Here is a 288,358-nt window from a genome sequence, read left to right as displayed (position 1 = left end):
AGTTTACTGAATAATTAAGTAAACCTAATTTATTAATTTATCTTTGTAAAGAAACCTCTGAACTGGCTACTCTCTGCTGTCTCAGACGACGACATCACTTCCTGTCGGCCACCGTAACTTCTGTTGGGTGCAATTCACAACCTCACCACTAGATGGTGCTAAACATCACACACTGCACCTTTAAACCTAAACGTTGTCTAAGATTTTCCCCCAGACCCAAATGAGACTAACAGTGGAGGCGGGGCTCATTTGCATATTCATAGAACGCTCATATTAAATGAAGCAAGGGTGTCGAGTTACATTCAAGCTATTTTAAGGCACGAAGACATTTTTTTCAAGGGATTTTTTTTTAAAATATGTCCTTTTGGTGATCGAAGATGAGTGTTAAGGGATAACATTATTTACTACTGGGGGACTGATGCATTCAGGAGATTTAATTGTTGGGGGGGGGGGGGATACAAAAATTATATTTCTTTCCTATGAGCTTTTCTGGGAATTGTAATTAACATGGTTTTTGTCTTATAAGAAAAAGGTTGGGAATGACATAAAACTGGCAGGATATTTTCAATAAAAAGTAACCAAATGTCCAAGTTGATGGATAGATTTCTACAAAAAAACAATGTATAGTTTGATGTATATTTCTTTACATACATCATAGTCTATAGTCAATGTATATTTCTTTAAATCATCAAAACAGATGCAGACTGATGTTTGGTTTGCGAACCAGCAGTTAAGAATCACAGATAAACTAGAAATCTGAAGATAAAAGCTGAAAAAAAGTGAAAGATGTTTGTAGTTTTTGCCCTTGTTTGCTAATGTTTTCTAACATCATTTATTTCAGCATTTGTGTGCACTGGCAACACAACATCTTAATAAACAAATATTACTAGGCTAATGTAACAAAAGATTTCTGTACTGTCCGTTATTGCAGTAAGTTGGGCGACCCAGCATCATTTAAAGTGCATTATTGGCACGGATAGGGCCGAAGTTTGTCTGTAAAACTGCACAAAAGGCAAATATAGGTCAGAGACCCTTCCCACAACACAAGTTTGCGAGTCAGAGGGGGAACATGCTCTGGAAAACACATGCCATCTGCTAAACAATGCGTGTCACAGGCCTATTAAAACTTCATCACAAGGGAAGCTGCCTTTAAAGACAGCTGTACATGAACCTCAGATGAGCCTCGACTCAAATACAGACGAGTCCAGTTTGTCACTCTGTTGATGAACGTGTCGTTTCCACTCAAGCTTCATAACTTTTGGCAAAGACATGAAAGCAGAGGATTAGGTGGCCTTTGAAAAGCAAATGCTAATTTATGTGTAAGTGTGACACTAGCGTGGAACTGAATAGCCAGAGAGACTTCAGAGGCGAGGTGTCTTATCTCTCACACGCCGACCGGCATCTTCTGCTAAACCGGCGAACGCTTGCAAACAGAGGCGGCTTTCATTCAGGGGACGCTATCAGATTTACAGAAGTCTATCAGCCACCAGTAAAACACACACACACACACACACACACACACACACGCATTCAGTCGACATGCTGCTGTGTCTTTGTATCACATTCTTCTCCATCTCATTATTGTTTAGCTGGAAATATGGAGCTTTTGAAGTGTGTCTTCAAAGAAGGAAGAGCTGCTGTACGTTTGTCTTTGCGTCGCTCTGGTTTTTAGAAAAACTAGGCTGTGGGTTCACCTTGTTATTCTGTGCAACGTCTGATCCAAATGATGGAAATTAAAGATCACCTGCCCAGTGTTCGCTTTAATTTAGGCATTCTTGAAAAGTCTTTACTTCGCATGTGTGGTAAAAATCACAAAGGATTATATTGGGTTAAATACGTATATGTTGTCAGATATCACTTACGGTGCAAAATATGGGAATATACTGCAAAATATTTCCATACATGGGAAACTAGTGCTTAAATTTACAGCAATATATGCATTGACTATAAATGGCTAGGCTATATATTTATATATATCAAATATTTATAAATGAAGACAAAAATGCCGTTACATGTAATATTCACAAAGTTTTAAAATATATTACACATGCAATACCATATTTGATCACATCTATATATTATGAAGTGTATTACTGAATATAAAATTACATGCATTATGATATATTAGTAAATATATTGTCAAATTTTTTTTATATAAATATGAAATGCGGCAATTCCTTATGTATTATTCAATATGTTCAATATATTAACCCAATATATTATTCTGTATATTTTCAAATATACTGTTATTGATCATTCATATATATATGGAAATATATTTTGTGTGAAAATTCAAAATCTTATGAATGAATGAGCTAGGTGACTAAAAGGTGTGCCTTTTAGCCCACAAATAGACATTATTAAAAAACATATTTTACAAGTTAATACATGTGCAAAACAACCACATTAGCAATGTTTGTTCATTTTGATTAATGAAATAATCCGTTTTTGTTCAATAATAACAATATATTTGTCATCAAAATATGTTCATTTAAAAAAAAATACAGAAACAAAATTTCTTAAAAAAGTAAAGATTCATTGAATGAGATCTGTTAATAATTTAACAAATAGCCTGAATATGATATTTTTTTATATATGATTATTACATTTTTTTTAAATGATAGTTTCATTATAAATATGGATTATTATACAAGGATTATTATTTAAGTATTGTGCCTTTCGACCTAAAAGCCTTTTACCCCAGAAAACACACTTTTAGATATTCTTAAGTTATTGAAAAACTGATGCTTTAATAACCTTGAACAAAGTTCAAAATCATTAACAAAGACCCTTGTTTTAAAAATTATTTTTATCGATTCTCATTTGCTACAAAAATCTAAAACATAACCCCCCCCCCCAAAAAAAAAAAACATTAAATATTAGATCAAATTAGCGCAGAATCAACTTTGCATTGCTGTCATATCAAGGATCAGCCAAATTTCCACGTGCATCATCAAAAGCGGTTGTTAAGAAAAGTGCTGAGCTGAAGATTGTGCCGTCTAGTGGTTTAAAAGAGAATAAAGTCAAATGTGCCTTTAGCCCCATTGAGTGTCGAATGCATGATGCAACTGCACCGCTAATGCTAATGCTACATTCGAGCCTCGTCTGGGCTGGGTTTGACTCCTGGTCTGGGGTGCGTTTCCCGAAAGCATCGTTGGCCAACTATGGTCGCAAGTTCCGTCGTTACCAATAGAGTTCAATGGACATTGCAATGAACTTGCGACCATAGTTGGCCAACGATGCTTTCGGGAAAAGCACCCCTGGTTTGTAAGCCCCTATAATAGCAGTAGTTGGCATCACTGTACTCTGAGTGACCTATCTAAAGAGATCACACTCATCAATCATCAAACACAAACGCTTTAGTAATTTGAGCTGTTGGTGGCAGAAAAGGGCTTGATACACTGTAAAATATTATCGTGATTTTAACGGTAAAAGACCGTAAAAATGCTACGGTGAAAAACTGTGATAGATCTAATCGTACATTTAATTAAATTTACAGTTTTTAGAAGTGGAAAAAGAACAAGTCATTGTATAATTTACAGTGAAAAAACTGTACTTCACATTTCTCCATAGTTTTTCTTATTCTTTTCTAATCAGTTGTGTACATTAGGGTTTTGTTACATGTAATGTTGTTAAATTAACGTTTACTCCATGATGGTGTTTAGTGTTTGTGTAAATGACACTGTGCAGCTTCTATATATTAATATGAACTTTCTCAGCTTGAGATGAGCTTTGATTGATCATGTGACTCTCATCTCCGCTGTGATTGGTGGTTGTCAGTGTATTGCAATGGTACAAAACAGATATTAGCACTTCAACATGTCGATAAATTAACATTAAATCAGATAATGAAATACGTTTTTTTACTCTAAATTCAAGTCCAAGTCTGTAAAACCTAAAATGCTGCTACCGTATTTTTTTACAGTAAATTTCTGGCAACCACAGCTGCCAGTTTTTTACCGTAAATTTAACTTTTTTTTTTATAGGGTAGAAGAGCCGCAAAAGCTGTCATTATTAAGGCTTGTTCTATAGCATGTGACAAATTTCACAACCTCTGACCACAGAGAGTTAGGGTTAGTATTTGTATCTGTGAGGTTAGTGTCAATGATCAGCACAATGAGTGTATTAGATACAACACAATAGGTGCCTTCAACACCTGCAGTGCTCGACCCCAGAAAAACACCCAGTGCACCTTTAATTAGCCACTGCACAAAAGCACTGATCCTCTTCTTCCTTGTCCATTCTGCTTTCCCAACCCTTTGACACGATCACTCCTTCCTGTCCCATCCGACATCTGAGAGAGGAGAACAAACAGCGAGGCTCAGTCCCTTTCAGCGGCATCCGGCCCGATGGACTTTAAAGAGCAGGAAGACGGCTCTGTTCACGGCCAGCGCCAGCTCACATCGATGAGGACACGGGAGCGACCCGAGAGGAGCGAGAGCACAGGCCGGGCTCAGCCCTGCAGGTTTTAACCTGATAAAATAGTTTGTCGAGACAAACTTTAAGTTGGCTTGAGAAAGCCGGACCAGAGAGTAGCGTTTAGCGTATAGCGCTTCCGATATCGATCATTCGATATTGAAAAATCAATACTTTTGACAACACTAAATTGCACTTAGTTTATTATTTCAGATGCCTTTTTAAAAGAATACAATTGAAAACTGTATATATATATCTCATTTAACAATTTTTATTGAATTTCTATTAAACCATGTAGCATTTTCTACAGCACATGTTGGACCAAATGTATACAAACATATTATGGCTGGCTGTGCTATACAGATATTAATCAGTATGAAAGATACCCCCCCCCCCAACCCACCCAACCACCATATATATATCAAATTCACCCCGCCAAAGTGACTGCGTTACACACCACCGCTGAAATACACACTCATTTGGCGGATGTTAATGTCATCAAGCCCAGCGTGGAACAAATCAAACTGTGATTGGTTGCTCTACATGTCAGTCAGACGTCCTCTCGGCCAATGAGAGCTGCCATGGAGTCCAGCTTCTGCCAATTAGGAGTTTATTAGGAGAAATGCAATTGCTCTTTTAACGTGTTATAAGTATATGTTCCTCAGCCATTGGTTGTGTCAGCCTAAAACACACAGGTATAGCATTAGAGCAAAGCAAGTCTGCCATGCTGTGACTTAAAAAAGCTCAGAAGACCAACTATTTTAAAAACACCTCTTAAATCGCACACACACACACACACACAGTTTGCTTTGTCCCCGGTTCCCCAGCTGGTCAGGGTCACACAGGCTCAGAGATCTTCATATCTTGCGATTAGCTTGTGTTGCCTGTGAAGGAAGCCTTTGAAGTGACACCAAAGTCAGCCTCGTGTATCTCTCATCTAGGATCTTTCTTTTAACACCAGAGTAGCGACATTTCAGGCTTCGTCTCTTTGTGTGCATTATGCTTTGAATTCTTTTTAAACACTAATTTCAACATCTTCAAGGCCGCGCCAAAGCCTCATAGTTAAGATTCTTCCCTTTGACATCTTCCTTTTCCAGCCGAACAACAAGCGTTCAAAGGTAGCTGAGCTCTTCAAACGCAGCGGAGAGAGATGTGTGGCGTTTTGATGTTCGAGGTCATTGTCCTTTGGCATCTCTGTTGCCATCTGGTGCTTCAGAATCAAGCTCATTATGTCCTATTAATACAGGCAGATAACTTTACTTAATAACCATAATCGGAAGGGTCTCACCCTCACAATCACACCATCGTAGTCTCAATTTTAGAGACTTCAGAAAACAACGAAATTTGGACATTTTCGGAAGAAAGCGTTTTTTTTCCACGCAAAACTCACTGTCACAAAATGCTGGGTTGTTTCAACCCATGTTTGGGTCAAATATGGACAAACCCAACCACTGGGTTAAAACATTAATTAAAAAATATAAACCAATGGTTGGGCTTGTCCATATTTGACCCAAACATTGGTTGAAATAACCCCGCATTTTTTAGAGTGTAGGACTTTGCTATATATCTATATCTATCTATATCTCTATATACTTTTTTATAACTGAAAAAATGACATAACTAACTACACTAACCTGTAAAGTGTGATCAGTTCAGATCTTTGTTGATTTTAATGGGATTGATTTATTGTCAACCAATCCAGACTGATTGGTGTTGTTCTGAAAACTGTCCTTATGAATATGTAATTTGTGACATATTTCTCTCTATCTAGAGTAATATTGCCAAATATGTTGTCTATAAGGTGACCTTTTATTATCACATGTACATGAATATATGAGGATATAAGATATAGGTATTAAATTAAAGTATTTAATTGTAGTTCCTTCCCAGCTGAGGTCTGAACACTTTTATTTATTTATTTGTTTGTTTCTCTGTTGGAATAGTTATTAATTTCCATCTAGGCCCCAGTAGTACTTAGTAAAAGACAAAGAAAATCCTAAACAGTCAAAGTCACCAAAGATGAGTATTTTGGGCCCTCAAAGCAGTTGCATCTCATTAATTTAACAAAGATATATTTAATCAGTTGATCCCGATTAGATATGATTATTAAAAGGTAAGATCATATGTTTCATTAAGCTATTATTATTATTTATGATTAGATACATATGTAAGGCAGAAGGCCATGTGAGAGAAAAGAGACTCTATGGGGGTTCAGGGATTTCATTTGAGATGATTTTTCTTAAAATAAGTAGGAATATCTACTAAACAATGTACATAATAATCTCATAATGAGCAGACAACAAAGTTTGTAGACAAATAACTTTAGTAATTTTAAAGATTAAATTGTCTTTCCTTGCCATCTACAAATAATGTTTCCAATTACTGTTTAGAATGAAATTTGACATGCTGATTAATAATTGCTAAATGTGGATGAAAAAACAACATCTTGTCACAAACCTGGTTTGGCGGGTCAGAGTCATATATTTATGACACATAAAAATATCTATATATTTGCTGCATTCTTGTTTTCTGCAGTGTTTTAGAGAAAGTATAAATCTATTTGGCTGGAACCGATCTGCACAGGCAGATCAATAATATTGTTGAATATTAAATTACAGATTCTAGAGACTTAGTCTAGTATAGTATAGCTCAGATGCATGAATATTAAGATCATAACATGGACTCAAAGAGGAAACTCAGTGAAAGTCAACAACATTCAAGGCTGGCGTAAAAAAAAAAAAAAGTCTTCCCACTAGCTTTTGTCACTCAGCTCTTTCTTGTGAGAGCTAATTTTCCTGTTTTTGCAAGGAAGATTTTGCAGTTCACGAGATCAAACGCTGGCATAAGCACTTGGTTTGTTTACACCAGCCCACTAGTAAGAGCTGAGGGCGAAAACGGCTAATTTGGGGAGGGGGGTCTTTCTCTCTCTAACCATTATCATCATCCCAGGGGAACTATCACTTCCACTGCAAAGTGGTCCACCCAGAGTGACTGTCCCTTTATCTGTAAAGCCTCATTCTTCTGGTGCACACGGGCCTTGTGTTCGCTTCAAATCACTATTTCTGATCATTGATCACCCCTGGAGGGGGAAACCATATTATATCCATAATATGTTTGCATATATTGAGGAAACATAAGTTCACATACTCGTTTCTCTGGAAAACACTTCTACAGCCGGTTATTTTACTGTGAAATGTGCGTTTCCAGGCTGGAATGTTTGTTATTGTTTTGGTCTGTGATATTGCACGTTTTTATCGTCCATTGCGCTCGTTCCTGTTGCGTGAGCTCAAACTGGCGACCCGTGTGAGCGTGGAGTCTGTGGAGGCGGGGCGGGAGAAACTACGATCTCTGATATTTTGATTTGGACTGCAGTACCAATTTCCACCACTAGTTGTGAATCTTACAGACTGCACCTTTAAATTAACTTTATTTTTTTACCCCATATAGCAGATCAATCTTCTTGTTTTAAGCAAAAACTAACTTCATTTTGTTTTTTCCCCCCCAGAAATCAAGACATAATATCTAATGGAAATTGATTTGATTAAGATTTTTTTTTTTATATTTGGAGAGCAAGAGCAAGAGCAAGAGTATCTTTCTTGCGGTGCACTCGCTGTGCGAGGAGCTCGTGATGCGAGGTGAGAAGGATCGTGTGATCTCTCTCCAAGCCGGCTGCTCTCAGTGGCAGGTCTGGATGCGGTGTTGATGGGAGTGGTTGATCAGTGCAGAGGAATCCTGCTGTTTCCCGCGTGTGATTCCCAGCCAGCAGAAGAGCTGGATGACTCCGGAGGAATGTTGGAGAAGGAGAAGTTTGGAACAATGTTGCACATTACCTCACACATTACAAACATAACCATCCAAAGACAAACTCCAGTAACCCATCGAGGAGTCTATGCTTTCCCAGACAGCAACACAGTGTCGGCCCAGATCCGGCCCACATCCGGTACATGAGGATTCAACGCGAACCAGATGTGGGCCGGATCTGGGCTGACACTGTGGTGCTGTCTGGGCTTTTTTACCCCTTCTAAGACATTTTTGTCAAATGACCCTGAAAATATTTTTGAATGTTTTTTTTTAAATTGTGTGTTCATTGGAGGGGTCTACATGTCGCACTTGAACCACGAATACACACACAAAAAAAAAATGTTTTAATGGATTCGAGGAGTTTTGAAGTAACAAATCCTTCCCTCGCCGGGTCAATTTGACCCCCATAGGAATGAATGGAAATCGAGGAATGCTTCAGTACACATATAAAACCATAAAAATGCTCAAAATTCAAACTAAAAAGGCTAAAAATTTACCAAACATTTTTTTTAATAATGTCTACATGTGCATCTGAATGCATACTGAAGAGAAACTGACTTTAGGACCCAGCGGAACGGCTCATTTGCTCCATATAGAGATATAAGGCCATCTAGTGGCGAGAGTCATGAAATATCATGTTATATTTTTTTTCCACAAGAGGTCAGCAAAGACAACCAATGTAAGATATTTTGAGCTGAATTAAAAGGTTTACGTATGAAATTGTGAGTTATTGTAAAATTTAAGTTGAAAGAACATAAATGTGAAAGGAATGTGCTTTACTAAATTACAATTTATTTATTATTTTTTGATCAAATCAAGTAATTTGAAGGTAAATTAAAAAAAAATAACGCATAAAAATTGCATTCAAAAACAGAACAACTATTATCAAAATGAAATAAAATATTCGGGCTTCGGGTCATTTTGACCCAATTTGGGTAACCCTTTGGATGCCAAAATGACTTCTCCTATCCCTGTTTAAAGTGCAGATAGAGTTATAGGAAGGCATTATATAAACACTGAGGCTTTGTAGCATTTGCAACCGCTTTTCTTTCGATCATGTCGAATTCTGGCGTCACCAATGGCACGGGTTTGGCGTGGGAGTGACTGTTTGACCAAGCAATGAAGCAAAGTTTGTCAAAGTGTTAAGATTTCAACCCTAGAAGCGCTGTCTGTGTAGCTCTCCTCAGATTTGTGCATGTTTAAATGGGTGTTTGAATATGATTTCACTTTTCTAACTTTAGTTAGTGTGTAATGTCGCTGTTTGAGCATTAACAACATCTGCAAAGCTACAACGCTCAAAGTTCAAAGCAAAGGGAGATATTTGCTGAAATCACTTTTTAAAGGGTAAGTTCGGTATTTTACACTTAAAGCCCTGTTTACAGATCGTTTCTGATGAAATAGAACGGATAAGATTAAAATTTGGACACATGCTGCTGTCCCGAGAATTTTAGGTTTATTTCGCTTTCCCCAAAACCTCTAGAATGGGTGTATAGGTGCACTGGAACAATCCTTCATAAAACGCATTAAACTTTCGTTTAAAAAGAGATGAAACTCACCGAGTGGTCAGGGGTGTTCACTGATATGCTCACACAAAAATCGCTGCAAAAGATGCTTTCCAACAGGTGTTTTACCATTCGTTGTAAAACTGTGGATCTATTTTTCCAAACGTCTCACACCCGTACATTCTTCCGTTGAGAGCTTGAATAATAGACACTCCAGCCCAGTTGGTGGCGATAATGCACCTTTGCCAATTGCAAGCAAACCGCTGGCATTTCATTGAATACACAGAAGAAGCAGAAGAAGAAGCGGCGGAGTAATACCGTACCTCACAGCACATTCAATACAAGTCAATGGAGTTGGACAAAAACTACGATAAAACCTGATGGAAAGCATATTTTGCAGCGGTTTTTGTGTGAGCATATCAGTGGACACCCCTGACCACTCGGTGAGTTTCATCTCTTTGTAAACGAAAGTTTAATGCGTTTTATGAAGGATTGTTCCAGTGCACCTATACACCCATTCTAGAGGTTTTGGGGAAAGCGAAATAAACCTCAAATTCTCGGGACAGCAGCATGTGTCCAAATTTTAATCTTAACCGTTCTATTTCATCAGAAACGATCTGTAAACAGGGCTTTAAGTGTAAAATACCGAACTTATCCTTTAAGGACTACAACAAACGGCTGGTATCCCTCCCGGGTTAGTGACATCACCAACCCTAAAATTTACATAAACCCCGCCCCCTGAACAAGATTTATAGATTATCAAGACAGGATATGCTAATCAATGACTAGAAGATAACTCCACATCAGCTTCATAAATTCATCAACTAACCATTCAGAAATGTTGTCTACATGTTGTCACTTCTTCTTGAGTCTCTCCATCATTGTCTGACTTCAGTTTGAACATATAAAAAGCTAAAAGTTTTAGAAATTTTCAGTGCATGTGTGTGTGAGGTAAAAGGACACGAGCTGTTGAAGCTCCGCCCCCTGTGCCGGGAGCAGCAGCTCATTTGCATTTAAAGGAACAGACACAAAAACGGTGCGTTTTTGCTCACCCTCAAAAAGTGACAATTTTAACATGCTATTTAAAAACATCTGTGGGGTATTTTGAGCTAAAATTTCACATACACACTCATCATCAGAGACTTATTTGATATCTTGTGAAAAGGGCATTATAACCACCCCTTTAAAGCTCCCAGGTGTCCAGTCCGCAGTGTCCGCTCCGGCCGGTGGATCCGCTCTGAAATATGACCACATGAGGGCCAACAGGGAAGCTTTACAAATCTCTCAATCACTGATGTTGTCCAACATACCAAGAGCATTGCATCTCCTTCCTCCACTATACCCTGCGCATTATTGTGTGTTTGTGCAGCCATCACATGATGGTGTGTTTTGTTGATCCTCGTATGAGGGCGTCGCAGAAGCCGTGGTGTTTAATCATCGAGGGGATGTTTGGATTTCCGTTGCACTTCACAGGGAAGAAACATGGCCGCTTCATCTTAACCCTTCAAACAAGAACCACATGTTTTCCTCTCCCACACCAACTACCAACCCCTGTCCCCCAAACTGCCCGAAACCCACCCGCCCCCCACCGCCTCTCCATGAGAAACACAGGCCCAGATATCTAGAAACACATGTGGTTAGCCATAAAAATGCACACATGTCCTCTTCCCCTCTCAGCCTGTGACCCCTCAACCACGGCGAACCCTCGCTAGAGCCGAGAAGAGAGAGATGCAGAAGACAACAACAACAACAACTCATGAAAAGAAAGACAAAAAACAATACGAGGAAATGACTACGGACAACAATCACACCGATCTTTCATCAGATGGAAGTGAACAGACTGACTTAATCACAGATGACGGTTTTCTTTCAACATGATGTTTTCTCTTCCCGTTGTTCACGATTATTCCAATGAATCTGTGAGAACGCTATTACGTGTTCAGTCTATAGATATGCACAGGTAAAGAAAACAAAACATTCTTGATATGTAACTGCGAGGAACTTTAAGAGTATGGGATCGTACATATTTATATATACTCTTTACTTTTGACTGAAGCACTTAACTACTAAACTAAACTGTATAAGCATAGCATGAAACATATGGGTCTGTACAACAGCCTGGCAGGAGAGTTAAGATCTCCTGAAAGACATACAAACATAAACAAACACACACACACACATATACATTCACTTAAAACATTTACAAGCTGTGATAAAAAATACATTTTATGACTTTTGTTGATCATTCCATCTATTTGGAGCAGAAAAAACACAGTTTTCTTTCTCGGGATAATCAAAAGAGTGTGAGTAGAGGATCTGGTTTAATGTGTACGAACATGTGCTTGCAGCAACTCTCGCAGATATTTGTGTAATAGACCTGACAGGACTTTAGAAATGAAAATGCACCAGTGTGTTTCCCGTCTAATATGCTCTTAAAAAATCAAGAGTTATAAAGGCTGCTCTACTTTTAATTATCATCTCATCTGAGCATTCAACAACGCAAACATTCTGTAACAAAATGGCCGCCTGGAATGAAGAAAGTGATGACGAACTGTTACCGTGATTCATGTTCAGAATGTAAAGCAATTGTTGTTTGTCCTTAAGTTTACAGACTTTATAGGATTACAAATTAAATGGTTGCTCCATGGACTTCGTCCTCAACCCCAGTTTTCAGGCTGATTTTCAAAAAGTGTCGGAGAAAGAGACGAAGAAAGACTTGCTCAAGGGAACACTTGACTCGCCGATGGCGGCCTGCACAGTCGCTTGCCTTTAAACACTCTTCAGGTGTACAGCGTGACCTTTCATGATGAAAGTGCAGAAAGTGGTATTTTAACAACACCGTGATGACCTTTCAGTATAAAAGACAGAGTAAGAATTGTTCTGAAGAGAGAGAGAGGGGGGGGGGGTGTTCAGAGGGGGAGAGATAGAGAGAGAGAGGGAAAGAGAGAGCGAGAGAGAGAGCGAGAGAGAGAGAGCGAGAGATAGAGAGTGAGAGAGAGAGAGTGAGAGACAGAGAGAGAGAGAGAGAGAGAGAATCTGTTAGAACTAGTAGTTTTAGTTTTTTAAACATACTTACAAAAGATGTTGCTCTAATTAATCTTTTTTTATAAATAAAATTACTAATAAAAAAAGTAGTTCAAATTTTGTTTTTTGGTAACACTTTATAATAACTGCACGCTATTAATAATTAATTAATCATAATTTATAAAGCATTATAGACATTAATAAGCAGCTATAAATGCTGTATTCTTGATTTATAAGCATATCTACAGTATAATGTGTTTAATAATTGTATTTTCATACTTTATTAATGATCAATGTATCATTTCTAAATGAAGTATTGCATTATTTACAGTTATTTAGGAGCTGTCAGTGGTTCATATCACTTAGAAAGTGTGAGTAAATGATTAATAAGCTCTTAAAAAGGAGATTTAAAGACTCAGTCATCTAAATTATATTAATCATTTACTCACACTTTCTAAGTGATCTTATGATAAATATGTAAATAAAGCAATACTTCATTTAGAAATGATAAATTGATCAATTTCAAAATCTTCTTAACTTAGTTAAGTAAAATGAATTAAGAAAATAAGTAGTTAAAGTTTGAATCATTTGTATTTTGCTAAAGTATACTATGCAATACTCAAGTTTCAAGTACATGTTACTCAAACAACATAACACTGAAACCAGTCATGCCTTTAACATGTTGTGCTTTACTTAGAACTAATAATACAGGAAATATTGTGTCGAAATTATCTTCATAATAGAAGTAAGATGTTATCAACCCGAACACAAACATCTCAATACTTGTTACACAATATAACGGTAACATTCTTCGGATAATTTTTGAGAATGATTGTGTCATTTTGAGTAGAAAATGAACAACAGATGTCACAAAACAGCCAAGTTATAAAACCTGACAACACAAATGATGATGAAACAGTGTAAACAGAGCTGGAAAACAGTGAACATGCAACATTATTAATTATTCATGCCCTATTGCATGATGGGTTGAAGTTGGGTAGGTTTTACTTAATTTTATAACATGAGTATTTACGCTTTAACTTCTGCAAGCTTAAAGCTGCAGTCCGTAGCTTTTTTGGGTTAAATTTTTTTCTTTTTTCCCTTAGTTGGACAAAAGTGGATGTTACTTACTTGTTCAGACGACATTTCCCGGTGAAATTTCTTATGTTGGTCATATTTCCAAAAAGTATAATCTGTGATTGCGAATGACAGTATCCACACCGGCGCGGCGACTGACAAACACATTCTCCTCAAAACATTGTGTTCATCCGCGCTGTGCCGAGCCGAGGCACAACGCACGTAAAGTTGATAATTCCGCAAATAACTGCAATTGCAGATTTCGAACAGAGATGGCGACAAAGAGGGAAAACTACGGACTGCAGCTTTAATTTGAGTACTAATATAGAATTAACTTTTTTTTTTAATTCTTGCCTGAACTAACTTATTCAGGTATAAATTACATTTGTTTTTTCTCTCTCTTCAGTGTGGTGTGTTCAGGAGATGTTGGATGAGTTTTAGAGGTGACATGACAGTGTCTCCTGAAGCCGGCAAACCCTCATGATGAACCGAGTGAAGACATGACGTGTTCTCCAGCCATCGAGCGTCTGAAGCCACAGCAGTGTGAAGTATTCAGGGACATTTCATCCGCTTCCAGGAGCCACACGCACGTAAACATGCACACTTTTCTTTATTTAGCGCTAGTTCGGTGTCTTTAAAAACTGCTGATTTCAAAATAGTCAAGCCATCGTCATTTATTTATACAGCGCTTTTACCAATATGGACTGTTTCAAAGCAGCTTTACAATGATAATAGAGTAACAAAGATTGTTTTGGCTTTACAGCAGCTCTAGAATAAAGTTATTGTCCAGATACAGGTAGTTTTGATATATTCACTTCCGTCGCAAAGATCATTAGTTATTAAGTTAGCGGCCGCTAACACGACAGTAGCCGCGTTTCCATTACCCTACAAATTGCGCAAATTGAAATTTCAAATTGAAAATACGCCCAATGGTAACACGTCAATTCGCAAAAACTCCCATTTATCGCAAAAAAGTTTTTACGCTCGCATGAGGAGTTTTTTCAGGCAATTCGAAAAAGAAATATTTCGCAAAACTGCAATGAAAACAGTTTTTGCGCATTTACAGGTCACCTGACGTAGATGACACGGTGTGTTTGGACAGAATACGAGACTCATAAATTCATATAAGACAAAATAATTACAGGAATAATGGATTCTAAACCTCAAATAAATGCCACAATCAAGACCTTGAAGCAGAAATGAGGGAGAAACACCCAGAAACACCTCATATGTGCCGCTCACAAGTATAAATATAGCTGCGAGCAGCGATTACGGGCCCAAGCCGGTGGCACCGCAACCCCGGTGCCTTTAGGGTGGCGGTGCCGCCGGCTTTGGCCCTTCATCGCTGCTCGCAGCTATATATATATATATATATATATATATATATATATACACATACATATATATATTTATTTATTTATTCATTTATACATTCATTCTTTTTTTATTATTATTATTATTTTTATTTTTTTATTCAGATTTTATGATACACTCAAAATATTCCACAACAAATCCTTTAAATTTAATGTAAAAGTAAAAATGAAAGTAAGCAGTGTTGGGCTCACGTAACCCTCTCATCAGAATCAAAATGTTTCAACATTTGCGATGTATTTGGATGCTAAACTATTCTTTATTATAGGCTTTGTTCTTCACTCGTGTTCCAATATTGATGGAAAAAATCATCCTCTTCACATGCGCAAAAATTTGCTTGGAAACATCACAGTGGAGCGAGCGGTGCTTACTGTGAATGTACGAATTGTACTACTGACTATTTAGAGCAGTGTAATTTTTATATGTTAGGTTGACTATTTTATTATTATATTTTATTAAGGCTATAATGAACAGGCTGCGATGTCAAGATTGTAATGCTGGAGTGTGTGTGTGTGTGTGTGTGTGTGTGTGTGTGTGTGTGTGTGTGTGTGTGTGTGTTCATGTTTTTCTATCCCGGTGGGGACTTTAACCTGAATGCACACAGACTCATGGGGACTCGTGTCACAGTGGGGACCTAAATAGAGGTCCCCATGGGTAAACAAGATTATAAATCATACAGAATGAGTTTTTTTGGAAATGTAAAAATGCAGAAAGTTTTATGGGATAGGTAGGTTTAGGGGTAGGGTTAGTGTGAGGAGATAGAATATACAGTTTGTACAGTATAAAAACCATTAAGTCCATGGAGAGTACCCACAAAGATAGTAAACCGTGTGTGTGTGTGTGTGTGTGTGTGTGTGTGTGTGTGTGTGTGTGTGTGTGTGTGTGTGTGTGTGTGTGGCGTGGGCGCGATTGAACAGTAGACACATAAAAACATACTCCGTCATTATACAGGACGACATTCAAACTGCAAAGTGTTAACTTATATTTGTGTACAGTTGCAATAAAACACAAAATTGTGCTTTTGTAAAATAATTTCAAGCAATCCACCCCCCGAAAGGCGCTAATTTTAAAATTAAACTAAAATGCCCATGGCTGCACGGGCATTCATAACGGTGCGCGTCCACGGCGAGGAACGAGCAGAACAGAGTGAACGTTTTTCAGTTAATTCCTACTTCCATAGGAATTCATTTGAAACGCTCGCTCAACCAATATAAATGTCAGTGCGGACGAACATATTTTACTTTCGTTTTTAAGTTAGCGATTAAAAAGCCCCCAGCGGTGTCACACGTCAGTTAACCGGTGGTAAAATATTCTCACCGTCACATACCTAGTATATTTTTATATAGATATAATAGGCCTACCTGATTTTGAACACAAGAGGGCAGTATAGCACTATGTTTGACTTTATTTATGTATTGTTTAGACTAAACAACCATTCTGGCAGTTTTTAAACTTAAAATTCATTCTTAAATTGAAAAAAAAAGAATAAAATGTTTAGTTGTGATGTTTGTATACTTTTATATAGAAATAAATGGTATATAATTACATTTTTAGAAAATTTGAGGCTTTTAGTTTTTCCTTTTTGGACATTACTTTAATCCTTCGCCATAGCAAAACCGTTTGAGATATTTATTATCCGTTCACAATTTAGCATATTTAATGTATTTTCATCATGTTGAAAAAGTTTGGTGGGAATAAAATAAATAGTTTAAGAGGAGTGGCTAAAAATTCATAGGCTGATTTTGCAAAAAAATCCACATTCAGACCAAAATATCTGACTTCCTTTTGCTCTGAGCTAATGAATGTAAATTAGAAAGTTGTCCGGCTTGATGAGAACAATATAATTTTTTTTTTTTTTTACTGTATTTAAAACTAACCCCCCCACTTTTGTCAAAAGTATGTTGAAAGTGACACACTTCCTGCTGCCAGTTGGTGGCGCTATAACTTTGACTCACAATAGTCACATCTATCTGATCGGCCTTTTACCCCGAACACACTGCTGAAGTTTCATCAAGATCAGTTGATGTATGCAGAAGTTATAACACTTCGTGTCTCTCTTTTCTCGCCATAAATTTGTTTCCTCACCACGGCCAAACCGTTCAAGATATCAAAAATCCGTCCGCAATTTAGCATCCTCAATGTCTTTACTTCATGCTGACTGAGTTTGGAGGTGATTGAATGAATTCTCTAGGAGGAGTACATCACATTCCACAGCAAGCGTTTTCCAAACAACCCATAATAGCTGACTTCCTGTTGGGCTGGCGTGAAACTTGACAGAGGGAAAGTTGTTCGGCCCGACAAGATCTATATGTGTACCGAGTTTCATATTAATTCATGCAAGCGTGTTTGATATATGGACCAAGTTTTCAGACCCTGTTCAAGAGGGCGCTGTTGAGCCCCCCTGCCACGCCCGTTTCTGAAACTTTTCACATGTCTACTGGCTAATAAGTGTTATGTGTCTGTCGAGTTTCATCCAATTTCAAGCATGTTAAGAGTCTCAAACGCATCCGAAAAGAATATTAAAACTTGATGCGTTGCCACGGCAACAGTATCTAAGATATCAATAATCCTTTCACAGGTCTAGATCTGCCCTGTGTTTACATTATACACATAAAGTTTGAAGCAAATCGGGTAAAATTAAGAGGGTGACTTCAAAGCATTTTGAAAGTGACACACTTCCTGCTGCCAGTTGGTGGCGCTATAACTTTGACTCACAATAGTCACATCCATGTGATCGGCCTCTTACAACGAACACACTGCTGAAGTTTCATCAAGATCAGTTAATGTATGCAGAAGTTATAACACACTTCCTGTGTCCCATTATTCGCCATAAATTCGTTTCCTCGCCACGGCCAAACCGTTCGAGATATCAAAAATCCGTTCGCAAGAATTCATCCTCAATGTCTTGACTTTATTCTCACCGAGTTTGGTGGCGATCGGATGAAATCCCTAGGAGGAGTATTTCACATTCCATTCATTGTATGCGTTTTCCAAACAACGTATAATAACCGACTTCCTGTTGGGCTTTTGTAAAACTTAGAGCACGAAAGTTGTTCGGCCCGATGAGATCTATATGTGTACTGAGTTTCATATTATTACATGCAAGCGTGTTTGATTTATGGACCAAGTTTTCGGACCCCATTCCAGGGGGCGCTGTCGAGCCCCCTTGCCACGCCCCAGTACCAGCTTCAGCCCGGCCCTGATGGCCGCAGGTTCTGACGTGTGTGCAAAATTTCAAGAGTTTTCGAGCATGTTAAGGGCCCCAAAAGTGGCAAAAAGGCAAAAAAAAAAAATAATGAAGAAAAAGAAAAAGAAAAAAAAAATAATAATCCTTACGGAAACAATAGGGCCTTCGCCCTTTCAGGGCTTGGGCCCTAATAAGGGTCGTTCCTTACCATTAATGCTTGGAAAACACACATACATCTCCTTCGATTAATAATAATGGCTTGTGCAGTGGCCGGGATATAGTACATAAACCTACCAACGTCATTACTATAGTTTTTGGAATGATTTTACTGATCGCGAGAGGAAAAAATGAAGTTTTAGTCACATAACACCAGTTAATGGAAACGGCGTCATTTCGCAATAGTTTTTTGTCGACATTTAGAATTTTTTTTTAAAGAATGCGCAAATCTGTAATGGAAACGCGCCAACTGTTCTAACAGAAAACTGAAAACTTTTAATGCGTTCTGGCCGTTCATTCGCACAACAACATTTGTTTGGGGCTCGAGAATGCACGCCTTGAAATAAGTTCAAAGGTTAAAAACTTTCGAAAAACGTTATCATCTCTCACGCAAACTTCAAATACGTGAACCTGTGAGAACGTTGACGGCGTGCGCATGCGTATTACGTGTTCAGTCTATAGATGTGAGCGTTTGAAAATATGTGTGCGCAGGCGTGTAGACTTTCTCTACAAATTGACTTCAACAAGTTACTTGTCAGGCCTTAAAAATTCATAATACCGATTTTTTTGTCGCTTCCACGTAAAATAAAGAGAATGGGCAAGAAAATTAAACATTTGTGAGTCAAGAAGACGGCTGATCAACTATAAAAACAAAGACAACACATGCAAACATGCACACTTTTCAATTTGAAGGTGTCTTTGTAATTATAAGTACTGAATAATATTAATTAACTACATGCACTTACTATAGGGTTAGGGTTTGGTTGAGGGTTAGTTGCATGTAATTATGCATAATTTACTGTTATTACTACGGTAAGTACATATGTAACAAGGACACTGTAAAATAAAGTGTTACCCACTTTTCTTTATTTAGCTCTAGTTCGGAGTCTTTAAAAATGGCTGATTTCAAAATAAAGAAAATGAAAAGGTTGTAGGGCTGATCAAATATAAAACAAAGCTACTGGGCTCCACACAAGGCTCAAAGCAGAGCGCCCTGAACAGGGGTGTGTGTAATCATGACCTGGTCTCCGCATCCCTCCATCGCCACACCCCGCTGTTGCTTTCAGAGACACGAGATGGGAACATGTGTGCCCTCGCAGGACTGCAGGCTGGCTCCATACTTCTGTCTGTGTCTCTCGCTCTTTCTTTTCGTCTTCCTGCTGCAATTCTTTGCCTTCAGAAACCATTAGTGCCCATTCAAAATAAACATCAAGGGAGCGCTTTGATGTGTCTCTTGGCAATAGCCCATGTCTCAGTCTCTGTCGCTCTCTTTTCCTTCTTTTTTTCTTCCTCATTTATCCTTTAACCCTCCTCCCACACACACACACACACTCTCTTCGGTTTCTCCCACGTTTCACAGCCGAATGTTTTTACCTGGCAAATAAATCTATCAACAGAGACCCATTTTTTTGGCAGAACCGGTTCTCTCTTAAGTGTAACAAAAGTGAAGCAGCACAATAGCCGTGGCCTGCCATGCGAGCTAATGTTGGCTGGGAAGTGAACTAAGGCAGCTTTAGCTGTCTCTTTCTCTCTCTTTCACACACACTGAAGCTGGTTAAAGCCGCCAGAGTAGCGCTTAATGCCAATTACCACCCCACACAATGAAGTGAATGAAACAGTTAGCGAGCCGCTGGCACACACACCGCCTGATACGGTTACTCTTCTGCCTCCCACGTGCTCCGCTTTGTGCCGTGAGAAGTAAAAGAGCACTGATATCATCAATCTAACGTCCAGACATCGTCTAAATGACTTTGGGGGTTAAGTCAGCCGATGTTAGCATTGACACCTGCAATTTCCACGACAGCATTGCAAGTAACCTTCATTTATATGGCGCTTTTACCAATATAGGCTGTTGATAGTGAGTAACAGGGGTGTAACGATACCCTCATGTCACGATTCAATACATATCACGATACGTTATTAAAAGGTTAACATAAACGTTACTGTTGATTCAAATTCTACATTTGGTGTTACATTGTGTGTGTAAATGAATAAGCTTGGACTTGGTGCTGGAAACCCAATGAACAGGACAATAGGCCTTTATCACGTCACAATAGCAAACCGGAAGTAGACGCGAAAAATTTATTATTGCGTTCACCGTGGCTGCCTGTTAATTATCACTGGACTACTTCGCTCTGGCATCTCCCAAAAGTTTCTTTTTTTGTTGTTGTTTTCTTAATTCCATTTTAATGGTTTAATTAAGTTGTTATAACCAATGATTTAGAATGTAATGATTTAAGCAAAACTTTCTTCGAAGGTTAAACCAAACTTTTATTTTGACAGGTTGCCGTGTAGACCTTTGAGTCTCTCTGTGTTTTATGATATGGCGATAGTTTTCCTCAAATGAAGCTAAAATGCTGCGTAAGTGACTGTGTTGATGAAGTGCATTAATGTCCTCATATAGAGCTGGTAAGTCCCGCCCATCCGTAAAACCCCAAGTGGACCTCTAGGTTGAAAAATCGTCAATGCAAGTGAATGGGAGAAAATAATTATTTTCTGGTCCCGTTTGAATTGTGCCATGAATGTGAACATATGTTGTCTGTGAATTTTTTATATAATTTTTCATGTTACGAGTTTTACAGTATATGGTATGATTCTTCGGCTAGCAGTTGTGGAAAAGACATAACGAGAAAGACTACATGTCGCCTATCTGACGTCACCCCATAAAGTTGACTTACCCGTGGTTTTTACCAACCTCAACGATTTTGTCCTCTCCCTGAAAGAAGGCGGTGAAGTGCACCAAAGACAGCCATGTTTAGCGGGATCCGTGAGCTAGTGTCCGTGTGCGAGTGGTGGTGACGTTTCAAACGCGTCGAAAGCATCGAAGAGTTGTAGTCCACAAAGTGCTCTCACACAAAGTCTAACCATATCAAACTTCCACCCGCTAAATTGTAAAAATTCACAGACAACATATGTTCACATTCATGGCACAATTCAAACGGGACCAGAAAATAATTATTTTCTCCCATTCACTTGCATTGACGATTTTTCAACCTAGAGGTCCAGTGGGGTTAGCGGAAGGGGCGGGACTTACCAGCTCTATAGGCTGAAAACATTGCGAGCGTCATGCGTGCCTCAGTGTGTGTGTGTGTGGTAAATGAAACAGCACATCTGTGCCATTCATTCACAGAGACACGCAGAACATGCATGATTCCTATTTAAATAGTCTTTATGCGGTTTAATATGGACAGACACTGCTCTATATCGCGATTTTATTTAAGTTTACTGACCTACTTTTCATCTAAAGGTAACTAAGTAACCACCGGAAGTGCGAGTTCACTGCTTGGCGATTTCGACCGTTCCGAAACAAGGAAATGAGATAAAGGCCTATAGTCAAGTCAGGTCACCTTCATTTATATAGCGCTTTTAAAGCCACACCGCGGAACTTTTGCGGGCGCTAGGGGCACTAGACCTGGAACTTTCACGTCTAGCGCCCCTAGAGGCCACAAGCGCCGCAGCACTGTCGCGAAAGTCTAGAAGACAGTATATCAGAGCCTATGATCACGTGACGGCCGTAAAGCGATACGTTCTCCAGGTCACATGACCTGTTCAACGACGGTCCGTCTCCTCCAAACTTACATAGGCGGTATTTCAAGAGGGCAGCCCCGCTCGGAGCATTAATAGTGTCAAACGCTGTATATTGGGCTGAGGAATCATTTAAAATAACTCGTATGCGTCAACTCTTTAGGTCACAAAATCCACAGTGTGGCTTTAACAATATAGATTGTTTCAAAGCTATGGAAGCTTGTTTCCGCCACAGAATAAAACATTTTAAAAGATAATTGCGACTTTTTATCTCACAATTGCGAGTTTATATCTCGCAATTCTGACTTTATTTCTCAGAATTGCAAGATATAAAGTCAGAATTGTGTGAAAAAAAATTCAATTGCGTGTTATAAAGTCAGAATTGCGTGAAATAAAGTCGCAATTGCGTGTTATAAAGTCAGAATTCTGACTTTTTTTCTTGCAATTGCGACTTTATATCACGCATATCTGACTTTATAACACATAATTGCGAGTTTATATCTCGCAATTCTGACATTTTTTCTCAGAATTGTGAGATATAAACTCACAATTGTGAGATATAAAGTCCAATTCTAAGAAAAAAAAAATTGGAATTTTTTTAAACCTCAGAATAGTTTATCTCTCACAATTCTGACTTTATATCACGTAATTGCGTATTATAAAGTCAGAATTGCGAGATCTAAACATGAAATTCTGAGAAAAAAAAGAATATTGCAAGAATATGTCACGATCCCACACACGAGAAACAGGGAGATCCAATAACGGTAAGTATTTATTAAAGGGAAATCCAAAATCAGTAGTCAAGTCCAGGCATGGGTCAAAATCCGAATAGGCAATCCAAAACGAGACACAAACAAGAACAGGCAGGAAACAGAATACCGAAGTGGCTGTGAAAAATACAAGGACTCCGTGACACATACTAAAACAGACAGGGTTATATACACAGGGAAACTAACAATGAAACAGGGAACAGCTGAAACAATGATGACGGAGAGCTGAGTGTAATTAACAGTGATTGGTACAGACAAGGATTGTGGGGAATGTAGTTCAATATGTGGATGACACCGTGGGGAAGAGGACCTCAAGTGGATACCAGAAAAACACAAACCAGACACTGTGACATAACCCCCACTCTACGGAGCGGCTACCAGACGCTCCAAGACAAAAAAGACAAAACAAGAGTCCAGGCGGGAGGTGGAATGGTGGAGGCTCAGGGGGAGGGATGGGGGGCCAGGTCCATGAAGGGGAACAGGAACAGTGAGTGACAGTTTAACCGACAACCAGAGTGAAACAGACAGTCCATCGGGCGGCCAGGGCGGAGCAGACAGTCCATCGGGAGGCCAGGGTGGAGACCTCCCCTCAGGTGGCCACGGCAGAGACGACCCCTCGGGCAGCCAGGGCGGAGACTTTCCCTCGGGCGGCCACGGCGGAGACGACCCTTCGGGCGGCCACGGCGGAGACGACCCTTCGGGCGGCCTCGGCGGAGACGACCCCTCGGGCGGCCACGGCGGTGAAAACCCCTCGGGCGGCCATGGCGGAGAAGACCCTTCGGGCGGCCACGGCGGAGACGACCCTTCGGCCTGCCACGGCGGAGACGACCCTTCGGGCGGCCACGGCGGAGACGACCCTTCGGGCGGCCACGGCGGAGACGACCCTTCGGGCGGCCACGGCGGAGAAGACCCCTCGGGCGGCCATGGCACAGGAACAGACACCGACTCAGGAACTGGAACAGACTTCACCGGCTCAGGAACAGAAACAGACACCACCGGCTCTGGAGCAGGCACCACCGGCTCAGGAACACACTCCACCGGCTCAGGAACAGAAACAGACACCACCGGCTCTGGAACTGGAGCAGGCACCACCGGTTCAGACACCACCGGCTCAGGAACACACTCCACCGGCTCAGGAACACACTCCACCGGCTCAGGAACAGACACCACCGGCTCAGGAACAGACACCACCGGCTCAGGAACAGACACCACCGGCTCAGGAACAGACACCACCGGCTCAGGAACAGACACCACCGGCGAACTGGCTCCACCGGATCAGGAACTGGCTCCACCGGATCAGGAACTGGCTCCACCGGATCAGGAACTGGCTCCACCGGCTCAGGAACAGACTCCACCGGCTCAGACACCACCGGCTCAGGAACACACTCCACCGGCTCAGGAACAGACACCACCGGCTCAGGAACTGGCTCCACCGGCTCAGGAACAGACACCACCGGCTCAGGAACAGACACCACCGGCTCAGGAACTGGCTCCACCGGCTCAGGAACAGACACCACCGGCTCAGGAACAGACACCACCGGCTCAGGAACAGACTCCACCGGCTCAGCGGTGGCCATCTTGTCCGAACACACAGGTTTGGCAGACGTGACGTGAACAGACTCGGCGATGACCATTTTATCCGCAGACTCTGGATCCGTCTCGGCGGTGGCCATCCTGTCCGAAGACAAAGGCTCGGCAGACGTGACGTGAACAGGCTCGGCGGCAGGAATCTTGTCCAAAGACACAGGTTCGGCAGACATGACGTGAACAGTCTCTGTGGCGGCCATCTTGTCTGAAGACACAGGCTCGGCAGACGTGACGTGAAGATTCCTGGGTGTTTCTAGGATGTTAAATAGCGTTGAAAAATAATCAAACAACGTTTTAGTGGCCATCTCTTCAGGGGACACAGGCTCTGCGGCGGCCATCTTGTCCGAAGACACAGGCTCGGCAGACGTGACATGACCGGTCTCTGGATCGGCAGACGTGACGCGAACAGTCTCTGGATCGGCAGACGTGTTCTTCCTCCCCCTTCTCCGTCCGTGACGGTGAGATGGTGGTTCCGGTCCGTCCCTCACGAGCCCAGGGTCGAATGGGGGCCATGGTGGAGAGTGATGTTGGGCCTCCACTCGACCACCTCCTCCTCTGCGACCTCCCCGGGTCCCACGAAAAATGACAAGGTGGGTTCCCTTAAAATACTCTCTCCTCTCCAGTTCAGTGGCTGGGGAAAAAAAGTTAGAACTCACACCGCTGGATCTCTGCATGACGGAGTCCTTCTGTCACGATCCCACACACGAGAAACAGGGAGATCCAATAACGGTAAGTATTTATTAAAGGGAAATCCAAAATCAGTAGTCAAGTCCAGGCATGGGTCAAAATCCGAATAGGCAATCCAAAACGAGACACAAACAAGAACAGGCAGGAAACAGAATACCGAAGTGGCTGTGAAAAATACAAGGACTCCGTGACACATACTAAAACAGACAGGGTTATATACACAGGGAAACTAACAATGAAACAGGGAACAGCTGAAACAATGATGACGGAGAGCTGAGTGTAATTAACAGTGATTGGTACAGACAAGGATTGTGGGGAATGTAGTTCAATATGTGGATGACACCGTGGGGAAGAGGACCTCAAGTGGATACCAGAAAAACACAAACCAGACACTGTGACAGAATATTTCTCGCAATTTCGAGTTTATATCTCATAATTATGACTTTATAACCTGCAATTGCGACTTTACATCACGTAATTCTGAGATAAAAAGTCAGAATTGTGAGATTAAAGAGTTGCAATTACCTTTTTTATTTTTCACTCTGTGGCGGAAACAAGCTTCCATACAAAGCAGCTTTACAGAGATAACAGGAGAATAATGCAACAAAGTTTGTTTCCAGAAGAAAATAGCGTCACAGTCCAGCTTAAGTAAGTTCAGTGATGGTTCATTTCTGTTGTAAAAAAGTTATTAATTTAGTTCATTTATATATATATAGCCGTTCTGGAGAAAACCAGCTCAGCTCAGTTCTCATATAATGGTGTCATACAGGCAGATCAATAATATTGTTGAATATTAAACTAAATGTCCCCAACAAATTGACCTCTTCAGGATTGCGGGGATGCTGTTACGGGAGCGTTTAGGTCATGTCCGTTCAGGGAAATACAGCTAAGAGTTTCCTTGATGATTTCACGATCAAAGCACAGGAAACTTTAAAATAGAGTTCGCTAGAAACGAAGGACGATTAGGAGACGGGAAGTGACGAGTCAAGGGGTCATGCGTGCTCTGATCTCTGCCAGGCTTTATTTGTCAAAGAAAAAAACAGTCTCCCGCAAGACACTCAGCACTCCAACCTATCTCTAAGCTGGTGCGCGCTCATACAAACAGGGCTCTAGTGGCCAAATTACCGCTGCATTTATTAATTTTCTACGAGGGAGCAAATTAAAGGCTGATAATGGGAACAAATATGGCTGGGATTTCTCACCGGGGTCTGAAGTGCTTCATTATGCCGGAGCATTGTCTCTGAGCAGTGGTGATTCCTGGGGCATTTTAATCCTCCAATTAGCCCCGGGAAAAACCAGTTGCCCCGACTCACAAAGCTCACATCTCCCAGGGCAGAGCGAGAGTGTGGAGAGGCTCTCAAGAAAACATGTCCCCCCTCCACTTTATGGTGAACTGGGTTTGAAACTAACACGCCAAATGGGGGTAACTGTGGCGGGTAACACTGTCAAATCACGAGCCAATTTGGCGTTTAACTTATTATGTTATTCACTTTCGTGCAAGTCAAATCTGCCAGATTTAGAGTCCTCATGATATATTAAATACAGATTATAGCACAGAATCTGCTCATATCTGGCTTACTTGAACACACACGTCACTACGCAACAAATAACGGCGCGCTTGTTCATTTGCATTGAAGCAATAGTTAAGATTACAAAGCATTTGGTGAACAGAAAAGACATTTTTATTTTCCAACATCCTATATTTGTTTGGTGTTCTTTGTACTTTATTGATCTGTCCTCCTAAAACACATTTATGGTGAAAAGGATGAAAGAGGAAGAGAAGGAGATGCTGGATGACAGGATTTAGTTTTAATAAGAAATTAATGTATGAAAACCAAATTTTATAACATATATAACCTTATGCGCCAGAGAAACGAGGGCGCCGCCATCTGTAGAATATTGTTTTTGAACTTCCGTTTTTGCGGTCGCTCTGTATATCTCTATGGCATTGCTGTCCAGGAGTAATTAGCTTTTGAAGTGGATTTACTTAATGTAAAGTTAACGAAAGTTATCATGAGGCCTGTAATGTTTAAAGCAGATGTCTTAACAAATGTCAGTCGACCGGGAAGATTTTAAAACGAGCCGTTCATTCATAAACATGCAAAATCGCTGTGAAAATACAGACCGGAAGTCAAGAGACAACAACGAGCGCAGCGCAGCGCTGAAAAGGGGCGGGGCTACATAAGGTCTATATCTGTATCTCAGATATAGTTAATCTGGTTAATTTCTCTTCTTTTCTTTTTTCTTTTGGCTAGTTGAAGTTCTGAATGGCCGGTAACTTAAAAAGTTAGTAGCAAAACTGGCCGGTGAGTGAAAAAGTTTCACCCTGATGGTGAATAATTGAAATACTAAACTAAGGCAGACAGATAAAACGATCTGGCAACAGTCCGCCAAAATGGCGACAAAACCCACCTGACGTGGTATATATATATATATTTATCATAATGGGCTGTTGTTGAGCTCGAGGGACACACTGGAGGAAGCAATAGGGGTTTTCTGGGAAAGGCCTTCACCTTGGACTTGGTTTCTCATGGAAGAAGGAGCTACGGGGGGTGAGATTTTAATTAAGCATGGAGGTGCTGGAGGGAATGATCCATGAACAAAGCCTTCAGTGGTGTACAAACAGCCACAGCGTTACCCCCGACTGGCAGGAACCCCGCGTGCACTTTAATGGATGGGATTAACAGCCAATCAGGGAGTCTCTTTATGAGATCCTCATGCTATCATTCATCTTGTCCTTACCTAACTTCCTGTTAGATACCCTAAAACTGGTCCCAGAGGAGTCTAAACCAGTGAGGAGGAGATCAACTGGTTAAAGTATAAGTAACTTTGAAGATCACGAGCAGGTTAAAGCCTGTTCTTTTGAACTTTCTATTAATCAAAGAATCCTGAAAAACAATTGTACACAACTGTTTTCAACATTGATAATAATCATAAATGTTTCTTGATCATCAAATCATCATATTAGACTGATTTCTGAAGGATCATATGACACTGAAGTCTGGAGTAATGATGCTGAAAATTCAGCTTTGATCACAGGAATAAATTACATTTTCAAATTAAAATATATTAAAATAGAAAATAAATTTAATTCCTGATCACAATCTTCTTGACTGGTAGTGTAGATTTAGTGTGGGTCTCATTCCCAGGGAATACACATACTGACACAAGACACAGTAGTTAAGCACACAAAACATGCCGAAGTTCATTTAAAAAATATAACTTTTAATAAAGGCTACATCTCTTCATAATTACAATAATTAAAGTACCAAGTCGTCTTTAAAATGAAGCTCTATATAATGCATAATTTACATTTTAAGTGGAACACAAACAAAATTTTGGGGGGAGGAAAACACTGAAAAGTAATGTCATGATTACAAGATATCCAAAGCATTAAAAAAACAAACTTATTTTTAAACATAAACCCCTCAGAAAAGCAAGGGAATATTCACACCCTGAAACAGGGCAGCACACAGCATGGTATCCATGTAGGCACAGGTACTGTATAATACACTAGCGATGGCATGTTTTTATCCGCTCATGCCAATTTATCCAGGCCTTTCCATTCAACGTTTACACAGGACATTAACCCTTTCCACGCACACTCTCGGATCTCTCTCTCTCAGACCATGCTGAATTTAAGCTTTTTTTTTTAAATAGTATGACTTCCTATTACTTGTTTTTTTCTAAGAGTTTTGGAACAGGTTCCAGGACAAGGCTATTGGTTCCTGTGCAATGTCTGGACCTTAAACCAAAGGCACTAAAGATGCAACAACTATTTAACTGGGCGTTAAAGGTAGAAATGTCCACCCAATCAGCAGAGAGGTTTGGAGAGGTTCGTTCTCGTTGGCAAAGAGGAGAAAATTCCTGGTACAGTCTTTTTGAGTTAAGGTGACGTGACTCCAGACATCCGTCCATGCATGTATAACATTGGAAAAGATCTCCCAATCAAATAAGCAGCTTGTCCATCATCTGAACACAGGTATGAGGGGAATGACAGTTTAATAAATAGCAATAAAGTCTTTAACTTGTGACAGAAGCATATTATAACTTTTGTGTACATATGAGCACCTCTGTTTTACACATGCACACATTCTCGCATTCAAACACATGTATACACATCTATAATTATCACAAATGCTGGTCAGCAGTTCGTGGTAAGGTAACACACCAATGGCATGTTGTAGTCCAAACAAGCAAGTGGTTTGACTGCATCTTCATTGGTCATAACATCTCTCTTAGTTTTCCCAAAGCAAAGGAACAATTTCTCACGATGCATTGCTGGTTCAGATCCCTCTGTACTTCATAGGCTAAGTATTCCTTCAATAGCTTGGTGCGCCAAACGTCTAAACTTCTTAAGCTTCATAAAAACGTCTATTTTCTGCTCTTCGAGTTAGTCTTGAGTGCTGGGTTAAGTCCACATGTTCGTCTAGTCCATTCTCTCCACTTTGCCGAGGATCTTGCCCTCATACATGGGCAGAACTGTGCAGTCGTCCCAGACCTCCTCAAACACAGCGCCGCATTCAAACTCATCACTGGCCTTCTTGAAGTAGTACCTGAAACAGAGAAAATGTACGATCAACAAACTGCTGGTGGCATTCACAAACATATAGATCCGTAAAGGGCATTCTTCCATTCCAGAAAACCACAAACGTCTGTGTTCAAAGCCTATGGACCAATTCATGTTGACTTTAAATATCCAGTAACACTTTATTTTGATGGTCCTAACAGGTCAACTAACTCATTTGTAGACTTAATATCTGCAAACTCTTCATTGTGATGCTCCTCCAACAGACTTTGCAAGTACATGTCAACTTAAGTACATTTCAAACCCTAACCGTACTAGTCTACTAATACTCTAAGTAACATTGCTCGTACATGTCTCCTAACTCGCCTTATAGTCAACAGAATGTGTTAAAGGGACCATCAAAATAAAGTGAAACCAAATATCCATATCAGACACTAATGCTATCCTGCATTGCAATCCACTATTTGGGGGACAAAGAGTTGCTTTAGCCTAAATTAGAGGGTCTGTTAAACACCACCACCCATCTACCATCAGACTTCTTGTGTCTAATTGGGAGCTCTGTTGAGCAAATGACGGGGATCTTTCACAAGGGTTGACATTTTTGGGTGCCGAGGAGTCTACACTAACTTTTTTTTCATTACCACACTGTGATGGGGACGAGTCTGAGCTTAATCTAGTGTTTGACCTTGATGGATAGCCTCTTTGCCTCATTTCTATTGTCCGATTTGTCTCTTTCCCTCCACCTCTGATGCACTAATGATCTCCACCTCCTCCAGAAGGAAGAGAAAACAGTGGGAGGGGAGGGAGTGGTGAGGTTTGCCTCAGTAATTGGCTTTGTAATGGAAAATGCCCCCTCTTACTAAATTGCGCTGCGGTGCATGCTAGGTTTTTACAAGCAAACACCACCAAGTCATAGAAACAGTTCACATAAAACACACACAGGAATAACCATGACTCAAAACAACAAGCAACGAGAACAAAGTTTATTTTCTTCTTTAAATATGTCGGAAACAATCCATTGTTTTTTCCCACTGCCCGAGCTTAACTTCATAAATGAGGGACAAACTAGAATACTTGCAACATGGCACATAATTACATCCTTATTTCTGGAGAATAAGCTATATCCTCCTCCGCAAAATCTTCAAAAGGGCAGCATGGCTCTTATTTGTTTGAAAAAAAAAAGAGAGAGAGAGGGAGAAGAAGAAAGAAAAAGAGAAAGAAGTCTTTCCATTGGAGCATGTTTTATATGGCAAGATTTTCTCTTCGCAACATCTGGCACCAATATCGTCTGGCAACTCTGGCAGTACTGTTCTTTGTTGAATTTCTGCCATGTTAAAATGACCCGACTCCACACATTTTCTGCGATTAAAACCTTCAGCTTTGAATTCCCTTTTCCTTGAAAATGTGCATGGTCAGAGAGGGGGTCCTTAACATTGGGAATTTTTCAATATTCATCTAGAATACAGGCATCAGACAAGCTATTGTTGATAAACTAGGGTTATCTAGATGGATAACCCCGCAACCGCATGTTCAACATTAAAGATTTTGGTCAAGCGGGATTTAAAAGCTATAACCAGCGTAGTTACCAGCAAAAGTTCCTCCGGTGTGCTTAAAATGGGCTTTTATGGAGACAACATGCACAAGGAAAACCATTGGCGGCCATCCGACAATACCCCATTCAAATAAAAAAGGGCAAAACAAAGAGAGCCTTTGATATAAATGAGAAGTAATCATTAAAAAAAAAAAGATAGTCTTATGTAAACACACACACAAATGTATGAGAGCAACGTAGCTTGATACAATTGTTGAAAAATGTGTGCGAGTCTTTGTGCATCAAATGAAAGGCCTGGGCTTCAAAGAGCTGCTTATTAAATGTGCCTTAAGATGAAATCAATACCAGATGTGACCAAACGGCTACAGTTAAAATTCCCTCATTCTTTCTTTCTCTGTGCAACCACCCCTCTCTCTCTCTCTTTCCTGCCGTCTTAACTCCATACTTGCTGCTAATGTGAGTGTTTACAGTAAACATCGTAGACTTGCAGAGACCAGTGTCAAAACACATCAAGAAATACCTTGCAAGAATATTTTTTGGGTCAGCCAATTTGCAAAACTAATATATACAAATTCAAAGTCTTCAGCGGCCTTAATATCAACAACCACCAAACATAATTTCTCTAGTTGGAAATGGAATTGAGAGTGTACCTGTAGTTGCCTTTTTTCCGTAGTTGTTCCTTGAAGTGTCCGAGTGTGAGGCTGTGTGTTTTCATCATTCTGCGGTACGGGATTTCCTCACCGCAAAAGAAGTACGTGACCACTGTCTCTGAGCCCAAACTACTGTGGCAACCGGACATCTTCTTGGGATCTTTCGGTCTGTAAAGACGAACAGAGATGAAAACAATTGTAAAGATAAAAATCACGGGAGAGTAAAATGTTAGCTAGTCCTTTAAGATCCGAACAAGGTGGCATTGGCTAAGGCAAGAATCACTGTTACTATTGCTCATGTAGGATTGATGACTTGAACTCTAAACCCTAATTATCAAACTTCAAGATTGTTTTAAATATTAGTTCATGACTAGGTTAATATTTGTCTAGGTTAAGCACACTAAAAAAAACAGAACAGTGTTTTAGTCAATTAGTTTTCTCAATAGTTGAATAAAGAGAATGATGACAGATCAATTATGCCCTACATTGGCCCCTTTCTCCACATCAGAAAGTGCATCTCAGCCTTAGACTGTGACAGAAGGTCAGCCAATTAAAAATGAAAAAGGGTTTTGCCATCAGGTGGCCAAAGCTCCACACTTTAAATACTAGCCAGGCCCAGAAACCAAGAGGAAGAACAACCAGATGTTTTTGAAGGAGGGGAAAGACAAATGGCTGCAAAGCATTTGAGGACTGTATGCATGTGTGTCATTCATCATTGAACAATGAATTATAGTGTACAGGAGATACGTACTCATCCGTTTGAAGCACTGAACTGCCATTTTGAACAGGCACTGGGTGACTCTTGTCTCTCTGAAGGCTTGATGTTGAATGCCTGTGAAGTGGAACCCATATAATCAATATTTACATCAATCAAGAGTTAAAAAAAAAAAAAAACGAAATTGCATACAAAGTGTTAAAAAAAGGTGCAGACTGGAACTCGTACCTCTGTTTAGAGGGTTTGGAAACTTCCTCCAGGCGTCTGCGGGCCTCTTCCAGCTGTGCGAGGGTGTTGGGAGGGGGTAGAGGTGGCATAGCAGGGTCCTGAACGAAGGGGTGTGCGGGCTGATGGGCACGGAGATGCCCACTGCTTCCACCACCTCCCCAGGTGATTGTGCGTGGGGAATCCAAACAGTGCAACTTCTTTGGATTTTGAGTGCTGCAACAATAGACAAATTCACCGTTTAAGCAAATGGCACAAAGACTCACAGGAATGAAAGTGAGCAGAGGCCAGATGTTAAGCCTCCATCTTCAAAATTGTTGCTCAATACAGTAACGAAAAGAGAATGCTTACTCCCAAGGGGTGTAAAAATGTATCATGTCACAATATATCGCAATAGAAAAGTGCAACAGTGTGTATCGTGGATAGTGACAATATGTATTGTGTATAGTTCACCCCCAAAAAAATGTCTATGAGGAAAAAATTCAAGTTTTCAGAGTTTTAATGTCAGCCCTACATTAAACTGCTGTATATAATGTTGAATATAATGTATAATAATGCAATGGGCGAATATTTGGGGGTCCTGATAATGCCACATGTCTTATGTTACCAGTAAAAAGTGGCCTACATTCTTTTAAACATATCTAGTCATTGACAGAGTGCAAGCATATTCGTCTAAAATAATTCTGTGTTTTCAGCTTCAGAATCATGAATATTTTGGTGTCACCATTGTCCTGTGCTTTGGGTTTCCAGCAACAAGTCCAAGACCAATACCAAATTTAGCATTTTAATCAACAGTACATTTTTTGTTAATCTTTTACCAAATGTCTTGGAGTATCGCAATAATATAGTATCATGAGTTCAGTATCGTGATATGTATCGAATCGTGACATGAGGGTATCGTTACACTCCTATTACTCTATACTCTATTACACTATTGCTCCTAACTAAACATTGGTAGTAGCAAAGGTGCATGCACAAGAATTTTCAAGACAGACCTGTGGGGCTTGTGCTTGGTCTGTCGGTCGCTCTCCAGGATCCACTGCCAAACGTTTTGAGAGCGGTCTGTACTGTCAGCTGGCAACTGAAGGAGACTGTTCTCCAACCCTTCCGTGTTCACCTCCTCTCCAGATTTACACAAACGCTTGGATAAAGAGCTGCAATGCCTAGCAGCAGGAAAATACAATTTTAGAAAAACTTCTATTGACACCAGGATGCCACAATTAAAAAGCAATGAAACATGTAAAGAATAAAAGCTGTAGTATACCCCAAGGCCACTTCTGCAGAGCTGCCACACTGGTCTCTTCCCAGACTCCGACTGCGAATGTAAGGGGCAGAACCGCAATCTGAAGACCCATGGCACAGGCACTGCACCCGCTGGGTCGCCTCCGCCTCGATCTGCTCCTTGCTTTTGGGCCCAGCGTGGTGATGGATGTAGTGGTGATGGATGTGCTTGGTTGACTGTCTGGAGATGAAGGTCTTGGCTGGCACGTGTCCATTCACAGAGCCAGACTGCGACCTGGTGCTGGGACCTCCCCGAGGGAGTGGGCGCTGCTCAGGAGAGCGGGAGCGTGGGGAATGCCGAAGCATTCCTGGAGACTGACAGCCAGGAGTCTTGAGGACTCGGGAAAGGTGCTCGTCCAGGATGGCCTGGGGGTCCTCCTCGTAAGAGCCAGGAGGGAGCAAAGGCAGAGAGTGGGATGCACTGCTTCCAGACACCTCAGATTCATCCCGCTCCTCCTCCTATAAGCGCACACAGAAACGCAATTTTAAAAAGAAATACTTGCAAACGGCCATTTAGGGGAACGGTTTAAGGCAGTGGTCTCAAACTCAATTCTTGGAGGGCCACTGCTCTGCCCAGTTTAGCTCCAACCAGCTCAAACTCACACCTGCAAGGAAGTTTCCAGTAATCCCGAAGACCTTGATTAGCTGGATCAGGTGTGTTTGATTAGGGTTGGAGCAAAACTGGAATTGAGTTTGAGACCACTGGTTTAAGGAAACAGAACTCAACTCGTTAACTGTTTAACGATTAGACATAGTGACAACATTTCCAGAGAATTGCAGCAAAACAAACCTCCTGAATCTGCTGAAGTCTCTCCTCCAGGGAGCTCATGGTTTCCCGTTGCCGCTTCAGATGCTCCAGTTTGGCTATCAACTGTGCTGCAAAGGCTGCTGGCTCCACGGGAGTCATCTCCTTAGGTGGCCGCCGCGTCCTCTGCACAACCAGAGAGAGAGATACAGATTAGCAAGGAGACCAGACAGGACAGGAGGGGTTGATTTCTACAGCTGCCCTCCCTGCATAAGTCTACTGCCCATCCAATGCACACACAAACACAGACACATGCCCCACACCACTGGCATGGGCCGCTGCCGGCATGAGCAGTTGGTCACGCTCTAAGGAGCCTCGGCTTGTTCCCTCTGTAGTGCAACCAAGCCATCAGCCCGGCCTGTGAAGTGAGGCAGCTTCAAAGAGCCCTCGTCAAATATCAAACGCTCACCAGGGGCGGCAGGGACACTGGCTTTACATCTAGCTATAAAAGTCACATATCGACAGGGGGAAAAAGGAGGAGGCAAAGAAAAAAGGAAAGAGAGGGGGATTAAAAGAAGAGAAAGTAAGATGGTGAGATGTGTGCCGCCACTAGAGGAGTCAAGCGGTGGGAGATCAGAAGCGCCGAGGTAATTTATTCCCCCCCAACGACAGCGGGCACCTTTGAGCTACAGTAGCCACATTATCCTCCTTCCCCATGTGTGTGCGTCTCACACAAGGATTTTCAATCACTTTCTTATTATTTTTATTATTATGTTGCGCCCTGCCTTTCTTGATTTGGCTTCCTCTTTCCATCTCTTTGTGGAGATGAAGGGAAAGACGAAAGAGAGAAGAAAGGCAGACGAGTTGCTGGTGAGACTTGCAGCAGCTCTAGGCCCCCGCTGCCTAAAAGTAACATCCCGGGAGAGGCAGCCAGTCGGCACCAAATCAGAAGGGAAATATTACAAGATAGAAAAAAGGGGAAGGGAAGGAAAGAGAGAGAGAGAGAGACAACACAGAAAATGGGAAGTTTTTCCAACACAGAGCTTGAAATTGCATGTATGGGAGTACAAGTGCACAAAGAGTGACCAAAGTGACGAGGAAGAGGAAAAAAGAAACAGAAAGGATGAGGAGGGTGGATACGGGTTTGTTTGACTTGATTAACAAGTTGTCTTTCCAAACCCTCTCTCCAAACACAAACTGACCCTCTCTTTTTTGTGCTTTCAGGGAGACAGGGAGGAAACGAGGGAGAGGGGGATGGAGGGTGCTGTTGGAGGACTAAAAAGGGTGCAGCTCAGTTGGAAGTTGTCACTTCCCTTGAAGTCAGCCCCATTCATCCGCTGATCAAAGCGCTCTCAGAGAGAGACAGTTGATTCTGGTGCCTCAGGATAAAACAGACTCATTTAGTGCGGTGTGGCAGTTTATTAAGAGTCATTATCCGAGAAAGAGCACAACAACACGAACGGTCCACAACCGTGAGAGGGTAATGCTTTTTAATTGGGGGTGATGTTGGAGTTGTGTGTGTAGTTCAGAAGAATGGCAAGGACACTTACAGGGAACGGAGGTAGAGACACTTGGCCGTTCATCCTCATGTTGCGCTGCATCTCTCGTTGTATTTGTTTTTTACTTCCCAGCTTGTAAGGAGGGATGGCATCTCTATCAGGACACATAGAGAACGATGAAGGTTATTCACTGCCCATACTCATACACAAACATTCACATGCTGCACAAACATCTTTAGCACCAACAGAGTGTTTCAAAGAAACTCGGATACAAACAGATCAACACTTACTATGTTGTGGAAATAATGGCCCAGAAAACAGTGCACTCTCACCCTATGCAAACTCTTGCCCAGCAGACGCCCGGGGTTACAATCAAACCCGAAGGGCAGCAAAACAAGTGTTGCTACTAATGCCAACGCACAATCAAGCACAGCTACCGACTATCATATGACGCTACCAATAACAATAAAAAGACGTCTCGTGTTTCCATAAACACTCCTAATCCATCTAATCCATGGCAGAATGTTCCTAAACCTCCACCTCTTCAAACTTGCCCTTTCTTGCCTCTAAATCCAGACATCTTTCTCATCCTTCGCTATGCTTTAAAAAAAAAAAATAATAATAATTTTTTAAAGCCAGGCCAGTTTCCTTTGCTCTGTTCTGACTCTGAAGTGTATGACCTAGCCCAAATGCAGTTTCCAGCACGTCTTTGAAAGCTCACAGTCATGCGCATAAAGCCGTCGCTCCAATCTTCATTTGGCAAGCGCTCGGCAGTCAGCCTCTGATCTTGCGCACATCAAAAGGCTGGTTTGTAAGATAAGGTAATGTTTGAAGTCGGCGCAGCGGCATTCCCTAGCGTCCAAGTAAATCCATAAATAAGATATAAGCAAAATTTCCCCCACTTCTCCTCCCCTCCCTCGCTCCCTCCCTCCCTTTATCTGGAATTCAGATTCTGATTTAACGCTGTGCCTTTTAACTCAAATAAAAACGCAGCTATTCCAATCAAATCAGCCTCCAAATAAAGAACACAGAGGCTGTTTTCCCCACCGCGTATGCTACTTCAAAGTGGCACAAATAAAAAACATAAAATAAAATAAGAAATGCAATGGCTAAATATGGGTAAAATCAATGGACAGGAGCATGTAGATAAAAATAATGTGATAAAAATTAGTGTTTTCAGAACAAGTAAATGTTTGATAAACTTTTTTTTTTTTCACCGATTCATTTGAATACATTTCTACTACACTTCAAATGGGAGATGATATGAGTTCAGTATGAGGACGAGTCACCCAAGAAAGCTGTTGCACATTTCATTTAAGTGCTGAATGGTTGCACCTATCAAAATATTAATCTTTGGTTCAATCAGCCCACTGTCCACAGACACTTTCTCTGTTCGGAGCTTTGGGGTGTCACAGGCTGGCTGTGCTTTATGGGAATCTCCTATTCACTTGTGCAAGTAATTTTCAAAGCAGCCAGCCACCCTCTTATCCCTCTAAGCTCCCGGGGCCTAACAATGGGCTGAAAGCGATTCAGTTAAGCCTTTCATCCAGCATGCACTTTATTTCTCACTCTCTGCACTTAGCTATGCACTCGCACAATTGCCTCTGCCGCAAACACAGAGGGAGGGGGGGGGGCTGCTTTCAGGCTGAGGTGGGGTTGAATGGGTGGTGTACGTGAGCGTCTGGGGCATGGGGGTCCCAAACACCCTAATCCCAGGTGACCTGCTCTTGTGCTCCAGAAATGGCTAACCTCTCAAAAGGCCTAGCTGACACTGAATCCCTCCGTTCCAGCCGCGGTGGGCTCATACCAAACCTCCCTGCGAGTTGAAATTCCTTTAATTTACTGTCCACATGGCGAGTTACCCCCCCACCACCACCACCCCTCCCTTTTTTCCTGGGACAATGGCAATACCAATAAATAATGACTATGTCTTTGGTGACTATGTTGTGCAAAGTCTGAAAAGAAAGCCCTTGAAGATCAAAGCTATTTAGGAAAAGAGCATGAGCAAAAAAAGGAGGACAAACTAGCGGGTATCATTTCCTGTTGAAGAATTTGCAAACATTAGCTTTAATTAACGGATAGAGGAAGCACATTATCTCTATCTACTCTTGGGTCCACTCCAAGCCACTCCAGACTCCGGCAATGCATTAAAAACATCTCATAAACACATTTAAATGTCAATGTATCACCTGAATGTGCACCAACCATCTCATTACCATGACTAAATACTTAAACTCAATGTCTACCAACAGCCCGAGAGAGATGTTAGTCTTTGACCACAGGCTAAAGATACGCTGTACTATTAATCTTTCAAGATCTTATTTATAGGCATCATTCAAAATGGTCTAAGATAATCAACAGTGCTATCTAGGTAGGCAGCTTATACCATGTTACGAAACAGCTTATGAAACAGGCAAATATAGAAAGACTGTTTTAGAAAGACACATTTTCTTATTACTTTGGTTAATATGATGAGACATGTACACACTTACACACTACTGTCTGTCATAGACATAGAGTCATCTGTCAGGGCATCACTGGAGACCTCACTGTCATTGGCACTGGTGGCAGGGGCAAAACTATAACCGGACGTAACACGATAGGGGTTTCCAGGGTCATTGCGTCTGTAGGACCTACAGGGACAAAAAAAAATCTTGGTTTTTAGTTGAAAGGATGGTGTAGTTGTTAAATCTCAACGCTGGTAACTGGAAGGATGCTTGGTTAATTCATGAATTCACAACTGAGCAAGACACTTATCCTCAGGTTACTCAGAAGGGGCTGAACCTATAAGGTTCAAAAGTGTATCGCTTTCCGAAATGTCTTTCTCAGCCTTGCCACAAAGGGAACTACAGCGGCTAATAGTGTAAAACGGACAGTTTTCTTTTTTCAGGAAAATTACTGTCATGGCAGAGCAACAGTTTGAAGGGGAACTTAGCTAGCTATAAACAGCTTGACTAACTTTTGCCACCTTAAAAAAGGTGACACATCCAGTTAAGGAGACAGACATCTGAAGGTAACCTGTTTGCCATCTCCACAACTGAGGCTTGTTACCACCATAGTAAAGCAAGAAAGTATGTTAAGTATTACTATGATTCTAGCTTACTTAAGCTGGACTGTGACGCTATTTTATTCTGGAAACAAACTTTGTTGCATTATTGTCCTGTTATCTCTGTAAAGCTACTTTGAAACAATCTACATTGTAAAAAGCACTATATAAATAAAGGTGACTTGACTTGACTTAGCTATGTGGATTAAAACATTAGTGGGAAATCCAGTTAATGGGACAGACATCTGAAGGTAACCTGTTTGCCATCTTGACAACTGAGGCTTGTTACCACCATAGTAAAGCAAGAAAGTATGTTACGATATCATCCAAATATTAGTTTTGCCATTTAGAGCAAAAAAAAAAAAAAAAAAACTTCCACCATGGCCTCCCTTATGTTTGTGAAAACGGTCCAGCTATTTTTACTAGCCCTTTTTTCTTGGTGTTGGGGGGGGGGACTCAAGCTCAGTTTGTCTTTTCTCTTCTCTTCCCTTTCATCTCTCTTGCCCCACCTCCCCCCTGGGGCAGCCCGGTGAGGGTTGATCAGGGGGAAAGTTAAGTGAGCAGCACATCTGTGTGAATTGCCAATGCCACTTCCCCTCAGTGGAGCATATCTGGGGCCTTTTGTCTGGGCCAGGCACCCCATTCCTCACTTTACCTCCCCCTTCCAAACTTTCCCGTTTCATGTCATTCCTTCTCTTGTGCTGTTTCCTCTGCAAGGGCACCTCCTCCACATACCCACCCCTCCCAATCTCTCTCTCTCTCTCGCTCTCCATACCCCTCTCTCCTGCTGTGACACATTCCTGCTCCACTGGAATAGGAGGAGGAGGAGGAGGTAGAGAACCTGAGTCGGACCAAAAGAGAGTGAGAGAGAGGGAAATAAAGAACATGAGAGAGCGGAAAGAAAGAAGAGAAGAAGGGGGAAGGAGGGCCTCCTCTTTATGAGAATGCCTACTGCCAGCAGCGCTGTGAGGGGAGACCCAGCAGGACTATAGCCTACGGCCCCAACTCAAACCTGACCTTTGGAAGCTCTCGCTCAGAGTCAGGTATTTAGCACAGCTGGGTTCACATTCTTCCCTCGCTCACCCCCTCATTCATGCTTTCTTTCATGAGGTGCCTCGCCCCCCCTCTGTCCTTCTTTTCCGCTCGCTCAAAAAGTGTGCTTATTCTCCATCCGTCGGGGTTTTTTTTTCCTAGATAAAAGTGCGAAGAGAGGCAGTTGAAAATCAGAGGAGAACGGCGGTAAATAAGAAACGGAGGAGATGAAGGCCACGGTCTCTGTGACTCACAGAGGAACCGCTGCTGCGTGTTGTTTTGTGAATAACTCGATTCAGAAACACAGAAAGAGAGAGGGAGAGAAATAAGTTCCACATGCTTCAGATGAACAAAAAAAAAGTGCCCCGAGAGAGAGGAAAAACAGACTGCTCAAGGAGCATTCTTCAAAAAGAAATCAGGGAATAACATCAAAAAAAAAAAAAAAGAGAGAGAGACTTTGCTTACTCTTGTCTGGTTCTTAATCATCTCCTACATAAACAACCAGACAAAGATAAACAGAGATGAAACGTTCTGTCACCTTCTTCAAGATCACCCTCCCAATGGGCTGTCTTTGAGACGGATAAACATTTGTCTGGCACCACACCTTGATGGGTCACCTCATTTACAACCTCAAGTGCTGTGACAGGTATTAATTCATCAAACCCGATTTCCCCGGGTGTTTTGTTACACCCAGACTATATACGTCTTTGAACAACCAAACCAACAGCTCGTCAAGACATCTTAAAGGTGTCAAACACACATTAAATAGTGCAATAACAGAATCAAAATAAGTGAGTTAGGTACTTTTTTTTGTTAATAACAAAGCAAATACAACAGTTTCATTTTTGAAGCGGTGACTTTTTTTTATGTGTGCGCCACTTGTTTTATCTATTTGACGGCTGAAACCAATTTTGCATTGTGAACTAGCCTTGATCCTTGAAGATGATCCTCTAACGGCGGAAGAATTTCAAAGCAGAGGAAACTGTGTGGAGCCAGCAGAGGGCCTGGTGCAAGACAATATTTACATGAAAGGAAGAGCTGCTCTATTGATGTTTTTTTCCCCTTCTCTCTCTCTCTCTGCGTAATGCAAGCCAGGTGAGAGCAAACCGCTCCAAACTTGCGAGAAAGGGCCTCTCATGTTTAAAGCAAGAATTCAGTGCAATAGCAACATGAAACGGTATAATGTGCTTAAAACTCATTAACAATTGATTAGTTTGTCATTGACCTGATAAACGTATCCAAAGCGACTTGCATTAGAGAGAATTCATCCTTCTGGAGTAACCTAAGAGTTCGTGTCTTGCTCAAGGACAGTGATAGCTCATGGATCAAGCAATCTTTGTGATGTTTCAACCCACAACAGTTACAACACTGGGTCTTTAATCACTAGGCTGCATGATTCACGAAGCAGTCCCAAGCAACTTTGCAGGATTATGAATTTATAGTGGTGGCATATGGTGAAAAAGAGATTTTTGGATGTCTTACCTGTAGCTTTTCTCTAATGCTTCCGCTGCACGAAGGGAAGGTGGTGACCGTAGCGCTTTGGCAGACAGACCCACTACAGTGGCCAAAGCTTTGGCTTTAAAGTCATTACAACTCCATTCCTCCTCTTCATTTAGAGTCGGCATCGGCAAGTATCCGCATACCAGTTTTAGGCCTCCTAGTCCATTGGGATTCACATGACTTGGGTTCTCGCATCCGGTTCTGACGTACTCAAGGTATATGTCTGAGGTCAGGAACGTCTGATAGGCATTCTCCTCCATAGCCGTCTGGATCTCCATTTGAGCCTGATCAAACATCGCGGAGTCAATCTGCTGACGCTTAATATTATCCCTAATAAAGGTCTTAGTGGCAGGTTTAAGCTGCTTGGCCACAACGCTGTTGTTCTCAATATACCGCTTGTAAATGGCTTTGGCAACTCTGTGCGTTTTGGTATCCTTGAGGTCCATTTGCCTGAAACCATTGCAGGCAAACCAAAAATCTAAAGTGTCCTCACATTTCTCACGTTCAAGATATGCCCGGAAAAGTTGAGCACCGTCCTGGTCCCCAAGAAGGAAGTGCAAAGATTTGGTCCACCGGGCAAGAGGGGAGTCCGGCGATGCACTGCCCTCCGGTTCCCCAAGTCCATCCTCATCCCTCCTGGTTGTCGAGCGGCGAGGATCAGCCATAACGGTTTTCACAGGATCCTTCGGTCTCATCATGGCCAGTTTGCTGGGATGGTGGCATGTCGTCTCACCCTCTTCCCCTGGGACCGGTGGACGTGGGTCATCTTCTCTGAAGCTAGTGACCATAGGATCTGTTAGTGTCCTATTCATGGCTCTTGCAGCTCCAGCAGCAAAGCCTTCAGTGTGAAGCTCAGCTGTAATCTCCTCTCTCTCTTAAATCAGCAGGGGAGCTTCTCTCTGAAACACAAAGTATTGATCTCATCAAAACCAGATCCGCCCCAAAACTTCAAAAGAGTCACTTCAGACACACATATCTACATTGTGCGCACTTGCGGTGTACAATCGGCTTCGTCGAATGCAATCAAAGCGACCTGGTTTAAATTCAATGCAGGCAAGATATGAGATATTTATAACTTTTTTAAATAAAAAAAGAGATCATTTTAAATATCTACCGGGTTACATTACTTTTTTTTCTCACTTAAGCCCAGTCTGAATCACCTCGTCGCAATGAAACGAGGAAAAACTTCAAAGAAAACTGAGCTTAGCCGACCAGTTTGGCCATTTTTAACAAAACTAAAACGATCAAACATCCCGTTCTCAGTTGTATGAAGAAAATAAAATCTACAACGGTCTAAACTCAATCAAGAAGCTCAGAACTCAAAGCTCAGATGGTTTTAAAACGGCGGCATAAGAAAACCGCATTTCACTTTACCGTTCAGTGTTTAATTGTGCAGAAAAAATATCGCGCAAATTTCGACTCCGAAATCGCAATGAAGCGCAAAATAACGCGAACCCATTTAATCGATGGCATGCTTACTTACAGTATATCTGTACAGTAGAGACTGGTGTTAGCCAATACCATCAATACGAGTTCAGAATGACCACTCTTAAAGAAGGTATAATTGCGCAATGTATAGTAAAACTACATACAATCATAATAAAAACAACAATAATAGCATAGTACAAAGCTACACTTTCAATGAAAGGCTCTAAAATGCATCATATAATATACAACTGCATCGACACACATACAGAAGAGTCTTTAAAAACACATTTAGACGCGTCTCCAAACTATTCGTTCAGTTTTAAAGGATCAAACAAACCGCGGAAATTTCCTTACGGATATAAAGAGTGGTCGAATATCCAATCCATGAGAAATAAAACAAAAACACGCTGCGTTCAACTTCAAGCCCATCAGGAAAAACAAAAGTGTGAGATCACAGGGGGTGAAGTCCCATAACACCACCATGAATACACTTTAAACACTCTAATCTAACGTCAAAACAACACAATAAAAACACAAACCCAAAACACGCGCTTTAACGCAGTGTCTATCAGAAATACTTTATTTCACAGCGACACATGACTTCAAAGTCGGTAAACAGCACATCAAAGCAATAGCATGGGGCCAGCGCTGGGAGAACACACACATACACACACACACTGCTCGAACTCACCATCCATCCATGAGTTCAGTCCCCAAAAGTCCCAGTTTTCCAACAACAGAACAAATATAATCCACAATATATATCCAATTGCGCGCAGTCCTCTTGTCCTCTGATGTTGTTTAGTGTCAAACGCAGATTTGAGGTTTTCCAGCGTACACTTCCTCCAGTAAAGAGCACACTAGATCCCTGTATAGTGTGTGTGTGTTTGAATGCGCTCTGGTCTCTTATTCCAGTGTGGACTGAGCTCAGGGTTTAAGAGCGGACATCAAAGCGCGCAGCCGACCGCACGGTCCCGACAGATACATACAACACTATTCCTCTCCTTCCCGCTTTAAAACCACACAGCTCGCTCCAAAAAAATGTCTAAACGCACTTATTTATTATTAGCTATGCTTCTAACCCGAATGCGCTCAGTGAGTTGCGGAAAGCGCCCGTTCGCTGAAGTCCGTGAGGGGAAAGTTTCAACCGAGGCGCGAGGACCTTATCAAAGCGCAGAGATCTTGAGCCGACTCCCCTCGAGCTGTGGAGCGTCAGGAGTAAGTGATCCTGCTGTTGCTACAGAAACTTTAAAGACACAGGCCGCTTTTTCCCTCTGAGGACTCGCAGTTAACTCCTCCGTTACCATACGCACAGTTAACCCCTTCGGTACCATACGCACAGTTTTAACCCATTCGTTTCTGCGTCCAGATTCTGAATCTGAATCAGAATGAGGTTTATTCGCCTGCTGAAAGCTGAATAAATAATCTTTCAATTGATGTATGGTTTGTTAGGATAGGACGATATTTGGCCGAGATACAAGTATTTGAAGATCTGGAATCTGAGGGTGCAAAAAAATCGAAACATTGAGAAAATCGCCATTAAAGTTGTTAATTTATGTTGGCGATTGTGCTGCATTCACTCACAAAAATACATGTTTTATATATTTATGGTAGAAAATTTAATGGAACATGATCTCTACTTAATATCCTAATGATTTTTGCCATAAAAGAACATTGTTGGCTATTGCTAATATACCCGTGTGACATATGACCTATGATTTTGTGATCCACTGGTTTTGTGATTGACTAATTTTATAAATCGATAACCGCAAAACTCTTGGGAGTGCAATTTGACGATGTGACCGAAGAGCGCAAAACCAACAATTCCTTTCAAAAGTGCTAGCTGTTTCTGACGAATTAAAGACTAGAATATAATAATTCACCCCCAGAATAAAAATATAATCATCGTTTACTCATGTTCATATCGCTCCAGTCTTGGTCAAATAGAAAACCCCCTAATGCAGACATATACATTGATGATTAAATGGATAGTTTAAAAAATGAACAAATAAAAATTCTTTCATCATATCATGTTGTTCCAAATCTCTATGACTTTCTATTTTTCGTTCTTCTATAACACAAACAAAGATATATTTAGAAAAAATGTCTTGGTGTTGTTTTTCTATACAGCACAATGCAATTCTATACAAGAAAGACATAAAAATATCTTCTTTTGTGTTCAGAAGAAGAAAGAAATGCGAACAACATAATGGCGGGAGAGTAAGTAAATGACATTTGTGTGTGAACGACCCCTTTAAGACCCGGCGAGGTGAGTTAAAGCAGCACAAAAGTTTGAAGTAGGTTACTTTACAGTAGCAGTGTAGTTAAAAGTCCTTCTCAAGTAAAAAAAGTGAAACTACCAGAAAAGCTTGTCCTGCATTTTGAACTAGTGAGGGAGGACGTTCCACTGATTCCACTTATGATACTTCAAAGGCTCGAGCGCTTCCTTTGATGTTCTACATTCACTTTAAGGAGCAGGATATTATAAAATACATGCATTAGTGCTAAATGAGAGGAATTTAAAGAGCAGATGTGAAGCTCTGTGCACATCGCCGTCATACTATGGTGAGCGGAACATAAAGCACATTTTAGAAATGGACACATTTTTAGACCAAAGGACTTTGCTCACATCCTTCACGGGCAATCTTTCACAATAATCGAATGTTTTCTCTGTGGTGGAAACGGTCCACAAACGAAACACACACTCTAATGCTCTATTCTAATTCTAATGACTTTAGGAAGTCATTGTCCAGGATGGACCATTTACAGGCTCATTGAGATTCATTGATATCGTTGGACAACTATTTTGCTTTGTGTGCAATTGCTTAGGTGGCGTAACAATATATCGTGTCACAATATATCGCAATACAGAAATGCAAAATGTATTCTGTATGTAAATCTGTGTTGTGCATAGTTCACCCAAAAATAACAAGGAAAAAATTCAAGTTTTCAGAGTTTTAGTGTCAGTACATTAAACTACTATATATAATGTTGAATATATAATGCAATATTTGTGGGTCCTGATAATGCCAAATGTTACCAGTAAGAAGTGGCCTACATTATTTTAAATATATCTAGTCAGTGAAAGAGTGAAAGCATATTCATCTAAAATAATTCTGTGTTTTCAGCTTCAGAATCATGAATATGTTTATTCTGGTGTCTCTATTGTCCTGTGCTTTGGGTTTCCAGCACCAAGTCCAAGCCCATTCATTTACACATTTTAATCAACAGTACATTTTTTGTTAACCTTTTACCAAATGTCTTGGAGTATCACAATAATATCGTATCGTGAGTTCAGTATCGTGAGATGAGGGTATCGTTACACCCCTATATTTATTACTGATCAGACCCAGCTAAACATGTTTTATAACTAGGAATAAAATGTTATTAAAATCCAGTGTTAGAATCTCTGCTCACTTTATAAGTACTTTTTTAAAGTTAGCCGCCAATGGCCAAAGCCCTTTTTTAAAAACATTTTTTTATTATTATTATTTTCCCCGTTTGGTAGTTGCTGAGTGTTCACTTTGCAGCGGCTAAAGCGAGCGCGTCTGAGAGCGTGATGAACGCTGTGATCAGTAACCGCTCTCAATGACTGTATTGTCTGCCTGCTCTTTCAGCTCAGGGCTAAACTCTCAGCAGTTTGCTTTGAAGTGATTATCCCTTTATCACAAGCCAGAGCAAAGACTTTAGGGAGAACAATGGAAAATGAAAGCAAGTAGGAGGCTTATGGCAATTATCACAGACGTCCACCAGGAGTGAAGTGTGAATGTCCACTTTGTGAATGTGTGTGAATGTGGGGGAGGAGGAAGGCATAGACGCAGGGAGGCAAAAGAAAATGAGACAGATCATCATTTGCATGCCATACACAGAGCGACAACCGTGCTTTTGGAGGAAATGATGGCTTAGGCAAATAAACAAGACAATATCATTAAAGATAATGTGCATCCAGATATGAAAGTTCTGCCATCATTTACTCATCCAGTGTATTTCCAAACCCTGATGACTTTAACAAAAGAGAAATTTCCGAGCTAATCTTTTCTATGCAATGAAAACAACCATAGGGAACCATAAAAAAAACATAAACATATCTTAATAGCACAATAACAGTACAGATAATATCATAAGTCTTCTGAAGTTGTGTGCGGAACAGATCAAAAGTTTCACTGAAATCACTTCTGCTGCATTCAAACTTCTGCATATTCAAATCTATTCAAGTGTTGTGGCATAATGCGGTAACTACACATTTAGTCAAAACTGAGATAAGGAATCAGGTATCTGAGATTATAATCTGTCCTGTGACTGGAGAGTTTGGCCCAGCTATGTTCAGATTCGTAAATGGAGTGTGAAAATCAAGATCTAAGCCTAAGGAATAAAACAATATGTGTGTTTTGCATTTGTAGGTCAGCATTGTTTTTGTGACATCAGAAGATTTTTTGTTGAATGGACAAGCACACCTGGTTTGGTTCACTTCATAACACTTGTTGGATTTGTACGGGTCAGATGAAGTCTGAGCATTGAATCAACTAAGATTATTCAGTAAACTCTGCTCTTATTATTATCATCGCTTCGTCTCCTACTACTGCCTTTTCCTGGTTTATCAGTCAAACCTCACAATGACAGAAGTCTGTTAATATAGTTTTGGAGATGAGACAAATATCTTCTAGCAGGTATTCTGCGTCTGGGGTCGGATCTGATATATCTGACGTGAAGATCCTTGCGATCTAACAGTTTGGTGTTGTTGGCATGATCTAACAAGAGAAAGTTTTACGGGTGAAGAAATACAGGTTTGGAGTGAAATTAGATTGAGTAAATAATGACAGCATTTTTATTTATGGGTAAATGATCCCTTTAAAGTAATAGTTCGCACAAATAAAAATCCATCATTTACTCACCCACTCGATTGCTTTAAATGATGAACATTAAGCTTGTATTCACATATTAACATTCATCAACTTGCGCATCATTTGAGGTAAACGGAAGCTCAAGCACGTTTGAGCTTCAGCAAGAACCAATGAGGTTCATTCTAGTGTTACGCAGCACGTTTGAGCTTCGACAAGAACCAATGAGGTTCATTCTAGTGTTACGCAGCACGTTTGAGCTTCAGCAAGAACCAATGAGGTTCATTCTCGTGTTACGCAGCACGTTTGATCTTCAGCAAGAACCAATGAGGTTCATTCTCGTGTTACGCAGCACGTTTGAGCTTCAGCAAGAACCAATGAGGTCCATTCTCGTGTTACGCAGCACGTTTGAGCTTCAGCAAGAACCAATGAGATTCATTCTCGTGTTACGCAGCACGTTTGAGCTTCAGCAAGAACCAATGAGGTTCATTCTAGTGTTACGCAGCACGTTTGATCTTCAGCAAGAACCAATGAGGTTCATTCTCGTGTTACGCAGCACGTTTGAGCTTCAGCAAGAACCAATGAGGTCCATTCTCGTGTTACGCAGCACGTTTGAGCTTCAGCAAGAACCAATGAGGTTCATTCTAGTGTTACGCAGCACGTTTGATCTTCAGCAAGAACCAATGAGGTTCATTCTAGTGTTACACAGCACGTTTGAGCTTCAGCAATAACCAATGAGGTTCATTCTAGTGTTACGCAGCACGTTTGAGCTTCAGCAAGAACCAATGAGGTTCATTCTCGTGTTACGCAGCACGTTTGATCTTCAGCAAGAACCAATGAGGTTTATTCTCGTGTTACGCAGCACGTTTGAGCTTCAGCAAGAACCAATGAGGTTCATTCTAGTGTTACGCAGCACGTTTGATCTTCAGCAAGAACCAATGAGGTTCATTCTCGTGTTACGCAGCACGTTTGATCTTCAGCAAGAACCAATGAGGTCCATTCTCGTGTTACGCAGCACGTTTGAGCTTCAGCAAGAACCAATGAGATTCATTCTCGTGTTACGCAGCACATTTGAGCTTCAGCAAGAACCAATGAGGTTCATTCTAGTGTTACGCAGCACGTTTGAGCTTCAGCAAGAACCAATGAGGTTCATTCTAGTGTTACGCAGCACGTTTGAGCTTCAGCAAGAACCAATGAGGCTCATTCTAGTGTTACGCAGCACGTTTGAGCTTCGACAAGAACCAATGAGGTTCATTCTCGTGTTACGCAGCACGTTTGAGCTTCAGCAAGAACCAATGAGGTTCATTCTCGTGTTACGCATCACGTTTGATCTTAAGCAAGAACCAATGAGATTCATTCTCGTGTTATGCAGCAAGTTTGAGCTTCAGCAAGAACCAATGAGGTTCATTCCAGTGTTACGCAGCACGTTTGAGCTTCGACAAGAACCAATGAGGTTCATTCTCGTGTTACGCAGCACGTTTGAGCTTCAGCAAGAACCAATGAGGTTCATTCTAGTGTTACGCAGCACGTTTGAGCTTCGACAAGAACCAATGAGGTTCATTCTCGTGTTACGCAGCACGTTTGAGCTTCAGCAAGAACCAATGAGGTTCATTCTAGTGTTACACAGCACGTTTGAGCTTCAGCAATAACCAATGAGGTTCATTCTAGTGTTACGCAGCACGTTTGAGCTTCAGCAAGAACCAATGAGGTTCATTCTAGTGTTACACAGCACGTTTGAGCTTCGACAAGAACCAATGAGGTCCATTCTAGTGTTACGCAGCACGTTTGAGCTTCAGCAAGAACCAATGAGGTCCGTTCTCGTGTTACGCAGCACTTTTGAGCTTCGACAAGAACCAATGAGGTTCATTCTCGTGTTACGCAGCACGTTTGAGCTTCAGCAAGAACCAATGAGGTTCATTCTAGTGTTACACAGCACGTTTGAGCTTCAGCAATAACCAATGAGGTTCATTCTAGTGTTACGCAGCACGTTTGAGCTTCAGCAAGAACCAATGAGGTTCATTCTAGTGTTACGCAGCACGTTTGAGCTTCGACAAGAACCAATGAGGTTCATTCCAGTGTTACGCAGCATGTTTGAGCTTCGACAAGAACCAATGAGGTTCATTCTAGTGTTACGCAGCACGTTTGAGCTTCAGCAAGAACCAATGAGGTTCATTCTAGTGTTACGCAGCACGTTTGAGCTTCAGCAAGAACCAATGAGGTTCATTCTCGTGTTACGCAGCACGTTTGAGCTTCGACAAGAACCAATGAGGTCCATTCTAGTGTTACGCAGCACGTTTGAGCTTCAGCAAGAACCAATGAGGTCCGTTCTCGTGTTACGCAGCACTTTTGAGCTTCGACAAGAACCAATGAGGTTCATTCTCGTGTTACGCAGCACGTTTGAGCTTCAGCAAGAACCAATGAGGTTCATTCTAGTGTTACGCAGCACGTTTGAGCTTCGACAAGAACCAATGAGGTTCATTCTCGTGTTACGCAGCACGTTTGAGCTTCAGCAAGAACCAATGAGGTTCATTCTAGTGTTACACAGCACGTTTGAGCTTCAGCATGAGGTTCATTCTAGTGTTACGCAGCACGTTTGAGCTTCAGCAAGAACCAATGAGGTTCATTCTAGTGTTACGCAGCACGTTTGAGCTTCGACAAGAACCAATGAGGTCCATTTTAGTGTTACGCAGCACGTTTGAGCTTCAGCAAGAACCAATGAGGTCCGTTCTCGTGTTACGCAGCACTTTTGAGCTTCGACAAGAACCAATGAGGTTCATTCTCGTGTTACGCAGCACGTTTGAGCTTCAGCAAGAACCAATGAGGTTCATTCTAGTGTTACACAGCACGTTTGAGCTTCAGCAATAACCAATGAGGTTCATTCTAGTGTTACGCAGCACGTTTGAGCTTCAGCAAGAACCAATGAGGTTCATTCTAGTGTTACGCAGCACGTTTGAGTTTCGACAAGAACTAATGAGGTCCATTCTAGTGTTACGCAGCACGTTTGAGCTTCAGCAAGAACCAATGAGGTCCGTTCTCGTGTTACGCAGCACTTTTGAGCTTCAGCAAGAACCAATGAGGCTCATTCTAGTGTTACGCAGCACGTTTGATCTTAAGCAAGAAACAATGAGATTCATTCTCGTGTTATGCAGCATGTTTAAGCTTCAGCAAGAACCAATGAGGCTCATTCTAGTGTTACGCAGAACGTTTGAGCTTCGACAAGAACCAATGAGGTTCATTCTCGTGTTACGCAGCACGTTTGAGCTTCGACAAGAACCAATGAGGTTCATTCTCGTGTTACGCAGCACGTTTGAACTTCAGCAAGAACCAATGAGGTTCATTCTCGTGTTTCGCAGCACGTTTGAGCTTCAGCAAGAACCAATGAGGCTCATTCTAGTGTTACGCAGCACGTTTGAGCTTCAGCAAGAACCAATGAGATTCATTCTAGTGTTATGCAGCATGTTTGAGATTCAGCAAGAACCAATGAGGTTCATTCTAGTGTTACGCAGCACGTTTGAGCTTCAGCAAGAACCAATGAGGTTCATTCTCGTGTTACGCAGCACTTTTGAGCTTCAGCAAGAACCAATGAGGCTCATTCTAGTGTTACGCAGCACGTTTGATCTTAAGCAAGAACCAATGAGATTCATTCTCGTGTTATGCAGCATGTTTGAGCTTCAGCAAGAACCAATGAGGCTCATTCTAGTGTTACGCAGAACGTTTGAGCTTCGACAAGAACCAATGAGGTTCATTCTCGTGTTACGCAGCACGTTTGAGCTTTGACAAGAACCAATGAGGTTCATTCTCGTGTTACGCAGCACGTTTGAACTTCAGCAAGAACCAATGAGGTTCATTCTCGTGTTTCGCAGCACGTTTGAGCTTCAGCAAGAACCAATGAGGTTCATTCTAGTGTGTTTGAGCTTCAGCAAGAACCAATGAGATTAATTCTAGTTTTATGCAGCATGTTTGAGCTTCAGCAAGAACCAATGAGGTTCATTCTAGTGTTACGCAGCACGTTTGAGCTTCGACAAGAACCAATGAGGTTCATTCTAGTGTTACGCAGCACGTTTGAGCTTCAGCAAGAACCAATGAGGTTCATTCTAGTGTTACGCAGCACGTTTGAGCTTCGACAAGAACCAATGAGGTTCATTCTAGTGTTACGCAGCACGTTTGAGCTTCGACAAGAACCAATGAGGTTCATTCTAGTGTTACGCAGCACGTTTGAGCTTCGACAAGAACCAATGAGGTTCATTCTCGTGTTACGCAGCACGTTTGAGCTTCAGCAAGAACCAATGAGGTTCATTCTAGTGTTACGCAGCACGTTTGAGCTTCGACAAGAACCAATGAGGTTCATTCTCGTGTTACGCAGCACGTTTGAGCTTCAGCAAGAACCAATGAGGTTCATTCTCGTGTTACGCAGCACGTTTGAGCTTCAGCAAGAACCAATGAGGCTCATTCTAGTGTTACGCAGCACGTTTGAGCTTCGACAAGAACCAATGAGGTTCATTCTAGTGTTACACAGCACGTTTGAGCTTTGACAAGAACCAATGAGGTTCATTCTAGTATTACGCAGGACGTTTGAGCTTCGACAAGAACCAATGAGGTTCATTCTAGTGTTACACAGCACGTTTGAGCTTCGACAAGAACCAATGAGGTTCATTCTAGTATTATGAAGGACGTTTGAGCTTCGACAAGAACCAATGAGGCTCATTCTCGTGTTACACAGCACGTTTGATCTTCAGCAAGAACCAATGAAGTTCATTCTAGTGTTACACAGCACGTTTGATCTTCAGCAAGAACCAATGAGGTTCATTCTAGTGTTACGCAGCACGTTTGAGCTTCTGCAAGAACCAATGAGGTTCATTCTCGTGTTACGCAGCACGTTTGATCTTCAGCAAGAACCAATGAGATTCATTCTCGTGTTACACAGCACGTTTGAGCTTCGACAAGAACCAATGAGGTTCATTCTTGTGTTACACAGCACGTTTGATCTTCAGCAAGAACCAATGAGGTTCTTTCTAGTGTTACACAGCACGTTTGAGCTTCGACAAGAACCAATGAGGTTCATTCTAGTGTTACACAGCACGTTTGAGCTTCGACAAGAACCAATGAGGTTCAATCTAGTGTTACACAGCACGTTTGAGCTTCGACAAGAACCAATGAGGTTCATTCTAGTATTACGCAGGACGTTTGAGCTTCGACAAGAACCAATGAGGCTCATTCTAGTGTTACACAGCACGTTTGAGCTTTGACAAGAACCAATGAGGTTCATTCTAGTATTACGCAGGACGTTTGAGCTTCGACAAGAACCAATGAGGTTCATTCTAGTGTTACACAGCACGTTTGAGCTTTGACAAGAACCAATGAGGTTCATTCTAGTATTACGCAGGACGTTTGAGCTTCGACAAGAACCAATGAGGTTCATTCTAGTGTTACACAGCACGTTTGAGCTTCGACAAGAACCAATGAGGTTCATTCTCGTGTTACGCAGCACGTTTGATCTTCAGCAAGAACCAATGAAGTTCATTCTAGTGTTACACAGCACGTTTGAGCTTCAGCAAGAACCAATGAGGTTCATTCTAGTGTTACACAGCACGTTTGAGCTTCAGCAAAAACCAATGAAGTTCATTCTAGTGTTACACAGCACGTTTGAGCTTCAGCAAGAACCAATGAGCAAGTAAGGTTGAGCTTTTGTTTATGTTCACTAATCAATGTTTAAATGTGAATGAAAGCCTAAATTCAATCTGTTCAAGTGATCGTGTCTCTTTGGGAAATTAAAAAAAAGTCTTGAAGGTTTGGAATGACATGAGGGTGAGTAAATGATGACAGAATTTAAGTGTGCATGGCTCAAATAAAGGGATGACTGGATCCAAAAAGAGAAAGAAGTGTTAAGTGCAGTAAGTGCAGTCAGCAGAATCAGATGGCATGCAGGGTGTCGGAGAAGATACAATTAAAGTGTGGCGTTAAGATGGACTTTGAAGTTAGACATGGTGTCTTACACCCCTCCAGATGAAGAGAGCAACAATTCAGCTGCTTGTTATGGGCTTTTAAGAGGATCTTGTTAGAAATGGGAGATTTGAAGAAAATTTACTGTCAGGAACACGGTTGCTGTTTGAAGCTGGTTTAGTCTTCAGACGGGGAGGGGGGTGAGGGTTGGGGTACTGAAGGTTATTTATCAGCATTTTTTGTTGTGTTTTAATCCCATTTTGCGCATGACTTTAAAGTCAAACAATACATAGAAACAATGTCTGATGTTCTCTCTAATCCCTTTTTGGCCATGAAAGGGAGCACATCTGTAGAAATGGTTTTCATTTCCTCTAACAGAAGATGTTAACATCCTAAAGGTTCTTCCTCATCCTCTTTATTTCTTAATTTGTTTTGGAGGAGAGGCAGGTTATTGCCACAGTCAAGATCAGTCAGTTTTGGCTGCTGGTTTGATGTCACTTCATCAGTTTTTATAGCTAAACACAAGCAAATCTATAATGGGTTGGTCTGAAGTAGCTTCATTATTCATAGATGTGGTTTGGGTGTAACGTGAAATAAACCAATCAGAGCGTCATCTCACATTCCCTTTAAGAGCAGGCGCGCTTGTTCCATGGCGGATTGCTATTATAACGGCGGATTTGCCAGGCGCACACCAGGAGCGATTCACAGCCGAGGAGACCGACGTTCTCGTCAGGGCCGTAAAACACAGAGAAGTGACATTGGGGATGGAGAAACACACCCAGATTAGCTTCGGCTAAACAGGTGTATAATAATTTGGGTAAATGTGTAAGCTAGATTTATGCCTATTTTTTCACATCTTCATGGACACAACGATTTCCCTCGTGTGTTAATATTTTTCCTTGTAATAATGTAGCCTGTGATTTGCAAAAATGAAAACTGCTGCATCTGTGTGTAGATGAGAGAATCAAAGTGCATGCGCGTTGTGCACACGCTACATTATGGCCAAGCATGCGCCCTCAAAATAGCATTTGAATAACATGCGCCACTGACTTTAGACGAGGTTTTTCCTGGTCAGTGGCGGAATTGTTTTCTGTAACTGCAAAATAGCACCAGGGAACGTTTGCGCTGGAACACGCCTCCTCTTTTCGCTGAACTGCCCCCGGGAGCGTAAGTTTATTCCCTAATTTACCGACATGCGTCTGTGGAGGGAAAAGTCCGCTGTGCGTCGGGTGCAAAATAGGAATGATACATGCGTCGGTGTACAAAGTCAATTGCGCTGGGTGAAAGATAGGGCCCTATATGATTGGAGGAATCCTGCATACATCACCAGAGAGAAGCCTCAACTTCACCAAGATCCAGTTATGACATTTGGATTGAAAAGAAACATATACACAGATGAATCGTTCACAATAAGATCTATAGCATAAATAAAATAAATAAATAAATAAAAACGGTGAAATTTTATTTCATGTCGACTCTGATCTACATTCACAGTGGGCTTTGAATCCAGAAAATTGCTGGGGAGCTTTCATGCGTCAATGCAAAATAAGATAACATTACCGGGATCAAATCCAGAACACAGTGTGTGTACCACCACCACTAAATAAGTAAAGACATAAAGAAATAAATCAACCTTCTTGAAAAAACGTGACTCTAGCTACATTTCGGCAACCTTCGCAAAAAAACATACGTTTACACACAATTCACTACAGTTTGCAGGTGAAATGAACACTAGAGGCAGTAAACCGGCAACACCTTTGATCCCTTTTCCTTTAGAGGGCCAGATTATCAGTTAAAGGGGTCATGAACTGCATTGTTTTATAATGTTTCCTTGGGTGCACTTAAAATGTTAGTATGATTTCTACATCAAAAATAGTCATAATTTAAAAATAAAAGGCATTTTTAGCCTCTGGTGTGAAGGGGCGTGTCTGTGTGAGACTTCAGTGTAAACGCCCACTGCTGTGATTGGCTGATTGAAATTATTCTTTATTTCATATTATCCCAATTGTTTTAAATATTTTTAATTAGACTTTGAATGTCATATTTTCATTGTGTTCTTAGTATTTTGGACAGCACTGTCTATAAACCTCCAGACAGACACTGGAATAAACAGGAAGGAATAAACATCACGTTCGTTTGAACGGGCTTGTCTATAAAAGTGTCCTCAACTGGGCGTTTATATGGACCGGCTACACGTAATGTAATGTAAAAACATGGTCATTTTATATAGCGTTCATACTGACAGCAGCAGACAGACACTTACTCACCCAAGAGTGTTATGATTGTCAGACTCATAATGCAACACATCATTATTAATGATGGGAAACCGACAACTGTGAACTCGTCTGGTCCTACACAAACACAAACCTGTCCTGTGTACATGCAGCAGAAACGAGTCTGACAGAGAGACAGAGGAACAGAGAAGACTGTCACACACATTTACACTCAGACTGTGTGTCATTGTCAGGCTGCAATGGCAGGTTCACTTAAAACCACACTTCAAGACGTCTATAGCCCTGCAGACAAGATGTTACACTGGTGTTGGGAGTAACATAAGCAAACAACACAACCCTGAATAAAAAGCCTGTTCAATCATTGAATCGCATCCTCAGCCCAAACGCACGAAGCTCTCGATCCCTATCTTCACTTACAGGATCTCAGGATAAGTGTCTGTGATCTCTGGCAATAACCACCACAGATATTAATGAGATTAACTGTTGATTCTTAACTTGTGCATTTGGTCTATTTTTAAAGCGATTGTTCACCATAAAATGAAAATTAACCCATCATTTACTCATCCTGGAGTTGTTCTAATGTCACATGCAGTTCTTTCTTTTATGGACCACAAAAGGAGAATTTTTTTAGGAATGGCCTAACGGTTAGAGAGTCGGACAGTTGCGGGTTCGAGTATCAGTACCAGCAGGAATTGTAAGTGGGGGAAGTGAATGAACAGCACTCAATATCAATACTCACTACTGTGTGTGTGTGTGTGTGTGTGTGTGTGTGTGTGTGCGCGCGCACTTGGATGGGTGAAATACAGAGCACAAATTACTTCACGTCACTTTAAAAAAATGCCCTGCTCACGGAAGTGACTTAAACTGCAGTTCATCGACTGGCCACTAGAGACATTCTCCAAAAGAGAGGCAATCCCATAGACCCCCATGTTAAATTCCAAACTTTACAGCAGAAAAAAACATGTTTACAGTCTGGTACAAAAAGGGTTTTTGGTCTATAAAGCTAATTTTGCCCTTCATGACGACTGTGGGGGGGGTGAATATTTTTATAACTCATTTGTTTAAATTATATTAAGCCTTAAAGTTCTGCATAATTAAGGGCGTGGCCACTTGAGTGACAGGTGGATTGCCACTGATGTCACTGCTAGCCATTTGTCTGCGGTCTGTTAGCGTCACGTCACCTCAGCTAATCCGCCTCGCTGCACATTTTCAGTTTATCCAAGATGGCGACGACCGGCTCCGCCCACTTTTGGGCTTCAAAAATGCTCTTCAGAAACCAGGTGACGTCACGCACACTACGAACATTGTTTTATACAGTCTTTGAGTGAAACAGAATGATCCCATGTGACACGTGTCGTATATTCCACATGTTCTGTGGGTCTACAATAGGGTTTGGTGAAAAACAAACCAAAATTTAATGTATTATTTAACAAAAATCCCTTTAAGAGTAGGCCAAATGCACAGGTTAAGAATCAAATTAATCTCTTAAATATGGTGTATGTGAGTTGAAGACTACAATAATGAGCCCTCCATTGTGTGTTAGCATGACTTTTTAGTGTCACATGCAGTTTTGTAATACTTGAGTAAATCAATTCGATCATGGATCAAACTCAGACTTATAGCCCAATTTTAATGGTTCTTTTGAAGACTCTTGCTCTTGCGCACACACAATCTCATCACGTTCAGTCCATCAAACTCACGTCATGACTCAAAGAGTGTGTAAGAGAATTATAAGCATAGGTGCCACACACACATCAAGAAGAGATAAATGACTTTCCTGTTAGGATCTAGTTAACTCTCTTACTATTCGGTGGCTCCGGTCTTCTGTTCACGTAATTGCATTCAGTTCAACTATAAATACATCTGTGTTATAGACAGAGATAATAAAGGTGTCCATCCATCCATTATCCAAACCGCTTTATCCTCATTAGGGTGGGAATTAAGACTGATTTACAAAACATACAGTACATTTCAACATGCTAGGCCGCAGGCTAAAGGCACTTGTTATTAAAGATTTTAAGAACTCTATAAAAACTCCATAGTAACCATATTTGACAACTACCAACCACCTAGTAACACCATAGCAACCACCCAAAATACCCTAGCAACCACCCTGAACACCATAGCAACCACCGAGCAACCACTCAGAATACCCTAGCAACCGCAAAGCAACACAATAGCAACCACCCAGAATACCCTAGCAACCACCTAGCAACACCATAGCAACCACCCAGAACACTCTAGCAACCACCCAGAACACCCTAGCAGAGGTGGACAAAGTACACAACTTCGTTACTTGAGTGAAAGTACAGATACAACTGGTCAAATATTACTCTGTTACAAGTAAAAGTTGTAAAGACCGATTTTTACTTAAGTAAAAGTACAGAAATACTCGTTTTTAAAAGTACTTAAGTATCAAAAGTAAAAAGTAAATGTCAATGCATTGTCTTTTTATTGTTGCATTGTTGTATGTAATACTTACAGTTTTATGCCTCTGAATCTATGCCTGCCTTCCCTCATATCATTATCAAATTTATTTCCAGAACACAGTTCCAGTAGTGGGACTGAATGTGAGATTGAATAAGTCACTCAATAACGTCTACAATGGTTTCAGACACCCAAATGGCTGTTCCCTCAAAGAGTGCCCTATTTAAAGTTGTTTGGCTTTTAGTATGAATATGTTAGCCTTACTGTTATCTATAAGCTAGTGTGCTCCAAAACAATGACAAAATTCGCATTTAGAAAACCAAACCCAACGTTGAAAATGAAAATCAGGTTGATGTCAGATGCTGACGTCAACCCGACTTTCATTTCCAACCAAAATGCAACCTCTGCAACCAAAATGTCTGATTAATGTTACTACTTTCTACTCAATGACCTTGACACAAATGTAGTGGAGTAAAAAGTACAATATTTGTCTTTCAGATGTAGTGAAGTTAAAGTAAAAAGTTTCCAGAGAAAATAATACTCAAGTAAAGTACAGATACTTAAAAAGTGTACTTAAGTACAGTACTCAAGTAAATATACTTTGTTACTGTCCACCTCTGCACCCTAGCCAACGCCTAGCAACACCATAGCAACCACCCAGAATACCCTAGCAACCACCTAGCAACACCATAGCAACCACCCAGAATACCCTAGCAACCGCCTAGCAACACCATAGCAACCACCCAGGAGAAACACTGGTGTAGTTTCTCCTTTCTGCTGTTAAATGACCATAAATGAAAACCTGGATGGTGATTATAAACACTCAGTTTAAATGAAAGTTACATAACTTTATTATTCTGTAATAAAGAGGCGGATGAATTGATGTTGAGGGATGCATGAACAATATTTAACTATAAAGAGAAAGCATGAATAGTTCATTATCTTAGATCATATTTGGTTCAGATCCAACAGAAACATGCCATCACACACTTCTGTTTGCTTGTTTTATTTAATCGCCTGAGCCAGATAATGGATGACGTTATGTTTTACCCTGATCTTTTGCTGTCCTCATGGGAATTTTCATCTCTTCTCTTCTCTGATGATGTGTTTACTGGCGTGAGGGCGGGGCTTTCACCTGTCACTCACATGACTTCGACCAATAGCAAACCACAACCATCCAATCAAATTCCCCACAGACAAAATCAAGCCACGCCCTTCATTTCTTATCATTCGCGAAGGCATTTCAACCTGGTTTCAACACATCACAACAGTGAATAATTAAGTATGGACAGCTAGTGGATGAAATGTGTACTGCGCCTCCAAACTGACAGTATTGGAGAGAGTAATTCCCCAGCCCTTGCGTGGGTTGCCAGATTGAGGACACGCAACAGGAAGAGTTGCGATTGACAATGGAAGGAGAGGAGACTTGCTTTATCCATGTTTTAATATGAATCTGGACATAGACTTTTTTAGACGGGTGCGGAGGCTTTTCAGGTTGTGTATAATCTGCGATCTCTGACCCAGTTCATTCACTGGTTTCCACGGCTGCAATATGCTGTGTTTTCCACTAACTGGCAACCCGAGGCGTTAAAATACTATTGGCTGAACTGGCAGTGGGCGGAGTCACACAGATCAAAACAAAAACACACATTCGGTGTATATTTAAAAGTATATTTAAAAGTAGAAAAAACATAACATTGTTTTTCAGGAAAAACAAGTTTGTGAACTTAGCATGGTTGCAAGTTAAAAATGCTAATTTATTGTTTTAATTAAACCTTTTGTCACAGTTATGTTCAGTTAGCTTGTTTCCCTGGACTTTCAGTCGGTTCTCATCAGTCACATGTGTTTCCCGCCGGTCATCAGTCGCCATGGAAACTCATCAGATCATCACAGCTGTTCGTTATCTCCTCATTATCACTGTGTATTTAAGCACCTCCTTTTCCTATGTGTGTTATGCGGTCACGTATGTGCTTAGTGTGTATTGCTCCTGCCTGTCTATTTTTATTATTATTATTAAAAGTTGGTGTTGGAAATATATCTTGGTCTTTATCTGCCTTCCTGCAACCTCCCGTGACACTTTTTAAGTTGCAAACATTATTTGAATAATGAATAAATGTCGAAATTAAGTGTTATTTGATTAGTTATTAGTGAAGGGAAAGACCTGTTAGTGTTTAATGCTGTTATGTTTGAGTTTCTGTAATGTTGAAGTAGATACATGAAGGTAAACACTACATTGATTCAATAAGCAATGACTGTTCAGTGTCAAGTATATCTTACTACTTCATTAAAAATACACTATATATATATATATATATATATATATATATATATATATATATATATATATATATATTCATGTTAATATAAATCCAGCTGTTCATTGTTTGTTCATGTTCGTTCACAGTGCATAAACTAATGCTAACAAATACAACCTTAGATTTTAATAATGTATTAATAAATGTTAAAATTAATATTAACTAAGATTAATAAATGCTGTTGTTCATTCTTAGTTAACTATAAGTATAGTATACTAAAGTGTTACCAGCAGCTCTCACTTTAAAAACAAGGGATTGTAAAAGTAATTATTGACAGAGGCATTTACTCTTCTCTCTGTATCGCTTCCACTCGTGTGTTTCTGTTCTCCAATACAGTGGGATATCCATTAAACAATAACACGGGATCTCTCCGTTACGCTCCGATCTAGTCCATCCACACGTATTTAACTCCACACGACTCCACAGTGGATCCAGACTCAGGACAAAACCAAAGCTATTTCCAGCCTTATCAATATTTCTCATCTTTGGAGTATTGGGAGGATCAAAGGTTTTCCCACACGCTCCGGTCTGTCCCTGTCTTATCTGCGGATCAGTAGTGTGTGTGTGTGTGTGTGTGTGTGTGTGCCATGACCTCATAAAGCAGATTACAGCCTGTGGAATATCCCGTATATCCCGGCACTGGAACAGGAGCGGCCGGTTGGGCTTCCAAACCTGTGTTGATGTTATGTAAAACTAGCTTTGGTCAAAGTTAGGATCAGTGTTTGGAAAGCCAGTCTAATGCTGTGATATCAGAATGATGGTGTTTATGGAGATGAACAACACTAGCGGGATTCCTGCTGCCGGGAAGCTCATACTTATCAGTTGGGAAGCCGTAATTACAATGCGATGTGAGTGATTTTTAGTCATAAATGAATATATGAGGGGTGGTTCGAGTCCCAGCTGCACTCAAAAAATGAATTTTTGCCTCTTGTTAAATTTAATGAATTAAAATAAGCTAAAGTAACACGATTGTTTAATATTTTGTCACAACTTAATTTAATTGTGTTCAATCAACCTAATATATTTAAAACTGAAGTTTACTTAATTAATTTGTGTGAAAACTACACAAATCATTTTTGTTGACAACTATCTGGGCAGTGGATCTGTAGTTCCCAGCATGCTTTGCAAGGGACTGCATTAGGAAGGGATTAAAGTGTTATTTTATGTTTTTCTGTAAATGGAAAGATGTTGTTAGTTAATGTTAGTGCTTAATAGAAACTTTAATGTTAGAAACTTAGAGGACTTTCTGTAATGTTTTTGAATTGTGTGGTTTCCATTATGCAGAAGAGTGGCGACTGTGTTTAGTTTAGGGCTGTGGGCGCTCACTGTACATGCATTAAACCTCTTTCGCAGACCTGCATAAGTAATATTCAATATTTATCGGTGAAAGGTGGTTTTAATTAAATTGAACACTAGTAGCTTCTATCATTGGAAATAGCTGTAGAGTCTAATTAGCTAAAATTATAATATGATTTTAGGCAGGGCAAAAATTAAATGTAGTCAACCTGACAAAACTTTATCTAGCAGGAATGACTAAATGAATTTAAGTTCATACAACAAGATTACAACAAATGATTTCAAACTAATTAGATTTTGTTGGAAAAATGTAATTCATTTTCGTGGAAAAGTTTTCCTTAATTTAATCAAGTTCGTTCAGCAGGAGCATCTCATCTGTTGCTGGATGCAAACATTTGGTGCTGTATGTCATTTTTCATTAAACAAATATCATAATATGTTTGCAGATATTTAGGAAACACTAATAAAATAATGTGTTGGCTCAACAAAAAATATTAACGCAACAATTTGCATACATTTTTTTGAGTTATGTCAACTTTGAGTGAATTAACCTTCAACCAGCAAGCTACATTTAATTAAAGGAACTTAATCATTTGTAAACTCAAATTTTTAAGTTGATTACTCAAAAAAAATAAATTGTTCCAATTACCAGAGTTGTGGCTCTGGAACGAATTAATCATCTATTTCAGTTCAAATCAACAGCTATGCTAACATAACTTATTTAACTAACATTAAAAAAAAGATTAATAAATACTGTAACAAATGTATAGCTCATTGTTAGTTCATGTTAGTTAAAACATTAAGTAATGCTAACTAATGAACCTTATTATAAAGTGTTACTGAGTTATTAGATATGTAAGATAAACTAATATCTCACATAAGCTTGAAGAAATAGTTCACCCAATACTGAACATTCTGTCATAATTTTCTCTCAATCATGTTTTTTCAAACCTATGTGACTTTTTTCTTTCATGCAACAAAATTAATTTCATTCAATTTCAATTGCAAAAAAAAAAAAAGTTATGAAATGATGTAATGTTTTGTTTATCCAACCAGTTTAAAAAACTTGTTTACGTTTCAACGTTTTTGAAACTTGTCGTTTTGGATGTTCTTGACGCAGATTTGAAGTTGCAGGTTTGCAGCCCATTATTTGTTTTCTTATTTAACTCTTTCATTGACGGTGTTTTCCTTCAATCGGTGTGTTTTCACTGTTATACGGTAGGGGGTGCTATTACACATCTACTGAAACATAACTCAATTTCCTGATCAAAACACGTGCAAAGAAGAAGCAGAAACAAGCGATAGAAGTTGCTGTAAAACTCAACATTACAGCAGAATCAATGCGTAATGTTACTGAAGGAAATGTCGACCCAGAGAGGGTTAATAACTGTGAAGATTTGAGGGAGTTGATGATCAACTCCATCTGTGTTTTTTTTATATGTTCAGATATTCATACAACGAAACATTCTGGGGGCCACAAACGTTTTGTGAATATGATTTAAAAAATAAATAAAAAAAAAAAGGCTGGAAAAAGTGAAATGAAATAGCCCGTTTAACTCTTTCCTCGCCATGGTGTTTTTGATCATCTTCACAAAATGTTCACGGCTCCCGGAATATTTTGTTTTATGAATATCTGATCATGCAATTTATCAAAAGAAAGAACAGAGAAATTCATGTTTTTATGTGGGTGAGTGCCATAAAAAATCATTATTTTGAGCAAAAAGCTGAGAAATTCATGTTTTTATGTGGGTGAGTGCCATAAAAAATCAATATTTTGAGCAAAAAGCTGAGAAATTCATGTTTTTATCAAAGATTTCGTCTGGATCAGATTCAGAACGATGATTAAAACACAGGAATCGATCGAGTCCATCAACACCACTAATGCTTCACAGTCATTAACCCTTTCTGGGTCCACATTTCATTCAGTAACATTACGCAGTTTTGATTTACACGCTGTTTAATGTTGATGACTGTGTTATTATACATATGCATATGATTACATGCTATCGCTTGTTTCTGCGTCTTCTCCTGTGTTTTGATCAGGAGACTCAGTCCTCTTTCAGTAGATGTGTAATAGCGCCCCCTACCGTATAACAGTGGAAGCACGGAAAGCCAGAAAATTCCCGTCAATGGCGGGGAAAGAGTTAAATGTTAACAATTTTAATGGGAAGTGAGCCTTGAAGTATTTTCCTTGATTTAATGTGTGCACCTCCTTTCACTGAGCATTTGGGAAACAGATTAAGGAAAACGGCTCAAGCTTATTTAGAAGATTATTCATAGAATTTGCCAAACCAAAAATGAACCATCACTGAAGCTGGACTGTGACGCTATTTACTTCTGGAAACACACTCTGTTGCATTATTTTCCTGTTATCTCTGTAAAGCTGCTTTGAAACAATCTGTGTTGTAAAAAGGCGCTGTATAAATAAAGGTGGAAATCAGAGGATCAGAGCGAAAGACCCGGGTCAAGACAGGTTGTTGACGAGAAGGGTTTCCAACCACAACTCCAAGGTTTTTCCAGCATTCGCCCATATTCTGCTCCAGCGGTAAAATCTGCACATCAAATAAAGATCCGACGGGCTCGTGTTACCTTTGGAAAAAGCAGATCAGATCACGGACCGGAGGAATGTGAGTGGGTAGATGTGTTGAAGATTGTAATCTCCAATGCAGACACAGACACTTCAACATATCGTCCGGGAAGAGGCTTTCTTTCTTTCTATCAAAGTTCTGCGGTTTTGCTGACAAGCATCCCAACAGAAGGCAGCAAAAGAGACGGCATTTCAAGGCGTATCATAGAGTATGTTGTTTACTGGGAATCACGCTATCATGATGACCCAGACAGCAATATATAGTTTCGGCCCACATCCGGTACAAGTGGATTCCACACGGGCCAGACGTGGGCCGGATCTGGGCCGACACTATGTTGCTGTCTGGGAGACTCACACGAGGAACACTCAAAAATCCCAAAAATACGGGATTAGCTGAGGAGACGTGACGCTAACAGACAGCAGACAAACGGCTAGTAGTGAAGCAGCCGCAATCCACCTGTCACTCAAGTGGCCACGCCCTTAATTATGCAGAATTTTAAGGCTTAATATAATTTAAACGGATGAGTTATAAAAGTATTCACCCCCCTCACAGTTGTCATGAAGGGCAAAATGAGCTATATAGACCAAAACCACTTTTTGCACCAGGCTGTAAACATGTTTATTTCTGCTGTAAAGTTGGGCATTTTAACATGGGGGTCTATGGGATTGACTCTCTTCTGCAGCCTGTCTCTAGTGGCCAGTCGATGAACTGCAGTTTAAGTCACTTCAGTGTTGATTCAAGAGAGAGACACGAAGGTTTGCGCTTGTGAACCTATGAAGTGAAATTTAAATTTAAATGCTATTGAGAAAGATCCAAATAATTAGACGGTTCGAATACGAGTTCATTAGAAACCTTTCAGTGTATTACCTTGACTTTAACATCAATAGTTGGCTTTTGAATTGTTCATTTATATCATCAGCTTGACTGGCTATTCGTCCAGGGTGTTTTTATTTTTGTGAAATTGCAAACTCAAATATATCAATATCTCAACTAACACATATATCCAACCCACAGCACTCGCCATAAACTCTAAAGTTTGAGACTCGTTCGCACATGAACACTGAGTACTTGTTGAAGTAAAACAGAAGGCTTGCATTAAGACGTTCAGTACTATTAGATGTATAGCTAATAAAGTACAAACATTCATTAAAAATGGCGATACATTAAAGTGTATGAAAGTGGCGACTAGGAAAGTGTGACGACTAACTGGATTTATATTCTGCTTTCAAGCAGTCAGGTTATTAAGATCTTCCGCTGAAGTTTCATCTCATGCTTTTTGTTGCATTTCTCTTGGATGTTTTTGGCGTGTAGAACGTTTCTCACTGACGCCGGAGATTCATGCATCCGTCTTTTCCACTCATTTACCACCGAAAGTTTCGTTTATTTTGCCCATTTGACATGAGTCGTATATTTATCCTTATATTTAGGATTTTTTTTGTATATTTATGTATATGTATATTTAATGATATATCAGTTTTTTTTTGGTCTCCCTACATAATGTATCTTCGGAATACATAGTTGCAATATGTTTTTTGTCTTCTTAAGTGTAATATTCGTGCTTTTCGTCCTGTTTATGCCGCTGTAACGTCTACATTTCCCCTTTGGGATAAATAACGTTTTTATCTTTTATTTCTTCTGATCTGTCTTCTCATCAGTGTTTCTGGTGTTCAGTGAAGCTTTTGTTTAGAGAGGATCCAGTCTGCTTTCTTCTTTAAGACAGTTAATGTCTCAAATGAATTAATGGTAGGGATGCACGATATATCGACCACAATATCGGTATCGGCCGATATTCATTAATTTTTAATGTTGTCGTTATCGGCCTGATAAGAACATTTGTCCGATATATTAAAGCCGATAAATAATGTGTTATTTCCTTCAAATGATGGTTTTCAACATGATGGTTTTGAATTGCTTGAAATATGATTGAAATCACTTCAAAAAAGGAAAATACAGTAAAGTGCAACAGTCTGTCATATAAGCTATATACAATTATAATGAGAACATTATTATACTTGTGTGTTTGGCACATGGATTTTAATGGTGAGACTTTTGTTTTTGTAATCAGGCTCTCAAAAATTATATAAAAATTTGGATTTCGATTTATAGGCCAATATATCGGCTTTCAAATATAAAGAATTATCGGTTATCGGTATCGACCAAAATTTTCATATCGGTGCATCTCTATTTTATGGAGAAATGAGTTTGAGCTTTTTTAAGAACTAGAATTTGACTGATCAAATCATTATTAATTAACATCCTTCACATGAACATTGATTATCAATGTGCACGGATAAATCACTCATAATAAATACAGCAATATTCCATAAAATAATTTTTCGTTTTTCAACGACTGCGACTTTAAAATATCTAAAAATACATTACAAAAAGTAATAATATTTAGTTTACAAACGCAATACTTAATACAAACGAACTTCATTTTGGCCTGATTTTGTTCGAAATGTCGCATCAGTTCGTTCTCCGCTTCCACTTTAAGTATAACGGGGAATTAATGCCCATTATGTTTTGCAAATCCATTTAAAAAAATTATAATTTTTTATTTTTCAACGGCTGCTAATAATGGGTCTTTGCCATCACAGAATAACTTTAATTTTAAAATATCTAAAAATACTTTCATTCATGAATCTCTTGCAAAAAAAAAAAAAAAAGTTTTGAACTCCCAAAACAAACTCCAAACGAACTTCGTTTCGGCCTGATTTTGTTTGAAATGTCGCATCAGTTCGTTCTTCGATTCCACTTTAAGTATAACGGGGAATTAATGCTCATTATTTTGTGCAATTCCATTTAGTTCCACTAGAAGCACAGAGAAATCACACACTTCACCAACAGGAAAATGACAACAACGCAAAGTCTGGAATTTAACAAACCATTTAATAATAATGATGAGAATAATAAAAACAATTCAACAACAAAATATGAAATAAATAAAAATGACTAGGTACATAAATATGGCTGTAAATGTGGCACATCTGACGAGATCAGCGTGAAAGCAGCGCGAGTGAGCGAGCGAGGATGAGGACGGCTCCAGTGAGGACATGTTAATGGCCTAATATCATCCACTACCTATGTGGTGAGAGAGAGAGAGAGAGACATGGGGATAGTGATTATGAGAAATAAAATGAAACATGTTTTTTTAACTAGTTTATCAAACATCAAATTTAAGCACTGCAAACTCTTTTTCATGCAAGCCCTGACGTCTTGTGCAGAACACATGGCAGAAGTGGACACAAATCAAGCCTCAGTTTCGCACATAAAACTCACCATCATTATAGTCAAGTTTCCATCCAACGATTTTTTGTGTGTAAAAATAAATAAATAAATAAATAAATAAACACTGATATAGTTGATGGAAATACTAAATATAGATATAATATAGTCTGTTTCTGAATATTTCTTGATTTAAATAGTCTACCTAATCAATGCAAAAAATAAACAAATACAAAAAAATATGATACATATAAATATAATAATTAATAAATTACATATAATAAAATGTTGATACTCGTTTGCAAGTATTGATAGTGTGTGGGATTTTAATGTTATTCAGATCAAATCACTTGAACATTATTTAACTATAGCATTTTTTATTGCTATTATTATTATTATTATTATTATTTTACTAAACATTTTTTGTACTATTACTGTTAATTAACATCATCTAAGGGAGTTTGTTCTGGGTTGGTTGGGGAGGGATTGAAAAATGTAAAAAATGTAAAAAATGTAAAAAATGCAATCTCTGTACAAACAATAGCCATTGGTCTTTGGAATAAAAATAAAGAAAAAAACTCTTAAATAGTGAGTTCCCGGTAGGACCTGCCATCAGAATAAACACATGAGTGATTCCCGTAACTGTCCTGGGGTCAGTGCTACACATCAGGCATTGAGACTGTCTCTCCTTTAACACTTTCAGCCTTCATTTCAACATCACTGAGAGTTAATAAAGTGCAACACAAGAAAGAAAGTGGGGGGAAATCTACCAAATACAGGTTTCAGAGGCAATTTCTAAATGTCTTGGACTTACACCTGTATTTAGCCACCGATACGATAATTTTGGACCATACCGATAACCGATAAGGCTTTATATTTATAAGCCGATAACCGATATATTGGCCGATAAATCTAAATCCAAACAAATGTTTATAGAATTTTAACCTGATTCAAAAAACAAAAAGTCTCAGCATAAAAATGCATGCCCCAATCACACAATTATAATGTTCTCATGATAATTGAATAGCCGATATGAGAGGCTTGCGCTGCACATTAGTGTATTTTCCTTTATTGAAGTGATTCCACTCATATTAAGTGCTTTAATCTCCAGGCTGTTATAGGCCACATCTTGGCATCAGGTTGCACAGGTTCACTTTGTATGACCTCTTAACAAAATGTAAAAACAAACTCTGATTGGACCCCAGTAACTAAACCGTACCCGAACACCACAGCAGAGTGTGTGGAAACTTGTCATGTTAGTGGACTCGGTCACAATCATTCTGACATGAGTGTGAGGCTCACCTCCTGATGTGTCCAGCGTCGAGCTGCTCCTGTAACACTGACGCTCTCTTCTGCAGAAAGTTCACCTGCACACAAACACACCTCAAGCTTAGTGGGGGAAAAGTGTATTTATGGTCACACTTTATTTTACAGTGTCATTGTTACACATGTTACATGTAGTTAGTATAGCAATAACTATTAATTATGCATATTTACATACATCTAACCCTAAACCAAACCAAACCTGGTAACACTTTATTTTACATGTACTTACCGTAGTAACAACAGTAAATTATGCAGAATTATCCTACCCTAATCCTTTATTTTAAGGTGTCATTGTTACAGTGTAATTATATATGTAAGAACTGAGTAATATTAATCAACTACATGTACTTACTATAGGGTTATGGTAGGATTAGGGTTTGGTTAGTTGCATGTAATTATGCATAATTTACTGTTATTACTATAGTAAGTACATGTAACAAGGACACTAAAATAAAGTGTTACCAAATAAAGCATAACCCACTTTATTATACAGTGTCCTTGTTACAAGTTACTATAGTTACTATAGTTACTATAGTTACAAGTTACTATAGTTACTATACTATAGTTACAAGTTACTATAGTTTAAACTATAAGTTATGCATAAATACATGCAATTCTCAAACCATAGAAAGTACATGTTGTTAATTAATATGACTCAATACTTAATTGTATAATTGCGCTGTAACAAGGACAGCTTTTAACCCGATTTTCACTCAGAGATCGCAAGTAAATTTCACAAACAAGTACAAGTAACATATTTATTTATTATGAAGTGTTGAAGTAGAAAGAATAAAATAGTATTTTCTTATAAAACATACTTTTATTTTTTACAATATGTTTATTATATTAGGAACCTCTTACACTGTGTCCAAACCAGGAGGGTTCATCACTACATCAAAGATGAGTGCTTTTTTCATGCATTGACTTGAAGTACAACAAAATCATTGACATTAGGGTGAGGTTTAAGCTTTCTCAGTGCATTGTGGGCCACGCTCCTAGTCCTCTGGAGAAGAGGATGAGCACTCCAGTTCTTCGGCGTGGGTTTGGTGTGTCTTTACCAAAATAATGTTTCAACTTTATTAGTTAGGCTAGTAGTCTTTGCTGTGGTGTCGGAGTCCTTAAAGTGAGCTTTAAGAATGAAAAGCAAAGTTAACATCCCCACACATTTTTTTTTTTTTTTTTGCTAATCCGAAAAAAAGATCTGATCTGTGACAAAACCATGAGTTTTTATCGACTATTAACCCCATTTATCGACTATCAACCCCATTTATTGACTATTAACCCCATTAATTGACTATTAACCCCATTTATCGACTATCAACCCCATTTATCGACTATTAACCCCATTTATCGACTATTAACCCCATTTATCGACTATCAACCCCATTAATTGACTATTAACCCCATTTATCGACTATTAACCCCATTTATCGACTATTAACCCCATTTATCGACTATTAACCCCATTAATTGACTATTAACCCCATTTATCGACTATCAACCCCATTTATCGACTATTAACCCCATTTATCGACTATCAACCCCATTAATTGACTATTAACCCCATTTATCGACTATTAACCCCATTTATCGACTATTAACCCCATTTATCGACTATTAACCCCATTTATTGACTATTAACCCCATTTATCGACTATTAACCCCATTTATCGACTATTAACCCCATTTAGCGACTATAAACCCCATTTATCGACTATTAACCACATTTATTGACTATCAACCCCATTTATCGTCTTTTAACCCCACTTATCGATTATTAACCCCATTTATTGACAATTAACCCCATTTATCGACTATTAACCACATTTATTGACTATCAACCCCATTTATCGACTATTAACCCCACTTATCGACTATTAACCCCATTTATCGACTATTAACCCCATTTATCGACTATTAACCCCATTAATTGACTATTAACCCCATTTATCGACTATCAACCCCATTTATCGACTATTAACCCCATTTATCGACTATTAACCCCATTTATCGACTATCAACCCCATTAATTGACTATTAACCCCATTTATCGACTATTAACCCCATTTAGCGACTATAAACCCCATTTATCGACTATTAACCACATTTATTGACTATCAACCCCATTTATCGTCTTTTAACCCCACTTATCGATTATTAACCCCATTTATTGACAATTAACCCCATTTATCGACTATTAACCACATTTATTGACTATCAACCCCATTTATCGACTATTAACCCCACTTATCGACTATTAACCCCATTTATCGACTATTAACCCCATTTATCGACTATTAACCCCATTAATTGACTATTAACCCCATTTATCGACTATCAACCCCATTTATCGACTATTAACCCCATTTATCGACTATTAACCCCATTTATCGACTATCAACCCCATTAATTGACTATTAACCCCATTTATCGACTATTAACCCCATTTAGCGACTATAAACCCCATTTATCGACTATTAACCACATTTATTGACTATCAACCCCATTTATCGTCTTTTAACCCCACTTATCGATTATTAACCCCATTTATTGACAATTAACCCCATTTATCGACTATTAACCACATTTATTGACTATCAACCCCATTTATCGACTATTAACCCCACTTATCGACAATTAACCCCATTTATTGACTATTAACCCCATTTATTGACTATTTGTTCTACACTAAATGTGCCTAAAACAGTGAAATGCGAACTCAGAATATTACGCAAACCTGCAATAGTTAAATATGCTAAATAACACATATATCTGCCTTTGCTGTTGCCTTTGGCTTGCTCAGTTGGGGATATTTTGGGGATATTTAATTTTAATTTTATCAATCAATAAATTCCATTGGAAACAAACCTTGTTGTATTATTTTAATTTAATACTGTGAAGCTGCTTTGATACAATCTGTATCGTGAAAAGCGCTATACAAATACACTTGACGACTTGAAATATATTTTATGTATTTAATCTCACTTTATTAACCAATGTGTTTGCTGCTGATCTTTAATGATCCAATTCAACCATACTGATAAAAAAAATGACTTTCGATAAATATTACGACATTTATTTCATTTTTATTTATTTAAGTAATTATTTCACCGATGTCCCTTTCAGGGAGAGTCTGTTCACTTGGCGGCCATCTTTGCAGCATACAAGACCAAGTCCTGTCTATTTGAATGGGGGAATCCTGACATCTCAAAAACTGCGTGAGTTTGTCACAATTAAATAACATATTTCAAATCAGCAAAAAAATCTATTTATGCTTTTTATACTTATTTTTCAGGCTAGACGAGTCAATGCGCATGTGCAGTCATAAGAGCGAGTCTCAGGTTTCTATGGGAACGGGGTTTCTCACGGGAGAATGACTTTGCCAGTCAGTGATTGGCTCATTCACTTTAGAAGGCGGGACTTATTTTCGCTATATTGCGCGTTGCAGTTTCTCCCATTCATAAGTAATAGCAGTGAACCGTCTTTCTATATCTATAGTCTTAGGCTGAATTTTCTTGTCCTGTGTTTGTTTGAGTGGCGCCCTCTACTGTACAGGAGTGAATCTGCAGTTCCTTCAGCCTGAGGATTATTCAGTTCACTTTAGAAGTGAAGTGGCCTTTACATTTGCCAAATATAGAATTTAAAAAACAAAATAACAAACAGGCAAGCCCAGCCCAGATGAGATAAAGTAAAATAACACATTACTTTAGATAAAAAGTAACTATTTAACTCAATGAATTACTTTTTAGGGAGTAATGCAATACTGTAATTCATTATTTTTAAAGTAACTTTTAATTGTTAGTGCACAAAAACTTGACGTACACTATAATCAAACCTCAAGAATTTTTGCAACCCCTTTAAAGTCTAACAGTTGCTTTGACCTTTTGCTAAAATGTAACAATAGTGTGTAACAAACATGTTCGCCATTACAGAAACCAAATACACTGGGGTGAATTCAGTCTTTTCTTAAAGTTTGTGCGAGTCTGAAAAGAATGTGCATTGTTCTGCGCCGATTTTCCAGGAAACAAAGATACACAGAAACAGAGCAAACCTCAAAGCAAATCTAATGTTACCATCCTTGCAAATGCATGCCTCCGACTCTGAAAAGAATGACTATGGTTAAGATTCCTCAACTGCCGCTGGTTTTGTTAAAATAATGCACTGCAAATGTGCAATGCTCGAAATATTCAAGGACATCGGAGGCCACGCTGGTCACCAATTACAACGCATAAACATATCAGATCACAGAGCTGTGTCTGCGAATCCAGAAGAATCTGGCCAGAGCTATTCAGAGGCGTGCGCCGGGGTCTTTGAACTGTGATCTGGAAATGTTGTTTGAGGGGCCCGGACCGAGCCTGACAAAAAAGGAGCTATTGTTTAGATTTGAAATGTTTAACAAAAATGCTCTCGCCACAGACTCGTGTAGAACAAGGCCGACTGTAACTAATAAGACCCTGGCCGGAGCCCTTGAAGCCTGTATTAATGTGGCTGGCGGGTGTAATTGCACATGAGGAGATGAACTGGACCGGAGACTTCAAAGCCTCATGGCCAAATTAGATCCATGTCTATGGAGGAACTCGCAGCACTTGTTCCCCCCCCCCCCTCCCAAGAAATCAAATAAACAAGAGCCACTTGAGTTCAAAGACGTGAGGTCTGACTGCTCGGCATTATTAGCTGATGCTGCGATCGCGCGTGAGACACCGAAGTGGACTGATCGCATGCGTGGGACTTCACAGAAAGAGCTAAAAACCTGTGTACAAGTTCTGGAGTAAAATGCATTCTGTACATCAACAACGTCTGGTCCATATGAATGAATGACTTTTAATATTGGCTTTGGAGGCTATGAAACCAAGCGGCAACCTTCGTGTCTCTCTCTTGAATCAACAAGGAAGTGACTTACACTGCAGTTCATTGACTGGCCACTAGAGACAGGCTGCAAAAGAGAGTCAATCCCATAGACCCCCATGTTAAAATGCCCAACTTTACAGCAGAAAAAAACATGTTTACAGCCTGGTGCAAAAAGTGTTTTTGGTCTATAAAGCTAATTTTGCCCTTCATGACGACTGTGAGAGGGGTGAATTCTTTTATAACTCATCCGTTTAAATTATATTAAGCCTTAAAGTTCTGCATAATTAAGGGCGTGGCCACTTGAGTGACAGGTGGATTGCCGCTGATGTCACTGCTAGGCGTTTGTCTGCGGTCTGTTAGCGTCACGTCACCTCAGCTAATCCGCCTCGCAGCACATTTCCGTTTATCCGGGAGTGACGCGTGGCCAAGATGGCGACGGCCGGCTCCGCCCACTTTAGGCTTCAAAAATGCTCTTCAGAAACCAGGTGACGTTTTCACGTTTCAAGGCAGTTTAAAACTGAAATGTTCAGTGACTGGCGAATACAAAATTTTCTCTGAAACAGTTAAACATGACATTCTGTTGTGTTGATTAATACACGTATCATGGCAGTTCGGAAATGAAATTGCGGGTGAGTGGCGCTAAAAAACGTGAGATTAAAAATGCATTTTCTGAGGAAACCATGCCATTTTGGCTTGCTTCTGTGAGGCCTAGAGCTCTTTTGTGGAGAGCCGTGACTCGTGTTTCACGTTATTCGTACCTGAGCTCTCAGTATCGCGAGCTACCGAAGCCTTTCTATCAGAAAAAGCCATACATATGGAGCTGGTTATGTGATGCAAATGCCAAAACATATTAGCTTACAAATCATGCAGATAAAAGTGATTTGAGGTTATAGCATTTTATTGTGTAAGGAACCGTGCGAAATTAAGTCTTTGCTAATCAATAATTGGCCAATATATTAATCATTTGTGTACAAAGGAACAAAAGTTGTTGTTTTACAGCCTGTAGAGTTGATTTCAGCTCTATAAATTGTATGCATAGGTACGTTTTTAGCAGTTTTACAGAAATGTAGCCAGAGTCACGTATTTCCAATGAGCCTAGGTTGTTTTTTTCAGCGATTCATGTTTGTAGTGTGTGAGGTCTGAGTCTTCAAGCTTTGTTTGGATGGTGTTGGGGTGTTAATTGTTCTCATTGCTGTTGGGAGTTGGTTCCACCACTGAGATGTCCCATGATCTGGACAAACAGGGACTCTTCGTGTGGGGAAAAGGGAGAGTTGTGTGGCCAGAATTAGTTAATTGTAGCCAGGCTTGGGTGAGCTGTTTGATGATGCGTTGAATGTGATGCATTAGCTTTTGTGTTTTGCATGCAATTAGAAGAAACTGGCAGCCAATGAAGAGACTTGCAGTGATATTATAGTCCTGCTCTTTTATCCATTCTCTGAACCCCTTGTCCTATTTAGGGTCATTGGGATGGTGGAGCCATATAGGCAGGGAAACACCCAGGGGTGTGTTTCCCAAAAGCATCGTTAGCCAACTATGGTCGCAAGTTCTGTCGTAGTCGTAGTTCAACGAGTCTGTGTTTCCCGAAACCATCGTTCCAACGAACATTCACAAACAGCATTGCAAAGTTGTTTGTTTGGAACGACAGCTCTCGACCTGCGGTTAGAAGAATAGTTTCTTGTTTGCATGACATGTGGACTCAATAAATCCTTATCTTGAGCCAAATAAGCAAGCTGACATTCAGTACAACATGTGTCTTTTATTTAGAATATACATACAAATGTAATTTACGTCTTTTAGTTTGTCAAGAAATTGAAAGTGGCGTTTATGAAGAGTGCGCATGTGCGAACGCGCTCTAGTACGTAAGAACGAGCCTACACAGTACAAATTAATTGTAATGTTTTTTTTTTTTTGTGGATAAAAGTAAAAATAGCATTTTGTTTTCTTGTGCCCTACAAATTAGAATCACAATACAGCAAATAAAGTACAAATAAATAAATATAGACTTAACTGGACAACTGCTTTAAGCAATCTGAGCGGTCCTAGCACTGAACCTTGTGGTACTCACTGGTGATAGTAAAGGTTAGAGAGAATAATAATTTTCCACAGATAAACATAGATATCTTTAATGTATTTATATGGTAAGTAGTCATGTAAGAAGTGAGATAATGTTCATCCAGTTGCTCATACCCACTAAATTAACTCCACCACTTCACATGCCAGTCAAACTGTCTGGGTTAATTTTGCGATTATGAGTGATGTACTTCAGCGCTCAAGCCGTTTTCCCCTGGACTGTCTGCAGGAAGCCGTCGCCAGTCGAAGCTGCCGGCATTCAGGAACTATCCGTCTTATAATGCACATCATCCTGTCTATACATAAGTGATCCAGGTGTGTTTATGAATCGGTTGAGATCAAGTCCATGTATATGAAACTGTGCAATGTCCAGATGTGTCTGTGGTGGTGGTTTTTCTATGGAAGCTTGTTTCCACCACAGAATAAAAATTAAAAAAGGTAACTGCAACTTTTTTCTCACAACTGCGAGTTATAAAGTCAGATTTGTGAGATATAAAAATGGAATTGCGAGATATACACATGCAATTCTGAGAAATAAAGTCAGAATTGCACGATGTAAACTCGGAATTGTGAGATAAAAAGTCGCAATAATCGACTTTTTACTAAATGTTTTATTCCGTGGCGGAAACAAGCATCCATATTTTTCTGACCTGCCTTACAAAATAAATGTAACCCTCAACATACATTTGTGTATGTGTGTCCAGTGGGAGCTGTGGTGTGTGTATTAGTTTGATCACCTGTGACTTCAGCGAGGTGATGGTGTCGTTCAGCTCCTGCTGTAGCTCCGCCGGCATCAGGCCTTTAATCTTCACCTCACACTCTTGATGGACATGTGTGATCTACACGAGGAGAGATGGGAAGAGTTTAAAACATGCCCTGTAATAATGGCTCCATCAGGCTGTCAAACACTGTGGTAAGTCCTCAATGAACTAGGTGGCAAGAGTACTGCAAACTAAGACCGCCTGTCTACCAAGTACAAACTACACACATGTATGTTGTATGAACGTACTCAAGTAGAGAGACACTTTTTGCCAACAAACTGAGGAATTAACAAATCATGGTTAGTGCTACAATTGTAGAGGTAAGCAGGGGCACAAGCTAACGCTAGATGTAACACACTTGTTTTAAATACTTCCACACATGCCAGCATGACGAAACTTAGTGTATTTACAAGTTGTCATTTCAACACTATATAGAGAAAACATTGCGCCAAAATTCAGAAATCTCTGAAAGATATCACTGAACATTTATTTAACCATGGCAAAAGTAAATGTCTTACTTTTATCTCTGTTAAAATTAGACAAATCTGATAATATTTTAATCTCCAATCTGTTATTTAACAGTTGAGATAGATCTTTAACGCGGATCTAACCAGCAGAAACACTCGCCGGGATTAAACCCCAGTTGTGCAGGCGGGGCATGTTGTCATACTGCGTTACAATGAGCTCCTATTAGAACTATTGATATTCTATTTTATACTTTCATGAATTCTATTGAGAAACCATGAGAAAAAGCCGAATAAAGACTGAGAGTCAATGTTCAGAAATTATTGTTGTATAGCTGTGTTTTGCGGTGTTTGTTGTCAAACAAAATTTTTGTTTGTTTTAATTATTAAAAAATGCCATTATTTTAAATAAAAAAGTTAATAATTGTATTTTATTGAGAAAATATGTTAGTTTGTTTTGCATATTTTTTGATTAGATCACATAAAATTTACAATGTACTCCACCTATGGGGCATGTTGTCACAATTCACTTCCATTCTTATGGATTAAATCAAGAAAAAAGAACAACAAAACCACATAACTTTACTAGACGTGTGAAATTAATGATGGGAAAAAATAAATTATCTGAACCAAACCAAATTGATATATAAGTCTTTTGGTGCGGTTCACACAATTACACACATGACTGCATATACGATAGCCAATCAGAAGAGCACGTGGGCGGAGTTTCTAAAAGAGTCTTTCGTCGTGTATTGTCGTCGAGGCTGGTTAGGACAAAACGTTTTGTACTGTACTATTTGGTTTGGTCTACTGGTTTAGGTCTTAACGGATCTGGGTCTTGACTCCAACTTTGGCTCGTCTGGCTTTGATCTTTGATGGTCTTAAACAGGCTCTGTCCAACATATTAAGTTAAAAATGTCTTAATATTCGCCTTGTTTGAGGGGAACAGAGGCGCAACAAGAAAGATGATTGCCTTTCCTAAAATAATTTTCCTGTTGTGGATTTAACTGATTGTTCTGGCTTTCTATAATTAATCTTTCAGGGTACAATGAAAGGATTGGAAGCCACTTCAAAGAGGAAGTGTGTACATTATCTGAACACAGCTTCTCTGTTCTTTTTTTGTAGACCAGGCCTTCGCCATTGACCCAATCGTCCCCATTTGCTGCCCTCCTCTTCATTTGACATGACGTGCCAATCAATTTGCTTATTTCTTATTTCTTATGTCTGAGTGAATTCAACCCACAAGAATTATAGCACTGGATATTGAGACAACTCCGAGTGTCTCTTAGCTGACTAGGCTATAATTTTTTCGATTAATCGTAAAAAAAAAAAAAAAAAGTGGTCGATTCGATATTGATTCTCAAAAGTCACGAATCAATCTTTTTTCCGTATTTGAATTTCCGCAAACATTGAACATAAAATCTGATTGACGTTAATCTTATTTCTAGTCTCAGACAGCGTGAAAATAGCGGTTATAAAATGAATTCTCTTTCACGTCTCTTGCGCTCAAACGGACAAATTCATACAGATTTATCTCAAAATGTCCGCCTTTCCGAGAATCCAAGAAAACATAGTCGGTTATGGCTTAAGTAAACAGTAGAGAGAGAACACATGCGCTAATATTCCTGCTGCTGTTTGAGTTTTTAATGTTAATCTAACTACAAAAGACAATCTGATCTTCACTGAATAACTTTAATAAGGATTCACTTAAAAAATACACTGTACAAATTATTTTATTTAATTTGTACAGTGAAGATTATATGCAGTGTTATTTTACATTTGATTACTTTATTCAATTTCTGTACCTGAGATCTGTTAGATTTACCTGAAAAACCTTAAAAGCACTGATTATTTCATTTGTATCTTTGTTCTATTGTATTTATTTAATTGTGATATTGCTGGTAGTTTAATTATTTGTTATTTTTTTTATTAATGACTGTTGTTTTTTTTTTATTATAGTTGAAATTTATATTAGTAGTTTTAGCTCTGGTATTGCAACTGCAATCGAGAATTGTTAAATTTCACTGGTATCTATAATTTTGTGACATAACCTTATTTATTACAATACAAGGATACATGGGTCAAAAACAATAACTTTTTTATTCATTTATTACTTTCTTTGTGGTGGGGCCAGTGAAAATGGAATAACTGAAATCAGTGCATCGAATCGAAAATCGACAATTGAATCGAATTGAGATCTTGTGAATCGGAATCGAATCGAGATCTTGTGAATCGAAATGAGATCTTGCAAATTGAATTGAGATCTTCTGAATCAGAATCAAATCGAATCGAGATCTTGTGAATCGGAATCGCATTGAGATCTTGTGAATCGGAAACGAATTGATATCTTGTGAATCGGAATCGAATTGAGATCTTGTGAATCTGAATCGAATCGAATTGAGATCTTGTGAATCGGAATAGAATTGAGATCTTGTGAATCGGAATCGAATTGAGATCTTGTGAATCGAATCGAGATCTTGTGAATCGGAATCGAATTGAGATCTTGTGAATCGGAATCGCATTGAGATCTTGTGAATCGAATCTAATCGAATTGAGATCTTGTGAATCTGAATCGAATCGAGATCTTGTGAATTGGAATCGAGATCTTGTAAATCGGAGTCGAATTGAGATCTTGTGAATCGAATCGAATTGAGATCTTGTGAATCGGAATCGAATTGAGATCTTGTGAATCGGAATTGAATTGAGATCTTGTGAATCTGAATCAAATCGAATTGAGATCTTGTGAATCGGAATCGCACTGAGATCTTGTGAATCGAATCAAATCGAATTTGATCTTGTGAATCGGAATCGAATTGAGATCTTGTGAATCGAATCGAATCGAATTGAGATCTTGTGAATCTGAATCGAATCGAGATCTTTTGAATCGGAATCGAATCGAGATCTTGTGAATTGGAATCAAATTGAGATCTTGTGAATCTGAATTGAATCGAATTCATATCTTGTGAATCGGAATCAAATTGAGTGTGTTGTTAGAGGGTTTCCCACTACAGGTGTTAATGCATGAGATTGTGGAGAACCCCTCAACAGCTTAACACTCACTTTTGGCAAAGTGTCAGTGATTAGTTCGGCCTTCATTTATAATGGCAGATCTGTAAACTCTCTTTTTTGAAGAAAAGGCGAGTGGAGTTTGCAAACGCCAACCTTGAGACTTTATTAGGCCCTATAGACCATTCTTAACGGGCTCCATTTCTATTATCCATTTCAATAATTAGCCCTTATAGGCTAATTGTCTTTCCTGAATATTGTTTTTATGAATCTGTTTAAAATAACAATTATGATTATTATTTATTTATTGAGTGAGTAACTGATTAACTGGACAGATGTAATATCATTCATTTCCCAGGGTGAAAATAAAGCCAAATTAATTATGAAATTTTATTTATGAATGTTAAACAAATGCAATAGTTAGAATTTGACATGCACACTTTAACCCTCTTCGAGCAAGAAGGAACGATAGTATGGAAGCTTGTTTTCACTACAGAATGAAAACATTTTAAAAGATAATTGTGACTTTTTATCTCACAATTACGAGTTTACATCTCGCAATTCTGTCTTTATTTCTCAGATTTGCATGATATAAAGTCAGAATTGCGAGATATAAAGTCAGAATTGTGAGATATAAACTCGCAATTGCGAAAAATGATCTCGCAATTTTGACTTTTTTTTCTCCGAACTGCATGTTTATCTCTCACAATTCTGACTTTATATCACGCAATTGCGACTATATATCACGCAATTTTGACTTTATAACACACAACTGCAACTATATATCACGCAATTTTGACTTTACAACACAATTGCAACTATATATCTCGCAATTCTGACTTTATATCATGCAATTGCAACTATATATCATGCAATTTTGACTTTATAACACAATTGCAACTACTGTATATATCACGTAATTTTGACTTTATAACACAATTGCGACTATATATCACACAATTTTGACTTTATAACACACAATTGCAACTATATATCACGCAATTTTGACTTTATAACACAATTGCAACTATATATCTCGCAATTCTGACTTTATATCACGCAATTGCAACTATATATCACGCAATTTTGACTTTATAACACAATTGCAACTATATACCATGCAATTTTGACTTTATAACACAATTGCAACTATATATCATGCAATTTTGACTATAACAATTGCGACTATATATCATGCAATTTTGACTTTATAACACACAATTGCAACTATATATCACGCAATTTTGACTTTATAACACAATTGCAACTATATATCTCGCAATTCTGACTTTATATCACGCAATTGCAACTATATATCACGCAATTTTGACTTTATAACACAATTGCAACTATATATCATGCAATTTTGACTATAACAATTGCGACTATATATCATGCAATTTTGACTTTATAACACACAATTGCAACTATATATCACGCAATTTTGACTTTATAACACACAATTGCTACTATATATCTCACAATTCTGACTTGATATCACGCAATTGCAACTATATATCACGCAATTTTGACTTCATAACATGCAATTGCAACTTTATATCACACAATTCTGAGACAAAAACATACCTTTTTTATTTTTTATTCTGTGGAGGAAACAAGCTTCCAAGATTAGTTGGAAGAATGGAAATTCTGTCATCATGTCATTCCAAACCTTTATGTGACCCTGGACCACAAAACCAGTCACATGTCTGGTATATTTGTGGCAATAGCCAACAATACATTGTATGGGTCAAAATTATTGATTTTTCTTTTATGCCAAAAATCATGAGGATATTAAGTAAAGATCATGTTCCATGAAGATATTTGGTAAATTTCCTACCGTAAATATATAAAACATGTATTTTTGTGAGTGAATGCAGCACAATCGCCAACATAAATGAACAACTTTAAAGGAGATTTTCTCAATGTTTTGATTTTTTTGCACCCTCAGATTCCAGATTTTCATAACAGTTGTATCTCAGCCAAATATTGTCCTATCCTAACAAACCATACATCAGTGGAAATCTTATTTATTCAGCTTCCAGATTATGTATAAATCTCAATGTCATAAAATTTACACATGTGACTGGTTTTGTCGTCCAGGGTCACATATGACTTTCTTTCTTTAGCGGAATTCTGAAGAATTTTTTTTGCTAATACAATGAAAGTCAGTGGGGTTCAAAATCATCGTATGGATTGTACGCATTTCACCCTCCATATTATTTCTGAGTACACTATTCCTTCACACATTCTCGACTGTGGCATGAAGTACACAGACACTCAGTATATTCCTGGGACGTAATCACTCCGAATTTAAACAGGTTTTCTTTCTCAATAAATTCTGACAGGCCCTTACACTCACAGCTGAAACACCGGGTCACGTTGAGGATAAGGATTTGTGCTTTATTTCTGATCTTCTTCCAGAAACTAATGAACCGCATATAAAAGCTTCCAGATTTTCACAACTGAACAATATGATTAATGAACTATTTCATCTTCATTTCCTTCATTTCCAAAGTGTTCTTTGTTGTTTAATAAACCAATCTTTATTTTGAAGACTGAGCGGCAGTCTCTTTTCCACACCATTCTCACTTAAAACGACACTATTTCATCTATATATAGTCTTTATATTGTGCGTGCACGATGCAGGATGGGTTTTTGACAGCTGCCAGCTGAAAGCAGCAAGACCTCGGCACTTTCAACGTTCAAATAAACTTTGTCATGTCGTCAGGAGCTTGATGTATGCTAATGAAGGGGTGGAGGGGAGGGAAAGAGTGCACAAGCATTCAAAAGAAAAAAGAAAAACAGCAAAGTGACAGATTCACAAGGGTACATCAAAAACCTGCACTGCTCAAAAACCACTTTTGCATCTCAAAACTGGCGTTTCTGGAGTCAAGAGTACGAGAATGAAGCTCTCTGAATAGCTCGCACAACTGAAACAGGAGTGTTTTCAAGAGGCTGAGCAGAAATTAGAGGTTGGAAGAGACTCTTTATGAAGTTATGAGGCAGAAGTATGATTTATGAAGTGCCTCTCCAGTGGAGTAGCACCGGTGCCGTAATGGGAAGCTAATGGATAATGACGGCACTTACGCTACGGTGCGCTCGCTCTTGAGTGGAGCAGATCTGAGGTTCAGGCATGGGGTTTTTAGTGGACATGTAAAGCCAAACCTAATGTCCCTCTCACTGGAAAAAAAAATATATATTCAGTATGTATGTAGTACATTCTTTGAATTTGTTTATACAATACAGTATTAAAGTAAAACGCAACTAATTTTATTGGTGTTATCTGACATTTTTCGTTTGTCCGACGTTCGTTTGGCCTGATTTTGTTCGAAACGTCACCTTTATTTATACAGCGCTTTTACCAATATAGATTGTTTCAAAGCAGCTTTACAGTGATAATAGGAAATTACAGTAACAGAGACTGTTTAGGCTTTACAGCAGCTCTAGAATAAAGTTATTGTCCAGATAAAGTTAGTTTTGATTCATTCACTTTCGTTCCAACAGTATATCAGGGCTTTAGTGATCTACCAGTACTGGTTGTTGCATGAGTGCTTTTAATACAGCGACTGAAGACACATTTGATAGATATTTTTTCTCTTTTGACCAATATAATGAATCTCTCTATATTTTTTCCCTCTTTTGTAAAGTCACAGAAACACTCTTTTGGAGCAAATTGGAATGCAAAAGGTATATCACACATATTATTCAGACACCAGACATAGTTTTTGATATTCTTTCACTAGTGTGTGCAGGACACTATAGTACATTTATGTAAGTGAGGAGAGCAAAATAAAGTGTGTCATATTATACCCAAAAACTCTTCATACAGTGACTCCCAGCGACATTTATACAAATTTGGGACCGAATATGATTCAGACACTCATGTTCTGCTGAAGTGTTTTTTCTTTAATTGCTAATGCTCTTTTTACACACAGACTGAACAAAATGAAGCATTGCTTGGTAATCGGTTGAGCTAAACTGGTATTATCTAATTGTGTAGTTAAATTTAACAGCTGACAGATATTCATCATAATTCATCTGTGAGACAGTCTAACAGAAGGACGGACAAAACCAGTCACATATCAACTGATATGATAACTCTGAGTTCTTCTCATATTTTATTACCATTTTATAAACTATAGCGAATTTACTGTGATAATGTGAGAAATGTTGAAGGTGTCTGAATAAATTTTGGTTTGACTAAGTGTGAAACATCACTGAACTTACTTAAGCTGGACTATAATGCTATTTTCTTCTAGAAACACACTTTGTTGCATTATTATCTCTGTAAAGCTGCTTTGATACACTCTGTATTGTAAAAAGCGCCACAGAAATAAAGGTGACTTGAGAAGTGAGATCCGCTAGATTAGCAGTCAGTCGTCAGCACACGTCGCATGCAGCGAGTCGCTCCTGTTTAACTAACATGTCAAATCCATCCCGATATGAAAATAACACCTCAGGAGGAAACCTCTCGGAGGACTCCGCAACTTAACTGTTCGGAAGGCTTTGTGTGTGTAACGGCCTCATCCAGCGAGACTGCGCAGAAACACACGCGCTTCATGCCAAGCAGGCGTGGAGGAGCCCGGAGCCACCGATGAGGAACATCTGTTTGAAGTCTGGGCAAAAAGAGGGCTGTTTTTGCATGCCGAGGATTGCATTACAAAGACATGTCTTGGAAGATAAACTGGGGCAATATCAGTGCACTGAAGAGAGAGAGAGAGAGAGAGAGAGAGAGAGAGAGAGCAGGCCTTTATTTCCACCTCTCTCTCTCTCTCTCTCACGAACACAGCATTCGAGATGTGAGGGTTTATGAGGTGGGAGTAGATGTTCTTTACAGGCGCTCTTAAGTCTGGAGGTCTGGGGTGGGCGAACACATTCCTTGTTGAAGTCAAAATTAAATCAAAATTGACCTTAGACACAGCTCACCCCAAAATGAAAATATGTCACCCTCGTGTCAAAGTTGGGGAGAAGTTTTCAAGAATGTTCATGCTGCACTTTTACATGCTTTATTTTGTCCTTTATAGGGTTAGTATGAACTAGTATGAACATTACGGAAGTAAAATGGCTTGCAATTTTTTATTTTTATGTTGTATAAAAATAAGTTTGGGAGAAGTTTTCAAGAATGTTCATGCTGCACTTTTACATGCTTTATTTTGTCCTTTATAGGGTTAGTATGAACTAGTATGAACATTACGGAAGTAAAATGGCTAGCAAATTTTTATTTTTATGTTGTATATAATTGTGTATATATAAGTATAGCCAACTTAATTCGCATAAGTTGGGGAGAAGTTTTGAAGAATGCTCATGCTGCACTTTTCCATGCAACAACACTAGATAGCGGCCATGTCTGTCAAGCTTTTGTGCTTTATTTTGCACTTTATAGGGGTATTATGAACTAGTATGAACATTACGGAAGTAAAATGGCTTGCAGATGCTATTTTTATTTTGTATATAATCTTGGATTTATAAGTATAGCCAACTTTATTTGCATAAGTTGGGGAGAAGTTTTCAAGAATGCTCATGCTGCACTTTTCCATGCAATGACACTGGATTAGTGACCATGACTGTCAAGCTTTTGTGCTTTATTTTGCCCTTTATAGGGATAGTATGAACTAGTATGAGCATTACGGCTCGCAAATGCTATTTTTATTCTGTATATAATCGTGTATATATAAGTAGAGCCAACTTCATTCGCATAAGTTGGGGAGAAGTTTTCAAGAATGTTCATGCTGCACTTTTCCATGCAACAACACTACATTGTGGCCATGTCTGTCAAGCTTTTGTGCTTTATTTTGCACTTTATAGGGGTATTATGAACTAGTTTGAACATTACGGAAGTAAAATGGCTTGCAAATGTTATTTTTATTCTGTATATAATCGTGTATATCTAAGTATAGCCAACTTTATTCACATAAGTTGGGGAGAAGTTTTCAAGAATGCTCATGCTGCACTTTTCCATGCAATGACACTGGATTAGTGACCATGACTGTCAAGCTTTTGTGCTTTATTTTGCCCTTTATAGGGATAGTATGAACTAGTATGAACATTACGGCTCGCAAATGCTATTTTTATTCTGTATATAATCGTGTATATCTACTGTAAGTATAGCCAACTTTATTCACATAAGTTGGGGAGAAGTTTTCAAGAATGTTCATGCTGCACTTTTCCATGCAATGACACTAGATAGTGGCCATGTCTGTCAAGCTTTTGTGCTTTATTTTGCCCTTTATAGGGTTAGTATGAACTAGTATGCAAATGCTATTTTTATTCTGTATATAATTGTGTATATATAAGTATAGCCAACTTTATCCGCATAAAAAAAAAACTGTAAAACCCAACAAGTTAAGCTAACTCATTTCATTTGAGGACACCGATTACCTCAATTCAATTAAGTTTAAAAAAACAATAGGGTAACACTTTATTTTAATGGTCCCTTTTAACATTCTGTCGACTATAAGTAACTTTGCAACTACATGTCAACTAACTCTCATTAGAGTATTAGTAAACTGTCTGCTTAATATCTGCTAACTCTTTATTGTGATGGTCCCCTAACAGATATTCTATTGACTATAAGAAACTTTGCAACAACATTTCAACTTATTCTAACCCTAACCCTACCAGTCTACTAATACTCTACTAACACTCTAATGACAGCTAGTTGACATGTAAGTGCAATGTTACTTACAGACAGCATAAAGTGTTAAAGGGACCATCAAAATAAAGTGAAACCAACAATAGTTATGAGTACTCTGAACTTATTTTAATCGAGTCCACAAAGACAAGGATATTTCTTAATGCACAACTAAACTTTACACTGCATTCAAAACCTTTATATAGCTGAAAAACAGTGACATTACAAACTTAAAATGAACTTTTAAGTGCTTGCTAGCTCACAATATCACACACAAAGTCAAATCTTATAAGTTAAGCTAACTCATTACATTTGAGGACACCGATTACCTTAATTAATTCAATTTTAGAAACTATAATAAGATATACACATTGCAGTCAAGAAGTTAAGTGACTAATTAAGTGATGATTGAGCATTAGTGACGAACACAGGGGTATTAAGAACATTACTGAAATAAATTGGCTCGCAAATGCTATTTCTGTTCTTTATACAATCTTGGATATAAGTATAGCCAACTTTATACTCACATTCATACAGTATATACTCACATAGTGCGATATATATTATATAACATATCTCAACTGCTTGATTGCTTGCCCTAGTGAAAAAAAGTCCTAGTGAAACAAACCTATACCAAAATGTATTTAAAATACATTTATTTCATACTAAGTATACTACAAATCCATTAACATACAGTATTTACTGACAGAATTACTGATATAAATATTATAATTAAACTTTATTTGGAGTTCTTCTTTATTGCACAATGGACATTTAATAATATTAAGCCTAAAATGTGTTTTAATATCACTATATTAATTAGGATAGTATGATCTCTGTATAATATCAGTCATTAAATGCAAGATATTTAAAATGTATCTAAAGTATACTTGCAATAGTTCCACTTTAGCACAAGCAAATATACAAGTGTATCTTTATTTTAATTTACGCACTATTTCTGGGTAATGAAAGTGCATTAAAAACAAAATTCATTCTTCCAATTTAGCAGACTTTAAGTATATCAGTTTAGTAAACCAAAAGTGCAATCGCAGGGTATTTATATTAAGTACATCAATATGTAAATGTAGTTGTAGTACACTGTTAACCCTTGCTGTAAAAAAAAGGCCAAATTCTGACAAAATTATACCATTTTCCATTAAAACAGTAATATACCGTAGAAAATAAAAATAGCCTACAGGAATATACTGTGAATTAACAGCTCAAAATCGACACTCAGAGGCTGTTTTCACAATCACACCCTATACCCTCATTCACTATTGCCTACATTAGTTCACTAATATAGTCCACTTGAATGAAAAGAAGGACAAGAACAGAAAAAAGAAAAACACAGAAACTACAACTGACTTCCAGCAACACTGAGTGTGAAACCAGTTTACAAACCAGTTTAACATTATTTCTTTCATACATGTACAAAAGTTCTTGTTGAGAATTAACAGAGATTTAGTTAATAACAAAGTTTGTTGTCACCATGATGGAGATTAGTATTTGCTTTAGTTGGTCTCTTGTCTCTTGACTGCTTACCGTTCATCTCCCTCTGGCTGCTGTAACAGTGAGTTTATAAAGCACAATTGCTATGACAAGAAAAAGTCAAGAGGAAGATGAATAGTTATTTTTTGGCTTTTGTGATTGTTTAACAATCATCCTGGACTTGTCTGATATTCAGACCTTTCCTGTGTATATTCTTTGAATTTATGGGTATTTCATATTTACTATATTTAATTGTGAATCTACAACATGAAATCAACATTTCTGTAATCAGGTCTTCTGAACAATATTGTAATCATATAGTGCAGTAAAACATGTTTAACTCCTGGTTGTCTCAGACACACACAGACATCAACAATCAGTATATGAATCTCAACAATGGTGACAATCAAAAGTTTCATGTCGCAATGCATGCTGGGTTCCAGAATAGTATAAAACTCCCAGCATTCACTGCTGCATGAATAATAAAAAAATATTGCCACCATTGTTGAGATTCATGTGCTAAATTGTGATATCTCTGTGTTTCTAAAAGACAGCATAGCTTTGTTAATTTTTGGTTTATGCATGATGTGTTAAATAAGTATTGTAATTTATTGCTGTGGTTTCACAGTGGTAATGTAACACTTTTGATTGAAGATAAAACTGAATGAGTAGGAATTAATTCCTTTGTGAATGAACAGGCAATATGATGACTTTATCACCATAATCAACATAACCGCATTCATTCATAAACTGTGTGTGTGCACAAGTGTGACTTGCAAAAACACAGCTCAAGCAGCAAAAGAAACACTAATGTTTTAGCATCAGCATCCCAACTAAAGCAAACACTGATCTCTATAATGGTAACTTCAAACCAAACATTTTCCATTAAACATCTCAACAACTTCTGTAGATGTATGACAGAAATAAAGTCATACTGGTTAATAATAAGTGTAATAATGTGTAATGGCTATAAGTCAGTTGTAGTTCTTGTGTTTCTCTATTGTCTGTTCTAACAGCAGGTGTTCATCACTAATGCTCAACATTCACTTACATATTCCCTTAATTATCTCACTGCAACACTGTCTCAATGTTACTTTTTACTCTTTGTAGTGTGGATTTCCCTGTGGGGTTGAAAGGGTTAACAGTCTAAGATAAAAAGACACACCCACAAAATGTATTTTAACAGTAATAAACTGTAAGTTATAAAACAGGTTTATAGTGGCAACACTGTTGCCAGTAGTTTACTGTAAAATCTTGTTTTTTGGGTCACCATTGTGCAGAAGAGTAGAGCCTGTGCTTCAGTCCAGGAGAAGATCTACAAACATTGATGATATGCTGCATGTTGGTTTATTTAACAGACAGTGACTGTGTAGTTGCTGATCCAGTGGAAATCTCTTTATTTACCAAAATTTTTTTGTGGTTTCAAATGAAATAAGTTCACAGTAATACTTTGCTCACTTTATTAATGCATTATACATTTTAGTTAATACTTTTAAATGACAGTTGGTTAATTTAAGACAGTCGGCTTCTGCAAGTGAAATTAGTTAACTCGAGTTTTAGTGCATTTTTACAGTAACATACTGTAGATTACAGTAAATTACTGGCAAGAGTGTTGCCAGTATTTTACTGTAAAAAAACCCGGTAAGGTCTAACAGTGTATAGTTAACATAAAATAAATGTATTTCAAATACATTTTAATATATTAATTTTTTTACTAGGGTGAACTTAATATCACTCTAATCACTCTAATCTGCTAAATGCGATCATAAGGCATGAATATATCATAATTAGTGCTGGGCAATGATTAATCAAATCCACAATAAAAGTTTGTGTTTACTTAATATATGTGTGTGTACTGTGTATACTTATTTTGTAAATATAAATACACACAAATGCATGTATATATTTAAGAAAAATGTGTTATTTATATATAAAATATTTATATTTATATATAATATAAATGATATATAAATATATATATACATGCAAATATTTAACTATATACGTGTGTATATTTATATATATCTATATCTATACCTATATATATACACACAATACACACATATATATTATGTAAACACAAACTTTTATTGTGGATTCGATTAATCATTGCCCAGCACTAATTAAGATATTATAAACATTATCATGATTCCCGTGGGACATAATGTAAGTGGGACTTGACTATATCTATTGAGATATGATCATTAAGCTATAATATTAAAGCTATAAAGCAGTGGAGAAACGTTAATATGCTTTGAAAGACATTGCTTTTGTTTGTACAAGTTGTGGAGATGCAGTTAAAATACTGAACTATTTTGCAACTTAAATTTGACATTCATGCCTGTTTACTTACTGTTTACATATTGATTAAGAAAATCCCAGATATCTTCGACAAACAGCAAGCCGTGTCCCTAACTGTAAGGCGTCTGCCGATATGTTTGTCACGACACAATCTGCCCACTAATCTATTGGACAAAAGGCATCTTTGGGGCTTTTCCACAGAATCCCGATGCCAACTCAGTGCAGCTGTTCCACAGTAGTTTAACACACACTTCAGCCCAGGGCTCATCCCAACAACTGTCTGAGGAGCCCAGTGAAGGTCACCAGAGGTTTTCAAGACAGAAGGGCGTTTTCACACACACACACACACACACACACACACACACACACACACACACACACACACACACACACACACACACACACACACACACACACACACACACACACACACACACACACACACACACACACACACACACACACACACACACACACCAGGTTCAGAGACCCTCCTGGAGCTAATAATCAGATAATTATCTCTCTCTCTCTCTCTGTCTTTTCCCTAACTCAAGGTCAAAGTGGCCTGTTATTATTCAGAAATCCCTCTGAAACGAGGACAGCATTCCTGGCCCAGGGCTCTGGCTCTTGAAGCCGGATCTCAGGGAATGTGTAAAATGTGCATATCAGTGACTCTGTGAGGAGACGTGGCTTTTTCCTGGCCCTTCAGGGGCCGTCGAACACACTTTGGGGTCCGGGTAACTTTACCTGCTCCTGGTATTCCAGCTCTCGGCTCATCAGCTTCTTCTCAACGGCGTGCAGCTGTTTCTGGAGAGTCTCCACACGATCCTGAAGAACCTGAGTGGGGAAATGGAGAATCAAGAGTTCAGATTAAAGGAAAGAAGCATCACTGTCAATAAAGCAGAGGATTTGGGGTGTAACGAGACTCACATATCACGATACTGAACCATATTATTGCGATACTCTTTAGGTAAAAGGTTAACAAAAAGTGTTCTGTTGATTAAAATGCTAAATTTGGTGTTACATTGTGTGTGTAAATGAATAGGCTTGGACTTGTTGCTGGAAACCCAAAGCACAGGACAATAGAGACACCAGAATAACAATATTCATGATTCTGAAGCTGAAAACAGAACTATTTTAGACGAATATTCTTGCACTCTTTCACAGACTAGATATATTTAAAATAATGTTGGACACTTTTTACTGGTAACATTTGGGACCCACAAATATTGCATTATTATACATTATATTCAACATTATATATAGCAGTTTAATGTGGTACTGACTAAAACTCAAAAAGTAATCTTTATTTTGGGTGAACTATTGCGATATACTGTGACACGATATATTGTTACACCCCTAGCGAGCATCGATCAGATCCATAACGAAGGCTATCAAATGCATCATAAACAGTTTGATCAGCCGACGATCTATCGTCTCATTTTAAAAACCATTTAAAACCAAATCTGTCATTCATTCCTCTGAAGGGCCAAGCAGGACAGTATTCTGCAATCACAGTGGAAACTTTAAAACCAGATGTTTCTAGTTCATCTGTACACCTCAGTTATGATTATCCACCATGAAAATGAGGAAAACGAGCAGCACGCTATAGCAAAGCAGTTGTTTTCCTCAGTGGTCGGCTAAATCCACTTAAGAAATCGCAAAAGTCTGATTGCTGAAAGCTGTTGCTCATCCTTAAAGAGCACAATCCTGGTGACATGGAAACATTATTTTCATACTACATTCTGTAAACTTCAGACATTTCAGTACTACGCTACACAAACAGCTTGCTCACAGCTCATTATTTACATATTGGGCCCTATTTTAACGATCTGAAACGCAAGTATCAAACGCGAAACGCAAGTAACTTTGTGGGTGGATCTCAGCGGGATAAATGACTCTTGCGCCCGACGCAAATCTAAAATGGGTTGGTCTGAAGTAGCTTCGTTATTCATAGGTGTGGTTTGGGCGTAACGTGAAATAAACCAATCACGGCGTGATTGTTCCACGGCGGACTGCTATTATAACGGCGGATTTGCCAGGCGCACACCAGGAGTGATTCACAGCCGAGGAGAGCAACGTTCTCGTCAGGGCCGTAAAACACAGAGAAGTGACATTGGGGATGAGAGAAACACACCCAAATTAGCTGCGGTTAAACAGGCGTATAATAATTTGGGTAAATGTGTAGGCTAGATTTATGGCTATTTTTTCACATCTTCATGGACACAACAATGATTTCCCTCGTGTGGAATATTTTTCCTTGTAATTATGTATGGTTTGCAAAAATGGAAACTGCTACGTCTGTGTAGATGAGAAAAGCAAAGTGTATGCGTGTTGCATTATGGCCAAGCATGCGCTCTTAAAATAGCATCTGAATAACGCGCCACTGACTTTAGACGAGGTTTTTCCTGGTCAGTGGCGGAATTGTTTTCTGAAACTGCAAAATAGCACCAGGGAACGTTTGCGCTGGAACACGCCTCCTCTTTGTGCTGAACCGCCCCGGGAACGCAAGGTCATTCCCTAATTTACCGGCGTGCGTCTGTGGAGGGAAAAGTCTGCTGTGCGTCGGGTGCAAAATAGGAATGATACATGCGTCGGTGTACAAAGTCAATTGCGCTGGGTGCAAGATAGGGCCCATGAACACCCACATTTGCATAGAAACACCTATTTAGCATCCTACGACAGGCACAAGGCAGGATGGAAAATGGTTGCAGTTCCAGAAGCACAAGGCCTCACTTTTTGTAATGCAATATAAATTGACCGATTGACTGCTAATTGACCCAGGGTCAAAAATGAATGCTATGCCAAGAAAAAAAAAAAAAAGTCACTTTTTTAAGGAATTGCAACATAATACAGTGTTTAAATCCCACTGTAAGAGAGAAGAAACCTTCAGCTTGTGCTGATGTAATCAAAGAGAAACAACAGCTGTGTGCCTCTGTGTCGATCATTCAACCAACAAAACATTGAAACATTATGTTTTTCAAAAACCTTTCCAGTGGACAAAAAACTCTCCATCTCTCTTAAAGGATTAGGTCACTTCAGAATTAAAATTTCCTGATAATTTTCTGATTTCTCAAAGAGAACGTGCAAAGACTAAGTCAAACAAACAAAAAATAAATAAGTAAAAGGGAAAACAACGATGTCGGATGATTTTGAAGTTGGGGGAGAAAATGAGATGAAGTTTTTCGCGTGACCTTTCAACCTGATTATGTAATGTGTGAAGTCGTGGACGTGCAAGACGAGCATTTGTGGTTAAAAAGTATATAAATGTTTATGTTTTTATAAAATGTCCGATGGTTTGTCTAGATAAGACTCTTATTCCTCGGCTGGATCGTGTCGAGACTTTGAAGCTGCACTGAAACTCACATTTGGACCTTCAACCCGTTGGCCCTCATTGAAGTCACTATATGGAGAAAAATCCTGGAGCGTTTTCCTCAAAAACCTTAATATCTTTCTGACTGATGAAAGAAAGACATGAACATCATGGATGACGTGGGGGAGAGTAAATTATCAGGACATTTTAATTCTGAAGTGAACTAATCCTTTAAAATGTACGTCCGTCCCTTGCAGCTTCATTTACATCAGCGAATGATGTAATGAAATCTCAAATGAAATATGGCGTCTACCTAAGGTCCATCAGCAGGTTAATTCTGGACCCTGGACAGGCTGAAGGAAAAATTTAGGAAGCTTGTGTAAAGGACGATTAAGTCATGACCTTCCACATCTAATGAAACACAACCAGCCAGTAACCCAAACACCAGCAGAACTGCTACAGGCTTTGTGTGGTGATGTTTCCTGGAAGAGTGCTGACAGTTACGAGCCGAGTCTTTCATGTGGTTCCTAGCAGATTTACCAAACGCCAGGGTGGGGTGAGGGGCCGAAAATATCTCTGTCTTTGTCATAAAAGGATCCTGTCATCTGCGGCTCTCATTAATAAACAGCCTGAATGAGCCATTGTGGGCGATCCCTTTGTCCCGATGTTCTCCTGAAGAGCTCACTGGGTCCGTCCAGACGGGATAGAGGTCAAGCTGAGCATGAAGGTGAGGGAGGCCAGTAAATACAAGCTCTTAAAGTGGGTTTGTTGCCTGGTGCTCTACAGGGCTCCGTTTCATTTGATCTCACGGCAGTCAATGGGACACTTCACCACCAACCCTAAAGGCCCTATCATACGCCCGGTGCGACGCTAGTTTGCTAGTTTCAGCCCGACGCAATTTTCATTTTTATGTCCTGCGCCACGTTGTTTAAATAGCAAATGCATTTGTGTTGGCACCAGGGTTTGAAATGAACTTTTTCACTCACCGGCCAATATATAAGTATATATCTATATATATCTATTATAAAATTTGGATTTCATACATTAATTTCTTATTCAAACAAAATTCTGTCATCCAGCATCTCCTCTCATCCTTTTCACCATAAATGTGTTTTAGGTGGACAGATCAATACAGTACAAAGAACACCAAACAAATGTTGGATTTTGGTAAATAACAATGTCTTTTCTGTTAACCAAATGCTTTGTAATTTTAACTATTGCTTCAATACAAATGAACAAGCGTGCCGTTATTTATTGCGTAGTGACGTGTGTGTTCAAGTAAGCCAGATATGAGCAGATTCTGTGCAATACGCTGTATTTAATATATCATGAGGACTTAAGAGTATTTGCGCTAAATCTGGCAGATTTGACTACACAAACGTCCCCAGCAAAGTGAGTAAACATAATAAGTAACACAACAATCGTTACCCGACACAGTTGATTTTTACCCGTATTTGTCGTGTTGGTGGATGTTAGTTTCACACCCTGGTTGGCGCGTTGCTATTTTGAGGCAAATGAAATAGACCATTGACCAACTGAAACCTGGTCTAAAGTCAATGGCGCAGTTCAGTTTTTCCGTTTGTAAGTTCCTCCATGTAAACAGCGAATCCGCCATGGACGAGGGCAACTGGCTTTTAAAGGGAATGGGAGATGAGACTCTGATTGGTTTATTGCACATTATGCCGGAAACACACCCTTTACTCATTAAGAAAATAGTGACAAAACACAACCATTACTCATTAAGAGAATGGGGACGACCCTTTTAGACCATGCACCGGGAGCGCCGTCCATTTTCCCGTCGTTAAACTAGCAAAAGTGGATTCAGACACGCCATAACAGCACTTGAGCCGTGCGCTTTAGACTACGATCCTTAAAATAGGGCTCTAAAGACCCGTTAACACAAAGAACGATAACTATAACGATAACTATATTAGCGTCAACACTAAGCACCTTTTAAATTAGAGTGGCTGTCAGTATTTTTATCGTTCAACAGCTGGAAAAACAATCGTTCTGAAAGTGATCCCAATGATATGGTTCCTCATATCTTTACAGTTGTGATGTGAACTCTGCTATTCTTTACTATGGAGAACGATTTTTAGAACCACATCTTTATCGTTATCGTCCTTGGTGTGAACTTGCCTTAAGTCTCCAGGACTCCCGATCCGCACTTGATCTGGGATACACCTTGTGTTTTCCCATCGAAACCTTCCAAAGGGGCCGAGGGAAGCATCGCAGCCTCACAGCTGTTGTTTCTCTCTGCGTGAACGTGTGATTTTCTATGGTGAATCTCTCCAAACGGGGTCCAGATGGCCAGAGCGATACGCTCTTTATCAGCCGGCCAGAGCGGGATCAATCTAAACAACTGGCAAACGTGGAACATTTGATTTCCCGGGGGCGAGAGACAGGCATGGCACTGGCCTTTATTCTCTCACTTTCTTGTCTTGGTTTTCTTCAACAGCTGTTTATCCCCATAGATTACCAAAACACACACACATACACACAGCTAATACGTCGTTCACACACGTACGGACCTGCATAGATGCTCACTCGCACTCAAAGTGGGACCCGAGTCATTTTTCTTGGGTGGTCCACCTCGAACGATAAGGCAAGTATGTTTCCCTCGGGTAAAGGCAACAGAAAAGAGAAAAGAGAAAAGAGAGAGGGCCTCTTTTAAACTGCATCCCATGTTTTGTTAGCACTAGCCGGCTATTCATGTGGAATTTCTATTTGTAGTGTTCTGCTTTAAGAAGTTTTCCAAGCGTCAGATTAAAGAGATCCGCTAATGACGACAAGCCAGAGCACTTTAAACCTACAGAAGTGCAGTTCTGGCCCAGAGGGCTGGTGTGTGTGTGTGTGTGTGTGTGTGTGTGTGAGAGGCTAAATTACAGACGCTCTTCCCTTCTCTCTGTCTTCCAGCTGTGCACATGTGAGGCTCACGATGACAGCGGGGAATGTGGATGTGGTGGATATACGATGTCTTTAACCTGACTATTGAACGATGGATGTGAGGAAGAGTTTTGCTTGCAACAACAACTTATTTATTAAGAGCAGATCTTCATTTGACGTTTATCAAGTCGACGTGAAATGAAAATGAACTATGTACCTTCTTAATAAAAGTTCTGGTGTTACTGGGAATCATTGATCCATGCACGTTACTCTAAAGAAAGAAAAAAAAAGTTCATAAGTAAGGATAATTGATGTTGAATTATTAGAAAATAATAATGCTTTCCATTTAATCATTTGAAAAAGTCATTTGGCGTAGTGATATGGCACTGTAATGCAGTCAAGACCAGCCTGGAACTACTTTAACCGTTCATTAACCAATCAGATTCAAGCATTCAATAGTCTTGTAGTATAATTTCTGGTAAAACTTTAGTTTAGGGTCCAATTCTCACTAGTAACTAGTTGCTTAGTAGCGTACATATTACTAGGATATTCGCTGTTTATTAAAACACATATTAACGCCTTATTCTGCATGACCATGTTCTACATCCCTTAATCCAGCCAATACCTAACCTTAACAACTACCTTACTAACTATTAATAAGCAGCAATTGGGAATTTATTGAGGCAAAAGTCATAGTTAATAGTGAGAAATGGACCCTAATCTAAAGTGTGACCCAATCTTTTTTTATTTATTTATTCTTTATTCTCTTGACAGGACTTTTCTTTTCTATCAATGTAACAAAGGTTATAGGGTAGGGAAAAATACATACAATTTTAAACAAATATAATAGAATTTTATATTCTCTGAAGGAAATGTGAGCATTGCTGCCCTGATGTGTGTTGTGGGTGGTTGCCAGGGTGTTGCTATGCGGCAGTGTGGTTGCTAGGGTGTTTGCTCAGTCGTTGCTATGCACCTTCAAATTCTTCAGTGGAAGAAGTCTTTTGTGTTTTGTTTTTTTCACTCGTTTGCCGAGGATATAAACAGAAGGTAAGAAAGAGAGATATATTGTTCTGGCAGCGGTCCTGTGACTCTTTATGAGGCAGATATTGGGTTTGTAAAAGCAGTGTTTGAGCTTTTATTTCCTTTCTGCTTTGGTGTTTTTGTGGTTCTGACACAGTGACTGCTGCTTTCAAACACAGTTCAATACAATCCCCAACTCTCCCGTGCCAAGAGCTGAGCATGCCAACACATCCTTCACAAATCCTTCAGCAAACTACAGACACACAAAGCAGCTTGTGGGAGAGAAAAGCTCCAAGTCCTGAAGTCTTTTAGAGCACAGGAAACGGAAATATGAAAGCAAACTACTGTGTTTAACTGTAACAGATACTACATCTGACAGGTTTTTCTATTGCTGTTGTTGTTGTTGTTGTTGTTGCTCACACTAAAAGCTGCAGCGTGGATAATTTGATGAAAATTACATAGAAAATCAGATTACTGAATCAGTGATTCACTAAGGCAAGCTTACAATAATGATGTCAGGTTGGATTTGGATCAGGTAAAGACAATACTGGCGACAGATATGCTTCTGTTTAAACTCCATATTTTTTTTAAAAAAGGCTGCATGTATTTGATAAAAACAAACAACAAATAAAAAAAAACAACAGTAATATTGTGAAAAGAACAGCATTTATCTGAAATAGAAAGCTCACATTAAACACTACCGTTCAAAAGTTTTGGATCAGTAAGGATTTTTATTTTATTTTTGGGGGGAAATAAAATAAATCAATACTTTTATTCATCAAGGATGAATTCAATTGATCAAAAGTTACAGTAAATACATTAATAAGGTTAAAAAAGATTCTATTTAAAATAAATGCTGTTCTTTTGAACTTTCGATTCATCAAAGAATTCTGAAAAAAATTGTACACAAATGTTTTCAACATTGATAATAATAATAAATGTTTCTTGAGCATCAAATCATCATATCAGAATGATTTCTGAAGGATCATGTGACACTGAAGACTGGAGTAATGATGCTGAAAATTCAGCTTTGATCACAAGAATAAATTACATTTTAAACTGTATTAAAATAGAAAACAGTTATTTTAAAGTGTCATAATATTTAGCAATATTAAGTTTGTATTTTTAATCAAATAAATGCAGCCTTGGTGAGAAGAGACTTCTTTTAAAAAAAATATTAAAAACATCTTACTGATCCAAAACTTTTGACTGGTAGTGTACAGTAAAGGAAAGAGAAATCTTGTTAAATATTATTACAATTTAAAATAGAAAACCGTTCTTTTAAAAATGCATTTTATTCCTGTTATGCAAAGCTTTTTTTTTGTAAGCATCATTACTTCAGTCTTCAGTGTCACAAGATCCTTCAGAAATATTTCTAATATTCTACTATAATAAATGAAATCTGTTTCATAACTGAAAAGTTATCAAATCTCTTTAAAACAGCTTGGCTCATATGTTGACCTTTATGACCTTTTTTTGGTAAGATCTTTGGATCTTACTTGGACTTTCATTGGAGGGACAGAAATATCCCAGGTTTCATTACAAATATCTCATTTGTGTTTGAAAGATTAACCGAAGACTTATGGTTTTGGAACAACATGAGGATGAATAAATGATGACAGAATTTTCATTTTTAGGGAACTATCCCATTTAGGACACCATTTATCTTGTACAGTAGGAGAACATCAGATATTCCAAGAAAGGAGCAGCTTGGATACTCCTCACCTTTAATTCTTTTTTTTTATATAAATACGGTCACTTTTTAATGACACATTGTACATATTTATGTAGGATTGTTTGACTTCTGATGGGTTTGATTATTTTTCTTTCTTTAAAGTTTCTGGCTTCTCACATTTTCTTCAGATAATGTTTACTTCTACTTTGTTTTTCTTGCTATAAATGCAGACACTAGATGTGTTGAGCTCCGGCAGGGGGTGAGGGCTGAACAGAAGTGTGTGAGGACGAGTGTGTGAGGACGAGGGCTGAACAGAAGTGTGTGAGGACGAGTGTGTGAGGACGAGGGCTGAACAGAAGTGTGTGAGGACGAGTGTGTGAGGACGAGGGCTGAACAGAAGTGTGTGAGGACGAGTGTGTGAGGACGAGGGCTGAACAGAAGTGTGTGAGGACAAGAGCTGAACAGAAGTGTGTGAGGACGAGAGCTGAACAGAAGTGTGCGAGGACGAGTGTGTGAGGACGAGGGCTGAAAGGAAGTGTATGAGGACGAGTGTGTGAGGACGAGGGCTGAACAGAAGTGTGCGAGGACGAGAGCTGAACAGAAGTGTATGAGGACGAGTGTGTGAGGACGAGAGCTGAAAGGAAGTGTGTGAGGACGAGAGCTGAAAGGAAGTGTATGAGGACGAGTATGTGAGGACGAGAGCTGAAAGGAAGTGTATGAGGACGAGTGTGTGAGGACAAGAGCTGAACAGAAGTGTGTGAGGACGAGAGCTGAACAGAAGTGTGTGAGGACGAGAGCTGAACAGAAGTGTGTGAGGACGAGAGCTGAACAGAAGTGTGTGAGGATGAGAGCTGAACAGAAGTGTGTGAGGACGAGAGCTGAACAGAAGTGTGTGAGGACGAGAGCTGAACAGAAGTGTGTGAGGACGAGAGCTGAACAGAAGTGTGTGAGGACGAGAGCTGAACAGAAGAGTGTGAGGATGAGAGCTGAACAGAAGAGTGTGAGGACGAGAGCTGAACAGAAGTGTGTGAGGACGAGTGTGTGAGGACGAGAGCTGAACAGAAGTGTGTGAGGACGAGAGCTGAACAGAAGTGTGTGAGGATGAGAGCTGAACAGAAGTGTGTGAGGACGAGAGCTGAACAGAAGTGTGTGAGGACGAGAGCTGAACAGAAGTGCGTGAGGACGAGAGCTGAACAGAAGTGTGTGAGGACGAGAGCTGAACAGAAGTGTGTGAGGATGAGAGCTGAAAGGAAGTGTATGAGGACGAGTGTGTGAGGACAAGAGCTGAACAGAAGTGCGTGAGGACGAGTGCGTGAGGACGAGAGCTGAACAGAAGTGTGTGAGGACGAGAGCTGAACAGAAGTGTGTGAGGATGAGAGCTGAACAGAAGAGTGTGAGGACGAGAGCTGAACAGAAGTGTGTGAGGACGAGTGTGTGAGGACGAGAGCTGAACAGAAGTGTGTGAGGACGAGAGCTGAACAGAAGTGTGTGAGGATGAGAGCTGAACAGAAGTGTGTGAGGACGAGAGCTGAACAGAAGTGTGTGAGGACGAGTGTGTGAGGACGAGAGCTGAACAGAAGTGTGTGAGGACGAGAGCTGAACAGAAGTGTGTGAGGATGAGAGCTGAACAGAAGTGTGTGAGGACGAGAGCTGAACAGAAGTATGTGAGGACGAGAGCTGAAAGGAAGTGTATGAGGACGAGTGTGTGAGGACAAGAGCTGAACAGAAGTGCGTGAGGACGAGAGCTGAACAGAAGTGCGTGAGGACGAGAGCTGAACAGAAGTGTGTGAGGACGAGAGCTGAACAGAAGTGTGTGAGGATGAGAGCTGAACAGAAGTGTGTGAGGACGAGAGCTGAACAGAAGTGTGTGAGGACGAGAGCTGAACAGAAGTGTGTGAGGACGAGAGCTGAACAGAAGTGTGTGAGGACGAGTGTGTGAGGACGAGAGCTGAACAGAAGTGTGTGAGGATGAGAGCTGAACAGAAGTGTGTGAGGACGAGAGCTGAACAGAAGTATGTGAGGACGAGAGCTGAAAGGAAGTGTATGAGGACGAGTGTGTGAGGACAAGAGCTGAACAGAAGTGCGTGAGGACGAGAGCTGAACAGAAGTGTGTGAGGACGAGAGCTGAACAGAAGTGTGTGAGGACGAGAGCTGAAAGGAAGTGTATGAGGACGAGTGTGTGAGGACAAGAGCTGAACAGAAGTGCGTGAGGACGAGTGCGTGAGGACGAGAGCTGAACAGAAGTGTGTGAGGACGAGAGCTGAACAGAAGTGTGTGAGGACGAGAGCTGAACAGAAGTGTGTGAGGACGAGTGCGTGAGGACGAGAGCTGAACAGAAGTGTGTGAGGACGAGAGCGGAACAGAAGTGTGTGAGGACGAGAGCTGAACAGAAGTGTGTGAGGACGAGAGCTGAACAGAAGTGTGTGAGGACGAGAGCTGAAAGGAAGTGTATGAGGACGAGTGTGTGAGGACAAGAGCTGAACAGAAGTGTGTGAGGATGAGAGCTGAACAGAAGTGTGTGAGGATGAGAGCTGAACAGAAGTGTATGAGGACGAGTGTGTGAGGACAAGAGCTGAACAGAAGTGCGTGAGGACGAGAGCTGAAAGGAAGTGTATGAGGACGAGTGTGTGAGGACAAGAGCTGAACAGAAGTGCGTGAGGACGAGAGCTGAACAGAAGTGTGTGAGGACGAGAGCTGAACAGAAGTATGTGAGGACGAGAGCTGAAAGGAAGTGTATGAGGACGAGTGTGTGAGGACAAGAGCTGAACAGAAGTGCGTGAGGACGAGTGCGTGAGGACGAGAGCTGAACAGAAGTGTGTGAGGACGAGAGCTGAACAGAAGTGTGTGAGGACGAGAGCTGAACAGAAGTGTGTGAGGACGAGAGCTGAACAGAAGTGTGTGAGGACGAGAGCTGAACAGAAGTGTGTGAGGACGAGTGCGTGAGGACGAGAGCTGAACAGAAGTGTGTGAGGACGAGAGCTGAACAGAAGTGTGTGAGGACGAGAGCTGAACAGAAGTGTGTGAGGACGAGAGCTGAACAGAAGTGTGTGAGGACGAGTGCGTGAGGACGAGAGCTGAACAGAAGTGTGTGAGGACGAGAGCGGAACAGAAGTGTGTGAGGACGAGAGCTGAACAGAAGTGTGTGAGGACGAGAGCTGAACAGAAGTGTGTGAGGACGAGTTCTTGAGGACGAGAGCTGAACAGAAGTGTGTGAGGACGAGAGCTGAACAGAAGTGTGTGAGGACGAGAGCTGAACAGAAGTGTGTGAGGACGAGAGCTGAACAGAAGTGTGTGAGGATGAGAGCTGAACAGAAGTGTGTGAGGACGAGAGCTGAACAGAAGTGTGTGAGGACGAGTGTGTGAGGACGAGAGCTGAACAGAAGTGTGTGAGGACGAGAGCTGAACAGAAGTGTGTGAGGACGAGAGCTGAACAGAAGTGTGTGAGGACGAGTGTGTGAGGACGAGAGCTGAACAGAAGTGTGTGAGGACGAGAGCTGAACAGAAGTGTGTGAGGACGAGTGTGTGAGGACGAGAGCTGAACAGAAGTGTGTGAGGACGAGAGCTGAACAGAAGTGTGTGAGGACGAGAGCTGAACAGAAGTGTGTGAGGATGAGAGCTGAACAGAAGTGTGTGAGGACGAGAGCTGAACAGAAGTGTGTGAGGACGAGTGTGTGAGGACGAGAGCTGAACAGAAGTGTGTGAGGACGAGAGCTGAACAGAAGTGTGTGAGGACGAGAGCTGAACAGAAGTGTGTGAGGACGAGAGCTGAACAGAAGTGTGTGAGGACGAGTGTGTGAGGACGAGAGCTGAACAGAAGTGTGTGAGGACGAGAGCTGAACAGAAGTGTGTGAGGATGAGAGCTGAACAGAAGTGTGTGAGGACGAGAGCTGAACAGAAGTGTGTGAGGACGAGTGTGTGAGGACGAGAGCTGAACAGAAGTGTGTGAGGACGAGAGCTGAACAGAAGTGTGTGAGGATGAGAGCTGAACAGAAGTGTGTGAGGACGAGTGTGTGAGGACGAGAGCTGAACAGAAGTGTGTGAGGACGAGAGCTGAACAGAAGTGTGTGAGGACGAGTGTGTGAGGATGAGAGCTGAACAGAAGTGTGTGAGGACGAGAGCTAAACAGAAGTGTGTGAGCTGCACTTTCGAGGCTTGACTTTCTCACACAGGCCACTGGCACGTTATCACACACTGCTTCCTGTGATACGAGGTTCAAAGGGTTCTGGGAATCTGCCCCGTCCTACATACACTCATTCATCAGATACCCTCTACCCAGACACACACACACACACACACACACACAGAGAGAGATATATGCTAACTCATCATTCCTGTGGCTGTGAGAGTGTGTGTGTTAAACCTCAGCCATATGAACGAGAGCCACACACACACACACACACACACACACACACACAGCTCAGAGGTCATGCCAGGGTCAGAGAGAGAACGAACGAACAACAGGACACATTTCTTACAGACACTGTGCTTGAACTTGAACACACAGAAAAAACAAAATGGCTAAATGAGATTACAGAAGTTTCTGTCATCAATCACTCACCATGATGCTGTTCCAAACCGGCAAGATTGTTTTCTTTTGCAGAACACACAATGAAGAATGTTTCAGCCACACTTTACATTAAGTTTCTTTAACTACTATGCAGGGTTTTTCCTGCATAGAGAATTATGAGGCGGCCGCCTCCGTCAAATTTCGTGCCGCCTCCGGCTCTCGTCAAAACTCGGACAGACAGTCATGGTCAGATACAGTTTTTCCACCGTGACGGTTCTGTTGCGGTTACCGCATGTGTCCATTCTCAACCCGTATAGTGCTGCTGCTGCGCGCAGTGCGCGGATAAGTAATAAAAACATTCCATTCCAATTAATCGAGGGTGGATGACAGATAAATAATTTTGTGTTGAGTTTAATAAAGACACGGAACTCGGTAAAACGCAATGAACGTGCGTCACTTTACTTTCGTTTTCAACAACGTAATTCTCTTCATGGAAAACCAATCAAGGAAAACATATTAGGAGAACTCGACAATAACGCTTGTCTGGGACCATATACTTTGTCCGGGACACGTGTGTTTTTCTTTCTTTCTTTTTTGAAGGGAAAAGTGAGAGAGAATTGTAGCCCATCCGGACAAATGCCCTGATTAAAAAAATAAATAATATAAAAATATTCCGAATCACCGAAAACGTGAGGATGATTCTGTTTTCAGGGGCGCCGCTATCAATTTTGGGCCCTATGAAAGAATATGAGGTTGGGCCCCCTACCGCACCCATTCTGTTAATAAAATCGATCTCTGGGGCCCCCAAAAGTGCCTGGGCCCTTAGAATCGTCCTAACTTCCCCCCCCCCCTTAGCGGCGCCCCTGTCTGTTTTATTTAATTTTATGTAGGCCTAAGTGGCGATTGAGAGCCTATAGCTGATAATATAGGCCTACCTAATGTACTGACGGTAACAATGTTGCGCTGTTGAGGCTCGTGCTGTTATTTATTACATATTATAGTTAAGAAACAATATATAGCCTAGGCTACACACGATCAGAGTGATGTTTTCCTGAATGCCATCAAGATTGAAACCGAGACTGATTTCATAACAGTTCAATAAACAAATAGTTAAAATTAAGTCACTTACATTTGAGACGCAATGACTGTTTTTGTTCTGTTTCTGCAGCGAAAATAGTTCCAAACAAAGATCACAGCAGAACCGTAACGTATCTCACAGCAACACTCAGCCGTGTTTCATTACTGAATGATTCAGCGTTTTGAACGAATCGATTGAGTCAAAGATTCAATTACCTATTCATAAACTGCCTCATTCGGAATGAATCAGCCTTTTGAACGAATCGTTTGAATGAATGACTCAATGACTCGCTCATTAAGACGGTCGCCTGCCGCCTCCTACTGGCGGTTTAGTTTCATAAAGTATAATCTTTTCAACATTCCTTATTTGTATATTCAAAAATATTTAAAATAATCTAATTTAATACAGTTATAATTTTTCAATGTAAATTATTTAATTTGATTGGAAACAGCCTAATGTCTTATTTTAATTGAATATATTGATCAAATTTAAGAATTTGAAATGAAAGATGGAGCAAACATTTAATAAAATAAAACCTTATAAAGGTACAAAAATTATTCTGTTTTCAAACAGCGATGTAATGAAACATTGACAATTTACGTTTGAATGGAGTAAAGCCGCTGTTAAGGCTATTAAGGAAATGTAATTTTGCCAAAAGAAGAACTTAATTCTTAAATTGTTAATTTTTAATTAGCCAACTTCAGTGTGATATGTTACCATATTATCATTCTTAACACTGAGAATTTGAATAATTGTAATGTGATGATCAGATGCAGATATCTAAATCAAAGAATATGGGTGGTTTGCGGGTGGATTTTTTTATTTTTAACAGTGGATTTGGGTGACTCAAAGTGCACCAGATTAATGAATTTATCTTTAAAATGTACAAAAATTTCTTCCGGGGGGGCATGCCCCCCGACCCCCCTAGAGGTACCAATCTCCACCCACAAAAATAATGCCGAAAACACATTAGGCTATATGATGATCTATGAAAAATAACATCTAATTACCTTATTATTAAAATACATTATTAGGATTTTACCACCTCCGCCTCATTTTGAGCCAGGAAAAACCCTGACTATGTACTAACTTTTACACATACAATACAACATCAACACAATCACAGTACATTAAAGACACCTAATATAAAGCGTGACCAAAAACGGACCTAAACTCAAAGTAACTATTGTGTTGATGTTGTGCCCCTTGTGCTGCTCTTGAGGTGGATACGGGTAGAGTTAGGACGATTAAATGTTATTACATAGCAGTTAAAGACACTTGATATAAAGTCGGACATATTTTCTGATGCAAGTACATAGTAGTAAACACTAATATAAAAGAGACCGAAATATATCTTGAGTTTTTTGCTCAAAAAAGTAACAGAAAAAGATTTTGAGATTCATTCATGTTCAGAGCACAAATGGAGTGAGTCAAGCATAATACTGAGTACGAGCATTAGTAATAGCGTTAGCAAACACCACTAACTATAGCTTTTTTGGTTGAAACTATAGTGATTATGCTCAATTTTGAAAGGGTAATGAATTGCAGCTGGAATGACGGCTGAAGTAGTGCAGTGTGAGTCAGCACTGATATACTTGTGCACACACGACGTCTGTGTGTATCGTGACACTGAGATCAAATGCAAGTGTATAATGCTTTTCACAATATACATACCGGTAGTTTCAAAGCAAGATGTTAAAGGAGAACTCCGGTCAATTTTAACATTGAGCTCATTTTTTTGTACATTTGGAGTGCTGTCAATACAGAGAACAACGACAAAAATCGGTGTTGCCTACACCGTGTTATCCTCTTTTTAAAATTTGCACCCTGTTGACTTCAATGGGGCAAGTACTAAACCTGCTTTTAGCCTCTTAACATCCTTGATGTGTCATTACAAGTGCACAGGTCATGTGAGTGATTCCTTCTGAGTGAACACGAGTGAATCTGACTGCAGTAGATGTGAAAGATATGTATAAAAATGATGTTATTTAAGCCAGCGCAAATACCTGTGTTTACATCCTGTTTTCGGTTGAAGTCCAAAGTAATCGATTGCCCATTGAAGTCAACAGGGTGCAAATTTTAAAAATAGAATAACTCGGTGTAGGCAACACCGATTTTTGTCGTTGTTCTCTGTACTGACAGCACTCCAAATGTACAAAAAAATGAGCTCAATGTTAAAATTGACCGGAGTTCTCCTTTAATGCTAAGACTATCTTATTAAACGGTTACTTCCAGTCCTCGATTCTGTGTTTTACTCACGATGAAACAGGGCTATGACCGCTTCACCCAACGGTTCTGTGTATCACTACACAACACCCCTAGCAACCACTCTTAGCAACGTAAACATACATTCTCATTGATACTGTTGACTGAAGCTTATAGAGTCGAGTATTGTGAGAGATCGAGTAAGCGAGTGTATCTGCATTTACAGTAGACATAGCATTTTCCTTCAGCATTTTACCATGTCCGCTGCGATATCTTGTCCTTTTAACAGGGTTTTCCTGCGCCCTGACACACTAACGTTAGTAAGCAATGAGGTACGAGAGGCTGTGCTGAATCGTGAATAAGTCACGGCTGAAGGGCGTTGTTATCAGGATACAGCACTAGCCCTGAGTACCTTATTGCTTTTATAAAACGGTTACCACACAATACAAATATTAAAGTAAAAAAATATGTCAATGCAACTTTCATGAAGTAAAATCACTAAAAGCCTTCCTTCCGCTGGAAAAAATAGTCCCACCCTGACCGTGAACAGCAACAGAAGTTACATTATTTCATAATGTAAAAGGCAAAAACTTTATGAGTGAGTCAGTCAGTAGAGAAGACTTTTATATTGAAAGGACTGAAATGACGCAAATGACTTAATATCTTCATGCCTTATAGTCACACTTAGGAGATTAGAGCTGGGCGATAATTCAGTCCACATTTTGCGACGATCAAGCAATCAAGCATGTGAGATTTGTTAAGTATTTATCCCTTTATGTGAGAATACTATGTGCAAATAACGTTGGATATTATTATTCTTATATATCTAACTAAGAGACGAGGGGTTAAAATTTTGCGACGATATAAACAATCAAGCAATTTAGAAACACTCATTAGCCGCATTTCCATTATCCTTAAAATGGGCGCAAATTGAAATTGCGAATTGAAAATATGCCCAATGGAAACACGTTAATTTCGCAAAAACTCACATAAATCGCAAAAACATTTTTTTTTTGCAAATTTGAAAAAGGAATATTTCACAAAACTGCAGTGGAAACAGTTTTTGTGCATTTACAGTCACCTGACTTCATTTTTAAAGATGACGCGGTGTGTTTGGACAGAAGACGAGACCGAGTTCTTCGTTAAACTCATAAAAGACAGAAGAATCACAGGAATACTGGATTCTAAACGACAAAGAAATGCCACAATTTATCAAGATCTTGAAGCAGAAATGAGGGAGAAACACCCAGAAACTCCTCATATGAGCCGCTCACAAGTTTAAGAGGCTTTCCTTGTCATTAATGCTTGAATAACTCGCCTACAGTACGTCTCCTTACATTAACAATAATGGATATAATGGATATATATATATATATATATATATATATATATATATATATATAAAATGGATAGTGCAGTGACTGAGATATGTGAACCTACCACCATGATGTTTGTAATGATTATCGCAAGAGGAAAACAATTATGTTAAGGTCGCATAACATCGGTTAATGGAAACGCCGCCATTTTGCAATCGTTTTTTACCGGCATTTAGAAAATAGCGCAAAAGTTTTGCGCAAATCTGTAATGGAAACCCGGCTATTGTCACATCTGTCTCTGCTCTCGGTTCTGATAGTCAGAGAGCAAATGCATGTCAGGACGCATTCTCTCATCGGACGTGTGTTAACGTGTCTTACACACATATTACAGCGCACACTTGAAGAGTGTGTGTGTGTGTGTGTATTTAAGATAGCCTTGAGAATGGCACAACCTCAGATGAACACGTGGTTAGAGAGCACACATGACAAGCATCTGTGAAGGGAAAGTATCATGTGATTTGACATGTTTGATTGAGTTTTACATGTCCTGAAGAAAGTGTGAGTGTGTGAAACTGATGCGAGGGCGATCTGAGTGTTTGCCAGTGCGGATCAAGACAGTGTCTAGGGTGTTTCTGAGCACTTTACTGCAGTGGTGTGGGGTTGCCAATGTGCTTATATGTGTTTGCTAATGTGTTCTGGGCAGTTGTCCAATCTGTGTTAATAATGGACATGTATATGACGACACTATTATTCAATATATAGTCAAACCAAAAATTATTTAGACACCAGATAATAGTATTTAATTTTAATTAATTATTTAGAATACCAGATAATAACCACATATAGTTTTCACTAGTGTGTGCAGGACACTATAGTTCATTTATGTAAGTGAGGAGAGCAAAATAAAGTAAAATGTGACATATTATACCCAAAAACTCTTCATACAGTGACTACCAGTAACATTTATACAAATTTGGGACCAAAAATGATACAGACACTTTGAGCTGATCATGTTTTGCAGAAGTGTTTTTTCTTTAATTGCTAATGCTCTTTTTACACACAGACTGAACAAAATGAAGCATTGCTTGGTAACTGGTTGAGCTAAACTGGTATTATCTAATTGTGTAGTTAAATTTAACAGCTGACAGATATTCAACATAATTCATCTGTGAGACAGTCTAACAGAAGGATGGACAAAACCAGTCAAATATCAACTGATTCTGAGCCATATTTTAGCACCATTTTCTAAACGATAGCGAATAAACTGTGATAATGTAAGAAATGTTGAAGGTGTCTCAATAAATGTCTCATTATCCTCAAAAACAAAACTCATTGGTTCTCGAGCCTCAAGCTTGGGTTTATCATATTTGTTCTGCTCTACATATGTGTGTTGGTCAATGTTTATATGTGAATAAAGGCCTAAATTAAATCTGCTCGTTATACAAAGTGAGCTTGGATTAAACACCTTGATTTATATGAATTACTTTTATGAAGTTTTTTGAACTTTGTGAAGCTTGAAAGTTCAGAGGGCCAGAAATCTCTCTAGTTTCATTAGAAGATATATTAATTTGTGCTTTGAAGATGAACAAAAGTCTAATGGATTTGGAACGAATTATGTATTCCATTAATTATGAGCGTCATTCCAAGGAAGACACTGTTCCCATTGAGTTATTGAGGCAGGCTCTAATACAGTTCTCCTCAATCTGGCCCTCAACGTCCACTTTCCTGCAGATTTGTGCTCCAGCCCTGATCAAATTAAAGGCCCCTTGAAATCAAAATGTAATTTTTTTTAGCTTTAGTATGAATATGTTAGCCTTAAGGTTATGAATAAGCTGGTGTGCTCCAAAACAATGACAAAATCACATTTATGAAATATAAGCATTCAAAACTTAGTCTCTCACTTCCGCTAAAATGGATCAGGGATTTTTATCACAGCGGACTTCAGCTTCTCATCACATCTTCTGTCCAATCAAATGCTCTCTAGAATCTGAAGCTCCGCCCCCTCTGCTATAAACACCACCTGGCTGAAGCGAGCGTTGACACACAGAGCAATATGGGTGGGAGTGTGTGTTCCTTTGCTCAAACGCTTGATTTTTATCCTGTTTTGCAACGTTTTCGTACGTTGGTTAAGAATGAAATGGTTAGAAGTTATTCGCTTCTACTATTGAATCCACCGTATCATCAGCGCTCGCTTCCATGGTGCCATCAAGTATGACTCGCAGTCTGTGAGGGAAACTAAACGCTATTGGCTGTTTGAAAAGGGGGAGGAGACATTCAATATGTCCCGCCTTTCAGTGGAAATTACGTCAACGCATCAAACAAAGCTGAGCGATCCAAGGCACTTCAGTGGGACTTTAATTTAGTCCTAATTTGTGAGTCGCTTTGGACAAAAGCGTCTGCTAAATGACTAAATGTAAATGTAGTACCCTACTTCTGAAAATAACGAATACAAATTTATGGGCCCTTTTTTAAGGATCTAAGTACATGGTCTAAAGCGTACGGCACAAGTGCACATTTAGGCCGTGTCTGAATCCACTTTTGCTAGTTTAACGATGGGAAAAATGGTCGGTGCTCCCGGCGCCTGGTCTAAAACGGTCGTCCCTATTCTCTTGAGTAATGGGTGTGTTTGGTCCCTATTCTCTTAATGAGTAATGGGTGTGTTTTGTCCCTATTCTCTTAATGAGTAATGGGTGTGTTTTGTCCCTATTCTCTTAATGAGTAATGGGTGTGTTTTGGGCGTAACGTGCAATAAACCAATCAGAGTCTCATCGCCCATTCCTTATAAAAGCCAGTTGTGCTCGTGCCATGGCGGATTCACTGTTTACATGGAGGAATTTACAAGCAGAAAGACTGAACGCTTCTCTAGTGAGGAAACGGATCAGCTCGTGCACGAGGTTAAAGCTGTGTGTGTGTGTGGTTAAAACTAGCAGAACATCTACGGAACAAAGTGTAGTGCGTGTTGGACCCGCCTATAGGCGCACATTACTAACGCGCTCTTTAAATAACAAAAAAAAAAAAAAAAAACTGCGCCATTGACTTTAGACCAGGGTTCAGTTGGTCAATGGCTCAGTCTCTTTCAGTTCCTCATAACAACAACGCTCCAACAATGCGCCTGAACGCACACCTGGTTCTCAGACCAGCAGCCCATGGGTGCACAGAAGGGCGCAAATGCATTTGCTATTTAAACAACATGACGCAGGACGTGAAAATGAAAACTGTGTCGAGCTGATGCTAGCAAAACACACTTGTGTCGCACCTGGAGTATGATAGGACCCAATGAATCAATAAAAGAACTCCAGTCTGGATCAGATGAGCAAAGCTGACTGTGACGACGAAGCACAAACACATCTTCGTGTAGTGCTCTCCTGTAGTAGGTTATAAATAGAAAAGTCATCATCAGAATGCCACATGCCACATGCGGCCCGGATGTATGCGAGATGTGAGATGAGAGATGTGTCTCATGCTGTGCGAGTGATGTCAGAGCAAGAGACCAGGGTGGCAGGGACCCGTGGAGAAGGAGGCGCTGATCAAAGTGCTGCGGTTTGACACTGAGGTGGCGAACTATTGTGGATGTCACAGCCAGGCTTAAACAGCAGCTGTGCGTGATGGGGCGGCTGGGCTTAAAGGGAAAGTTCACCCCAAAATGAAAATTAGCCCATGATTTACTCACCCTCAAGTCATCATTGTTGTATATGACATTCGCTGTAAGTCGACTTGCGTAGGCTGTCTGCTAGATATTTTAGTCGATATTTTTAAATATGGATATTTTTCTTACACAAACGCATCGCTTCACTTCAGAAGGCCTTTATTAACCCCCGCAGAGCCTGTGGAGCACTTTTATCATGGATAGATGGACTTTTATGATGGATAGATGCACTTTTATGATGGATAGATGCACTTTTATGATGGATAGATGGACTTTTATGATGGATAGATGCACTTTTATGATGGATAGATGCACTTTTATGATGGATAGATGCACTTTTATGATTGATAGATGCACTTTTATCATGGATAGATGGACTTTTATGATGGATAGATGCACTTTTATGATGGATAGATGCACTTTTATGATGGATAGATGCACTTTTATGATTGATAGATGCACTTTTATGATGGATAGATGGACTTTTATGATGGATAGATGCACTTTTATGATGGATAGATGCACTTTTATTATGGATAGATGCACTTTAATGATGGATAGATGCACTTTTATGATGGATAGATGCACTTTGATCATGGATAGATGCACTTTAATGATGGATAGATGCACTTTAATGATGGATATATGCACTTTAATGATGGATAGATGCACTTTTATCATGGATAGATGCACTTTTATGATGGATAGATGCACTTTTATGATGGATAGATGCACTTTAATGATGGATAGATGCACTTTAATGATGATAGATGCACTTTAATGATGGATAGATGCACTTTAATGATGATAGATGCACTTTAATGATGGATAGATGCACTTTAATGATGGATAGATGCACTTTAATGATGGATAGATGCACTTTTATCATGGATAGATGCACTTTAATGATGGATAGATGCACTTTTATCATGGATAGATGCACTTTAATGATGGATAGATGCACTTTTATGATGGATAGATGCACTTTTATGATGGACAGATGCACTTTTATCATGGACAGATGCACTTTTATCATGGATAGATGCACTTTTATCATGGATGGATGCACTGTTATGATGGATGGATGCGCTTTTATGATGGATATATGCACTTTTATCATGGATAGACACACTTTTACCATGGATAGATGCCATTATAAAGCTTGGAAGAACTCCGATTGTATTCGTCGGAAAGAAGAATGTCATATACACCTATGATGACTTGAGGGTCAGTAAATCATGGGCTAATTTTCATTTTTGGGTGAACTATCCCTTTAAGCAGGGGGTTGAAACTGGACCAGTGTCATCTGTGTGCGGGAACACAACTGAACCAAGGTGAGTCTCAATGTGGCGGAGTGGCTTTGATCACACACACACACACACACACACACACACACACACACACACACACACACACACACACACACACACACACACACACACACACACACACACACACACACACACACACACACACACACACACACACACACACACACACACACACACACACACACACACACACACACACGTATCTGGAAGGACGGACACAGTCATATCTGTGGAGTCACCTTCATTTATACAGCATATATATATATATATATATATGGAGCACATGCTACTGCCAATCAGAGAGAAGGAGGAGGAAAGCTGGAAACAACACAGTCTCTACAGCAAGACTTCCTAGACAACATTTTAAGGCATCAGAAACATACGCTGAAGATGAAAAGCTTTTCAAATAGTGGTAGCACAATTAACTCGGTCACATGTATTCTTGATACAGCAATTCCAGAAGGCATTGTGGCAATAACAAAGAGTACTAAATTTAAAATCCCCCTGTAGTCAATCATTTCATCCCTTAAAAATCATTAAAACGAAATGTTAATATTTAATATTAATATTTAATATTTAAATGTTTTTTACTTCATGCCTTAAAATATCTTGAATGTAACTCGACACCCTTGCCTCATTTAGTATACGTGGTTCTATGAATATGCAAATGAGCCCCGCCTCCACTCACTCACTCAGAACAGAGATCCACTGGTTGACGATCACACGTTGATCTGATTGGTTACAAGGTAGTTTGTGACGTCAGAAACACCAGCGATTTCAAAGTGTGTTTTTGAGACTGTCTTTGGTTCACTGCTGTTTTAAGGAGAAAACACTCAGCAATGCTGTCAACTAAAAACACCACATAGACACATAAACAACATTAAAAGCTTGATTTTCACCACAGGGGGACTTTAAAATGCTTTCTAACACCTCCAAGAACGGCTTCTTCGTTTGACGGAGTAGCCCAGAGAAAAGACACAAGAGTTTATGGTAAATTAAATGCCAGATAAACTTATTTACACTAGTTATTACATCAACAATAATTATGCAGAATGTGGGACTTCTAATTATTAACAAGCCCGAAATACACTGGGACTCTTATTTTGAAATGTCTATACTTTACTACTGCCAGCTGCAATCTTACAACCATCTACAACATACACCATAAAGAACACTCATGTTTATTTTATGGTTATAATTCATGAAAAGCAGATGATAAGCAATCGCTTGGCATAAATGTGCAGTATTCATAGATTGATTGTGAACTAGGGCACAAACTGAGACACAAACTGCCTTCAAAGTTTACCACAACTCTCTCATAATTCTGTGTCATGATAATAGCGACAGCTCTGATTGGTGGATCTCTCTTTAGGATTATGGGTAGTGTAGTAGGTGAGAGCGGGTCACAGTATAACACTTTTAGTTTCTCAGTTTGTGCAAACCTACTTAGGGTTCAGAGTATTTATTTATTCCCTCATTAATTTCACACACGTCTAGTACAATTATGTGGATTTGTTGCATCTGGTCTAATCAAAAAATATATAAGACAAGCTAAAAAAAATGTGTCAATAAAATACAATCATTAACTTTTTCATGTAAAATAATGCCATTTTTAATAAAAACATTTTTGAGTTTGACAACAAACACACCACAAAACACAGCTATACAACATAGTTCAAAACATAATAATATTTAATTATTTCTGAACATTGACTCTCAGTCTTTATTCTCCTTTTTCTCATGGTTTCTCAATAGAATTCATTAAAGTATAGAATAGAATATCAATAGTTCTAATAGGAGTTCATTGTAACGCAGTGTGACAACATGCCCCGCCTGCACAACTGGGGTTTAATCTCGGCGAGTGTTTCTGCTGGTTAGATCCGCGTTAAAGATCTATCTCAACTGTTAAATAACAGATTAGAGATTAAAATGATATCAGATTTGTTTAATTAAAAAAAAACCCACACAAAAAACAGAGATGAAAGTAAGACTTAACTTTTGCAATGGTTAAATAAATGTTCAGTGATATCTTCCAAAGATTTCTGAATTTTGGCGCAATGTTTTCTCTTTATTATGGAAGCTTGTTTCTGCCACAGAGTGAAAAATAAAAAAGGTAATTGCGACTTTTTAATCTAACAATTCTGACTTTTTTCTCAGAATTACATGATATAAAATCAGAATTATGAGATATAAACTCGCAATTGCGAGAAATATACTTGAAATTCTGACTTTTTTTCTCAGAATTACATGATATAAAATCAGAATTATGAGATATAAACTCGCAATTGCGAGAAGTATACTTGAAATTCTTACTTTTTTCTCAGAATTGCATGTTTATATCTCGCAATTCTGACTTTATAATACGCAATTGGGAGTTATAAAGTCAGAATTGCATGATACAAAGTCGCAATTGCATGTTATAAAGTCAGAATTGTGAGATATAAACTATTCTGAGGTAAAAAAAAAAACAACCACAAAAAATCCGTCTTTTGTTTCTTTAGAATTGGATTTTATATCTCACAATTCTGAGAAAAGATGTCAGAATGGCGAGATATAAACTCGCAATTATGTGTTAAAAAGTCAGAATTGCGAGATATAAAGTCAGAATTGCGAGATATAAAGTCAGAATTGCGAGATATAAAGTCAGAATTGCGTGATATAGTCGCAATTGCGAGAAAAAAAGTCAGAATTCTGACTTTATAAGACGCAATTGCGACTTTATTTCATGCAATTCTGACTTTATATCTCGCAATTCTGACTTTATATCTCGCAATTCTGACTTTATATCTCGCAATTCTGAGAAATAAAGTCAGAATTGCGAGATGTAAACTCGCAATTGTGAGATAAAAAGTCGCAATTATCTTTTAAAATGTTTTATTCTGTGGCGGAAACAAGCTTCCATACTATATAGTGTTGATCTGGCAACTAGAAAATACACTTTCTGAACTTTTTCAAGTTTCGTCATGCTGCCATGTGTGGAAAGTTTTAAACCGTGTATATATATATATATATTTTTTTTTTTTAAGTTGAATTTAAACGTTCTCGAGAAGCACATGACATCAACAACAGGTCTTGTATGCTGGATATGTTTTCGGACATTTCCAGTTTCCGGAAGGCCAATTGTTATGAGCTGGGCAAACATAGAGGACAGAATGAAAAAAGCAGTGACACGCACTTGACTAAACACAGAAGGAAAGTTTTCACAGACAGTCTTTCTGAAGCTTTTCGGGTGGAGAAAGTGGGACTTTAGGAGACTTGCCAAACAAACACGCGTTTAATCTTAAGCAATACGAGCAACAGAGACATCTGATAACAGACGACGCAATCAGAACAACTGTTTTGGGATTATTGCATTCAAACGCGCCACACTTTGATGTTTCTTTCTGTTCTTTTTTGTCTCAAGCCCTTCAGCTTTCATAATCCGCCTTTGAAGTGAGATACTTGGCAACAGTGTCAGTGTGTGACACGCTTATTCTCACTGTCCAAACACACACACACAGGCCCGTTCAGTCCTGTCTCTCTGTCTTATCAGTGATGCTTTACATGTGTCTGGACTTCCATCAACTAGTCATTCATTAATTAGACTCTCATTAACAGCAGTTAACACTCTGAACACTGAAGGTCAAACACACATACAATACCATTATGACTCCATTATACTCCTAATATCAGCCGAACTGTGTGTGTGAAACTCATAGAGCGACTGAAACACACTCATAACGAGAGAGCAGGTTCAGCAGCGACTGTGCTAACTAGCTTTACATGGTCATAACAGGAATTTTGAGTATAACACAAAGTTAGTAAGTGACTCTGTTGCACTTATCTTACGTTTTCTACAAAAAGTCTTGCAGATGCGTTTCCAAAACGGTGTGTATTTTAGCATTTTGCTCTAAAGACAGCTTTACTTTCACTGAAAAAATAACTTGTATGATTTCATTTGTAAAACATATTTTAAGTAGATTTTTCAACTTGTTATTATTATCAAATAAAATCAACTTACGACTGAACTTAACATTCATTTGACATTTCATTGACTCAACATTTAATGGAAGTAATTAAGTAAATATTACTTAATTATATTTCACTTCACATATCAAATTAAGTAACATCTACTTAACAAAGTTAAGTAAATGTAACAAAATTAACTTTTTCACTTAAACACTAGCCTATACCACTGAATTAAACCACACTTTTAAAGTGTATGCTTTACTTAGAAACATCTAAGTAAATGTTAACATTCAATAGATTGTTTTTAAAATGAATGTGTCATTTTTAATGTATCCAGATGTCACAAAATGGCAAGTTACCAAAACTTTCAATAAAAGCACTGATAAAACAGTGTAAACACAGCTGGAAAACAAGTGAATCAAAAATCCCAACCTTATTAATTACGTATGCCCCAGTGCATGATGGGAACACCAGAATTAGAAAAGTTTAGTAGATATTAGTATTTACGCTTTAATTTCTACAAGCTTGAATTGAGTCCAAATATAGAATTTACTTTTTTTTATTATTATTATTATTATTCTTGCCTGAACTAACCTTTTCATGCAGAAATTACATTAGTTTTTTCTGTAGCATTTACTTCACCACAGAATAATTAGATGTTGAGATGTGGACTAATGATTGCAGAAGTCCTAGAGATGCTAAGAGATACAGTGCTGTTATTAAACGTTAGCATTTCAGTAAAGTACTGAGAGTGTTGTACACTGTACGTGTATTCCCAACGATCAGCAGACTGTGGGAAAGGTCTGGAAAGATGTCTTTATGAGCTCATATGAAGCTTTCAGCAGCTGCTAGCGTTTCCACACTAGCACATCATTTCAGTGTCTATCCTGTCAGACCCTTCTGATATAACTCACTCATGCTGATAAAACTCTGATTGAACTCAAGCTTTTGATCATAAACTAAAAAGTATGGTCAAGAAATTAAGCATGAAACTGAATCCAGTGTAAGCGGAGGGAATGAGATCAATGCTATTTAGAGTTTAACTTGCTAGAACAGAAGTAGAAGTGGGTTAACTAGGGTTGCCAACCGTTCCGTATAATACGGAATCGTCCCGTATTTGACACATAAAAGTCTTGTTCCGTATTGAACTGATACCGAACGCACTTTGTTCCGTATTTTTGAGAATCAATTCAGTGCAAATCCATGACAGACACATCAGACTATGGACGAAGACAATTGTAGGCTATGATAAGAAAAAAAAAAAAAAAAAACGACGGTGCGGTAGATATTAATTTCTCCCCGATTGTCTATGATCAGCGTAGCATTTTTAACATCTTGGAACATCATCAGAGAATGCCCTTTTAATTGGTCGTTTCAGTCATTGTGAGTCACGTATCGTAGCAACGATGACCACAAGTGACAACAGCGGGAAATGTAAAAATGACTACCTCCGAGCAGCCGGCGAAAAAGAAAAGAGCACAAAAATGTACATACGGTGTTGTATTGCTTGAATGCAGTATTTGAGTGCAATATTTTATATTTTCTTTATTAGCTGTTTTTTTTATGTATTATTGTTTTGCACTGGAAAGAAAGTTAACTATAATGGAAGTATAATTATATAAAGATATTTGCACTACACTTCCTTAAAATGTTATCTAATGAAATTAAAAATATTATTTTTTGCACTGGAAAGAACATTCTAGAAGTCTAATTCTATTGCATAAGTTCACACAAGGCTACAGAAAACTGTTGTGGTTATGTTTCTTCAAATGCAGTCTAAGCCGATGAGTTTTGAATGATATATTTTGTATTTGTTTAAGTTAAAAGTAAAACGTATTATAAGCTAAACAAATCCATGGATCATTGTTGGCAAAATGATCATGATAGCCTTTATATTTCACATCTATGTGATTCAGTCTTGTATATTGATTAGGCCTACTTTGCTATTCTATAAATATATAGGCCTAATAAGTTTTAGGCCTATTATAATATGCTATAATGTATGAAATATATTTATATTATTCCTTATTTCCATTTCAGAAAGTTGGCAACCCTAGGGTTAACTCGGCGGCCATCTTGCACTCGGGCGACTGTCTTCAGTCATGCGACTACAGCTAATATCTAACTGGATTACTGAAAACTCAAAAACTACTACTTTAAATCAGCATGACATGAATTGTGTCATAAACTTTGTTTCGTACTCTCAACAAAGACCAGGCGGTGCCTTTGCAGATTGGCGTTTGGCTATTTTTATTTTTGTAGGCTAAAGGAGTTGTAACGAGTTAGCATTTTAGCACTTTCTGGAGTGAATTGTTTTTTTTTAATGGATTTTTTGCTTTAAATAAGGTCTGTATCCTAATGATCGTAAAAATCGACAATTTTGACCCATACAATGTATTGTTGGCTATTGTCACAAATATACCCGTGCGACATGTGACTGGTTTTGTGATCCAGGGTCATATATTAGTAGCTATAGTAGCTCAGCTATATACTGTATGTGTGTGTCTGCGAAAACTAGATTGCTTCTTGATGGACTTTTGAGGGCTACTGCACTTACGGCTAAAGAAAACAAGTATTATGAAGTAAATACTAATTTACTTTTTATCTATTTGAGCTGCATGATTCTGGTTAAATTGAGAATCAAACTGAGATCACGATTCTCCAATGATTCTGAACAGACAACAAAATAGCATGTAATTTACTAGCGGTTCTGACAAAATGTTAATGGCTGCAGTCTGTTTAAAATGTTTAACTAAACGGTATGAATTATTTTAAAGGGGTGGTATAATGCCCTTTTCACAAGGTGTAAAATAAGTCTCTGATGTCCCCAGAGTGTGTGTGTGAAGTTTTAGCTCAAAATACCCCACAGATATTTTTATATAGCATGTTAAAATTGTCGCTTTTTAAGGGTGAGCAAAAACACACCGAGGGTGAGCAAAAACACACCGTTTTTGTGTCTGTCCCTTTAAATGCAAATGAGCTGCTGCTCCCGGCACAGGGGGCGGAGCTTCAAGAGCTTGTGTCATTTTACCTCACACAGACACACTGAAAATTTCAAACACTTTTAGCCTTTTATGTTTAAACCAGAGTCAGAGGATGGAGAGACTCAAGAAGAAGTGACAACATGTAGAAGCAACAAGACATTTCTGAATGGTTAGTTGATGAATTTATGAAGCTGATGTGTAGTTATCTTCTAGTCATTGATTAGCATATTCCGTCTTGATAATCTATAAATCGTGTTTAGGGGGCGGGGTTTATGCAAATTCTAGGGTTGGTGATGTTCAAAGACAAATGCATTTTTTTACAGTCACTTGTCGTTATTTGAAGCGCCAAGTTACTTTCAAAAGGTGATTTGCTTTATTTTGAACACTACTGTAGACATCAGTGTTTATATCCAAACGGTAAACTTTTATCCCAGTTCTTCTGTGATAATTTGAAATTACAGTAACACAGAAATAACGATACTTTTGGTGTTTGTGAAGCCGTTTCAAACTTTCATACTTAATGTTTCGTTTCATACTTATACTGTACATGATAACTGCTCTATCTGGATCAGCGGCAGCGCCAACACAGATTTCAATTAAAACAAATAATTTAGTTCACTGCTGCATACTATATCACACACTATGAATTAGCTTATATTACAGCATGTGCTTATAATGTTTATGACACACACTGTAGTCAATGTTTGTGAGAGAACAGGAATGCCTGACCCTGAACACAGAGCGCATTACAGCTTCAGTGACAAAAACTGAGCAGTTCAAAGCTTCAAAACCCTCGTAAAACCACCACACACTCCAATCGGCCACGATCCCAAACCCTCTTTGTAAGCTCCACAAAGGACAGCAAAGTCATGTCTACTCAATAAAAGCCCGGGCCAGACTCCGCCACCTCTGTCATGCAAAAAGCCATGTTGGAGGCCCTTTGTGCGCAGTTGTTTCAGTTGTTACACACACAAAGAGCTGAAAACACTCAGTCAGCCATGATGGATTGGTCAAAACAGCGGAACAACAAATCATTTGGATGAATCTAAAGGAGCCTCTTTGTTAAGGGTGTCACACTTTCAGCTCATTTCATCTGCATCTTATATGAAAGTATGTTGCATCTGAAGTCCTCTTACAATCGTAACTGAGGGTTTCACCAATTAAGTTTTTTTTTTTTTTTGGTTTTTCACGTGCATTTTCTACCGTCTCCCTGACCCTTAGAATTAAACAGGCTACTGTACCTTTAAGACTTCCACATGTAAATGTGATTGGCTAACCTCTTTGCATATGAATTGAGTTACAACGCCCTAACCGAACGTCTGAATACTCAGTCGTGTTGATATAGGTGTCCGGATCGGCGAAAAGAGTGATTTCTCGGAAACTTTTCGGAAGATTCTGATAACGTGTTGTTTAGGCAGCAATGCTGTTTTGAAACAACACCAATGTTTATTGAAACATCCTAAACTGTAAAATGACCAACAAATCTATGATTTAAATATCTTTACAGTTCAAATAATTTTTTTTTTGGCAAAAACAAAAAAGTTTTATAAAACGATAAACCATGTATGTATATATATATAGGGGAGAGTGGCGTAAGATGAGTCATGTGGTCCTCAAGATAAGAGAAAATTACAAAGTACATTGAAAGTATCTTAAGTAATTTCAGGATGTTTACTATCATTTTAAATGACCAGAATACATGTATGACAAAGGGTTCAAAAAATATGGCTTCTTATATGTATAAAAAAAAGAGTTCCTGTGGCTCAATTTACCCCAGGTTAGGGGTAAGTTGATCCGAGTCAGTGGGTAAGTTGCACCGTCTGGGTGTAAACTGACCATCTAACTGAATCTGGAAATCGCAAAGATAATTTATCTCTTTTAAAAACTACTTCAATAATCAAATTTCCTTTTACAAATAGTCATGTTTCTTTTCTTAAAGCTAATTTAAACAACATAAAAACAAATGAAGTTGAAATTTCAATATCTTTAATTGTTTGCATTTCCGAAACTAAATATTGAACACCAAAATGGTTCCCAAAAACAGACTAAACAGAAAGTATGTTGAGTAAAATAAAAAAAAACTGAAGTAGAATGAATGAATAAATGTCACTGAAACTAATAAACTGTTTAGTCAAAAGGTTCTTGGCATGGTATTTTTTCTGCAATGTCGAACATGTTAGGCCATTAGAGACTACGGGTACATACAGATTTATATGATTAACCATCTTCTGGTTAAAAGGATTTGGTGTACTTTGTTCCTATCAAAGAAAAAAAAAATAAATAAAAAAAAAATAAAAAAGAACCAAACTAGTTGCGTATTCATAATTCATAATTATATCATAATTATACCAGTTTATACTTCAGAGATTTAACTTAAGTGCTTACAGTGCTTTAAGGTAAGATAAAATGCTGGCTCAATTTACCCCACAGCATTTGGCTCACTTTGCCCCATAGCTGCCATTTTTGACAAAACTAGCTAGCTTTCCAATTCAGGCTAATATTTAGCTAAATGATTGGCATGGTTTTATACATTGCTAAATCACCAATATGGATCATAAATATTTTTAGACCTGGACAAATTTGCTTTGATGTAACAGCCATTGCATCTGTTACGCTAAAATATTACAAATATTATAATATATATATATATATATATATATATATATTATAAAATATTCAGTTTTTAAAGTCAATGGGTGGCTTCCACTCCCATGTGTTTCTCTTTTTCACAGTCTGGCCAAAATGAAGGGTGGTTCCAAAATATATGGTCACATGACAATTAAAGTGTACAGTTGCCAATATAAGGGGGGGTGGGTCAACTTACCCACCGGTTCATCTTACCCCACACCCCCAATATATATTGGGAGTGAACAAAAACGCCAGATAGTCTGAATGAAAAAGCTAATTCAGATTCCACTTTATTTCAATATTCAACTTTACATTCTACTAACTCTCAGAGTCTCATAGGTAGACTCAGACTGTAGAGTTAGAATAATAAATGTAGTTGCAAAGTTAACTATAGTCAACAAGGGAAATAAAGCAACATTGAAATAAAGTGTTACCCAAACTCACTCCCTGACTCAGGGTTCGTACAGAAACTGTAAAATGTAATTCCAGGACTTTCAAGAATAATTCAAGCTCTACTTTTTAGTTTTCAAGGACTACAATAAGAGATCTCACTTATCAAACAATATCTTTATTATCTTTCAACTTCTAAAAAAGGTAAATAGATAAATAGAAATAAACTAATGAAGTAAAATGGTACAATAAAGTGCAGCAGATGCAATGACTGGTAACTTTAACCTTTGAAAGGACACTATGACAAAGATATTCCTTATTCAAATAGATTTTTTTCTCTCCCATGAATATATGATTGACCCGAAGAATGAAAGCTGTATCATATACTTAGATATTTATATGAGCAATATCACACTCATAGCCATGCGAAACAGCGCTATATCAGACGGGCTGCAGTGTTCATTTTGCATGAAAAGATTGTTTTATCAATAAAATTTAACACTAATTTTGCATATATATATTTTTTTTCCAATAATTATGCACTTTTCAAGTACCTTTTCATAAGTATGTCTGTTTTCAAGCGTTTTCAGGACTTAAATAAAAAAAAAAAAAAATCAAATTCAAGCACTTTAAGCACTTGCTGACAGTAGGTGGCGCTTATGAAACTGCAAAAACACAGCAGTTACCATAGAGGTCACAAATCACATGAATGGCCTATTTCAATATCAGAACCATGAACTTCACAGACAAGCTATCATCTTATTGTACTAATAATGAAGATTCACTTTCAATAAATGAGTCTGAAAGTTACAGTGTGCTTACATGGTGCATCAAATTAATTAACAGAAATCCTGCTTCGCATGATATTTTCACATGTGTTTGCTGACCTTGTTGGCCTGGTCCGCGTCTCTGTTGAGTCGTGTCCTCTCCTGGTCCCAGCGGCTCTGTTCCTCCTGTATTCGTGTCTCTAGGCTCTGCTGGATCTGTCGGCTGTCTTCTTTGAGGTTGTGTAGAGAGGTCTGCAGCTCAGCGATCACCTGTGTGGACACACACACATCAGTAAAGCTCCTCGGGGTCTGAGTTAATTACTCAGATAATGGATTCTGCTTAATTTAATGCTTGACCAGCTGGAGTCAAAGTATTCAGCAATGTCTTTGAGGTTTTCAGTAGATTTTTGTATTTTTTTTTTTTTTAACTGGAGGCCAAGATCTCAATTCAGTTGCCGGTGTTACATAATCAGTCGTCTCTAAGGTGTAAAGAGTCCCTGAAAACCATACTTGAGTAAAAGTACAGATACCGAACAGCAAAAATTACAAGTTACAAGTCACCAATTCCAATACGACTTGAGTAAAAGTCTTAGAGTATCTGATTTTAAGAGTACTTAAGTATTTTACTCATACTGAACGTAGGTTCAAAGATGCGCTAGTCCTCAACAGCTAAGAGACATGCCAGTGAAAATAAGAAACAATTGATCTAAAATCAAAATAAAACCGAATATTGCAATAAATAAAGGTTGACACAACACGTCTACAAACTCTCAAGTCTCAGTTCAGCTCAAGTGCACTAAAAGGCCATAAGTAAACCAATATCCTTCAAAAAGGTCACATCAATATAGCGGATAATTAAAATAATGTTAAGCAAAATTAAATAGTCATAGTCTACTGTGCCGGTTTCGGACAAGTTTGGGTGAGTAAAGGCAAAACACACAAGATGTAATACCTTCAATGCCCTTAGATGGCGATATCGCTTCTTTATAGCAGCAATAAACTACTGCAGAAAAAGTGAGGTGCCATGCAAAATGTAATGTCAGAGCTCGTCTACGGAGAGCCTGGCCACTCCCTATTAGGTCCTATTGTACAGAATTGTGGTTGTAGTTCCACCAGAGCTCCACTGGGGGCGATCGCCCATGAGTGCAGACTGAATGGGAGTCTATGGGGCTAGACGGCTAAATTTGTCTCTTTCACCCGATTGCCGTTGAGAAATCTCAGATTTGATTGTAGGTTTTGCAAGTTCAACATGGGTTATAGGTCGAAAGTTGAATGAACGAGTACTTATGTCCTTTCGATTTCTTACAGGTTGAGTTGTTGTTGCCAATAACATGCTAGCATTCTGCTAATGAACGCTGATTGGTCAGTGAAGGACTGATTACGACCAGAGATCCCGCTTGATGGCATCATGTGTGTGTGTGTATTTTCGGCGTGGTCTTTTAAAACAACAAAACAGAAACTCTTCTAGCACGTGTGTTTACCTGTGTCAGCTGTGTTGTCGATGCCTCGAGAGAAAAGAAAGTGCAGAGCGTGAAAGCACCAGAGTGACTGAAGGATTGCCGTAAAGCCGTATCTCTGGTCGTACGATGTGTATAACGTCATTGACATTTTAAAAGACTTTTTAAAGCAAATGAGTGACTCTAAAAAACACCCAGCAATGTGTAATTTCTTTGCATCTCCTTTCGAATACAACATTCAAATTACTAGACAAAAAATTATATCCTGAGAAAAGTGGATTTTGAGGGGTATAGCGCCATAGACCTCCATTCATTCTGCACTCGTCCTGTGAGCGCCCTCATGTGGAGCCAGAGTGGAACTGCAACCAGTTCAGAAGCCGGAAGTTTACTGAGAGTGGAAGTTCTCCCCTTATTAGACATTCTCTGGTAATGTGTAATTGCATTACTCATCACAAACGTATTGGAGTAAAAATTACATTTTCTTATTCAAAAATGTAGTCAAGTAGAGAGTAAAAGTTGATACTCAGTAAAACTAGCCAAAAAGATACTTAAGTACACTAACTAATTACATTTACTCCAATACATTACACTACTGTGTTCTGGATGCAGAAGAACCAACGATCTCAACAGTGAAAGCATCAATCTTGAATCACTGTAATTCCATGATTGATGAACTTTACACAGTTACTAAACTGAACTGGTTTCATCTGAACAGTGACAGCAGAACTGAACTTTGTTCGCTTCATTGAATCATTATTTTCCTGTTATCACTGTAAAGCTGGTTTGAAAGTCAAGGTGACGTGACTCATTTACATGAAATATGTCAAATTTATGTACATATTATATGTAATTTATTTGTAAATTGCTGAAAACGGATGGTAAGTACTGTAACTTATTTTGCTGCAAAAAAAAGTCATTGACTAGAAAATACCACTAAGAAAGGACTTTTAAGAATTGTTTCTGGCTTATTGGGTTGCGCAAAAAACATAATTTTACGCTACCTATTGACACACTACCGAAAAACGTTTAATTGCTAACTTTTAGCTAATTGATGAGCAAATAAAACAACACTGAATCTGCCTAATGAACACTAGGGATTGAGGCCTTAATCAGTTTTTTTGCAAATTATATAGCAAATCTCGGCTGCTTGATTTTTGCATTTCATTGGAAAATGTAACCAAAGCTCTTTCTATAAAGCTGAATATATAAGTACGTCCAACATTTTCTGCATGCATACAGTACGCTTGCTCGCTTAGGGCGATATTTACTAGCTATATGTGACCCTGGATCACAAAACCAGTCACGAGTCGCACGGGTTTATTTGTGGCAATAGCCAACAATACATTGAATGGGTCAAAATGATAGATTTTTCTTTTATGCCAAAAATCATGAGGATATTAAGTGAAGATCATGTTCCATGAAGATATTTTGTAAATTTCCAACCGTAAATATATAAAACATGTATTTTTGTGAGTGAATGCAGCACAATCGCCAACATAAATGGACAACTTTAAAGGAGATTTTCTCAATGTTTCGATTTTTTTGCACCCTCAGATTCCAGATTTTCATAACACATAACCACACATCAATGGAAAGCTTATTTATTCAGCTTTCATATGATGTATAAATCTCAATTTCAAAAAGCTGACCCATGTGACTGGTTTTGTGGTCCAGGGTCACATATAGCAATTATTAATTGCTAAATCAAAACTGTATTATCCCAATTCCAATTTATTTATAAAGCACATAATAATACAACAATGTTGACCTTAGTGCTACACAAAAAATAAAACATTAAAATATAACAAACACAAATAACTATAAATGCAAAATATCGCAAAAGATTGTTCGATCCACAGACTCTTAGGAGTCTTAAACACACCAAAAACATCTTCAAACTCTTAAAACCCGATACCTGTGATACAACAGTACCTCGACACTCAAAATATGTCCGAAAGGCATGATAATTATAAATATTAACATCCTGTTTTTCTGTAATGCTGATTTTAAAAGATTGCGAAAGGCATTAAATCAATTATAAGCACTTGATTGCAGCCCATTACTCTAATTATTTTTGCATGTTTATTTGCATTCTCTCAGCTTATGCAATATGCAATTCTCAGTTTATGATGTGACGTCAAGACCTATGAAATCTCATGCAATGCGTTATTAGCTTTTAATAACGAACAGATTTCAGAGTCAGAGTCGAGCGCAGATGAAGGTCCAGTCAGAAATCAGTGTTTTTAGGGCCCAAAATGAGAACCGTACAGTTAAAATCCCAAATGACCACCCCTACATAGTCGCCCTTCACATTTCACACACTAAACTCACACCCAAACACAACTGAGGAGAGTTTAATGATGAAAATGAGAAAAACCAAACTCACATTCTGCTTCAACTGCGGCCAAGAGAGCCGCGGCGAAGCTCAGGGCTAGACAGATAATTGTTTATTGTGCATAAATGTTCGGAGGAACGCTTTTACTGGAATCCGCTGATTGTGTAGGAGTTGGGAGTGATCTCTTGGAGCGGACACAGAGGGAGAGATTAAGCTTATTTTGTCAGTGGGCGAACCACATGAAAGCACCAAACGCCCCATTATTATGGTAACATAAGTTCTCATGGTAATAATTATTTGGCTATACAGATTCGTTTGCCTGAAGGGACACACTCATCCGCTTGATTGTTATTCCTCGCTCTTGATATTTGGGAATTTCGCCGGTAATGGCTTTAGCACGTCGTCTTTCATTTTAAAGGCTGTCTTTAGATTGGTGGAGATGTTATACTGTGGCTATGAGGTGTAAAACTGACGTCTTCTTTCTGATGGGTGACTGAGTTATTGAGATGCGCAAAAACAAAACAATATATACAGTATGAGACCAAACTGAAAGCTTTAGTGATGTAGTAAGACACTGGGGGGATCATCAGAAACGAGGGATCAATGTATCGGTGGGCGATATGGCAAAATTATATTTTTCCTACAGGATCACGATACAAAACATAAAAGAAAAGTGGATGACGGACCATTTAGGTCAAAGTAGAGGTGGGCCAAATTTTTTGATATCAAGAATTAAACTGTCACTAGTTGAAATGTCTATTCTTGATATCAACAATTGAATTGCTACTAGTAACAATGTTCATTTTTGATATCAATAATTCAATTTTCACTAGTGACAATGTTAATTTCTGATATCATGAATGTGATTGTTACTAGTAAGAAAGCCATTTTAGATATCTGAAATAATATTGATATCAGAAATACATTTTCAGATATCAAAAATGAAAACTTTTACTAGTAGCAATTCAATTGTTGATATCAAGAACAGACATTTCAACTAGTGACAATTGAATTATTGTTATCAAAAATTATATTTCTACTAGTAAGAAATCAATTCTTGATATCAACCATTGATTTTGAATGGCAGCCTATGGTGACATTTCACTAGTGAAAATATAATTACAGATATCAACAATTAAATTGTTGATATCAAGAATTCAATTGTCAATATCAAGAATTCAATTGTTGATATCAACAATCCTGGAAATGAATAAAAGTTAAAACGGCTTGCCATAGAATATCATTATTAATAATATTCAGTAAGGGTGTTGCTATTTGTTTGATAAAGTGTTCTGTTAACATGTTACAATGCAGTGATTTGTGTATTGCTAACATGTTAGCACGTTAGCATATTGTAAAGAGCGCTATATGAATAAAGCCGAGTCGACTTGTTTGTTGCACGTACAGCTGAAACGCGTGGATCTCAGAGCTGGACTGATTTGATATGCGCATGCATAATAATACTCCAGCACACGTATGCATACGCTAGCGGTGATGAAAGGAGATCTACTGTAGAAAGCCAAGCTCAGTTTGGACAACACCTTGTGTTCCTCATCATTAGCTGAGAGCTTCAAACACCGGCGAGATTAAAGGTCAGTGAAAGAAGAGCTGGATTTGCCCAATGCTAATTAAAGACGCTCCAGTGCATGTATGGCGCGCGGTATGGATTTAATTGGCGCGTTTCACATGCGACTCCACAGCTTTGGGCACATCTGAGAGAGGCCTGTTGATGCCATGGGTTCGTGTGCGCCTCAGAAGTTCAAAGGACACTTGTCTATACAACCTTGCAATGCATTATGGGACGCTACAGCAACTGTATTCTTCCAAGGCCAAATAGTCGCAAGGGAATAGTACAGAAAATCTATCATTACATGCTATTCTTTTTTTGTTTCTTTCTAGCGTGGAAAACAAAAGGAGAAATTTCTGCTTCTTTTATATTGAATATTATAAGTTATATTACAGGGACTCAAACATGGAATTTTCATGACTACAAAACGGACTAAAAATGAATAAAAATGGCCACAAATACGATTTAGCTTTAGATACATGTCATATTATTGAGAAATTGGAAACTCTCACCACCTGCATTAAACATAAAAATGCTATTATAATAAATGCAACACTGTAAAACATTTTTAAATGATACCTGCTAATATAAACCAGATAATACAACTAAATAAATCCAATTCAATAAGAACCCTGTTTCTGTTTGTCTCCATTTGGGCAAACGATTCTACAGAATGTTTGTTTCCGCCACAGAATAAAACATTTTAAAAGCTAATTGCAACTCTTTATCACACAATTTTTAACGCACTTTATAACGCACAGTTGCGTCTTTATATCATAAAATTCTGACTTTATAACACGCAATTGTGACTTTATATCATAAAATTCTGACTTTATAACACACAATTGCGACTTTTTATCACGCAATTCTGACTTTATAACACATTTCTGACTTTATATCACACAATTGCGACTTTATATCACACAATTGCGACTTTTTATCACGCAATTCTGACTTTATATCACGCAATTCTGACTTTATAACACGCAATTCTGACTTTATATCACACAATTGCGACTTTTTATCATGCAATTCTGACTTTATATCACACAATTGCGACTTTTTATCACGCAATTCTGACTTAAAACACAATTGCGACTTTATATCATAAAATTCTGACTTTATAACACACAAATGCGACTTTATATCACGCAATTCTGACTTAAAACACACAATTGCGACTTTATATCATAAAATTCTGACTTTATAACACGCAATTCTGACTTAAAACACACAATTGTGACTTTATATCATAAAATTCTGACTTTATAACACACAATTACGACTTTTTATCACGCAATTCTGACTTAAAACACACAATTGCGACTATATCACAAAATTCTGACTATAACACAATTGCGACTTTTTATCACGCAATTCTGACTTTATAACACAATTCTGACTTTATATCACACAATTGCGACTTTATATCACACAATTGTGACTTTTTATCACGCAATTCTGACTATATCACGCAATTGACTTTATAACACGCAATTCTGACTTTATATCACACAATTGCGACTTTATACCACACAATTGCGACTTTTTATCACAAAATTCTGACTTTTTATCACACAATTGCGACTTTTTATCAGGCAATTCTGACTTAAAACACACAATTGCGACTTTATATCACAAAATTCTGACTTTATAACACACAATTGCGACTTTATATCATGCAATTCTGACTTTATAACACAATTCTGACTTTATATCACACAATTGCGACTTTATATCACACAATTGCGACTTTTTATCACGCAATTCTGACTTTTTATCACGCAATTCTGACTTCATAACACAATTCTGACTTTATATCACACAATTGCGACTTTATATAACACAATTGCGACTTTTTATCACGCAATTCTGACTTTATATCACGCAATTCTGACTTTATAACACGCAATTCTGACTTTATATCACACAATTGCGACTTTTTATCATGCAATTCTGACTTTATATCACACAATTGCGACTTTTTATCACGCAATTCTGACTTAAAACACAATTGCGACTTTATATCATAAAATTCTGACTTTATAACACACAAATGCGACTTTATATCACGCAATTCTGACTTTATAACACGCAATTGTGACTTTTTATCACACAATTATGACTTTATATCACACAATTATGACTTTATATCACGCAATTATGACTTTATATCACGCAATTATGATTTTAAAACACGTAATTATGACTTTAGAACTTGCAATTGCAACTTTATTCTGAGATGTAGGAAAAAAGTCTGAATTGTGAGCTAAAAAGTCACAATTACCTTTTTTTTGTTATTCTGTGGCAGAAACAATCTTCCATACGTTTCCTAACAAGAGGAAGAAGTTGTTTGGAGTGGAGGAGGAGCACTTAATGTGTATTAAACAAAGACGTGTTCCCACCAAATGCGAGTGGGAAACGAGAGAGGAAAAACTATGTTTATCCAGCAAATGCCAATTTTGTGCCTCAGAAAAAAGGAATTAATCATCAGTGGTTCTCTCAGAGGTTATTTAGAAATGGGAAGAAGTGCCTGTGAACTCTTTTTTCTCACACACTCAAAGTGTGTTCTTTTGATGTGGAAGCATTGTGTAATTTAATAGGCCTGTGTTTTCACACAACATCTGCTTGTCAACCTGACATTCAGCACTCTGTGTTGTGGAGAGAAGTGAAAGAAGAGCGAGTGTTTGAGCTGTGACTGAGGTAATGAGAGGCTCACACTGAACATCTACAGTGTGTGAGGAGTTCAGCTTGCGAGAAGAACGAAGGTTATTCTTCTGAACCTGAAGCCAGTGCAATGGCGTAGAGTCTGAGCAGATTAAATCTAATGTTTAACACATGGCCTCAGTAACACACACGAGAGGAGAGATAAGCGCTCGGACACATACACACACACACACACACTACACCTTCAGAGTGTGAAATCTGGGCCAGGAACGGAGGGTGGGGGACACGTGTTGAGTAGGGCTGAAGAGTGAAGTGTGTGTGTCCAACACCTCAGCTGATTTATGAAGAAAACAGAGTTGAGGAAGAAACTTTCACACTCCGGTTTAACAAGACACTCATAACTGTGACTGGATGTCGATCACTACAGGCAATAATTCATTTTGATAAAAGTTTTGAGAAAGTAATTGTTAGCAGTAAGTTATTAAACTTACTGCTACAAGTTATTAAAAAAGTAGCTGGGTCATTTTTAATTAAATAGAAAACAAATATATATATATATATATATATAATATATATATATATATATATATATATATATATATATATTTAATTTTTTTTTATTACAAAAAAAAACAAAAAAGGCCAAAGTTTCATGTCCTCACCACACACACGCACGCACACACGCACGCACGCACGCACACACACACACAGGCAGTAGGGGGATTTGGAGTCTTTGATTTGACTCTTTCTGATGTTTTATTAGGTATTAGTGGCTCAGTATAATATAATTGTGAAATGACAGTTAAAAATGTTTAAGTAAACAAAATTAATAGTTTTTTTCTGGAATGGTCATCCACCCACCCATCCATCCATCCATCCACCCATCATTCAATCCACCCATCCATCCACCCATCATTCAATCCACCCACCCACTGAACCACCCACCCATCCATCATTCAATCCACCCATCCATCCACCCATCCATCCATCCACCCATCCATCCATCCATCCATCCATCCATCCATGCACCCACTGACCCACCCATCCATCCATCCATCCATCCATCCATCCATCCATCCATCCATCCATCCATCCATCCATCCATCCATCCATCCATCCATCCATCCATCCATCCATCATTCAATCCACCCATCCATCCACCCATCCATCCATCCATCCATCCATGCACCCATTGACCCACCCATCCATCCATCCATCCATCCACCCACTCACCCACCCATCCATCCATCCACCCATCCATCCATTCCCACATCCATCCATCCATCCATCCACCCCCTGACCCACCCATCCACCCATTCATTCATCCATCCATCCATCCATCCATCCATCCATCCATCCATCCATCCATCCACCCATCCATCCATCCATCCATCCCGTGTTCAAACAATGGTGTGCAAACCTGTGCAGACTTGGCCAGCTTCTGATTATACTCCTTCTCGAGATGCTTCAGCTTGCCGTTGGTCTGTAATGAAAGAGAACACAGAAGAGGAGTGTGTTAGAGACACACGACACCAGCGAGACGCTTTGCCGTGACCTCTGCGGCTGGCATGCGTGTGTGTATGGCTGGAGCTCTGGGCTCAGGGCCAGGCCTGACACCACAACAGCACACGGGCCTTTCATCAGAAGCCAACTTATCACCACTTAACAGGAAGAGAGAAAACAATCTCACAGCGTTATCTGCAAAACAAGAATATGACATGAAAAAAAAAACCCGCTGTAAGCTTTTATGAGCAAGAACATGAAAAGAGACAAAGAGATAAATGAGTATACGAGGGTTGTTTTTTGTGAAAAGACAGATGTGCTTTTGTGGCTTGTTCACAGATCTGATATTAGTAAGAGATTGACAGAAACAAGGCAGAGTTGATGTTCTGAGCAGAAATCCACCACTGTAATGTCTCCTCATCATCATAAAGACGGGACTCTCAAACAGTCTGTCTCAGCCAAGCAGGTCTAAGATAGGGCCAGTTAAGATAGGGCCAGTTATCCGTTACGGTACTTTGTACTTTTTCTCACCTGGGCTGGGCTTGTTTGATTTGTAATAACACACACCACTGATCAATATAAATGACTGGATTGCTCATGACATCATAAAAAGTAAATCCATATTGGTATCCCCTAGTATTCCCTCATATTCCAATGATTACTTGGAAATCGTCTGATAATACCTCACGAGTCAGTGTTTTTATATCTGAAGTCTCCCTGTACATTCTTACAACGCAAACGTCCTAAACATTTAAATGGTTATTTGTTTAAAGTCAGGGATTTCCCCTGCTTATTACAAGTTACGTTCATCTTCCTTACGGTAGCGAATATCAGATCAGCTGACATACTTATTTGACAACGCTTTTATTTACCTTATTTGGCACTTGATGCACTGTATGTTTTTGTTTCATGGAAGAGCACAGCATACTTATTCTTCTAAATCTCTCATTTGGTGGTCCATGAAAGCAAGCCATGCAGGTTTGGAACAACATGAGTAAACGATGACAGGATGTTCATTTTTGAATGAACTAAGATCAGACAATTCGATAAAAAGAGGATGCTTAATTGATCTGCACTGATAAAGTCACACAAGTATAGAAAAACACAACCAAGTTAGAGTGAGAAAGCTGGAAAATGAAGCATTTGGCTGCTTTGAGTGCGTTCTCTTGCAAATATCTGTACCTTGCCAAAGGCATCTTTAGAGCTACAGGCGCTTTGAGCTTCTATCAGGTGTTTTAATCACTTCACAATGCCGAGTCCGCGGCCTTTGAAGAGTGAACGCTGCATTTGAACAGTACTGTATCTGAAAGCACAAAGCATGCAATGCTGAGCCAAACTTCATTAGCGGTCTAATTCTGGAGCTGAGCAATCACAACACTCACCCGTCCAATCACACACATTAAAACAGATGGAAAATAAACAGCAGCACATACACCTACAGGGAGTATGAGATGAGATGTAATTATCTTTTTTTTTTTTTTCAAAATAGAAACAATTAGGTTTGATAGTGTACAAAGTACAAGGCTGGGAGGCATTTCTCCACGTTTTTGCAGCGAGTGTCTGTGTGTGTTTAGAGGACAATTTCAGGGCTTGCTCCATTGGATTGTGTAGCTTGGAGAGGATGACTTTTTTTTTTTGGTAAACATGGTTTTAAAAGCAATGGGTGTTCTCATGTATCCAAACTGCCTTGGGTTTATTGGTTCCTGGTGTTGGGGAAAGAAAAAGCAGGATGAATTGTTCACCCAAAAATACAAATTCTGTCATCATTTACTCACCCTTGTGTCGTTTTAAATCAGTAGGAGTTGTTTTCTTTCACACAATGAAAGTATACAAAGACCAAGGGTCGTCAAACTCCAACAAGGGCAAACAAAAATCCCATGAAATGGGATTAAGGTGGGAGTAAGACACAAATATGCAAGTCATAATCAAGCTAGACAAGTAAAGTCATGTCAGTGGCTCACCTCAAGCAAGTGCTAAGTTCACCAAGTTCAGTCACATTAACAAATGGTACAATTTGAGGTTATTTTACTTAAGTCCTCTAATAATTACTCGATCTCTGAAATCTTAATCACACATAACTGTGAATCAGCTTGGCAAGAAAACTTGCATTGCAAGATAAATTACTATACTAATATTTATGATGAAATATAATTAAAAAAACATCTATCGCGTGTCATTATGTGTATTGATGTACGATTTATGTTTGGCACTTCAGAATTTCCCTTTAAAGGTATAGTTCACTTAAAAATGAAAATTCTGTCATCAACCTGTATGAGTTTCTGTCTTCTGCTGAACACAAAAGTAGATATTTTGAAGAATGTGGGTAACCAGACAGTTGATGGACCCCACTGACTTCCATAGTATTTTTTCCCCCAAAAATGGAAGTCAATGGGGTCCATCAACGGTCTGGTTAACGAAATTCTTCAAAATATCTTTCTTTTTTTTATTTTTAAGCGAACTATTCCTTTAAGGGAACATAAGCTGTGTCCTAATTCAGAGACTTCATCCTTCAAAGGCCACCTCTTCGAAGTCCAACCGAGCGTTGTTAAATGAGCCGGTCTCGGGCCTCACTACATTTACATTTATGCATTTGGCAGATGCTTTCATTCCAAAGTACACATTTACATTGTTATCAGTTCTTGCTTTCCCTGGGAATCGAACCCATGAACTTGGCGTTGCAAGCACCAACTGCGCTACTGTTTGAGCTACAGGAAAGTATACACACTTGTGAGTTTTGCACTTGACCACTTGTGGACTTACATGACGTATTTTCCATATATGGCCAGGAAAGTGTTCCAAGTGGGCTTTTAACCAAATAGGACAAAATTACCAGACGGGACACACTTACAGTGTTGTAAAAATGCATGTGTTTACAGAGCTTTATTTAGATTTCCAATACTTTGCATTTTAAAATAAACTGCTAAATGTCTGTTCATTAGTCCCTATGGAATAGACAGTCAAGATCATGTTGTTTAGTCTTGGTTTCTAGTCTTAGGCTACGTTCAGACCGTCAGTCCAAATCTGATTTTAGTGCATAACCTGTTTCCAGCAACATTCATATGTGGTTTGAAATCCTATTCAAATAACATTTCTGGAAATCCGTTTCAGTCTGAACGCTCTAATCGGATTTTGCGCGGACTTTCTCACGCCGCGTAAAGCGGAAACGTCCGACATTGCTATAGGAAACATGCAGAAAGTTGCTGCACAAACAAGGCTGTCTTGTTGCAAAGTGACGGACAAGCAGAAAATGACAATATAACGGCACAGAACACAGCAACACATTCAAGCCTCCTTTCTTTCTGCCTCTGCCTCAGAAAACAAAGTAATCCAGTGTGGCTACACATGTTAAAGTTGTAAATAAAACAACATCTCTATTGCAAACCCCTACATGTCTCTGCTGTTGTTGTTTTTGGCGTATACCTACCAAGGCAACGCCACTGCTATAGAAACCAATGCAGATATTCTGGAAAACTAAAGAGCTGCATGGACACACATTGTGGACAGTCAATAATTTTAGATCAGATATATATACACAAATAATCAGACAGTGTGTGAACGTAGTTTTCTTAGTCCCTGATTAGCGTCACACCTGTTCCCTATTCAGTTAATTAGCCTCCCTTGTGTATTTAAGCCTTCTGTCTCCCTCTGTTCTTTGTCTTGAGTTAATCATTACATGGTGAGTTAGGGCTCGGTCACACAGAACGCGTTCTGACATTGAGAAACACGAGACGTGGGCTGGGGTTTCGAGACGCGTTTTTAAAAGTTGATCTGATTTTAACTTGAGCGCCACATTTTTAGGACGCTGTGTAATGCGCGAGATGTTGCGAATGACGCAAGACACAATGGTTATACACGTCCGTCTAGCACGTGTTTTCATTGTGGTGATTCTAATTAAGTAATCGAAAGCAGTTGCAAATGTCGTACAAAATACACATACTAATCTTTGCTTTATGTTTCAACACTTTATGTTTTACTACCAAATTATATGTAATATCGAATTAATTAACTTAAAGTGGGATGTTTTCCTTCGACATCGTGAACGTGATGCATGATGGGATATGCTTAGCCTCGATTACCGCTCCGAAGTGTGGATTTGTGCATTAAGGCCACTGAGCTTTGGCGTTTTTCAGACCTTGGACAGTCGCAGGACACTCATAGTCAGGGGTTTTCAAGTCTGAGCGATGAGCAAATTAATATTTGCTCAGACACGAAAAACCTTAACTATGAGTGTCCTGCGACTGTCCAAGGTCTGAAAAACGCCAAAGCTCAGTGGCCTTAAGTGGCCTTACAGTCCAGACTGTAACTCTCCACGCTACATTCAGACCATTATCAAACAGATGTGCAAGACTATTCATTATTCACATCATCCTACTGACTGTCTGATTTAGATTTAAAATCACAGAGACTTCAGCATCACTCCAGCTACAGACATGAATGATATCTGAAATCATGGATCTTACTGAAGCTGTTTTTACTTTGTTTTCAGCATTGAATCTCATCAAAACTGAATGTATTTTTTCCATCTACATTGCTCACCCTATTGTGAAACAAGCCAAGTCAGTGAAGGTGACACCATGCTAATGAAAAAAACAGATCAATCCTCACTCGTCCTTCCTCGTCCTCAAGCATTACACTGGCAGGTGTGGTTACACCCCCCAGCCCGTGTTTGATTTTCATCGTGACTTCCGAGGGGAAGTTTTGGGCAGGGATCAGTCACACCTCTGTTAGCAGGTGGATCAATGGACTGGCGGCAGGGATCATGGGAACACAGCCATTAATGCATCTGAGTGAGGATTTGGGCTGCCGGGTGATTTATTGGCCTCTCATGGTTTGAGTTGGGACCTCCTGTGATCCGTCCCATTTGATGACCTTTGGTGCTGATTTGCCGCCAGGGGCAACAACACAAAGGCCAGCTTAGGGGTTCAATAAGAGCCTTTTATTTGGCTGGTGACCCCAGAGACAAATCTCCATCTGGTGGTGTGATTAGAGTCAAGTCAAGTCAAGTCAAGTCACCTTCATTTATACAGTGCTTTTAACAATATAGATCGTTTCAAAGAAACTTTACAGTGATAATAGGAAATTAAAGTAACAGAGATAGTTTGGCTTTACAACAGCTGTAGAATAAGGTTATTGTCCAGCTAAAGTTAGAGCGCTGTGATGAGAAATGGGCAGCTTTCTGCAAATCAATTCAACAATTCACAAGTGTGTAGAGTTGATCTCTATAACTTTATAGCTGTTAACTATCCACTTTGAGGAGAAAACATTGACTGCTTCCCAACATCTATCATCGCCCTTCAGCTGGAAGAGGAGGAGGAAGAGGAGGAGGAGGAGGAGGAGCAGGAGAGATTGATCACTCAATACTGATCAAGTTCCCGTTGACAGGTGGCCTTTGTGCCATCATGCAATAGTTTGTCTAGCACTTCATTTGTGTCTTTTTGGTGATGGGTGGAGGATGGTCTCAGCTGCAGATGGGACGCCCACAGACTGACCATTCACAGACCATCTGGTCCATATTGCACACATAGAATGACTGTCTCAAAATTGCAAGCTGCAATCTGATTGGCCAGCAGTCATGTTTCACATTTTCTGATCTTTTTTACAAAAAAATATAGATGTAGTGTGCGTAACGTCACCCGTATATTTCTGAAGAGCATTTTTGAAGCCCAAAGTAGGCGGAGCCGGCCGTCGCCATCTTGGCCGCGCGTCACTCCCGGATAAACGAAAATGTGCAGTGAGGCGGATTAGCTGAGGTGATGTGACATTAACAGACAAACGGCTAGCAGTGATATCAGCGGCAATCCACCTGTCACTCAAGTGGCCACGCCCTTAATTATGCAGAACTTTAAGGCTTAATATAATTTAAATGGATGAGTTAAAAAAACAAAAAAAATCACCCCCCTCACAGTTGCAAAATTAGCTTTATAGACCAAAAACACTTTTTGTACCAGGCTGTAAACGTTTTTTTTTTTTTTTTTCTGCTGTAAAGTTGGGCATTTTGACATGGGGGTCTATGGGATTGACTCTTTTTTGGTGCCTGCCTCTTGTGGCCAGTCAATAAATTGCAGTTTAAGTCTCTTCTGGGTTGGTATTTAAGAGAGAGAGAGAGAGAGAGAGAGAGAGAGAGAGAGAGAGAGAGAGACAGGAAGGTTGCCGCTTGATCCAATCCAGTGAAAAAGAGAAATAGATCTAACAGGGAATGATATGTATGTGGCAAGCAGGGCGGGGCCGAAAGCTGTGGGAATGGAGCGAGTGAAAATGAACTCCGGAAGGATAAAAGGAGGAGTGACGACAGTGCAAGACGAGAGAGGACCAAGCCTGGACTATTTATGTTGTTTTATTATGTTTATATGCTGCAGTTGTCCGTGAGATTTGGGTCCGTTGTGGCGCGCATTAGCACTACTAGCACATTAGTAAAATACTGTTACATTTACATTTTTTTTTTGGAAATAAACAAGAACAAGTCACAGTGAAAACCATAAATTGAATTCTTTACCGGCTATTTTAAAGTGGTTGTCAGTTAGGGGTTGCACGACTACTGATTTCTGCTAGTCGATTTCTTATCAAAACAATACTCGAGTTACTCGACTACTCGTCCTTCATGCTACTGTAAATGAAAAGACATGAAAAAGCTAGATCTTATCAATAAACATTTATTAATTCATAGCCTAAAGCAACAATTACATAAGTAAACTCTCAAAACATTATAATTATGACATTTCATTTTTAAATTTGCATGTAACAGTCTAAAGCCAAATAAATAGCCGTTCTTGCCTTTCATTTCAGACATATGCTTCTAGGGGCCATTCACATATCGCGTCTTTTTCGCGCTCAAGGTCGTTATTTCAAATGTAGGCGCGTGGAGAGCGCACTCATAATGAAAGAAACATGGTGCGCTAGTTTTTCCAGGCGGGTTTTTCCTTCTCATCTCCAGAAATGTCTAGTAGTAAAGATAATGCAAGGGCTAGAAATAAATTAATCCTTTGCTGAATAATACTTCCTCGTCGTCATCATGGAGAGCGCAGTTTGGTTGCATAGCAACGACAGACGCCGCGGGAGCGCGAGCGCTTGTAGGAGACAGCGGCACGGCTGCGCTTTCCACACGTTTTTAGACGCAATATGTGAACGGCCTCTTGCAGAGTTGGCCAATTACATTATTTTTGCCATCCTTGATGAAATACTTCCACACATCTGACGTGTGTTGTCTGTTGGTGACGTTCGCCATTTTTAATTCATTTATGGTTAATGGACGCTCGAGTAGTCGATTGTTTGTCGACTAGTGGTTGAAGTAGTCGATCTATCGACTACTCGACTAGTCTATGCAAGCCCTATTGTCAGTACAGATTTTAGGAATTTGGTATATTAATTTAATTTATATTTATTGAATATTTAATTTCAATCAGTAATTATTTTTTTTTTAACTACTTCTAAATGTCACACTAAAAAGGTTGTTAGCTTTACACGTCAGTTGATCAATTCCTAAGGGACATTTCTTGGTCAAAATAAGCTGCTATATGGACCACACTTCATGCTGAGGGCCCTATTTTAATGATCTAAGCGCATGGTCTAAAGCGCACGGCTCAAGATTGTGCCCGAATCCACTTTTGCTAGTTTAACGACGGGAAAAATGGTCGGCGCTCCCGGTGCATGGTCTAAAAGGGTCGTCTCCATTCTCTTAATGAGTAATGGGTGTGTTTTGGACGTAACGTGCAATAACCCAATTAGAGTCTCATCTTCCATTCCCTTTAAAAGCCAGTTGCGCTCGCCCCATGGCGGATTCACTGTTTAAATGGGGAACTTACAAGCAGAATGACTGAATGCATCTCCAGAGCGCAAACAGATCTGCTCGTGCGCGAGGCTAAAGCGAGACCATCTACGAGACAGATACCACCATATCTTTATGTACACAATAATAATCTTTTACATTGTAATCCTATTATTTGTAATATTTGGCATGTTTGTGTGCTGCTGCAATGTGTGTGTAATAAGCAGAGTGTACGTGCGTTGTGGACCCGCCTATAGGCAAATATTACTAACACGCTCTTTAAATAACAAAAGAAATACTGTGCCATTGACTTAAGATGAGTGTTAGGGCCCTGAGTGTCACAAGTCGATCTGTACAAGACTAGGTTGAGGATTTCTTGTCCAGTGAGACATAAAAGTCTCTGAGCAAGCGGGCCAATGGCATTGTGGATGCGTTCGGTCTAAAGCCAGAGCTTTCTCCACAGCTCTACACTGCCGGTGTGTGGCAGGCTTTTCTTGTGTCACCGACTTTCCCAGCCATCGTGAGAGAAACAGAACGAGGAATAAACCGGAGGATGGGGGGGGAAACGGCATAACTTTCATCTCCGCAGAAGAAAGAAAAATAGAATCACCAAATCCATCCACATGCCTGGCTGGTCTAAATCTGATTTTCTGCTATTAAGCTCCATTTCCCTCTCTCGATCTGCCACTCCGAGGTGATGGGGAGGTGTCTTTGATCATATTCTCCCACTGTTTTGCTCTCTGTAATCCATGACCAAAAATAATGGGATTTGGTGTATCTCCAAATGGCAGAGAAACCAGTTGACAGAAATTAATAAGTTTGCAGGGACAAAAAAAAAAAGAAAAAAAGTGAAGACAAACAATGACAACATCATCCCCAAAAAACACCACCATCTTCCGTCAGGATTGAAAGAAAGTGAGAAAGTATAAATCATAATGTTAAACAGAGACTGGCGCATTAACAAAAAAATAAATAAAGTTAAAAAGAGGTAGCATCCAAACTTGGGGCAGAATGACAGCTGACAGGCGTGCCGTGGGGGAGCAGGGTAAGTAACACACTGATGCGTCTTTGAAGTGAGCGAAGTGTGTTCTCCGAGACAGCAGCCATGTTCCTGATTCGCTCTAATCCCTCCTGTCACTGCTCAATGGAAGACTTGTACCAATGCCACATATCCTTCTTTGTCAACAGGTGCATTTCATTACGCAATGTGTACATGCAATCATCTTGACCAGTTTCCTGGCAGTTTTATGTGCAACAGACTCACAGTATTTGGTATTTGTTTACACAACACCATTTTCTACTAAAAACGTAAAACTTTGTATGCGTTTTGGACGTTCGTTTACACGATAACGGCGTTTTGGGCGCCTGAAAACGCAAACTTCTGAAAACGGGTTTCAAAGTGCACGTTTTTGAAAACGGTCTCCGTGTAAACCGACAAAAACGTGAATCTCTGAAGACAGTCTATAGCGATTCATCGCCATCTACTGGCCTGGCAGCAGAATACAGCGTTTTTAGTCGTTTTCGAGGATCCGTGTGAACGGGGATCGTTTTGACAATGGTGTCGTCCGTACGCGGAAAACTCAAAGGAAAAACTTCTCCGTTTTAAGCATATCGTTGTCGTGTAAACGTACCCTCAAGTCTCCTTTGCTTTGCTTGGGAGAATCAAGCTGAAAATTTCCTTTGAATTCAACTATTAACAAAAGAGTTAGGCCTGAATGCGGACTGGATTACACTGAGGCCGGTCTTGGCAGGCGGTCTGGGATGATAATGTCACATCTCTGTAACACTGGCTGTGGCAGTGAACGTTTCTGGGGGATGTTTGTGGATGGCGCGCAAACACTGTGTAAATAGACGGCGGGTGAAACATTATGACAGCTTCCTCCCGGATCATTCACAAATACACTTCATATGTATTTACATTCTATCCAACTAGCGTAAGTCGGATGCTTCCACCATGGCTCTTCACTTTGGCTCTTGCTATCTGAAAAAAACACTTTTCAAAAAAAGACTTTTCAAAGCAATATCTCTCACAGCACCTCTACCACTGTCTTCCACTTTTCTTGCGTTCTTTGTCACAGTGGGGAAACCAAAATAACCACATCAGTTTCGTGCCGCACACCTTGTTCCCATGGAGATCTCATGCATGTACAGAAACCATGGAGCTGGAAGCAGAGATGCGGTGGCACTACACAATTACCATTTGTGTAAGAGAAAGAATATAACAATAAAATCATAAAAGTAGGGCCGTGATGTGGAAAATGCGTACGAAATCCAGGCATAAAAATGGAATTTACTGTATAATGCAAAATGTCACTGAATAAATCCAAAGTAGGCCTGCACACTTAATCAAATTTGCGATATGAACTACAGTCTGTGAATATTAAACCACAATAAGAAAGCTATTTAAACATGAAGCCAGCTTGTTTTGCATGTCTCTGTGTGAAAGAGCGTGTTCATTATACTACACACACACACTCTTCACTTCGTCCTTACTACAACCTGCCAAAATAAAAGTTTGGTTTAATTTTTGTGGAAATTATGATATTACTATTGTACATTAAGTAATAATAACAACAATAATACAGTTTATTAAAGTTGTTAAGAAAAAATATCAACGCGCAATATTTCATGTTTTAATTCAACTATAAACCTCTGTTGCGCAGATCTTTGTTTGCCAAAAATAAAAGGAATTGTTTTAATTTAATCTAAATACATTTTAAAAGACTGATCAAATTGTTAAAGTTTTATGCAATTTGATTGCCACCATTTTTTATTTAAAAACAAAACAAAACACAGAATCGAGAAAAATTCAAAGACAACAGAATTTCTGAAAATAAAATAAAAATAAAATTCATTTGGCACTATTTGTTAAAACTTTAATATTCATGATTTCAAATAACAAGGCATTCAACCATTAAAAAGTAATCCAGAAATAAAACGGAAAACATGGAATTTGTAAACAAAATCTTTGAAAAGATAAAAGGTTTATCTTAAAAAAAAAAAAGAATAACAATATCCTGGACACTCTTTTTAATATTATTGTCTAATCCACTACACATTATCTGTAAATAATGACTTAAATTTGGGACCACAAGGCAATTTTATTATGTTTTTTATTTATTTGTTTGTTTGTTTGGAACAACCAGTGTATTCCTCAACTTTTCTACTTTGTGTTCCACTGCAGGAATAAAGACATATGGCTTTATAACAATGTGTGAGAGAGTAAATGATGAAAATTTTTATTTTTGGGTGACCTGAATGCAACAGAACGTGGCCATATTGAAGCCGTTCACGAGAGGTGCCACAGGTCTATGTTTTGGGCCCGCTCTCATGTCAGATTTATAGCACTGGGCTTGGTCTGACAGGTCCAGTGTATCGGGGTAAGTTAGGCTGGTGCCTTTTATCAGGGCAAATCCCTTGAGCCTTTGGCTTTCGGGCAAGAAAAAAAAAAAAAAAAAAAAAAAGGGGAACCAGCCACATCCAGTTCAGCGCCTACAGCTACAGTTTGTGTTGCTCATATTTTACCTGAAATGACCAATCCCTCTGATGTTAAACTCTGAAGTTGCATCATCTGAGAAACCCTGATGACTCAAAAAGGGTGGAAAAGCTGCAGGAATGAGGTCAAAGATAATGAATTGAGAATATGTCTGTAACCGAAACACAATTAGATTGAACGTGACAAACCGTCATCCTCATATGAAACAAAGCCAAAGTATCCAAACTACTCCTGCTCATTTAGCACTGGCAAAAAACAAAACATGCTCCATAAATATAAAAATACCTGAATATCTTCATCCCTCCACCCCTGTTAACAAATGAGTTAAGCTGATGACTATGAAAGCGTAGGATGAATAGAGGCTGGTGCATTAAATCTACAGCAAGGTTTGGTTATTAGCCGTGGACATCACAATAATGTGGCTAAATGTCTTACATTTTCCAGTGATTTTTTCATAGGGATCTTTTTGAAGAAAAAACCTAATGCCTGTTCTAGAGGAGAATGCACAGAATAAATGTGGCCCACTGACAGCACTGTTTGTACATGCTGTTTGCGTTCTGTGTTAGAACCCATTTTACTATAGAAATTCAGCAAATCTAATATGGTGCAACCATACTTTACTGGAACGGTATAGCAATACTTCACCACCAGATACAGATACCAGAATCACGTTCTTTAAAATGCACTTGAATACCCCACAACTGCTCAAGTATAATGTTGTGGTCAATCATTTGACAAATCTGCTGCTGTGATCACACTTTTTACACTACAGATCGTTTCAAAGCAGCTTTACAGAGATAACAGGAAAATAATGCAATAAAGTTTGTTTCTAGAAGAAAATTGCGTCATAATCCAGCTTAAGAAAGTTCAGTGATGGTTCATTTCTGTTGTAAAAAAGTTATTAGCTCAGTTCAGTTCTCATATAATGGTGTCCATTATGTGTATATGTCGATTATGTAAAATTATGTGTATAATATGAATTCGTTTACAATCTACCTTTATGTTTGTTTGTAGTTGAGATTCTCAAACTAGCAAATACAAGATAATGTTCATGTACGCCACGATTCTTGGGATCCAACTGAACTGGATGCAGTGATTCAAGAGAATATCCCGATCTAAAATCAGATTTGAACTTAATACGTTTTCTCATTGGAAGATTACGTTGAGGAATCTGCAGTGAAAGAGAAGACATGAAAAGGCCTGAATCTGGAGGAAATCAGGACAGGAACCCATGATTTGTATAGCCGTTACTCCAAAGCTAAAGAAGAAGAAAGTACAACGAACATCTGAGCATCAGAGGCACTGGCTCCAAGTCAGGTTTATCTGGAGGAACAAGGCTCCCAGGGCTCTCTGTGTGGATGGAGATTGGGTACTGGTGGCCACACACACACACACACACACACACACACACACACACACACACACACACACACACACACACACACACACACACACACACACACACACACATACGCAGCCAGATAAACCTCTGTTGTTAACAGAGACTGGAATAAATTCACTTTTATCTTCCTTTCTATTCACTAAGCGACTGACGTTGGAACAATCTAACGCATGATCTTATCGCTTCTGGTATTCTGTTTCTTATTATTTTTATTCCACAAGCTCCCCTTCAAAAAAAGCCCGTGTCTTTCATGAAAACCCATTCATGGATTTAATGGATTTCGCCTTCCCTTTTTCTCTGGACCTGTCTTCAAAACTCTGGCTGGCCATTTCAGCAGAGCGGCTGACTGCCGAGGACAGCGTTTCTCTCACCATCAAAAGAATAAGAAATTTCAGCTTAGAAACATGCCAAGTCACTATGAATCTAAAAGCTTGAAAACTTCCAAATGAAAATAGCTAAACTTTTCCCCTCTGAAACATAAAGAAGCTCTGATGCAGTCGGGGAGAGATAACGCACCGGGTAAACGCGCAAACGAAATCATTAGCCGCCTTTAAAGCATTCCGGCTAATAATCTGTGAAACCAATAGGATTTATCTCAATGATGTTTCTACTATCACGCAACAAGAAAAAAATAGTTTTTACATTTTCTGAAGAGAATGTCAATGCAGTGGTGCTTTCTCGTCTCCACAACTCTACGGTGTGTTGCGTCGTTGCCCACTAGCCGAAACCAAAAAAGGCCTTCGATTCCCCCTTTTCACCAGAAACAGGGTGCCAGTATTCCAGTCCAATCTGGAAACTGTTCCCATACGGATCTGGGTCAGAAAAATGAGCTATGCACATCAGAGGCCAGGGCGGGATTATGTCTTTACCAAGTATAGTATTCAAAAACAACAACACAAAACAAACATAGGAATAAGACTCATAAACAAAGACAAAGTGGCAAGTTTGTTTGTGGGCTACATGGTTATGTACAGTGTTGGGGAAAGTTACTTTTAAAAGAAATGCATTACCATGTTGCATTACTCCCCAAAAAAGTAACTAATTGCGTTACTTAGTCACTTTTTATGAAAAGTAATGTTTTACATTGCTTTTGCGTTACTTTTTCTCACCTGCGCTGGGTTTGCTTGATTGATTTTTTAATAACAACAAAAAAGTTATATTTTTGGCAAATGTTAAGGCCCTTTCACACCAAAAGTGAAATGAATAATCTTCAGGCTGAAGGAAACGATTATTTACTTATTTTAGAGCACACAACACCTCCTCACTTTATTTCTCTCAACATGCGGACAGGAGAGCTGTCAGTCAATAAATGTGAAAAAGTTACTAGCATTACTTATTTGAAAAAGTAACTTAGATATTTTGTTGTAAGTTGAAAAAGTTATGTGTTACTTTGCTAGTTACTTGAAAAAGTAATCTGATTACACAACTCAAGTTACTTGTAATGAGTTACACACAACACTGGTTATGTAGTAATGTGTAGTAAAGTACTCCATCCTTCCGCTCGCATAAGTTCACTGGCTTGCACTGTAACACCATTATTATGATTGAAAAGGGGTATGAGATGGGGTATGGCTCGGGTCTCTACTTCATTTGAAGTATGGGATGTCTCTGCTATTTTATTGTCTGCCAGGTGAAAACTGTAAGTCTGATTGCACAGAAAAGAAATATGAGGAATCATTTATGTTTGAAGCCAAACAAGTTGTGCACCAAAGTTTACTACTTGCACATTGAGTCCGAAATTCTCAAACACAATGTTCGCACGTTAAAAAATAAACACGACTTCACGTTGTGCCAATCACGTTTACACACTGCCTCAGAAACTTTCGTCCATCATAAAAAAATTGGGATCAGGTTCGATTTTCTACATTTTCCGCATCCGTGGCAAGCATTTTGAGAGGTATTTTGACAATTCAGAGCCACCGTACCAAAATCCGGAACTGTTTAAGGTCAATCGGTTCACAGAAATTGATGGTCTGGCTCCAGTATCGCTAGCAAAGCATCAAACTGAGACACTGGTTCCTAAAGTAAACTCTGAATCTCTCGGGATAATCCCACAGCGAACTCTCCTTACACTCTACGCAATCTCAGGATTGGATGGACCCAATATTTCCTCTTTATTTTTCTCTTTTTAAGAAGAGAGAGGACAATAAAATCATCTTCACAGCTTGAAGACTCCATTGAAGACCTTTAGGGTTAGAGGTTTGTTCAAATCCCAAACCCTAAATATGGGTAAAAGTGCTAGAAATGCTTGACTTAGCAAACACCACGGATGACTCATGTAATGGACTGCATTGGGGAGCAACGAAACACTGGAAAAAATAGTGTGTGAGTCAGATGTTTGGTTAATCCTCAGAGGACAGAGCAGCTTTACTCTGGAGGAATGAGTTTGATGTTGTGCCTTTGGTCAGAGAGAGATCAGAGAGCCGGTTTAGCTATTTTACCTAGCGCTATAATAGCCTGGTCACTCTCACAGGCCTACGATAACATCATCGGTCTCACTATGTCATATTTATCTACGTCTGTATTAGTAATCATGGAAATACTTGTTTGTACTTTTCACAAACATCAATTCTTACACAACATACATGTGGGCTTGATAACGCCTTCTATTTGTTGTGTATCTCTTCATTAATAATCCACATGCCATAAAGGGACAGTTCTACTCAAAATTGTTACTCACACATTACTGACCTTTCACAGAACACAAAAGGAGATGTTTAAACGTCACCATTCACAATAAATCTTTTCTGAATGGTGATTGAGACTTTCCCTTCACTTGAGTGTTCCTCTAGAGAAAGTACAAAATTGTTTATGTCGGAAAACCTTTTTATTTTTGAAAACTCAAAGGAAAAACTTCTCCATTTTGAGCATATCGTTGTCGCGTAAAAGTACCCTCAGGTATTACTTAGGATTATCTTACTGGAGTCATTTGACATTGCTCAAATTTGATTTGGTTTTAAAGAGCAACTTGCAGGTTTATAACTGAATTAATACTTGATATTGTCTGAAGAGGTTTTTTAAAAACACATATGTAGAAATTACTAATGAAATCTAATTGGTTGTAGAGATTTTGATGAAAATGTGCTAGGCTCTGGAATACGCCTTTCCCCCTATAGCAACGCGTCATATGACGTATGCCGAGGTAAATATGAGCTCGCGTTCAGCCAGCGCTCTCATTGTGGGTGTAGTAGTTAGAGCAGTAGTGAGCGACAGAGAAAGTTTTAGATCGAGTTTTAGAGAAGCCATAATGGTAAATGATTGTGTTTGTGCTGGTTGCACAAAATCCAGCCTGTCAGGACATCGTGTCCATCATTTTCCTTCTAGGAAAAACAAGGCTTTTCGTTCTTGGGTGCGTTTTGTTCAGGTGAAGAGAGCAGACTTCACTGCCGCGTCTGTCACCGCACACTCGGTCGTTTGTGGCGCACATTTCACTCCGGAGAATTATGCACACATCTTCGGGTTCTCCCGCCGGATGTAGGCGCGAGCACAACATCAACTGGCAAACGCAATGTAAGCGGAACGAAACTAAGCTACTCGTTATTGTGTTTGTGTGGACTGTTTATCAGTTTGGACCAGTGCAGCGCGAGCCTGATCAAGCAACACTGTAGCCTAACTGCGAGATCCAGTAAATAAAGAATTCGCCACTGAAGTAATAACATCGCTGCGAGATCTAGTGAGAAATATTCACATTTCTCCGTTATTAACGGATCGAACAGCGCTGACGTGGAAACCAGGAATAAACATTGTGCAATGAATGAACGAACTATCCAGTGTCCACAGATCAGCAACATTCACCATGGCTTTACTGTAGTAACACTAACTGCAACCATGGAAGTTTGGCATTTTCCACTAAGGCCCAGTATGCATCCACCTCCCTGCAACACTGACTTTCCTCAGCTGTAAACATTGCCTCGCATTTCCCACACAAGCACCTATGGAACAAAAAATGTTAGCAGGAATAAATATCTCTCTGTCTCTCGATGAGAAACTACTAAGTTATATCACGTAACGTTAGTCTGGGCGGATATTAATGAGCATGACAAACGCCTGATCAAAGCTTAGTTTCTGTTATTGTAAGTTCCAATATGTTCTGTCTAACATTAATCCTGGCCTGTCCCTGCTCTCTTGGCAGCCTAGCAGGCTCATAATTGTATGGCTGTGGTCCGTCAACAATTTCCTCAGTGTCCGAAATGTCATTGCAATCCATTTTTCCCTGTTGTTTGAATCGACCGCTCTCCCTCGTGCTACGTCACGACTCTCGCCCGTCACGCCCATTTTCAGATGCGGAAGTAAAATTTTCTCACAAAAACGACTCCAGAAGCCACTGTAGCGTATTTATAAAAATTTTTTTAAGAAAATCTAGTTCCTACATTATTTTTCTATACATTGACTTGTTGGGTCTTCTAACCTGCAAGTTGCTCTTTAATGCATTTATTTTGACATTCACAACATATTCTTAGTTTTTAAGGCCTCATCATCTATCAGTGTTTTGATGTACTCTTTAATTTTTCTCATTGCATTGTGGTCTTTATTGTTTATATTTACTTTTTATGTTTATATTAGTTTGGTATTAAACAGCACAGTGGTTAAATATTGGTTTTATTGTGCATTATAAGTACATTTTGATTTGATTTGGATATTCTACTTTCGTAAAGTGACACTGCGACAACATGTTAATGCTTGATTGACCTTTACTTTATCCTTTGTGATTTGATTGAATCGTTAAACTTTGGATATACTGGAAATTTGAGAGGCCGAACAAGCTATTTTTTTATATTATATTTTCAATGATATGCATTGATGAATCATAATAAAACCTGAATGTGTATTACAAAAGTAAAACCGACTCTCATTTATTGTCGAATGATTGATGTGTTAACTGCATAATATGAAAGTGTTAAAACATGAAAACACATTAACTTTGGCAGCTCTAGTCTGAAGTGTGTCAATCAGTCCCAGAGACAGACACAGGTCAGGATGAGTATCAGATGAGGGCTGGCAGAAACAGACACTGATTCTGTAAACAAGCCTTACGTGTCAGCTTGAGAGTGGAAAAGCCAGGCGGGATTCTCTTCAGATGGGATTTATGTGCTGCAATGTACTCACATATGGCTCCAAAATGGAGGCCCAGGATTTATGAAGAGGCCAAATGGCACGCTAATGTGCCGCAGATGTGCAGTCAGCAGTGGTGCATGTGTTTAATGAAAACTAATCGCTTTGATGGGCCTAATCAGGATTACGCTCTGATCAATACCACCTTTAGCCGGTTCCTGGCCAACCTGTGCTGGATTACGGCCACTTTTCCAAGGCCTCGTTTCTGCGGCTGGAATCAAGAGCTTTAAAAACTGTGAGGATGCAGGATTTCCGGTATAGTCGCTCAATGCTCAACCTTGATAGAGCCGGGGCTAATGTGTAGAATTAAATACTAACGTGATCTCTTCCCTCAGTGCTGGATTCAAGCCAACACAGGCCATCGGTAAACATGCGTGTGTGTCTATTGTCCGTAACACACACATGATTAGGTGAGAAGCTTGTCTTGTGTATTCATCTGTTTATAAGTTATACGCTTATTTTACCGCAGGAATTTTCCACAGGAACTTGGGACTTTGGGGGTGTGTGTGTGTGTGTGTGTGGGGGGGGGGGGGGTTAGAGCTGATTAGAGTATTAGTAGACTGTCTGCTTAATATCTGCTCACACTTTATTGTGATGATCCTCCAACACACTTTCTACTGACTATAATTACCTTTGCAACTACGTCAACCGTACCACTCTACTAATACTCTAATGAGAGTTAGTTGACATGACGGTGACTTATAGTCAACAGAATGTGTTAAAGGGACCATCAAAATAAATTAAAACCAAAAATTCCCCCTCAGAAAGTCCCTGCTCGTCTCAAACTGTTCCGAGACAAACAGGATCCAAATGCAGTTTTATTGAAAGGGTAATCCACAATCGTAGTCAAAAACAGGAAAGAGGTCAGAGCATAGTAAATCAGTCCAATCAAACAAACAAATCCAGAGGTTGAGACAGGAACAGGAAAACCAGGACACAGGCAGATATCAAAAACCAGGAACATGGAAAACAGAGGAAAACGCTCAGAGATGCAGTGTAAACAACTAACAAGACTTCGCAGGGAATGGCAGAAAGAACCAGGCTTATATAGAGTGAGCAAACAAGATAATGAGACACAGGTGAAAGTGATAATTGATGATGGTCTGGGCAAAGGATTATGGGGAATGGATTTGGTGGATGTGTGGTGATTGTCCGGGTTGGAGCGCCCTCTGATGGTAATTCGGGGCACTCTAACTGGTGTTTCACTGGTGTTTTCAAAGTTAAGGAACTTTCAGGGGTGGGACTTGGGCGCTGAACATGCTGATTGGTTGAGCCCACGCCGCATTTTAATTGGTTGACTCCATGCAGCATTTTATTTCAACCACCATTTTTAAAAGTATGTTGCAGAGTTGTTTGCTATTCGAATCAACAATGGAGTTAAAAAGAAATACGGCCGATGGACCGATGACAGGGGTTCAGGGTATATTGAGTTTATTGAGAGCAACAGGTCTGGGGGGAAAAAAGTTCCTAGGACAAATTGTTCCAGGTAATTTCGTTGGAAACGTGGCTTTTGTTGCATGCTCAAGCTGATTTATTTATTTTCTTTTTAAAATCTTCCACTCAACCATCATAAATTGACCTTATGACAGTGGTTACTTAACCCTAGCCACCGCTTTTCACAAGTAGGTACTCTTTGTACTCTTAAATATGTTTCATTCATGTCCGTCAAACAAAATGTTGACGTAAGTCGGCTCGCTCACTGATATACCTGATTATTTTGAAATCAATTACTTCAAATGCAGTATATCCTAGTTTATCATCACACAAAAAGCACAACTCTAATATCATGATGATTCATGTTGTTATATTGAAACACTAAATATAATGATAGAAGTTGAGAAAATAGTGAAATTACAAGGGGAAATCTACACAAGTGTCAAAAAGTTGGCATAAACAGAGGCCTTACAGATGCAAACGGGGAAAATAATGTTTTTTTCGTGTGTTTTTCTTAAAATAAAGTTCAGTTTGGCTGCATGAGTCCATTAAGCATGCTTCTGTTTTTTAAATAAAACCAAATAATCCACACATAAGATGGATTCAACAGATGCACAAGTATCTTGGATGAAGACCATGCGCATGTAAACAGATGTTTACTGTAGAAAGTAGAAAGACGATTATGGATGAACTAAACCAAATATCATCCTCAGATTATCTGAAGATAACCTTACTGCCATATAAAATTGTTTTTTGATTGGCTATTTGGGAAATCATAAAAATTTGGGGTGTCAGTCGTTCATCTCAGTTAACTCAACACTGCCAACCAACCTGGCACACCATATTTGAATTTACTTTGAGATTTGAGACAGAAAAAAAGTCTAAATTTGAATGACGTAAATATTTTTCTCTTTGAATTACAGTACAGTCAAGATCGTCAGATTGACACATGGTGTTTGTCATAAACATCAGACAATCCTGCATAATATCAAAAGAAACGGTTTGGTAGTCCCAGATGAGTAATGGGTGTGTTTTGTCTCTATTCTCTTAATCCTCTTTTGGATGTAATGTGCAATAAACCAATTGAGTCTCCCAACAGAGTCTCATCTTCCAGTCCCTTTAAAAGCCAGTTGCGCTCGCGCCATGGCGGATTCGCTATTTCCACGGCAGAATTTGCAAGCGGAAAAACTGAACGCTTCTCTAGCGAGGAAACGGATCTGCTCGTGCACAAGATTAAAGGTTAAACAGACCATCTACGGGACGAGCCGGAATCCACCACATCTTTATGTTCACAATATTAATCTTTTACATTGTAAGTCTTATTTTATTTTTATAATTGACTAGTTTGTGTGCTGCTGCGCGTCCCTGTGTGTGTAATAAGCAGTGTGTGTGCGCTCTTTAAATGAAAAAAAAAAAAAAATACAGCTCCATTGACTTTAGACCAGGTCTCAGTTGGTCAATGGCTCAGTCTATTTCAGTTCCTCATAATAGCAACGTTCCAACAATGCGCCTGAACACACACCTGGTTCTCAGACCAGCCGCCCATGGGCGCACAGATGGGCGCAAATGCATTTGCTATTTAAACAACGTGACGCAGGACGTGAAAATGAAAACTGCGTTGGGCTGAAACTAGCAAAACACACTGTGATAGTACGGGTCAATGCCCGTTCAGTCTGAAGTCCACACCAACCTTCTCTTGTGCCAGCTCTCTTTCAGTCTTGTGGGATCTTTCCAGGTCCTGCCGCACCTGATCCATCTCGGCCCGCATGCGGTCCAGAGCGGTTTGCTGGTCGTGAGCGGCCCGCTTTCGCTCCTCCTCCCGCAGTAAACCCAACTCTGTCAGCTGCTGTGTCCTCTGACTGTGGGCCGCCAGAAGCTCCTTCCTCAGAGAACGCACCTGGGACTCCAGATCCGAGATGGTCTGGTGATGAGAAACACAAACAACGCCATGTGTAAATCTGTTAAGGTGAACCCATATACGTTGTGTTTATGGAATACTGAATCTGGGAATACAACACTTATGGCAAGTTCACACCAAGGACAATAACTATAAAGATAACAATAAAGATGTAAAAACGTTCTCCATATTAAAGAATAGCAGAGTTCACACCACAGCTGTAACGATAAAGATATGAGGAACGATATCGTTGGGATCACTTTCAGAATTTCTAATTATCTAATTTAATAAATATCAAATTTTTCAGATAGTTTGTTTCTGTGTTGTTTCTATATAAAAATGTCAATACAATGTACAGTATTTGCTCTGGCTCTTGTTTTAAATTATTTAGTTCTGTTAGTGTGCTTCTTGTTGTCATGACGTTGAACAAGCAGAATGTGACCGCACCGCTCCCATTGAAAAAATTAGCCAGTCGCGTGGAAAAAATGCTTTGGTGGACACAGGGCCTTAGACTGCAAAACAGAAACAAATGCAAACTGAAAAACTAAAGACAGAAGAGAGAGTAAGTGAGTGAAAGAGAGAGAGAGAGAGAGAGAGAGAGAGAGAGAGAGAGAGAGAGAGAGAGAGAGAGGATAAGAGAGAGAGTATAAGAGAAACAAGCCAAGCAGGACCAGTGGAGGATTGTGCCCATTCTAGGAAGAGGGAAACAGACACCACAGCCTCTGATCTCTGAGCCACAAGAGTTCAACATCAAAGCTTCAGCATTCCATAAAGGTCAGCGGTTTGATTTAATGACCAAAATTAGAGCAAATCACAGGTCAGTTACCCATGGGGACGAGGTACCACTGCCATTTCTCATTTCAGGAAGATGAAAAACCTCATCGAGACTGCTTGCCAATGAGCTGTTGCATTATTGTGAAAGCGAGTAAAAAAGAGAGCAGATAAAAAGAGAAGAAATCAGAGGCATTACCACGGGAATTAGCCCTTGATGGAGCTGTCGGAGACCTCGTTCAGAGAGTCAAGAACCCGTCTGACACACTGACCAACTGCTGAAACCTGAGTACATACTGTAGGAACAGCATTATAGAGAATGCGTAACTTCGCTCAATGCTAGCAGTGACTGGGGCAAAACATATCTCTAGGCCACAAAAACAGCATTCACACATTTCTTCTGTAATTCTGATATATTTCCAAATACCTCTGAATAAGCTGAGTAAAAAATTCAGCAGGAAATATTGACTCGATTGTATCTACTGGGATACGATTGTGAAAATTGAGCTATGATTTTATTGGTTAATATTGTTTTTCCACACCCCTGTGACATTGATTACGCAAACAGAAAATAAACAGATATTTCTCTCTCCTTTTTTTAAAGATGTATTTTCGCAGATTTTTGTCTTTATTATGATAGGATAGTATAGAGGGGACAGGAAGAGATGAGGGGGACGGGATCAGGAAAGATCCACGAGCCGAGACTCGAACGCGGGTCGCCTGAAGCGCAACGGCGCAATATGTCTTTTCTAAGATAGATAGGCAGATGATTTTTCTCTCTTTAAAATAACAAGAACTGACGAGTCTTGCACTATAAGACCAGGAACATTAATTAATGAAGTACATAGAATAAAACTCTTTAGAATACATATCTTTAAAAACCATTTGATGCATTAAAGGGGTCATGAAATGGAAACCAAAATGTTCTTGACATTTACACATTACTCTACAAACTGCAAGTTTCAGAACTCAAAAATAACTCCCCCATTTCAAAATATGAATTATTCTTTTCTGTCCTTTTTAGGGTTGCATCTTGTGACATCATGTCCTGTTGATTCGCTTACGTCAAACCAGCGTTTTATGCTATTAATACACCAAGCGTATCATTGTTTGAGTATTGCTAATAAAATCTGTATATACCCGGTTGTTTCTATTTCTTCTACTTCGGGATTTGACTCAGGCTCAAACATATAAGCTTTACTATCTCTAGTGTCAAAATAAATGACATGCTATAAAGGAGGGTGTGGATATGAGGCGAAGAAGTTAACCAATCACAGCAGTGGGTGTTTACTTTTGTTCCTGAAAGTGATAAAGCCCCTTAAAATTGAGAGTGAAATTGAGGATGGAAAATATTATTTTTGAAATATTGGACATTTTTGCAACCTTTATAAACTAACCTGAGTATTCAGGTGAAGTATTCTCAAACTGCATTTCATGACGCCTTTAAAGGAATAGTTCACTTCAAAATGAAAATTCTGTCATCAGTTACTCTCCCTCAAGTATTTTTTTCCTACTATGGAAGTCAATGGGGTCCATCAACTGTCTGGTTATTCCTTTAAGTCTACATAAAATGTGGTGTACTTTAGCAATTAAAAGCACAATTGAAGCTAACAGCCTTATACACAACAGCACACCCCGTCCTTAATAATAAAGTGACATCTTGATATCAAATAATCTGCGCTCCCAGAACATTTAACCCTGGCGCAGATGGTGGCATGTGGAAGAGTCTGGCATGTTGGCAGTCCCTCGCCTGCACCTCGCGCTCCCAAACATCCATGGGAGGAGACTGCTAAGTGCATCACGTGGCACGTCTGTCGGAAAATCATCTGAAGTTGTTTTGCGGCCACTTGGGGGAATAGCAGCGAACTTCAAAGCCGTGTCACACAAACACCCAGATGCCAAGAGTGCGCGCGGGTCCAATACGGGCCAGAGCGGAGCAGCACCAGCCCACATGCTTCTGAAACGGCACAAAGCTATTAGATCTCGGCTCAGAGGAGCCTTTAATCTATAATTCCCTCTTAAACTGGACTCAGGGAAGAATTTTCTGATGCATCTTTGATGGGCTTGGACGTGCTTTTATGAAAAGAAGCTGAGAAACTAGCACAGAAAATGAGAGGCAATAACCACAGAGAACGTCGCATCGTATATGATGTAACTTCAACGGTTTAACGAACAAATTTAATTCAAATTAAGCGAGAGAGATAGGAATGTAGGACAGACTGTGATGTATTTTGTTATTTATGCAATAAAAAGAAAATGTGAATACCCTGGCCAAACACATAAAAACTGTGTGTGCGCGGCTTGCTGTGAAAAAATGGTTCTTTTAAGAACTGATCACTGAAAGGTTTTTTTGGGAACCAAATATCATTCTTCTATGGCATCAGATGGCATGCTATGTCAGTCCCATGCCATGCCTTAAAGGTTGTTTACACGGAGTAGCAGAAAATGATAGGAAGTCATTCATTTTCAATGAGAGAAGCCAATGTGAGATGACGAGAGATGATTTTACAGTTTTGAACAGTTGCAAATGAGCAGTGATGACTACCAATGGGAGAACACAGACAGTGAAGCTCATGTGATCCACCAACTTGATACGGATGTGTACAGCAGTGTGACTTTACCTTTCCAAACTGCTTTACTATTAACAGCTAGCAGTATATACCATGAGGAATTAAATGCGATCGTCATTAGCTTAATTCTGTGTACAAAACGGGATCAAACTTTCTGAAAAGAAGTTTGTATATTGCATTAACCAGCTTTTGTAAAACAGTGAGACATCCCCAAGTGCATTGCTCAGTGAAACAGATAAGACGTATGAGTATGTCGGTCCCTGTTCTCTTAAGGCCAATTCACAGAGCGCCAACAGACACTTGGTCGGGTTTTGTCGGATTAGTGTATTAACACTGTTAATGTGTGCGGCTCTCGTTTTCACCAATCAAACATGATAAATTGGCGTTTGGACTGTCTGAGAACTAATGTATTGTAACCTGGTGATTGTTGGCATTGGTCGGAGTCTTTTATGGTGATTTCTGAGGTATTATATGTGTGACATGCTCCTCAATTTGCATTTTCAAGGACTACAGCACCATCCTGGATGAAAGGCGAATGGTGCGATCCAAATCTTTGGCTGAAATGGATTTGCATGTCTTTAAGAGTTCAACGTGAAGCCTAGTGAAAAGCTTCAGTGATGTCTGGCCAGAGATTAAAACTCTTTTCATCATCGAGGACCCATCTGGTGGTGAGAGCCCGTCTGCTGGAGCCCATCTTCAGTGACCCATCACAGCTGGATGGAGGGACTCATGATGGTGCTGTTTTGTTTTCCAGAGTTGAAAAGAGCAGCTGAAATCAAGACAATGCCATTAGATGACTGCTTAAAAACAGTCGTGGTTTGGCAAAAAGTTCCAAGTTGTCAACCATATGTCCTGATATGGGGGAAAAAAAGGATCTGAACGATGACTTGGATATGTTGGATGAGCTTCCACTCTCGTACAAGAGAGAACAGTGAAAGAATCATGTTAATGTTAGAGAAATGTAAGCATGTTGAGCTAACGATAGCGATTTACATGTTTTTTTCCTGTGTCAAAATTGGTCTTCGGAAGTGGCTAACGGACACTGTCATACTTTCTTGCCCTCTTTTATTTTTTTTAAAACCTGTGATTTTGCCACTGTATTTCATAGCTTTGTAAGATAAAATCATTCTTTGCTAGACATTATAATTATTTTTCGTATTTAATATCAATATCAGAAAGTAGAATAAAAAAAGCAATAGTCTAATTTTCTACCATATACAATTGAATAAAATTAGCAGCTAGCTAACACCAACTTATATTAAAGGCAGGGTAGGTAGGATTTTTCTAAAAAACAAAACAAAAAAAACTGTCTTTATATACCAATACATAATTAAAATGTAAGTACTCTGAAAAAGAGAGTATAAAAATCGAGTGTCTGTAGACCTCTCACGACTGTTGTAAACACGGCTAATTATTTCCATTCACTCCCCCCCCTCTCTTCTGGGTTCCTTCTAGGGCTGTCAAAACTGCTCAAAAATGACGTTCGAATATTCCCTCTAAAAAACACACGAATATTCGAACTATTCGAACATCTGGTTGTGCATTTTGTCAATGAAGCGCGTTACGTCAATAACAGGACAAATTAATACAAAGAGACATAACTACTTGTATAGGTAGTTTATTTAAGTTTAAACATATTTGATAACGTATTACCTACACAAAAACAAGTAAATCACCTAATGGCCAAGACCGCAGACCTCACTCTCGCTCGCTCGCTCATTCGGACTCTCTCTCTCTCTCTCTCGCCCTCACGCTCATGCTGCGTTCACACCAAACGGAGCGTCAAATAGAGCGTCTGGCGCGAGTGATTTCAATGTTAAGTCAATGTAAAGACGCGTTTACGCGCGTCTGGGGGTCTTGCGGCGCGAATGAGGCGTCACGCTCTCCGCGCGTCAATTTCGCTTCAAACTTTTGCTTTTGACGCGCGAATGGATTCAAAATGTTCAAGAGTCCAACTAGACGCTGTAGACGCGAATCCGACATTGAACGCTCCGAGCGAGCTGTGTTGTGGTAAACATATAACATTTCCTTGACATGAAACGGTAAATAATCAAACCAGTGGAAGCCTGCAGTGCATGAAACTGCTGTATCTAACCTACCTTATTCATGCAGTATCTGTTCATTCAGTACAGTAGCCTACACTTTAGTAATGTTTCTGTTTAACGTTAACGCCTTATTCCTGTGACCTGTCCCCACTCGCAAAGCAGACAGCCGCACCTCTGCTACTCCGGGCGTTTTTCCACATTATTCGAATATTAATTTTCACATTCGAAATTCGTTTTTTTAAAACTATTCGAATATATATTCGAATTTAGAATATTCGTTGACAGCCCTAGTTCCTTCCAAAGCCACGCCCCCAAAACACACGAGCGCGCGATGCCAAACGCTCAGGCTCAGCTGGAAGACGCATTTATTTACCTGAGACGAGTGGAGAGGAAGGAGCGCAGTGCATGCAGTGACATCATGTCAGAATCACATATAATAAAATACCTAACTTTATCTCTATGAATATAAACAAATAAGATTTCTTTTAGTACTCACTATCAAGCTAGCATATCGATACTGGTAAAGTTTAAAATATAGCCTACTTTGTTTGATTTGGTAACGAGCTATATTTATAGGTAACAAGCTATATTTATAAGGCAAAGCTAAAAACAGGTTGCATTGATACACGTTTTTCCATTACCATCAGATACACTGTGATGAAGGGGAATTTCGTGTAAGATTCATAACATATACGGTGTTTTGCGAGTTTCCATGATGAAAACACCAGAGACAAGTACCGCTTCGTCGGTTCGAGGACAGGTCTGGGGTCGAGGGCGAAGCAGAGGAGGTCGTTCAAGAGTGCGGGCAACCAGGGTCCGAGGAAGTAGTTTTTGCCTTGTTTGCCTTCGCTGACTGCATATGCAGGTGCTTTGAATTTTGAATGCTCTTTCTCTGCCATAATTTTACTCTTCGTAGGTCCCGCGCCTCTCTTGCACTCCACAAAAATCAAACGGATGCGCGCGCATATGGGCAGATCTAGCAACAGGGGTGGTAGCCATGGTTGCGAGAGTGAGTGACAGTCGCCCAAACCAATCAATTGTTTCGTCCCGAATGGAAATAATGAGCTGTGTTTATTGCATATTAAAAGGTCTACAGTCACTCAATTTTTATACTCTCTTTTTCAGAGCACTTACATTTTAATGTACTGGTATATAAAGACAGTTTAAACAAATTTGAATTTTTTTTTTTTTATAAAAATCCTACCTACCCTACCTTTAAGCAATATAAACAGCAATGAAAGATAAGTGAGTAAATTTCTCCTTTTCTTTTGTTGTTTGATTCACATTGATGACACAGACGGCAACGGGTTTATTAGGCTGCTGTCACTTTAAGACCTAATGCACAGATCCAATATACTGATACACAAGCTTATCCCAATTGTTTACATTCACTTAAATCACAATTCATATTTTCCTATGGAATATTGCAGTGTTTATTATAAACGTTCTTGTTCGAGAAGCCGTTTTACTCGGATATGCGTCACAATAGTGAAGAAAAGACTAAATTGTACACTTTTGGAGCTGAGGCAGCCAGCCTGTGCCTGGATAACAGCTCTGAGATTACTTGGGCGGCATGACAATCCGAACGGCTGACTACAAACCCCCTGCTGGAGCAAGAGACAACGTGACCGCCGTCAACAAGCCTGTTGTTTTTGGCGCATCAGAAAGCAGGCCTGATCTCCTATGCCATGTCTGCCTTCATTTTCTGTGTTCTAATCTCTTACTGGGGAATCAAGTTCTTTGAAAGTTTGACAGCTTCATTAACTTGCCGATCAGAGCGGTATGATGCTAGACTCCAAGGATTTCAGATGTTCTCCCATGCTGTTTGAACTCCATGTTACATTAATGAGAAATAAAACTAGACCCCCCCCCCCCCCCAAAAAAAAACGTAATTTGTCAAGAATGAAATCGCAAGAAAACATAATAATGGATTTGAATGGCAGAATGAAGCATCTGTACAGTGGGTTTAAATGAAATGACCTGATTCCTTCTTTTGTAAGTGTCTGAGACATTAACATCTGTCTAGAGATCAGATCAAATGAAATATGCAGCAATTCTCAATCCGCAAACAAATACAATCTATAGACAGATCATACATAAATAATAATTACACCACAAAAATGTTGCATTAATTAAACAAGAACAATCAAGAATCAATGGATATTAATGGAAGCCATTTCCAATGCGTGTGAAGTCGCGTGATCAGAGCTCCTCGACGATAGCTCATCATGTTCATTATAGGTTATCATGATAGCAATCCTTGTTAAAATAGAGTGAATTATTTCTCATTTGTGATCTGATTTTTAAAAGCCAAGTCCAGTTCTGCAACACTAGATCATTCAATGCGACCAATGATTAAATCGCTCGTTATGAACGAGACTAAATGAGTTCAGGCTGATAAAAGACAGAATAAGTGAAAGTGTAGATTCTGTCCACATTGTTTTCCGTGTAATAATGAACGTATATAATGTTGTGAGCGTGTGGAATGGGCATTAAAGTGCATGTAGTCTCTGGAGTCCGCTGTGTATTGGTTTACTGCGTTGGCTTCAGGCAACTATATTTACTGAGAACCATCCTGATGTTTTTGGTCTTTTCATCCTCAAACAGACTAAAGAAAACAGGAACCCGGAGGGCGGCAGAGTCCGAGGAAACTAATACACAGACTCCAGTCCGGAGACGAGGGGGATTTGAACTCCCTCATCATCTTCCTTTCAGATCAATACAGCCACGCATGAGAGGAGGGGAAGCGATAGAGCTAAATCTAGCAGACCTCTGAATGGAAACTGAATGCGGACTTGAAGAAACATGAAGTCTCCGATGATGGTTGTAAAACCAGATGTGCTGTGATTTCCTGCAACTAACAGGAAAACACACGCTGACACCATGTAATGTGGGTTACAGAACGGGCCGTGACCAACCAACGGTACAGGGCGAAAACAAGTCACTGCGACCTGGAACAAAAGCTCTCTGTGCTGTGAGAAAAGCACGAGTCATTGGCTCATCTTGCCCGCTTCTGATGTCCTGACCACATCAAGACATGAGTCTGAATGGCTCATCTTCATTGTGTGTATTCCAGGAAGAGATGTGAGTGATGTTACCCGTCACCGGGTGAAGGTTTATGGAATGTGAACTGACGTGAAAAACATCACCTCCAATATCAATCATTTTGTCAATCACTTTTTTTTCTTTTTGTGATGTTTAAATTAAAATCACATGTACAGGACGGACTAGAAACAAGTCTTGGTAACACTTTATTTGAGAGTGTCCTTGTTACACGTTATATGTACCTATAGTGATGACAGTACATTATACATAATGGACCATTTTCACATTTTTGGGGTTCGTCATAGTTGGGTAAATATACATTTTGTGTTCTCATTTACTCCAACAGCAAATAAATAAATAAATCCATGACAGTTTTCCTATGACATTTGAAAAGAGTGGAAAATTATAGAGAGACTGATTACAGCAGTCAGAAAAAGGAATTTTGTGAAATCACTCTCTCAGCTGGTGTATTAGAAACTTTATTTTTGTAATTTACTGTCAAGGTAATATAACAAAGTGTAGTGTTATAAACATGTTTCAGATCTAGATTTGTGATGTTGATTTGTGATGATTTGTGATGAAAAGGGTCTATTTATCTATTTCTATTTATCTCCATCTATTTAAGGGTCTATATATCTGTACGAGCTCTAAATACATAGGAAATCGGCCATTGATACATTACTTATGCTCTCTTGTTTTCTTTTTATGTCAGTGATTTTTTAAAAAAAAATTTGTATTATGATAAGTCGATAATTTAACATGTTATGTGTGTTTGTGTTATGTACGGCTCTAGGGTGGAAACAAATTTCCTCTTGAGGACAAATAAAAAAAATCAATCTAATCTATCTATTACATGCTGTAACACTAAACCAAACCCTAATCCTAAAGTAAGTACATGCTGTTCATTAATATTACTCAGTACTTAAGTATATAAAACCCAACCCAAAGCTCAAGTCCCTCAACTCTAAATATAACTTTTAATTTAGTTGTTACCAAACAGATACTATTCAGTATCCAACCAGCTCAACACAGTAACACTGGCTCAACCAATGGTGGGACTACCTTTTAGTTTATTTTTTTGCCAATGGCATATGAGGGGAGTGGTCGGAGAACCATTATTCATGCATGTCCAACATTTGAATCAGAATTCACTAAATTTGAAATACAATACAGAAATACAACACAGGAAACTTAATAGCATAATTTTTGTATGAAGTAATGAGTAGTGGTGAACAGATAAGAGTATTTAATTGCCAATGACATATCTAGAGTTCATGTTGGCTGATTTCTAATTAAATTACATTAAATTAGCATAAATTAAATGAATGAATGATGAAAGTGTAACTCAACAGTTAATGAACAGACCTGTGCCCCAGCAGTTACATGCTTATTTACACCTGTCACTCATTTAGCACTAAACACAGGTCAAAAATGCTTTGTGATCTGATCACTCAAAACTGCATTCAAAGGTAGTGAGAAATACATAAGTGCAATATTTTTGTGGATCATTTTCAGGATCAGATGACCTGAAATGGGTGATAATTTCAATTCAACCCTGTGAATTGTCCCAATATATACTTTGATTACATCCTTTAACTCTTCACTATATTCAAGAAACGGTCGTTTCTGATTATGTCGCGATATCAAGGTCCCGCACACACTCCCGCAGACTCAATCGCAAGCACATCTGTCAATCATGACATTACACAATATTAGCATCAAATAACTAACTAAAACCAAACTTACTGGAAAAACGAACACTGGAACATACTTTAGAAGTGACCGAAACCATCATTGGAAAAAAAATAATTGATGTGTAATTCGATTTTCTAGTTTGGCTCGCGTCCCATTTGATTACATGGAGAGGGTGGGGCTTATGACATATACTGCAGCCGACCACTAGGGGGCGATCAAAATGCTTTGACTATAAGAATATTACAAATTACAATTTGAATCTCCCCACATGCAACACTGTGAATGTTGTTTTGGATCAAATTCTAATCTTCCAATCCATTCCACAATTTTCATAAAGAATTATCTATTACTCATCTCGGGAGGATCAAAATGCAAACACTTTAGGTTTTCAGACTGTTTTCATGAGCTACTGAAGTTCCCAAGCTACCTGGACAGCTGCGAAAATGTCTCTTAAGTCCATAATGTCAACAAGCAATGGCAACATTATAGTGGCAAGAGGGTTTAAGGTGGACTGTGAACAACATCACTGTCTGTTCCAAAGTTGCAATGCGTGATTCAGAGACACGTCTCAGTGTTTTGAGCGGCTCAGTTCGCAGTAAACACTTTCCAGGTGCTCTGAGTTTGGATCGCTTATAAAGTGATTTTGATGCATTTGAAAATTTATATAATAATTGGCATTTAGTTCTTGTTTTAGGCTTGTGGTCATAACACTCATTTCCGAGTAGTTTTCTTCAAGCTATCTGTAGCTGTTATGGCACTCTCTAAATGCACACATTCTCTCAGAGCCGGCGCTGCTTGTATAATCAATAATGTTGTTGAGCTGATTGCTAAACAGAAATGCGGAGCATCCTATAGGAAGTCTCTCGCTGTAATAATGCCACGGACGGAAAAGTGAGGGGAAAAAAAGGGTAATATAATATAATAAAAAGAATAATATAAACCTTTGAGATTTTTGTAATGTTGCCAACATGCAACAGTGGGTCTTATGGTCAACAATTTTTATGCTCTTCCCACAACATTGCTCATTCAGTAAATCATAGATAAACTATTCCAGGTGATATTCATCACAGCCAAATGAAACTTTCAGAAGTGTACGAGGGGTGTAGGAATATTCCAGGATCTCAACGCTTTGGAGAGTTTCAGAGGCTCTGCTCTGAGATTTCCTATTCCAAATTTTAGGCGTCTCAAGAAAGTAAAAGTAACACTGAATTATTACAGCGGTGAAATTTTGAAACCTTAAAAGTCCAGCATCGCAATATTTTCCGAATCCAATACATCATCAATATAAATACTTGGGATATCTCTGAGGGTTGAGGTAAAAAAAAAAAAGTTATTTGCTTCATAAATAGCATTAACTTTCATCAGCTCTCTACCTGTCAATATTCTTGGAGATATTTCAAGGGATCTTTTCAAGTCCATGAGTTGCGTTTCACTCTCAGTGAGTTGAAGAGGGTTATTTGGAATAGAGATGGTTTGGGCCATAGAGGGTTGATGTACTCTTGGCAAAAAACTGCATCATTGAATCACAGAAGAGAAACATATCAGCCAAACCACAAACCTCTTTCCTTTAAGTGCCAACTACCAGCTGATGAAAGACATGTCCACTGAACAGGCCACGTTCAACAACACGGCACTGATAAACTCTTTTGAAATTGTTTTTAGCGAGATGGTTGATCATTGATATCAAACCACTAATAGCACTACTGTAAAAAAAGAGGTGAAAACAACTGTCACTCAAAACAGAAAAAAAACCACACTGAAAATAAAGCGCTTAAGTAGACCAATAACACACCTTTTCGCTAATACTGTATAGGACATGTCCACTGAAAAGGCCACACTTAACAACACACTTTTTGACTCTCATTTGTTAAGTTTTATTATTATTTAGCTTTTTTTTTGTAAAACATGATCTTCCTTGTTGAAAATTGCACCAATAAACTCTTTTGAAATTGTTTTTAGCAAGAAAATTGATAATTGATATCAAACCACTAATAGCACTACTGTAAAAAATTGTTGTTTCCATTTTCTGAGCAGGTGAAAACAACTTTCACTCAAAACAGAAAAAAACCACACTGAATATAGATCGCTTAAGTTATTGTTACCATACCTGTTCGCTAATATATCAATTCAGATTGGAACATTTCATCATAGATTGTTATGTCCTATACGGCATCAACTTTCTCTTGCTAGGAGCCAATAAATATGATTTAGCCATGCTGACAATTTACATTTAATCTTGGGGTTTGACGAGTCCACTGAATCCACAATTGGGGGCTAGCCTATCGAATGGCTTCCCACAGGGATCTCACGATATCCAGGCTGGAGAGGGAAGCGGCGGACGGGGCACTAGGCACAACAGGCACCAGAAACCCACTGATGACCAAAATGGAGGTCTTATGGGCTCATGAATACTGTCTAAATAACACATGTCTGGTGCAGCAGTTTCAGATATTAGAGAATAGTGCTTATTAGCAGATAAATGCTACCTGCACCACAGTGACTAAACCAGCAAACAGAACTGTAGAACTCTTTACAACTAACCCCAATTTAAACATCCCAAGAAAAGAAGAAAGCACCCTACGGTTCCCAATAAAAGGCCCCAGTCACAATGGGCTTGGAAATTTACTTTCTTAAATCCGGCAGCCTGTGGTTTTCAGATGCTTTTTCAATGAAAATGTTAAAATTTTCAAGGAAATCCCGCAGTGGAAAGTTGCACATGAACATAATGGTTAAAAAGTTTCCAAATTTAATGCTTGTTGGGTTTTTTTTTTTACGCACAACAGTTTTGCGAAAAAGTATGCGATTTAAAAAACAAAGTAATAGATTTCAATGCAATGCAACGCAGAAAAATACGATAATGTCATAAAATCACAGCGTAAAAAAACAAAAACAATCATCAAATGTAACATTATCCTACTTAACAAAACCAAATAGTGCCAGAAAGCGTTGTAAAGGAAGGGAAAGGACCCCCTACCTGAGCGTCGCGCTTCCTCCAGTCCTGTGTTTGCGTTTGCTGCTGGACCATGGCGGCCCTCGCCTGCTTGTCCAAACTATCGATTTCCCGCTGGTGGTCCTGGACCAGGCTGTCCTTCTCGGCATTGTGTGCCTGGAGTAGGTGCGTCCGCTCCTGTTCATGCTGCAGTTTCAGCTCCACAATCTGATTGGACAACAAGGAGCAAGACTTCATCAGCAGAACATCCCTGTCGTCATGACAACTTGTGCATGGCTCAGCGAAGAAAAAAGTTCACGGCTTGCCTCACAACACAAGAAGCTTATGCAAGTTTTTGCATCACTATGACCTCACGTGTTGTTGTCCTGCCAATTATGACGAGCTAGCATCTCTTTCAGCTCTCATTAGAAAGACAAAATGTTGCACAAAACTGGACACCAAAATGATGGCCAATATCATCGACATACGCTGCATTGAAGACGAGGAAGCAAGAAATTAACATAAAAGAATAGCAAATCTTTACCCATAATCCCATTTATTCCAACAGACTGCAAAAAAGAAAAAGAAAACACTCCCCATTCATTCAAATAATTTAAATTTTCTAGTCAGTCCATACTGTGATGATGGATATACCGCAACTTACTGTTACTTAGTCCTTTTCCGAAGTGTTGCGCTTTGTCAAAAACGGAAAATTAAGAATCTCAAATATTCCAATTTGCACGGCATCCCTTGCTAACTCTTATTCAGAAAAAAAAAGAAAAAGAAAAGTGGTCCGGATTGAAAGCAAGAAGGAAAATGTTGAAAGAACACAAAAGCTAGCAGTGGCATTATCTCTCTGACTTGCACCTGCTGTGCGGTGAGTCGAGCCTCCGTGTCGGTTCCCAAGATCCGTTCCCAGTCTCCTCTGGATGGGATATGGTGACCTTGGCCATCCGGCCCCCCGTCTCCCAGTTAGAGGCCTGCATCCCGCAGTTTTCCAGCTAATCCCCCCACATTGTGTGGCTTGGCACCCTACCTGGCCTGCCAGCTAGAGGCTGCTGTGGTGCTATTGAGTGTAGGTGATGAATGGGATTTCATCTTGATTCCCCCAGCCAATCAGGCACAAGGCCACAAAAGACGCTTCAAACAGCCACCAATTTTAGTGGATTTTGAAGAAGCTGAAGTAAGATTTGGAGAGTTATCGATTTCGCCCATCGACACAGTAGAGGAAGAGACGTGGATGCAAGCAGACGATAGGGCGAAACTCAACAGCCAACAGAAAGAGCCTCAGCTAATTGATCAGGGACCAACGAAGGACGCAACTCTCCAGTCTTAAAGAAATACGATGGATTTCTTCAAGACACCTCATGCATTAATATCCTAATCTCGTTGCTTGATGATCTCTTCCTCTAATCCAACCACCAGATTTGCAGTATATACACGTCATATCAGATGAATAGCCGGTGATCAGTGATTACCTCAGTTTACTGAACCCGTCCCACAGCACTTGTCGGACAAAGCAAGGCTTTGGTTTTGACACTTCTGAGTTAATTGTTTCCGACGCAGGGTGAAAATACACGCCAAAAACACGCCGATATGACAGTGGGAAAGCCAAGGGTGGGGGGAGAGATTGAAAACATTGAAAGAAAGAGCCTCTGCTAATTGATCAGGGATCAACGAAGGACGCAACTCTCCAGTCTTAAAGAATAGGATGGACATCTTCATGACACACCATGCATTAATATCCAAAACTCAGTTCTCAATACTGAGATCTCTTACTACAATCCAACCGGCCAAATTTGCTATATATACACGTGATAACAGATGAATAGCTTGGATCAGTGATTACCTTAGTTTAAAGCCTAGCGTACAGCTAATGGGTTAAACCCCGTCCCACAGCGTTTGTCGGACAAGCGACAAAGGCAAGGCTTTGGTTTTGACAATTCTGAGTTAATTTTTTTCGACGCAGGGTGAAAATCCACGCCAAATATGTGCCGATATGACAGTGGGAAAGCGAAGGGTGGGGGGAGAGATTGAAAACATTGAAACGTCACAGAAAGGGCTGCTGGGTGCCGGGCTCTTAAAGCGCTAGCGCTGAATGGCTGCTGTCACCAGGCAGATGTGATTAGCGCCCCCTCCTAGAGTGCCAGCGTTGAATTCATGAGTGAAACCGCTCTGTATCGGACAGAAGGTGCTCAGTAGGGGATCTCTTTGAAGAAAGAGTGGGGGAAAATATATTCAATTATTCAAAAAGTACAGATACTCCAAAAAGGACCATTCCATCTTTTTTTGTTTGTGTGGCTTTTTTTCTGAAAAAATTATTATAAAGGAAGAGAGCACTTGAGATGGACTGTTTGTTTGACGTGGATATGTGAGTGGGACGCTGTTAATGTCATATACTTGACTTCCTACTTGTTGTGACCTCAGACATCAGCTCAATGTTGCCAGCGTGACGTCAAATGGCGAGGAGGTCAAAGAGAAACAACACTTCTATAGAAATGCACTCTTTTAAAGTCCAATTGAAGGGGAATCCTGGGGAATGTTTCTTTGTGTCCGCGTGAATAGCTAAAAGTGACCCTGGGAGCACGGGCCACTCATTAAAGCAGCACTAAACATCTCAGCTCCAGCTCAGAGCTTTATCAACTTACCTCTCACAAGGCTAAATATCATTAACAGTAACTCCTTAAACCCTTGATAAATCACAGCAATGCCTCTGTTATAATATCACTATATTGTGTAATCAATGTCCATTTCAGGCCATAGTTGACCCTTAAAAAATAATATGAAGCCAAGTTTAGCCACATTTTTAAGACAATTGTGATGTGAAATTATGTAAAAGTACTTCACTTAAAATGTATATACAGTAGTCAACATTTGAAGTGGATCAAAACCTTTCATCAAAGTTATACATGAATTTTGAACAATACCCGTTCTTGTCTTAGAACAATTTTCTTGAACTTTTTTGATCCAAATGTTGACTACTGTATACATATATATATATATATATATATATATATATATATATATATATATATATATATATATATATATATATGCATTAATAAGAAGATTTTTGAAAATTACGATAATGAGAATGGGGAAGAATGATAATTACAGTAATTATCAAGCAAAAAATGTCTTAATATAAAACACATCTTAATGAAATTGTCTTTTTATGAATCACTTTTGACACTACTGTGACGTATAATGACCAGTCTGGTCAACTTTAAGTTGTTCTGGGTGAGTGATATCGCAGCTTGAAGAGTTTAGACACTAAATATTATTGAGGGTTTTGTTGTTACCTTGGCAACTGTTTCTGTAACAATAACAATGTTTTATTTACCAACTATAAGTGTCCTTTTAGTACAGAATTTTTGTTTTTGTCGCTTGTAATATTTCAGACATGATAATAATTAAAAGTAGTAAAAAAAAATTTTTTTTACTGATCTAAATCAAATTAAATTACAGAGTCAGTTTATGGGACTGATGAGTCTGAATAGTGAATAACAGGGATAGATCTGAATAGTTTCCTGGTTCATTTGGTGTCCACCCTCTAGCGCCACCATCAGGTCAAAGTTTTTTCCTACTTTTTGCTAATTAGGAAAAATAAATAAAAAAATCCCAAGTTTATTATCCCAGATGTTCAATTTCAGCATACTCAAATAAAACAACCATAAAATATTTTCTCCACTCCTACAAAATTACATTTTGATAATAAAAACATAACAAAACAAGCATTAGCCTTTCTATGTATTTTCAGTTATTTAATCAATAAACATAGCGCTAATTGATTGGCCAGGTGTGCAATGCTCTTCACAATGATGCTAATTATATATCTATTAGACTTTATAAGCACTACAGTTATTCATCCTTGGTCAAATGTTCGAAATTCAACACACTGAACATATTTATTTTCTAAAAAAGCTCCTGGTGTTCCTGTGAATGATTCAGTCTGTCTGTGCGAGTGGGAACAATAGGAACGTGAACAGGAATAACCACAGGACACTAGCATAGCAAGAACTAGCCTGTTTTCCCTTTCACAAGCCTCTTCCCATCCCCGAGCCAAACCTAGCTGCATACCCGCTAGCCTGAATTTCTGAAATTTGATGAAGGATGAAAACTGTAGATGTGTTTGAGGCTTCCAAAAGATTTGAGTGACACAAAATGAGGTTTCACTGGCTGATGGGGGTGTACTGGTTCACAAACAAAAAGGTTTTAAAAATGTGTCTTGTGTTCATTTAGTGAAAAACATGACTTGATAATTTTTACCAGATTTTTATACTTGAAAAGTGGTTGTTTATCGTCATAATCTTTATAGAGTGCAACAGTCGAGTTCTGAGAGTAAAAAAATCCATTCATTTTCTCCGTAGGGACACTGATTTTTAATGATAACTTACAAAGCTTTAAAGACAGCTCTACTGTGAGCTACGAGGCTGTTAATTGATAGTTCTGTTACTTTTACAGCATTTATTACTCTTAGTTAATATTAATTTTGACATTTACTAATAAATTATTAAAATCAAAAGTTGTATTTGTTAGCATTAGTTAATGCACAGTGACCTAACATGAACAGCTGGATTTTTATTAACTAACATTAACAAAGATTAATAAATACTGTAACAAATATATTATTCATTGCTTGTTCATGTTAGTTAATGAATAATATAATGCTAATAAATAAGACCTTATTGTAAAGTATATATATATATATATATATATATATATATATATATATATATATATATATATATATATATATATATATATATATATATATATATATACTTCTGTCCGATTTTTACATTATTTTTTGTTTCAAATCAAAGTTTGTAATGTTATAATTCACAATGTAGCTGGTTGGTTTGATTCGTGGCTTATAGCGGTTCAACAAAGACTATATTGAAATCCCAATGGGAGGAATTAATGTAAAAAATAATTCCGGATCCAGCGCTGCTGAAAACGTGAAAATATAATAACTTGCTCAGTCTCATTTTTCGACCACCCTCCAACCATGTGACTCCATTCTGGTATTTCATCACTACATTTCTAGGTAATTATCATGTCACATTACACAATTAAAACCAAGTTGACTACCAATTATCACTTGTTTTACAAACACTACAGTACAGGGAATAGAGTAAACGAGGTATAAAACAAGCTATTTGAACAAGCAGATTTCATGATGACACCACAGGCGTTTGACCAGGCCTTACAAATGAAGGACTTTGAGTCGATGGGGGATTGGATTCTGCGGGCGGACTGAATCTTTCACAACACAGGGAAATAAAAACAAAGCATATTGTCTGTCCTTTCTTTTGGACTTTAGGCTTTAGTGTAGTTTCTTACAGTGTGACACGACCCGCTCCCGTCATTCTCACACACCGCTGAACAGAAACCTAAAGATGAGAAATTCATTTGTCTCGGTTTTAAATAACCTGAGAAAAAAAAGCAAAGAGCGCCCACCCACAATGCATTGTGTGGGCAGGTTCACAAGTAATGAGCTGCCACAAGAACAAGGTCAATAAAGTGGAACATTACGTTAGAGATATTAAGTGAGTTTTGTTTGTCGAAGTGGGATCAGTGAGTTACTGTACAAACACTCACTCTGACCTGGTGTCACTTTTGATATTCCAGACATAGATAAAAGAGAGAACAACAGTGCAAAGATGAATATTGGTCAGCTTGCTGATAGTTTGATCTTTTTTTTTCCTTCAAAAGAACTTGTTTTGCAGTTTTGATATAATTTTATTCCCCTTTCCTATTTGAAAACCTAGATTAACTGGGACTAGTCACAGCACTTACATATCGTTGCCATATTGTTGATTTGATTGCTTCTATTGTTCTCCGCTTTGGATAATAGCATCTGCTTAATGTTTAAAGTCCCCCTGTGGTGAAAATCCAGCTTTTAATGTTGTTTATGTGTCTATGTGGTGTTTTTAATGTGCTTTAAGACAAACCATGTGTAAATTCATAAGTCGACACCATTGCTGAGTATTTTCTCCTTAAAACTGCAGTGAACCAAAGACAGTCTCAAAAACACGCTTTGAAATCGCTGGTGTTTCTGACGTCACAAACTACCTTGTAACCAATCAGATCAACGTGTGCTCACCAACCAGTGGATCTCTGAGCTGAGTGAGTGGAGGCGGGGCTCATTTGCATATTCATAGAATCACGCATACTAAATGAGGCAAGGGTGTCGAGTTACATTCAAGATATTTTAAGGCTTGAAGAAAACATTTTCATGGAAACAACGTTTAAATATGTAATTTTGGTGATCAAAGATGAGTTTTAAGGGATAAAACTATCGACTACAGGGGGACTTTATGAACAATAACTCTTTATGCAAAAACTATGGTTACCAGATGTTATCACCTCTCGCATTAGGTATAGACCATTTGAGTGTTAGCAAACAGCAAACAGATATGCGAGTTCATAGCTCACAATTCTGAGAAGAAAAATCACAATTGCACGATATAAAAACTCGATATTCTGCCTTTTTTCCTCTCATATACACTGTTTATAAAGGTTATGTGATATAAACCATTTATAAAGTCTGTATTGGGAGATATAAACTCACAATTGCGGGAAAAAAGTCAGAATTGTGAGTGATTTTCTTTTTTATTATAGGTTTAAATGTTACCTATGTAAAATGTTATAGGTTTAAATACTATTTCATGCTGTAACTGTAGGGCTAATACATTATGCCCCCTATGAACTATGAATTTTATGTATATTCATTTATTTATCTTTAACAAGTAAGCTTTTGGTTTAGTTTTTGCTCAATACTAACTGAAATGGAAACATATATATATATATATATTATATATATATATGTTATATATATAAATTATAATTCTTGCACAGGAGAGACTTGTTTCCAAACAAAGGGAAAAAAGAATTGTATGTCGTTATCTGCTATGAGCCAAAAAATGATTGGAAATTCATGAATAATTCTGCAAAAATATAATATCGTACATCCCTACTATATTATATTATAAATCATACATCTTACAATATATATTTTGCTTCTCAAATAATACTTTTACATAAAATCCATTGTTTGGCAACATCATTTGCTTCAATGCAATATAATGTACTGTTAAATAGCAATGTGATAAGATTAAGGTGAACAATATTTCACTATTCACTAAAAAGAAAGATAAACACATTCCTGTCAGTCAATATTTTTTTTCTTTTTAAAGGTAGCATCTTATCAGTTGATTGGACTTTTGATTAAATGGAGAACAAATTACATGTTTAATCAGGTGGAACTGGAGACTGAATGGACTGATATGATAAGGGATTTTAAATTGAACATTGACAGCCCGTCCAATCATTTGATTTTGAATGTGAAGTGTGATGCTCGGTGTAATAATGCTGGAGTCTGAGTAAATGATTTGTTTGTCACACTTAATGTGATGTAAATGAATGGTGACCTGCTGCTCGTATCTCCGCTGTAAGTCCTCCATCTGCAAACCGAACTCTTTACACTGCTTCTCTCGTAGAGATTTAGAGCGAATCAGATCGCACTCCACTTTCTCCATCTGCAATCACAAAACAGTGGCAGCGTTGTATTATTGTATTATTGTATTATCAATCGAGATCTTTTTCTTCACTGAACACAAAGACACTTTTACAGGCACTCTCATAATGCGATTATAATGGGATTTTGGCCATATTGTGATTGAACTTTACCTCATGTAAACAATACTTCTATCTAACTAATGCGATTAAGCTCGTAATTGTAGCAACCATGATAAACACTCATATAATCACATTATTACACATGTGCTCGGACGCACATTATGAAGGATGGCGGTTAATATAACCACACGTCTTCGCCAATAATCAGAATAATGAAAATGGCATTGCAAATTGAAGAGTTTAGCTCGTGTCATGTAAACATCTTACAGCGATTAAGTCCTTACTCTGATTATTGTTAAAAACAAAACATTATTCGGTGCACGTTAACGTAGTCATTAATAATTACATGTCGATAATTAAATGAAGCGATATTCTAATAAGCAAAGCACACAGATACTGAAATATATAATAGTTGATGTATAATTCAAAAATAATAATAGTATAAAAACTGATTTTGGTTTTATAAGGATAGGCGAGTTAGGATACTTGATCAGCATAATGGATTAAATAAATCGGTAACACTTTACAATAAGGTTCATTAGTTAATATTAGTTAATGTATTAACTAACAATGAGCAATACATTTGTTACTGTATTTGTTAATCTTGGTTAATGTTAGTTAATATAAATCCAGCTGTTCATTGTTTGTTCATGTTAGTTCACAGTGCATTAACTAATGCTAACAAATACAACCTTTGATTTTAATCATGTATTAGTAAATGTTGAAATTAATATAAACTGAGATCAATAAATGCTGAAAAAATATTGTTCATTCTTAGTTCATGTTAACTAATGTAAAGTGCTACCAATAATTCATTAAAAGATGTGCTTTACAGTTAGCATGTGTAAGTCAAGGTCATGTCCCGTTATCCAGAGGACTTTCCTTTCTATGATGCCGTTACGAACAGATGAATGCAAATGGACAGCAGAAAAGAGAAAGAGAGGGGGAGTTGAAGACTTTGATGTGGGCTGAATCTTGGACACATGATGATCACTGGAGACTCAGGGTGGAAAGAGAAAGGTGAATCAGAAACAACATGAGCTGAATGTGGGAGTCCAGAGACAGCGTTAGGATCCCCGAACACTCGCCCACAACTACAGGACCATTAGTAAACACACACACACACACACACACACACACACACACAGTCTGCCAAGGGCAACGCTGCAGAGGAACTCTGCCCACATGACTTAATGCTATCCTGGTTAAAGGTTCCTGTGGGAGCTCACGTCATTACTGATCGTACATAAACACGCAGAACATATTCCTACTTATATATCTCTGACTTGCAGCCATCCATTGGCTATGTACAAACCACGGCTAAATTCAGTTGTCCCTTCACCTTTTGGTGTGTGATGATCCTATTCTGTACATACAGAGTTTAGTAATTGACAACCGCATTCTAAAACCAAATTAGCTGAGGTCAAGATTCAGGTCGTTACAACCGCATTCACCAGAAATGCACCATAATGAATAACCAGTTGTTAGTGACTTACTTAATCATGCATCAGAGAGGTATCTCTGAAAATCACAAACAAAGAGATTCAAGTCTTGACAACAGCACAATAACAATAACAATATTTCTGGTGAATTACCGGTAACAAATCATGCGCGAACGGGATCTTTTCAAATATACCGGTAAATTACCGTAACAAATCATGTGTGAACGGGGCCTTTCCAAATATACCGGTAAATTACCGTAACAAATCATGTGTGAACGGGGCCTTTTTCAAATATACCTGTAAATTACCGTAACAAATCATGCGTGAACGGGGCCTTTCCAAATATACCGGTAAATTACCGTAACAAATCATGCGTGAATGGGGCCTTTCCAAATATACCGGTAAATTACCGTAACAGATCATGCGTGAACGGGACCTTTACAAATATACCGGTAAATTACCGTAACAAATCATGCATGAACGGGGCCTTTCCAAATATACCGGTAAACTACCGTAACAGATCATGCGTGAACGGGACCTTTCCAAATATACCGGTAAATTACCGTACCAAATCATGCGTGAACAGGGCCTTTCCAAATATACCGGTAAATTACCGTAACAGATCATGTGTGAACGGGACCTTTCCAAATATACCGGTAAATTACCGGTAACAAATCATGTGTGAACAGGACCTTTCCAAATATACCGGTAAATTACCATAACAGATCATGTGTGAACGGGACCTTTTCAAATATACCGGGAACGGGACCTTTCCAAATATACCGGTAAATTACCGTAACAAATCATGCGTGAACGGGGCCTTTCCAAACATACCGGTAAATTACCGTAACAAATCATGTGTGAACAGGACCTTTCCAAATATACCAGTAAATTACCGGTAACAAATCATGTGTGAGCGGGACCTTTCCAAATATACCAGTAAATTACCGTTAACAAATCATGTGTAAATAGGACCTTTTCAAATATACCGGTAAATCGGTTCCGGCAATTTACCAGTAAGGGAAGTTGTAACATTACCAGTAAATCACCGTTATCTGAATGCGTAATGAAGATTATCAGTGTTTTGCATGTACAAGGTCAGAACTCGCTGATGTAAGAAGTGATTTGGGCCAATCAGAAGCTGTTGAAAGAGCAACGGCTCGGAATCATTCATTAATGACGATGCAGATGATGCGTTTACTCAGCACTGTTTACAAATGATACCAAAACTAAAGCGCTTCTCCTCATCCGGGCGGATGAAGAGATTGTCAACAACAGTTAGCGATACTGTCAGTGTGATAAAATTACGAGCCTTCTTCAGGAACAAAGGCTTCCGGTTCAGGACATCATAACAGAGTTTACTGGTGTTCTGTTACTGATGTGTGAATGGTCTGTTACCGGTAAAGAGCCAGAACGCTGTTGCTTGTGTGAACAGAGCATTGAATTTACCGGTAAAGTCGTTCTGGCAAATTTATGGTAATTTACCGGGATTGCTGTGTGAAAGGGGTTAACTGCTCTGTTTACATGAACCCTAATAATCTGTTTGTAATTGGACTAGTAGCAAAGCCACATGTAACCACGTCAATGGGAATGAATTGGATTGCAAGGGGGGGGTTTAAACATTTTCCAGATCCATTCGATAGGACATGAAACACTTGATCGGATTGAAAACTGAAACTTGAGACACAGATATGGCGTAATGTCGTAATAATAATAATAATAATAATAATAATAATAATACATTTTAAGTGTAACGCACTTTATATTTAAGCAAAATCCCAAAGTGCTATAGATAAATATTAAGTCAACAAAGGAGGGGAGGATGTATATTCGTACATATATATATTCATGCAGTGTGCTTATGCCAAAAGATCAAATCCAATGTAAAGCTTCTGACATATAAATGTGCACATCAATCCGATTGCTTTATTTAGCATGCATGTACAAAGCATGTTGGGATTCAACCACTTGACACAAAAGGTGTCGATGTAAATATAGCACGATGATCCAGAAATGCTGGCCACACACTGTAGGATTTATCAAGTTTGCCCATAGGAATTCATGTTTCATGTTCACCGCCCTGAGCCAAAATGTTGCTATGGTTACCGCTGTGTCAATCATTCAGTACGTACACTGAAGGATAATTTAGGGGATTCACTCCTGCATTTAAATGTGGAAACTTCAGAATGTGTACATGGCCATTGTCTGTCATTTGAGCATTTAGAAACAAAATTGGTGAAACAGTTGTTCATTGGTGGTTTCAAATATGAAACTGTATCAAACAATTGGTGAAAAGCTTTGGAGAATTTGATGTTTCCCCATTCAGAGAGACAGAAGCTGAACTTGCATGAGTGAAATAGCTGAGGTGTTTCAAAGATGGCCGCCGAAGGAAAATGACTAGCCTGAAAGGGACTTGAAAAGTTTATCCTCTGTTTTTCTGCATTAAGGATTTCATAAGAGTCCTGATGACAGGACTGTGTCTTTTTGGAAATGGACGCAGCCTCCATTTCACATGTGCTAAAAACTGCTGTGCTGTGTTTTAGGATGCCACTTCTAAAGGATTAGTTCACTTCAGAATTAAAAAAAAAATAATCTAAGAGAATAAATGAAGGTTTTTGAGGGAAACATTCCATTATATAGTGACTTCAATGGGGTCCAACGGGTTGACGGCCCAGCCGAGGAATAAGAGTCTTATCTAGACAAACCATCCACCATTTTATAATAAAATAAACATTTATATACATTTTAACCACAAATGCTCGTCTTGCACGTCCACGACTTCACGCATTACGTAATCAGGTTGAAAGGTCACGCGTGTTCCGGTTCAGAAATGTAGGGAAGGGCGTTCTCATTTTCTCCTCCAACTTCAAAATCGTCCGACATCGTTGTTTTATCTTTTATTTATTTATTTGTTTTGTAAAGGGCGTTTGAATTAATCTTTGCACGTTGGCTTTGTAAACACTAGATCTGTACTTCCGCCACTTTAGAATGAAGTGACCTTTCAAAGTGATTACGTAATGCGTGAAGTCGTGGATGTGCAAGATGAGCATTTTTGGTTAAAAAGTATATACATGTTTATTTTTGTTATAAAATGCCCGATGGTTTGTCTAGATAAGACTCTTATTCCTCGGCTGGCATCGTGTCAAGGCTTTGAAGCTGCACTGAAACTCACATTTGGACCTTCAACCCGTTGGACCCCATTGAAGTCACTATATGGAGAAAAATCCTGGAACGTTTTCCTCAAAAAATTTCATTTCTGTTCGACTGAAGAAAGAAAGACAGACATGAACATCTTGGATGATGCGGGGGAGAGTAAATGATCAAGAAATTTTAATTCTGAAGTGAACTAATCCTTTAAAAGTGTCCATAAGCACAGCAGTACCAGGACCATGACAGAACAAAAGAGTTCACACCATATCAACTACAAGCTTCAGAATGAGTTAATTTAGAGTATGTTTGATAGAAATACAATTCTAGAGGTCTTCTACAAATTAAAACTCGAGTCAGTAACCTTCACAAAATATAAGCATTACACAATCATTATAACAATTGCTGTAGTGTAACCTTATGAAAATTAACCATGGTTGTATTGTAGTAAAACCATGTTTTTCTTGGCCTATTGACTACGATTTGTATAACCAAAAAAAAAAAAAAAAAAAACATAGTTAAACTACTAAAACTTTGCTTCTGTAGCAAAACCATGGTTAATTTGTGGTCACCATGGAATAATTACAAGAACTATTTTTTTTGTTTGTTTGAATCGTAGAAAAACCATGGTTAATTTTCGCAAGGAATCAACAGGACTAATTACCAAATCCTTAAATCAAATCCAATAAAATGTGATGCACTTCTCAGTGAAAGAATACAATAGCAGGAAATGCAGAATGAGTTTCTCAAAGCATCTTAAACCTAAAAACAATCCACTTATGCCTTGCGATGCTTTTGGGAAACGCAGCCCAGGATTTGATTCGATCATGGGCATTTGATTACGATTATTATTCATTTAAAGTGTGATGTGTTTTCTTTATAACAATGTGCACTCAGGAATCATTCATAATACGACCAGTAATATTTATTAAGAAAGTAAACCAAGTTCACTTTGATTGGATCATTTAGCTTTGAATGATGATTTTTTTGTGATCTGGAGGCTAATTAAGAGGCTTTTAGCAGCTAGGTAACAATAGCGTGAGTGTTTGTTTGCGCACACATTGGACGCAGATGTGAACCGGTTGCCGCTCCAGCATCTGTGCTCAGGATCTGATGTGATGATGCTGAGACGAACAGCGCAGTTGTTATGATGGAAATTGTGAATGTACAAAGACTCATACAGCATACATGTCGGGATGAGTAACAATTCCTGCTTGCTCATCTAATACCAATCTGTGATTCCCAGAAGGGTAAAAGCTTCTTAATGCATCTGAGGAAGCCAATAGAGGCATCACAATAGTTTATTTGCCACTTTTTGACACTATAGGCCCTATTTTAAGGATCTTAAGGTCGTCCCTATTCTCTTAATGAGCAATGGGTATGTTTTGTCCCTATTCTCTTAATGAGTGTTTTGGGCGTAATGTGCAATAAACCAATCAGAGTCTCATCTCCCATTCCCTTTAAAAGTTGTGGACCCACCTATAGGCGCACATTACTAACGCGCTCTTTAAATAACAAAAAAATACTGTGCCATTGACTTTAGACCAGGTTTCAGTTGGCCAATGGCTGAGACTATTTCAGTTCCTCAAAATAGCAACTATTGATAATTGATAGACCCTTTTAGGAGAGATATCAGCGAACAATGTGAGCTAGATAAACCTGTACTGTCCGCATGGTCCATGTACTGGTGGAGAACATGTGTTAACTCTTAAGTCATGCTGGAAGCTTGTCATTGATGTGAACTGTCGTCTGAGAGATGCTCAGTGCCCATATGGGGGAATGCAGTGATATCCTGAGAGACTGAACGAGGGAATGTGATTTATGACCCAGTCTGCAGTCCTGATCGCTCGCTGTCTGGAACAATCCACGGGCCAAATACATCCTGAGCTCAATTACACAGAGATACCAGCGAAAGAACGTCTCAGTCTGCTGCCACAACGCAGTTTGTTCTGGTGAAGAACGCCCACTTAGACGGAAAGCGACAGTATGACTGGATTGTAGGTTTCTAAAGTGGCAAAATGTGATGGTGTTTCTTACTTCATCAGAATGAGACGACCACTTGGAGAGTTCCCCAGACTATTAGTCAAAAATTATTAGTTTCTGCAGCAATCCTCATAATGGATCCATGTGTGGCTTTGTTGTTAAAGGAATAGTTCACTTAAAAATGAAAATTCTGTCATCATTTACCGAATTTCTTTCTTCTGCTGAGCACAAAGGAAGATATTTTGAAGAATTTCGTTAACCAGACAGTTGATGGACCCCATTGACTTCCATAGTAGGAAAAAAATACAATGGAAGTCAATAGGGTATTTCAACTGTTTGGTTAACGAAATTTATACAGGTTTGAAACAACATGAGGGTGAGCATATGATGACAACATTTTTATTTTTGAAACAAACCTTATAATAATACTTATTCTAACAGGAGCCTTAAAGGGATACTCCACTTTTTTTTGGAAATAGGCTCATTTTACAACTCCCCCAGAGTTAAACAGTTGAGTTTTACCTTTTTCGAATCCATTCAGCCGATCTCCGGGTCTGGCGGTACCACTTTTAGCATAGCTTAGCATAGATCATTGAATCGGACAAGACCATTAGCATCTAATGAACTTTGCATCAAGAAACTTTGCTGCCGTACCATGGGTCCAGCAGGCGTAATGATATGACGCAGCGCCTGAAAATAGTCGACCCTATAGTCTACCGAGCTGGGGACTATTTTCAGGCGCTGCGACATATCATTACGCCAGCTGGACTCATGGTACGGCAGCAAAGTTTCTTGATTATTACACAGGAATGAGAGTATAGTTCCTAGCCATATCAGCCTAGAAAATCGCAACTTTTCATTTTCCGTCAGTCTTAGTGCACGATGTAACTACAGAAGAGTCAAGTTTTAAATAGGAAAAATATCGGAACTCTTTGGTCATTTTTTGGAGAGAGAAGCCAATGGTCCTGTCCAATTCAATGATCTATGCTAAGCTATGCTAAAAGTGGTCCCGCCAGACCCGGAGTTCGGCTGAATGGATTCGAAAACGGTAAAACTCAACTGTTTAACTCTGGGGGAGCTGTAAAATGAGCCTATTTCCAAAAAAAGTGGAGTATCCCTTTAAAAACAATAGTTCAACTCTATATCCTCAGGTGCATCAGGGTAACACCAGCTATAATAAAATGGCATGTCAAACAGAAATGTGTCAAGGTACTTAAATACCTTCATGATGTTGAAGCTGTTTTTACGTAATGTCACAGTGTGGGAGAAGTCATATCTTTCATAAACCTTCTTATCCATATTTAGATTTTTGCTACTTGGACAAATTCCTAAAGGAATGCATCATGCGATTGGATATATCTCAGAAACGTGCAAATATAACCTCATAGACTTAATACATAGATAATCAGATATGATGTTTCTGTCTCATTTAAAACTCTGAATTTAGTGATGAACCGACGTGAATTTTTTTCTTACATAAACAACAATTCGAAAATATATTTTATTTAATAATCAATTTTTTTTTTTTTTTATCAACACTCAAATAAAAACTTAGTTACATAAAAAAATTAAATTTCACATAAGGCAGTTTTTATACAACCTTTTAATTACATAATTGTGTTTTTTACTCCAGTTAATCCAATTCATAATTTCATTAGATGGTGGCTATAATAAAACCTTGTTTTCATGAAAGATTTATTCAAATATATGTTAAAGGGATAGTTCACTTTGAAATTAATTTTTGATATGTTTTAGCTTACCTCAAGGGCATCCAAGATGTAGGTGTCTTTGTTTCCGCAGTAGTTTCAATTTTGATATTTTTAGGTCAAACCGTTCTTGTCTGTCAGTCATATAATGCAGGTCGATGGTCACTGGCTCAAAACACAAGCACATAGTCCAAATTAAAACAATTCCCCATCGTCCAAATGAAACAATTCCCCATCATAAGTACACATTGATGGCCTAAGACACGAAACGAGCGGTTTGTGTGAGAAAACGAACAGTATTTATATCGTTGTTATCTCTTGAAAACAGCACACGTCCAAATGATCTGACGGCGCGCGCGGGTATAGATATATACACTAGATGTCGCTTGGCTACGGTTTCGTTCCAATGAACTGCAGTAGCCAAGGCGACATCTATGTATACGTCTATACCCGCCCGCGCCGTCAGATCATTTGGACGTGTGCTGTTTTCAAGAGATAACAACGATATAAATACTGTTCGTTTTCTCACACAAACCGCTCGTTTCGTGTCTTAGGCCATCAATGTGTACTTATGATGGGGAATTGTTTCATTTGGAAGATGGGGAATTGTTTTAATTTGGACTATGTGCTTGTGTTTTGAGCCAGTGACCATCGATCTGCATTATATGACTGACAGACAAGAACGGTTTGACCTAAAAATATCAAAATTGAAACTACTGCGGAAACAAAGACACCTACATCTTGGATGCCCTTGAGGTAAGCTAAAACATATCAAAAATTAATTTCAAAGTGAACTATGCCTTTAAATAATGAAGACCTCATTAACAGGTTAAGTAAAAATATAATGAATATGTAATATAGTGCATATATTTAGTAAAATGCTCCTATCTAGAGTTATTTATTCTATCTAACTAACAAGGTAGGCAAATACAACGTTACGCGACATTGTTAACAAGCTGTTTTATTGACGTCTTTCCACGGTTGAAACACTGAGCGATTACAAGTTGTACTGTTTCTTCCAACATACCTTCTGATGTTCATTCATGTGTGTTTGTGTTATAACTAGTTGTAAAGAGGAAGATCTTGGGATTTATGAATCTATAGATATAGAAGAAATAGAAAAATCAATATTGTCAACGTTATGATAATGTTATCCACATGGTGTGCAGGAAAAAGATGCAAAACGATTTCAGCCGAAACGTTTTTTTCTTTCTTTTTTTCTATTTTTTCAAAATATTTGATGCCATCAACTCAAATCCAGTGATTATTGTAGCATCTTAGAAACAACAAATGAGATTTAAGCTTATTGATTTCAATCTGATTGTGTGTCAGAGGCTCGGTAAACAGGCTGAGACTTAGGGGCTGTTTACAGGACACCGTTTTCAAATAAAATCGTAAAAAAAAATTGTGTTTTGGCCGCTCATTTACACGACAACGGCGTTTTGGGTGCCTGAAAAACGCAAACTTTTGAAAAAGGGTTTAAAAGTGCAAGTTTTTGAAAATGGTCTCTGTGTAAACAACAAAATCGTGACACTGTGAAGACGATGACGTCATGCACATGCATATTACGTGTTCAGTCTACAGTGTTTCATCGCCATCTACTGGCCTGGCAGCAGAATACAGCGTTTTTAGTCGTTTATGCGGATCCGTGTGAACGGGGATCGTTTTTGACAATGGTGTCGTCTGTACGCGGAAAACTCAAAGGTAAAACTTCTCAGTTTTAAGCATATCGTTGTCGTGTAAACGTACCTTAACATCTCTTTCATACACCTTGCATTTGACTCACTTGTTGCTTCATGTCAGCGTAGGTCTTCTCTGAGCTGAGCTCCACTTGCTTCTTAAAGTTCTCCAGTGCGTTCTCAGCCTGATGGGCCTGATGTCTCTGACTGTCCCGAACACGAACCAGCTGCTCATCTTTATCCCTACAACACAAAACACACACAAACTGGGTCACCCAGTGACTGATACACACAAATATCCATGTGCTTGCATTATTCAGTAACACTTTATTTTACAGTGTCATTGTTACATATGTTACATGTAGTTACAATAGTCATAACTATAAATTATGCATAATTACATGCAACTAACCTCAACCAAATCCTAATCCTACCCTAACCCTATAGTAAGTACATGTAGTTGCTTAATATTACTCAGTACTTAAATGTCTAATTACACTGTAACAACGACACCTTAAAATAAAGTGTAACCCATTATTCTTAAGAGTAAGAACAGAGAGACTCATAACCGAGACGGAAAACACGTCACATAAAAATCATGTTGTGCTCTATACTTATTGTTTATCAGCTGATTGGGGAAGTGTTTTATGTTCACACAGAGAACTTCAGCGCATAAATGTGTGTCGACGCAAAACAAACAGCGTCTCAGACTCATGTCTGACAACAACACTGAAACGTAACCGCCAAAAGAGCTGTCAGTTGCAAGCCAGACTGCAACAAAGAGCTTGTCAACCTGCTTTCACTGTCTATATCCGTGCATGTGTGAGGATGTGTGTGAGGCACATCTCGCCCTCCGTTTAAAAGGGTGTAATTACTGTGGTAATTATCTTAAATTGAAAGAACAATTCAGAAACTACATATTAGTTCTTCATCAAACAACACATCCAAAAAGCCACTGACAGAACAATATCAAAGAGGAAACATGACATCAGACATTTAATGTGAGGAATTGTTTTTGTTAAAACACATATTTTGTTTAGGGAATGCACGATATATTGGACACCATATCAGTATCGGCCGATGTTTGCTCATTTTTAATGTTATTGTTATCGGCCTGAAAAGAAAAATTTGGCCGATATAATAAAGCCGATAAATAATGTATTATTTCCTTCAGTTGAGACACTTCAGATGCAACATGATGGTTTTGAATAGCTTGAAATATGATTGGAATCAATTCGGAAAAAGGAAAATACGGATCAGTGTGTTTGGGACATGGATTTTAACGCGGAGACTTTTGTTTTTGTAATCAGGCTCACAAAAATTATATTAAAATTTGGATTTATATTTATCGGCCAATATATCGGTTATCGGCTTTCAAATATAAATAATTATCAGTTATCGGTATCGGCCAAAATGTTCATACCGGTGCATAAATAATTTTGTTAATAATGATTTATAGTAATAACTATATAATAATAATGATATTTTTACACAATGCTCCACACACACAAAACATACACATAAAAACCCGCTCTCTAAATGAACATCATCAGATCATCCTTCTTTAGTTATCGTGTCATTTAGCACACACATGAAAAACAGACATAACAATAAGAGGAAATTAAAAACAAAACAACTGCAACAAAAAAAAAAGAAAAGTTGGGGACCTTTTTTCTTTTTCTATGGCCTCTTTTCTGTGTAATTTTGGTCTCTCTCATGTTTGACATCAAAAGATCTAGAAATTGTTTCTCCCGGACTGTTGTGTAGTCTGTAATTATTAATCTGTCTTGCAACATGAATGCCTTCAGGGCAGAGCAAACACAAAAGAGCCTTCTGCACATCTCTGTTGTGGAGCAACCAGCAGACACAAAAAAAAAAAAAAAAAAAAAAAAAACCCTGGAAGAAAGAAAGAAAGAAAGAAAGAAGAAAACAGGCGTCTAAACAAGAAAGAAACAAGAAAAAGACGAAGCCACAAAAATAGCACTCTCTGAACACTCAGAGCTCCAGAGAGAAGAAAGAGCAGCTCGCTGAGAGGAAGAGAGGATTAGTTAGTTAGTGCTTCGTTTATGTGTGTCTATCTGTCTTTAAGGTGTAGTTCATACGTTACAATAACACCAATCACATATTCCATTAAACATGCTCAACAAAAGTGCTCCGTTTCTCTTTCTTTATGTGTTTCTCTTTCTTTATATGTCTATGTATGTAACCTTTGCTGTTTGCTGTGCTGTGTGACCCGGCCCTTACTCTGTCTCTGAAATAACTTTACTTTTAGATTTACGTCACCAAAGCCCTCTTTCTCAAACCCTCCCCTCTAATTACACACATTTCTAGTGAAAAAATACTAAATTATGCTGTTCCTCTCATTACTTTAATGCAATACATGTTAAAAAATGCATAGTTCATTCAAAGCATACTTATCTGACAGTTAATAATTTGTAGCAGTAAATGAAGAGATGTCTCATCGATCGCAAGTTCAGTATGGAGTGCCACAAGGCTCAGTACTAGGACCGTTGCTTTTCATCCTGTACATGCTACCCTTGGGAGATATCATTAGGAAGCATGGTGTTACATTTTCACAATTAAAGCACACCTGGTTGGCTTTGGATGGTTCTCAACTGGTGGGATTTGACATTACTTAATGAACTGTTATGTTTTTATTACCTTAGAATGAGCCATTTCTTTCTACACATACCGCAGGTCCCCTTACATCGACATGTTTCTACAGTGGCCCTAAACGGACAAACGTGTTTCGTCACTATGTTGTTCTTCGTGCAAAGAAGCTATAGCTGAAGTCAGCGAATAAACACTGACACATGTAAAAGGTTGATCTTCTAAGGTGTGCAGTGCTTTGAGAAGGCAACAAAGCCTGACCGAGGGTGTGTAAGAAGAGCAGACAGTTCGTCACCATCCGTCACAGAGAGAAGTGAGATGAGAAGGACAAATAAAGCAACGCGGCAGGGAACGGGGAATGCCAGCTCCGCAGAGGTTTGAGCTCGGAGAAGAGTGGAAGACGAGCAGACTCAAATTAAAGATGTGCCGTCAAACCAGAGGAAATCCTTCTCATCCTGCACTCTTTAAGGGGATTTTTTTGGGGGGAAAAAGCAGAAGGAAGGGACTTAAGGAAAGGGCGACAGTGCTTCCGCCTAGCCACAAGTCAGACAAGGAGGGTCAATTTTCCAAACCTCCTTAACCACAGGACGCCTCCAATGTGGAGAGCAGGACGCTTCGATGGGGAGCTCGTACTGTAAATAAGACTGGAGAAGATGCTGCTAATTCAAACGCTATGGCCACACAAACGCACCCATTCATTTTCATTCAGGCTGAGTTCAACCCGTCAGACGCTGAGTCTCTGGCACACACACGGCCTCAAGGAACCTGGGCTCGTGACCCATGAAGGACGCCACAATAAACACGCTTTTATGACTATTTTTAGATTTATGCTGACTCAGCGATAACATAAGTATAATAATGAGCCATGCATTTTGGGGAAGATCTGCTAAAATTAGAAAACATAAAAATCAAGCCTTTATATATATATATATTATAAAAGAACCAATCCTAAATTTCACCAGACACTAAATTAGAAAAAAAAAAAAAAAAAAACTCCCAACATAACTACCATGATTCTTAAGAAGATATGGACTTTTATTGTATTTTTTTTTTTTTTTTTGAGGAGCAGAACATTGTTATAATACAATTAAAGCACTAATAAAGATTCCAAATGATCCAAAAGCACAAAATATCCTGTTGAAAATCCAGTTTAACCAGCAAGATCTTTCCAACATGAATTGATTCTTGTTCGATCTCGTTGGGAGTCTTTATGAATTATGAAAGTAACTAGAGATATCACTGCTTAATTGTATATTGGCTATAATAATAAGTGCAAGTGTAATTATACATTAAAGAACTGAGTAGTAATGATTAACTACATGTACTTGCTATAGGGTTAGGATGTAGATTAGGGTTAGTTGCATGTAATCATGCACAATTTATCATAATTACTATATTAACTGCATGTAATGTGTAACAAGAGCACTGTAAAATAACAATAATGTTGAATATATTGTATATTTTCAATATATCATGGAGCATCTGCATGAAGGAAGTCGTGAGGCTAAAGAGCTTTACATACGCGGCATCTTCACATTAGACTCCCACTTGGCCAACATCAGTCTCTCTGGACGTGGGCTATAAACACACTGGGAGAGACATATGGATTCCAGGTGGATTACACCTCTCCACACCAGTGCGAAGCCAAAGGCCGTCCACTCCATGAGCTCATCATGACGGAATGATAACACATCCAGACCCAGATCAAAGCTGGGGCCCGAAAAAGAGGCAACACATTAAAGCCAGAGGGAAAACTCAAAGCTGAAATTTTCAAAAAGAGGAGAGCCTCATTCCTCTGTCCCCAGAGAGCCAGAAACGCACAGAAACAGTCTCGCACATGCAAAAACACATTTGTCCTTCGTGTCAGAAGTAGCGCGAGCGATTGAAGTGCATCAGAAATAGAAAGAAGCATAAGTTTACTGTCGGGAATTTGTCAAGTGTAGACAGCATCACTGATTATAATGGGTTTTATATGCATTTGTCGCGTCAAACCACTTAAAGTGTAGACAGCATCACTGATTATAATGGGATTTATTTGCATTTGTCGCGTCGTGTCGCCTTGTGTCGCCTTCATCCGTTACCGGAGCAACCACCGTTTCTGCTGCTCCTCAAGCGCCTCCTGCTGGCACCTCTTCATAAACAGCATCATTTTGTATTGCATTTTGCAAACCTGTATTAATACTAGTAGGATTTTTCTACAATATTCACTCATGACAGTAGAATAGTGCATTCGAAGTCAATCTACTGCAGTATGTCCTCTCACAATCAATAAAAAATGTGATTAACACCCAGTCATGCTTGGAAAAACTAAAAGTGGGCAGTTCAATGATGCCACTTTTACAGCAATTTCACACTAAAGCAATAAAGGAAAGACATGAGACTATTGGTGTGTTAAAGTCAAGTCGGATAGATCGTATTTACGAGTTAAACACACATGAACGGCACCACGAAGGCATAATTATGAGTGAACAAAAACATGGACGATGTAATGGATGCAGCATCTATATTCATAGTAAATGTAGAAATGGATGTAACTAATTGTACAATTACGATAGGATATGTAATGATTAAATTTACAGCACCTGCATAAAACTTAAAGCAAAAACACGGCTTATGAACATTGCTTGCTCATTATTTTGTAGAAAAGGTACGTAGCCATCTCGCTCTGACCAAAGTCGTAAATAACCAACATGAATGTATTGCAGATATCATTAATTCAAGATTTTAAAGTACAACATAATTCGAGAATGTATTCTGATTCAAGGGGAATCATAATGCCGAATCCTGACTGACGAGAGGAGGAGCTGGGGAGGGAGGAGGGTAATTAGCTCCTGAGAAACATGATAGCGGTCGATAATACTGAAGAAGCTTATATGTATACAGTGATAGGCGTCGCATTCCTATAAGTAGAAGTGGATCAGCTGAGAGTCAGCTGATGCGAGCTCGACTAACGTGATCTGCCAGAACTGACGCCACGCTTGATTGCAATGAACTTGACTTGGTATTGGGTTCCGGAATTAAAAACTTAATTTTGTTATTTTCTCCAATTTGAGAAAATCGTTTTTAACGATCACTTATAAAACCCTTAAAGAGTTCCAAGGTTGTTAATTAACGGTATATGCTTTTGTTTAAAGCTATCTGTTTGCATTAACGTATTGTTTTTAAATAACCAGCTAAATGCGCAGTGAAAAACTACATCACCCATGATGCACCGCAAATGACCGATCAATATAATCAAGCGGATTCTCAAGTCAATATGATTCTCGCCTTGCTGTCAAAATACTTAAATATTTGCATTTTATTTGACATGCATATTTTTGCAGTAAACTTAAAATTGTTGCTATAGATGTAATCAACAACTTTCAATTAATAGTTTTCAGTTACACTTTATTTTACAGTGTACAGTGTAATTTAAGTACTGAGTAACATTAATGCACTTACTATAGGTTAGGGTAGGATTAGGGTTTGGTTTAGGATTAGTTGCATGTAATTGTGTGTAATTTACTGTTATTACTACAATAAGTACATGTAACAAGGACACTAAAATAAAGTGTTACCTAGTTTTCTATCATTTTTTATTTGATTGTCATTCACAATGCATCATGGTTTTGTAGTCCTTTCCCTCGTTAAGTACACTGTATTGTATATTTTCTTCAAATACAAGTTTGTAGTGTTGTGGTTCACCTTATAGCTGATTGGCTTTGTTCATGAAAAAAAAAAAAAAAAACCTTCCAGAGCCAACACCAACACCCTCTTGACAAATGTTTTTAACGCACAAGACGATTGCCGGATGGCACTTTCTAAATGAAATGCATGATGAGGTCTGGTCGAGTGAATGCAACATAACACTGATATCAGTCCAGTAAGCAGTAAGCCAGTTTTCCACTGCAAACACAGTTCAGGATCATGAAATCAACATGCAGCTTCTGTGCCAGCAATATGCTTTTTTTCTTCTTCTTTCAGACTGCCTGCATGCTGTCGAAATTATTCACTTCGCCAGGCTTTGATGGTGAGGAAATATCTGGCAAGAGTTTGTGAAATCTGACTGCTAAACTGCTAAAAGGTTTGTTTTATTCTTTTAAATTTGGAAATGACCCAAATAGACATGCATTTACTTATTTGACCCACATTTTCTGGGTCATGATGTGTTGATTTGCGATTGTCGCGACGGTTTGGACCACCAGGGGTGTGTGTTGCTGAATCAGTGTGTGACTCTTGGGTGGGATTACACTCAGGGACGCCTCTTAATTAATGTCATTCCCGATGCTAAAGACACATGCAGCGACACACACCATATAAGCACTCCTGCTTTAAGTGTGGGCCGATTATTCAACGATGTGGTTTGCGTACGATACAAGAAAACAACATCTGCATCCCTTTAAAACTTCCAGAGGAAATTCCAAACATGAGGAATTTGTTCTTCGTATGCAGCTTCGCACAGAAAGGTTATTCCTGTGGATCAGTGTGTTTGTGTGGCGCCCCCTACAGGACGATGCTGATGGTATGCATGTAATGCTCTGTGGAAAGAGTGACTGTGTTGGATTTAAATGCTTTCAGATGCATGAACCAGCGGGCTGTTTTCTCCATTCATACGCCTCCCGTTTCTCTCCTAGCAACAGCCCTCTCTCTCTCAATGTGTTTTTGGACACTTTGGATTCATTAATTTATAGTAATGCTTCAGAACATCAGGCATGTGTTAGACACACATGTATGCAGGCCCATAACTCATAAACAATGCAAAGTTTAAAAAACAAAATAGTGCAGATAATCGCAAAGAAGTAAAAACAGATGAGGGGAATGAAAGTGTGTGTTCTTGTCACATCCGCAACTGAACGTCATGTGCCTGGTAACTTCTCTGTGTGTTTAGGCGAGTTGCACAAGCATCTATTTGAATCAACTTAGCAGAACAAAGCGGAGATCAGATTTCAATCATCTTATCCACAATCAAAAACGAAAGCTTCTGCACAGCAACACATGTGAATTGTTTACTGCCAAGAGCAATCCTGCAGATTTTCAATCAAACACAACTCGAGAAGAAACTCATCCTTATGCTGAGATGAGGGGTCATGTGTGTTTCTTCAACATGTTTGATCCACTTTGTGACTTTCACTAGTTTATATCATTTGTCCAATAACAATGAAGAATTTTTCTGAAACATTATGAACATTTCCCAAATTACATTTCTGGAACAAAATGATGAGTTTCTTCGTCTTGCTAAGGCTAATTCCATATCTAGTATTGTATTCTAAACCAAAAATAAATGAATAAATTAACTTATTAAAATTGCCTCACACTTTTTGAATAATTTGACAAACCCTTTATAGGAAATTATTAAAAAAAAATGTTTTGTTTATGCTGAAATAGCACCACGCCTGAGACTGTATAAAATGTATGTGAATAATTGTATACAAATGAAATGGTTTATGCTTATTTCACTCTTACATTAGCAGTTTTTAAACACTAAATAGATTTAAAAAATGAATAGTAACACAATCTATACATACAATTTATTTGAAAAGTAGGCAAAATAAGTTATTTAGGCATTGAATTTCAAATATATATTTTTTTTTTAATATGACTTTTACATAAAAACAATAACAAAAAGTAGAAATTGTATAAAGAAGCGAATAAGTGATAATGTGACCATAGTTGAAGAAACACCTTCATATTCATTGTCTGGAAAAACTTAAGAGACCTTAAAAAATTATTATAGCTAATAATATATCTAGTATCGATGTCTTTAAATGAATAATGGCAACTTTTTATGTACAGTGCTTCCCATACATTGATTATCAGCATTGACCGCCACGAATAGATTTCAATGCTTCCCATTCATTAACTAGAATTTATTTAAACTTCTCATAATAACATAGAAGGACTTTAATGTCGTGTTTTGCGCCATTGCTGTCAAAAAAAACCTAACATCTAAGTGTAATTAGGCTTTGTATTTGCTTGCCAAAATAAAACTAGTTTTCTGCCAGAATAAAAGCTCGACTGCAGTTTCCGTCAAAATAAATGTTAACATAATATTAAAACATTATTATTATTATTAGTAGTAGTAGTAGTGTATTGACAGACACTATATCATAGCTAAAAAGAGGTTTGAGCCCCTTTTAAAGTTCAGGTACAAGTCAATGCACACTTTTTCTTTGTTCAATTTGCACACTGGACATGGGTTGGAGCTAATAATTGTGAACTAACACCAAATGTATGCATCCCAGGCCTGATATTAAACCAACAATCTCTGTTAACAAACCATTATGTATTTTTACACCAATATTGTATTAAACTGACAGGTAGCATGCATTGCACTGCATTGTGGGATATAATGTTTCATGCAGTGTGCAAATGTAGTAGGTCACCCAGACATGCAAACAGAAAGTTCATACACTCGGCATAATGCAAAAATAGTAGGAGTAGTATGCCATTCCAAACACACCCTAAAAACGGACTCTCCCTGGCTCGGAGCATCAACACAGACTGGCAAAAATACATCTGTCAGCATGGGGTTATGGCAAACAAAGAATAGTTCTTTGAAAGGTGAATAGTACGTTTCCAGGAACAGGTAAACCAAGAAAACGCAACCTACAGACTGCGTAACTTAAACGAGACCGGACAAACACTGAGTGAAGGTGATCAACTTGAATACCCATAGTGATGAACTACATGACGAACAGCTGTGATGAACGAATGTCCGTGGTTACTGATGAGTGGCGGGAAATGAAAACAAAGGAAACATGTGACTGAAGACAAACAAACTAAGGGGCTTTTTTCAACGACACCGTTTTCAACTAAAAACGTACAACTTTCTAGACGTTTTGGCCGATCATTCGTTTACACGTCACTGGCGCCTGAACACTCAAACTTTAGAAAACGGGTTTCAAAGTGCAAGTTTTTGAAAACAGTCTTCGTGTAAACGATACAATCGTGAATCTCTGAAGATGATGACGTCATGCGCATGCGTATTACGTGTTCAGTCTATAGTGTTTCATCGCCATCTACTGGCATGGCAGCAGAATACAGTGCTTTTAGTCGTTTTCGCGGATCCGTGTGAACGGGATCGTTTTGACAATGGTGTCGTCTGTACGCGGAAAACTCAAAGGAAAAACTTCTCCGTTTTAAGCATATCGTTGCCTTGTAAAACGTACCTTAAATGTTAATGAAAGGCGAAACTAACTGAACACAAACGTGACAACATCACAACACACAGGCATTAATTAGCCTCTTCTATGTCTGTAGGAGCTCAGCAAAAACGCATGTTTTGGTAGAGATTTGCACAAATACAAACGATGAGTTTAATCTGCAGTTCATCCAGGGAATGCAACACTGTCGTCTTCAAAACGAGGACGAGTTTAGGGCCAGCTGGTTTATTTTCTTGCCTATTCTTATCCTCCGTCTGATCCAGCGGGACTGCAGTGATTAGCCCGTTTGATGTTGGCCTCTGAACCCCCAGGGATGTGCCCCCGGACTGGGCCGAAGCCGAGACTCAAAGAGATCCGCAGCTGCAGACGTGGGACAACATATTCGGGCCAAGCACAGATCCCTGTGGCACTCCCCTCATGCGAGTTTACGCTTAGAGTCACGCCGCATTTTAAGACAAACATATTGTCCTGCCATTTGCAGTGATGGGAACTGAGTTGGCCTGTGTATGTGACTCTGCTGTTTGCGAAATGTGTGCTTAAATAGGGATAGATGCAAAGCAAGCATGAAAGGAATAAAAACCTGGTTCAGTTCCAAGAAGTTCTGTATCACTTTCGCCAAAATAACATCTAAAGTGTGAACATTCAGAGCACAATTGTTTGTCATGTATATGCATTTCCTCTGATGCTCATGACAAGAAAAGAGCTAACTTTTTTTTCTTTTTCAAGTGCGATAGCCCGCTATGGCATTTCCATAGCAACGGAAAGTTAAACAATGCACCGATTCTCATTTGCATTGGGAAGGGGGAGCCTCTTTTGATGGGAAGGGGGATCGGGACAAACAAACAGCACACCAGCTGCTTGTGTCTGCATGCATATACATGTTTAAATTCACATGTGCATATCAAAAGGGCACGCAAAAGCTTCAATATGCAACAAAAATGATGCAAGCCATGCTAAATATCACATACATTTCCTCTCTGTCAGACATACGAGTGTGGAAGTGTGTCCAACAAGCCAGCATATAATGCGGCGAGCAGCCAGCATTTTATGCGGTTTCATCTCGTTTAAATTTCTCCGCTCATCCTCTGATCTCTGCTATCAAGCGTTGCTCTCTTGATGTGTGCGCTGGCTGGCTGTTTGAAGTTCAGCGCTGACTTTAAAGTGGCCAAAAGACCCTGAACGGCAGGTAGGAACCAGACCGGGGATCCTGGGTGCTCGTTAGCCCAATGACTGTTTAATTAGCTCGATGAGGACCGCGGCGTAAATGCGCCTGCCTATTGACACAAATGGGCATCTGTGTTGTTCATTGCTCATGCGGGGCTAATTTATTCATCCTCAGCCGTGTGTGTCTGGCGCACTAACACGTACGTCAGATAAAGGCACTCGTTTCATCTCGACACTTTAAAGCAACGGCATAGGGGGGGAAAAAAACACAATTCAGCAGATGAAAGGAAGTGCTGTGCTGTACAGAACAAGACATGCAAAACGTCCTGGAATGGTTTTAAATTACATATGTGCCAATGACAGCCAGACCTGATTTCTTTCGTTTAATAGCTGTCCTATTTCAGTGCATTTTTTTTTTTTTTTTTTTTTACAAAAGAGCCAACAATAAACTGCCGGGAGGTTCGTTACTAAAAATGGATCATTTGTGATGCAAAGAAATAAAATATTGTAGCAACCTTCATGTTAGATCAGGAATCAACATTGAATTCAATCCGTCCTGTATTATACTAATAATTGATAATAATACAAAACCTTTGGTGCTAAAGACATCCTAATTTATTATATTACACTAGAGCATTTCAGTAATGATGTATTTTTGTGGGCCAACCTGGAAGTCAGCATCACACTGGTTTCCCTCGACAAAAGGATTTTTCCACTGGCTGTTGGATTATTGTGGAAAATTACTGTCTATGTTGCTGAAAGGGAAGCTATGTGACCAACTTTATGATTCTTACATGTTTTGTTCATCGTGATAATCTTCTCAAATGAACATAACATGTATGAATTTTGAAGCCTAAATACTAAGTAAAGCGCTAAACAACAAACTACACCACGGTCGCACTCCAACACCAGCACCATTAAGCTTTCAGCAAGTGAGTTAAGGCCCATTTACAACAAGGACGATAACAATAAGGATGGAGCTCTAAAAATCATTTTCAGTATTAAAAAATAGCAGAGTTCACACCACAGCTGTAACGATACCGATATGGAGAAACGATATCGTAGGGATCACTTTCAGAATGATTTTTTTCCAGCGGTCGAACGATAAAAAAACCGACAACCAATCAGAATCCATTCTAATTTAAGGGCTTGCGCATTTAAAATGGCAGACGACATTATGGAGAAGATAATCGCTGAGGTCCAGAAAAAGCCAGCAGTGTTTGACAAGTCAAGGCTCTTTTCAAGAAAATGGATATGGAAAACAATCGTACATACACTCTGAATAAATGGTGAGAAGTATTAACATTACCTCAGGTATCGACAACATTGTCTTGCTTCCTTTAAAGTTGCAGTGAAAAAGACTAGGTGTTGTTTTTATTCCACTATATTGACCACGTCAGCTAAATCCACTGTTAGATTATTAGCTTGATTACACTAGCTTCACTCTAAACACAGCATGCTGAAGATATCGGCTGGTTAAAGCAACAAGAACAGCAAAAACATGTTCAACGACGTTGAACACACTTTGAAACCGCAGCGCGCGAGCTTAGAATAAACAGACTGTTATTGTTTGTTGGTGCGAACGCAAATATAGTTATCGTTATAGTTATGGTTCTTGGTGTGAATGGCCCTTTAGAATAGAATTGAGTTAGAGTAGTTTGCAAAAACGTGATTATAAACACAACAAGGCTGTGAAATTGGACAAGTGATGAGTTTACCTGTTCGGTGTGGAGACATTTAATGCCCTCGACAATCTTTGTAGTCCTATTTAGCCACTTGTTAGCAATCCCTTTTTTTTACTGATGTATTTTATATCATAGAATAAAACCTGAAAATATCTTGAGCTTGTGTTCATCACAGACCTTATTTCAGACATTAAACCAAAACCCCATTCAAATAACCAAATGACTCCAGGACAAATGATCTGGAAGTGCTAAAATGCTAACTTGTTTCAGGTTTTGGACTACAAAAATATATAACAGTCATACCAGACTATTGGATCATGACATGACAAAAATCCTTCAGTCATAACTATATTTCGGTAACACTTTACAATAAGGTTCATTAGTTAACATTAGATAATGTATTTGCTAACATGAACTAACAATGAACAAAACATTTGTTACAGTATTTACTAATCTTTGTTAATGCTAGTTAATAAAAATCCAGCTGTTCATTGTTTGTTCATGTTAGTTCACAGTGCATTAACTAATGCTAACAAATACAACCATTGATTTTAATAATGTATTAGAAAATGTTGAAATGAGCATTAACTGAGATTAATAAATGCTGTAGAAGTATTGTTCATTCTTAGTTCATGTCAACTAATGAACCTTATTGTAAAGTGTAACCTATATTTCTTATTTTAGTTTTAGTCGGCTAGTGACCAATCACTGAAAATACTGAGTTTTATTAAGTGTGCACTTTGACTGTGATGGGGAACGTTCTTTGCTCGCTTTCTGTATATAGTTTACCCTTTAAATTTACAGTACAGCTTCCTCTATTGCTTTCGATCCCAAAAAAATGTGTTGATGAAAAGTGATGCAAAGCGAAGAAAAAAACAAATCTGAAAGTGTGTCAAGCAAAGGTATTCTTGTAAAAACTATGAATTCAGTCCCAAGTCTCCAGGCGACGATGATGTCACATGTCCACTGGCGGAGTTAATGACTGAAATCCAATTAAACGTGTGGTTGCTGCCAAGAGTGCGTGATAAACCAGGACAAGGGCCAAACAAACAAACAAACAGCAAATAATGAGCTCATCAAGTGGGCCGAATCCAACCTGATGTCATTCTTCAACCTAAATGGAAGTTTTCCACCAATGTTTGGACAATGTAAATAACCTCACATCTGTGCCTAGTGGGTGTGTTAAACATGGCAAGCAGTTTTGGGATTGAGTAATGATGCAGTTGTTTGACCATTAATGCAGACATGTTGCTCTGCTTTTCTGAAAACACCTGCAATTACTGATAAAAAGTATCTTGACAAAAGTCAAGGGTCAAGAGTCCAACTAAAGCAAACACTGATCAGCATAATGGTGACCCCAAACTAAACATTTTCAATCAAACATCAACATCTAAACCTCTGTTAATTCTCAATAAGAGCTTCTGTAGACGTCTGACAGAAATAAAGTCAGTCTGGTTAGTAATAAGTGAAGCTGGTAATGCTGTTTGTGGAGTTGTTTCATCAGATCTTCACAGATTTAATGTCTTTTATCTTCAGTTCATCGAAGGCTGTGTCTGAATAAAGTTGTAGTTTGTGTTCTTATTTCTCTTTCTTTCAGTGCTTGTTCACAGCCGGTGTTGGAATGATTGAAAGAATGTTTCAGGAACATCACACTGACCTTTAAATAACTTTATATTAACATTCAGGAAACTGGACATTTTTATGTTCTTGGAATATTACAAATCAACGTTACTAGAATATTTCATTGTTCATCAAAATTAAGTTGAAAGAACGTTTGAGTAACATCACACCTCCTAAAACACGTTCCTCTAACATCAAGAAAGCTGGACATTTTTTACGTTCCCAGAACCAACACTGAATATTTGGAGAATGTTCTTATAACAAAACTCTGTTAGCTGTGTTCATGCTGCTGCATCATTAAATATATCACAAGTATACTGTATCTACATACACTGAAGCCATTTGACAAATTGAAATGCATGATTTCAAAATACCTGCAACAGTATAGTGATAGCAGAGAGAAAAACAGCTGTTGACAACATCAACCTCAACAGTCTTAAACTCAACAAGTGGTACGTTAAACGTGGCACGCAGAGTTATGCTCTCTTTTCCAGTGAGTGACGGTGAAAAAGCGAGGCTAGATGAACCAACCTGAAGTGTGTGATTGCACCCGATACACAAACCCTGCGAGCTTCCCCTCAGAACGCCATGCTAACCACTTCCACATCTCCCGATGCATTCCTGCGGCTGGGAACGGGCTCCACATCTAAAGACTCCGCTGTGGGCCAGGAGATGGCCTTCCCAAAACAGGACTTAGAGCAGAGCCTCTTCAACAGCCCCATAATCCAGTCCAGACCACAGCATTGTTCACATTTCACTGGCCTCTGCTAGCACTCAACAATACAGGAGCACTGCTGGATATACAGCCGGGTTCACACTGAGCGATTTCGGCCGCGATTTGGCCGTCTGAGACTTGGCTAAGATCTGGAGTCTTTGAAGGTTAGTTTGACATGTTCACCGACAGCAGATTAATGACCGCTGTGATCAAATTTTACTCAGACGAAATTATGCCAGAAGATTTGACTCAGTCCTGCAGTGACTTCTCCTACGCCCACCGTCACATTGTCTTCGTTTTTCAAGACAAGCCATGGCCAAAAGTAACGTTAGAGATTTCTTTGTAGCCACCACTTCAATCCTGCGTGTAACACAGCTCACATCACAAAACTCGTCATTGATTGAGGATATAAAAGTCTGGACTAACATACTTGCGTGTCCGTTTTTAACACGTCTTGACTGTCGTACAGTGTGACATTAATGACAACTGAGATCTTATAGTGTGACATTAATGACAACTGAGATCTTACAGTGAGACATTAATGACAACTGAGATCTTACAGTGTGACATTAATGACAACTGAGATCTTACAGTGAGACATTAATGACAACTGAGATCTTACAGTGTGACGTTAATGACAACTGAGATCTTACAGTGAGACATTAATGACAACTGAGATCTTACAGTGAGACATTAATGATAACTGAGATCTTACAGTGTGACATTAATGACAACTGAGATCTTACAGTGCGACATTAATGACAACTGAGATCTTACAGTGTGACATTAATGACAACTGAGATCTTACAGTGCGACATTAATGACAACTGAGATCTTACAGTGTGACGTTAATGACAACTGAGATCTTACAGTGCGACATTAATGACAACTGAGATCTTACAGTGTGACATTAATGACTAGTGAGATCTTACAGTGTGACATTAATGACTAGTGAGATCTTACAGTGCGACATTAATGACAACTGAGATCTTACAGTGTGACATTAATGACTAGTGAGATCTTACAGTGCGACATTAATGATAACTGAGATCTTACAGTGTGACATTAATGACAACTGAGATCTTACAGTGCGACATTAACGACAACTGAGATCTTACAGTGTGACGTTAATGATAACTGAGATCTTACAGTGTGACATTAATGACAACTGAGATCTTACAGTGCGACATTAATGACAACTGAGATCTTACAGTGTGACATTAATGACAACTGAGATCTTACAGTGTGACATTAATGATAACTGAGATCTTACAGTGTGACATTAATGACAACTGAGATCTTACAGTGTGACATTAATGATAACTGAGATCTTACAGTGTGACATTAATGACAACTGAGATCTTACAGTGAGACATTAATGACTATTGAGATCTTACAGTGTGACATTAATGACAACTGAGATCTTACAGTGTGACGTTAATGATAACTGAGATCTTACAGTGTGACGTTAATGACAACTGAGATCTTACAGTGTGACGTTAATGACAACTGAGATCTTACAGTGTGACGTTAATGATAACTGAGATCTTACAGTGTGACATTAATGATAACTGATATCTTACAGTGTGACATTAATGACAACTGAGATCTTACAGTGAGACATTAATGACAACTGAGATCTTACAGTGTGACGTTAATGATAACTGAGATCTTACAGTGTGACATTAATGATAACTGATATCTTACAGTGTGACATTAATGACAACTGAGATCTTACAGTGTGACATTAATGACAACTGAGATCTTACAGTGAGACATTAATGACTATTGAGATCTTACAGTGTGACATTAATGACAACTGAGATCTTACAGTGAGACATTAATGACTATTGAGATCTTACAGTGTGACGTTAATGACAACTGAGATCTTACAGTGTGACGTTAATGATAACTGAGATCTTACAGTGTGACATTAATGATAACTGATATCTTACAGTGTGACATTAATGACAACTGAGATCTTACAGTGTGACATTAATGACAACTGAGATCTTACAGTGAGACATTAATGACTATTGAGATCTTACAGTGTGACATTAATGACAACTGAGATCTTACAGTGAGACATTAATGACTATTGAGATCTTACAGTGTGACATTAATGACAACTGAGATCTTACAGTGTGACGTTAATGATAACTGAGATCTTACAGTGTGACATTAATGATAACTGATATCTTACAGTGTGACATTAATGACAACTGAGATCTTACAGTGTGACATTAATGACAACTGAGATCTTACAGTGTGACATTAATGACAACTGAGATCTTACAGTGTGACATTAATGACAACTGAGATCTTACAGTGAGACATTAATGACTATTGAGATCTTACAGTGTGACGTTAATGACAACTGAGATCTTACAGTGTGACGTTAATGATAACTGAGATCTTACAGTGAGACATTAATGATAACTGATATCTTACAGTGTGACATTAATGACAACTGAGATCTTACAGTGAGACATTAATGACAACTGAGATCTTACAGTGAGACATTAATGACTATTGAGATCTTACAGTGTGACATTAATGACAACTGAGATCTTACAGTGTGACGTTAATGATAACTGAGATCTTACAGTGTGACATTAATGACAACTGAGATCTTACAGTGAGACATTAATGACTATTGAGATCTTACAGTGTGACATTAATGACAACTGAGATCTTACAGTGTGACGTTAATGATAACTGAGATCTTACAGTGTGACGTTAATGACAACTGAGATCTTACAGTGTGACGTTAATGATAACTGAGATCTTACAGTGTGACGTTAATGACAACTGAGATCTTACAGTGTGACGTTAATGACAACTGAGATCTTACAGTGTGACATTAATGATAACTGATATCTTACAGTGTGACATTAATGACAACTGAGATCTTACAGTGAGACATTAATGATAACTGAGATCTTACAGTGTGACATTAATGATAACTGAGATCTTACAGTGAGACATTAATGATAACTGAGATCTTACAGTGTGACATTAATGACTGAGATCTTACAGTGTGACATTAATGACAACTGAGATCTTACAATGTGACATTAATGACAACTGAGATCTTACAGTGTGACATTAATGATAACTGAGATCTTACAGTGTGACATTAATGATAACTGAGATCTTACAGTGTGACATGACTTACCGCGAGGATCAAATATTGCCTTTGGACTCTCAAACGAGAATCGGCATCTAAATAATAGCATATATTATTGTAAAGAAGGGTGTTGCGATATACAGATGTTGGGTTGGCGATAACCTTAATATTTCAAAAGAACAGTACACGTATGATAACACGACTTCTGATTGGTCAATTGTGCCGTATCTTATTCCCCGATAAAAAAAATAAAAATAAAAAAAAACACTGAAAAAAGATCTCATCTGGATTGCACTCTGCTAGCACTCAACAATACAGGAGCACTGCTGGATATTACAGAGGCAAGACTGAGCAAATATTGCCTTTAATTTTGTTCAAAAAGCTTTTTTTTTTTTTTTTACTTTTGACCATTTTGTTCTGTTTTACAATTGCTGTTTAATGTACAAAGTTGTTAATGACCTTGCACCCTCACGCTTAAAAGCATTTGTTTCTTCGCATACAGAAAATATAAGACAAACAAGAGCTTGACTGTAGCCGCGTCTCCATTACTCCTCAAATTGCGCAAATTGAAATTGCGAATTGAAAATACGGCCAATGAAAACACGTCAATTTCGCAAAAACTCCCATATATCGCAAAAGAGTTTTTCCGTTCGCATGAAGTGCTTTTTTAGACAATTCGAAAAAGGATTATTTTGCAAAACTGCAATGAAAACAGCTTTTGCGTATTTACAGTCACCTGATGTACGTAACACTCGATCGTTCTTTAAAGATTGCGGTGTGTTTAGACATAAGATGAGACAGAGTTCTTCATTAAACTCATAAAAGACAAAAGTCTCAACGAAAAAATACAGGAACACTGCTGGATATTAGAGCCATCAAGGAAATATTGCCTTTGGACACTCAAATGAGAATCAGCATATGTGCATCTAAATAATAGCATAATAAATAATTGGGTAACACTTTACAATAAGGTTCGTTAGTTAACATTAGATAACTACATTAGTTAACATGAACTAAGAATGAACAATACTTCTACAGCATTTATTAATCTTAGTTAATAATAATTTCAACATTTACTAATACATTATTAAAATCAATGGATGTATTTGTTAGCATTAGTTAATGCACTGTGAACGAACATGAACAAACAATGAACAGCTGGATTTATATTAACTAATTTTAACAAAGATTAATAAATACTGTAGCAAATGTATTGCTCATTGTTAGTTCATGTTCGTTAATACATTAACTAATGAACCTTATTGTAAAGTGTTACCAATAATTGTAAAGTAGGGGTGTCGCAATATACCGGTATTGGCGATAACCGTAATATCTCAAATGAATAGTACACGTATGATACCATGACTTATTACACGGCTCTGTGAAATACTTGATGTAAAAATCAAACTGAGCCCAGAAGTTTGTGTTATTACAATTTGAAATAACATCTTTCTACATTAATATATACTTTAAACTGTAATTTATTCCTGTGATCAAAGCTGAATGTTCAGCATCATTACTCCAGTCTTCAGTGTCACATGATCCTTCAGAAATCATTCTAATATGATGGTTTGATGCTCAAGAAACATTCATTATTATTATCAATGTTGAAAACAGTTATTTACACTTTTATTTCAGGATTCGTTGATGAATAGAATGTTTACATGGCAAAAAAATGTAAAAGTCAAAAAGTTGACCGCTAGTGTACAGTTTAATGGCTTTGGCAGGCCTTACCTGAGCGAGTCCTCCATCTTGCTGATCTTCCTCTTGCTCTCGACCCGTTCCTTCTCCAGCTGGGCCTGAAGCGTCTGCAACTGGGACAGTGTCAATCACTCAACAGGCTTTCAGCAGCACAGCTCAATAGAGCTGATCTGATTTAGTGAAGGTCAGAGGTCGTGTGCTGGCCTGCAGGTGTATATATGGCCTGTGCTTTGCAGATGTGCCCTTGACAGAGGTCCTGCTTTATAACTGGACCGGCCCTTTGAAGACAGCACCAGGTGTCTGAGGCTGATCTTAAACCTTACCTTCGCCTGATTGTGTCGGGACAATTATTAAAGCGGCCCTTTTTATGACAGTTCTGCAGCTTTGAAGACGTTTGAAAGGGAGCAGCTCCTATTAAGTCTCATAATTAGCGGGGCAATCAGGTCGGGTCTATTACTGTCTCGTTACGCTCCCCTTTCATTTGGGGAAACACTTGACAAATACCAACTTGGTCCTGTTTCCACCTGGCGTTTTAGTGGTCTGATCACATTTGCAAATCATTTGGGTTTTTCTTTTCTGATGTAGTTTTGGTTCCTTGCTACTGTCACTTTTTTTTGCCTTTGGCTTTTGGCTTGCTTAGTTGGGGACATTTAATTTAATATTCAAAAATATTATTGATCTGCCTGCATTGACACCATTTTATGTGATCGTGGACCACAAAACCAGTCACATGTCGCACGGGTATATTTGTGGCAATAGCCAACAATACATTGTATGGGTCAAAATTATCGATTTTTCTTTTATGCCAAAAATCATGAGGATATTAAGTAAAGATCATGTTCCAAGAAGATATCTTGTAAATTTCCTACCGTAAATATATAAAACATGTATTTTTGTGAGTGAATGCAGCACAATCGCCAACATAAATGCACAACTTTAAAGGACATTTTCTCAATGTTTAGATTTTTTTGCTCCCTCAGATTCCAGATTTTCATAATAGTTGTATCAATAAAGCTGACTTAACTTGACAGGTGGCAAGCGCTAAATACAGGAGGAAACGAGGTCTAAAACGTCTTGTGATTGAGGCACTGAAATCACATACGGAGGAAGTCAAAGATGTTTGCGACTACATCGAATTTGTACGTTAGTCGCTACTCGCTGGCACTCACTTAACGTGTGGTTTTCATGGGTTTTGCGCACCAAACAAGTGATTTAAACTTCACTGTTGTATTAAAACGGTTGAGGTGGAAATCATAGTTATGTAACATGAAATTGTTGTTGACAGTGCTACAATTTTCAGTAACACTTTGTTTTACAGTGTCACTGTCACATATGTTACTTGTAGTCACTATAGTAATAACTATTACTTATGCATAATTACATGCAACTAACCCTAACCCTAATCCTATAGTAAGTGCATGTAGTTACTTAATATTACACTGCACTTAAATATATAATTACACTGTAACAAAGACACCTTAAAATAAAGTGTAACCCAATTTTCTGTCATAATCATTTGTTAACAAACATGTATTCATTACTTCAATGAGCTCATTGTTTATGCCTTAAATTATTACATTGTTTAAATTAGTACATTTTTAGCTAACTGAATGATTATGTATATGTACATTTCTGAAATACATAACTTAGACAGTCACCTCTGATAACAGATCACTGTAAATAGTTCTGTAAAGCTGTTTTGAAACGAGGTGTATTGTGAAAAGCGCTCTACAAATAAATGTGAATGAATGAATATGGTATTCGTGTGTTGCACTCAGTGATGTAGAGTTTTGGTGAAATAAGGAGGAAGTGTCTTGATGAATAAAACCTGTATTAGTTTCTTTCTTCTGCTGAACACAAAAGAAGATGGTAGACGATGATAGAAGACAGTATTTTTATTCTACTATGGAAGTCAATGGGGTCCATCAACTGTCTGGTTATCCACATTCTTCACAATATCTTCTTATTAGTTCAACAGAAGAAACTCATACAGGTTTGGAACAGCTTGAGGGAGAGTAAATGATGATTTGGGTGAACTATCCCTTTAATGCCAGGTGGAAGCAGGGCCCTTGTAACGATCACTCGATTTTACAGCCTCAAATCTTCCCTTCATCAAAGTGAACTAGGGCAATTGAGAGCAGAGGAAATGCTTTTATGTCTAACTAAAACGGCCTGCTTCGGTTTATACTGCCTCTGAGACTGCTGCTGATTATGAAGACTGGTCAGTCTCTTTTCAAGTTTATTATAATTGTTGCAATATAATAACTAGGGCTTTAAACTTATAAAGTTTGGTGTGAATAATCAAAAGTTTAATATGTGCAAATCAATGTAAAAACAAAACAAAAAAACAACCTGGCTCGAATGAAAGTTAACAGGATTTTTTCAATCAGGCAACTCACCTCACTAAACTACAGTTACTGAGAGCAGGCACACAGAGTCTGTACGTTTCTTTATAATCAACGACTCTTGCTTTGATATTTCATTATGCTGTATAATGACTAGGCTGACCCCTAATAGACAACCAGAAGAGGCTTAGAAGACCAAATATTCAATCGAGGGCAGCACAAATAATGACATGTCCAAACACTTATAAATAAGCCATATCATATTTTTAAATAATATTGTACAGAGTTTTTGATTAAATTAATTACCTTTTTGGCAGTGCTGTTTTGCAGATCTGTTATCTCTTGCTGCATCTTATTCTCTTGGTCCTGAACAAAACAAAACAAATCAAATCAAATTCAATTAAATGAAAGAATAAGAAAGCAAAACAAAGCAAAGCACAAGAAAGCAAAGCAAAACAAAGCAAGCAAACAAAAACAAAACATAACAAAACATAACAAAGCAAAGCAAAGCAAACAAACCAAACCAAAACAAAGCATAAGAAAGAAAAGCAAAACAAAGCAAAAACAAAACAAAACAAAAAATAACAAAGCAAAGCAAACAAACAAAACAAAACAAAAACATAAAGCAAAGCAAACAAAACAACAAAGCAAACAAACAAAACAAAGCTGACAAACAAAACACAACAAAACAAAAACATAAAGCAAAGCAAACAAAAACAAAACATAACAAAACATAACAAAGCAAAGCAAACAAAGCAAAGCAAACAAAAATAAAGCATAAGAAAGAAAAGCAAAACAAAGCAAAAACAAAACAAAAAATAACAAAGCAAAGCAAACAAACAAAACTAAACAAAAACATAACAAAGCAAAGCAAACAAAACAACACAAAAACAAAACAAAAACAAAGCAAACAAACAAAACAAAGCAGACAAACCAAACAAAACAAAACACAACAAAACAAAAACATAACAAAGCAAAGCAAACAAAACATAACAAAGCAAAGCAAAGCAAAGCAAACAAAACAAAACAAAAACAAAGCATAAGAAAGAAAAGCAAAACAAAAACAAAGCATAAGAAAAAAAAGCAAAACAAAGCAAATGAAACAAAAACAAAACAAAACCAAGCATAAGAAAGCAAAGCAAAACAAAACAGATAAACAGACAAACAAATAAGGAGTTGACCTCACTTGTTTTGAGCAGTTATGTTTGACAGCATAATAATCAATAATTGTCATTCACACATAAAGCCAACATGGAACGACAATCGCAAACCATTTTACTGGTTTATTTCAGAGTGAGGAAAAAACGTTTTGATTTTATCCATGGGGATTTCATTGCATGGTGATAAAGTGTTTGGAAAGGGTTTGACAAGTAAGAGGACACATGGTGACGTCTGACAATAAAGAAAAGAGATTCAAAGGCAAAGCAAGTTGCAAATACACTGGCAAAAATATTAGGAAGACCAATTTGATTTCTCTGGAGTAACATGAACTGACTTGCTGAGGTACATCGGGTCGTTCACACTGACGGATTTGCATGATTTGCATGACAAAGCAACTGGTCGTTAGTTTTCATTGAGAGTTGGCAGCAAAATCTGATTTGGGCTTTTAACATTACGCAAATAAGCAGTGATGTGATGCAGTGACTGTCTATGGAAATGAAGTCAGTGGATTAGCCCTGTGAAATACAGCAACCAGATGTGCCTAACTGTGTGTGTTACTGTGTTAGTTGTGAATCCCACCAATAACGAGGGCAACCAGCAGTAAGAACATCCACTATACCCACTATAAGATAGCGTGATGTGTGTGAAGAGTGTGTGTGAGCTACTGACCCTGAGCTGTCTCTGTCTCCTGTTTTCAGTCTCTTGTATCTGCTGTTTCAGGAGGATCACAGTCTGCTCCAAACCCTCAATCGCCTCCGATGCCTGACAGAGACACACACTACATTAACAAAATGCTGTGAAACCATAAACTTAAAAAGATTGGCTCCGTTTCAAAACCTAGTGAGCTGACTGTTTAGCCCACATTTTCATCACAAACATCCTCCTGATGCAAAGACCCCTCAGTAGACAGCAAGAATATCTCGGACAAAAGAGAAGTATACCTCAGGTTAATTTTAGTGTATATGTATATATATATATATATATGTGTGTGTGTGTGAGTATATATAAGTGTGAGTATATTCCAGGTGTACAGTAAAGGAAACAGGTGTACTAGTATTATTTGTATATGTACTATTTCAATACTTGAGACTAAATTGGCACACTTTTTAGGTTATACGAGTATACTTTTAAGTGTATCGGTAACAGATCATGAGTGAACCGGACCTTTTCAAATATAACAGTTAGCGGTACTGTCACATATGTTAAAATGGTAACACTTTACAATAAAGTTCATTAGTTAACATTAGTAAATGTTTTAACTAACATGAACTAACGAGCAATACATTTGTTACAGTAGTTATTAATCTTTGCTAATGTTAGTTAATAAAAATCCAGCTGTTCATTGTTTGTTCATGCTAGTTCACAGTGTATTAACTAATGCTAACAAATTCAACCTTTGATTTTAATACTGTATTAGTAAATGTTGAAATTAATATTAACTGAGATTAATAAATGCTGAAAAAGTATTGTACATTCTTAATACATTTTAACTAAGATAGTTAACTAAAATAGATTAAATAACGAGCCTTCTTTAAAAACAAGGCATTTAAACTTCCGGTTCAGGTCATTCTGGCAATTTTACGGTAATTTTCCGGGATTGCTGTGTTAAAGGGGTTATAGTTTAATCGTTCAGTGGAAGAATGGTCAATAAAATCAGCCAGATCTAGACTAATCGCACAGATGAATAAACGTGTTTTTTAGTTGTTTTTTTTTGATAAGCTCAGGGAATCATTACAAACGAACATATATACTTTTTTGTAGGACATAAAAACACCTAATATTTGTGTGTACTGTGCATTTTTGTGGTTGTTAGACTATCTTAGAAGTCCTAATATGTCCTAATCTTACATTCATACTTCACGTGAGTAGCAATATAGTTCAATTTAAGTTCAGTCACTCCATTCGGGTTAGGATGCAGTACAAGTTAGCTGTAATACATCTTGCATAAATGGTATTACAGACTAAGACTAAGTTAGTCATCAAATGTTTTTCTTTAAGACTGATCATAACTTTTTAAGTCAGTTACATAAAAACATAGATTGGCCTAATTTGGTAACAAAAAGTAAGACCAACCATCCCTTGACTAACTGCTAGTGGGTCACACTAGATCTTAACACACTGTCTTAGCATAATGTCTAAATTTATGCAACTGGCCCCAGGGATCATTCCTAAGCTTGTATATCAGAAAGTTAACTCACTAAAAGTGAATCTGTCGACTACCACCAGACATAAAAGTGAGTAAAGCATGTGTAAGGTGTGAGAGGTGAGTGAAGATGCCTTGGCTGCAGAGAGTGTGTGTTCCTGCTGGAAGTGGCTCATGTCTGCGTCGTGTCTGGCCTGAAGCTTCTGCAGCGAGTCCTCATGCTGGTCTCTCATCTTCTCCATCTCAATCTGCAGGGACATGGCCCTGAAGAACACACACAATCACCACACACAAACATTTTCACTAACTGCAATGTATTGTGGGACTGCATCATAGGTTAAGGACAGATGTCAGGCGTGTTTGCGATCGGTTACACCAGATCTCTGCACCTGCGATCAGTCGCATCTGAGACCGGCAGGATTTCTCGTACCTGTGGTTGGCCTCTTGTAGCTCAGCGCTGATGGAGGCGATCTGAATCTCTAACTCGGCTTTCTCCTGCGTGACCTTCTGCCGAAGCAGGTTCCCGTTCTTCACTTCCACGGAGAGCTGCTTAACCCGTGACTCTAGCTCGTGCACCATCTGCTCCTAGAGGAAAGCAAAGAGACAGACAGTTCATACAAATGAGCCAGCTCATTAAAAATATCACAGATCAAAAAAATATTCACAGATTTCTATTGCTGTAAAACATTTTTTTTTAATCAAGTCAAGTCACCTTCATTTATACACCGCTTTTACCAATATACATTGTTTCAGAGCAGCTTTACAGTGATAATAGGACCTTACAGTAACAGAGCTTTACCGCAGTTCTAGAATAAAGTTATTCTCCAGCTAAAGTTAGTTTTGACTGATTCACTTCAATTGCAAAGATCATTAATTATTAACTTAGGGGCCGCTTATATGACACTGTTTTAACTGAAAACTTTTAATGTGTTTAACGCACAACAAGTGTTTGGGGCTCGAGAACGCAAACCCTGAAATAGGATCCAAGGTGAAAAAAAAAAGGTTATCTATAGTGCTTTACTATATGTAAGGAATAATTGACGACAGGCCGTTGAATTATTAGAAAAATAATGCACACCCGAGGTGGTAATGCGGTCACGACGCGAAGCGGAGTGGCCGTTCACCTCGGGTGTGCATTATTTTTCTAATAATTCAACGGCCTGAAGTCAATTATTCCGCTTATACTACAGTTACCACACCACGAAACATTGTTCAGATTATGTATTTCAAGACGTTTGTAAAGTTTTTGTCATTAAAACGCTCTTGTATGTAGGACTAAATTCTTACACATCTAATCCAATGCCTCCGTTGCTAATTCCAAAACGTCATTTTAGAGTTAGTAACGGAGGTTTGAGCCACTGATAGCAGACTAATGCTGGGGACACACGACTAGCTGACACATTCTCTGACTGTTTTCATCGACTGCAGCAGATTTTAAACACCGAGTTTGAACACAGACTGAACGCGCGTTTGGGCATTATCAGTCATAAGTATCAAATTGCATTCATAACCGGCCTTAAAGTGTGTCCCCGGCTTTATGCAGTTATTAATGCAGTTATTAGAGAGAGATGTTGCAATAATGAGACAGAAAAGCATGTGCATCAGTTTTATTATTTATTTATTAATTTAATTCGGTTTAATTAATTCGTTCATTCTTTTTTTTTTTTTTCATTGACGATGACAGTAGACTATAGCCAAATAAATGAAACACAAAGCCCTTCTAACAAGTGGGCCTATAAATAATTATTTATTTATTATTATCTGCAATAAAAATCCGTACTGCAGGACTATCCATTTATTTAGCCTATATTCAGTTTAATTTTCTATTGATTATAATATAGACAGGACTATATACTTTATTTTTTTAAATTAAACTGCATGTTTCTATTGATTGTGAAGCTAGACATTGAAAATTGCAGATCAATCGCATGGGGCTAAATGTTTTTTCTTGTTATGAATTGTATCCTATTTTCCGTTATTGCCGTTAACTACGCGAAGTGATATGGAACTGTAATGCGGTCAAGACCTGCCTGGAACTACTTTAGCCGTGCGTTTCCCTGAAAATAATGCACACCTTAGAACGTTCGTCAACCAATCAGATTCAAGCATTCAACGGCCCTGTAGTATAAAGTACTATATCTATATTAGTGCTTTACACAATATAAGAAATTTCACAGTGATAAACGTGAAAATAGTGTTAATGTTGCAAAACTCAGCAATTATGAAACAAATGTTCAGCTATACAAAGCCGCTCTATAGAAGAAAATTGTGTGGTTATTAAAAAAAAAAATATATATATATATATATATATATATATATATATATATATGGAAGTCAATCAACACCGTCAACTGGCTACCAACATTCTTCAAAATATCTTCTTATTAGTTCAACAGAAGAAAGAAATTCATCCAGGTTTGTATGAGGTAAATGGTGATAACGTTTTCATTTTTGGGTGAACTGTACCTTTAATTTCGTTCAGTGTTAGTTCAGTACAGTAACAACAATTTTTAAACAAAATGTTGCACTTATGTTCATGTAGAAACAAATATTTTGTTTAATGCTTTATTGTTTTTTGTTTTTGAATGTAAATCTATCTGTTCAAGTTTAATTCTGTCACTAAATAAATAAATAAATAAATAAATAGTGTTTTATTGCAAAAGTTATGGCCCCCTATGAACTACTTTAAAATTATAGGGTTTAAAAATATAGGGATGCATGATATATGGGATAAATAATGGATTATTTCCTTCAGCTGAGACTCTTCAGATGCGCACTGTTCGACATGATGGTTTTGAATTGCTTGAAATATGATTGAAATCACTTCAAAAAAGGAAAATACAGTTCAGTGCAACAGTCTGTCATATCGACTACAAAAAATTATCATGAGAACATTATAATTGTGTGTTTGGGACATTTTAATGATTCATTTTAGATTTTAACGGTGAGACTTTTGTTTTTGTAATCAGGCTCTGAATATATCGGTACATATCACCTTTATATCGGTTATTGGCTTTCAAATTGAAAGAAATATTGGTTATCAGTATCGGCCAAAAGTTTCATATCTGTGCATCCCTAATTATGAGTCGCTTGTATCTTTACACACTACAGCTTCACAGTAGCTTCCTAACACAGAGACAACAGACTACGGCAGTGGAGACCTCCTGAATGGGGAATTCTTCTGTAGATGTGATAGTGAAAGTTGAACAGTTCAGTAACTGTGAGCCTAAACAGCTTTCTAACAGCATTCATGGCCACCACACCATCCTCATCCACCTTCAAAGATCATCTTTCAAATCTGATGCACCTGTGGGCCTCTGTTCTTTAGCACAACCCAGAGCATGCTGCGATTGAATATAAAAAAGGCATGTGAAGCAGACCAGCATTAAAGCATAGCTCAGCCCTCAAAAGAACATCTAGGATCTAGGATGGTCTTCATTTGAAAATGAGACAACCGTATCTGATGAAATGCAGGAAGGGGGAAACTTTCCATGAGACAGCAAGAGCTGTTAAACCAAAACCAGACAGCGCTCAGACACACACATACACACACACTCGCGTCTCATCGTTAATGGAGGCCACTGTCCCGTGCGTGGCGGGTGGAATGCAGGCTGATATGAACGATGACAGATTATTGATTGAAGATACATAGTTCAGATGATGAAAGTGGCCAGTGTTGAAAAGCACAGCTTTCTGATGGCGACGTCAGTGTCGAAACTCTGGAAAATAGGCCTTTGTTAACTCCCAGTGTGAAATGCGGCATGATCTGAAAGAGTGAGACTTGTGCTATGACGCACGCTTGTAATTAATACACTGACCCTGATGGCACAACGCACATACAATCGTCTGAGCCATTCATAACCATCCTACTGTTATTTCCATTTTCTGAATCATACTTCAAACACTGGGCAGGGGAGAGGTGGGGTAAGAAAAATAGGTTACACTTTATTTTAAGGTGTCGTTGTTACAGTGTAATTATATATTTAAGTACTGAGTTATATTAAGCAACTACATGTACTTACTATAGGGTTAGGGTTTGGTTGAGGGTTAGTTGCATGTAATTATGCATAATTTACTGTTATTACTTTGGTAAACACATGTAACAAGGACATTGTAAAATAAATTTGGTGTTGAACAAATTTAAGTAAATACTCTGAGAGTCAGTCAGGAACGGCTGCTGATGTAACAGTGATTGAGATCGTGATAACGCCCTCTTACAGTCAAATCCGCAGGTGACATGGGACACGTCTTTATCCTTTCAATCACACATGCCCTCATCTGAGAGCACGTCTCAGTGGCCAGGAGCATGTTGAGATTGTATGTGCTTTTCTACACACGTACTGTATCATCTATGAGGATACGGATCAACAATTGTTTTATGAATACTCAACCCAAACAAAGAGAAACTAAAAGCATATCTCATTCTCCTTTCAAGCTGACATTTTGTTGACTCAAACAGTGTTAATCTGCAAGATTTTATAGGGGCATATTCTACACTTTTATTATCAAGTCTTATTATCGAGGTTATTTTCAACATTAATTGTGGCCACTTAGACTGGCAAACCTCTTTGCATGTGAAACGAGTAACAGCCCTGCCGTGTTGGTGATTACTGAATAGAAAAATAGATAATAAGAAAGACAATGCGAATGTCATTATGTTGCTTGTGCTTTGCTTTGGGAAAAAGGACAATTCCTTATTATTCTCCATTCAGGCATTCTCATCATTGAAGCATTAAGAGTGCCACTCCTGTCAAACTGAGGCTACAATTCACACACACTCACCAAATCTGGACAATAGAAGATTGGGAAAAGCGTTGCCTAGCCTGATGAGTCTGGTTTTCTGCTGCAATATTCAGATATCATCAGAAGATGATAGAGTCAGAATTTGGCGTAAACAACATGAAAGCATGGATCATCCTGCCTTGTATCAGCGGTTCAGGTACTGTAACGGTGTGTTATATATTTCCTCAGCACACTTTAAGCCTCTTATGACCAATCGAGCACCGTTTAAACACCACAGTCTACCTGAGTATTGTTGCTGACCATGTCCATCCCTTTATGACCACAGTGTCCTCATCTTCTGATGGATACTCCCAGCGGGACAACAGGCCACGTCACAAAACTCAAATCATCTCAAGCTGGTTTCACCAGTCTCCAGATCTCAATAAAATAGTCTGTAATATCAAGCAGTATAAAAGACTGTTTATGTATAGCTAAAATAACTGGAAGTGGATGACACCAGAAGCCTTTTACACTCAAATTACAAATGGCCGTGTTGTTCTTGTGTTAAAAATAGGGTGGATAGAACAGGGCAACCATTCACTGTTTAGTTCCATGTGTCTTGGTTGAGGACACAATATTGACAATGATGGTTCATTCCTAAAATGTATTTGACCAGCAACCAGCTCTGAGCTTTAAACACTCCTGGCAGACTACACATATTAACCATGTTAACTTCTTCTTTGACCTTATATCAATTTTATAAATCCCTTGGTATTTGTGCATCAAGTGGCTTTAATGTTATGATTATAGAGCATATTTGACAAACGGAGGTTGGTGGCTGATGCACTCAGTATGTTCACATCTCTCAGGTAGAGTTTGTGCTATGACATCAATGCAAGTCATCAATCTCCATTGAGTCCCAAATGTGATGAATATGTATCTTGTCATCAATATTCAATGTGTTGCTTCCTCTATTGAGCACTGACATTGGCGCATCGAAACTTGGCCACCAATGAGTGTTGGGAATATTCAGCGGAGCGAAGGAAAAGAACAGTTGTGCCAACTTCTGACACGCTCCCAAGCAAGAAGCCACAGGTAAACCGACAAGCACCCGTTGGCGCCCCAATCTCACCCATTCAGAAGATGTGAAAGGCTGGCCGATGTGACTCCGCATAGCTTTGAAGAGCTTTTTTTGAGAAGTAAGGATAGCGTCGGAGTGTGCCGCACAAAAACAATGATGAAAGAACGAAAGATAAACAAAGGCTTTCAAAGGCTAGAGTATTGAGACATCAAACGCAAAGTAGAAACAACACACAGCATCTCACCTCAGCTGACATATTGACAACAGCAGCCTATGAGGAGAGGAGAGGTAAGACAAGAGGCGGGGGGTTTCGGGTGGAGAGGTTGCTGAGGTCAGCCTAAACCAACAGAACGGGAGAACCTAATTTCCAATGACAGAAGGGCCTTTCATCTGGGACCCTGCCTGGAAATGTGCTGTGTTTAATTATTAAAGAAGGGTCATACTCTGTGGGGTCGGCATGCATTTGAAGTCTCATGAATTCAGGCCTGCTGACAGGCCGTGTGCCTTTACCTGTATGACAGCTGCTGAATGCTAATTTGTAACAAGCTATACACATTAGGCGTCAGTCACGGTCTGATGCGCGTCCCGGCTCATCTTAGCCAGAGCGCCACAGTGCTCCAGTCACGAGTGGGACAGCTTCAACTCGAGATATAAGGCATGCTTTGCTTCAGGCACACCCCGAACGCACACACAAGACAACGTTTACAAGGTGAGGGAAGAGGAGGAAAGAACAAGACAAAGAAACATACCTCTACACAAAACACGAATGCAGACGAGAATGATTGGTCCAATGCTTTACAAGTACACTGCCGGTCAAAGGTTTTCGATCTGTAAGATTTTTAGGTTATTTATTAAGGTTTGCGCTCGCCATTATTTCCCACCCAAAAAAGCACGTCTTAAACCAAAAGCTAACTGGTAGATTGCGTTGGTCATTAATTTGTGTGTCGTGCAGAACTTTCAAGTCCCGTCGGTGCTTTTTTGGAATAACCTGTTTTGTAAATATCAAGCGTAGCGTCAGTTCTGGAAGATCGCGTTAGTCAAGCTGACTCTCACCTGATCCACGTCTACCTATAGGAATACGACGCCTATCACTGTTTACATATATAAGCTCCACCAATCCTAGCTGTATGCTAATTGTCAATCATATTTGGCGATAGCGGTCCTGGCAGAACTGGCCCAATGTTTCTCTAAGATACATCATGTTTCCACTGAATTCAGTTGAAGTGTGTGTGAGTGCACTCACGGTGGCCTGGTTCTGGCCGCTGTACTCGGCCTCCATCTTGGCGAGGCGCTGGTTGGTGTCCTCCAGCAGCTCTTGGATGTTGTCTGTGTGCTTCTTCTGCATCTCAAACTTCTCCTGTTCCATCTCCGCCACCGCAGCATGAAACTATGAACCAGTAAGAGCTCAACACAAGGGATCCAGGATGGGGGGACAAAAGGTGCCCATTCAAAAAAATTTACTTTTCAAGACCCTGAAATCCTTAAGCAATGGTTTATGCTAGTGTGATTTCAAGTATGGAGAAAACCGTCACTAAAAACAGTGAGTGATCTTTGTTGCACTCTGTAATCTCCACTGTCCACTGGATACAAAACCAGATAATGTTACACTGGCTTTGCCACTTGCTATGTGGACACACACACACACACAAAAAAATCATGGACATGATTCGAACAGGTTAAATGGTCCTGCAAAAATAGTCACACTTGTGCTCCTCGCGGTCAAAAATTAGCGCATTGGGAATTAATGGGAGACGAATTTCATCTAGTGGAAACTTTTGGTACTGCAGCAAAACAAAATCTGATTGAAAGCTCATTTTTTGAGATATCAAGCTCAAATTTTTAACACAACTTTTTTAGATGTATGGTTTTGCTTGCAGTTTTAGAGTAAAACTTGATTTTGAAAACATGTATCTCATATAAAAATTTAAAATTTTATTTTTGTGCATTTTTAATAACAATACACGTACAATTATGTTACTTAAGTTTAGTTTTTTAAAACTTTTTGACTTTAACAATAATCTTTGCCAAGTGTCGCATTTGAAAAGAGATCAAACTTAAGTCTGTGCTCTAAAGAAGAGATTTACTACAGCTTGGAAATTGAATTTTCAGGTCTATGCTCAAAAAGTGAATAAATGGATTATAAATACAGCGTAAATATAATTTAGTATAAAAAAATCCCCTAAAAATACAAAGTATTAAATAAAAAACAATAAAAAATTCTGTAATTTTTGACCGACACGTGAAGAGCACCAGAGGGTTAAATCAACACAATTCACAATGATGTTCATTGTGTCAAAGAAAACTAAATGTTTAAGTTTGTGAGACATAAAAAGACGATCTCACGTTGCCATCTGGCCTTCCTTATTGTTGAGCCCTTAACACGAGGCCTACAGAATATTACGTTTAGAAACAGAGAACAAAGAGAATGTTTTATAAGGCCTGAAGCAAGATAGCCTTCAACCAAAAGCCTGTACAGAGGCAGGGGTCAGATTCTCCAGGAAGAAAAAGAAAAGAGAATTTGTGAGTTTTTCTTTTCTATCTCTATCTGCAATAAACATACACATCTACAGAGCACTCAGAAGAAGCTGGATTTTTGAGATTCTTTCTCGGACTCAGACGGGATTGGCTGAGCTCTAAAACTCACTGAGTGTTCTGTGTTCAAAGGAGGGACAGGCCTGTGGAAACCTGAGCCTTTTCAACCCTTCCTTACCTTCTTCTCCCATTCGTTTTTCAGAGATTCAACACTTTGATCAGACATTTTCTTCAGCTCGCTGATCTGTTTCTCTTTGGTCTGTCGGATGGCCTGGGACTCTCGCAGCAGGCTTTGAACTACAGGGGAGAGAGAGAGAGAGGCAGACACAAACATTCAGGCCTCTCTCTGTCTTCTCGAACCCCAGGCCGCCCCCAAGTTATAGCACCACTCTTCTTGACTCAAAAAAGAATAAAAATAAAAGTTAAAGAAATTACAAAAAAATAGGCATGCAAACAGCAACAGATCTCAGTGTTACACAAGTTAAGGTGAAATCTATTACAGCAGAAAGCCATAAAAGGTTAGTTGTGTGAGTGATTTTAACATTTTAGGCTGCTGTTGTTAGATTAAAACAGCTGTTCCTTTAAGTACCCTTAAAGTTTAGTTTATGCCTGACATCAATTCCACATCCACTTAACTCTGCAGGAATGTCATAATTAAAGGCCGCCTGATATCAAAATATAAGTTTTTTAGCTTTTAGTATGAATATGTTAGCCTTAAGGGTATGAATAAGCTGGTGTGCTCCAAAACAATGACAAAATTCGCATTTATGAGATATAAGCATTCAAAACTTGAAGTCTCTCACTTCCGCTAAAATGGATCAGGGATTTTATGACATCACCGTGGACTCATCACATCTTCTGTCCAATCAAATGCTCTCTAGAATCTGAAGCACCGCCCCCTGTGCTATAAACACCACCTGGCCGAAGCGAGCGTTGACACACAGAGCAAAATGGGTGGGAGTGTGTGTTCGTTTGCTCAAACGCTTGAGTTTTATCACGGTTTCCAACCGTACGTTGGTTAAGAATGAAATGTTTAGAATTTATTCACTTCTACTGTTGAATCCAGCGTATCATCAGCGCTCGGATTCGCTTCCATGGTGCCGTCAAGTACGACTCACAGTCTGTGAGGGAAACTAAACGCTATTGGCTGTTTGAAAAGGGGGAGGAGCCATTCAATATGTCCCGCCTTTCAAACAAAGCTGCGCGATCCAAGGAACTTCATTGGGACTTTAATAAAGATTCATTTGACTGAAGAGTTCTCAATAAATAATTAGCACGTTGTCAGTTAGTATGATAGTAAACAGCGCCGCCGCTGGCACCAAGTGCTGAGGGGGCACCAAAAATAGCCTAATTAAAAAATATATATAATGCCGATATTATTTCATTAGCTAATAATATAGAAATATTATTAGGCACATTTTAGCCATGTATATGTAACAAAAAAGGGGGAACAAGATCATTTAATTGCTCAAGTCTAGAAAGTACCGCCCCCCGCTTTGGATGGTCCGTGCCGTTTGTTCGCGCAGGCGCCTTTACGAAGGACGAACGCGAACGAAGTTTGACAGACAGACAGTAGGCAACTTTTTTGGAAATGGCCCCTAAAAGACAGCAGAAGTTAGGATGAGAAAAGAAAGAAGAAGAAACTGCGAGATGATGCCCGTGCATCACTTGCAGGTAAGTCCATGTTTAATCATTCTTAAATAAGGGAAATGTGCTGCTGCTAACGCGCCTCGAACTTGCTGACGTTAATGTTAGCAAACTATGTAATTATAACTTATAACTTCGGTGCAAGCTAAATTGAGATTTTACTGTTAAACACTACCCGTTTTACAAATAACTGACGCCAGCTAGCTGTTACTTTCTTTACTATCTTTCTTTAGATATTGAGCAGTAGTTTATGGTTTATTTTGACGTGACGGTGGTTAATACTTTCTCAGTAACAGTTAACGTTAGCAGTCAGTGCAGTGCACATGGTAGGCTAACAATTCCTGTTAAATATATAAAAAAATATAAAATGTCAATATGAATGATGTAAAGCAAACAATACTGTTTAATTGTGTGCATTATTGCACCTCATTCTATTATGCTTTTATGTTATATTATATTTATCAAATAGTTGATAAATAAGGAATAAAGGGGGAGAACTCCTTGGCTGCCATGCTTTCAGTTTTAAATGTTTATAATTTTTTTCTCGTATGAGATTCTTTGTTTGAATATTTTGTCTAATAAATGTAATTTATTCAAAGTGACATTGAATTTGGGAAAAACATGTCTGGATTATTTTGATAGTTTTTTTTTATTTTGCTATTCTGTTTACTGAAAAAAAGTTTGCACTTTCAAATGTGTAGTGTGTGTTGGCTATTCTACATATGTTTACAAAGTCAGCAAAGCTGTGAAGATTTTACTTTCTCTTTTTAGTGTTCTTAAATTTTATACTGTGGTGCTGCCATTGTGTTATTGGTATTGAGTTATATGTTTGGTAATAAAAAGTCAAACTGGCAAAAACAAACGTTTTTTTTCTCGGGGTCGGGGTGGGGGGCATCATAAAGGAATTATGCTTAGGGCACCAAAATGGCTAGCAGCGGCACTGATAGTAAATGAGACAAACTGAAAAGCGTACTTTGTGATTTTGGCGGATAATACATAACTAGGTCAAAGGCCACAAAAATAAAGACTGACCGCCTCCAGCAAATACCTGGTTTCTGAGGACTACATGGAAAAGCCAAATACAAGACATCAAATCACAGATCCTGCTTTTCCTGAGTGGAAAGATAAAGCATTTTTGTGTGTGTGAGTGTGATTCATGCTGTAACACAAGCCTGTTTACAAGGTGCCGCTTTTGTTGGGTCCTCTGAGCAATGTTTTAAGGGCTGTTTTATTATTATTATAGATTATGAGCTCACCTCTCTTCTCCAGCCTCCGAACTGTCTCCTCCGCCTCCTTCTGCTTCCCACGATACATGCTCTTCAGCTCATCAATCTCACCGTTCTTCCGGTCCAAAATCTGAGAAAATACACACAAACCAGACTTAAAGGGCCATTCACACCGATTACTATAACGATAGCTATATTTGTGTCCGCACCAATGAATGATAACGGTCTGTTTATTCTAAGCTCGCGCGCTGCTGTTTCAAAGTGTGTTCAACGTCACTGAACATGTTTTTGCTGTTCTTGTTGCATTTACATGGCTTTAACCAACCAATGTCCTCAGCATGCTGTGTTTTGAGTGAAGCTAGTGTACTCAAGCTAATAATCTATCAGTGAATTTAGCTGACGTAATTAATATAGTGGAATAAAAACAACACCTAGGGCCCTATTTTAACGATCTAAGTGCGTGGTCTAAAGCGCACGGCGCAAGTTCACTTAGGGCATGTCCGAATCCACTTTTGCCAGTTTAACGACGGGGAAAATGGTTGGTGCTCCTGGTGCATGGTCTAAAAGGGTCGCCCCTATTCTCTTAATGAGTAATGGGTGTGTTTTGTGATTTGCATGCGTTAAACCAATCAGAGTCTCATCTCCCATTCCCTTTAAATGCCAGTTGCACTCGTGCCATGGCGGATTCGCTATTTACATGGATGCCAAGTTCCCAGATTTAAAGTTTGGGGTTTGTTAACCTGTTAAGCTGCAACCCCACTTTTGAAAAATCCCAAGAAATGACATACCAAAACTGAAACAGATACAGTTCATGAACCCTTTGTACTAAAAGCACAAGTATGATCTCATTTGAAAGCTGACACCTGGCAGTTTATTGTAAATGTAGAATTAATTATTGTCATAATGACAAAAATTGTTATAAATAGCTTCAAAGTTTTGTAAAGTTATTAGAAATTATTTTTTTATGAAATATCCTCATGAAAATAAAATTGAAGTTGGCACTGGAGCAATCTAGAAATGCAGCTAATGCCACATGTCTAAACATTTTATGTTTAAAATCTTAAGATAATAAGTCCAAAACTCTGTATTTAGTGAAATGTTTTTCAAGACCATGTCATGTGACTTTATTTTGATTTGACGCTAAAATGCTACTGATGTTTATTGTCATCTTCTAACCATCTATCCAGTATATTGTCTTTATTGTTTTGTGGTGCAAACGATCCCCATTCAGTCTCAGTCTCCCCCTGCACACATTCACACCTCTCCAGCCTGGTTATGGCTGTAAATATGCATTTCTTTTGTCTGCATTATAGTTACTAACGACTGGCTATTCACAGGCTATTCATATGGTTTCAGTCACTAATTTCTTTTCTCAAAGTTCACCCTTACATTTTAAACTGTATCTAATGCATTTCTTGAATAAAGAAACATTTCAGTAAGCATTCAAAAAATAATAAAAATATAACTTCTAGGTGGCAGGTGCACCTAGGGCTAGCTAGCATATTAGCTTAGCACACCATCAATACACAACAATTTATGAGATTAAAACCATGTTTGTGCTTATGTTTGTGCCTCGGCCGACATCAAGCGAGCGCTAAGCATCTGTCCGCACAAGTCGGACCTCGTAAGGGGCTTTTCACTCGTAAGGTCAACAGTTCACTGGTGGAGAATCCAAGACCTTAAAAGGCTGTTTTTGTCATTAATGATTCTGAATGAATCTATAGAGTAAATGATTCAATGACTCACTCATAATACACAAAAACAACGATTTACTGGTGTAATGATGTAAACTGATGATGAAGGGGGTCACTAAATGAACCAGTGGAAGATTGGTGGAATATCAATATATCAAAGATTGATATTCTTAATGAATCGTTTTGGTTCAAAAGAGTCACTTGAATGAATCAAAATAATTTTGGTCGATTGGACATGGTAAATTGGCCTCGGTCACTTGGTGAGACAGATCACTCTGATTGGCTGTTTAGATTAACGACCCCGGTGAACGAGAAGAAAAGCGAAAGTGATGAAAGCAGGCAATCAATGAAATCAAGAGGGAACTTTAACTTAGCTGAGCTTTCCAATATATTCATATTTTTAAAACGACATGGCCGTCAGGAATGAAGCAAGTGAAGTCCAACTGATCAATATGATTCATATTCAAAATAATTCACAAATCTTTTTTTACGATTTGTATATTCACAGTCCTAGATTCATTTTTGAATGACGAATATATACTACTGCCACCTGGTGGTATGGAGAGTTATTTAATCTCACACAGGCGTAAAACCTAGTTGGCCTTTAGATGTTGTCTTTGCGGTGTGTTCAAGCAACAACTTAGTCAGCTTTCGTCTGCAGTCGTTTTTTGATGTTGTTTTGATGTGTCATAGCCTTTAGATGTTTGTTCAGATTCACTAACTCTAAGCATGAGCAATAGCAATAGTGATACTTGCATTAGCAAAACAACACTACAAACAAGCAGCATTCATGACACTGAGACGACAGATGACAGAACGTTTATGTTCCAGACTTTCCAGCTAATCTAAGAGCCATAAATACATTTCAGTGGGAACAGAGTTTAAATAGAGGTTTGTGGTGCTTCCATATGACAAGCTAATGCTGGCTGCAGATTACAGAGGATAATGTTCTTATTCACAAGCATGACCATGAAGGAACTCGCCCTCTCCTGCGTCACTGAATGCTGGAATTTGCTGCTTTGAAGCCGACATTTAGCGGATGGGGGGGCAAGATCCCCATTTTTGGCCCTTTCTTCAGCAAAGGCTTTTTGCTTAAGTATATTATCTGTAACAGTAGCGTAAGCTTAAAGCAGCGGATGACAAACCCGTATGAATCTCACATTATGCTCTGGGAAGGAAGACCACTCCAGGAGACGCACCCATGACCCCACTGACAAGTTGTAGTGTTTTGGTTGTGAACCAAACAAATCATTCACTTCTGTGCACTGACATATTTTTTTCCGCTCGCTGAAGTCTCTCCCTTTGGCTTTGGTTGCTTCTCCCTGAGTATAGCATGAGCAAATAGCATGTCATTAGCATACATTAGCATATGAATAGCATATCAACTGTTGGACCTGCTGAATGTATACGCCCTTCGCTGAACAAGTCTATGGTTTTAGAGTTTGAATGACTTGAAGCAGTCCTGAATGGACTGGCACTTGTTCCCGGACAAACTAAACAAACTGGGACATGGCATTTGTGAATGTGCTGAATGAACAAGGTATTTCATTTGTGAACAGGGATCTGCTGACCAACAGTGACTGAATGAAAGGGGGCATTTGATCATTCAGTTCCGTATGTGAATCCATTCTTGTCAACAATGAGAGAAATGAGGGAAGAAGGAATAGTCCATTTTATGGCTGTGTAAAAATGACTTATAAATAAGAATTGTACTAATACATTTAAAGGATTAGTTCACTTCAGAATTAAAAATTCCTGATAATTTAATCTACCCCACGTCATCCAAGATGTTCATGTCTTTCATTCTTCAGTCAGAAAGAAATCAAGCTTTTTGAGGAAAACGTTCCAGGATTTTTTTTCCATATATTGACTTCAATGGGGTCCAACGGGTTGAAGGTCCAAATGTGAGACTTTGAAGCTGCACTGAAACTCACATTTGGACCTTCAACCCGTTGGACCCCATTGAAGTCACTATATGGAGAAAAATCCTGGAATGTTTTCCTCAAAAACCTTAATTTATTTCTGACTGAAGAAAGAAAGACATGATCATCTTGGATGACGTGAGGGAGAGTAAATTATCAGGACATTTTAATTCTGAATTGAACTACTCCTTTAATTAGACCAGTGCATTTCTTATATGTCTCTCTAATAAAACGCACCTGATTTAGGTCGTCAGTTCAGAGAATCCAAGACCTTGAAGGGCTGTTTTTGTCATTAATGATTGTGAATGAATCTATTGAGTAAATGATTCAACGTCTCACTCATAATTCACAAAAAAACACTAATGTAACTGGTGTAATGATGTAAACTACAAAGGGGGTCAACTAAACGAACCAGTGGAAGATTCTGAATGATTCTTTTTGGTTCAAAAGAGTCACTTTGGATGAATCAAAATCTCCACCACTTCTCACAAGCATGTTTAACAGCAAAAGAGACCAAATGAATATGCAAAACAGACATGCAAAAGTCGCTTATTGAAGTTCTCTGTTCTCTGGAGTAAAAAAAAAGAGAAGAAAAAAATGGATAAAAGGAAATGGAGTGATCTTTTCACTGAAAACAGTGTTACGTATTCTTTTTGATGCGTCTCAGGAGCACGTTGAGTGTTAACATTCCAGGCTCTCTGAAGCATGAATGAGCGCTGCCAGTTTCTGAGAGGACTCGAGCCTCAGCTCTGAGGAACTCACTCATGACCTTGTCCCTCATCTCTCAAAGACCTCTACGGTGGGCTCCCAGACTCCAACGGACCGGTTCTGCGAGTCCTCAACAATCCGCCCATTGTGCGACACAGTGTGGGCTTTTGATGAACCCAAGGAATTCAGAAATCCTTTGTGGCGGGGCGGGACGGAGCCAAGTGTAACCCGTATTTAGCGAGCTCCAAATAAACAGCAGATCTGCTGGGCTTGTTCCCAGTCTTGAGCTGTGGGTGATAAGATGCCTGGGCTCAAGGTGGGGCATTTCAGAAATGTGTTTTATCTGATGCGGTTTGGCCGTTTGTTGGGACCGCTGTAACTCCTTTGATGGCCTGACCTTCTGCAAGCCGCCTGTGTCCGAGTGGGAGTTCAAAGACTGTCGGCCATTGTCTCAGTGAGGGTGGACAACAGCGTCACAACCAGGGGTCTGTAAATCTCAAAGGACCCTATGGAGATCAACGGCTCCGAGGACATGACAGGCCACACGAAAGCGAGCCCACCAACGGACAGCTCTGCACAACACTGCATGTGTGTGTGTGTGTGTATGTGGTGTTTATAGGGTCTTCAAAGAAAGATGCACCTGAGCAAATATTGACATTCTCAGAACAGAGTCTTTCAGAACCAAACAACGGCGCTCATTAAGAGCAAAGCGGACACAACGACAGACCAAGAGTTCATGTAACGTTGAACACAAAGAATTGATGAATTAATGAGTTCAAGATCCAGAGGAAGCCATTGAGGCTACTTCGCTCCCAGTCCACACTGGAGAAACTAAACAAGAGTAGTCCTCATCAACAAGAGCGCATATTTACAGAAGCACTCTCTGAGGTTGGGGGTGATGGTCTCTCATGAGGCCTAATAGACCTTATTCACAGCAGCGCCATCTTTGATTTTTAATGGGAATGAAAGCGAGGCTGTGAGGGATTTACATACATCTCTTCAGTGCGTTGAAATGTTATTTAACCCTCTATGGCAGGGCTATTCAATTGGCGGCCCGCGGGCCACATGCGGCCCGCCAATCATCTCCATGCGGCCCGACGGCACCAACCTCCCTCCTCCTCTTTTCGCTCCGATTGACCTGAGAAACGTTTTACGTGGGAATATTTCAGCAGTTATTATATGTGTACCGAATTTATGTCGACTGAACCAGCGATAGGCTACCAATCATTCGTGAATGAATCATTCTTTTGGTTCGATTCTTTCTAAACGCGCTTGCATAACGGTCTAAAACTATTCGGATTCATTCGGACTGCTCCGTCACTGAATGATCTGAAGCGGTTTCTCGTTCAGTACAGTTACAACAAATAGCGATAGCGCGGAGTTGCGTTTACTCCCGTCCCGGACACACTAATATTAAACAGCGTTGCGACAACCAGTGGAAGCGTTTCAGTTCGACAGAAACATTTCTGTTACAAACCACTCGATGATTTAATTAGTATTAAATCGGATGAAACAGCCTCAACATTCCCAACAAGACTGATGAGGAAAGCAGGAGAAACATTGTGGCATGAACGAAATTATAAGACTTTAAATCCCCTAATCACCCTTACAAACATTTACCACATTTAACGTAGTAATTTACCATGGTTGGGCAGAAATGTGCAATATTTATATTGAATACTATGTAGTAATAAATAAATATAGTAAATATATTCTATAATATTATATAGTATAATAGTAAATATAGTGATTTATATTGCATTAGATTTATTACGTGGGTAGAGGAATATATATTTAATGCTTGTTATGAAATTATGTCAGTTTCTTTGTAAAGGTGCGTATAGTTTTTAACTTGTGTTTAGGCATTTTTTATACAGTGGGAGCCTGTGGTTAACAAGTCTTACTGTCAGAATATTTTCATTTAAGCATAACAATTATAAATAAAATAATTATTATTTCTCACCAACAGCTATAAGTTTGTATAAATAATTTATTTTTTCCAAGGAAAATAGTTGTACACAGCTGTAAATTATCAAGTTTTTATTTATTATGGTTTTATATATTTGCATACTGTTGGGTACCACATTTCCAAGTAAATACCACACTTCTTTAGGGTTACTTTAGCTTATTTATTGAAACTGTTATGTTTCAATAAATAAGATAAACCCCCAAACCAACCCACCGGCCCACCTCAACTTTTCGATTTGATAATGCGGCCCTCGAATGAAACTAATTGAATAGCCCTGCTCTATGGTATGGCTATCCCATATGTTAAAAATTCATTTCTATTAATTTCCTTGTTATTCAGAAAAAAATACAATATCTTTCACGATGGGAATTCAAAGGGCAGGCCTTAAGGTAGCCAATGGTGTGCTGTTTTTAAGTCACATGACATTTGAATGTCCCTCCAAATCTCTCTTTCCCACGATCACCATCACATTTGTTGAAGAGCTCCAGAAAATGCTTTTTTATAACCTCGTTTCTAAACATCTCTTCTCAAGGGGGATTTTTTGCAGCATCTTTGATAAGTAAATTAGATATTTGTATTCATAAATCAACTTTGTGTAACATAGTTTTACTGTAAACTGAGAAAATATCAATGTTTCCATATGGCAACGCTGTACCACAGTGGAGTGTTTATTGTAGTATAGTTGTATTTATGTGTAAATAAACTGATTTCTTCATTTCAGAAAATGAATAACACGACAGAAATGTTACGGAAAGAGCAAAAGTGCAGAGTTAGCTCTTCAATGTGATGAGAATGAGGATGAGGTAGCCAAATGATTGGGAATGATAGGGATTAAATGGTAGGGATCTACTTATTTTTGGTTTGCATGAGTTTCAAGTATAAATCTATCAATTTCTAAAACAAAATGTGCAATTAAATAGAAAAGAAAATCATAATTTTATAGAAAAACTACTTTTTTGACCATTTTCCATTGTGGTGCAGCATTGCAATATGGAAAAGTTTTCCTAATTACCCCCCCCCCCCCCCCCCCAAAAATATATTTTTTCAAAAATCTTTTTTAATTTGTATGATTGAAGTTATTTCACGTAATAAAAACTTATTCCAAAAAATATTTCATGGTTAGAACATTAAACTGATTTTGATTGTTCTGCTGACGAAACACTGCAAAATATCTTTCAATACAGTAGATGTCAATACGAGCAATATGAGTTTTATACAGCTTTTTTACAGCGGATGCCATTGAAAACATGGTAAGTCTATCCCTCACAGCCTCACTTTCATGGCGCCACTCTGAATAAGGTCAATACAACAGTGTTCAGTGAAGAAAGGTTGGGAATAGCAGGTCGAAAGAGCTGTTTTTTCCTTTAAACACAGATGCAACTTGATTCAAACCAAACACGCCTCCCAAATGTTATTATTTTCTCCCTCTGAAAAGTCAGCAAGCCCATCATCAGTGGATTATTTATCCTGCCAAACAAGAGTAGTCCTCATCAACAAGAGCTCTTATATACAGACGTACTCTAGGAGGTTGGGGGTTATGGTCTCTCTTAAGGCCTAATACAACAGTGTTCAGGAAAGAAATGTTGGCGAAAGCAGCGTTTCAGAGCTGGTCTTCCCTTCAAACACGGATGCAACTTGGTTCAAACCAAAAATGCCTCCCAAAAGTTATTATTTTCTCTCTGTGAAAATCCAGCTCGGCCATCAGTGGATTATTTATCCTGCTTTTTGTCCATCAGAAGTGCACTCTGTTGCTAAGCTCATCATCCAGTGAGACGGTGGCCTGTGAAAGATGAAAGCTCGCAGCCAAGAGCGAGGGAAAGAGGAGGTTAAAGGGAAGTTCCTGGAACATTTAGGGACACGCACAATTTTCCCATCGTCTCCTTAAAGAGCTCTCTCGGACACCTGCAGTCGTAACAGAGTGTCGAGGACGAGGGCCAGGGCCCGATGGGCTTTTAGGGATGACATGAAAGACAACGGTCTGCCAAGAATCATGCTACGGCTTATAAATGCTGGTGACATCTGTAAACCTAGTTCATTTAATAGGCTTTGCTGAAGCAGGATTTCGAGGTGTGATGCCACTGGGAATGAATGAAACACGCAGTAAAGGTGGAAGTCTCAATGCCAGTTTTTAAGTTTCAGAAATATATTATAATACCTGTTTGATTGTTGGTGCAACTCTGGCTTGATATTGGTTTTGAAAAACAGTATCACCACAACAATGAAACTTAAATGGGATGTTTGCAGAGTCTAACCTGCAGGATGTGAGCAGTCAATCTGTGTATCATCAACATACTTGTCATTTACTCTTTTTCTGGCCCCATTAACAGCAGATTTATTTATTGTTTATGAAGAAATCTTGTGCATTAAGCAAACTGAGATGGACTTTGAGTTTTAAACATGGATTGTGGTTCTAATGAATACACGTTGTTAATTCAGAGGTCGCATTAGACTTCCCCAATCTCCATTATTTTGACACAGGCTCGTAAAAATCCCGTCATTTTAATGTTCATATTTTAATGATAGTAGGGCTCTATGATAATAGGCTCTGTTTTTGTCAAAATTAAAATTTTTATAGAAGAATTTACAGGACAATATAGGCTAGATTATGCGTGTATTTATTTAAGAGAAAGTTGAATGTTTGTCCAATAAATCGCAATAACTTTGTGCTTTATTACTTTTGATATGAAACACAGTCTCAGCTTTCAAAATCTGTCCATTTTTTGGGACTTTTTTATGATTATATAGACTCACAGAGATGGATTATTTGTGTTCATCTGAAGAAAGAATGTCATGTACATCTGGCATGGCATGACAGTGAGTAATTGATTTACTTTCATTTTTGGGCAGAGTATTTTCAGAAATCTTTGACAGGTAATCGATTAACAAAGCAGTTTCTGTGTCGTTCACCTTCTGAATCTCGGCATCATGTTTCTGCTGGATCCTCAGTGTATCCTCCTGATGTTTGGCCTCCAAGACTTTAGTCCTCAGCTCAACCTACAAATGAGAAACAGATCAAATGACACAATTTAGTGTGACAAATGTAAACCATTTTTCACTCTTTCTGACCATTAAAGTCCCTGTGTAGTCAATAATTGTATCCCTTAAAAGTCATCTTTGATCACCAAAATGACATATTGATGTCTTCATGCCTAAAATATCTCGAATGTAACTCGACACCCTTGCCTCATTTAGTATTCGTGGTTCTATGAATATGCAAATGAGCTCCACCTCCACTCACTCACTCAGCTCAGAGATCCACTGGTTGACGATCACACGTTGATCTGATTGGTTACAAGGGAGTTTGTGACGTCAGAAACACCAGCGATTTCAAAGCGTGTTTTTGAGACTGTCTTTGGTTCACTGCAGTTTTAAGGAGGAAATACTCAGCAATGCTGTCGACTTATGAATTTACACATGGTTTGTCTTAAAGCAGATTAAAAACACCACATAGACACATATAAACAAAATTAAAAGCTGGATTTTCACCTCAGGGGGACTTTATATTCAACAGTCTTCTACATGTAAATGATTGGCTAGCCTCCTAACAATGAGATTCATCAGGACAGGTCAAGCTCAACACAGAATAGATGCTGATAGGTCATATGTTAACTCAGTGCAGGGATTTCATAACTATAATGATTTCTAAACCATCCATTTTGCTGGTTTTGCTTTAGTCAACGTCCTGAGATGACTGGAGAGGAAAGCATAAATATTAAAGTATGTCTGGTACTAGGTTTATAACTTCTTGACTATTTTTAAAATAAAAGAGTTCCTGTATCATAAATCGATGAACTTTTGCTTAAAAACAAGGAAAAAGGCTCTGAAGATTAAAACAATTGTCACCCCAGATAAAAAAAAAAATAGGAACAAATTCAATTTATTCTTCCATAATTTTGTGACTTCTATGAAAATTTCCACTATTCTGCCTTTGATTTGTGCTCCAAGAAATTGGTACCATCCTATAATATATATATTCAGAGTTCAGATGCAAAAGCCTCTAAGTGCCATCTGAAATTTTCTTCTAGAACGATCATTTGTATAAAGCTTGTATATTTAAGTTCAATAATTTCAATTAAATGGGAATGCAATTTACCTATTTAAGTGAAATTACTTAACTTAAATATACAAGTTTTATACAAATGATCGTTCTAGAAGAAAATTTCAGATGGCACTTAGAGGCTTTTGCATCTGAACTCTTCATATATATATATATATATATATATATATATATATATATATATATATATAAGCAATATATATATATATATATATATATATATATATATATATATATATATATATATGTTATATACTTTATATGTATACCAAAAATCCAGAAAGTTTCAAAACAGTTCTAGAAAGTTTTAGGAAGTGCTACTTACAGTATAAGCAGTGATGTTTGTTATGGTTGTTCCCATTTTTTATGTGTGGTGACGTTTTTGAAACTTAGATGAATTATGGCCCTTTTCATTGTTTTTAAGCAAACGCTCATTGATTTATGATACAGGAAGTCTTTTATCTGAAAAACAGTTAAATGGTTTTAACCATAATGTCTAACACAGCACATCAAATTAATTAAAGAAAAACATGCAAAACTTATTTCAAAAGGAATGTTTTTCATGATATGACCAATGTACAAAAAGCCACAGTATAGAAACGTCTGAATTACAGTGTTGGGTTTCCTCCACACCCACAGAGAAACAACACCTCCAGCCTCTCTGCTTTTAACATCGCTCACTGAAAGTCAGTTAAGACAGTTCAAAGCAAACTCAAAGCCACATGCACTGCGCTGTGAGACATTAGGAAAGAGAAGGACACCGATGATCAACACGGGACAGGAAACAACAGATAGAGGAAGATAAAAACGTTACTACACACATAATGATGACAGTTATGGAGGCTTGTTTACGCCACAGCATAAAACATTTGAAAAGATAATTGCGACTTTTTATCTCACAATAAAAATTGTGAGATATAAACATGTAACTCTGAGAAAAAAAGGCAGAACTGCGAGTTTATTTCTCACACTTCTGACTTTATTACACGCAATTCTGACTTTATAACATGCAATTTCGACTATATCACGCAATTCTGACTTTATTACGCACAATTGCGACTTTATATCACGTAATTCTGACCGATATAACACAATTGTGAGTTTATATCTCACAATTCTGACTTTATATCTCACAATTCTGACTTTATAACTCACAATTGCGACTTTATATCACGTAATTCTGTCCGATATAACACAATTGTGAGTTTATATCTCACAATTGCGAGTTTATATCACACAATTCTGACTTTATATCTCACAATTCTGACTTTATAACATGCAATTTCGACTATATCACACAATTCTGACTTTATATCACACAATTCTGACTTTAACACACATTGCTAGCCCAGAAATCTAGACGCACCCTAGCGGCAGCAAAATGTATTTCGCAGCCAGGGTAGTCTAGACACTCTCAATAAACCTTCTAGCTACAAAAACCTAAATTGGGTCAGGCCAATCACGTCGTGTATAGAGTAGGCGGGGCGGGCTTAACATATGACGACAGAGTTGCTACGGTTACCTGGCTGCCACTTGAAAACAAAGAATGACGGCTGCTGATGGAGAACAACGGTCTTTCGAATCGGCTTTGGCCGCGACTCTGGAGGACTTGGAGTTAAGTTTTTCTTTGAGAAAAGAGCAAAGAACGGCACTTAAGTCATTCTTAAAAAAAGGAAGATGTGTTCGTCGGTTTGCCGGCCAGATATATGGCAAAAGTTGAATCTATCAACTAGCTCCGCTGTAGGGAAAACGCTCTGGTTGGTTGAAGCGCTGTCCTATTGCGTGCAGAGGGAATTTGAAAGACAGCCGTTAATCCCGCCCCTCGGATTGAGCCGTGACTATGGTGAGTTTCCAGACCTAACATCTTGATGTAGGTCTGGCTTGCCAGGCTACACAATTGCAACTTTATATCTCACAATTCTGACTTTATATCACACAATTCTGACTTTATAACACAATTGCAACTTTATATCTCACAATTCTGACTTTATATCTCACAATTCTGACTTTATAACACAATTGTGAGTTTATATCTCACAATTGCGAGTTTATATCACACAATTCTGACTTTATATCACACAATTCTGACTTTATATCTCACAATTCTGACTTTATAACATGCAATTTCGACTATATCACACAATTCTGACTTTATATCACACAATTCTGACTTTATATCACACAATTCTGACTTTATAACACAATTGCAACTTTATATCTCACAATTAACACAAATAACACAATTGCTAGCCCAGAAATCTAGACGCACCCTAGCGGCAGCAAAATGTATTTCGCAGCCAGGGTAGTCTAGACACTCTCAATAAACCTTCTAGCTACAAAAACCTAAATTGGGTCAGGCCAATCACGTCGTGTATAGAGTAGGCGGGGCGGGCTTAACATATGACGACAGAGTTGCTACGGTTACCTGGCTGCCACTTGAAAACAAAGAATGACGGCTGCTGATGGAGAACAACGGTCTTTCGAATCGGCTTTGGCCGCGACTCTGGAGGACTTGGAGTTAAGTTTTTCTTTGAGAAAAGAGCAAAGAACGGCACTTAAGTCATTCTTAAAAAAAGGAAGATGTGTTCGTCGGTTTGCCGGCCAGATATATGGCAAAAGTTGAATCTATCAACTAGCTCCGCTGTAGGGAAAACGCTCTGGTTGGTTGAAGCGCTGTCCTATTGCGTGCAGAGGGAATTTGAAAGACAGCCGTTAATCCCGCCCCTCGGATTGAGCCGTGACTATGGTGAGTTTCCAGACCTAACATCTTGATGTAGGTCTGGCTTGCCAGACTACACAATTGCAACTTTATATCTCACAATTCTGACTTTATATCACACAATTCTGACTTTATAACACAATTGCAACTTTATATCTCACAATTCTGACTTTATATCTCACAATTCTGACTTTATAACACAATTGTGAGTTTATATCTCACAATTGCGAGTTTATATCACACAATTTTGACTTTATATCTCACAATTCTGACTTTATATCTCACAATTCTGACTTTATAACATGCAATTTCGACTATATCACACAATTCTGACTTTATTACGCACAATTGCGACTATATCACATAATTCTCACTTAATAACACACAACTGCGAGTTTATATCACGCAATTCTGACTTTATAACACAATTGCGAGTTTATATCTCACAATTGCGAGTTTATATCACAAAATTCTGACTTTATATCTCACAATTCTGACTTTATAACTCACAATTGCGACTTTATATCATGTAATTCTGACTTTATAACACAACTGCAACTTTATATCTCACAATTCTGACTTTATAACTCACAATTGCGACTTTATATCACGTAATTCTGACTTTATAACACAACTGCAACTTTATATCACATAATTCTGACTTTATAACACAATTGCGACTTTATATCTCACAATTCTGACTTTATAACACAATTGTGAGTTTATATCTCACAATTGCGAGTTTATATCTCACAATTCTGACTTTATAACTCACAATTGTGACTTTATATCACATATTTCTGACTTTATATCACATAATTCTGTATGTAAATTCGCAATTGTGAGATAAAATGTCGCAGTTACCTTTTTTATTTTTATTCTGTGGTGGAAACAAGCTTCCATTCACAGATGATTTGTACTTCAAAGACAGTTTAACAGTAGATGCACCCAATGACTTTGCTCAGAGCAACACTGCATTCAGTATGGCATGGGAATCACAAGGAGATGAATTTATGATTGAGGACCAATTTAAAATACATGTTTTCTTTAGTTTTTTTCCAACTGGTTTTTGATTATCACCTGTACTTAAGCAAGCAAAGGCTAATTAACTTTCCTCACCCAGAGCAACCTCAGGCTTTTAATGTGCCACAAGATTTCTGAGATCGAAAGTTCAACATTTTTGTTAACCGGCCAGTCAGAACACGCTCTTCAACGCAAGCACACACACACAGAAGAGAGGCGTAAGCTCACACTTCCGCTTATAAGTGCTAAAACGTTCGTCACTATGGCCGCCGGTCATTCCTGAAGCAGTGTCTTTCTTCTCATGTATTTTGGGAAGCATGTTTTGATGTGGCATGAGCAGGATTTCTGTGTGAGCCTCCCAAGCCTCCGGCTGAATGCGGATCAGGGCTTTCAACGTCTGCCACCAGCGTGGGACACGATCTACTGGCTTATCAGATCCACTGCAGGGCACTGTACGGCCAGAGTAAAAGTGTGTGTGTGTGTGTGTGTGTGTGTGTGTGTGTGTGTGTGTGTGTGTGTGTGTGTGTGTGTGTGAGATCCACACGTCTGCTACACAGGCTAGCCACAGGCCGGTTCTAGTACAGGAAAAACCAGCTCAACTGGAGTGGTCACTGATGCTTGATCAATGTCTTGGGAAACTTTCCATTGCGTTTGAGCTTCCTCTGTGAATGCTGGGTCAGTGAGAAAATTACTCACTGCAAAAACATCTTAACATTATACAGTATATAACAGCAATATGGGGTCAAATATGGACAGATCCAGCCATTGTGTTACATTTTTAAATACAATTTTTGAACCAGCGGTTGAGTTTGTCCATATTTGACCCATATTTGGGTTGAAACAACCCAGCATTTTTTAGAGTGTAACCTAGCTGACGGAAACCCTTCCAGTTGGTGGCAATAATCGTGCAACATTGTCAACAAAAAGCACTCAGAGTCTGGTGTTATTGACGAACAATATGTAGATGTAGTGAGTAGAAGTGGATTGTTCCTGAATGGCAGTTTGCTATTGTGTATGTGCATGTATACTACATTGTTTTGAGTCAGTTTCAGTGGTTTTGTGTGTATGCAGATATTTCTTGAGTCGACGTCGTGTTTATGGAATTGTTTTTTTCATTGGATAGGGAAAGCTCTGGCTTCGTGTGGATGTGGCCTCAGTTCCCGGAGGGCCACAGCCCTACAGAGTTTAGTTCCAACCCTGCTTCAACACACACACACCTGCAGTTTTCAAATAAGCCTGAAGGACTTGATTAGCGGATCAGGTGTGTTTAATTAGGGTTGAAGCTAAACTCTGCAGGGCTGTGGCCATCCAGGAACTGAGTTTGACACCCCTGATGCAGTGCATTACACTGTCTGGAGGCTAAACTGAGTTTGGGTTAAACACAGATAGCAATGTGTGCTGTTCGTGTATCAACACCTGGGCGATGGCGCCATATATGACTGGTCATATTAGAGGATATGGCACTCGCTCTGAACACAGTTTAGGGGAAACCAGAATGTGTATCCTTCGACAGAAACATACATTAGCCTAACTCTGTCTCTTTTACTTATGTTTTACGTGCCCACGACCGATCTAAATGATCCAAATAGAAATGTATTGCCCATTTTCAATGAGAAAGTACCCAAGCAGCAATCGCTCGGCAAGATTGCTCAAAAAGTTGCCCTGTGTATCATCACCTTAAGTGAACTGCGAACTTAAAGATGGCGCGACCACCACAGCTTTGCCCAACATCAACTGGCAAACGTAATGAAAGCGGAATAAAAACTGCGCTACTCATTTTTGTGTGCTTCACGCTCAGTTTGGACCATTGTCAGTGCAGCGCGAGCCGATCTTTATCAAATGCTACTACACAGCGCTAAGAGATCCAGTAGAGAAAGCATTTGAGCATTTGCATTCACCACAGAAGTAAAAACATCTCTGCGAGGTCAAATGTATTTGTTATTAACAGATCAAACAGCGCTGACGTGGAAACCAGGAGAAACATTGTGCCATGAATGAACCAGTTACAGGCTTTAAGTCCACAGATCTGCAACATTCAACATGGATTTACTGTAGTAACACTCACTGTAACCATGGAAGTGTGGCAGGAATAGTAAAATGCTTTCAAGTAAGTCACACATCTTTTCCCAGCTCTTCAAAACTCAAATATTATCATATTTAAATGTAATTTTTAATGTGATAACCAACACATTATTTGTTCATCCTTCAAAGATTACCCCACTTTATAAAACTAAAAGTTTCAAAATGTAGGAAAATGTTTCTTTTAATAAATAAATATATATATATATATATATATATATATATATATATATATATATATATATATATATATATATATATATATATATATATATATATATATATATATTATTATTATTATTATTATTATTATTATTATATATATATATATATATATATATATATATATATATTATTATTATTATTATTTTTTTTTTTTTAAATCAAGGAAATTTCTCTGGCATTTATTTCTTTTTGCTGTATCGAAAACGTACCAAACCGTGACACCACTGTGTCGTATCGAACCGAACCGTGAATTTTGTGAACCGTTACACCGCTACTTATTACAGATGTTGATCTGCCTCAAAGTTTGCCTCGATTGTTCTACGTGTACACTTTTACATTGCACACATTTTGTAACATTTTAAGTTCAAGAGTTTCTTTAACACTTTTTTTTATCTTAATACAGGACATAAAGAAGATATTTTTTGTTTACTTTTAAAACTAATATAATGTAACTATAACTAGCAGATATCACCATGAAACTTTCCCATTTGATTACCTACATTAAGATGAGAAAAAAATGTATTACAAGTTTTCTGTAATTTAATGTTTGAATATGTAAATTAGGCAATATCTAATTAAATATGCGCTAATTTGCATATATTTTAAAAAACGAAATCTGAGTACTGGATAAAGCCAGGTTAAAATTATTAGATAGGGAAAAAAATCCCCAAAAAATGTACTTTTGTTATCCTGTAAATCAGAATATACTGTCAATAGCCTTAAAAAAAATTTTTTTCGCTATGTTTTTTGGAATAAAATGTTATATAAATCAGGCTAGGAATAATATATTTACAAATCCCTCTGTAGATGTCTTCATAATATAACTAGGTACAAGACTGGAGAGTTTGGTGTATATCGGTGCTATTGAAGTGGAGATTTCGGATTTGGAGTATGAGAGAAAGTCATTTTGAGAAAACGGGCTTTAAAGATTTATATCAGCCAATGAGATTGAGAATTCAGCCTTTTTACTTTCACGATTGGTTGCTGATAAAAAGGAAATGACCATATTTGGATCCGACAGCATTGTACAGTGAAGAGAGAGCTTTCCAGCAGTGCATGTGATGACAGGGTGACGGCAGAGATCACAGAGCATGTTGATTAAGAACGCCAACTTTTGTTGAATTTATGAGAAATCTACAGACGCAAACAGACAAAGTGTAGTAAAATAAAGACCTAAATGGGTATTTCAGACTTTTTTTCACATCAAGTCTGAAAGAAGACATGTTATTGAAGACAAATATCCCAAAATCTCAAAATTGACCAGTAAAAAAAACCCCGATCTTTTTGCCTGCCGTGTCTCGCCTTAATAATGTGGATAAATAAATAATAATAAAAAACAGTGGTTTAAATTCAAACTTTTCTACTTGTCTTTAAAAAAAAAAGTTATAAAAATTGTCAATAATTATCGATACCGAATGATATAAAAACATTATATCGTGATAATTTGTTTAGCTATATCACACAGCCCTAGTTGTTATTTTCAACAAACCATTTTTCAGAAGCGTTGTCAGATTTGAGATGAACCGCGGTGCAAGTGCGTGCCGAACCGTGGGTGGAGAATGGTACGGTCTGATTTTTTTACAGAGAAACGTTACACCCCTCATCCTAATGCCCCAGTAAAGTGACAGGGACACTATACTGTTACAAACACCATCCTTCAGATGGTGAAGTTAAAGTTGCCCATCCCTGATATTCTTTGGCTCCCCACAGTATACGGTGATATTGGCTATATTCGATAAAACTGATTATTCCTGATGAAGAGATTGCATGATAAAGAAAAACCAAAATGAAAACACTAAAAAGCCAGATGTTCTTTATTGACATCAACATTACATGGGCCGAATTGCAGATATACTGAAATTGGGTTGAGTGCAGACACAACGTAATGTAACTGTATAAAATATTAATTGAAGAAAATATTGAGAAACTATTTTTAACATATCACCCTGCCCTAGTACATACCGTAGTGTCATTTCATATTCAAGCCCGAATCATGAAGACATCTCATGTGTTCTACGTAAACAATGTATTTATTTACACATCAAAAACTTGAATACAGCCCAGGAGGCTTTCGTCAACTCCAGAGAGGATTCTTCTTCTTCTGTGATTCACAAAAGCTGTTTTGTGTCTAGTGCGTAATACACAGCACATCAGCTGCGGGTGTTTGGTTGACGAGAACATTTACACAAGCACAAGATCTTGTAGCACCAAAAATTGTGATGATGAATCTTCATAAATGCTATAGCCAAAGTTTCCCTTCAGATCTACTCTTTACCTGGCTCTCCAGCCGGTCCCTTAGAGCCAAACCACTTTAAGCTTATTATTACATTTTGCAAACTGCTCTAAACAACAATATCTGCTAAATTACTCTAACGTAAATGCATTTGTAGTATCTTAGACCAGAATCATACCGTACACAAACTAGGGCTGGGTATCGATTCAGATGTTCCAATTCAATTCGAAAGCTCTCAATTCGATTCGCAAGCTCTCAATTCGATTCGCAAGCTCTCAATTCGATTCGCAAGCTCTCAATTATTCGCAAGCTCTCAATTCGATCCGCAAGCTCTCAATTCGATTCGCAAGCTCTCAATTATTCGCAAGATCTCAATTCGATTCGCAAGCTCTCAATTCGATTCGCAAGCTCTCAATTATTCGCAAGCTCTCAATTCGATCCGCAAGCTCTCAATTATTCGCAAGCTCTCAATTCAATGCGCAAACTCTCAATTCTAATCGCAAGCTCTCGATTCGATTCGCAAGTTCTCAATTCGATTCGCAAGCTCTCAATTCTAATCGCAAGCTCTCAATTCGATTCGAAAGCTCTCAATTCGATTCGCAAGCTCTCAATTCGATCCGCAAGCTCTCAATTCAATGCGCAAGCTACAAATTCAATTCGCAAGCTCTCAATTCGATCCGCAAGCTCTCAATTATTCACAAGCTCTCAATTCGATCCGCAAGCTCTCAATTATTCGCAAGCTCTCAATTCGATTCGCAAGCTCTCAATTCTAATCGCAAGCTCTCGATTCGATTCGCAAGTTCTCAATTCGATTCGCAAGCTCTCAATTCAATGCGCAAGCTACAAATTCAATTCGCAAGCTCTCAATTCAATGCGCAAGCTTTCAATTCGATTCGCAAGCTCTCAATTCAATGCGCAAGCTCTCAATTCGATTCGCAAGCTCTCAATTCAATGCACAAGCTCCAAATTCAATTCGCAAGCTCTTAATTCAATGCACAAGCTCCAAATTCAATTCGCAAGCTCTCAATTCAATGTGCAAGCTCCAAATTAAATTCGCAAGCTCTCAATTCAATGCACAAGCTCTCAATTCGATTCGCAAGCTCTCAATTCAATGCGCAAGCTCTCAATTCGATTCGCAAGCTCTCAATTCAATGCGCAAGCTCTCAATTTGATTTGCAAGCTCTCAATTCAATGCGCAAGCTCTCAATTCGATTCGCAAGCTCTCGATTCGATTCGCAAGCTCTCAATTTGATTTGCAAGCTCTCGATTCGATTCGCAAGCTCTCAATTCTAATCGTAAGCTCTTGATTCGATTCGCAAGCTCTCAATTCGATTCACAAGCTCTCAATTCGATTCACAAGCTCTCAATTCGATTTTATTTTGATTCTCAATTTGATTCTAAATTCGATTTCGATTCCCGATTCGATTCTCAACGAATCATTCGATTCTCAATGAATATAGATTTAATACAAATCCTACATGTATAAAAAAAGAACAGTGAACATAAGTTTACAAGTGGTTAATTAATTTAAAAAAAATTAATTAAGAGCCACAAAGCTGTATTTTAAACTCTTTTTATTTTAGATACACTTGGCTACATTACAACAGAACCCAACTCTTTATTTCAAATGCACACAATGAATAGACAGGATTTTGATGCAAAATGAAACATTTATGCTGAAAATTGGACGAGTAATGAGAACAGTCGCACGCCTCGATCAAACACGATCAGGTTATTTTATGTTTAAGATAAAACACACATAAAATCTCTCAGCATTAGCTGTAACATGGAGGAAAACTAATACTGGCTTCTGGGTGATAGATAAATAAATATGGAAAAAAATCAATTCGTGGCCTTTGAGAATCGATATTGAATCGACCACATTTAAAAAAAAAAACGATTAATCGAAAAATGTCTATTTTTGGCCCAGCCCTAACACAAACGCAGATATGAATGCTTAACCAATGCATGGTCCTGTTGTACATGCTCAAGGAAGTGATATGGTTCCCTTCAAATGTCTGTGCCATTAATAAGCCACATGTGCTATTAATCATCTTTAAATTAAGCATGATAATTAAATAAATAACTAAAAGGCGTTTATTACATGGCTCTCTATAACTGGTCATTCTGATCGCAGTGTTTAGTAATCAGACATATTTACTGTTGTCCATGGCAACACTGTGCTCATACAAACACAACTGGCACAGTGCCACGTATTATTTATTGATTGCATTGAAAAAAGATAATCAGAGAACTTGAGTTCTGTATTAATATTACTGTACTATTGTTGCACCCTGTCGGGGTTTATTTTGTTGCTGTTAGCACATTATCTCTTACATAACACATATTAAACAAAAGGCCAGTTACAGCTGAGCACAGTGTATAATATCCAAATGTTCCCCTCAAATGAAAACAAAAATGAACTTTGTTAAAAACTGACCCACATATTTATGGATAATTAGGCAGACTTGGCAGCGTGATTTTTCTTAATTTAACTTGTGCATTTTTTTTTCTCAATCTCAATCTGTGTTTGTTGTGGCAGCGCATGTGTAATCGAAGACGGCCTCTGTAACAACAAGACACATAAACAACTATTAAATTCCAAAATGCACTTTCATCATAAGATAGATCATTTTTCCACTAAAAAACACTCAGTTTTAAAGTAATTTCAGGTATGTGCATGAAAACAAGATTCACCTCGTGAACAGCCAATCATAGCGCAATGGAGACATTGCCTCAGTCGTGACTTTTCCCCTTTTATTCTCAATTACCCCCCACCAAACGCTTTATGCCGAGTTCAGACTGCATGATTTTAGCCCCGATTTTGGCTCGCCGACAGGTTTTGAGAAATCGCCGACAAATGCCCGAAATCACAGGCAAATCGGTGCTCGTTCACGCGAGTGACAATCACGCAGTGTGAATGAGCAAAGACGCGATCTGAGAGAATCACAGACGAGTCGCCGACGCCCGTGAGATATTTGGCATGCTAAATATCTGGACCTGTCGGCGATTCAAAATCCTGCTGTGTGAAAGTGTTCTGACTGAAAACTACATCGGCGATGACCGACAGCCAATGAGAGAGCCAGATACAGAGCAGCGGGGAGTTCGGGGAGGAGTTATAGACCACAATATTAGTATTTTAATAGATATATTTACAATTATATCAAACAGAAACAAAGCACAAACATTTGCTTGACCAGCAGCAACAGCAGCACATTGCAACATTATTTATTTACCCCAAACTCTCTTTGCAGAACACACAGTCCTTGCTCCCCTTGTCTTCCCAGCCATTTCCTCACGCATAATGTTTTTCTTTTTCTCCTTTTCGCTGCAAATCAGTGCACAGACAATTTGGATCGCAAGCTTCTTGCAGGCTATTATTTTTAATAACAATTTCAAACTCGCGCGAGAACTGCGGTCTTACGCACGCGGATTTTGCGTTATTTCCTTATCACTTCTCGCGTGTGTTTGGTTGCGAAACGTAGTTTGCGGGCCAGACAGGAGTTGTCGGCGATTCTTCCTCCTGAAAGTCATGCAGTGTGAAACCTCCTGTCGCCGATGCATCTTGCAGTGTGAACACACCAGCAACTGAATGTTACCCTGGATAGTCATGCAGTGTGAAAAGAACAGTGACCCGACTACTTTGAAAATCGTGCAGTCTGAACTCGGCATTAGGGTCTGTTAAAACTCAAAGGGCGGTAATACTTTAATTCTTAGTCACTTTAGAAAAAAAAAGAATGATTTAGACACTTTTTAATGTCATATTTGATACTATATTGTTTTATTTTTGTATTGTTTTATTTTCTCATTCAATTTTCGGGGAAACGCCCCTGGTTGAGACATAGTGCAAGGTAAAGATCACACCCCGTTAGGGCTGTACTGTCCTAGACGATTAGTCGATTAGTTGGTCGATACGTTCTGGTTCGACCAAAATTCGATTTTCTGCCGCGTTTATTTCATCAGTTTTGCCGCGCTGAGGCGCGCTCATTTCATCAGGTGGAAAGCACTAACTGCTAATGGGGGTGTTTTCAGAGTACCCTTGTTTCACTGTAACAGTCTGTCTTCAAAACACCCCCCTTGTTTTCACCTTTTTTGGATTAGTCCAACCCAAGAGAGAGCGTCGAGCATAGAAGGTTTGATGCTGAATATTATTTATTTAATTGTGAGAGCGTTTAATAGTCAGTCCTCTTCTAACATGTCAACAACAAAGAAATCGACAGTGTGGCAGCATTTTGTTAAAATTGATAACATGAAAAAGGTCGAATGCAAAGTTGGCAAGCAACAGTTTTCCACAGCTTGACGACAAACATGACATATCATCTAAAAGTGGTAACGTTGAGCTCACTTGTCTGCGTTAGCTTGCCCTGTCTGTTTTGAGTAGGCTATATGAACATATCAGAATTTGCATATTTCAATGTTTTAGTGTGATAACCTAACTTTTTTATTTTTTATTTGGAGCCTAATGCGCAATTGCGCTGTGCTGTTGGTTGTGTTAGTTTTGAGCCTAGGATGCTTTATTTTTCAGTTATGCACTTTATTTCGTTTCTTCTCTTGATCTGGTTTGTTTAATAAATATTATTTTTTTTATTAAAGTGGACGTGCCTTTTGTGTTTATTAAGAGTAAAAGCTTTAAGTTAATATTAATAGTCTATTGCGAAGCTGAGCTCATGTTCAGCCTCGCTCGGTGCGAGGACATGCACAGTGAAATGATAGTGTCTGACAGTTATAACTTATTATTATAACATATGACAAAAATAATTGTCTAAATTATGTTGCATATTCCTCAACAGTTCTTGTGATGATATCACTAGTTGACAACATAGTACTATTTTCGGAAATCATAGGCTATGATATTGCGCAGGTGCACGTGATGCAGCGCTGTCAGAGCTGACAAACTTGAGTGTCAGACTCATTTCAGTGCAAAATAATTAGGTCAAAAACGATTAAATATACTGCAAATAGCCTACTAGTTGTTTAGGTTTATTTATAATTCATTTAGGCGGACAACAAGGCTACCAAGTACTGCGCACAGTGCGCATCTAATTAATTTAACTTTTTTTTTTCTAATGTCATTTTTAGTCGATTTTAGTCGATTTTTAGTCGAAAATTTCAGGACTTCAGTCGACCAAGATTTTCTTTGGTTGAGTACAGCCCTACTAGCCTGGCTCCGCCCTCCTCCGTACTTCCGCTCAATTTCATTTTCCTTCAGTACTACGTCTGGGACTGCTGTATATTCTTAGGTTTCCAGAAATCAGTTTTTTGTAGGACCAATCAGCGAACAGAGGGAGTGGCTGAGAACGATGACGTTGATGTAGTGCGTCAGTTTGAGTTGGAGTAATGGCAGCGGAGAAAGATGTGAGAAAAGCTATTCGGTCCGTTGTTGCAAAACTGCCGAATATACAGAAGTTAAAGCCGGAGCAAGAACAATGTTTGCTAAGTTTTGTTGGTGGCCATGATGTTGTGGCCCTCCTCCCCACGGGGTTCGGGAAAAGTTTGATTTTCCAGCTAAGTGCCAGAATTCCATAACTACTACATAACTGCCGCAAGCGGTCATTTTGATCGCTATTCAAAACTCTATATCTTTAATGATAAATCCCCAATTGAGAGATTAATGCATTTATTGTATTATAATGTCTTTTAAAAACAAAACACCAAACTGTACATTTAAACAAGTTTAATTATTATTTATAAATAAATAATATTCGTAGATGCCCTGAACAAAATGACGGAGAGTATAGCCTATGTTTTCATGTTTCCACTGTTCGATCGCGCCCGCCGACACACACACACACACACACACACACACACACACACACACACACACACACACACACACACACACACACACACACACACACACACACACACACACACACACACATTATAGCCATAATAAAATATAATAATAAAATAGTCAACCTAACATAAAAATTCCACTGCTCTGTTTCTCAGTACTAGTAGGCTACAATTCGTACCATTTTATGCGTGTGAAGAGGATGATTTTTTCCGTCGATATTGGAACGTGAGTGAAGTTCAAAGCCTATGATAAAGAATAATTTAGCATCCAAATACATCGCAAATGTTGAAACATTTTGATTCTAATTAGAGAGTTACGTGAGCCCAACGCCGCTTACTTTCACTTTCGCTTATAAAGCATTTCATTTTGGCTTTAGTTATTTTTTCATTCTTGTTCTGTTCTGAATATCATTAAATTTAAATGATTTGTTGTTGAATATGTTTAGTGTATTTTTTTACCACATTTTATTGTTGCGTATAGCCTATTGGTACCGCGAAATTCGGTGCGGTCAATATGACCGTTTATGGCCAAAATAGGTAAATATGTTCATTTGTTTTGTTTTTTTGCCTTATGTGTAATTTACATAGGTAATTTATATGAAAAACATTTTAAATGAAAATACAGACACTTTTAGGAAAAGTCAGGTACCAGCAGGATTGTATTTATTTTTTCAACATTGCAGATATAAAATTCAAAACGGTCAAAATGACCGCCATGGCAGTCATGGCAGATGCAAAGCCGATAGTTGTTGTCGTCTCCCCTCTTGTTGCACTAATGGAGGACCAAGTGAAGGAGGCAGAAAAGTTGTTTCCGTATCGCGCAGTAGCCTGGTGATCACTGTACAGCATTTGCGGCAGATCCGAAACGACCGCAGCGGCGTATTGTTAATGATTAGACCCAGCTTCGACAGTTGACTGAATACATCACTGTCCTTATACATTTTGAATTTGTAAATGTTTCCGGCCGGTTTCGGGCAGATCCAATAGTTTTGAACTTTAACAGAGAACCCGCCTACAAGGAAGTAAACGTTTCTCAATGGAGAGATTCCAGACTCTCTGTACAAATGAAATGTACAAGAGTCTGGTAGAACCAGGCTACAGCCCTACACCCCGTACATACACTCAAAAAAATAAGCTGTTGAACTAACTTGATTAAATTAAGGAAAACTTTTACACATTACAATTCATTAATTTGTTTGAAATGATTAATTGTAATCTTGTTGTATGAACTTAAATTATTTTAGTCATTCCTGCTAGATAAAGTTTTGTCAGGTTGACAACATTTAATTTTTGCCCTGCCTAAAATCACCAACATTATAATTTTAGCTAATTTGACTCTACAGTTATTTCCAATGATAGAAGCTACTAGTGTTCAATTTAATTAAAACCACCTTTCACCGATAAATATTGAATATTACTTATGCAGGTCTGCGAAAGAGGTTTAATGCATGTACACTGAGTGTCCACAGCCCTAAACTAAACACAGTCGCCACTCTTCTGCATAATGGGAACCACAATATTCAAAAACATTACAGAAAGTCCTCTAAGTTTCTAACATAACTGAATATTAAACACTAACATTAACTAACAACATCTTTCCATTTACAGAAAACCATAAAATAACACTTTAATCCCTAAATTTACCCTCCTAATGCAGTCCCTTGCAAAGCATGCTGGGAACTACAGATCCACTGCCCAGTTAGTTGTCAGCAAAAATGATTCATGTAGTTTTAAACTTCAGTTTAAAATATATTAGGTTGATTGAACACAATTAAATTAAGTTGTGACAAAATCTTAAACAATCGTGTTACTTTAGCTTATTTTAGTTCATTAAATTTAACAAGAGGCAAAAATTATTTTTTTTGAGTGTATGATCAGACAGGCTTCATGAATAAACCCTAAAATCAATGTCCAGACACAATTTATAGAAACCAAACGCATAAGTTTGTCTCCTGACAGCATTATCCGGAGGCTGGAAGGGATCTTCTAAGAGGAAAACACACAGTTTGCTCCAGTCACCTGCCCTACTTCCACTCAACCCTGAGAAACAGCTCTCGCTTTTGCGTACGGCTCTTCTTGTGCAATCTCAGAGACCACATGAGACCTGTCAGAGGAGGAGATTGCACTGATTGAAGCCACGCAGTCAAACACATCCCGGCAGCGCAGATGCAAACGTGGGCGGCACTTTTTTCTTTTCGTTTCTTGTCTTCTTTCTTTTTTTTTAAGCTTCAATTGGTGCTTTTAGAAAAGTTTGTCAAACTACATCAGTGGCGTTCTGAAACTCTCGTCTGAAAGGGTGCGGCGGGCGAGCGCACACCTCCGGGTTTTCAGATTCCCTGGAATCAGTGAAGCGAATGACATTGGTGCTTTTACTCCTGTTAAACTCACAGAGACGCAGTGCTTTTTGAAGAGTAGAAGGAGAGATGGAAGGGTGGGAGGAGGAGGAGGAGATAAAGACGGTGCGAAGGAGACGAGAGCAGCTGTTATGTCTTTTCTTTGCCCGGCGTTTCCTTAGGGAATGTTTTCAACAAAACGTCTGCTACGTTTTAGCGCCACACTGCGGGTCGAGTCTGTGATTCCAGCTATTTTAAGAGTCAAAATCTGGGTGACTTTTCACCAGAAAGCTTCCTGATGACATCTCAATCGGATCACTGGCTTGGCTCTATGAAGTGAAATAATACAACTGAAATGTGTTGATGCAAAAAAATCAAATGTGATTGTCAAATACGTAGGATAGACCACAGAATAGGGCTTTTCACACTTCAAATAGTTAACCCTGGGTAATCTTATTCTCAGACGTCACACACCCACGGGCCGCTGGATGAACGTCTGAATATGGCAATTGGAAACACACTTTAGGAGTTTCAAAGTCATCATCTGATTGGTTGAATTCAACAAGATTTCCAGGTGACGTGCATGTCACATTATTTAACGCTGGTCCTGGATGATGCCAAACCCCCTCATGGAAAAAGCAAGCAAATCGTGTTTACAACTGACAATGAGCGCTTATCAGGATCAACTAAACTCTGGATTTCCAAAAGTATGTGATGTACGCCATGTTGAGACTCTTTAAAATAGGTTTATGATGCACTAAAAATACAGTTTTTTGATGGATAGATGCACTTTCATCATGGATGGATGCACTTTTATGATTGATAGATGCACTTTTATGATGGATAGATGCACTTTTATGATGGATAGATGCACTTTTATGATTGACAGATGCAGTTTTATCATGGATAGATGCACTTTTATGATTGATAGATGCACAATTATGATGGATAGATGCACTTTTATCATGGATAGATGCACTTTTATGATGGATAGATGCACTTTTATGATGGATGGATGCACTTTTATGATGGATAGATGCACTTTTATGATGGATAGATGCACTTTTATGATTGACAGATGCACTTTTATCATGGATAGATGCACTTTTATGATTGATAGATGCACTTTTATCATGGATAGATGCACTTTTATGATTGATAGATGCACTTTTATGATGGATAGATGCACTTTTATCATGGATAGATGCACTTTTATGATGGATAGATGCACTTTTATGATGGATGGATGCACTTTTATGATGGATAGATGCACTTTTATCATGGATAGATGCAGAGAAGTTTGATTTTATATGCACCAGTGCACTAATACATAATAAACAGTAATATTCACCAACAAACAGTATGTTTTTACAAAAAAATATATTTTATTATATGGAAAAATGCCACGAGACTAGAATATTTTTGTGTGATGCTGCAAACAAAACACAGAATCAGAGTTTTGAAGTGACTCACAGAACGTGATTCATCAGATGATTGCTCTAAATCTCTAAACGCTAACTTCAATGCTGTTTTTACTAAAGTTGAAATCATAACGTGTCCCACCACAACAAGAAAAGGTAGCAAAACGAGTCTACAGACAGTTTTCAGGAAACGTATTGGAGAAATAAAGATAGAACCCATCATTTCAGATTGCAAAGAAAGAGTAAACAATAATGGTGTGGCACAACGCCAAGAACGCCTAACAAAAGTAGTGCCGGTAATGAGCTTTGTTTTTCTCTGCCCTCAACTCTACAGTCATTTCAATCAGGGGCAGCGAAGGGCAACTCATGCACCATTTCCCTTCATCAAAGCCTAGCAGCTCCTGAGGTACGTTTGACTCACCCTTCACCCCATTACCTGGGAACGTTTCTTCAGACAATAACTCAAACGCTCCTCTCGCTGCCACCTGTTATTAATTACCACGCTCTACAGCCCAAACGCAGGCGCAATTTACTCTGCTTACAGCAAAACAATGTTTTTGCTAATCTCAGAATCTCTTCGCTTAAAAGTGTGTGGAGTTAATGTGGTGGCTTTATCTTTCAAACGTCAGCCCTGGAGACTTAAAGGGAAAGTTCACCCAAAACTGAAAGTAAGCCCATGATTAGGGCTGGGTACCGAGTTCGATACTTTTTAGGTACCGACCGAATTGCTTCGATACTATCGAGTATCGAAAAATGACTTGTTTTTCGGTACCAGATTTCGATACCTAAGGGGTTAACTCGTCAACGTCAGTGCTCAAACAAATACATATGAAATGCACAACGACACGCCTAAAGTCGCTCACGCACATACACGCAAACTCTACACACACGAGACGCGCGGAACTCTCTGCGCACATAGCCTACTCATATGAGACGCGCGCGCGCACACAAACTGTCCACGCACATTCTCATATAAGACGCGAGCACACACACACAAACTCGCGCACATACTCAATGAGACGCGAGCACACACACTCACAATATCCTAAAAAAGATGTGGAAAAGTCGATCAAAAGTGTGGCAACATTTCTCCAGGCTCGATGCCAACAGCGCGCGATGCAGTATTTGCGGTAAAATAATTGCTGCAAAGACCGGTACCGCGACAGATATGATGAAGCCCTTGACAGAGCACGGAGTAAGCATAAGAGCAGACAGTTGCTCCGTCTTTGACTGGTAAATGAAGAGATACCTTGTTGATCACTCTGACAGTGCTTATATTGCAATTTACTGAATGTACAGTGCCGTTCAAAAATGTGTTGGTCAGAATTTTTTTCAGTATAAGGATGCATTAAAGTGATCAAAAATGACCTTAAAACATGTGTAATGTTACAAAAGATTTCTTTTTCAAATAAATGCTGTTCTTTTGACATTTTTATTCATCAAAGAATCATGAAAAAATGTATCATAGTTTCCAAAAACTGTTTTCATATTTCTGAAGGATCATGTGACACTGAAGTAATGATTTTGAAAATTCAGCTTTTACAACACAGGAAAAAATTACATTTTGAAATATATTCAAATAAGATTTAAAATTGTAATACTATTCCACAATATTACAAGTTTTACTGTATTTTTGATCAAACAAATTCAGCTTTGGTGAGCATGAGCTCTTTATAAAAAATATTTTGTTCCTTATGTACGTATTATGTATAAGGAATATTTTTTTCCTTTGTGCTTTTTTTTGTTCCTTTGTGCACTGGCTAATGAGCATGAGTCAAACTGAAAAAATAAAACCAAAGTTTTTCTGAGGTAATATGTTATGTAATCTTGTTAAAATGGATTTCATAAAATTGGTATCGAAAAAAGTATCGTTCAGGAACCGGTATCGAAATCAAGGTATCGGTATCGGTATTGGTATCGAAATTTTTTGAACGATACCCAGCCCTACCCATGATTTACTCACCCTCAAGCCATCATAGGTGTGTATGACATTCTTCTTTCAGACGAATACAATCAGAGTTAAAAAATGTCTAAGCTTTATAATGGCAGTTTTGAAGTCCATCAAAGTGCATCCATCCATGGTTAAAGTGCTCCACACGGCTCTGTGGGGGTTAATAAAGGCCTTCTGAAGTGAAGCCATGTGTTTGCATAAGCATATTTATAACTTTATTGATTAAAATAACTAGCTTCTGGCAGACGGCTGTACATTTACGGGCGAAAGAGTAACAACTTTTATGAGGGATGGATGCACTTTTATGATGGATAGATGCACTTTTATGATCGACAGATGCACTTTTATCATGGAAAGATGCACCTTTATGATGGATAGATGCACTTTTATGATGGACAGATGCACTTTTATGATGATAGATGCACTTTTATGATGGACAGATGCACTTTTATCATGGATAGATGCACCTTTATGATGGATAGATACACTTTTATGATGGACAGATGCACTTTTATGATGATAGATGCACTTTTATCATGGATAGATGCACTTTAATGATGGATAGATGCACTTTTATGGACTTCAAAACTGAAACAGCCATTCAATGCCATGCCACTGTCTGAAAGAAGAATGTCATATACACCTATGATGACTTGAGGGTGAGTAAATCATGGGCTAATTTTCATTTTTGGGTGAACTATCCCTTTAAGGTCCGTTTCAAAAGAGTGTTTAGCTGTTTTGGAAACGGCTGTACTCTAGTGAAGACGAACACTGATGATGCTGTTTGACTGAAGTTGACCTAATTGAGCACTGCTCTTCCCAGAGGAAATGTGATTACAGCAGGTCACGCTCACTATATTCAACAATACCAGTCAACTGACATCAAAGAGAAGCTTGTTCTATGGGATTTTCAGCTTAAACCCACATACAGCGGGAAACTGTCATCACAAACAGGGTTTGTAAAGCTCTTAGGAGAAGTCGGAGTCCCTAAACAAGCGAAACTCAGAGAGGCTGGCTTTGGTAAGGTGTGTGCAAGCTGTCATCCAGCATCGCTTTCTTGAGTTTATTAAAAGCAACCAGGCATCATACAGCATTTACTTAAGAAGTGGAAAAGTGTGGCGGATGACAAATCTCAACAAGACAGCAGCACTGAAGAAAAAGTCACTGGTTAAGTGAAAATCCTGTCATCATTTAATCATGTCATCCCAAACCCGTAGGGATGTCTTGCTTTTGTGAAGAAATTAAGACGTTTAGCAGAATTATGCTGTTCTTTTCCATGAGACTGCCATTGTTCACTTTTAGTTGAACTGACTGGACCAGTTTGAAGGCATTTACAGCACATTACAAACACTTTGAGTGAACATCCAGTTCCTACCTCCTTATCGGCTTTCACTGGGGAGGCCTCGTCACAAAGAGTGCTGTTTCTACCAAGACTCGACTTGAAAATCTATTAATATAAAAGACAAAGACAAAAAATTAGCAAATATGGAAAAACTCGGGATGTCAAAAGTAGGGATGCACGATATATCGGCCACCATTTCGGCATCAGCCGATATACGTTCATTTTTAATGTTATCGTTATCGGCCCTATAAGAAAATCTGTCTGATATATTAAAGGCGATAAATAATGTATTATTTCCTTCAGCAGAGACACTTCAGATGCGCACTGTTCAACATGATGGATTTGAATTGCTTGAAATATGAGTGGAAACACTTAAAAAAAGGTGCAACGTGTGCAACACAAGCTTCTCATATCGGCTACATAAAATTATAATGAGAAATGATATATTGGCCGATAAATTTTAGATTTAACAGCCAATATATCAGTTATCGGCTTTCAAATATAAAGAATTATCGGTATCAGCCAAAAATTTTCATATCGGTGCATCCCTAGTCAAAAGTACTGTCGATACCAAAATGATTAATCATTAATCAAATACAGTAAAGTCCAACATTGCCGATATATTGGCCGATAAATCTAATATATATATATATATATATATATATATATATATATATATATATATATATATAATTGGATTTAGATTTATCGGCCAATATACAGGGTTCCCACTCTAAACCAAATGTCAAATTCCCTGACTTTTCCCTGACTTTCACTGACTAAAAAGATGAATTTCCATGACCTATAATGAACGGCAAAACAGGCTGCTGTTTTGCGGCGCACCGAGCTGTTCTGTTTTGTAGAAAGCCTTTCTTTAAAGTGAATTTCGTTTTCTATAAATTGTATCTTAATTTTAATATATTTTTCATCAACCAATTGCCTGTATTTAATAAATGAGAAGCAAATATATAGCAGACAATCAAATCAAAGTCCGTATTATTATTTTTGCAAAGGTCCCCTCAGGGGCTCCGTAGAAAGATGTGTGAAACAGCGCGATAAAAAAATCGTTATAGAAAAATTACATTTTGATAAATGGAAACTAAAATTTAAAGCAACAAACTAAATTCCCTGATATTCCATGACTTGGACAAAAAATATATAAAATTCCCTGACTTTCAATGTCTGGAATAGACCTTTTCAAATTCCATGACATTCCAGAAATTCCATGACACGTGGGAACCCTGAATATATCGGTTATCGGCTTTCAAATATAAAGAATTATCGGTATCAGCCAAAATGTTCATATCGGTGCATCCCTAATCAAAAGTACTGTCGATACCAAAATGATTAAGAAAAAAGTTGCAATAACAGTTCTACAAGTTTTGGTAGCACCAAATATTAGAACGAAGAACTCGAGAGAGATTATCTTTTCTAATCGCTTTTTCATTAAGTGTTTTTTTAGTGACTACATGGATGAATTCTAGCATTTTTGTTTTCCTTTTTTGTTTCAATGGCCAGAAATGCAATGTCAGTGCCTTGCTGTATGCTTTGAGCTGGCCCAATAATTTAGATTTACTTTCAACTGCTGTTAGATTGCTTTAAAGCACTGATTACTTAATGTGTATCTTCTGTTTATATGTGTTCTAATTCTCGAAATTGTTTTTTGTTCTTTATTTTGCCTGTTTCCTTGAACATGTCAAGCTTTAATTGAAATGATTTAACTGTAAATGTGTGGAGATCAATGTTGTTTCACTTACCGGAGACAGAGGGACAGGGTTCTCACGCAGATATCTGGGGTTTTCTATCTGTAAAAATAAAACAATACAACACAACTTTACTCTCCTCCTCTTTTGGTAAGTCCCAAACATCTCCCGTCCACCTCTGACCTTCTTTTATTTGTCATAAACAATCTGGAAAGACTTCAGAGAGAGTCATTAAGTACAGTCTCTTCCCTACACTGGCTGTGTTTACAGAAATCAGACCTCGAATCCACAGAGGCATTGTGTGAAGCGAGGCCATTTCCCCTTCTTTTTAAAAACTCTTCTTCCCTCCAATGAGTTTGTGTTTTGTCACCATAACCCATAATCTGTGAGCTATAGGAGTCTGTCCTCATCGATGACACCGTAGAAGACACGTCTAACACATAATGAGACGGACCACGATTGAAACATTTCATTTCATTTCAGTGAAATCCAACTTGAACTGAACGTGAGCAGAGCAATTTCCTTACTGTTTGTTTTCATTCATTCTTTTGTCATTTGAGGGAAAGAAAAAATACAAATGCTGTGTGAAAAGTGAACTGTTTAATGTTTTCTTAAATATTTTTTTTTGACTTGAAACCCTTCAATTTGCGAATGTGTGTCATTTAAGCCTCTATTATGTGTTATTGTGGGTATCGGAAGGAATTCATTTTGTGTATCGGTGGTTTGACTTATTTTCCGGGAAACTGAAAATTATTACATTTTTAGTATTTAGTATTTTTTTACTTGACAAGTTTTGACTTGTCTGGCGCCCAAGCAATTTAATTACATTTGCATTAATAATCAATCAAATGTGATTTGGGACAGCCACCGTTACAATTCATAATGAAGCCAATAGTTTGACTTTAATCAAAAAATATAAAAAATATCTGGCTCATATTAATACTTGGGTAAAGTTTTATCCCCCTCAAACACTTTACCCTTGACTACGCTTAAATATTGGTACTTCAAACCCAACATCTATTTGTTTATGTTTTATTTTTATTTTAATCATAATTTTTATGTTAATTGGCAGCCAAGATTGGCATTTTGTACGCTCTTGTTCTTTTGCCTTAGAATTTATTTCAAATGTAATGATCAAGATCCCCTCTAAAAGTCCCACTTTTTAAGGTAATTTTATAATGGGAAGGGTTTGAGTCTCAGTCTTATTTTTAAGAAGCTTAAATATAGGTAAGTATATGATATTCCACTGGTTAGAAAGCCAGGGCTAGTAAAATGGCTGTTGGGAAAAGCCTACTTTATTCACATGTTTGGAGAAATGGACAGATGTAATATACAAGCATAACAAATAATTAAAATGAATAGTATTTCACAGCAATTATGCTAATGCTTGTCAATGAGGTCTAAAACAGTGGTTCTCAACCAGGAGCCGGTGCCTATTAGGGCCTCAAGCAGAGCAAATATATGTTGTTGGTATATATATATATATATATATATATATATATATATATATATATATATATATATATATATATATATATATATATATATATATATATATATATATATATGACCCAACAAACAACGTTTCACACTATGCGTAAAGAGGTGTGTTGTGTCAAAAGTGTGCTGTGCCAGAAATCCACACATAGTGTGAAAAGTCAACAGAGTCAACTATAAGTAAGCCGTAGGTTGACTTATGAAGAGTGTGATGGTGTGTTCTGGCTCAACCAAACATTGGGAAAGTGTCTGGTAAACCATTTGCAAACAGTCCTTGTTTTGCAATTCCATTTTGGTGAGATTAGCAGCAACAGAATTTACACACTGCTACTTCATTAAAGTTAAGTTACCCTAATATGACCCAGTACAAAGTGTTCAATAAGAGCTCAAACACAGCATGAGTGTGATGTGGCTCTGGGCACGTATTTATCAAGCTTCTCAAAGTGCCATTTTAGTCTTAAGTGCTGAGAATTCATGAAACTTACTCCTGCTTACAAACTTAAGATTAAAAGCAAGTTATCAAATTTCTTAAAGCTAAGAATCACTGTTGGTTACTTAAGACAGCTCGAGAGGTCTCTCAAGTGGTTACACTCTAAAAAATGCTGGGTTATTTCAACCCATGATTGGGTCAAATATGGACAAACGGAAAGGTTGGGTTTAAAGGTCCCGTTCTTCGTGATCCCATGTTTCAAACTTTAGTTAGTGTGTAAAGTTGTTGTTAGAGTATAAATAATATCTGTAAAATTATAAAGCTCAAAGTTCAATCCCAAGCGAGATATTTTTTTTAACAGAAGTCGCCTACAAATAACGGCTGGACTGGACTACATCCCTCTACTTCCTTCTTTAATGACGTCATTAAAACCGTGTTTAGACTAACCACAGGAATACAGGCGTATTGATGGCGAACAACAGACGTGGTTGATGTTTATCTATAATCGGATACCGCAAAAGTTTAATTCGAAGTTGTTAGTTTGCTCTGTCCATTTCACCACGGACTGTTTTTCTAACCTGGGATAATATCAAGCAGGCTTCTCTCAGCGTTTCATACTGACGAAGGGGACAATTTCAACTATATTCCAAGCTGTCAATCACACAGCGCGAGTTTATCTGGACACTTTCCAAAACTCATTATGAAATCAATGACGCTGTTACACTGCACAACGAATCTCTTACTGTATTTATATGCCTCATGTTTGCATTGGTGAAATCATCAGTGAGTGCAGAAACTGCGTTGCAATGATAAGATCTTCATTCACGCGATCAACAAGCTGTCATCTGCTCATTGCTCATCATCACTGCAACCTTTTATGTGATTGAAACAGATCTAAATACCTAAAAAACTTCTCACGATTCGTTAATCCCGATAGCTGTAATAGTAAAAACGTATAATAGCTGTAATAGTTTTCCAGATAGTTCCACATGTAATGCCAGATATTTCATATGCAAGCATGTCAGCCAATCACAGCAGAGGGCGTTTACATTGAAGTCTCACAGCAGACACGCCCCTTCAAACAGAGCGTTCAAATCAGGTGATGAAATCAGGCTAGGAAAAATGCCTTCTATTTTGATCTAAAAAACATACTAACATTATAAGGGCACCCCAGGAAACATTATAAAATAATAAAATTATCCATGGAATAGGACCTTTAAAATGTAATGTAAACCCTTGGTTGGGTTTGTCCATATTTGACCCAAACATGGGTTGAAACAACCCAGCATTTTTTAGAGTGTAGGAGTTGCCAGTAGAGGCTAGCGATGCACTGAGGAGAATCTATTCAGTGATTGGTCCATGCCTATATGTCGCCATCCAAAATCCCGTTTGTGGCACAGCAAAGTGTCATGAATCATCTCTAAGAATGACACTCAAGATTAAGTTAAATTACGACTGAGATGCTTGATAACTCACTTTTAAGTGCAGCATTGAGCTAAGATTTTGTTTTACTCTTAAAGGTACAGTGTGTGATGTTTAGCATTATCTAGTGGTGAGGTTGTGAATTGCACCCAACAGAAGTTACGGTGGCCGACAGGAAGTGATGTCGTCGTCTGAGACAGCAGAGAGTAGCCAGTTCAGCAATGAGGTTTCTTTACAAAGATAAATTAAGAAATTAGGTTTATTATTATTAGGTTAATTATTCAGTAAACTGATTTGTTATTGCGATTATTATTGTTACCTGTTCATCATTGTGTCAGTGTTTTATTCGCTGACTTTAGCTATAGCTTCTTTACACGAAGAACAACAAAGTGACGAAACGCATTTGTCCATTCAGGGCCACTGTAGAAACATGAGTGTGTTTGTAGATAGAAATGGCTCATTCTAAGGTAATAAAAACATAACGGTTCACTATGTAAGATCTTTATACACCACTGAAAACATAGATATGTATATGATATTGCATTTCTGTCAACAGATCCTCCTAAATATTACACAATGCACCTTTAAGGCAGTGTTCTTGTGAGTAATTCTCAGAGGCTTGATAAATACGGGCCCTGAACTGTTTCTGAATCTTCAGGCCACAGCAGTGGACGGCAGGAGTGTGTTATCGCATTGGTTTCCAGTGCTACGCTTCACGTCCACACACGATGCAGATGTCGATTAGCCCAGCATCAGTGCCCACAGAAAACAGGGGCCCGGAGCCACTAGTGCACATATACTTATCTAAACACTACACTCTCTGATAACAGCAGAGTTCAGACTCTTGTTTTTCTGCATAAACTTTCTGATGAAACATGGTTTCGCAATTTGCTGGGAAGTCAGAAGTGGCTATTGAGGAAATCTGGAGGCCAACACAGTCCTATAAAGCTTCAAACGCTTTGAACCCAAGAACTCAGCATGCCAACGTGTTGAGCAATCGCTGCAGCACATTTTTCCTCCCACATGGTGTAGTCATCCATGGCAAGCAATGCTATGCTTTCTCTTTTTTGTTTAATTTTAAGGTTTAACTAAGAACTCAAACTCAGGATGCGCTAAGAAATGAACTACGGCCACTGAGAGTGACATTTGCTGGAATATACACTGTACAAAATTGTGTTGTTTTTTTCATAATCTGAAATGTTCTGCGTAGTGTTGTCACGATAATGCAATTTCTAATTTTGATAAGATACCTTAAAGTCCCCCTGTGGTGAAAATCAAGCTTTTAATGTTGTTTATGTGTCTGTGTGGTGTTTTTAATGTGCTTTAAGACAAACCATGTGTAAATTCATAAGTCGACAGCATTGCTGAGTGTTTTCTCCTTAAAACTGCAGTGAACCAAAGACAGTCTCAAAAACACGCTTTGAAATCACTGGTGTTTCTGACGTCACAAACCAATCAGATCAACGTGTGCTCGTCAACCAGTGGATCTCTGAGCTGAGTGAGTGAGTGGAGGCGGGGCTCATTTGCATATTCATAGAATCACGCATACTAAATGAGGCACAGGTGTTGAGTTACATTCAAGATATTTTAAGGGATGAAGAAATTTATGTCATTTTGGTTTGAAATTTTGACGTTTTAATGGATACAATTATTGGGGGGACTTTAAAAATACAGATATTCAATACAAATTTTGATACCGCAGAGAAAAACTGCCATATATATATCAAATATATTATCTCTTAATGTTTTGTCTATCCACTGAGTATTTTCAAGCTATAAACACTATTCCAAAACACAATTAATGTCAAGCACACAAAACATTTGGATTCATGCTGAATTAGAGAGGTACGTGAGAGCAAAAGATTATTCGTACAGCGTATTTCCCACATGCAGGCAGTTTCAGTTTAGCTTTTAATAAATGTGTTTAGGCTTGATGCATGTCATTTATAATATTTATAATAAATTATGTTTATAATGAATGACTAACAATAATTTACGGTAGTTTTATACTTATATTTTTCATTCCTGTTCTGTTATAAATACGGTAATGAATTTATAGGATTTGTCGTGGAGTGAGGATGAGGTTCCATAATTGTTTGTAAACGTTTTGTTTTATTTTGTCAATATATTACATTATTTCCGAATGTAATAATAAAATGTGACACACCAATGTAACCTATCTGTTTTTTTTTTATAATTTTTTTTCTCTGGTTACACTTTATTTTAAGGTGTCATTGTTACAATTTAATTATATGTACAAGTACTGAGTAATATTAATTAACTACATGTACTTACTATAGGGATAGGGTAGGATTAGGGTTATTTTGAGGGTTAGATGTATTTAATTTACTGTTATTACCATAGTAAGTACATGTAACAAGGACACAGTAAAATAAAGTGTTACCTTTTCTCTCAACAATGCAATTTTAACCAGGTGCATCTTATTTTTCAGAAAATACAATATTTGTACATATGTGGTTTAGCAAATGAATTATGAACCACTGCAAGGTTTGTAACAATAACACAGGCAACACTGCAAATACACCCACAAAACTGGCATGCATCCATTTTCAATAGTGCAACAATAATGGTATGGGGATCAATATAGTGCTGATTTTGGTGAAGATCCTGTAATAAGCATGTGTGCTCTGCAGAGAATGCCAACGACCTCATTTAAATGCGCATGGCATGACACTGCACCTTGTCAAACTGGCAAGGTTTTTTGATGAAATACTGCATGCTGAAGTTCAGTGATGAATTAGCATTGTTTTACACCATTAGGCAAATTATGTTTCATTGTCATCAATGCTAAAATGATCAGTGAATGTCTCCATGACAGTCAGTTCATATGAAATGGTCGCTGTCGTATATGAAAATACGTGGTGAAAACGGACTTTTAAAGGAATGGGTGGATAAAGGGGGGAAATATTTGAAAAATCCTCCAACTTTACCCCCAGGTTCCAGCTGTTGAAGCGAGCCTCAAAGTCACTACCATCAGAGGAGACGAGCCTCCTGTGCGCCTCCGCCTGGAGGAGAAAAACACAGTGAGGAACAAAGACACGGAAAACCATGTCCAGGGATGGAGATTCACCAAACTAAACCTGCTAGAAAAGGGCAGAAACCATCAAACCTTACAAAGCTTCAACTCATGATAATAACATTATAATCTAACATTCCTCAGTCAATGACAACCTTTGAAAACCACTTTAATCCACTATTTTTATCATTTGGAAGAACATATTGACTATTCATTGTAAACTCTGAAAGATACTGTATGAATCAAAAGAGAAGTTTGAAAAATAAAACAAAACTGTTATTAAATATTAGGGATGCACGATATATCGACCAACATATCGAGAACGGTCGATATGTTCGTTTTTAATGTTATCGTTATCGGCCCGATAAGAAAATTTGGCCGATATATTAAAGCTGATAAATAATGTATTATTTCCTTCAGCTGAGACACTTCAGATGCGCACTGTTCAACATGATGGATTTGAATTGCTTGAAATATGATTGAAATCACATCAAAAAAGGAAAAAACAGTAAAGTCTGTCATATCGGGTACATAAAAAAAAAAAATAATTATCATGAGAACATTATAATTGTGTGTTTGGGACATGAATTTTAATGGTGAGACTTTTGTTTTTGTAATCAGACTCTCAAAAATGATATAAAATTTGGATTTAGATTTATCGGCCAATATATCGGTTATCGGCTTTCAAAGATAAAGAATTATCGGTTATCGGTATCGGCCAAAATTTACATTTTGCATCCCTACTAAACATTAAGTTAAGTATACTGTCACAAATTAAATATATATTAAAATGTTTATAGATGTTTGATATAGAAATGGACACACTCTCCTCATGGCATGACATGTTTGACTTGAAATATGACTGGAATAACTTAAAAAAAAGACAATACAGTAAAGTGCAACAGTTAAGTCTCTCATATCGGCTACATAAAATTATAATGAGAACATTATAATTGTGTGTTTGGGACATGGATTTAATGGTGAGACTTTTGTTTTTGTAATCAGGCTCTCAAAAATTATATAAAAATTTGGATTTAGATTTATCGGCCAGTATATCGGTTATCGGCTTTCAAATATAAAGAATTATCGGTTATCGGTATTAGTCGATTTTTTTTTTTCGGTGCATCCCTACTAAACATTAAGTATATTGTAAATGTATATTGTGTAATGTATATTGCTTTGCCACAAATGAATTAAATAATGAAATGTTTATAGATGTTTGATATAGAAACGGACATACTCTCCTCATGGCACACCAGATGTTTGACTGTTCCACATAATTTCTGCTTTCACATCTGTAAATTCCTGAGAGGGTCACATGATGTCCCGACCCTCTTTTTTTCGAGGCGCTGCTCTTTTTATCAGGAGAATCCAGCTTTTTAAAGAGCTCTATATAATTTGAAAGTTTCCAGGGAGCTGTTGTTCCAAGTTCAGTTTCCTGAGTTCAGCTTTGGCTCGTCAGGAATGAGAAGCAAGGAAATGTCCAATAAAGCTCAATTCTAATGGATACTGTTGAAGCGTAATAGGACTGAGGGAAGGGGATAGTTCACATCGAGCAAACAACTCACATTACAGGAAGGTGTCTGAACCCAAATACCTGATAAAAACCAGGACACATGGGAACAATCCTGGTTATAACCCACAGATATAGAAGTTTTGTTGGTTTGAAAGGTCATGGTGATTCTGTGTGGCCGATCCTGTGAGGTCTATAGCTTTGTATTTGTGTGGTCATGTTGGTTTCGGTGTTTTATTGAAGGAAGTTGAGGCTGAGAGGCCAGATCTTGGATAAGCAGAAATCCTAACACTCACCATCTTTGCATCATCCTTGATATCGCGTTTGACGGGACTCGAGGACAAGGGTCTAGCCGGCGTCTTATCGCTGAGCAAGTTCCTGTGGAGGACAAAAGATTTCAGATGCTCATTCTCACCTCATTTTTAAAGGAGTGGTTGATTATGATTTCACTTTTCTAACTTTAGTTAGTGTGTAATGTTGCTGTTTGAGCATAAACAACATCTGCAAAGTTACAACGCTCAAAATTCAAAGCTGAGGGAGATATTTGCTTTTACAGAAATCACTTTTTAAGGACTACAACAAACGGCTGGTAGAGACTACACAACATTCCTCCAAGGTTAGTGACATCACCAACCCTAAAATTTACATAAACCCCGCCCCCGGGAACGTGATATATAGGCCCTGTCCCAAATGGCGCACTTCATGTGGACTTTCGGTGGACTTTCATGTGGACTTTCGGCATATGCAGGCTCCACACACTTTAACGACCCAGGAATCCTTGCGAAAGGCCAATCAGACAACGGATGGGAGGAGATTTCGCTCACGGACAATTGTTGACATGGCTGAGAAGAAAATAAGCTCCGCCCTCTGCGCCGGGAGCATCAGCTCATTTGCATTTAAAGGGACACACACAAAAACGGTGCGTTTTTGCTCACTCTCAAAAAGTGACAACTTTAACATGCTATATAAAAATATCTGGGGAGTATTTTGAGCTAAAACTTCACACACACACTCTGGGGACATCAAAGACTTATTGTACATCTTGTGAAAAGGGCATTATAGGCCTTTAAACAAGAGCCAAACGTTAACCTGTATCAATGCTCAATCACATAGAAGCAAACATTTCGAAATCCACCAGCAGATGCTTCAGCCTTTCCCACGTTGACGGTGTTTAACACGTTCATGCAGGGAAGCATGTGATGGAAACATTGCATCATCTTCAACACATGGTTCATGTTCCTCGTCTAAAGCAACAGCAGACTTGCCACACACTAACGCCTGTCGGGGGCATTTATTATATATATCACTTCCAGTTGACTGATATTTATGATCTCTTTCTTTTGCTCAGATAATTCCAGTTTTGATCGGTTACGCTGAGGCCACCAACGACAACTTCAAAGCCGAGACTCGTCTGACTAGATGTCGCTGATTTCAACAGCCATGACACATTTGTTTCACGGGCAAATTAAGAACGTGTTCTCGAGCTAATTATGAATGCTTAACGCAGATCTCAACTAATTAAACAAATCCCCCGTTAGTCAAATGATGAAGAGAGGGAGGATGTGATGACTATATGAAAGTCTCGACAAGTATTCGGGAACACATTCACCCTCTTTTTTTTTCTATGGTTTCCTTTGGACTAACTATTAAGCTCTAGCCTAAAATACACATCAAAAGACTGTCAATCACAGGCATAGATGAATGCACAACCTAGGATTATGTATGTGCTTATGGCAAAGATGACCGTCTCCTAATATGCACAGAAGTGCATGCATCGCTGCGGACGAGAAAGTGCATGCTTTTAAGTGTGCAATAAAGACACAGTGCTGTGAATCACTAATCTTAACGTGTCTTAAAGCACCATGCAAAAACTCTCATCGCATGCAAAACGATGCATTCAGTGATCAAAATCTGACAGACATGCATTTATATTCCATAAATATGGTATGCTTGTAATGTCTGTTAAATTGGCAAGTAGCCCGACATCGTTTTGAAATAGTAATCACAATCTCACTAATCAACCAATCACATTTGTAAGCATATGTATGTGGCGTTTGCCCAGCACAATCTGCTGTCATCAGTTTTAAAGTGTATATTAGCATTTGAAAATAAGCAAAAACTGTTTCCGTTGCAGAAAATGTGTGTGTGTGTGTGTGTGTGTGTGTGTGTGTGTGTGTGTGTGTGTGTGTGTGTGATGGGTAGGTTTAGGAGTTGGATTAGTGTGTGTGTGTGTGTGTGTGTGTGTGTGTGTGTGTGTGTGTGTGTGTGTGTGTGTGTGTGTGTGTGTGTGTGTGTGTGTGTGTGTGTGTGTGTGTGTGTGTGTGTGTGTGTGTGTGTGTGTGTGTGTGAGTGTCTGTGTGATGGGTAGGTTTAGGGGTTGGGTTAATGTGTGTGTGTGTGTGTGTGTGTGTGTGTGTGTGTGTGTGTGTGTGTGTGTGTGTGTGTGTGTGTGTGTGTGTGTTTGTGTGTGATGGGTAGGTTTAGGAGTCGGGTTAGTGTGTGTGTGTGTGTGTGTGTGTATGTGTGTGTGTGTGTGTGTGTGTGTGTGTGTGTGTGTGTGATGGGTAGGTTTAGGAGTAGGGTTAGTGTGTGTGTGTGTGTGTGTGTGTGTGTGTGTGTGTGTGTGTGATGGGTAGGTTTAGGAGTAGGGTTAGTGTGTGTGTGTGTGTGTGTGTGTGTGTGTGTGTGTGTGTGTGTGTGTGTGTGTGTGTGTGTGTGTGTGTGTGAGTGTCTGTGTGATGGGTAGGTTTAGGGGTTGGGTTAATGTGTGTGTGTGTGTGTGTGTGTGTGTGTGTGTGTGTGTGTGTGTGTGTGTGTGTGTGTGTGTGTGTGTGTGTGTGTGTGTGTGTGTGTGTGTGTGTGTGTCGCTGTGTTTGCACACTACATCAAGAGCACAAATCTAAAAGGGCACAGCAGTTAAATCTGCTGGACTGCATGCACATGCACACACACACACACACACACACACACACACACACACACACACACACACAGTCCACCTTGGCTTTGAGCTGTCAGAAGAGGCTGGTCTTTGTGATTGGCGGCTGGCCGTTAACTGGTGGATAGGGATAATTGAATGAGATGAGTGTGAGGGATGAAAGAGCTGAGTGTGTGTGTCTGTGTGTGTGTGTGTGTGTATGTGTGTGTGCAGATCGTGGAGGTGCTGCTGATTAAACCCCGTGTCCTGACCCGCAGCTGCTCACAGCGGCCTCATACACACACAAGGCCAAAGCATTCATGAGTACTTGACTCAAACCTTGGACTCGGGAACACATCTGATGTCTCTTACGGCCGTAATGGTCTGAGACTCTGGCTAGTGTTTCGGGGGAACACATGAAACCCACACAGACAGAGAGGGACGAAACAAGTCTTTAGATGATCTGAACATGTGAGTGGTCACACGTGTGTCGCTGTGTGGTGTTCTGGCGAGTGTTTTCTCCTTAAAACTGCAGTGAACCAAAGACAGTCTCAAAAACACGCTTTGAAATCGCTGGTGTTTCTGACGTCACAAACTACCTTGTAACCAATCAGATCAACGTGTGATCGCCAAACAGTGGATCTCTGAGCTGAGTGAGTGAGTGGAGGCGGGGCTCATTTGCATATTCATAGAACCGCGCATACTAAATGAGGCAAGTGTGTCGACTTACATTCAAGATATTTTAAGGCATGAAGTAAAAAACATTTAAACATGTAATTTTGGTGATCAGAGATGAGTTTTAAGGGATAAAATGACTGACTACGGGGGACTTTAAGATATTTTCTGTATCTGTGGTCAAATTATGACAAAGCTACTTAAAAACAAAAACAAAAAAAACACAATTTCAAAGTATTGATACATTTAACCATTTAATTTTTTTATTCAAGTTTAAAAAAAAATGAGAAAGAATAAAAAACTTTGATTTTATGTGTTGTTGTGTGTGTGTTTTTTTATTTAAATACATTAATAAAACTGACACACTGCTAGGCATGATGATGTGGGGCGTCATTTAACTAAGCAATAATCATAGAGAAGCGTTCCTTTAGCAAACACCACTAATGATCTAAAGTCCACACATTAACCCACAACTGAACACAAGACATCAACACACACTCTAACTGTTCTCAGACCTGTTCCACGACAGCCTCTCTAAACTCAAAACTGAGGGAAGAGCGCCACCAGATGGACAGACATGGAACTGCTCACACTGGCATTTTAACAGTCACTCTCCATTGGCTTTAATGGTTCCACCGTTGAACCTTTCCATTCAACAGAAGGATATTAATAGTGGAAAAATGCTCTTCATGTTATTAAAATGTTCTTCACACAAAGAAAAATTATGACAATTTAAGACATTTCTAAAACTACAGGTGAATAGCGTCAAAATATGAACTAATAGATTTCAGCACATTCAACACTCAATTAATCGAGATTAAGATGTATTACAAGCTTATAAAAAGTTGTGTTAAAATATTAGGAATTATTATCTATTTAAAAATGCACTTCATCCTACTGACATATTACAGCTAAAGTTTTTACAGGGGCGATATTTGATGTGTCTTTTTACGACACACACTCTTCTGCAGCAGGACTGGAGTGTGAACGAGAGTGACACACACTCTTCTGCAGCAGGACTGGAGTGTGAACGAGAGTGACACACACTCTTCTGAGTGTTCATACTCAGGAGAAATGTTTTTTTTTTTTTGCTGCAAATGTTTATGATGAAATTTTGAGAGTTTTCACTTTTAAATTAAACACATATTTGCCCGTTTTATTATTATTAGCATTATTATTAATAACTCCGCCTTGTGAGTCAAAGGTTAGTTGTCTATATCAACATGTCTCTTTTCATTTGTTTTTGGGGTCAAATCCAGTAAGACCTTGATGGGTTACTCCTCCATCCACTGCTCGTCCTGTGTGGGATTGTGGGAATGCTGGAGCCTGATCACAATCATGCCCTTAATAAACTACATCAGGAGTGCTGTGTGAGTCATGTCATACCTGTGTGTGTTTGAGACGGGTGTTGTGGCCCATGAGCCGTCAGCCTGACCCAACTCCCCACACACCCAATCCGGCAGCACTGCCGATCTCTGATCCCGATCCGAGCCTCCCAACAGCGGCTCGTCGAAATAGATGGACTAAAAACAGGGAGACAAAGCTTTAACATCACCACTGATTCCAGCTCTCAACACTGATTTACGTTCGCTTTCAAGGGAAAGTTCACCCAAACATGAAAATTAGCCCATGATTTACTCACCCTGAAGCCATCATAGGTGTATATGACATTCTTCTTTCAGACGAATACAATCTGCGTTATGTTAAAAAATATATAATGGCAGCGAATGGCTGTTTCAGTTTTGAAGTCCATAAAAGTGCATCTATCCATCTTAAAAGTGCATCTATCCATGATGAAAGTGCATCTATCCATCATAAAAGTGCATCTATCCATCATAACAGTGCATCTATCCATCATAAAAGTGCATCTATCCATCATAAAAGTGCATCTATCCATCATAAAAGTGCATCTATCCATCATAAAAGTGCATCTATCCGTCATAAAAGTGTATCTATCTGTCATAAAAGTGCATCTATCCATCATAAAAGTGCATCTATCCGTCATAAAAGTGCATCTATCCGTCATAAAAGTGAATCTATCCGTCATAAAAGTGCATCTATCCGTCATAAAAGTGCATCTATCATCATAAAAGTGCATCTATCCATGATAAAAGTGCATCTATCCATGATAAAAGCGCATCTATCCGTCATAAAAGTGCATCTATCATCATAAAAGTGTATCTATCTGTCATAAAAGTGCATCTATCCATCATAAAAGACCATCTATCCGTCATAAAAGTGCATCTATCATCATAAAAGTGCATCTATCATCATAAAAGTGTATCTATCTGTCATAAAAGTGCATCTATCCATCATAAAAGACCATCTATCCGTCATAAAAGTGCATCTATCATCATAAAAGTGTATCTAGGGTAAACGTACCTATTAAGCTCAAGTACCCATTAAGCACACTACCATCTTGGAGCTCAGATTATAAAAAGAAACAGCAATGTATTATCCTATTTGATGTATTAACCAATTGATGTGTTTGTTACTATATACCTCCTGTAATTTTAAACCAATCAGACCATTACACACTGAGATATGTGTGTCCATGTGTTCACACTGTCTGGCGGCTATTTTCAAAGCTGTCTGAAAACTTTCACCAGAAGAGGAGCCCCTCAGATGTTCATTTTTTATATGTTTAAACATTTATTTTGAAGAAGTACATCTTCTTATTGCAAAATTAAGAGATTAATGTTTAGACTTTTGAATATTATAACCTGGAACCTGGATGTGGGAAATAATTACAGTTAGATCTAAAAGATAGTTTTAGCAACATAGCCCAGATGCTACAAACATAGCTAGCTTACTAGCTGTATAAGATTGTGTGCTACATTAATATATTACTTCACAGGAATTAATGGCTTGTACTTTTAAATCCATAATATTATAATTTTACATTTTATTGATAGTCTGTGGTTTTAAACTGCTGTAATTTTTAAAGACTTCATATTATTGTTAGGTGAGCTTAAAGGGTGCACTACTATGACAATCACACAGCTTCAGTGTGACATCAATTAGAAAAAGCATAATTTCATAGATATTGTCTTTAATAGTTGTTCATATTAAAATTGGTATAAACTTAATACATTACCTAGATTATTAATTTAGCTAAATATTTTCCTTTAAATTTTAATTTAATATTTATTAATTAAAAAATGTTTTTGCTCCAATTAAGCACAGTGTGTGCTCCCTTTAAGCTCACCCACATTAAACGTCTATGTAAATACTTAATAATCAGAATTTAAATATTAACTGATGGTTGTCACTATGTTAATCTTCAAAAAAATGATTAATAAACTTATTTTCACAGTCTTAAGATGACAAAAGCTAGACGAAACTATAGTGTATGCCCAAAGATGAAAGAGGCATGTCATACAAAGAAGGAGCCATCAGAAACCTGTCGTATCTGTCCAAGAAGTTTGGAGTAGACAGGAAAGCTCTGACCCAGAGAGTTAAAGGGATACTCCACTTTTTTTGGAAATAGGCTCATTTTACAACTCCCCCAGAGTTAAACAGTTGAGTTTTACCGTTTTCGAATCCATTCAGCCGATCTCCGGGTCTGGCGGTACCACTTTTAGCATAGCTTAGCATAATGAATTGAACCGGACAAGACCATTAGCATCTCTCTCAAAAAAATGACCAAAGAGTTTCGATATTTTTCCTATTTAAAACTTGACTCTTCTGTAGTTACATCGTGTACTAAGACGGACGGAAAATGAAAAGGTGCGATTTTGAGAGTATAGTTCCTAGCCATATCAGCCTAGAAAATTGAAACTTTACATTTTCTGTCGGTCTTATTACACGATGTAACTACAGAAGAGTCGAGTTTTAAATAGGAAAAATATCGAAACTCTTTGGTCATTTTTTTTGAGAGAGATGCTAATGGTCTTGTCCGATTCAATGATCTATGCTAAGCTATGCTAAAAGTGGTACCGCCAGACCCGGAGATCGGCTGAATGGATTCGAAAACGGTAAAACTCAACTGTTTAACTCTGGGGGAGTTGTAAAATGAGCCTATTTCCAAAAAAAGTGGAGTATCCCTTTAAGGAGCACATTGGTTTGTTTTGTTATTTGATTTTTTAATATGGGTTACACATAGCTGAACGTGGACTAGTCTAGATGTTGCAATGAGTTTGAATGACACGTCACTATGAATAGGATAGGCTACCTGATCAAATTAAATGCCTTGTTGCTTGATTTTAGTGTTCTGTTTTTTTGTGATTGACTCTGTACCTTCAAATAAAACTTTTTTCAATTATTCCTTAAAAAGGTTGTTTAAAATAAACAAGAATTTTTAATAAAACTTGTTGTGAGCTTATTGGGAACAGGGGTGTGCTTAAAGGGTACAAAACGTACCCATTAAGCACAGCCAGACTTTTTATATTTAATGATGTACATCTTAATTGAAATACTTTTGTCATTTAAAATAAAATTAAATATTATAGTGTGAGAGATTAATATTTTATTTTAAAATAACTTCTTGTACTAAAACCAATATCTTGTGCACTAAAAATGTCTCAATGTAGATTTTGGTGAGCTTAATAGGTACGTTTACCCTATCTGTCATAAAAGTGCATCTATCCGTCATAAAAGTGCATCTATCATCATAAAAGTGCATCTATCCATCATAAAAGTGCATCTATCCGTCATAAAAGTGCATCTATCCGTCATAAAAGTGCATCTATCATCATAAAAGTGTATCTATCTGTCATAAAAGTGCATCTATCATCATAAAAGTGTATCTATCTGTCATAAAAGTGCATCTATCCGTCATAAAAGTGCATCTATCCGTCATAAAAGTGCATCTATCCGTCATAAAAGTGCATCTATCATCATAAAAGTGTATCTATCTGTCATAAAAGTGCATCTATCATCATAAAAGTGTATCTATCCGTCATAAAAGTGCATCTATCCGTCATAAAAGTGCATCTATCCGTCATAAAAGTGCATCTATCCGTCATAAAAGTGTATCTATCTGTCATAAAAGTGCATCTATCCATCATAAAAGTGCATCTATCCGTCATAAAAGTGCATCTATCTGTCATAAAAGTGCATCTATCCATCATAAAAGTGTATCTATCTGTCATAAAAGTGCATCTATCCATCATAAAAGCGCATCTATCCGTCATAAAAGTGCATCTATCATCATAAAAGTGTATCTATCTGTCATAAAAGTGCATCTATCCATCATAAAAGAGCATCTATCCGTCATAAAAGTGCATCTATCATCATAAAAGTGTATCTATCTGTCATAAAAGTGTATCTATCTGTCATAAAAGTGAATCTATCCATCATAAAAGTGCATCTATCCGTCATAAAAGTGCATCTATCATCATAAAAGTGCATCTATCCATGATAAAAGTGTATCTATCTGTCATAAAAGTGCATCTATCCATCATAAAAGTGAATCTATCCATCATAAAAGAGCATCTATCCGTCATAAAAGTGTATCTATCCGTCATAAAAGTGAATCTATCCATCATAAAAGTGCATCTATCCGTCATAAAAGTGCATCTATCCATGATAAAAGTGCATCTATCCATCATAAAAGTGAATCTATCCGTCATAAAAGTGCATCTGTCCATCATAAAAGTGAATCTATCCATCATAAAAGTGCATCTATCCATCATTAAAGTGCATCTATCCGTCATAAAAGTGCATCTGTCAATCATAAAAGCGCATCTATCCATCATAAAAGCGCATCTATCCATCATAAAAGTGCATCTATCTGTCATAAAAGTGCATCTATCCATCATAAAAGTGCATCTATCCGTCATAAAAGTGCATCTATCCGTCATAAAAGTGCATCTATCCGTCATAAAAGTGCATCTATCCATCATAAAAGTGCATCTATCCATCATAAAAGTGCATCTATCCGTCATAAAAGTGCATCTATCCATTATAAAAGTGCATCTATCATCATAAAAGTGCATCTATCCATCATAAAAGTGCATCTATCCATCATAAAAGTGCATCTATCATCATAAAAGTGCATCTATCCATCATAAAAGTGCATCTATCCGTCATAAAAGTGCATCTATCCATTATAAAAGTGCATCTATCATCATAAAAGTGCATCTATCCGTCATAAAAGGGCATCTATCCATCATAAAAGTGCATCTATCCATCATAAAAGTGCATCTATCATCATAAAAGTGCATCTATCCATGATAAAAGTGTATCTATCTGTCATAAAAGTGCATCTATCCATCATAAAAGTGAATCTATCCATCATAAAAGAGCATCTATCCGTCATAAAAGTGCATCTATCCATCATAAAAGTGTATCTATCTGTCATAAAAGTGAATCTATCCATCATAAAAGTGCATCTATCCGTCATAAAAGTGCATCTATCCATGATAAAAGTGCATCTATCCATCATAAAAGTGAATCTATCCGTCATAAAAGTGCATCTGTCCATCATAAAAGTGAATCTATCCATCATAAAAGTGCATCTATCCATCATAAAAGTGCATCTATCCATCATTAAAGTGCATCTATCCGTCATAAAAGTGCATCTATCCATCATTAAAGTGCATCTATCCATCATAAAAGTGCATCTATCCATCATTAAAGTGCATCTATCCATCATAAAAGTGCATCTATCCATCATTAAAGTGCATCTATCCGTCATAAAAGTGCATCTATCCATCATTAAAGTGCATCTATCCATCATAAAAGTGCATCTATCCATCATTAAAGTGCATCTATCCATAATAAAAGTGCATCTATCCATCATAAAAGTGCATCTGTCCATCATAAAAGTGCATCTATCCATCATAAAAGTGCATCTATCCATCATAAAAGTGCATCTATCTGTCATAAAAGTGTATCTATCTGTCATAAAAGTGCATCTATCTGTCATAAAAGTGCATCTATCCATCATAAAAGTGTATCTATCTGTCATAAAAGTGCATCTATCCATCATAAAAGTGCATCTATCCATCATTAAAGTGCATCTATCCATAATAAAAGTGCATCTATCCATCATAAAAGTGCATCTATCCATCATAAAAGCGCATCTATCCATCATAAAAGCGCATCTATCCATCATAAAAGCGCATCTATCCGTCATAAAAGTGCATCTATCCGTCATAAAAGTGCATCTATCCGTCATAAAAGTGTATCTATCTGTCATAAAAGTGCATCTATCCATCATAAAAGTGCATCTATCCGTCATAAAAGTGCATCTATCTGTCATAAAAGTGCATCTATCCATCATAAAAGTGTATCTATCTGTCATAAAAGTGCATCTATCCATCATAAAAGCGCATCTATCTGTCATAAAAGTGCATCTATCCATCATTAAAGTGCATCTATCCATCATTAAAGTGCATCTATCCATAATAAAAGTGCATCTATCCATCATAAAAGTGCATCTATCCATCATAAAAGCGCATCTATCCATCATAAAAGCGCATCTATCCATCATAAAAGTGCATCTATCTGTCATAAAAGTGCATCTATCCATCATAAAAGTGCATCTATCCGTCATAAAAGTGCATCTATCCGTCATAAAAGTGCATCTATCCGTCATAAAAGTGTATCTATCTGTCATAAAAGTGTATCTATCTGTCATAAAAGTGCATCTATCCATCATAAAAGTGCATCTATCCGTCATAAAAGTGCATCTATCTGTCATAAAAGTGCATCTATCCATCATAAAAGTGTATCTATCTGTCATAAAAGTGCATCTATCCATCATAAAAGCGCATCTATCCGTCATAAAAGTGCATCTATCATCATAAAAGTGTATCTATCCATCATAAAAGTGCATCTATCCGTCATAAAAGTGCATCTATCATCATAAAAGTGTATCTATCTGTCATAAAAGTGCATCTATCCATCATAAAAGAGCATGTATCCGTCATAAAAGTGCATCTATCCATCATAAAAGTGCATCTATCCATCATAAAAGTGCATCTATCCGTCATAAAAGTGTATCTATCCATCATAAAAGTGCATCTATCCATTATAAAAGTGCATCTATCCGTCATAAAAGTGCATCTATCCATCATAAAAGTGCATCTATCATCATAAAAGTGCATCTATCCATGATAAAAGTGCATCTATCCATCATAAAAGTGCATCTATCCGTCATAAAAGTGCATCTATCTGTCATAAAAGTGCATCTATCCATCATAAAAGTGTATCTATCTGTCATAAAAGTGCATCTATCCATCATAAAAGCGCATCTATCCGTCATAAAAGTGCATCTATCATCATAAAAGTGTATCTATCCATCATAAAAGTGCATCTATCCGTCATAAAAGTGCATCTATCATCATAAAAGTGTATCTATCTGTCATAAAAGTGCATCTATCCATCATAAAAGAGCATCTATCCGTCATAAAAGTGCATCTATCCATCATAAAAGTGCATCTATCCATCATAAAAGTGCATCTATCCGTCATAAAAGTGTATCTATCCATCATAAAAGTGCATCTATCCATTATAAAAGTGCATCTATCCGTCATAAAAGTGCATCTATCCATCATAAAAGTGCATCTATCATCATAAAAGTGTATCTATCCATCATAAAAGTGCATCTATCCATCATAAAAGAGCATCTATCCGTCATAAAAGTGCATCTATCCATCATAAAAGTGCATCTATCCATCATAAAAGTGCATCTATCCATTATAAAAGTGCATCTATCATCATAAAAGTTCATCTATCCATCATAAAAGTGCATCTATCATCATAAAAGTGCATCTATCCATGATAAAAGTGCATCTATCCATCATAAAAGTGTATCTATCCATCATAAAAGTGCATCTATCATCATAAAAGTGCATCTATCCATGATAAAAGTGCATCTATATTTGATAAAAGTGCATCTGTCATTATAAATGAACTTCTGAAATTGTATTGGTCTGAAAGAAGAATGTCATATACACCTAGGATGAGTTGAGGGTGAGTAAATCATGGGCTAATTTTCATATTTGGGTGAACTTTCCCTTTAAGCTCAAGTCAAGATAAAGCTAAACTTCAGTGGTGCGTTCACCATGTACGTGGGTAAAGTCTTGAGTGCGCCGGCTTCAGGTTTGTGTGTGAAGGGACCGTCTAACACTCCTCTCCTGAGCATGTGCAGAAGGAGTCGGGCGTACATGTTACGATTCTTCCTTCCCGTCAGTCCTGATCCACAAGCCACGGGATCACACAGCTTCTTAATCCACAGCGCGCACCGCTGACGCTCTGAGGACACACGTGTGGAAGATGAGATGAGACACACACACGTTTGATCTGGGAGATCTTTAATGCTTTAAACAGAAGTCTCTTCTGCTCATCAAGGCTGCATTTATCTGATCAAAAATACACAAAAAAATCAGTAATATTGTGAAATATAATTACAATTTAAAATAATGGGTTTTCTATGTGAATATACTTTAAAGTGTAATTTATTCCTGTGATCAAAGCTGAATGTTCAGCATCATTACTCCAGTCTTCAGAGTCACATGATCCTTCAGAAATCACTCTAATATGATGATTTGATGATCAAGAAACATAAAAAGAACACACATCTTGAAAACGGTTTTCAGGATTCTTTGATGAATAAAAAAGTTAAAAGAACAGCTTTTATCTGAAATAGAAAGCTTTTGTCATATTAAACAGTAAGATTTTTTTCTTTATTTTTTTAGGAAAGAAATTAAAGAAATTAGTAATTTTATTCCGCAGAGATACATTAAATTGATCAAAAGTGTCAGTAAATACATTTATATATAAAGACATAGAAAGCTTTTGTAACATTAAAGCACAGTATGATTTTTTTTTTCTAGGGGGAAAGAAATGAAAGAAATTAATACTTTTATTCATTAAGGATGAATTAAACTGATCAAAAGTTACAGTAAAGACATTTATAATGTTACTAAAGCTTCTATTTCAGATAAATGCTGTTCTTTTGAACTTTCTATTCATCAAAGAATCTTGGAAAACAATTGTACACAACTGTTTTCAACATTGATAATAATCATAAATGTTTCTTGAGCATCAAATCATCATATCAGACTGATTTCTGAAGGTGACACTGAAGACTGGAGTAATGATGATGAAAATTCAGCTTTGATCACAGGAATAAATTACATTTTAATAGTTTTTAAACTGTTTTAATAGTTTTTTTTTTTTTTTTTTTTTTTTACCGTTTTTACAGTATAATAGTATTTAAGTTTTTATATATATTTTAATCAAATACATGCAGGCTTGGTGAGCAGAAGACTTCTTTTAAAAACATTAAAAATCTTCCCGATCCAAAACTTTTGAACGGCAGTGTACATATCAATATTCAACACTATTATTGATCACACACACAAACACACACACACACACAGTGTATTCTCACCTGTCTTGTGTGTCAGTTTCAGCACATATGGTTTCATATCGACCAGATAATGATCAAACTCAGAGTCCAGAATCCCAGAGGATTGACCCTGATCACTCATGTTGTTCCTGAACACAACAAAATATCATGTTTATATACTATATACTTTACTTCAGCAAATATAATGCAGTATTATTGATGCATATTAATTATCATAGCACACAGATGTCATGATTTGTCAGCCTAAAGAAAACAAGTCAAGTGACAAGCTTTTAAAATGATTATGAATATTATTGTGAATACATAATTAGTAATCTTCATGTAATGTAGTTAGTGTACATAGTTTATATTAGCTCACCAGTTCGCAAAACTCATTCACAAATATTGAGAAGCGCTACTTCTTCTTCTGTGATATGCTACATAAAGCGCTAATGTAAACACAAGTGTTTGTCTAAGGTAAGTACTCGCTGAGCACTACATCATTATGAATGATAATCATATTGATATCTCCGTGTGGTGTTGTCTGTAGATGTGATTGTGTGCGGTCCTCCACTTGTTGCTAGTTTACGCTCCCAAACGGTTTCAAACTGATCGACTGTGAAGTCATATATATCACACTCGTCTTTCATAATTCAAAATAAAAGTCTCCGCATCAGATTTGTGCTTGTTATGTTGTTTAAATTATATTGTTATCATTCATTTCCTGTACTGTTTTTTCTGTGTTATTTGTTCTAATGAATTAGCTTTGTTTTATGTGATTTTTTGTTTGTTTAGTCGGGATGCAAATACTCAACATCAAAACAAACTCGGTTATTTGTTGTTAAGCGCACATTATACAACTTTTCACAATTGTCTACACAAATATGTGAATCAGAACTAGCTGTTGTAATGTTGACATTTTTCTTTAAACACAATTGCTACATGCTTTGCATCAGCTTGCACGTTACATCCTTAAAACTTAGCAATACCACTCACATTGAGTGAATTTTATTTAGCTGTTGTTTCTATGTTGCCTTTATGTTTTATATTATATGATAAAATGCACGTATTATTATTAATATGAAGACTTTTACTCCCAATAACGACGGAAAGGAGCTCATTATTTGTGGCTTCATTCCGGTTCTCGCGAGACGCGTTTCCGTTTCCTAGCAACCAAACATCGCTTCGGTTTCCCCAATCGCCTTGCCTCAGTTCTCGAATGAGAATTTTTTTTCTTTTCATCGATGAGAGTCTGATTAGTGGAAGGTTCGGGTGATGGAGAGTTTATTGCTCAATACTGAAGCCAGTTTCTTCTCCGAGTCTGCATTAGCAACATGACTCCTGGTCACACAGTTCCTCTGACCTCCAGAACTCACTCACACAACACAACTCTTCATATCTGTCTTAGGATAAGCTTATTCCACCATTCACTGGCAACACATTCAGAAAACATGCAATTCATTCCTACAAAACACTAACAACAGGAGAATTACTTACATGATGAACTATTCTTTTTAAAGTTCGAATGATGATCTATCTATCTATCTATCTATCTATCTATCTATCTATCTATCTATCTATCTATCTATCTATCTATCTATCTATCTATCTACACTGTAAAAAACAAAATCTTTAAAAAAAACGGTCATTGACTGTCAGCTACGGCTGCCAAACAAAAACCGTAAAAATAAAGTAAAATATCCTAATTGCAAAAAAAAACGTTTACAGAAATTTTCCTTAAATGTTTTACAGAAAAACATTGTTATTTTACAACTATTTCCTGAATTATTATGATCAAATAATTCTGCCATACAAAAACCGTAAAATTAATGTAAATTATTCTAATTTAAATAATTGCAAAATACTTTTACAGAAATCTTTATTAATTCATTTTTAACAGAAACACGGTTATTACACGTTTATTTTCTGACTTTTTTACTGAAAAACATGCAGTTAACTCTTCATCATATCATCAGTGTTTCTCTGCTCATCCTGAACTGAAGCTCAGGCTCTACTCTTCATCACATCATCAGTGTTTCTCTGCTCATCCTGGACTGAAGCTCAGGCTCTACTCTTCATCACATCATCAGTGTTTCTCTGCTCATTCTGAACTGAAGCTCAGGCTCTACTCTTCATCATATCATCAGTGTTTCTCTGCTCATCCTGGACTGAAGCTCAGGCTCTACTCTTCATCACATCATCAGTGTTTCTCTGCTCATTCTGAACTGAAGCTCAGGCTCTACTCTTCATCATATCATCAGTGTTTCTCTGCTCATCCTGGACTGAAGCTCAGGCTCTACTCTTCATCATATCATCAGTGTTTCTCTGCTCATCCTGGACTGAAGCTCAGGCTCTACTCTTCATCATATCATCAGTGTTTCTCTGCTCATTCTGGACTGAAGCTCAGGCTCTACTCTTCATCATATCATCAGTGTGTCTCTGCTCATCCTGGACTGAAGCTCAGGCTCTACTCTTCATCATATCATCAGTGTTTCTCTGCTCATTCTGAACTGAAGATCAGGCTCTACTCTTCATCATATCATCAGTGTGTCTCTGCTCATCCTGAACTGAAGCTCAGGCTCTACTCTTCATCACATCATCAGTGTTTCTCTGCTCATCCTGGACTGAAGATCAGGCTCTACTCTTCATCATATCATCAGTGTGTCTCTGCTCATCCTGGACTGAAGCTCAGGCTCTACTCTTCATCATATCATCAGTGTGTCTCTGCTCATCCTGGACTGAAGCTCAGGCTCTACTCTTCATCATATCATCAGTGTTTCTCTGCTCATCCTGGACTGAAGATCAGGCTCTACTCTTCATCATATCATCAGTGTTTCTCTGCTCATCCTGGACTGAAGATCAGGCTCTACTCTTCATCATATCATCAGTGTGTCTCTGCTCATCCTGGACTGAAACACAGGCTCTACTCTTCATCATATCATCAGTGTTTCTCTGCTCATCCTGAACTGAAGCTCAGTCTCTACTCTTCATCATATCATCAGTGTTTCTCTGCTCATCCTGGACTGAAGCTCAGGCTCTACTCTTCATCACATCATCAGTGTTTCTCTGCTCATCCTGAACTGAAGCTCAGGCTCTACTCTTCATCACATCATCAGTGTTTCTCTGCTCATCCTGGACTGAAGATCAGGCTCTACTCTTCATCATATCATCAGTGTTTCTCTGCTCATTCTGGACTGAAGATCAGGCTCTACTCTTCATCATATCATCAGTGTTTCTCTGCTCATCCTGGACTGAAGATCAGGCTCTACTCTTCATCATATCATCAGTGTTTCTCTGCTCATCCTGGACTGAAGATCAGGCTCTACTCTTCATCATATCATCAGTGTTTCTCTGCTCATTCTGGACTGAAGCTCAGGCTCTACTCTTCATCATATCATCAGTGTTTCTCTGCTCATCCTGGACTGAAGCTCAGGCTCTACTCTTCATATCATCAGTGTTTCTCTGCTCATTCTGGACTGAAGATCAGGCTCTACTCTTCATCATATCATCAGTGTTTCTCTGCTCATCCTGGACTGAAGCTCAGGCTCTACTCTTCATCATATCATCAGTGTTTCTCTGCTCATCCTGGACTGAAGATCAGGCTCTACTCTTCATCATATCATCAGTGTTTCTCTGCTCATCCTGGACTGAAGCTCAGGCTCTACTCTTCATCACATCATCAGTGTTTCTCTGCTCATCCTGGACTGAAGCTCAGGCTCTACTCTTCATCACATCATCAGTGTTTCTCTGCTCATCCTGGACTGAAGCTCAGTCTCTACTCTTCATCATATCATCAGTGTTTCTCTGCTCATCCTGGACTGAAGATCAGGCTCTACTCTTCATCATATCATCAGTGTTTCTCTGCTCATCCTGGACTGAAGCTCAGGCTCTACTCTTCATCATATCATCAGTGTTTCTCTGCTCATCCTGGACTGAAGCTCAGGCTCTACTCTTCATCATATCATCAGTGTTTCTCTGCTCATCCTGGACTGAAGATCAGGCTCTACTCTTCATCACATCATCAGTGTTTCTCTGCTCATCCTGGACTGAAGATCAGGCTCTACTCTTCATCACATCATCAGTGTTTCTCTGCTCATTCTGGACTGAAGCTCAGGCTCTACTCTTCATCATATCATCAGTGTTTCTCTGCTCATCCTGGACTGAAGCTCAGGCTCTACTCTTCATCATATCATCAGTGTTTCTCTGCTCATCCTGGACTGAAGATCAGGCTCTACTCTTCATCATATCATCAGTGTTTCTCTGCTCATTCTGGACTGAAGCTCAGGCTCTACTCTTCATCACATCATCAGTGTTTCTCTGCTCATCCTGGACTGAAGATCAGGCTCTACTCTTCATCATATCATCAGTGTTTCTCTGCTCATCCTGGACTGAAGATCAGGCTCTACTCTTCATCACATCATCAGTGTTTCTCTGCTCATCCTGGACTGAAGATCAGGCTCTACTCTTCATCATATCATCAGTGTTTCTCTGCTCATCCTGGACTGAAGATCAGGCTCTACTCTTCATCATATCATCAGTGTTTCTCTGCTCATTCTGGACTGAAGCTCAGGCTCTACTCTTCATCATATCATCAGTGTTTCTCTGCTCATCCTGGACTGAAGATCAGGCTCTACTCTTCATCACATCATCAGTGTTTCTCTGCTCATCCTGGACTGAAGATCAGGCTCTACTCTTCATCATATCATCAGTGTTTCTCTGCTCATCCTGGACTGAAGCTCAGGCTCTACTCTTCATCATATCATCAGTGTTTCTCTGCTCATCCTGGACTGAAGATCAGGCTCTACTCTTCATCATATCATCAGTGTTTCTCTGCTCATCCTGAACTGAAGATCAGGCTCTACTCTTCATCACATCATCAGTGTTTCTCTGCTCATCCTGGACTGAAGCTCAGGCTCTACTCTTCATATCATCAGTGTTTCTCTGCTCATCCTGGACTGAAGCTCAGGCTCTACTCTTCATCACATCATCAGTGTTTCTCTGCTCATCCTGGACTGAAGATCAGGCTCTACTCTTCATCACATCATCAGTGTTTCTCTGCTCATCCTGGACTGAAGCTCAGGCTCTACTCTTCATCACATCATCAGTGTTTCTCTGCTCATCCTGAACTGAAGCTCAGGCTCTACTCTTCATCACATCATCAGTGTTTCTCTGCTCATCCTGAACTGAAGCTCAGGCTCTACTCTTCATCATATCATCAGTGTTTCTCTGCTCATCCTGGACTGAAGATCAGGCTCTACTCTTCATCACATCATCAGTGTTTCTCTGCTCATCCTGGACTGAAGCTCAGGCTCTACTCTTCATCACATCATCAGTGTTTCTCTGCTCATCCTGGACTGAAGATCAGGCTCTACTCTTCATCATATCATCAGTGTTTCTCTGCTCATCCTGGACTGAAGCTCAGGCTCTACTCTTCATCATATCATCAGTGTTTCTCTGCTCATCCTGGACTGAAGCTCAGGCTCTACTCTTCATCACATCATCAGTGTTTCTCTGCTCATCCTGGACTGAAGATCAGGCTCTACTCTTCATCATATCATCAGTGTTTCTCTGCTCATTCTGGACTGAAGCTCAGGCTCTACTCTTCATCATATCATCAGTGTTTCTCTGCTCATCCTGAACTGAAGCTCAGGCTCTACTCTTCATCACATCATCAGTGTTTCTCTGCTCATCCTGGACTGAAGCTCAGGCTCTACTCTTCATCACATCATCAGTGTTTCTCTGCTCATCCTGGACTGAAGCTCAGGCTCTACTCTTCATCATATCATCAGTGTTTCTCTGCTCATCCTGAACTGAAGCTCAGGCTCTACTCTTCATCACATCATCAGTGTTTCTCTGCTCATCCTGGACTGAAGCTCAGGCTCTACTCTTCATCATATCATCAGTGTTTCTCTGCTCATCCTGGACTGAAGCTCAGGCTCTACTCTTCATCACATCATCAGTGTTTCTCTGCTCATCCTGGACTGAAGCTCAGGCTCTACTCTTCATCACATCATCAGTGTTTCTCTGCTCATCCTGAACTGAAGCTCAGGCTCTACTCTTCATCATATCATCAGTGTGTCTCTGCTCATCCTGGACTGAAGCTCAGGCTCTACTCTTCATCACATCATCAGTGTTTCTCTGCTCATCCTGGACTGAAGATCAGGCTCTACTCTTCATCACATCATCAGTGTGTCTCTGCTCATCCTGAACTGAAGCTCAGGCTCTACTCTTCATCATATCATCAGTGTGTCTCTGCTCATCCTGGACTGAAGCTCAGGCTCTACTCTTCATCATATCATCAGTGTTTCTCTGCTCATCCTGGACTGAAGCTCAGTCTCTACTCTTCATCATATCATCAGTGTTTCTCTGCTCATCCTGGACTGAAGCTCAGGCTCTACTCTTCATCACATCATCAGTGTTTCTCTGCTCATCCTGGACTGAAGCTCAGGCTCTACTCTTCATCACATCATCAGTGTTTCTCTGCTCATTCTGGACTGAAGCTCAGGCTCTACTCTTCATCATATCATCAGTGTTTCTCTCCTCATCCTGGACTGAAGCTCAGGCTCTACTCTTCATCACATCATCAGTGTTTCTCTGCTCATCCTGGACTGAAGCTCAGGCTCTACTCTTCATCACATCATCAGTGTTTCTCTGCTCATCCTGGACTGAAGATCAGGCTCTACTCTTCATCACATCATCAGTGTTTCTCTGCTCATCCTGGACTGAAGCTCAGGCTCTACTCTTCATCACATCATCAGTGTTTCTCTGCTCATTCTGGACTGAAGCTCAGGCTCTACTCTTCATCATATCATCAGTGTTTCTCTCCTCATCCTGGACTGAAGCTCAGGCTCTACTCTTCATCACATCATCAGTGTTTCTCTGCTCATCCTGGACTGAAGATCAGGCTCTACTCTTCATCATATCATCAGTGTTTCTCTGCTCATTCTGGACTGAAGATCAGGCTCTACTCTTCATCATATCATCAGTGTTTCTCTGCTCATTCTGAACTGAAGCTCAGGCTCTACTCTTCATCATATCATCAGTGTGTCTCTGCTCATCCTGGACTGAAGCTCAGGCTCTACTCTTCATCACATCATCAGTGTTTCTCTGCTCATCCTGGACTGAAGCTCAGGCTCTACTCTTCATCATATCATCAGTGTTTCTCTGCTCATTCTGGACTGAAGCTCAGGCTCTACTCTTCATCATATCATCAGTGTTTCTCTGCTCATCCTGGACTGAAGCTCAGGCTCTACTCTTCATCACATCATCAGTGTTTCTCTGCTCATCCTGGACTGAAGCTCAGGCTCTACTCTTCATCACATCATCAGTGTTTCTCTGCTCATTCTGGACTGAAGCTCAGGCTCTACTCTTCATCATATCATCAGTGTTTCTCTCCTCATCCTGGACTGAAGCTCAGGCTCTACTCTTCATCATATCATCAGTGTTTCTCTGCTCATCCTGAACTGAAGATCAGGCTCTACTCTTCATCATATCATCAGTGTTTCTCTGCTCATCCTGGACTGAAGCTCAGGCTCTACTCTTCATCATATCATCAGTGTTTCTCTGCTCATCCTGAACTGAAGATCAGGCTCTACTCTTCATCATATCATCAGTGTTTCTCTGCTCATCCTGGACTGAAGCTCAGGCTCTACTCTTCAACACAACGGTGACACACGAAACACACCTTACAGAAACACTTTAAACCCCAACAGAACATTAAACACTATCAGGATCTCAGCATCTTCACTTATTACAATCCAGACTTTATTTTTTTTTTCATACTAACATTCTTATTGAGAATTAACAGAGGTTTAGAAGTTGAAGTTTTATTGAAAAGAATAAAGTTTGATGTCACCATGATGGAGATCAGTGTTAGCTTTAGTTGGGCTCTTGACCTTTTTAGTGTTTGACATGAGTGCATTTCTGGTTGCTTTAACTGTGTGTGTCTTTGATGCATATTTCTTATGGTAGGAAAGCAACAGAAACTCAGATCAGATGATGTTGGTCATTTTTTAGTGATAATAGTCATAATGTAGTGTCCTGCTTCATTGATACCAAATATCTGATTAAGTCGTAAAATATTAGTTGTTAATTTTGCATGACAAAACCGATAGAGAAGAATCTGCTGTGATGTTCAGATTTTATGAAGTCATTATACAGAAAATGTTTTGACAGGATCATATCGACTCACTCAGACATCGAGAATCAGCGTATGAATGAAAAAAAATCTGAACTACTATAAAGTCACAAAAAGGCTTTGTTGGTTGTCACCATTGTTGAGATTCATATGTTGATTCTTGATGTCTCTATACTACTGAAAAAAGGAACCAGCTCAAAACCTTTTCAGTATAATATTTTTTTTTTCAGATTGTTATAATATTCATGCCACAATATTTCAAGGGTCACGTGAAAAATTATGACATTAATTATAGACTTTGTGTTATGCTAAACTCCATCTACATATTATGTAATCTAAACTTATAAATTCAGAAAATTGACCGCAATATAACAACTATAACATCAACATTAAATGATCAAAATCATCTGATATTTCTCCTGTATTTATTGCTGTAACAAATGTGTATCAAACACACAGTTAAAGCAGCCAGAGAAAATTAATGTTAAAAACTCAAGGGTCATGAGCCCAACTAAAGCAGACACTGATCTCAATCATGGTGACATCAAATTTGTTTTAAAGTTTTTCACACTTTATTTAAATGAGCATATTTTACTTTAATTTTATGGTTTTTGTTTGGCAGCCGCAGCTGCCAGTCATTTGACCCTCTTTTTTACGATTTTTTTACAATTAAGGCATTTGACCATGATAATGCAGGAAATACCTGTAAAATAACAGTGTTTTTCAGTTTATTTAATTTAGGATGTTTTACAGTTTTTTGGGGGGCTGACAGTCATTTGACCATTTTATCATTCAACTGTTTTGTTACTGTTTAATTACAGATTATATTTGTAATTTTACATACATTTTTATGTAATTTAAGAAAACAGAAAAAAATATTGTAAGAAAAATACAATCAATTTTCTGTATAAAAAATGCACAGCAAAATCCCCAGTGTTAAATTAACACTCCTCAGTGTACATATGTGTCCACACACTACAGGGTGTTAAAATGAACACTGAAGCAGTGTTGAAGTTAATGAGATAATTAAGTGATTCATTTAGTGATGATTGGCCATTAGTGGTGACACCTGATATTAATAAGCAGAATCATTGAAGGAAAGAGAAACAAGAAGAACAGAACAAGAACAGAGAAACACTAACTGACTTCGAGCCAATTCAATACATTACACATTATTGCGCTTATTAATACTAGTTTGACTTTATTTCTGTCATACATCTACAAAAGTTCTTGAGATTCAACAGAAGTTTAGATGGTAATATTTTGTGGAATTTTTCGTTTCAAGTTACCATTATGGTGATCAGAAATCATTATGTTTGCTTTAGTTGGGCTGTTGACCCTTTCCTTTTTAACATTAATATTTATCTGGCTGCTCCAACTCTGTGATTATAAAGCACATTTGTTGTGGCAAGAGACACTATGACCTATGATCGTACAGACCATTTGTTGCAGTTGGTCTGCAAACAAAATTTGGCTTAAGATGTTTTGGAAATGCAGCCCTGGTTGTGTTTCTATGATGAAATTACTAGTGACCTGATTCACTGCTCTCACCCAGCATTATAAACTGATTATCTAAATGTTTTCTTTTTTCACTACAGTAGCTACTTCCAGCAATGCTTTAATAATATAAAAGTTTTAAAATCACACACAGACATGTCACATTAGTGTCACCACTAATGGCCAATCACTTAATTATCTCATTAACTTCAACACTGCTTCAGTGTTAATTTTTAACACCCTGTAGTGTGTGGACATATATGTACACTGAGGAGTGTTAATTTAACACCGGGGATTTTGCTGTGTGTGAATTACTGTAATTTGTCATTAATGTCACAATACCTAAAATAACAGTTGAATCTATATACACTGTAAAAAATGATCGTATTTTTAACGGTAAAAGACTGTAAAAATGCTACAGTGAAAAACTGTTAATTGGTTAACAGAAAGTTTCCGTACTATATACGGTAAATAACTGTGATAGATCTAACGGTACATTTAATGTAATTTTTCTGTAACATACCGTTAAATTTACAGTTTTTGAAAGTGAAAAAACAACTCATTGTATAATTTACAGTGAAAAAACGTAAATTGGCATTCCCACAATTCCCTGTGACACTTCACATTTGATGTATTTTTGTTGAAATAACTATGTTTCTTCATAGTTTTCTTCGTTTTTTCTAATCATTTATGTACATTAGGGGTTTATGTTACATTTAATGTTGTTAAATTAATGTTTATTGCATTTTTAAAATTTCATGTGTTACCATTATGGTGTTTAATGTTTGTGTGAATGAGACTGTGCAGCTTTTATATATAAACTTTAGTGGATAAACTGCTTGTGTTGAGCTTTGATTGATCATGTGACTTTCATCACTGCTGTGATTGGTTGTTATCAGTGAACAAAACAGATATTAATACTTCAATAGGATGGTAAATTAACATTATATCATATTACTGAAATCCAATGTTAAATATACAGTTTTTTCCGTAAAAACAACGGGAAGAAATTACCATTTTTTAC

At 38.4% G+C, this 288,358-nt stretch overlaps 2 protein-coding genes across 3 annotated transcripts; both read right to left on the bottom strand.

The window, feature by feature from the left end:
* Nucleotides 1–28,369: 28,369 nt before the first annotated feature.
* axin2 (axin 2 (conductin, axil)) lies at nt 28,370–44,605 on the bottom strand. Its single transcript, XM_081387833.1, has 11 exons — nt 44,056–44,605; nt 41,919–42,835; nt 38,851–38,991; nt 36,410–36,512; nt 34,905–35,045; nt 34,098–34,573; nt 33,829–33,996; nt 32,837–33,049; nt 32,645–32,725; nt 31,894–32,061; nt 28,370–29,719 (listed from the first exon to the last, which is right to left on the bottom strand). Exons 2-11 carry the CDS (start codon nt 42,746–42,748, stop codon nt 29,593–29,595), a joined length of 2,448 nt encoding a protein of 815 aa, XP_081243959.1. The 5' UTR covers nt 42,749–42,835; nt 44,056–44,605; the 3' UTR covers nt 28,370–29,592.
* Nucleotides 44,606–67,873: 23,268 nt separating this feature from the next.
* On the bottom strand, nt 67,874–278,320 carry cep112 (centrosomal protein 112). Of its 2 annotated transcripts, none has more exons than XM_081363687.1 (27): nt 278,080–278,320; nt 277,743–277,849; nt 276,411–276,601; nt 268,784–268,920; nt 264,102–264,183; nt 262,207–262,281; nt 255,961–256,008; nt 254,237–254,308; nt 231,932–232,018; nt 222,762–222,861; nt 220,037–220,155; nt 218,570–218,713; nt 211,954–212,108; nt 211,658–211,787; nt 210,050–210,142; nt 208,526–208,585; nt 205,908–205,987; nt 186,215–186,350; nt 175,943–176,050; nt 168,552–168,734; nt 155,245–155,475; nt 134,266–134,328; nt 124,940–125,089; nt 91,873–91,962; nt 77,209–77,310; nt 69,530–69,594; nt 67,874–68,083 (listed from the first exon to the last, which is right to left on the bottom strand). In XM_081363687.1, the coding sequence occupies exons 1-27, from the start codon at nt 278,094–278,096 to the stop codon at nt 68,080–68,082; spliced, it is 2,829 nt and encodes a 942-aa protein (XP_081219813.1). In that variant the 5' UTR covers nt 278,097–278,320; the 3' UTR covers nt 67,874–68,079. The 2 variants fall into 2 exon arrangements, with proteins under 2 accessions (XP_081219813.1, XP_081219814.1); XM_081363688.1 differs by having other exon boundaries at nt 205,908–205,981.
* Between the last annotated feature and the right edge of the window lie 10,038 nt (nt 278,321–288,358).

The sequence above is a fragment of the Scardinius erythrophthalmus genome, assembly GCF_964197995.2.
Source record: "Scardinius erythrophthalmus genome assembly, chromosome: 1".
NCBI lineage: Eukaryota > Metazoa > Chordata > Actinopteri > Cypriniformes > Leuciscidae > Scardinius > Scardinius erythrophthalmus.
Note: the sequence above shows the minus strand (reverse complement) of the source record. Positions and strands in the feature narration are given on the sequence as shown.

Excerpts from the sequence above, each read along its gene's own strand:
- axin2 (XM_081387833.1), bottom strand. The coding sequence starts at position 42,748 with ATGAATAGGACACTAACAGATCCTATGGTCACTAGCTTCAGAGAAGAT. Across the intron at positions 34,574-34,904 it reads GACTTCAGCAGATTCAGGAG|GAGGAGGAGCGGGATGAATC; the intron begins GTTTGTTTTGCT and ends GTGCGCTTATAG. Across the intron at positions 32,062-32,644 it reads TCAGTGCTTCAAACGGATGA|ACCGAAAGATCCCAAGAAGA; the intron begins GTACGTATCTCC and ends TCGTCTTTACAG.
- cep112 (XM_081363687.1), bottom strand. Across the intron at positions 276,602-277,742 it reads GAAACTGACACACAAGACAG|AGCGTCAGCGGTGCGCGCTG; the intron begins GTGAGAATACAC and ends GTGTGTCCTCAG. Across the intron at positions 77,311-91,872 it reads AGCTGGAATACCAGGAGCAG|ATCACACATGTCCATCAAGA; the intron begins GTAAAGTTACCC and ends CTCCTCGTGTAG.